A 288,358-nucleotide genomic window follows, 5' to 3' on the forward strand; every position below is an offset into this window, starting at 1 on the left:
GGAATCCACTGGTAAGTCATCGCAGGCATGAGCTAACTTCCATCAACCTTAAATCAATGCGATCGCTGCGAGGGCGGCTGACAAAAAGGCTGCACCTCGTGTCTGCAGAACTGCCGACTTGCCTGTACGCAGTCAGCCTCACCGGTCATTTTATATTCTGAGGGCCATGGTTGTCATTGACCATAAAGGGCAATATATGGAAGGTGAGGTTTCAAAGCTAACCTAGCTTGATGCTAAACTGCACACATTCAGGCATGTCCAAGTCTATTCACATGTGCGCAGTCACTCAGACACATAGACATCATGCGCTCACAAATGCTCATGGATGTGTGTTTGGAAACTGTTGAAAAGGAATACCCTCTTGCCCTCAGCTATGTAGGCTTGTCACTATCGATTATATCAATAATCGAGGAATACAGCGATTAATCTGACAATTCATTGAGTAATTGTTTGTAATATAATATAAAATAATATAATATAATATAATCAAACATTGCAATCAGCAGGAATCAACCAGCCATTGCAGGTTGCACACTCAGTCATACATATGGTCAACTTAGGCATTCAGATTCAGCTCCACTGGCATGTTTTTGGACAGTGGAAAAAAAAATCAGAGGACCTGCCGAAAAAACGCAGACACAGAGGGTGACCATGCGAACGGCATACACACAAAGCAGTGATGTCCAGTGACAGTGCTACTCACTGCACCGTCACGGTGCCCTAGCAGGCTTGTACGAAATTGTGATGTCACTATCCACATGGCATTCCATGCACGTACTATTGTCACGTCGCAAGGACCACGATAGTCTGCCGAGTTCAAACATTTTTACTCAGCCATAGGAAACAAAACTTAGCAATTTTAAAGATGGCTCCTTTTTAACATTATCCATCCAGGATATGCTAAGATAACATCAATTCTAACCCTAACCTCGCCTGCTTTTGCGTGAGCTCTGCATGCTCTCTCCGAGACAATCATAATCATTCTCATCCTGGCTGCTGGACTCACTCACCTTGTGTGGCACCTTGTGAGAAATTAATAAACAGAAATGAGTGAAGCGGAGAAAAGCGAACAAGAACTGCAGATGAAGTGACATTTGTCTTTCACTGTCTAGAAATATTTTCTATTCCATAGAGACAATATTGAGCAAAAGCAAGCGATTTGTCGGCACTGCACTGCGTCTGTTGGCAACACCACCAACTTATCTGACAGACTCTGTTGGTATAAATAAGTTATATTTGGTTGTACAGTTAATTTTTAACTCCCAAAAACGTCAAATATCATTCAACCCAAAACATACAATACGTTCACGAAAAGTTATACTTCATGGTTATTATGTACCATGTTATGCCAGGTGATGCAGCAGAGCAACGGGACTAACCTTTGTTTAATAATTTAAAGTGATGAAAATGACTATGTTACTCCGAGAGGCTGAACGGCCTCTATGGCTAACCTTGCATTATTGGTTGAGTTCATCAAGCCTGAATGTCTTCTTTTAAGATGTATTCTCATTGCAGTGCTGTGGTGATACTTAAGTTCTGCTTTACAATACTGACAGACAGCTGCTCCTTTCATTCCCCTTTAATGTGAAGAGCTTCCACACACCTGATGCTTTCACCTCCTTATTTGTTCCCCCATCTGCTGTGTGCCGCCTTCCTTCCGCCATATTGCCGAGTGACAGGGAAGGAACATTTTAATAAATGCTTTTTAATAATCAAGTAATCGAGTTTAATCAAGTAATCATTACAACTCTACAGCTATGTTAAGTGTGGCTCTATGGGTTAGGGCTCTGTGCCTGAGACTGGAAAGTTCTTTAGTGAGCAGAGTCACTTTTCCAATGGACCCCTGAGCAAGGTCCTTAACCCCAGTTGCTCCAAGCACACCCTACTCTCTGATCCTGACTTCTATGTAGCTTTGGACAAATGCATTTGCTTTGTAAATGTTAATTGCTTTAATGAAATCGGCAAGACAGGATATTCAACTTCTTTAAAAGATTAATCAACTCTGGTGACTTTTCTTTATGATGTGTATTATAAGTAAGTGATTAACAAGAGGTTTCCAACCATGACATTAATGCCCAATTCAATTCTTGACTCTTGGCGGCAATTAAATTTTAATATTTGATATAAGTGTAAGTGTCCTGCTTTTTTCACCTAATGGGATTAAATATCGGCAAATTATTTAGATGTTAAGTACTGATTTTGATTTCTTAAACTGAGGTAATCACATGCAATTAAAACATACCAACAGGCATATTAAATAATTCTACAGAATTATAGCTTCTCTTGGATAAGCAGAATGTGTCAGTGTCTGTAGACCGCAGAGAAGCTTCATGCTTTTAGCGGTCAGACACATCAGAAACATCCCCATCATCTCCTTTGTCTCTTCTCCTCCTCCTTGCTCTCACACTCATCCCCTTCTTCAGGACAAATGTGGACTGTGTAAATTTCACAGTTTGACGAAAGATGACCGTTCAGTACAAACTTGCTAACATATAAAGCATAAGACCTTCAATATGCACATGATGACCAACATGTTACTATATTATGGCAGCAATTATTAATTTCCCAGACAGAATTTAATTATGATTTGTGTTTTTTTTTTTTTGGGGGGGGGGGGGGGGGGGTTCTGCATCAGTGTAATGGAAACAATTACATCTCCATTCCTGGTTGTTGCTCTTATGTGACAGAAGATCAGCAAAAGTTGTGTATGTGTATACGTCCTGTCTGCAGGTAAACAAACCTTTTGTCATTTGAATATTTCATCATGTGACCTTTGAAATCGCCTGTCACTGCCACCAAAACAGTCAATGGGGGCTCTGGGGAAGCTTTGCAATTGCATTAGTAATTTTGACCAGTCAGAATTTCAAATCTAGATGCGCAATTATTTCAAAAATGACAAAAGCGATATAGGGTTGCCCATATCGACGTGCTGGTGAAGACGGCCATATCTGTCTGTCATACTGCTCCGGTGCTGTGAACTTTACGACAGTGGGACATTAATAATACATGTGCGGACATCTCAAGTGCCCGGGTGAATTTAATTCTCCAGTCCAAGTCAAATGTGTCAAAAAATCAGCCAGCAACAGTTTCCTGAAGGGAGAAAAAATAGACAAGAAGCACAAGAAGGAGACGGGAGCAAGACGCACAACCACTGATACTATCGACCTTTTTCACCAATAAATTATTCATACAGAGGAGGCGTGTGGAGACGAATCCAGAGCCCCTGGATATACATCAAGATTCATTTGGGCTTCAAATACATTCAAGAGAAGCTCGACCCACACAAGGACCTCTACCTGGGTCACCACAAACGGAATAATTCTGGAAACGCAAACTCATGACTTTACATTTCAGCATTCATTTGGGGAAATCGTTATACATGCAATTAATAAATATATATCTTAAATATATATTTTAAAAGAAAGCATACTTACAAGAAAATTAAAAATACTATTCATGTTCAAGGACACTCTTCTAAAGTACTGCAGACTTGAGCAACACGCCATTTCCTCTCCTCTCTTGCTGCGATGCCTTGAAGAATTCTAATCCGAAACAAAACTCCAGCGCGCAGTTATAATAACATTGACCCATATTTTCTTATTATACTTTCACAAAAGTAATCAGTATATAGTTAACAAATAATACACGCCATGAATCTGCAGTTTGTGCAACATGCTTTTGAACTCTTTAATAAACTCTTTATGTCCGACATGGGGATTGCACCTAATTTCATTGTACTTGTTACAATGACAATAAAGTTATTCTGATTCTGAATGAACTTTTGGGGTTAACTTAGGGTTAACTGGCCTTCTACATGGTGTGATTTAGGAAGCGCTGGAAAATAGTTTCTGTGGGACTTCAACGTAAGCAGCCCTACATTCACAGACCAAGGTACGTATCAGGCCTTGCCGCTGCATCTTAAAGTCGACTCTTTTATTCATGTATTCATTCCATTCCCTGAACTATTGGTCCAAGTCAATGCTGCATTCCACCTTCACAGATGTGCTTGCAGTTGCATAGCGTATGGAAATAAGGAGCTAAAGCTGAACTTTACAATGGCAAAGTCAGGGGCAAATTACATTTTTTTGTCTTAATAATTCTGACGGCATCGGTTGTTCCTGCAAACAGCAGCTAATGGTATTAACAAACCTCGTTCACATTGAAGCGGAAGAACTTGGAAATCAGTCTCTCCCAGTGTTATCAGCAGCGACAAGAAAAGCGTGTCAAGGCTGGACGAAAACAAAGTCCTATCCTGTCAGGTCCAAGGATATCACCAGTCACCTGGCTTGTCAGAAGGAAATTGTCTGTACGGATTTTCAAAAAAGGGATTTAAGGGCAGCAAATGTACTTCATCTTGACAATGTTATGGCAGAAGAAATTGCAAAAATGATATAGAGTTCAAATATATAAATATAAAGTTGAACTTACTAATGTTACCCATATTGGACAGTTCTTAATGCAGCTGCAGTTGTGGATGGTCCCCTACATTTCTATGCAAATTGTTCTCATAAAGTATGAATGAACTGAAATTCTCAACAGGGGGGGCATAATCATTATTTTTGACACTTTAATAATATTTTGTTAACGGCTATAAACTATCACATTTTAAATATGCACGATAAAAGCAACCATTGCAACAATAAACACAAATATAATGCAGATCGTTAGCTGATGTTCAGCATTTACTAGCTTGTAGGAACCTTACGGAAATTTTCATTTATAGGATACTACTGTAGAAGAAAATTTCAACTGCTTTGCTTGCAAAGACTATCTGCAATAAAAGTACAAAAACAGGCTAACCAGAATCTTGCTGTTTATGAAATCACAGAACAACAGCCCACTTCAGACAGGTGATGACAGCACATTACCTGGCTGTCTGTCATATTTGTATTGAAATGTTGGATAAATGTTATTAGGAGGGGAGGCAGTTTATCATAAAAAGGTCGAGTCAGGTAGCATCTTTTTACTGCAGGATCGCTATCTCTGACTACAGGTCGCTACTGTGCACATCTCCGAAATGCATTGCTCACCCTCAATACACACACACACACACACACAAAGGTTTGTAATCATATCTTTATGGGGACTCTATTCATTTCTGTGGGGGAAAACTCTAATCCCAACATGACGACCTTAACAGCTAGCCCTATATAGCCGTAACCTTAACCATAAGTATCCAAACGAAATACAAGATTTTGGCATTTTTACTTTTTTGATTGCATTCACAGATCTTTGTGGGGACCAGAAAAATGGTCCCCACAATGACAGACAAATAGGTGTTTATTACAACCCACACACAGAGACAATGTAATCATTGTTTTTGTGGGGACAACTCATTCATTTCTATGGGAAAAATGCTAATTTTTCTATGTCAACCTTAACCCCTACCCCAGCCCTAACCATAAGTATAAGAATAACCATAACCATAGGTAACCAAACAAATTACAAGAGATTTTGCATTTTTAATTTTTTGATTGCATGGATTTTTAGGAAACTGGTCCCCATAAGGTAAAAAATAAAAAAACAGGTATTCATCATGTTGTGGGGACATTTGGTCCCCACAAGGGAAGGTATATCTGGACCACACAAACACACACCAACCAGATCAAAGGGATTTTAAAAGAAAGCTAAAATCAGATCACCCAATAAGTATTAATTTTCCTCACAGAAGGGTCAACGTAAAAGAAGGCAGATAAAAGGCAGAGTGCATCCTCACTGTGAGAGCAGGGCTTTTATTACCATAAACTGTCAGTGGGCAAACAGGTGGGCTGGAAATAAAAGCAGCTTCTCTCTGGGCACTTATGTAATCTGGTCTGATGTACCTGCCTACAGCACCACCCCAATGAAGCTTAAACTTTAATATTCTGCCTTTATAGGGACTGCCAGTTTTTTAAGTGTCCCCCTTATGGCAAGCGGTGAAGTAAGTATTAAAACCTGCCACCAGCTTTTAGTGAAAGAAACCTCCTATCTCCTACAGTATCTGTCCTTGCATAGTCATGCATCTTGTGCTAAATATCAACGTGACATAAAGAGAAGTACTGGATTAAAATTTTCCCATAAGCTTGCTATTTCAAACATATTTGTAGTCTTACATGGCAACTGTTATTTACATTTACATTTGTAACTGTAAATGTAACTGTTATCGGCATAACAAAGTGAATGAGGAGATGTGGATATTCTTAAGTAATTTGTGTACAATCAATTTACATCTGGTTAATTATACAATAATTTTGTAAAACTGCACCTTTTCCTGTAATAAGAAAACAATACAGCTACAATACAGTTTAAAATTCAATACAGCGGAATTCAGTGACCTTATTATCTAGACTGTATTTAGTTGCACAAACAAGTCCAGTAAATGAATTGCTGATAATTGAATTGTGATCCTCTATTCCATCTTTCCAGCAGTGCTATTTTTCCATACTGGTCTTCTGAGTGTACGCGATCTTTGCCCTTTATAAGCTTTGGCTGCACTGGTGTTGCCGTCGATGTGCACTGGACGGTTAGTGGGAAGGGCTATGAAAATGCCCATTCTGAGTCTGATGCTAAACTGACTTAATTGATTGAATCAATCCACCTCCCCACTCCCCACAATTTGACGTAATCAATACACCCGCGGAGGCTCATTGTTAAATCTCGGTACACGCTGGGTTGTGTGGTCAAATGGAGTGCACGTTTTATGGTTTGTTTTCGTCATTTTAATAAGCAACAATAAAAAGTGACCTTTTACAGGCACAACAAAAATACAAAAATTAACATACAAACGATGAAACCACAGGAAAGCTGGTAATGTGATAAAAGAAAGCACTAATCACAGCACCACTGCGTGACCTTTCTCTCCTCGCGTGTCGTGGCTCTTCCTGAGGACTCCCCCTACACTGTGGGTCTTGCTTAGGAGCTTAGGAGATGTGGCTGAGCAATGCTGTTAATTCTGGCTTTGTACATTCATATGTTTGTTTTAAAAAACACACACAGTGGTCTCCAAACAACCAGTTGGTCTCCCGCTCAGCGTCCTACTGTTACCTAGAAGGAGGAGCCTTTAAACAGTGTTAATTATCCATGGGACGGCGGTGGGAGCAGAGCAGATGGGAGGGGGCCGAGCTGGCTTCCTGCCATGAACCCACCGGCGACTGACTGGTGCCGTCAGGACAGTTCGGGCCGCTCTTCAGGCGCCACCTCCCGTTAGTTAGCATGAAGGTAACCTAACCTCACCTTTTCTTACCAGCCAGGAGGGACCTGCTCAGCTCGTTCAGTCATTATCAAAAATCAGGGCAACTGACCAGAGAAGGAATCTCCACTGACTATTTCATCCGACTCCAAACATTAGGACAAAACTGTCACTGATATACCGACATATGAATATTCAATCTGATACCATAATCTAATTACACAGGAGACAGTACGTCCAGGCATCAGAGGCAGCTGGATATTTGATGATTTAAAAAATGCAAAAATTGATGGATAAATTTCACTGGCTACAGCACTACATAAGCAAATATAGGCATCTGGCATCATCATTTTCTTCACTGATAGTTACAATGTCCTTTTGAAAGGCTATAAAACCACAGCAAAACATCTCTGTCAAATTCTCATTTTTCCACTTCGAAAAGTAACTAGAACTCTTGGCCGTTAGGTGGCCCAGCGGATCAGGAACTGGGTCAAACGGCTGCCACTGAAAATCCCAAAAATGGAAAAGTGGTTTTGCCCTTAATCAGTAGATAAACAGCCAGGACTGGATCAAGTGCAGACGTGCAGTGAAATTTGATCCCATTTGCAAGATCTAATTAGTCTGTTAAACCTTTCAGTAAATATTAAAGTAATTAAACGTAAAATAAAAATAAGTTTACTGTTGATTGGCACCAACTTTTGTTAATAAACTTTGTAATTCAACAGATCATTGGAGTATTCACATTCAGCAGAAGCCACAATAATCACAGGCTTTAACATTAACAATGCTGTAAATCTTAATCAGTGATTTATTTGTTGGCAAACAAGTTTCACTGTTACAACAAATATTAGTTATGAGGTCATTCAACTTGGAAACCATACAAAATGAATAAATAAAAGTCATAATCATAATAATAAAAACTAATATATGTGCTGCTAAATTCTTTACCACCTGAAGTTCAACATTTTTTTCCATTTGATTTTGTCTTTTTTTAACAAATAAATAAATATTTTTCCTTTCTGGGGAAAAAAGAGAAAACACATTTCCAGTTTACTCACTCCAAAAGTTCTTCTTTAATAATTAAACTGTTTTTTGCGTAATGTTTAGTGCTTATCGACGGAGCATTGTTTCCTACGTCTGGCACACACCTGCCATGCCCTCGATAAATGAAGACTTCTTACTTGCTTGGAGTAAAAACCTTCTTCGGATATCTGTAATATTCTTCAGAAGTTAGCTCTCAGCACAATTTTCAAAATAGTTTGCCATGACCTCTGTAGTTGTGTTTTATCTACACAGTGAAGAAAACCAAACAACTCTTTTGAAAACATCGGTGGTTACACTGCTAAATAAAAATAAAATAAAAAATTAAAAAGAAATGATCGTTGTCTGTTCAGTGATTTTTTTTTCTGCATTTAGGAAAAGAGAGAATAACCAGACTGGAACCATGAACTGCATCTTCAGAACCAGAACCAATAGCAACTGCCTTAGTGAAACCGCCAACCGGCAAGACCAGAACCTGTAAGAATACCTCTACTGGCACTCTCAATCTGCAGGACCTGCACGACAGAAATGAAATGCTCTATTCACTACATTTAGACACTAACATTTTGTAGGAACAGAAAAAAGATACTATTATGTGCAATGCTAGTATCTGTACAATTACATAGAAATATCTTATTATTCTCTGGTATTCTTCTCACCTCCCATTTTGAATCATTTGGAACTGTAACAACAAAAACAAAAACGCCGCTGAAGATAGGAGTCTCATTGTTTTGCTGAAAACAACGTCCTGCTTAACTTTCAGGAATGTTACAGCACAACATGCTGTATTTTACCAAACAGAAAGTTTTTTTTTTTGTTTTGCCATTTTTAAAAAAAGCCAGTATGGATACTGAAGTATAATAAAATAGTTTCTGATTCGGTTTTGTTTATCCTACACACTGAGCTAATGGAGGAAAGTTCGGAGGCCATTTTTTTAATTCTTTTGTTTTGTAATTCCTTTGGGATGTCAAAAAAAAAAAAAAGCATGGAGGGCAAAAGCCGCACAAACCTAGAGCGTTCAGGTTGTGTTGACCTCACCACCACAGAGACACGCACCGACCTATCAGGCCGTCCCACTTGGTCTTTCTCTTTCCGTTTTCAGTAGGTATCGAGATGAGTATGTTACATTTCCCACAGAGACACGGGGGAACAAAGATGCCTACGACTGCTGACAGTGGACAGATCAGGGCAGGGAGCCACAGAGGAGGCGAGGGGGCTGTCTATAAGCTAGTGACCAGGTGGGAGGGCTCCTCGGCCGGCTCTTCAGGAGACGAGTCTTCCTTGTTGGGGGGGACGATGAAGCCGTCACTGCTGCCCCGGCCCAGTTGGTAGTATGTGTGCAGCTGGTGGATGTGGTTTCTGGAGCCCAGGTTGGGCATGCTCTTATAGTACACATCGTCAGCGTCGCCGGTGCCTTTGGCCACAGAAGATTCGCCGTCATCGACCACGCCTCCCGGCTCCGTGTCGCCGCTGTCATCCACGGCACCGGCCAGTGTGGGCATGCTGGTGTACAGGGAGTCCCGGTGTGGCGACGGAGCCTCCTCGTTGGTGAGCAGCGGGAAGAAGCTTTCGCTGTTCTCCTGTGGGACCCGTCGTCGGCTGAAGGGGTGAGGAGGTGGGTGGGTCTCGGCAGGCAGGCCGCGCTGTGGCAGCAGCGGGGCATCCGATTCCTCCCGGATGAGCTCCAGACCCAGGCCGAGCGCCTCCTCGTGGCCGAACGAGGAGACGTCGTCCAGCACGATGCCGTCGCCCTTACTGCTGCCGTTGGCATTGGCGTTACCGACATTGTTGACCAGCTTGTTCATGAGGTTGCGGCTCTGCTCGGTGGATCGCTCATGGTTGTTCAGGTAGGATGGGATGTAGTTGGAGGCGAGCTCTTTCAGGATCTTTTTCTCCAGAGTGGTCTCCTTGTGGTTGTAGCCACGGTCTATAATCTGGACGCAGTCACTCATGTAGTCCCCGCTGGCCATGCTATAGCTGTTGCCGTGGTTACCATTCAGTGGTAGAGTATCCATAACACTTGTATCCCTGGCATTGTTCAGGATCCCCTCTGAAAGATGACAGACAAGGTTATCCACAAGTTACACTCATTCTTCAATTCAGAAATCTTAAAAAATATCTGGAATTATTCTAAACTTTGACGGTACTTATATTTTGGAGAAATTTGTATCTGTACATATGACTGATATACATGGCAATTCATGACTAAAATAAAAGTTATGACCAGGGATAGACATAACTGGCACGCAAGTACGCATTCACCTTTAAAAACGATATGTGCGACAATCAATTATTTGTAGAAGGACAAATGCGTACTTATTTCATGTGTGTTTGCGCTGCTATGAAGAAAATACCTTGCATTTTAACCTGTATACCGCAAATGAAGTAGAGTTAGCATATAAAGATTAAAATGCATTATATTTTGTTTTCATATCAGCGCAAATACACATAAAATAAATACGCATTTACACTGTTAACACAATCCATCGTCGCACGTGTCGCACGTTGCGTACCAGTTATGTCCATCCCTGGTTATGACAATAGAATTGCTTTTCAATTATCCCGTATTTTTAATTTCACGCTTTGTATAACTTTTCAGTCAAAGTGCACGGAATCACAGGTAACTCATATTACAACTACAATAAAATCTAAACCCCAGATTACATTACGGTAAATACGCTGTGGTTTGCAAAGCAATCATACTATAAAACTTCCATGTTGTACTATATACAAAAAAACAATTATTTCATGCACAACAATCATTAAAGACACAGTGATGCGCACAAGACAATCAGACAGCAGATGACAACAGGAAACAGTGGCTCCCATGTGTATAATAAGACAAAGTGTCATATTTGCTTAAGTTTATTTTATTTAATTTATTTGGGTCAATGTACTATAATTATATCAGGGTAAATTACCACAGTGGCACCATAAGTCCCTGCTTACTATTAATGCTATTTGTGCTAAACATTGTGTGGGCTGTCTTGCCATAATAAGCTGATGTAACAGCACCCCAAAGAACGGTCTGGCACACAGGCAGCCTCAGTCTCTATTGCCGACTTTTACCGCGCTCAGATCTCTCATTTTCAGTCATCCTATTCAGGGCCTTGCTGGTGGATCGATGTGTCTTGTTTCACACACTAATTATATTACTTTATCTATGTTATGAACCATTCCTTTTAAGCTTTGAGACTGAGCACAATATAGATTTTATTAAAAATTTAGGATCCAATAGAGGATACTACAGATTTCTTTCTTACATTAATCAGTTTGAAAGTAATACAATTAGTATTCTTTGCAATAAATAAAATATTATTCTTATAAACTGGATTGCCAGCCGGTTGTAACTTTTTGACAGGCCTGCGGTTCCGTTAAAAATGCAGTAAATACAGGTCACTTGTGGTCTCACTGTTCTTGCACTAGGGACAGTATGATTTACCGCAATTTCCAGATTAATTTAATAAGCAAGAAGGATGTTCTCCTTGAAGTGGGGTGGCAATACTTCTTAAGGATGAACATTATGTGCCTGAAAGTGGATTAACATCTGTCCTGTAGAGGACCTGCCCTCTCCTCTGCAGTCTGTAAATGTAAATGGAATACACACTCAAACCAAGGAGTGCTGTCTTCTGTCAATACGACAGAGAGTAACTTTGCCTCCCATGTCAAGTTAGCGATATTTCAGGCACTGATTGGCTAGCTATCCCACTACCCTCCACCCCCCCACCCCCCACACTTTTTCCAGTGCAGCGTGAAAAGAAAGCAAGCTGTGGTCAATTACATTTGATATGCAATGTTTAGTTTGACTCCCATACTTGTCTCTCTGTAGGGGTCTAAACGACAGCATGGAGGAGAGGAAAGAAAAACAAGTAAGCAAACAGTGACAAGTAGATAAAACAACAATAAACCAGAAAGATTGATGATGCACAGCATGCAAACGACTCTGAGGATGTTTCCTGAGGGCCACACACCAACAAACAATACAGCATATTTACAGGAGAGGACATTTTTCTTTACTGACTTTTTTCCTTTAAAATGTAAAGCCATATTACTGCATGAGACTGATATGAAAAAATACTTATCTCAAGTGTTCCAGCCCCCCCCCACCCAAAAAAAAGGTAAAAAAATAGGGAAACGTTTACAGAAATGGACACTTTCTTACTCAGCTATCTGAAATATTTCACTGTCAGTTAAATGATGTGCTGCACTGATTCCTAGCCGGGGGGGGTAGGAAGCTGTTTTACACTTGCCCCATAACAGGACGTGTGACCAAATTCCATACATCAAATTTTATTTAATATGCCACCTAAATTTTAATAACTTAGGATAAATGCCCCTTTTTCGTTAATATCATATATATACATATCTTGAATATTTCCAGATAATTTGTAGCAGACCATTAGAATACTAGCAGTAGTACAATTTACAATTTTTACAATTTTAAAATGCAATATACATTTAAATTTAAAACTGCTTAATAAGGATTTTTTCTTATGGGTCATGTTTATAAACAGCTAATTCTTATAACAGTTCATACATATTGTGCAGTATTACATGATTTCTGTGAGGGTGATGTAAAAAAGGACATGCATGCTTTTTGACGAATTCATTTGCACTCCTCACACTACTGTGCAATGCCTCACAGTCACCCCCACACCCCCCTATTCAGTCTGGAACACTCTGCAAGACTGCAAGGTAACAAGGAAGTTATTGTCCAGTGAAGTTGCTCAGGATACCCCTAGCTGCTTGGAGAAGATTAACTATCTGAGTCCGGTATCAAGTTCTGAAGGACTGCCTAATGAACTCCAAAGAGGATGGAGAACCACACATGCCTGAGAAGAAGCTCATGGACAGTCATGCCAAACTCTCAGGTTTTACACTCATTTTACTGTCAGAATGCATTCTGACAGAAGCTGCTAAATGGTAATAATTGCAGTGAAACTGATGAAATGGAAATTTAATACAATGCTTAATGCACTACAATTATTGGAAATATATTATTATTAAAAACATACAATTATTCAAGTATATGAAGTATGTTTTTGTTTTAACCTCTGAAACATAAAACAGACATTTTGTATTATTGTTGCTAATTTGTCCTCAATTTTAACCTTTCCTTTTCATTTAATCCACTGAAATTTGGTAGTCTTGCTGAATTAATACAGATATTTTGTTAAAACATACATGAAAGAGGATAATGAAACCTAGGATTACAGACAAACAAACACAGAACACGTTACTGTTAAGGACGGGAAAATGCACACAAGGATAGGCATGTATGGCTTCCAGAAGGTTACGATCAAAGACAATCACACTATTGTCGTGTTGTTAGCATTTAGCATATCGTTGCTAACAGTCGGCTTGGGCATATTATGTCTGTCAGATGGTCTGTCAGACTGATTTTAGTTCAATGCCCTTCCTGGGAGCCATAAGTACCCTGATCCAAAGCAGCAAGTGCACCAAGAATCAGTGTCTATATTCAGCCCAATTCAGAAATAAGGCTGCCAATGGTATTGGGGAGGGGAAGAGAGAAAGAGAGGGAGGGAGAAGCAGGGTTAAAAAAAATGTCCAGCACACCTTGTGCGTTGTACATGCTGACAGACGGGTTGTTATAGACTGCCGATTCCCCAAGCAAAGTGTTATAGGGATTGTTAGTGCCGTGGGGTCGAAGCAGAGCATTGGTTATAAGGTGGTTAGCCATGGTTCCTGGAGCAGCCGGACAGAGACAGAGAAAGAGACACACATATCAATCAGCCAAATGCACTTAAGGAAAATACTTCAAAACTGTTTGTGTATTTTTCCCCCGTCGTACAGCGGCGACGAGCTGAGCACGCATGGATATCCAGCAAGAGGGATGGAGCCTGCGTTCGGTACTGACATTATGGCAATTATTAAACAGCAGAAAAATGCAGGTGTGAAGGAGACAAGCGCGTGATTCACAGCGGTGTTTGGGGGGTGAGGGCGTAATGTGCAGCTGTGAGCGGGAGGTGAGGGAACGCTGGAAACACACAACCTGAATGACATCACCTCTCGTTTCTCTTTAAAAGGCCACTTTGTTCCCAGTGATTTTAAACACATGATTTGAGAATGAACTTGATCAGATCTTGACCAGCGACCCTGATATCTCAGAGACTGTTACAGTAATATCCGTCACACTCAAGAGCAACTCGAAGACAGGTATTCAAGAAAAGTTGGCAAACACCTACTGGTCAATAATCCACCCCTTAAGCGGGTATCCAAGCACAGTTGTGGTGATCCAGACTCCATCCCTGGTGTAAGGTGGACACAAAACAGGCAGGATGCCAGTCCATTATAGGGTGTTCTCTCACATGTAGGGTAACAATTCAAAGCTTCTGAACTGTGTTTCTTTGTGAGCAAGCTTACACAAACTCAGAGCTGTGGCTGGACTCAGACTCAGAGCCTGGGAGGTGTGAGGTATCAGCACTACCCACTGACCTATCATACTGTGCTAACTTCACTGATGTGTGATCAGGCAACAGCCCCGCTGGAGGCAGTATCATTGTTTTTACAGTTCTTCTGCAAACTTCTGCAACAAAACTAACACATTAAAAAAACAGTGTGTGGGAAACCACACCACGCTTAAATCTATTGAGACTCTGTGTATTAAAGCTTTGAGATGATGTCATCGAACAAGGTTACACTTGAGGAGGTGCAGAAGGCCGGCATAGTGGGGTCTCCTCAGCTTGAGAGCCGCATGCTGAACATTTCGTTTAATTAAATCTGAAGGAAATCAAAGCACTGAAGGTACTGGGATTCTGTTTTTGTTCGTTATTCAACCGCGAATGACTCCATGGGCTGAAGCTCACTAATCTATTTCTCTGATCAACAGTTATTAAAAAAGACAAAGAGGAAAAAGTGTGGTTACGTGGTCCCTTACAAAGCTGCCGGCATGCTGAGCCTTCCTGTAACTCTGATATTTTCATATCTGAATATTTAGCTTGAAGCCGATATAAGCATGTACGCTCGCACTTTTTGTTTATATTTGTTACAGCGAGCATGCTGTGCGGTCATGGCTGCCATGCTAATATTCCCGCAGTTCTTGTCAACATCACCACGCATCACATCACCAGCTGCACGACACAGTACACCCTGTCAGAATTTAGCAAACTATCTGAAGTCCAAACCCATACACAAGTAATAAAATGCTATTGATGGCTGAAAAGGAGAGGACAGGGCTGAACGGTAAACTACACCAACTGAAAATCTAATTTCACGTTGAAAGCGCGCATGACCACATGGAGCTGGGAGGTAGATGTGGGAGACCTCAATGTCCCAGAATACACAGGGCATTGGAATGGGAAAAGCCATCAATAAAACTGCTCGCTTTCTGGAGGCTGTTTTAAGGGACTCCATTTATGTGCTGCTAACATGTATCAGAAAAATTATTTTAGGCAAATTACCCCGAAGAGGCATCATGTTATCCATTTGAATGAAGAAGCTTTAATTAACCACCTCATGTATGCCTGTATTGAAATATGCTCTACGAACAAGCAATGTGTCTGCCTACTGCCTGTCCCTAGCTGTAAAACGCTCTCTTTGGACAGCCCCGCTAAGTGCATAATTATTGAGATCCTGACACTTGCCTCCCCAGCATAACATCAATCCGTCATCATAAGAGCATATTACTGTCTTGGAGAATCTGAGCTCGGAGCAGATTTAGAGAACTCGAGGCACGGTCCTCTGTCGAGAGATGGGTGTGTCCAGCTGATGTACGGAGAAGCCTTTGGCTTTCAGAGAAAAATACACATTTTTGGCTGAAGCTGTTACAGTCTTTATGTGGTGGTTTTAGAATTCAGACATCCCTCCAGCTTCTGACTCAAAAACCAGCTGTGTAAGTCATTTTTATAGAAGCTATTTTATAGACGGGATCTGTGCTCAGAGGTACAACAGAAGAACATTTGCTGGACCATCAAAGTCTGTAACGTGGAGATTTTCAGCCAACATCCTTCACCCCAAGCTGCTGCTCTTGTCGGCACACTTAACAACGAGAAGTACTGTCCTCATAGAGATGCGCCCATTTGTCAGTTGGAAATAAGTATTGATGGCTTTCCGATGTAGTCCTTTCGGATTGTTTGTAAGTATGCTCAGGTCAGCCTTTGAGGCATTCCCAGATATTTCGCAGTATCTAAGACCGATGAGGACATGTGGCCCATTTTCAAGTTTCAAGGCCATTCAGAAGCTGTTTCTTTTTCCGGAGCAACAGGATACTGTTCCAGAAGTGCTAACCGGTACCTAGAAATATGAATGCCCATGACACGGTGAGTAACGTGGGAGCTCGCCATGCTGTAATTTATCTATGCGAACTGGACTTTTGCAGAGAGAGAGAGCTCTTAAATCCTCATTAGTTCCACAGGAGAAAGACAACATGTCGCCCTCCCTCTGGCTGGCAGAGCAAGTCAGAAGGAGAGCCAATTAATTCAATTATTACCTCTGTTCAGCGATGCTGAGCTATTGATGTCGCCTGTGATGAAGGACGACTCAGACTGCTTCCTGACGGTGTCGTTCCACATCCGACGGATCCGGCTCTGCGGACGGACAGACGTGGAGAGGATGAAGAAAAAAAAAAACAAACAGAAGAAAGAAATAAAAATGAAGAGTAACCCCCAAGTGTCCAGGCTGACAGCCTCACGCTTTCTGCTGTGCTGACAGAACAAAGAAATGAACTAACGACCTGAAGCCTTGAAATGAGACTTCGGAGACCGAGGCCTCCAATCTGCACAGCCAATCCATTAATCAAGCCGTGAGCCATGTGTGATCTGTGGGGCAGCCAAGGCCCAGTAGAAGTGGCTCTGGCAAACGACTGATTCTTATTACTTTGCTCCCACAATTTCCATTCCAAGCCTTCGACAAATTCAAACTGTTTAAATGAGCTTGAGACGGGTTTAATTATAATGTACGATTTGAGCGACGTATACTGAAAGCCATAAAACACAGTCTCTGCAAACACAGTCACCGGAAGAAGAAATGTACTATACATGTCACACTGGCCATAAAAAATAATGACAAGTGTCCATATCTACTCAATGCTGAGTATATGTTTGAATTCAACAGTGATGTTTTATATTTACTGAAACTGCTGAAATGTGAAATTAAAAATATGTCCTTTACATCAACACTGTTCTTTTATCGATTTTCTGGAAATGTAACACGTGCTTCATCAACAGTCAGAAAGTAAGCCATTACCAACGGTACGGCCCAAAGGGTGCATTTATGAGGCTGGGCCATTGCAGACATGGTGGCCAGCATTGTGACTGACTCTGTGATTAGCACAATAATTAGCATTGCAGCTAGCACTTTGACTAACATTACGGTTAGCACAATAAGTAGCATTGCAGCTAGCACTTTGACTAACATTACAGTTAGCACAATAACTAGCATTGCAGCTAGCACTGTGACTAACATTCCGGTTAGCACAATAACCAGCATTGCAGCTAGAACAAGGACTAGCACTGCAAACAGCACAATGACTAACATTTCAGCTTGCAATGCAGGTAGCATTGTTATCAGTACAATGGCTAGCATTGTAGTTAGCACTGTGAATAATAATGTATTTGTGCACTTTGATTGGAACTGCAGCAGTTACTGTGACCAGCATTGCGGTCAGCATGATTAGCACTGCAGTTAGCACAATGACTAGTATTACATCTAGCACTGTGACTAACAATGTGGCCAGCACAATTACTGGTATTGCAGCCAACAGTGTAACTGTCAATGTTGCTAACAGTGTGAGTAGCACTGGGTCTCATACTGTTGCTGGCATTCTGACCATCCGTTTGACAATTTAAAATTATTCTTAATAAGTCTTATTGTCAGACTCCTATGACTGAGTAGAGTAACATCGACAAGCAAATGTATGTCGGTGACGAGGGTGAAATTGCAGGGTGCAGTTCTATTGAAAAAAAAAAGTACTAATGGTGAATATGAATCTAACATATCCAACCGGTTCAACTCCAAGTCCATTTCCTGTCCCCCTGACATTTATGCAGCACCTCTGGATAGAACAAAGGCCCATTTGAATTGAAATGACTCAGTTCTGAATGGAGTGCCTGGCGACCAAACAATTTATATTTAGCTATAAACACAAAGATTATGTGTTAGGAACTTGAAGTAAATCAACCTTTACACCAAAAACATACAATAACTAAATCAAGTTAAGAGAAATCCACCAGTGCTATTATAGTATCCCTATTTCTATTGAGCATAAATACAAAGAAATGTCATAGTTACAGAGCTGAGATAAAACATGGTCGGGCAATTTAAGGTCTCATTGTACATTTAAATCCAGTGCCAGCTGTTTACAATGTACTTTGCTAATTACATGTTTACTTTAAAAACCTTTGAGCTAGTGATCAATTACTGCCTCTTTATAGCCAGCACTTAACTTCTTCCCTGCAATTCAAGTTAGCAGCCAATAATTAGCAAACCTTTTACCTTTGATTTGGGCGTGAGCCATTATTTTTGCAGCATGCTATTTCACAATTTGATGGAAAAGATGATAATGGAGATTTAAATGCGCAAAGAAGATTCCATCATCACACTGTTCTGACTGAAAGACATTGCATTGTCATGTCGAGGGCCCGGACCAAAGGGCTGGCTGGGTGTGAATCTACAAAAACTAAAGGGTAGCAACCAGCTGTGTGTGAAACCTTTATGTGGAATAGTGTGCATAGTGAGCTGAGAAGCCCTTAGATGGGATAGTGTAAAGTTGTGACCAGGTGTACGTGAAGCCCTTAGATGGGATAGTGTAAAATTGTGACCAGGTGTGCGTGAAGCCCTTAGATGGGATAGTGTAGAGTAGTGACCAGGTGTGCATGAAGCCCTTAGATGGGATAGTGTAGAGTAGTGACCAGGTGTACATGAAGCCCTTAGATGGGATAGTGTAGAGTAGTGATCAGGTGTGCGTGAAGCCCTTAGATGGGATAGTGTAGAGTAGTGACCAGGTGTGCATGAAGCCCTTAGATGGGATAGTGTAGAATAGTGACCAGGTGTGCATGAAGCCCTTAGATGGGATAGTGTAGAGTAGTGACCAGGTGTGCATGAAGCCCTTAGATGGGATAGTGTAGAGTAGTGACCAGGTGTGCATGAAGCCCTTAGATGGGATAGTGTAGGGTAGTGACCAGGTGTGCATGAAGCCCTTAGACGGGATAGTGTAGAGTAGTGACCAGGTGTGCATGAAGCCCTTAGATGGGATAGTGTAGAGTAGTGACCAGGTGTGCATGAAGCCCTTAGATGGGATAGTGTAGGGTAGTGACCAGGTGTACGTGAAGCCCTCACCTGGGAGCCTGTAGAGTAGCGGCCAGGTGTGTGGGAACCTCTCACCTGGGAACCTGTGGAGTACCGACCCGGTGTACGGGTAACTGAGCTCTTAGCTGAGCCAATGGACGTCTCCACACTCTTTCCACTGCAGCAATGGGTACGGAGGCACCTGCCGTACTCCTTACGTACCTGGGAAGGTAAAGGGGGAGGTCAAGTGACGGTCTACGACCTGCAGAGACCCTACCTTCCTCCCTAATGTTACTGCCCCGTCTGTTAACATGGAACCACAAAGCACCTAACTACTGTACGACTACACACACCATGAACCTGATCACTGATAAACTGCCCACCTAGAGAACTAAGTTAATCCCACTGTGTGTACAGTATAATCCAGGAAGCACGTTGACTGGAAACCCAAAGGTCATTTTGGAACTGAAAAATGTTCTTATTTCTCCAACAGCATTCCAGATGTGGAAATGGGAGAATCTGTATGTACAAAATGCAAGCGATACCAAATTATTAGTATTAAAAATATGCGTAAAATTTGTTTCGGTGGAAGTGAATAGAATCACGGAGATAGGAGAAAGGGATATGAACTGTTTAGGTGCAGGAGAGGAAGAGGGCTTGACAAAATGGTGGGGAGCAAAGAAAGCAAAAAACAGCCATTTTTGTGTGAGTGTGTCAAATGACCTCACCCCACCTCACAATCTTACAACATATGAAATCACGTCCAACAACGTGTTTAATCAGTACCGTCAGAGACGGTAACTAAAGCAAAGCTGTGATAAGCCAGACTTTTAGTATCTGATGTTGACTTTTTTAGTTAGTTGTTGGGTCATGGACGCACAGCATTAACTGCAGCCTGTAACATTTTCAATTAGCTCGCAATTCAAAACGAATTATTTTCAATGGCAGGAGATGAGTAGTCGATCCGGCATACCGACTTCGAAAGAGACTGGTGTGCAGAGTCACATGTTCTTTTTGTACACGGCAGGAGACACAAGCGGCATTTAAACAGAAAGAATGAGACGCCTACCAAACTTAGATAATACTTGTGCATATAGTCTATAACAAATCATCTGCATCTCCCCCAGTACATCTTCTGTTGCCCATGTGCGACTACACAAAATCTTGCCTAAATACAAATTAAAATCAAAGACATTTTCCGCTGAGTGATCAGCCTTTCATGTGCATACAATTATTCTGCACAAATTGGGTTAGTCTACTGTACTTCAATGACTTCATTCATTTGCTGGATAAACAGTGCTGCTTTTTAAATGAATCTGTACAGTTGAGATACTGTGTTCATAATCTCAGTAAGTTAGTTTAGGAATGAGGCAGATGATGAACACAGGTAATCACTGAGACAGGCTGTCACTGCATTTGAAAGGAGATGCATCATTAATGATGATACTGTACAATCGAAAGCCTTACATAAACACGGCTAAAGACACACAGGGTGGGTATCATTGTTATATTACAGCATTTTTAAACTATAGTGCTGGCTTATCAGCTGCTATTCAAGCATATTTCAAAACAGTAGGGAATACAGTAATCAAACACTTATATACTAGTAGGGAGTAGATGAATGAAAATTCAAAAAGGTATAAAACGAATTAACAGTACACCACAAAAACTAAAAACAGGGTATTATAGGCAGCACTGCTGTTTGGAATAGCATTCACTTAATATTGCTTCATACAGTATTAACTCTAAAGCAAAAGGCTTGTCTTAAGATGTGATGAGCTCCAGGCATGCATGAAACATTGTAAATAAAAGTTACCTTCTTCTGCAACACACAATGGAATATGAAGATAAACATCCCCTGCAGTGAATTGAATATGGTGAAAAGGTAGGCCATGACAATGGTGCTCTCGTTGATGTACATGAGCCCGAATGCCCAGGTCAGTCCCAGGAGGCAGAGGAGTGCAATGGCCCCTATGACCCATGACCTGGAAGAAAAACACCAGAACACAGAGATCAGCAAAGACCTCAAATTGGTCCATGTTAAAATACACACTCAGCAATGTGTTGGGAGCCCCATCTATTGCTCAAAAAAACCTTGATCATTTACCATCAATTTTTAGAAAATCATATTTTTGAACAGACCGACAGAACATTCTGGAAAACTTTAGGTCCATTCAACATGTAATTATCCTCTAAAGGTCATTCTCCTGTGACTGCATCATGGTGATGGTCTTCAATTTTTTCAGCTAATTTGGCAGTAAAAAGTGTTACTGCCAAAATGCTACAGAACAAAAGAGGTGATTAGATTTGATTATCCCTGGCACTGTTCTAGCACACTATCTTCTGGTTAAATAATCTTTCCCTTTTACCTGCTGAAGAAACAAAAAAGTACAAAAAAAATCCCTGCAAGTCCCAGATCTTCCCACCCAGTCACAAGAGGGTTTGGTGTTAATTCGTCGATAATTAAGGAGGCGATGGTGTGCGCAGGAAAAGGAACAAGTATAAAGACTTTTCTTATTCGCCTTGACTGGCTTGAGATCTGATATGAGAAGCTTGGACAGTGTTCTGAAGATGGATACAGACATTAAAAGCAATTCGAAGCATGAGGATTCAACTGGTCTCGACTCACATAAAGACAGCTCAGCAGAGAACATACAACACATCTTACGAGTTGGCTTTTTAATTTTTTTTTTTTACACAGAACATGGTATACTCCAGACAAGCTGATGGTTGATATACCAATGTTCTGGATGTGGCACAATTTCTGGCCATTGTGGCAGTGAGGAAAAAGCATGCCGTCACTAACTGTAGCTGTGTAAATGAACATTTCAGCCATACCCTGGACAAACGGGCGGAGAGAGTAACAAGGGTGATGGGATGGAGAGGGAAACTGTCAGAGGGGACTCTTTACCTGCAGTGCCATGGTAGTAGGGCTGCACGATTTATCGATTTCAAATCGAAATCGCGATTTGAAACAATGTGATTAGTAAGTCGCAAAAATCGCAATTTAGGATATACAATATACAGCACGTCGGACCCAGGGTTTAAAACTGCTGTGAGAATAGTTTTACAAATTCATGCCGTGCTCCCTGTGTGACAGTCATTCTCACCAATCACAAGCGCCGTGCTTCTCGCGTGCCAGTCATGCTCACCAATCAGAAGTGGCCCAAGACGACCGCGTATAGGCCCACAAACAGCAAACACGTGAAACCCAAGGAAAATGTTACATTCGTGGTGCGGAAAAATACTGATTCTGCTACTGAGCTGTAAGTGAATTGCCTTCCTATTTCATGGTCCGAGATTGTTTCAGAAAGGTCCTATCATCAATATAACCGGCGAGCTCCTTTTAAACACCAGCTGCAATATACTTCAGTGTATCATACCTTTGGTTTTTTAACAGGCAATAGCATTAGTATACCGCTAACCCATCAAAACAACAATGAGACAGTCAGTAATTCTCACAGCAGCGGAGTCGGTGACCTCCAAAAAGCCGTAAAACCCACAATACAGTGGTGTTTATGTCATATGTTTTTGTGCTTATTACAGTAAATTTAAGTGTTTCCAAAGCTTAATCCCACAACAATAATAAAATAAAAGTCTTGCTTTAACATAAATACTAAAAGAATAGATCGCTTTAATCGCTATTACAGTTGGGTAGGGGCACGCGGTCTTATTTAGAAAACATACAAAAAGAGACGCATATAATGTTTAATCATTCGTTTTGTATTTGTCCGAGTAACAAAGCAAAGGATTGATAAGCTGCTTCAGTCGAAAACTGCATTTTACTTCTCATTTAAAATAAAATGCAGAGTTGGCAACTTCGGTCAGCTGCATGGAGTGAGATTTTCTGTTCTCTGTTCTGCAAACACATTTACATGTATGTAAGTTTTATTACGTTGTAAATAGTCTGTAGGGTTTGCAAACTGCCGTAACGTTTTTGATGCAGCTAATTTTAAGTTCAGAATGGAATATAGATTTGCCGTAAGATTTCTTGCGTGAGAGTCTGAAAGAGTTTGTAAACATGAACACGTACATTTTTTGTTTCACCTGAATTGATTTGTATAGAAAATAACCGTATACAGTTGTTAAAAAGCGGAAACTTCGACCAACATGAAATCACCAATAAACGACTTCTATTTATTCAACATTTTATAAAAATGCATACTACGTTTAAAAAATTCCAGCTTTACGGTTTCAGGACAGAACAGCCACTCTGTTATGAACATTACGGTTTTTTGAGTGTTATTAGTGTTAATAACAGCAGCTAACAACACAATAGCGCAAACAAAAGGGTTGCATACAAATTCTCATCCTTGCATTAGAATATAGACCAGTTAATATTGATGGTATCTCATGCTGCGTCATATGTTTTAAAATGACTACACACTGAACTGAAGCTTGACATAAAAAATTTAATCGCAAATCAAATCATAATCGCAATTTCTGTCACAAAAATCGTGATTCGATATTTTCCCCAAATTGTGCAGCCCTACATGGTAGGCTTTCTAATTCCTGCCAAAATCTATCATTTAGTCCATCCCTCCATCAGCCTTTTAGATTATAGTCCTTCACAGCTCTCAAAGGATAGGGGCTTGTTGATTTGTCTTGTACAGTGAAGAAGAAACTGAACAGCTCTCAGTTTGGCAAAAACCAATTTTAGCTTTATTTCTAGAGATTGGTGTTTCTTTTGGAAACTGAAATTATATCCTTATGAGGTGAGAGCTTTCATATATTAGAACATTGCTCTGCACAATAAATACGTATTAAGATGTACACATGATTATGGAAACACCGTGTCCTCACACTTGCTGGAGATGTGCACATTTATTCTTATGCGCAGACGAATGGCACGTAAGTTAAATTACACGGAGCTAACGAATTTGTGACGAATCTTACTTGATTTCAGGTTGATAATCCTCATAGCTAAAGATTGCAGAGAGAAAAGAAAAATAAAACCAAATAATAAAGACAGCAAGCATTTCCACTGCATTACATGCCAAAACAAGCAACAAGCAACAAGAATGAAATATGAAGGATAAAATGTACAGGGACAACAAAGTAAACCAGGAAAAAACTGTACACATGTACAAGAAGACATACAATTACAGAGCTATGAGGATAAGGCTGGACTGACGGCACAGCGAACACGCTGTGTGATGATTTTCATTTTCAGGTCTAAGTTCTTGTCTGATTTCTTGTCGCTGCAGGCCCCTAGATGACTCATGAGTCAGGTGAATATTTGTACTTTTGTTTGTCACACATATTAGTTAAAGCAAAAAAGAAAGAAAGAAAAAAAAAACATTCCCTACTCTTAAATCTCAGTACTATAGGCACTGTACTTAAAAACATTCCCTACTCTTAAATCTCAGTACTATAGGCACTGTACTTAAAAACATTCCCTACTCTTAAATCTCAGTACTACAGGCACTGTACTTTAGCCTTCTACAGGGCTGGGAATATAAATATATTTGTGTGGATTTCTGTGCTTGCAATTTGGAGATTTTCATATGAATAGGTTGCAGCACACAAGGACCACTTCTAAGTCTGCATCATTTCTAAAGCGTAAAAATTACTTAGGATCCCAGAAAGCATCTTTATGTTTCGAAGCAGCTCCTGCTAAGTTTCTGAAAACAGCCTCACTGATTATTCTTGGAAAGAAGACGGCTTCTGTCTCTGAATAGACTCATCACATCTATTCACCAGGTACGTTCATATCCTGCTGAGATTCTCAAGCAAAATGCATTCTGGGAGAAGACAACTACATTTAAAATAATGGATAATTAACTTTGTGTTTTTAAGCACCGCTTGTTTTTTCTCAGTCTTCCAGGTGCTGACATGTGCTGAAATGTGCTGCAATCGTTGAGGTGTGCTGATGCGATTGTGTCAGCTGACTCAAAAGCAGAAAGTGAATCGGTGATCTCAGTTCTGCCGAAATGCAACCAAATTGATATTGACAAGAAAACACTAATACTTACATCTCAAAGTCAGCGGGACATTAATTGATGTGATAAAACTTGGTCTTAGAACACCTTACATTATGCATCTCTGAATTTCAGCCATACAAATCAGTTGGCTCAAGTGTGTCCGTTTCTGCACACCGCACTCTGATGATGTCACGGTCGTGGCGATAGCACTTACACACAGGTAAAAGGGGGACGCAATACAACACAACCCTTTCCAATCAATAACCTGAAGCTTTGATTGGAAAAACAAAATTGCAGAGGGCGCAGCTGCATCTTACCAGTGCCACTCCACAACAAGACGGCCATCGTAAAAACGATAGCTTAATATGGAAGGATATGAAAGAAAAGACAGAAAAAGAAAGTTAACTACAGCAATAAAAGGTGAACGTGAAGATGAGCGGGCATGCAGATAGTGAGTCTATGTCCACTTTGAAACTATTCATGCCAAGAAACAATATTTAGACAATTATATAGAGAAAAAATGAAGCATTGGCAAACAAATTTTTGTTTATATTCTGTATGTGGATAACTGAAAACTGCCATGCAAATTTTGAAATCAGTAGGTTTACAAGGGGCAGTGTTAAAAAAAATCAGATATTTCGGAGTCCATACCACAGATCTCTGGATATGTTTACAACACACTGGAGTAAAGAAACAAATTAATAACAAATGAAGGTGCCCACTTCCAAAGATCTGTGGTATATTAGAATTGTAATGATGTTACAAGAGTAATGCTTCTATCTCCTGGATGACTTTTCATGAACTGAACCACAGAAAAAAAGCAAAAAAAAAGGGCTAGAAAAGACTTAATATAGCTTTAATATAGGGGATTTGTGGCTTTTGCCAAGGGTCAAGTTTCATATCTGGAGTTGAACGAATACAACCAGCCATGCCAGTCACGTTATGAGGAAAAACATCCTCTTACGGGGAAGAGCACGTGGCAGGATGTGATAGATGCAGGGTACGTTTAAGTTCAGGGAGACGGAATGGACTTTTAAGTTCATTTCAATACAGAACCATGTGCTCAAAGAATGAATCATGCTCTTATCTAATCACTGACTCATCTGAAGGTTTATATTTATGCCTGATCAAGAAATACTCCTTTGCAATTAGGTGAAGTTGTTTGTTTGTGTTCCAAGTGTTATTAAAAGAAAAACATAATTTGTACCTATTTTAATCCAATTTTTAATTCACATGCCAAGTAAAATAAAATGCCCATTAATGTAGAGTACATGCCATGTTGGCTCGAAAAGAGGAGTACAGAGTACATTACAACATAAAATTCAATAAATGAACACTGTTTTGAAACAATAAATACTCTGATCATGGGAAAATGTGCACTGTTCGGGCGTAAATGAATACTCTGATTGGGGTAAATGAACTCTTTTAAGGAGTAGATAAATACTCTGATTCAGAGTAAATGAGCACTGGTAGTAAATAAATACTCTGATTGGGGTAGATGAACATGCTGTTTGAGAGTGAATACATAATCTAATTGAGGCAAAGGAACATACTGTTTGGGAGTGAATAAATAATCTGATTAGGGGCAAATGAACAACCCGTTTAGTGTTAAATGAAGACTCTCTTTATGGGTAAATATAAATGCTGTTGAGGACAAAGACACCCTTGGTTTAGGGAATTCTTCGAAGGCCCTCGAATCGCTGTGGAGTGAACATTCCACCATAGACACTAGCGAGTGACATCACCACTGCCGGTCCAAGATGGAGCCGCATCTCTGTATGATGATATCCCAGACCGGCATTCAGTCCCTGACATTGATCTCCACCCCAGCTGGCCACGGCACACCCTGTTGCGGGCTCCCGAAGGCCTCAGGGAGGAAACGCAGCTGACAAACAAAAGCACCCCCCTCCTCCCGAAAGCATCACCCTGGCGGCCGAGACTGGACTGATGCTCACTGGTGATTAGGGGTTAGTGAGAAATAAAGGACAATCCAGCATCGCTGCTGTCACCAAAAAAGGCCAAAGTGTCCAGACAGTGTAACAGAAAGCTGGACAGGTGATGGAAAATAAAGGATTACTAAGGGACAGACTGCTGCCTGCCATCTGTCAGGATGAGAGCACATGACAAACAGTTACTGCGTGGCCATACTGCCGCTGTCATTATACCGGGACCCGGGGTCCTATCGTAGCATCACACCATGACACGTGACCATATAAATGAGATGCAAATAAGTGAGGTGCACCCTGAATGCATAAATGAATAGATTGAGAAGCAAATACATTCTATTCTGAAATCAGCTAACAGGAAAATTCATGGCATTGCAAGCAATATGTCTATGGATATATGCACGGAAAATGAATGAATACTAATACGGCTGACGGGGGATTTTATAACTTTCTCTGCTATATATGTATGAGTAGGAGATACAGTTGGTTTGGTCTCATCTTAACGGCTGAGCGCCGTGTGTACATTACAGCGCGCTGACTGATGCGCCGTTTGTCTTTATTACTATGCGCGTCGTTTCCATCTTCCGTAATCACATAACGTTCATGCGACGCTCATGTTTCTGACGACATGCCAAGTGGTCCATGGCTGAGCCACCTCTCTGCTACGGGAGCCGGAATGGATAATAGATCAAAGCTTCATGTACATCACAGGTCTGAACGTCATCTATCATGTATGAGAGACAAGGATGTCCAAAATGAAAGCATCCTTCCATCGCAGACTTGTGAAACACCCTTTGATTCTAAGCTGACGTGTGGCAAACCTGGTAAATCCTACTTACTTACATCTGGTAAATAATGCAGGCATGTGTTTGCAAGTCTCACCCTTGATTCATTAATAATATAAGCAATGTTAGCAGAAACAATCAGCATAAATATTAGGGATAGGCAGTCATTTTTCATCATGTTGTACCCGCTTCACAGTTTGAGCAGAAGAGCACGTGAGATCTGTGTTCCTACAACCCTGGTGATTCACTTTCCTCTTTATACTGACATTAAATATGGGAGCTTGAGTGAATACAGTTTACTGACACGAAGTGATAACAGTACTGGATTTAAATGCTAAACTGTAAAGTTCATTCATTGATGTGTCTTGTCAGAGAGTGAAGATAAAGAAAATTTTATAACTCATTTTAGTATTAGCAAGATCCAAAAAAAGCTACCTTTCCAGTCTTCATATTGAGAATTATCTTTCATGCCTTACTGAGTAATAGACAGATTGTAAAACCTGCACCTGTTAGGAGCGACTTCAGGTAGTCTGTAATGGAACGTGCCTCTTCAGACTGGGTTTGCAGATAACAGCCACAAGTTACGAGTATAAACAAGTGTCTGCTCTGATTATTATTGATGAAGTGAAGACTCCACTCCCCAGGAAATGGAGGATTCAGAGTGCTATGTAAGACGATCTGGATTTGGGCTCCACAAAGCCAGGTGTAGGGTCCTCTGGGACACATTAACCCAGGAATGCTAAACCATGCTCCCAAATTAGTTATTTACCAAGTCTCCAGGACACCTATTTGTCTGAAATATTTATAGCCCGAAATACTCCCCATCAAAAAAGCCATGTGGGTTCTTACTTGACGTTGTCTAAGCATCCGGAGTCTGGCTTAAGGATGGCCGTGTGATGGAACATCTTGTAGAGTGCTATCCCGAGGAAGATCACGTTCAGCTGGAAGACAAACACGGGCCGTTCAGCACCTCTGCACTCACCCATTCGTTTCAAGCAGACTTTAGGGTCAAACACCCATTGTATCATTGATTAAAGAAATAAATAAATCTCCATTTGACGTACAGAACATTCAACAACTTTGCAGTTTGGCGGCTGGAGCAGGGGACTTTAAAGCTCAAAGGGAAAAACTCGTGCCAGCATGGGGCTTTAACAGCCTGGTCTTTGTTTATATCCGCTCTTGTCGAAATGCCAGCTGAAATTAGCCGTGGAAATCTGAACGGGCTGGAGTCCTCTCTCAGCCATCGCCGGCACTATGGTGAAGCTGTTTTGATAGATTTGTCATCGTTTTGATAACAGATATCAGGAGCGTTCCTCGCCGTCTCCAGATACTCTCATTTTAATTAGCAATAGTCTCTGCAGTCAGTGCAGCCTACCATCATTTTGCCAGTCTCCAGAGCGAGGGAGACATAGATTATGTATTTTTTTTTAACGTGTACTATCCCATATATTTTTGAAGGTGCTGCTACTAGCTGACATGATAAAGACATAAAAAAAATATCTAGTTTGTAACGAGATCCATCCTGGTTACCACAAAGAAAAAAAGAAAGAAAAAGACGACTGAATGTGAGCTACAGTACAATACCATCGCTATCTCAGGTGAACCAAATCATTTATATAAACTGTTAAAGAAACAAAAATGGCCTCCCAGTTCTGATACAGGGCTTTGTGTAGAGCTTGTGTGTGTTCAGAGTGCAGAGGGCAGGGAGGCAACAACCCGGAAAATCAATCCGCTGCTGTGCACGTGTCACTCCGGAAGTGAACGGTTCATGGCACAGCGCGCTGGCTGCTCTCAGGTGTTTGGCAGAAGGGTTTGATGATCCTTCAGGGTGGTGGGGCAGCAGTTTTGCCCCAGGGGAGCACGGAGGGGTATAATTGACAGGCCACTCACCATAATTATGAGGGTCGCCGGACCGATAAAGCTCCAGATGAAGTAGGTGTCGAGCCGAAGCCAGCACCTGTAACGGGAGGCGAGAAACGGCATGGTTCAGAGCGCGGCCCATACATCACCCAGCGAGCGAGCGTGACAGAGAGGAATGCGCGCTTCACAACACTCCCCCGGGAGCCGGGAAATATTACACTGCCCCTTCATTTAAATGCTGAATTATGGCCCCGTCTCCGACAGGGCTATTGATGGCCTAAGATAATTACCTGCGGTGGAAGGAGGCGCCAAGTGCGCAAGGCTAACGGGGTTAGCCACTCCGATGCTAAAGAATGACAATCCCTGCGTGGTGTCTTAGAAAAACGCTGAGAAGCAGGCGTATCAATGCACCCCTGCGGTGCGAGCGTGACGCCGGGCACTGAACTTGTGTCTTACGCCGAACTCAAAAGTGATTAGTCCTGCGATTAGCGTGTTTCTCTCCAACGACAAAAGAAAACTGATTCACCCTTAAAAAGCTAGCGCATAAAATGGTCAGGGACGCTAAAAGTTGCCTATTTTGCGGGAGGGTCGCTGATGGCGGCATATCCGAGCCCCTGACGGGAAGATGATTCATGACCTGTAGTTAAATTATTAATCATTTAATTTCCAGGACATTAAATAGACCTCCATTTTTGGCCTGGGGAAAATTACAGTCCTATGCCTTTGTCATTTAGGGTGACAGAATGACAGAAAGTAAGTGACACAGCATTAACTGTAATTCAATGACTTTAAACATGTTTCGATATATTAAATCCTGCAGACTGTTGCTTATATTTGGGAGGTATATGCAAGTTGGACATCGGCACTGGCTATGGACATCGGCACTGGCTATGGACATCAGCACTGGCTATAGACATCGGCACTGGCTATGGACATCGGCACTGGCTATGGACATCGGCACTGGCTATAGACATCAGCAGGGTCTTATTGGGCTTTTCCTCACTGTCTATCCAAAAGTAGGAAGTGAATTAGACCATGAAAATTTTTAAAATGAGTAAAAGAATAATTCTTACAAAAATTAAGAAATTTAAGACCTACCTAGTGGTTAGCATTCCCTTCATAACCATCATTCAATCTAATGTTAATATTATTATTATTATTATTATTATTATTATTATTATTATTATCAGGAGCAGCAGTAGAGAGCCCCCCCCCCCCCCCCCGCAGCCAGTCCACAATTTTGTGCTGCTCCACCACCTGCATGTCTGAGCCAGGTAATCAGCGAGCTTTTAATTAGCTGACAAGTAAAATCAGGCGTGTAGGTGGTGAAACAGAACAAAAATGCGGGCTGCGGGGGGGGGGGGACTGGATTAAGAAAAACACCGATACTAATGAGCATAACGACCAATTAACGAACATCAGCAAATATTTTCCCGACGCACTTCAGAGATGCCGCGCCGATGGGAGAGGGGGAGCGCGGACGTGAGAGGGGGAGCGCGAAACAGGTCATCAGTCACTGCTCCCAGCGGTGTGTGCGCTTGGAAAGCATCCTGGAATCTGCTCCCTTATACGACATGCGTATGAGTGTATAAAAAAAAGAAGTAAAAGAGGAAGGATTGCAAACGGCTGTCAGCCGCTTGCTGCCCCCCCGCGCCAGGTCCCTGCTTCTTGGCATGCCTCTCACCCGGGGCCCTGTCGCACTGTCCCCGGCAGCCTCATTTACTGCAGGGTAAGCGGCATAAACAGCGATCCGCCATTATGGGAAGTGGCTGTTTTCCTGGCCGATGCTGATCTGACGCGTTAGCAACCTGCTAAATGGCAGCAACGTACGGTGAACTGGCAGGTCGTTTCGGTGGGGTGATGCGGGGTGTGGGTGGGGGAATTTACGCGATTTAAGGCCATGCCTGTCGGCAGGAAGTCAAGCGTGCACACATTTCTTTCTTCTTGTGAAGTCAGCAGGGGCCTCAATTTGGATAGACAATGTTTCCCCCCCCCTCTTTCCCTGTCCAAAAATGGTATTCTGTTATTTACATTTTGTTTTCCTGAGAGGCAGAGTTCCCAAGTAAGGTCTGTTAATCACTGTAAACAAAAAAAAATATATAACAAGCATCCATCTTTCCAGCTGCATGCAAGTCCCATTTTATAATTTACCAAATGAAGCCAGGGTTCCCAAACATCAGCGTGAGATCAAAGGATACATCCATGACGACGTATTTCTGCTTCCATTTGGGATCTCCTTCTACTTTCATACATGTTTACATATGCCAGTCAACTTAAATTTTAATCATAATATATAAAATTATGAAAAGTTAATCAAAGTATCCTTTTGATTTTCATCAGTTTCCATCTGGTATTTTTGACTCCATTTTGGTATTTTTGAGTCTATCCTTGCATGAGACCATATAAGCCATACTGAATAGCAATATATTGGCAACCTGTCCAGGGTGTCCCCAGCCTCGTACCCTGTGCCTCCTGAGAGTGCTTCCAGGCTCATTACACTCCTGTACTGTATAAGCAGCTAAAAAATGATGGATGGATGGATGGATGGATGACTACTGATATTTCCAGAAAGTATCATTCCAGGTCAAATGTATGTAAGAAATCAAATACTGTCTTTCCGGAATATATATCTAAAATCAGACATAAAAAGCAATCTTCCTCAGCAGCTATCGTCGTCCTGATAACAGAGAGGATAATTCCTAATGCTGGTTTTACTGTAGCTTAAATTCAATCCAGTTTTGGGGATTGTTGCATCTGCACCTCGGCATGATGCTCACTGCGCCCCCCCCCTCCCCCTCCCCCTCCCCAACGGCCATTCCACTGCCTTTGGCAATGCACATGACAACAGTGCCACAATGACGCAGTGCGAGACGAGAAGCCCGGCTGGGAGTCGCATGCCTCCACATAACGTATGTTTTTTTTTTTGGGGGGGGGGGGGGGGGCACAGGAAACAGCTAAACAGCTGCTTCTCCATATTCCAGGCTGACAGCGCGGATTAGCGACTATGCTTGCAGGGCTGCCTTTACAGCTGGAGTCCCTGTTCTGCAAATCCACCATCTTTCTTCCACTTCCCTGTCTTTCCTTGAGACACAAAGCTGTGTTTATACAGTGATCCTGTCTCATATATTCTCACGGTTCAATCGTTAATTTGAATACTTAAAGTTCTGCACCATAAATTTGTGAAACAAGGGACATCTTGGCTACTCCATTTTTTCTTTTTCAGCCTGGTAACCTTGTACCAAAAGTCAGAAGCTTATAAAGGGTTGGTTGGTTGGGGTCAATCCCCTAAAGCAGGTCTTCTTTAACCTACACAGCCAGGCTTATCATAACATACATGTATGGACAGAGCTCCAGGTAAGCTGCAATGATGGGTTTTAATCTTTGCTTTCTTTGCATGTATCTTTTCATGATGAATGTCATTATATTTATGTATTTGACACCTCACAAATACATCCCCCGTTTCATTTTAATCTCGTGGACCATGGACTATTTAATGAGCTACAGTCAACATAAGCAAGTTTATGGTGTGTATGTGTTACAAATGACTGTACAGGGCCCAAGGTTCATTTATCCAACAGCCCCCCCCCCCCTCAGGAAATTCCCCTCTGAGGGGTGATCCTACTGGCTAATGATCCTCATAGTAACGCGGAAGACGGAAAGAGGTAGGCCATCTGAAAGTGCAGCCAGGGAATCAATCAAACTGTCGCTGAAAACAAAAAAGGTCCTATAATGATTTCTGGACATGCCATGGCCTCCCTGAAGCATGAAAGAACCCTACATGAGACATGACATGCAGAGCAGTACTTGAGATAAGACAATACATGTGTGATTTTAACCATGCAAGAGACTTTGCTCGTGTAACTCTCTCCTATTTAACACCCAGCTGACTGTATCCTACATAGACATTTCACTGGGTAACAGAACACGAGTGGCGACACATTAAGGTCGACTAGCGTAGAAAATCAAGGGGACGCGGTTTACTCACACTCTGTCCGTGCCGTAGCTCCGGTAGTCGACGGCGGCGGACGCAGCCACGATGATGGCGGGCACGCCATAGCCCACCAGGTAGAAGTACTTGCGGCGAGAGTGCTCGCTCTCGAACACCTCCACCAGCATGATGTAGAGCTGTACGCCCTCCAGAAGCATCCAGGTGAAGGCCGCCAAGAAGAAGAAGTGCAGCAGGGCGGCAAAGACAGCACAGGCGATCTGAAAGGGGGGGTAGCACCCATCAGCACCATCAGCACCATCTCCATCATTCCGCCCAGCTTTCGAACCAAACACCCAACGAGAAACACAATCATCTCATCATTTCCAGCTTCATTTCCCACAAACTAATACAGCCACAAAAAAATTAAGAGGCCGCTCTATATTTTTTAACAAATCTGCATTTTAAATCCTGGCTTAATCCTGGTTCTGCTGGCAGAAGGCTACGCTGAGCAGCAGGTTGCTTTCAGGTTCAAAATTTCTAAGACAGCAGTAACCATGAAGAAGGTGAAGCTGGAGACACTGGGAATGACCAAAAACCAGCCAGGTAGAGGGCAGAAGCAATTTCCTGATGACTATTAACTTATGCAACAGTTTCTCATGAATTGGAGGATGACATCAAATGACTTTCAAAACGAATGGCAAACACTAAGTGCAGGTGTGAAGTGCACTAGAAGCAGTGCACCTAGAAGCAGGACTGAAGTCCCATAAAGCAAGGAAGAAGTCCTTAATTAGTGATAAACAGGGAAGAACCAGGTTTCAGTTTGTAAAAAAAGTATATATTATTCACAGCCGCACACCCATAAATTGAGAAATGAGTGAAACAAATAATTTTCTCCATGGCTGTAAATCCAATGAAGGTGGGCATGATACCAATGAAAATGGCTAATAGCTAAATGGATAAGCAAACTGTCTAGCTTTATTTTAGTTTTTTTGCAACATGGACAGTAATGCAACCTTCGTCAGTAATAAGCATATGTGTGTGTGTGTGTGTGTGTGTGTATAGGCTACAAAAGTATGGAGTCCTTTTTTATTTCTTCTGAGACATTATCTAATGGAAAAAGTCTTCTGAGGAGTATGTGAACAGAGGCATAAATAAGCAGTCTACAAAGAGAATGTTAGAGGGAAGGCAAGGCAGCCATGACTAATCAAATTCAGAGTTTCTACGCTGTGCTCTCATGACAATTCCAGCTTGGCACTTGGGGCTCAGGTGATGCGAGTCCAGGGCTCGAGCCTTCGGGTCCGGATGCTTGCCCCGGGAGAAGCCGAGCGCTGCCTGCACAGCTCACTACCTGAGCAGCAGCGTGGCAGTGAGCAAGGCAAAGTAGCCTAGGGGAGTGTCTGGGTGCAGCTGGAGCACCTGGCTCTGAATTAGAGAGGGCCGGCAAGGTCGAAGATGGCAGCGCTGGCAGCCTGACCACCGGGCTTCAAGCTGGAGAGCAGGGGGGTGAGGTCCACCTGCAGCCTTTTGCGAAAGGCTGGGCTGCACACCAAGCCTGCAGCACCAGGAGAGGAGACTCCTTAACAGAGACAGCCCACAGGAGCTGAGATCACAGCTGACAGTCACTTCATATCATACATAACGAAAAGCCAGGGTATGAGTGTACAGCAGGTCTACCCTTCTGTGACTGAAACATCCACCCACCTTCCAACCACCAGCCTAATCCTGGTTGGGGTCACATGGCCTGAATCCCAGGCAGTGTAGGACACCAGGCTGGGATATACCTGGACGGGATGCCGGTCCATCACAGAGCACGTACACACACTCACATACCCAGCAAAAGAGTATCAGCAGACGACAATTAGCCTAACTGTTAATATCTTCATACTGCAGGGAGAAGCCCAAGAATCCTGCATGCTTCACATGCACACATCGAAGAGCGGAGTGAGGAAGTAGGTACAGAACAACAGAGGCACGCACTGAGCCTCAGTGCTGCTCAAAAAACAAACAGATAAATCATAAAGTTATTGGAAGGACTAATATTTGGATCTGATGAAATATTTTTTAAGAATGAAAAGGGAACAGACCTGCAGTTACTAATTATTTTTTTTTTACCTCAGGGAATCGGCTAGTTTTTTTTCGGTCGGGATAATCTCTCCTGTATTGACCTCATTTGTTTTGATTTGCTTTCCAGACATTTTGGCGAAATGGGCTGTTTAATTGCGCTACGGATAGCTCAAGGTGATTTGTAACGATGGGCCGGGGGTGTTACAGTCACGGGGCATGGCGATATCCATTATGCGCTGACAGGCAACACCTGGAGCCAAGACTTGGCTGGATGGCCCACACCTCGTTATGTAAAGCGGAGCCGACATCTCCAGGCCGGATCGGCAGAGCGCACGCTGTAATGGTCTGACGGTGATGCGGTGATGCTGGCGTGACAAAGACCAGCTGGGGAGAGCCAGACCTGCCTCCCTGCCCGGAAATCTGCTCAGTTTCCAATGGAAAATCACTGGGTCTCCATGGTTCTCGCATCTATGCCATTTCCACACTAACAAAGGAAATAAGGAATGGCCAGAGGTTACGGCAACCAGCAGCGGTACCTGATCTCGGAAAATAATCAGCAACGCCCAACGAGACCTTCTGCAGCCGGGACTCCAGCTCTCGGTGGACGCAGGCGGTAGAAAAAAAAGAGCTTTGAGTAGCTTTTTTTTCCCCCAAATCTCAGAGCTAGTCATATCTACCTTGATCTGTGATTCGACCCTGAAAGGACCACAGCTACAAAACTGCCAGGGATCTGGTTGCGTGTTGTGACAGGGTGGTAGAGGTCAGCGCCATCCACAAACACGCTACATGCTGCTCGCGCTGGGAATAGGGTTTCACAGTGACACCTCGAAACCGTGTTGCAGTATCCATTGGGAAGATTAGAACTTCTCTCTCAAAGAATTTAAGGCCCCAGCAAATCAAGCACCACCATGGTCTCCCATCCTCTGGTCAAGCACGGCAAAGTGTCTCGGTGCAGCAAAAAGGAATTTGCGAGGCAGATTGAGTACTTTTTCGTTTGCCCTGAATGCACTGCATGGATGGGAATTACACGGAAGGATCCAGAAGTCCGGCAATATAAAGGAAACGAATTTCAAGTGAGCAAGAAAAGGTGAGAGGCTCACCAGGTCAAAACTGCTGGCAGCAAGGCAGACAAAATTTTCCATTTTCCAATATTAATATTTTATGCTGCATATGTAGCCCAACAATGGAGGAAACACTAGAGTACATTATGAAAATGCAATGGATTACATATTACCCACTTAGAATAATCCTCTGCCATTTCATCTGTTTCTCTCCGTGCGACCTCGCCTGCCAGTAAGAGCATCCCCATCTATTGTACTTATGTTGCTTGCAGCCTCTAAGTGTTTTGCATATGTAATACCCCCAGAAGAGGACACAAATGCAGAGAGGAATAATCGTGTTGTGTAATGGCTTCCAGTATATATATGCATATGCATATACATGGGTAGGTAAACACACATACAGTATCAGCCAAAAGTCTGGATGTGCCTACCCATACAAAGGTTTATTTGTACTATTCTCTACATTTTAGAATATTTATAAAAACATCAAAAGTATAAAAAAACTCATATGGATTATTTACTGACTAACAAAGTATTAAACAAAAAATATCTGCGGGTTGGGACTCAGAAGGCTGCCAGATCAAATCCCAGGGTCGGCAGAGTGATCCCACCAATGGGCCCTTGAGCGAGGCCCCTAACTCCAATGGCTGCATCTGACCCTTTCTCCTTTATGCCAGTTCCATGAGGTGGCCTCCTGGGATGCTTTGCCAGCTGTCCTGAAGAAGTTTCCACATATATGCTGAGCACTCATTGGCTGCTTTTCCTTCACTCTTGGGACAAAGGTCACTTGGCATGTCCAAACTCTTGACTGGTACTGTGTACAGTACAAATGTGATGGTTCTTCAAAACCCATCGACTAGCTTTGCTCGATGATCCCTTAGTGCTCCCTGAATGCTCTTAGTGCTGTACTTTGTCTTTGGATTTGAACAGCAGCCTTCTTTACCTCTTGCTGTTTGAAAGGGGTTGAATGGCTACTTACACTTGTAACTGGTCATTCATTGGAAGCTCAGCCTAGTTGTACTTATACCTAGCTGGGTCCTTGACAACTGCATGCTTGTGAAGTACTATCTGCCTCGACTTTGGACAAAAGTGTGTGCAAAATAAATTAATGTAAATGTAAAACCACCAAAACTGGGCGGGACAACTAAGTGGGAGGGCGGGGCCTCACCGGCTGGTCTGCACGGTTTATCCCCACCAGGAAGAGGGATTCGGCGACGAAAAGGCTGAGGCACAGGTTCTTGTGGATGGTGTTGCGGTCACTTTGTAGGCCGCGGAAGAAGCAGAAGGTGAAGATGCAGAGCAGCAGGCAGACCAGGGACAGCAGAATGCCCACCCAGGTGATGACGTCCAGCAGCAGGTCGTGGATGGGGTCAGCAGTCTGTGGAGACATTGGGCACCGGGGTCAGGGCATTATGGGAAATGGAATGCGCATGTCCTGACATGCCCCCGGTCTCAGGAACAGAGGAGCATCCCAACAAAACACACACATACTCCGGCATCTACATCCCCCCAGTCCATCCACGTCGTAGTCATGAAGTGGAACATCTCAGATCACAAAAACAAAACAAAACACACACATACTCAGGCATCTACACGCCTCTAGTCCAGTCCATCAGCATTGGTTTCTAGGTTGGACCTTAAGATGGGAATGAATCACCGACGGCTCACTCCAGCCACCGCAGGGGCCAGGCGGGTGATGGATATCACCTTGATCACAGAGGCCAGCGGCCGCGAGGAGCCCTCTCTGGCGGTCCAGTTAAAGTGGATTTACTGCGGACCCTAATGAACAGAACACCGGGCTCCATTGAAGCTGACAAATAAAAATAATTAAAACCCGCGGCGTGCTCACAAAGTTCACAGCGGGAGCAGCATGCACGGAGGCTCTCGGGCCCTTATTATGGACGCCTAACGGCGCGGGGAGGCAATGAGCCACGGTCCCTTACAGAGGAGACTGAAGCGTCCTTCTGTGTGCCCACAACAGCGCTGAGGGACCATCGGCATCTTGCTTTTTGTTTTATTTTGATAACGTTTTATTACGCGCCGCAGGGAATTGTGGCCTGAGAGACACAGCTCTGCTGTAAAGGGGCCCCGCAACTGGGCCAAGCCAAATCTCCCTATAAGGGATGTTTGGAGATGTATGCAGAATGAAAAACAGCACTTACATGAATCCTCAGAGTCAGGCCAATGTTATGGCGGTTTTTTTTCTTCTCCTTTTCTTTTTTTGTCCACTGTGTTCTGTGACTATGGTAGTGGCCATAAATATTGAAGATGCATAGTTTTCACTGGGATTGCAATACAGGGAAGGATCTTCAGGAAACAAAACAATCCCATTGTTCAATCCCTAATGATTAGGCTGATGTTCGCGGCCGGCCGAATGCCGCAAACGGACCTGCACGCGACCGGTAACTACCCGACATGCGAGATGCCACGCACTGTCAGCACGTACATGGCACACCCTGGGCGGCGCCGTGCCCGCTCCCTTACCGAGCCCACACGCCTGGGGCATCCTCCAATGGACGTGATTTCCCAGGAGATTTCTGCTAGGAAGCTCCCATCAAAAACAAAGCACCTGCCTGCAGACAAATGGCTGTCCCAGCTGATCAGGGGGACATATGGTGTGCACAAACACAACAGAACGTGTCAGAAATATAACCACAGTGTTATATACACTTTTTATCTGCACATACTACATTCATTAATGTATTTATTCATATTAATTTCCTCAATATTGTTTTCAGGATATTCTGTTTGTACTGTGTACTTTACTAATTTGTTTGCATTTTGTTTACTTGTGTTGGCTTTACACACCCCGATGCTGTATGCACACACATTTCCCCCTGGGATCAATAATGTCTTATCTTCTCTTATCTTAACACGCGTGTGTTTGTGTGTATAGACTGACATCTCATCCGAGATGTTCCCTGCCTTGTGCTCTGTGCTTCCGGGGAAAGGCTCACCCCCCACCCACCCAAACCTGTCTAGATAAGCAGTTATGGATGATGGAAGAATTGATGAATGGATTTCGCATTATGTACTTTTAGAGTTAGGGTCATTTGGGTCATTCAGCCAGAGACAGAGTGTGGTCTGACCGGCTGGACTGCGTACAGAATCCAACAGTTGATCCTCCTCAGCTTCAGACAATCCACACATCGCTGATAAACAGAAGCGGATTCCCAAACAAGCTGCACCTAACCATCCCATGCTGATCCATTAAAGGGGCCACATGGCACACACTGCGTGGTTGTTTTTTCCATCCATCTGAATTTTGATCTGGGGTCTGGCACAACTTTCCAATATCAGACACCATCACAGGCAGTGTGTCCTAGTCCGGTTCTCAGGGGCCCCCAGACAATCCATGTTTCTGCCTGGGGGTGTCTGAGGACTGGGTTGGGACACACTGCTCTAAGTCCACTGGAGGAGACAATGCAGTGTCCTGAATATCTCGCACCCTGATCTACGCAGAGGGGGCTTGTTGGTCACTAGGCACACAAAGACACCCCCAAATATGTAAACCGAGGCTGCTCGTTACTGGCATTGCGAGGCTTCCTGTTTACCTAAGCTGCTTTCTGCCCCCCCCCCACTCCAAGTCCCACTTCTAACGGCTCTGGTGTCAGGGCTCACAGTGGGGTGGGATGTGTACCCATGGCACGTTTCCCTGGCCTGGCCTGCCGTATCACCTCTGTGCCCCCCCCCCCCCCCACCACACCCCCATAAACCTCCATCCCTTCAGGGATTTTCCTCTAAGCAGCCCTCCCCCCCTCTGAAGTCTTGCCTGCCTGGGGGGGGATCCTGGCACAGCACCAAAGGGCAGCGTGTCTTACTGCAGCCTCCCCCCCCCCATACTCCCCCCAGAGCTGCAGGCCTAGTTCAGTTCCCGATTCCCTCTCGGTGTGTTAGGCCCTGTCCTGAGCCTCGCGGGCAGATAATAAAGGCAGAGCCCATTCCCCATCACTCTCCATCAGCGCTTGCCTTCTTCCCCCAGCCCAATTTTTCTCTTAACGCACATATAATTCATTATGAATGGATGGCCTCTATCCACACATCGTCATGCAGAATCTAATCTCGCTCAGCAACCTGCAGTCATTCGATTGGTCGGGCAGATGGTTCCTGGAGGACAGCAGACGAAACCGTCTGAACACAGCCTGAGGGGACAACGGCGACCTATCGTGGGTGGACTTTGTCAATGTTTCTCAACCCGATTCTCAGGGACCTCCAGACAGTCCATGTTTTTGCTCCCTCCCAGCTCCCTATTGGGAGGACTGTCTGACAGGGAGCTGGGAGGGAGCAAAAACATGGACTGTCTGGAGGATCCCGAAGGACCGGATTGGGAAACACTGGATTATGGCACGCGTGGTCCATAGACAGTGATGTGTGTGCTATGTTTCTAACCTGACAGCTGAGTAAGGGGTTCGGACATGTCGTGGTGTAAGGGGGGCTGTTTCCGTGATAGTGACCAATGAATGCGGTTCCAGGGGCCGTCGCGCACGGAAGGTCAATGTACGAGAATTAACAGCCGGCTCGTCATGGGAGGCAGGAATTCATGGGCGCTGCAACTGTCACGAGTGTCACGGGTCTGGGTGTTATTCTTAAAGTGGCAGCGCGATAAGCAGCAACTCCTTTCGGCACAGCTGCCTCATCAAGGTGCCATAAAGAACATCCTTCAGCAGGAGGCTAATACTGAAAGCGCAAGTAAAGGAGGACAGCGCCACCCCAGGCATGGATGACTAATGTCAGAGCTCACGTTACAGCATGTAAAACACGTAAAAGTGAATATAAGGGCTGAAAATATTAGTGGTGAGCAGCAGCAGGCTGGATCTGTATCCTCACACCTCAAGGTTGTGGGTTCTATTCCCAAGCTTGTATCTCATCCAGGGTGTCCCACGCCCTGATCCCTATGCTGCCATGGATGGGCAACAACCTCACAGTGACTCTACACTGCAGTTATGGAATACGATCGGGTGGCTGAATTTTAGGCATATGTAATTAATGAATATGTGAATGGGGTGTCATCTTATGCTAGGACATGACTGTATGAGGAATTATGTCGATGTCAGGCGATGCTTCTTTCTCCGTGCGACGCTGACATATCGGACAGTGAAGTGCCCCCCGCCATTCTGAGAAGCACATTGATCAGGGCCATTCCCAGCCCGCTCGATACTGCCCCCGCTGCTCAGCGAGGAGGAGGACGTGCCGTGCTCTGATTCCTGAGCCCGGACACGGAACTCATGTTAATCCGACATGGGAAGCAAACAGCTGTAATGGGCTGCAGCTCCGGCACCCGCCGGTTTACTAGGGAAGTCACAGGAGCAGGCCGGACCGCCTACATTTACTTGACCTAGCTGCGGCCCTACTCCAAGGAGAAGGCGCTGACCCGTATCAAACCAGAAGAGCAGCACACTGCAGTAGATGTGCTATCAGAGGCAGAACAAGTAGGAATGCTGCAGGCTAAAGCATTTATATATTTATATGTCCTACTGTGAGATGCAGGAAGGCAAGGGTTTCATCCAAAGTGACTTATAATCTCACCTGGTGGGCAGATGAGCGTCTTCCTGGGCTAACTCAGGCTAAATCCCTTACTCCAGGGCACTAAACTGTGCTTACTTGAGGGCCAGTAGTTAATTAAAATGATCATTTGGAAAACTATTACAGCTCAGTCGAAGGCTGGCAAAGGCATTTTTTTCCCCCACAACTGCTGACATTAAACCAAGGCTGTATGGCAGGAGGATGTATGGGAATAAAGGGCGACTCCCAGCGAGTCTGGCGAATGACATCGCTGCTGCCGCATCCGGTGCCCGTGTGCGTCCCTGAAAGCTGGAGGAGACGAGTGCCAGGTATGCCAGGGGAAGGAAAAGGGGGTGACGAAGAGCCGGTGTTCTGATATTTTTTGCTGCTTTGCCAGGTTTTGCTACCATAGCAGAATTTTCCAGTGGCTTTTGCTAACAGTAAATTAAATATTTTTACTTTAATTAAAACAAAAACCACAACTTAAAGTAGTCTCAACAAGTAAAGCAAATACATGTGTATCGTTGAGTTTAATAGTAAAATCTGGTCCCATATTGGGAGGAAGAACACAAACAATATATTAACAATCACCATGATCATTTGTAATAAACACAAATACCAACAAAATATGAATAAACCACATCAACATGTAAGGGTAGCAAAAATATTAAGACACTGCAAACGTGTGATGTAATGTTGACTTACACATGCGCAATAGGACTTGGAAGTTTTTGTCTGGTAGGAAAACAACGGCTGTGTGGTTTCTCTGCGGCTGGCGGGTGGCGCTGAGAGCTGCCTTCTCACCCGCGTTTCTATTTCCCAGCAGCCCGGCGAGTCCTGCGTCTCTCGTTTGCCCAGGCTGGTGTCCGGTCGGCCATAAATGACGGCCAAAAACCGGGGGCCCTTTGGGGAGCGGGCTGACACATTCGGACTGAGCCTGATTGGGACTGGCCACGTAGATACTGGGGCCAGCGTGACCAGTGGCCCGCGTTTCCTATGACAGGGTAACCTAACCGACTGTCAGGGGGCCTGGGGGGGGGCGTTTGGGGGGGGGGTTCTCCAACGTGACACACTCTGCTACGTGACAAGGCCCCCCTTTCTTGGACCGCCGTCACATGCTTTCCCCTGGAACTGCTGGCAGTAAACAGATTGGCAGCGAGGAACGCGCAGATGCCTCCGAGGTAGAGGGAAAAAAGATAAATGGAAGTACTTACATGCAAAATAAAATATGTAAATTGTACTGTTTAACGGCATCATCCGCTAACAGCGTGCGGTATTGTTTATGGAACCTTTTTCTTAACACACTGGGAATGTGACTTTTAAATTGCTCATAAAATAAAGTTAAAATAACTAAGCAGTGTTTGACCTTGAATGGAGAAAAAAATCTGGATATTTTTCCACTCAGAGTCTGAATCTGAATCCTAATGAGAAGCCAGAACAAACTAAAAGAATGAGAAGACAACAACAAATAAAATGATTATGATGACGAATTTATGAAGTCGAATTTAAATGATTTCCTCTGAATATTACAATCAGTAAAGCGTATAACAAATATTTTGAATATACTGCTTTGCCCACTGTTGACAAACTACTGACACGACAGTATCAATGTGAGTCAAAGCTGGAAATACTGAAACAACAGATGCTATATGATCTTTGGCTGTGGAATTCTGATCCATCTTATCCGTCTGATTCCTATTGCTTGTTCTGAATGAAAGCCAGAGTAACCTGGTGATGGCTATAGGTTTGTGAAATTCATTAGGCTTCCTCTGGCCTCCGTAACACCAGCATATCTGTGCATATGTGTGCCTTTGATTAGCGTTTGGCGTGTTACATAGCGCAAAACAAACGGGCGACCACGCATAATGCCACAGTGTGACACGGGAGCAGTCATGGGCCCGGAGCAGGTGTACTCTGCCCGCGCAGAGATTAGCGAGGCCAGCGGCAGGGGAGGAGAGCCCACCTTGACGTCCACGTGGGCCATCAGCACAGCGAAGTTGGTGAGATGGGTGCAGGAGCACGTGGTGTGAGTCCGGTTCGTGCCCAGCAGTCGGCAGTCCTGCGTCGACCAAAACCCCATCATGGTGCGCTTCGAGTAGCTCCAGAAGGAGCAGTTCGGGTTGAAGTTCTCCTCTGACTGCTGTAAAGAGAGTGGATCTGGTGACTAAATGGCGACCGGGTCCAATCAATATTTCATTAGATAACAATAACTCTGCTACAATCTTTTTTTGTTTTGTTATAATTGTTTTTGTATCCATGGTTACCAACACACCACACATTGCTGACATCCCACCTAGTAAATTCTGACGTGGTAATGAACCTCCAGAAAATGAAACAATTCTTTTTAGATTCCCTACTGTGGTAATTTGAATTCGATTGCCCCATGATCATATTTTAGGGTTATTTTGGCCCTCTGCCTTGTCATTATCCCAGAGTGACTGTTCCAGCGGCTTCATTTCTGCCGACGTGGAGGTATTCTGTGATGATGGCCACTCCACCTTAACCACGCTGTTATTTTAGCTGGCTTGGTGCCAAGGTCTTAATGCTGCGCACTGGGTCATTTCAGGGCTCAGGAAGGAGGGGGGGTGCATATAAAACGTGAGGGAAGACAGAAAAAGAGAGAGAATTCCTAGCCCTGCAGAATTTAAAAGTTACCTTTTCATAGGTGACTGACTTCTAATTCCTGCTAGACCAACTTGACAAGATTTAGTGCCCAGATAAAGACGTCAGTCGCACCACCGATTACTAAGATTGTGGGCTCTGAGTACCGGAATTGTGCTCCACTGAATTAGTGGGACGATTAAGACTTATTGGTTAATTCATTCACTTTGGGAGAAAAAAAATTTCTTAAATCCCAAGGAACTGGGACCTCGTCTCAACTCCCAAGACAATACGGGTAGCAGAATAGCAGAAATTAGCAGCATAGTGCTTAGGGAACTAAACTAGTGTCCTGAAAAGTCAGAAGATGATCTGCTGTGGCATATACTAAATGTAGAAATTAATGATCAATTATTAGTAGACAGAAGTGATTCACTCCCATCCGAGGAACACTCCGACATGTTTCACTGTCTCACTGTCATTCATATTACACAAACCATTTCTTCTGGTCATGTGACATCTCTGAGAGGTTACAAGGGCAGTCCAGTTGAACAAATTTGAAATACATCCCTTTGGAACCTTCTGCAACCAACAGCTTGTATGGATCTCAGTGGGTCATACCTAACAACATAAAGGATCTAATTCGGTCATACTTAACAGAATAAACGGATCTCATTGGGTCATACACAACAACATAAACAAATCTAAGTGGTTCATACCTAACAATGTAAACGGATTTCAGTGGGTCGTGCACCTACCTGCAGGTGCCGGATGGTGAAGACGACGGGCTCCGACAGGTACACCTTATTGCTCTCCTTGCTGATGGTAGCCGTGATGACCGGGGAATTGACGATGACAGTGTAGTTGGTGGCCATGGCCTCACTGCCCAGCTTCATGCTTGCATTCTCCGTAGACAAGTAGGCACCGAGGTGTTTGTACAGGACAAAGGCCATCCTGATCTCTCCTGGAGGTGGGACATGCCATGTTTAGACCGCGTAAGGAGAAGAACAATGCACAAAATGTGTGGCCTGGCCTTTTATAGACATCTAGATTAATGTATAGACATGGATATGCACACTGTAATAGACTGGCATTGCATGCAGGGTGCACCCCTGCTTCGTGCTCTGTGCTGAATGGGATCAGCTCTAAGCTTTCCTTCCTGTGAACCTGTACCTGGAAAATAGATGGATAGATGGATAATGTGTATACTGTAAACCTCTCAGCCATCTTCTCTGTCAATGATGCCAGTCAGAATTAAACCCACAACCCTGGAAATGTGAGGTCATATTCACCCAATGAGCCAGGCTGCCACCACATAATGCATATACAGTCTGGAAAACGCAGGTCACAAAAATAATTTACATATTCGGTATAAAAAACACCCAGCAATCTACATACTCCACTTCCTGTCCTCTACAGCAGACTGCTCATCATCGTTTCATATAACACACAATATACGCAGTGCTATGTGGCTCAGAGGGGTGAGGCTCTGTGTCCATGTCCAGAAGGTTGTGGGTGTGAATCCTATATCAGGCAGTGTTACAATGGTCCTTTAACCTCAACGGCGCTCTGATCTTCACTTTTCTGTCTATGTGGTCTAAACTAACTTTACAAAGTCCACCAGGTGTGTTTCTGGCTGAGAGCTACGACTGAACACCCCCAAAAGACACCCGAAGCAGACAGGCTACCGTTTCTCCCATGCTGTTTCAGCGTGTTCCCCGACAGCTGGATGGAGTTCCCGTGCCCTCCGACCTGGGGGAACTTGAGGTCCTGCAGGTTCCCGTCTGTGCTCAGCCTGGCCACCTCCAGCTCTGAGGACGTCAAAGCACACATAGCTTCAGATTCTTTGTCAGGGGTGGGCATTTCCATACATCACACATTTCCATAACGACGTGTGGGATCCTCATTTGGAAATAAAGACTTCATGGAGGCCCAAGGCAAACGGCTCTGGGACCGTAGGCAGTGTCATTCGGAAATCTAACCATGCAGACTCTGCTAGGGTCATTTAGTAGTCCAATAAAAACTTCAAATGGCCAACAATTTGGAGAAACCTGAAATCAATTAAACTAGTGTGCCTGCCCTGGATCACACTCTTCTCTCTCGTCCATTTTTATTTCCCGAATCCCCCCCCCCCCAGGATGATTTACTAAAAGCCCACATAATTCAATAAGCAGATTCTTCAATAAAAATGGAGTTACAGGCACCGAATGCAGTAAATTAAGTAAATACCAGGAGACCCGGCTCTCTGAACCTGCATTCTGCTGCACTTGTCGATCCAAAAGCGGCGCTGCAGTTAGAAACCACGCCCATCACATATATGGCGCGAACCGTTTCCCGTAAACGAGACGGCCTCTAAAGGCAAACGGAGGCCTGAGGCGCTGAGGATGCCAGCCATACGCACATGGCCGACAGACTCTGGGGTTCCAAGCCCGAGCTCCAAGTCCCGGCTTCTGCTGCCCTGGACGGCGGGACCCGGATTAATATTTAAGGGCTGAACTAAAGCATCTGAGGATGAAGTTTCGAAAGAACTGAGGCCATTAAAGGCTTGGGCGCAGATGATAACACCATTACAGTATATTAGTGCAGGCCCACGCTCAGGGGCCACGAGCCGCTCTCTGGTAATCAGGGACAGCAGTGTGGCCCTACAGCTGTTCTCGGCCTACCAATTAGGCCAGTTTCAGTTCCCCCGTCCGCAGCATCAAGGAGTAGCGGGATTCGCACATGTCCTTTCAGGTAAGCAGTTGTGCGACAAGGTCAAACAAACTAGGAGAGTGTCAGGTGCTTGTGTTGTTCGCTCAAACCCATGACAGACACAAAAGAAGTGATTCTTGCTTATTGGAGCACAACTGTATCTAAGCCTTAGTACAGGCTGCATTTATCGGCCTTTTTATACTGAGTGTATTTTCAGCCTTGTAAGTTTGCCGAACAAACAAGAAAATAAAGCAGTTCCACAGGAATCTTCTAGGGTGATCAACAATCCGTATCCTCGATCCCGAGGCATCTGAGTCACGGATGTGTCCTTTATCCCCTCGCCGGAGCCACTGAAAAGCTTAAGATGGGCTTTATGTGTCGCGGACGTGAACACGATGCTGCATTGCCCGCAGGAAGATTATGGGCCGGTTCAAATAACAAGGTACTTGGAATAAATCTGTTCACAAGGCGAACTGCGGGGCAAGAATTTGAGGCACAAATATAGGGATAAAACGAGCAGAACGTGTTTGTGAGGCAACAAGCGCATCTCAGGACCCCATTTTCTACACACATCAACACACTGTAGCTTCATTTCATCCATGCAATCATCCTCCATTGGCGAGTTTCCCACAATAATGGAGTCCTTCATACCAAGAGGATGTTTGAATGTTTGAAAGCCTGGCAATATACTGACATGTTTCCAGGGAAGGAGGCAAAAATTCTCATTTTTTGGGTTTGGACCACAGAAAGCCAGGCCTGCCTCTTCAAGGCCCGACAGAGATGGGAAAGGGGCTGCTATTTCAGGAAGTCACAGCTGAAAATGGCTGCGTGCCACTGGGGGCCAACATGATAAACTCAGCCTGTGGTGCCTCAAAGCAGATGGAGAAAACAAAGTGAACGTGGCGGTGGATACACCAGGGCTGAGTGATTAACCTGGAAGAGGCTCTGTGAAGCTCACCGTCAAGGCAAGACGGAAAAAAAAGGGAAGTCTACTGGGCGATTTTCCACCAAGCGCTATTTTTCTATCTAGACGTACATGGAGCTGCCTTAAGTCCCTAATGCCAGGGTAAATTCAGTGCCAGATACAATAAATTCCATTTTATAAATTCCCCACGCCAGGGTGCATAGTTCTTGCAGGACCTACATTAAAGTTGCCATGGCAGCCTAAGTTAGAAGAAGAAGAAACCTCTTCCTCCGACAGGGGGAAACGCCTCATAGCGCTCGCATTCCTACAGGCGCTCATAAGGTCTCTGGGCAACGCGTCGCAACCACTGGCTTCTGAGTGGAACGTGCTTCTCCCAATATCACACTTAACTTCATCATTTACAGTCAGCCATGTCACGTGTGGAGCTGGCCAGACTAGCGGCAGCCAACTCTTATCCAAATCCACTGTATGATACACTTATAGTAAGGAAATATTAATGAAATTAGTAAAACCCCCCACGTGCAGTAATATGCATCTACAATGAGGGGGCACAGAAAATGGCAAATTGGGGGAGTCTCATCTATTTATCTAATTGAGAAAGGGGAATCAATCAATCAATCAATCAATCATCTATCTATCTATACATCTATCTATCCATCTATCCATCTATCTATCTATCTACGTTCCTCACTACTGCACCACAACAACTCCAGCTAATCTTACAAACATGCCTGGTATCCGTCATTGTGCTTCAGCCATTTCTGGTGTTTGAAACAAATGGCAGCATTGCATTATGGGAAAGGTACATTGCCATGCCATGTTGCAATTTAAATTCACTCGCTGTCAGCGCTCTAGCCTGCGGGGTGACAGGGTGTAATGACCTGGGTGTTGGCATGAGGGAGGCTTATAGCCCTGTAGATAGACAGGGGACCAGCGCAGCTCGCCGCCTGAACCGCTCCGATAAAGCCCACCGTGGCTCCGACGCCGTCCACGCTGTGCCTGTGTGCAGCCAATCGATAATGCCCAAGCCTAGATTTACGGCAGCCAGCCTGCTGTGCAAGGTCCAGTATGATCCCCAGGCCGGCCCTCGAATGGGCGGACCCCCTGGGATCCATGTGGACAATACCGAGATATGGACTTAAAATGGGAAGCAGGTTAATGCAGATACTGCTGGAGGGGAGGTGTTTCGATACCGCAGCATGCAGCACGATCCCACAAACTAAGCCTAAATCCATGCTTACACGGGGGTGCTAATGCAGCGGAAATGATGCAAGAAAAGGGACACGCACGTCTGCCAGTTCAAACCTGTTCTAGTCCCAGTGTGGGCAATCCAAGCTCTGTCTCAGGATCAGCTATTACTAAACCCTGATAATAAGGGTGACAAAAATGCAGTTTGTCCAAATTGATTTTCCTAAGTGCCCAAAGCAATCATTATAAGATGGTTAATGAACATTTCAGCGGTCATTAGAAGAGCAGGGAACTACATTTAATTAAATGAGACTTCAGCATCGCCATCTAATCTCATCCCTTACTTGCAACATCTGCAATTATTGTTATGCCATGTAATATTCTAAATAATAGTATTAAATGAATGAAGACAGCATACAGTGATGTTCCGTGTTACAGGTATGGAGAGTTCAGATGGACCCTGTGAGCGCGTGAACTGGATCAGTTTAGAGTAGTCAGGCACGCTGTAAGAGAGCTACCGTTTCTACATAAGAACACTGCGGCTTAACGTGTGCATGTCTGTGAATCTGCACACACGCACGTTTGTGTGTGTTGCCTGCCGGGAAATGACCCCACGGAATAACGGCATTTAATAACAGGCGGTGCGAGGGCCTCCTCCAGAGAAACTTCCACTTGCTAACTTGATCTGCTTGAAAAAAATGTATAAAAAATTATGAACCAAAACAAAAATAAATAAATAAATGTGAGAAGCACTGTAATTTATGAGTCTTCGAGAAGCAGAAGCCCTTTTTAATGATCTCATCTATTTAGAAGAAAAATTTGGAAAAACAGCAACATTAAAACTTTTCAGTTGTTTTCATTCTTGAGTTTTGATGATTTTAGACAACTATATTCGAGTGTGTGTGTGTGAGAAAAAAAGTAGGACAGTATTCGAGTGTGTAAGTGTGTGTGAATGTTTACCTCTATGTGTGTGTGATATTATGCTTATATTACATTGTAGGGACCAAATGTCCCCTACAATGTAATAAAAACCTGTTATTTTGAAGTTGTGGGGACCATTTTTCAGATCCCCACAAAGATCGGTGAATGCAATCAAAAAACTAAAAATGCCACATGTCTTGTATTTTGTTTGGTTTCTTATGGGTAAGGTTAGGGCTGGGTAGGGGTTAGGGTCATCATGTTGGAATTAGCTTTCCCCATAGAAATGAATGGAGAGTCCTCACAAAGCTGCAATTACAAACCTGTGAGTGTGTGTGTGTGTGTGAGAGAGAGAGAGAGAGAGAGAGATAACCCAGCGGAGCGTCCCCAGGCCCTGCGGCACTCACGGATATTCTCGGTGTTCTCCTGCACCACGTCAGTCTTCAGCAGGTTGTCAGCCAGCACGAAGGCTCCCTGCTCCACAGTGTCCAGCAGCATGGTGGCGGCGCGCTGCTGCTCCCCGGGTGACAGCCGTTTCCATGCCGCCTCGGCGTGTGCCTGCAGCAAGTTGTTCACCGTCTCCACCATCGCCTGCAGCACAGCACACGCGTTACCCACATGCGACATGAATGCGCGGATTTTACGCTGAGTGTCGTATTCACTGACAATTCTGATAATAGAGTGGATCGTGGAGGCCGTTAAAATGATAAGGCCTGAATCATTCGATGATTACTTGTTAATTCGGTTGTTAAACAGCTTCTCCATCACTAGCTCTACAGTCACACACGCGTGTGAGGAGCACCAACACAGCGGACAATGAATGCAACAGGAATGAAAATGATGCATCAACTGCAGGACGTATCTAGCTGCCACATGCATAGCGTGCACCTCAACCCCATGGCAAATCCATCATGAAGCCTTACTGTAGGCCCACTTATACCAGCAGCAAATGCTTCACAACTACGATGCCTTCTGCTTGGGCTTCTCCACGAGAGCAAAAAGGTGTAAGGGGAGTGGAACCAAACCCCTGGTCTTCAAAAGTATGAGTACGCCTCGGCTGAAGCAGACCCCAAACACGTGCACCCGGGTGCTCTACTGATGCCAGCGAGGAGTATGAAGACTAGCTTACCCCCCCCCCCCCCACCAACAACCGTTCATAAGAGACTTGCAGCATGCAATTCCAAGATACTCCCTCCAAAAGCACTACAGAAATATAAACATAATAAATGTCAGTAACTCAAAAATTACCGTCAATTATTGAGGGTCACTAAACGCTGAAAGAAAATAAGAAAAGGCTCCGAGCAAAACCCTAACAGCCATTAGCTAATTTATGCCTGGATAACAGAAGACCATGAATGACATTTTAATATACCTAGGCTGTTTTTTAGTCAGTTAGCTGATTTATTGTAATTTATTTTAAAAAGTGGAATCTGTAGACTGGTTTTGAAAGTCTCAGCCTTGATTTTTCACGGCACACTTTCTTGCTGGAAAGCGTGTCCACAATACTGGCAGCAAGAGGCCGCATGAATGGCACAGTGAATGGGACGATTCAAATCGCGGCTTCACTGGCAAAGACTGCCGATAGCTGATGCCAGTCAACACAAGACGCCACCCTGCCTGAGCTCATCAGCCAGGAAAAACGGGCATTTTAATAAGAGGGGAGAGTGCATGGGTCATAGTCACGATAATGGTTAGGCTTATTCTCAGGGTTAGTGTTAGGGTTAAATTAGGTTTATAGTTAGGGTAATAGTTAAAATTAGGGATAAAAGGAGTGTTCCAATTTGGGATAGGAGTACGGTTATAGTTAGAATTATGGTTAGGTTTAAGGCAAGGATTAGAAAGAAAAAAAACATATTCTGTAAATCCTGATATTTATTAGCGTATACAATCCCTCTATGTCCACCAGAACTTACAAGTGGAAAGGGTTAGGGTTACATTAACGGTTAGACAGACAGACAGACAGACAGACAGACAGATAGGTAGGTAGGTAGGTAGGTAACTTTAATAATCCCAAAGGTAAAGCTCCTGACTGGGTTAGGTTAAACAGTAACTATTCCACAAGTTTCTCCTCCAAGTGCCCTGTGGAAAACAAGATGCTCGGGCAATCCTGTCTGCCTCCATCTGCCCAGAGTCAGGGTTGCCATTTGCTGTAGGGTTAGGGTCATGGTTCAAGATAGGGTTAGCATGCAGAAAATTGTATATCGCCATATTATTTGAGGTTTACTTAAATAGTTTTCTAACTTTAATAAACTAGAGTAGGCATATTTCAGCCATAAAAAAACATAGGGTTAGGGTTACAGCTTGGGTTAGACTAGGTTTAGGGTTAGTAAACCCTGGCTTCGGTTAGTGTTCGCGCTAGTTCCACAGACTTTCCAACTGCTTTAGTATGCTTTGGAACAGGGGTACATGCAATACCTCTGTGATTTACTCAAGTTTACTGATTCCAGGCTTCTCAGAAACTATTAATATTATAATAATTGCTGGGATCAATGCAGAAACCAGAGAGTGCACCTCTACTGAGAACACCTACATCTTTATAAGAGAGTTAAAAGTTAAACACCAGGCACTGCAATGCCTGACTGTCAGCCCTGTGGCTGAACGCCATTGAGATGAGAGCGATGAGAAGAAAACCTGAGCTTTGTAAATTATTTCTGTACGGGGCGGAGGAGTGAACCCCAGGCAGGAAAGCACAGACAGTAAGTCGAAATGCCGGGGCAGCACAGATTGCCCTGCCTGACTCATTTGTGCACCGGGGCAAAACGACTAGCAAGAGAGCAGGCCTGCCTCCTCACGCATAACGTGGATAAGCACAAACTGACTTCACTGCACCGCCATCCTCCTCCCGCTACTGACAGGAGGGAATATGAAAGGCAGCCCCCGAGCAGACCTGTGTTATTTTTATTTTAAACCAATGCCCCAGCTTCAGGTCGGGATTGACAGTACTGCTATCACTAGTGAAGCCAGCGATATATAGCAAGTGAAAGGAACAGTGAGCTGCATCCTGCTCCACCTCATGCAAGACCGTGTCACCGGTGTTCCTGCTGTCCTGCCGCTGGCCCATCAGCCCTCAGTGTGCTCTCAAACATTTTACCCAGACAGGAAAATGCTCTCAGACATTTTACCCAGATAGGAAACACATGTTCTGTCTGCCACTGCACTGTTGTAGTTCCTATTTTTTGTATTTTTATATTATTTTCAATTTTCATTTGATATCCAGTTGCTCGTGGGATTTACACTTACACAAAAATGTTCTGAGGGCAGAAGGAAAAATGACTGGTTCAGAGAGATAACCAATCAGACTGTGGAGGAGGTGGGTCCAAGCAATTAAAGGGGGCAGGACAAAGGCATCTGGTATATTTTACACATCTAGTATATGAAGATATATTTCTATTTAATTTTCGAAATATATTTTAGCTTCAATTTATATTTAATTTAATCTCTAGGGACAGACTGAAAGTTGTAGAGCTATTTTATGGGCCAAAAGGAGAACACAGTGCGCATTATGTACCAATGACCCCAAAACGAGCAAAACATGTTTCAGGTGTTAAAAATGGTAAAGATAAACAACTCATATTAAATAGTATTAAAACCAACAAAAAATTGTGTATTTGATGCTTGTCTTTATTTTATTTCCATTAGTCTTGAAAACAATATGTATGATTTTCATTTAGTTGCAGTTTTAATTTTATTTTTCTTGATGGAGGATGACATCACAGGGGAGTTTGGCAACTGAGAGATAAACTTCAGCAAAAACCACACATGCAAGGAGGAGGCATGATGCAACCGTGCAACACACGCCATGGTGCATCTGTGCTGAAATCTGGACTAAACCTGCACTTTCTTCCTGCTCCATTTATCCTTAAGCTGGTGTGCCAGTAGAGACCTTGACATGCTGTAGAGCTTCAGAGCTGACAAGAATCAGGCAAAAGAAGGCTGGATGTATCAAGCTTTTTAGCAGTGCCACATTTGTGCCTCTTGAGTAAATAAAATCAAGTGTACAACAAACACTGTATTCATCAGTGAAAAAAAAGCCTAACTCAGCTATGTACTGGTACCCAATCTTCATCATGCTGGTTATCGTGGACTGTTTGCTTACTGGATCCCTGTCAATCCTGGATGTTTGCAAGCTGAAATATTCAGTGGATTTTACGTACATTTATGAGCTTGCAGGTTTCTTCCCGTCATGGTAGCAGTGTTAAGTACTTAGGATGGCTACTGGACTGAAGTGATGGGACCGTTGGACACGCTTTGTTTTTGTACTGCTGACAGCATGTTTGAAGCATTACACCTAAACCCTGCCGCAGGAGGATTAAAAGGCACTTTTCCGCATCCAAGCTCCCCATTTGGCGTGTTTCTGGGACTGTGAGGAAGTCCTCCTTCATCATGCCAAGGCAGAGCAGCCCCTAAGAAGCGTCTCAAAGGAAGGAGCCGGGCGCGGACAACTCCTTGTTCCTGGCCGCATTTTTTATTCTGTCTGCAAGAGGAGCAGACTGTCCAGTAATAAGCGAGACAGAGAGAGGAGGCTGAGAGGCACTTCATCCATCAGGCAGTGCCTGGACAGCTCTGAAGGGTCCTGGGGTGAAGGTCCACACACCCTGCAGGGCACACTCGATCCTGTCAGGAGTGGGCATAAATCTTACGTTGTCCAGGAGGTCATGGGAGAGGCTGCTGGCTGCAGATGCACTGCACTGTTCTCTGCGGCGGAACCCATATTGGGGAAAGGGGGCGGTTTGAAACGAAAGTGCGCCGGAACGGAAGCAAAGCCAGGATGATCTCGAGAAGCAGAAAATATGTGCGCGGAGCACTCGAGTGGCTCTCAAAAAAATAAAAAATCTGAGCATGGCATACAGTCACGAGCACGCTCTTTAAATGTGACGCCGCGCTCCAATTAATGCGAGCTCTCCCACTTACGCCCATGATTAGGTTAAACATGTAATAACTTTATATTCAAATCCGGCGTGCTAATGACACTAGCATGCGATCGTTGTGTGGGGGTGGGGACGCATTCAACTTGCAAATAAGCCTCAGGATCGTTGAGGATGGCCCAATAAAGGGGGGGGGGGTAAGGAGAGAATAGAATAATGGAAATAAACCACAGTCTGCTTCAGCTGTCAACAGAGAAAGGAATACTATAGTTATTAGAGTGATGAAGGAGCCACATAAAGAAGAAATCAGAGAAGACCACCCATCCATCCATTCTCTGTAACTGCTTGTCCTATTCAGGGTTGTGGGGGGGTATGGAGCTTATTCCGGAGGCTACGGGCACAAGGCAGGGAACAAACCAGGATGGGGCGCCAACCCACCGCAGGGCAGACTCACACACCAGTCACTCACACATGCACACCTATGGGCAATTTGGTAACTCCAATTAACCTCAGCATGTTTTTGGACTGTGGGGGTTAAGCTGGAGTAACGAGAAGAAACCAGAGAAAACGAATTCATTACAAAAAAAGGCACTGCAGGTGAAGCACAGTGGTCCGTGTGGTGGGGTTTGCATTTTCTCCCCCTGTGGCTTGGGCTGATCCAGTTTCCTCCCACATGCAGTTAGGAGACATGATGTCTCAAGGTTGTCCATAGTGTTTGAGTGTGTGTGTCTGCACCCCACGATGGACTGCCATCCTGTCCCGGGTGTACTGCCCTATCTTATATACTACCTGGGATAGGCTCCAGGGCTCCCCCAACCTTGATAAAGTTAAAGGTTGAAAAATCGCCGTACGGACATTACATGAGTATGTACCAATACAGCACGCCACACAGGGTATGTGACATAATAAAAGCTTAGGTGGCAAAGGTATCTAAGGACAAAAAGGCTATAACTACTTTTGACACTTCAGGATTCTTCCTAGCAAAACAAGTTCAAGACAACAGACTTGCCATGAGAAAAGCGAGAGGTAAGCACAGGCTGCCCAGGAAACAGGAAAAATGCAGCGGAACACACCTCCAGAAGCTTGCAGAAGCTGTTTAAGGTGAACCTCCTTCCTGCCGAGGAGTCAGGATGCTGTTTTCATGTTTCACTGTTTTCATGTTTTTATAAAGTCCAGCCGGCTTGGGAAATGCCATTCAGCAACTGGAGCTGCACTCATGAATAAGTGTCATGGAGCACAGATTCTCTATTGTCTTGCTATCAACACTGGAAGCAGAACATAAGGTGGAAAACAATTTGAAAAAAAACAATGGCTTCAATTCAAATGACCTACCCAAGCAGAGCGATTAAATTAACAAACAAATCTCCAGGACTGACCCAGCCACCACACATTATCCCACCACCCTTCCTCTGCAGGTCTTCGGGAGATGGAAGGTGTTACTGAGGATCCTCCAGCAAACCCGAATTCTGTCTGAAGGTACATCAGGCGCTCCCTTTCCAAAGCCCTCTTGGGCTATCTTCCTGCTGTGGAGACCAGTAGTTCCACCCACTTGGCTCTGGCACCTTCCACCTCCTGGTCAGAGGTGGAGGGATCATGCTCGATTTTCCAGGCTCCGTCGGCACGATGTAGAAACTGACGACGGATCCGGCGTGGAGCAGGAGGTGCGTAAGGGTGAGGAAACGTCTTTCTGGGACATTCATCTTTCTCAAAATTAGGCATTTTTTTAAGAGAAAGAAACAAAAGAGGGAAGGGAGATGTGGAGGCAATATGTGGCTCAGTAAGTTTGGGTGCCGTGCCCATTATCAGAAGGCTGCAGGTTCGAATCTGCAGTCAGGAGAGTGATCTCACCACTGGCTGATCCTGCTTTCTAAATTTAGGTAAAAGCACCTGCAGAAAACATTTTGTTGTTGTAGAAGAGACTATTTGCACAACTAAAGTGTGTCTTCAGCTTAGTCATTTCAGACAGCCTGGTACTTATAAGCTGTCACCCTTCAACATACTGACCCTGCCACCCTCACACTGAACCTTGAGCAGACTCATCCTGTAAAGGTCACTCTTCACGTGGACCATTAGCTGGACTCTGGCCCACGGCGGCACCACAGGCGGGGACCGGAGTTGCTGTCACAGTAAGCGTAGAGACGGGGTGGTGGTGCCCCCCCCCGTATTCTGACGAATCGCGGAGGGACAAGGTGGGAGTAACATTCTCAGGGTGGCCGGTCTGAACTCACAGAGCCTTCATGTTTGTCATTGTGTAACGCTAATTAAATTACAATCCCCGTCTGTCTCCCAGAGCTGCTTCTCCAGTATGGGGTTGTGGAGAGTCTGGAGCCTATCCTCTGAAAGCACGAGGCAGGGGGAACACATGGAGCGAGATGCCAGCCCGCAGCACACACTGCTTTTGGAGATTCACAAATTTGCCAAACTGCATGTCCTTGGATTGTGGGAGTAAACCAGAGTACCTGGTGACATTAAAAGCGCACAATAAAGATGGTGAAAACATGCTCCATATACAGAGGCCAGGACAGGAAGTGACCTCACAACAATGGCGCTAACCACGGAGTCACCATAATGAACTTAATCATACATAATACAGTCATATCAATCGCATTTTAATCCTGTTTTCAAAGCTTATTTTCTGCATCAAAAATTGGACAAGGATGATTTGGGGTTGCCGGCTCATAACATTTAAATAGACAATGACTGGCAACTGGAGGTAAACTGGGGAAGACCTGGATGACGTCGTTAATGTAACCCCCTTATTGAGGGACCTTTTTCCATTCAAAGCTGTTCATACAATGCGCTTTTCCTAACGTTACCCCAGAATGCAGGAGCAAGGCTAGGTGTTTTTATTTAATTAATATGCAGGTCAGCTCTGTTCTGTATTAAGGTGCAGATCATAAATCGCATTTTATTTTTAAAACTGTAAAAACATAAAACTTTTTGCCTGCGTATGCAAAATAAAAATACAATTGATGGTTCCAACAATAGCGATAAACTCAGCTTGCCTCGGTTTTATTAAGCAGCAGTAGAACTGGCCCACTCAAATAACGTGGCAATTAGGGGCTCGGTAATTAATTAGCGGCGGAGGATCAGCGGCTGACGGTGGATTTCGGCGTGTGGTGGCCCGCCGGCACCTTGCTGCAACATCGTCACCAGCTCCGTCTGATTTGCACTGTGTTGGGTTTTATGGCGGAAGTAATGGCTTATTATCTTTTTTTACCGCTCTCTCACCCTGGGAAAACTGCTGAGCTTGTTAATAACGCTTCCCGTGCGTTGTTTCCGGCCCCTGGGTCATGCCCAGCCCTCCCTCTTCAAAGAGGAAAACAATGATTACGATAAATTTGGAGGGTTTCTTGTTGTGCTCCCCAATCAAACGGGCCAAACAGGATGCCACGCATGACGTTCGAGCCTGGTCATTGGCCAGTGCCCGATAACCATTCAGGAAGTGATGGTGGGCAGTCTCCCAGTTCAGTACTTCCCCTTGGATTTCCTATTACAATACATTTAATTTCTTCCAACGGTGTTTGATTATTTAGATTCCGGGGCTGAAAATCTTCCCCTTTTGTTTGACGCCAGGATTGCTGGGAGCCCCATGGCTGCTGGGGTAAGGGGGTTGGGAGCATAGCGTGGGACATATTCCTGCGCCGACCTGCTTCAGGCAGGTCTGCATGTGACGGCGCGCATGCAGAACAGGCCTGCATAACTCCCAGGCTGCACTGTGTAGCGTACTAAAACCGGACCGAAGCTTAGAGAACGGCACCTGAAAAAAGATGCTTTGTTTTAGGATCCGCTACAGACGCCGGCTGATATAACAATTACCGCTGTTTCTTTTTTTTCTTTTGGTTTTAATTGCCCCCCAAGCACTGCCCCCTGACCCCCTTTTAAGCTATGGTATCCTTCATAAATGTTTTCATCACCTCCTTTCCAGCTCTGATATTAAGGCCTCTTTTTTTCCCAAGTCACGATCTTCTACCAACATCTGTGAATCCTGTTAAATCAGGATTCTCTGGTCATACAGGCGAAAATACCCCCAATGCGTACAGCCTCTTATTCTGTACAATAACAGCTTATGAGCACTTTTCCTGACTATCAATCACCTCCTTCAATAGGGTTTTCGAAAAAAATTTACACACAAAACATGCAAACTAAAAACTTTTACAAATAATTTACCATATTTTATAAACTTTGTAAAATTTTTTAGTTTGCATGCTTTGTGTGTAATTTTATATATATATATATATGTGTGTGCGCTGTAGGGAACTTAAGTTGCATTTGCAATTTAAAAATAAAACTTAAAAAGGACACAAACATCTGACACATTGATACTGAAACATTTCACTAAGAAATGAAATACAGCCCAATGTGTCATTGCCACATTCTTAATGAAACTCAAGACCTCTTCATATTTTGTGCTGTGAGAGGATCATTAATGTTGAGCAAATATCAAGAAAAATTTAATTGGCAATAAAAACTTCTAATCCGCACACTTACGTGTCATGTGACATTTAAACACATTCAGCAAAATACAACTCAAAATATTTGCTTAAAAAAGGAATCATTTAATTAACAGGGTGAGTTCGGCAATGGCAGGAAGGGGTGCAATAAGAGAAAGCAGCCGATAGCCACTCATTCTTTTTCCGTGAGGAATGATCCACGCACTCCCACACGGAAGAGCGCTGCCTGCTCATTGCTCACTGCCTGACTGACCCACCTCCGCACAGCTAAGCACACGTAACGCGTAACCGCCGGCATATGCGACAGGCCATCTGCTGCCATGTCATGTGACCTCTCTGCGGAGATACGCATAATACTGCGCCATTCCAGTGAGTCGGAGATGACGTCATCGGATCTCGCTCTCCAGGAGAAAGTCCATGCCCTAGGAGAAGGCCCTGCCCAGTAGCAGAGAGCTTGTGGCACTACCAAGAACCACATTTCTGAAGGCACAATGGCAAGGTCAACCTGCCCCATGTCAGCAGCTCACTGCTGGCTTTTGCCCCATGTCAGAATTTCACAGTCAGCTTCAGCCCTATGTTTGTAGCTTGGCTTCTTCCCCAAGTCTGTAGCTCACAGTCAACTACTGCCCCATGTCTGAAGCTCATAGTCGGCTTCTGCCCCATATCTGTAGCTCACTGCTGGCTTCTTCCCCATGTCTGTAGCCCACTCTTAGCCTGCTAGCCCCCGTCCGTCAGCACACAACCAGTCCCCCGTAGGAACTTGTGCCCCTCAGCAGGTCCCTGCCAGCCCATTAACACAGTGATGGGGATCCCCATACAGCCGTGTAGAGCATCCCAGTTGGTCTGACAACCTTTAAAAGGCATCATGCAGAGCCGCCCCGAGACTGGCCCTGGCCCTGTCGCGCTGCCCGTGGGAGCCCCTATCCCAGAACACATGCCGGCTTACACCAGACTACCCACGATCCCCTCTGATTGCCCACGTTGTTCGGAAGATCTCGACATCAGCCAGACTCTACATCAGCAGGCACAGGACATACATTAAGCATTAACGGCCAAGTCATGCCTGGAAAAATGATGACCTGGGGGTGGATGGGGGTGTTACTGAAGCTCAAGCCTAGACCAAAGGACAGGAATGGTTCCATGAATCCCAATTTAAAAAGAAGTGAATGATGGAATCCAGAACTGAACCTGAATAGGCTCCCTATAATGAGCTCTGGGTTGCGATTTGAAATTTGCGAGTGTATAACTTTGGTCTGGGCCCAAGATGGCAATGATTCGATGACCCACAAGCACAACGTGGCATGCTTAGCGCATCGCAGCATGGATACACATTCATTGGCGAGAAAGGTGTCTGGAGAGGGAAAAGAAGCAGGGAGTAGGAAAAAATTGATAGGAATACCTGGACATAAAAGCGGCAAGAGCGCTCCCTCTTCTGCAGCTGTGATCCCGAGAGCAACGTTAGCAGGACAGAGTCAGATGCAAAAGAGAAACACAGTCACAAACATGGTCCCTGCTCCCCCTCGTTAGCAGCTCCTCGCTTCACATGGTGGCGGAGAAAGCGGCGCGCGCATTAATTACTCGCATTTTCAGTAAACATCAAAACAATCAAAAGAATCTTAATTAGAGCAAAGGAATCTGCAGCGCAGCTCAAGTGGAGATTTAACTAACATATCAGTTACGATTCAAGTTGAACTCCAAGGTTGGCAGCTCATTATTTTAATGGAACCATAGAATAAAAAAAAAAATGTGTTTCGCGCCTGTGTCATGGAGGGATAAAGTGACAGAAAAGGGACTTAAGGCAGTCAGTACATTATCCAGCTAAGGTCAAAAAATAATAACTTTGGCATGGCATTTGTTCGGCTTGGAGAGGCTGTTTATGACATTCACAAATTTAAAGAGGCTTCGGGGTTGGATCAAAAATAGAAAAAATCACTGCTTCACAGGCACGGTGAGAGACCAATAATGTCCTCCTCATTTGCGGTAATTTGTGCCACCTCTGTGTACAAGTGTCTGCTTCCCCCACAGCCCACCTCCATAGACGCAGCCCCATTAGCGTCCCGACAGCCTCTGATCACGAGCACGCCACTGACCTCAGTGTCTAATACGTGCCACGGAAAGTATCTTCAGCTCTGCTGCCTGTCAGCACGGCACGACACACCTATCTGACTGTTAGCAATCAAGAGTCCACAGACATGCTGGCATGTCGCAAAACGTTACGGGAAAGAGAATTAGCACACAAATCATCGCATTAATAATTTACACTATGCAGGGGATTTAAAATATCAGATTTCAGACATACTTATTGCAGTAAAAACAGTGTGACAGTCTGAGAAAAACATTCATCAAAATAAGTGGTGATAAGGCAAATGTTTTTTAAGTTTTATAGACAATATCTACAAAAAAGACTGCCACTAACTATTACAAGTCCTATTTGTATTGCTGTTTCTGTGTTATAACACAATTTTTTGTATGTCTTACTTTCACAAAGATGCCAATATACATTGCCGATATGCATATGTAACCGCTAAATGTTATGAGTCAGCCAATTTTTCTTGCCTGTTTCTTCTTTCATTACATCTACAATTTGAAACACTCCATAAAATGCTATTCCCACTTTGAGAAGGCATCTTCATACCTAAACCACACCCATATAATATACAGATATAAAACACCAGAAAATATATGTTTTTAAAACAAAACATCTTTCACAACAATTTGCAATGTCTGTGTACAACAGGCATTTCATGGTAAACAGTCCAATCTGAAACATAATCATTGAAAAGGCATAGAATTCACTAACAGAAAACCAGCCCACATTATGCATAATGTTCACAGGCAGTCCCAGGCCGACCAGCTCTGTAGTCTCCTGAGTGCAACGTTAAAAACCCCCATCGCCCCCGTACGGTATTATGCTCGAACTTTAACTCTGGGCAGCCCTACACATCCCTGCTTTCTGTTGATTTGTTCTGCCAGCGTTTACACTGGATTAAAGACCACACTTGAGTTTAGGTGATCCAATTTACATAACCGGTATAGAAGCTCCGTGACCGATTTGGGCTTTAACATATTTCCTCCAAGGAATCAACAAACCCACATTCTGGGGAAAAAAAAAGAGAACTCAATTAAAAAAAAAAAAGAGCTCTTCGCAGACACAAAACAGCATTCTCTTAATAGTTTTCACACTAGCAGGTGTTACGGGCTGTTAATACAACGGCACGCTCGCACCCTTCGTGTGACTGCTGCTGGGGGAGGTATTAATTACACAGGTCTTTCTCCCTTTGGCATTTGTTTGTCGCTGGTGGGACTGATGGGGAGCAGGGGGGCATTTCCGACTGCTGAGGTGAAGAGCTCCGCCCAGTGGAGCCACCGATAAGCCTATCACAGAGGCGGAGCCACCGGTAAGCCTATCACAGAGGCGGAGCCACTGGTAAGCCTATCATAGAGTCGGAGCCACCGGTAAGCCTATCACAGAGGCGGCCCTCAAAACATAAGTAGATAATCCAGCCAGCTCTCCTATACTGTCACTCCCCCTCCGACTCCCTGCCTAGTCACTTCACACGTGTTTGTGGGATTGCGGGTTACTGTTTGTCATTTAATAAAATGTTTTTTAAGAAGAAAGAAGTGGAATTAAATGAGTCTAAGGCAAGACTGGGGAGATACAGGTTTTTGGGCAAGCGGTTGCTCATGAGGTCAACGCCAGCCTCCCTTGGGCCCTTCAGAAAAATCCTGATTCACTCTCCCCGCCCCCCCGACCTCACTGAACGGGAGGGAGCGGGCCGACGGAAAGGGGTAATGTCTGAAAAGCAATTTAAAAAACAGGTGTTCACGTTCCACTACTACACTGTGCCTGCAAATTAACGGCTGACATTTCAGATGCTGTTTTTCGGTGAGGGCGGCGCAGACGGGACGCATCACTCCAGCTTAACTGCGGCCGGCATGATGGGCGCCCTTCCGGCTCATCCCGCTATGACAGCCTGGAGCACGGCCCTCAGGATGAGGCGATACCCACTCGCAGATGGCCGGGGAACCGGTGTGTGAACGCTCACTGGGACATGAATTCTTCAGATTTATATATGTATATAACATTATATAAGATTATATATTATGTGTGCATATATGGAACTCTACATATGCAGGTGATTGCCTTAGTGCATTGTCAGCTATCTCATCCCAAAGACACGGACCGAGTTAGGCTCATTTCAAAAGGCACTGGGGCTGATTTTCTGATTTAAGATAACAATGGCTCCTCAGAGGTAAGACAAACGACTTTGTTTGTTCTGCAACCACTGCGGGCTGGAGGCTCCCTTCCTTTTGCTGGACGGGATGGGTGCCTTACCTTGTTCAGGCTGCGGGCGGCGCTGTCCTTGCCCCCAGGGGTGAGGTTGCGCAGCTGCACGTCCAGCAGGTCCACCAGCTGGCCCAGGGCGCGGACGGTGTACAGCACGTCGCCGGTGTGCAGCGGCCCCTTGGTTTGCTCCGAGAGCTCGCGGGTCACCATGGAGGCCGGCTCGCCCGAGCGTAGCTGCGTGGGCACAGTGGGCACAGTTAGCGGGCCCGGCCAGCAGCCCGAAGGATAAGCAAGCGCTGGCTACTGTTAGACACAGTATCCGGGCATGAAGAATCCCCAGGAAAACGCTCAAAAATGCTAGCCAAAATGAGCTAACCTCGATCTTATTTCCCCCCTTTTTCCCTCATCTTCCTACTCTTTGTCAAGGTGCACATGAAGGCAGCACTAAGTGCTGAAGGTATGTGTGCTACCCGCACTATGGTAACGGCATGGGAGAAAAGCAATAACCAGCCGCCTTTCAGCAGTAGGTGATTTCATATGATTTCTTTTCACAATGTCCAGGGCCCTAAACTAAGCAGGTCCCACTCCTATTCCGCGGGCAAATAGCTGTAATCCCAGCATACATTATCCACTATGGCCTCAAAGCCTGGAATATATCTTATTTCATTTGAGTTTATAAATAAAAAATCTGTTTAGGCTAAGGGCCTGGGTTATTATTTGTTAATGAGCCTCTCCATTTGCTCTCTGCAGCCTCTCGCTCTGTGTCTAAACTTTTAAATTACAATGCGTATCTCTGCAAGGCAGAGCGCCGGCAGACCAAGCGGCGTGCTCGCACGCTGTGATTTGCTGGCAGGCTGAGTCATCGCTAATATTGTGGCACGGTGAATCACGGTAACAAATTGCCCTGAGATTCTTAGGCGAACTAATCAAATCAACAAGCAAACACCTTCGTTAGCCTGTCGCTTTTGCTGTGCATGTAGGCCCTCAGCTAGCCTGGCGGGCGGCCGAAAGCTGGACCGAAGGCAGACAACTGCACGAAAATAAACTTTATCTCGGCTAAGCTAACTGGCTAACTGCATTTAGCAATTATCATCTGTCCATCTTCCTTAACGGCTTTTCCAATACAGGTGGTTGCGGTGGGCCTGCAGCCTCTCCTGGGCACCATAGGCCATGAGGAATGACACGCTGGTAGTAGCGCACTGGAAGGCACACACTCACATACACTGTGGGAAATTTAGAGATTAGCACTTATGTTTCCCATTGAAATATCACACAATAATAAGATCTGCTAAAGTGTGTGTCCGTTGCAATGCAGTCTGTGAGGTGTCAGGTGGAGATTGGTGCATGGTGGGTTAGGGTGCTCAGCGTGTTATTCAAAGGTTACTGGTTAAAATTCCAGGGTCAGCAGAGATTTCATCACTGAGCCCCAGAGCAAGGTCCATAACCCCGAATCGCTCCAGGCACCGTCCAACCCTGCTTTCTCTATTGTACGTCACTTTGGATAAAAGCCGAATAAATGAAATGCGAATGTCGTGAGCGTCAGTGAAAGAGCACTGCAGAGGAGGTCAGCCCTGTGCTGGGAAACTTTCAACTGATGTGCTGTTAAGTGTGCGACCTCGTATTTTTCTACATGCCACATAATTGGATCTGAATCGATCTGCAATGTCAGTTCACGCAGACGGCTGGCAGGCACGTTAACAAACACAAAAATACACGGCTTCTTCTAGACTGATGCTGCTATCACTTGCAATCAGGATTTCGGTGCTTTTTTTTTTGGCAGAACCAATTAAAAAGAATTGCTTAATTGGTGTTAACAAATTTGATGCAGCAGGACCAGTCGAGTTGGCTGATGATGTTTCCTGTCTCTTAATGAAACAGGAACACCTTGCAAGCAGCACAGTCTAAGACTTGAATCAGTTTAGCTTGACAAGTTGATCTTCCCTTAATTCTGAGTCACATAAGCAATGGGTGAAACTGACAGGCATATTACTAATTTACAAAAAGCTTAATTAAGATTAATAATACGATGGTTAATATTTAATATACATTCTATAAATCACCCCTGTGTTGTTAAAATATTCATTTTCATTGAAGTTACCCTGTAACTGTTTATGATTTCAGATGATTTGGATATGAAGGACCCATTTAATGTGACTCTGTGAAAACTTACAGCGAATCATGAATGTGTAAGGCAGCGTCTCTCAATCTGGTCCTCGGGGACCCACAGACAGAATACATTTTTGCTCCCTCCCAGCACCCTGCCAGACAGTCCACATTTTTGCTTCCTGCTGGGAGCTGGGAGGGATCAAAAACATGGAATGTCTGGGGGTCTAAAGTAAAAGTGTCGCAATGCTTTTTGACAAATACTGGCAGGATGTTAATCTTTTACTCCATTGTAGCCCCAATGAGGACAAAAAACAGAGTACATTTTCAGCTTCTTCCTCCCCAGGCATGGAACACAGAAACACAGAAGAATGGAAACCTCAGGCCCTTGATGGGACAGGCATGTGTGCTGTGTGCTGGCCCCAAATTCTCCTCTGCCAGCTTAATTGAGCAGTCAGACTGAGGCATAGTTCTTTGTGAGTTTGTTCAGAGGAGGTCCGAGTCTGCTGCAGGGCTCAGACCTCTTCCCAAAAGTCGCCTGATTAAGGTATGGGGCATATGGTGGGGGAGGGGTGCCTGAGGAACCCTCACAGAGTCTGGGAGCTTTGTGGGTCACTAAATCAACCCTTTGTGAACTGACACCACAAGCTCTTCGCTAGGTGACGTTCAGATACTTCTTTCCGGAAATTTCGGCATTAACTTCAATTAGCACCATGGTTTCAGCGTTTTACGCTTTTGGCACGCTAACATCCATTTGACGATTTCAGCTAATTTGGCCACATGAAGGGCCAATTTCGGTGCTATATTTCCGAGGGAAACACATCCTTATGAATGTTAATTAAACTAATGTTAATGTGACAGATTAAGCCAGATGAAATGAAAACCAAGAGTCACACAGCCCAGGGTGGATGGAGTTTAACACGATACTTTTTAAAGATGACGCTACTACAGAGAAAACGTGGGTGAACCACAATTTGCCCTAGCAGCCATCAGAATGGCAGTAATCACCATAATGCAAGATACTTTCATATATGCTTATAAAGCAATTCATAGCGTACATTGGAGTAACGGCAGTGGCACTGCTAGGGATTTTGGGCCTAGCATATGATATATGGGCACCCCAACCGAGACCAATCCAATTACGTTTTTAGGGCCTCTGTCCCTCAGGGGCCCCTGGAATCATGCTAACTTTGCTTCCTGCATTTATCCATTTATAGAACCTCTGAATGATTGTCCTCTCCCACAGCTGTCTGGTTCATCTGTTTACATCCCCCTGACCATCGCATTGTGCGAGACTTACCTTCTGGGTGATGATGTTGACCCAAGGGGAGGTGCAGTTGCTGAGGTCCGGGCCCTGCATGTCCCAGTATGCGTCGGTACACAGGTACGTGGCCGTCCCTGCGAGGGAGAGTGGTTCAGCCCGTGATGACATAATTTTAAATGCTGAGCTTCCCGCATGACCCTGCTTCTCAGCATTCAGGAGGAATGGAGCATCACTTCATCCGCTCGGATAGATATCAGGTCCACGCTCTGGTTACTCACACTGGGGACAGGCATGTCGTTCCCACCTCCAACCCTGTGCCTGACTTGATCTAATTGTTCTTTTTCCTCCATCTGTTCATGCAGCATCTGCTGCTAATGCCCTGGTCTGTTTGTTCAGTCATATTACTCTGCTCCTCAATTTGATGGAGTCCATCTAAAACCAGATCTGCAGACTTTATTGATTGTTTTACTTTCAAATTCCAACCTGCAAAATAAATGTTCCTGCCAATTTTTTTTTAATAACTTCCGGAGGCCTGCAAGACTCCCAAATGGCCAATAACAAGTGGCTTTGAAGGCATGTTACATGCTTCAAATAAAGCCCCTTCTACAGCTGCTAGATTCTCCATCCACCAATGCTGATGATTCTCTGAACTGAAGAAAAGGACTGAAGGGAAACAATAAAACGAGCATCAATAAAAAAAAAAAACCCATCTTCCCTCAGGATAACCTTCCATTTTGCTACGCTAACCTGCCTCCCTTATTAGCCAGTTCAGCATGGAGGGGGTAATAAAATGCAGAGTGACGAGTCACAGTGAATTATTGTAGCATCTACTCTTTGTGTTTAACAGCACGAAAAACTGACAGAGACAGGAGGAGGAAGCAGCAGATGTGAGGAGGAAGAGCTGAGATGAGAGCATTCCCGTTCAGATCCTGGAGGATTCAGTAAATATTTGAAGGCCCAGCAGCATCAATACCAAAGACTGACTCAATGACTTTTTCAGAGGGAAAAAATTAAAATCCTTTTATTTCATATGGTGTATGTATATTTAAACTATTTTATCACCTTTATCCAAGCCCTGGGAAATGAGGGACATGTTAATTACACGAAAAGAGATGATATTAAACGAGGTTGTACCATCATCCAAAATGATTAATTCCGCCAGTACAGCATCTCAGCACGCTGCTGTAAGCATCCATTAATTTGGTCAGATTGTTTTGTTCCTGAAGAGGATAGAGGGGGGAGGCTACCCCACAAATGGGGTGGTGAGGTGGGGGTCATATTGACCCCCCTGTTACCAGTCCAAAGTGATAAATATGCAGACAATTTGACAGCAAGGGCTGGGCTGGGGGAAACAGCATTTTTATGACCGAAGGCTGAGGAAGCATATCACTTCAACAAGCAGAAAAGCTGAAAACATCCTTCCATTCCAAAAGGAGGGGGTGGCGATTTGTCAGATTAATGACATCAACCGGGTTCTGACATCTTGCACCAGGGTGCGGACTCTCGCCTGTGGCAGAGAGTGCCTTCTCGTCCCGATCAGCTCACGATCTGAGGCGCTAAATTACTCGTCAGGTCTCTAGGACAAACAAATCCATGGCTGCCAATTACCATCATCGCTTGTGATAACCTATTAGTCTCAGCACCCCGGCCTGATATGCACACATTACGGAAGGGAGGCAATCGATGCCGTGATCGATAGCATGAAACAGAACGCCCCGCTTTTGTCACTGAAGCATATTTCAGGAAGTCTGCCGTGAAGATTAGCATTGGAGAAAAATATATATATGCTGCGCTCATAATATCACAGGGTAAGAAACTGAAAATGTGCTCACTAAATAGAAAATCCACATATATTCTGAAATGTATGCTTCTTGGTGGGGCAAAAATACAGTTTATTGAAAGGCTGCAAAAATCAGTGCGTATAAATGAATTCTTCTGGGGGGAAAAGAATTCTTCAAAATATTGATGAATGAGCAGGACCCTAGAGATGGTCTTGACATTTTAATGCAAATTACACAACGCGACTTCTTTTACCTGCTAGAGGACTTTCTGTTTTCTTTAAGCATAATATTCCTATGGAATGCCATATCTCATAAGGAGACCTTACCTATTGTTCCTGCAGGACACGGCTGCCTAGCAACCTGTCCCCTGTGTGTCTTGGGCCAGGAAATTCCCGCCTCCTCCAGCGGGTGGCAGTAGTCAAAGGCAATGTTGGGTAGCTGGGATGAGGGAGCGGGCCGGGTGGTGACCTCTGGGACGATGCCCTCTGCTGGCCGCTGTGTGGTGGTACTCCGGGTCCGTGGGCTGGTGGTGGACATGTCAGTGACCCTTGTGGTGGTGGAGAAGGTGACCGTTGCCAACCTGGCAGTTGTCTTGGCGGTGGTTGTGTCCACAGCGACCGGGACGAACGCCGAGGATTCTGCAGTGAATAATATACGTATAAATGAAAATGTTCATAATCACTCACAAGAAACACGCAAAAGAAAACAGTTTCTATACGAGTTCCCAGAATGAAGAGCTGCTGTTGTTCAATATGATTTTAACTGGAGGAATTTTCTGGAAGGTACTCCTGGAGTGAAATACATTAAAATATTTTTTTTGTGCATTTAATCACATATTTTGTGTTTCTGAAAACAAATCAATAGCAGAATTCTGTTATATTTATAGCCAAAAACTGAAAGCCCATGCTATGTTGTGATTTTTCTGGGCATTTCTCCCATAGAAATTCTTTAAAGTTCTTGAGTCTCTCTGGCTGGTTCTGCCCACCTGCTGGTCCCCACAATGTAATATTAACATAATCCACACACACACACACACACACACACGCACACACACACACACACACACACACACACACACACACACACACATACACAGACGCATACTCCAGCTTCATGTCATCAGCTATCAGTTCAAGCGGAACGTGAATCTCGCTATGGCTCTGAGCAGAAAATGGGCCTCTGTTGCCATTAAGGATGCAGCCTGTGATTGGTGGAGGGGTGAAGACCATCCTTTAACAACAGCCGCAAACAGGAGGACAGGGCAGGAGGAGGATGGAAGGGGGTAAAATTAAGACAAAACGAACCAGTGGGAAAACAAACAGTCGCCAGTGAGGGATGTCACTGCCATTATGTTTCTTTATGACTGACTGGTTCCCAGAAAACAAACAACATTATACATATATACAAAAGAACTAAATGCAAAATAATACTGAAAATGACTATTCCATAGAAAGATCCACTAGGATACATACAGTGATATAGAACTATGTTATTTTATATACTCTGCAGTACACTTTATCGAAAACAATTTATTAATTCATGAAATTACACCATTTCCTACTGTCCCAGACATGAATGCACCGACGCAGAAACATGAGCATAAAGTACAACTTCATCCTCATGACAAATAAACAATCTAAATGTACAAAAATGGACTAACGACTAGACTCCTGTACTGTTTTCAACCAGAGTTACAACCTAAAATGTCACTACAATATCAATACAGCCCCCAAAGTACTGCAGACTATCACCATGTCCACACAATAGCTACACCGTGTCATCGTAATATCAACACAGCTTTGCCCCAGTTTACCACGGTGTCATCCCAGGTTACCCTGTCATGATGCCAGTGTAGGTGTGGCTGTCAAACTCTCTCTCCATCTCTGTCCATTTTGCACTTACTAAAATACTCAGGCTGAAATAATACACAAGTGCAAGGAAACATAAGTGCACCGTTTGACCTCCCCTGGGCTGCTAGGCCTGCCCACCCTCTCTGCTCAAATTGCACCCCCACCAGGACATAAAAAGCATGACTCAGGACTTTGGGGGGATGGAACCCTGAAGGAGCTAGATGCCGGCCTGACCATCGGACTTCCTGTATGTGCCTCAGCCACCCCACTGCCCGCCCCAAACATCTAGGGCAGATTTCCTTTGCTCTCACTCGGTTGCAGGCTCACTGAGCCGGCCTGCCTTACACATGGTTAAATATAATGGTTTATCCAGTTGTACAACACAGTTAATGGTTCTAACCCAGGCTCTCAGTGGCCAAAAGAAAAAAAAATCCCTAAAAAGGAAAACATGTGAAAACAGTCTACTGGAGTTTCCTCTTGGGCATGAAACAAAAGACCCCCCCCCCCGCACATCATGGCACATGCCAGTGGGCCTATTCCCTTTGTCCACTGCACGCAATTACAGCTTGAATTGGGCCAGGGTGAGCACTGCAAGCCACAGAGAAAGACAATGGGGAAAGGAATCCTTTGGCAGAGGTTTAAGATGATTTGTTGACCGTCACTCTGGATCGACAGAAGGCTGGGAAATGGCGGCAAAGCGCCGAGGCATCGGGCAGTGTCCCGGAGTTCGCGGTCGCCTCCTGCACCCGCCTAACAGCCCTACCCAGCCAGTCACGCATGTTCAGGGCCTCGGGAACTAAAGGCGGTATCTCCATTATGACAATCAGCGAAATCAATGTGGTCAGTTGGGAAAATGTAATGTAAAACAAATGTGTGTGCATTGAAAAACCATCATAAATATTATAGCAAAAACCGCAACCCCATTCTGGATAAGTAAGCGGTCAGGGAAGATGGATGGATGGGTGGATAGATGGATCCTAGGGCCTTTTATTATGCATTTTATACTTTAAATTGTTTAAATTATTTGTTCTTTGGTAGATTATTATGCATGATTATTTATGTGTATATTTTGTTAGATGCTGTATACATGCCAGTAAGACCCTGCCCCCCCCCCCCGCGCATGTTAGATGTTCCCGGATTCCATACGGAAAGTCAGGTACGAGCCTGGAAAGCAGCCTGGAAATGGAATCTCTGCTGGGGAGCCGGGGGCCTTCCCCTGAAGAGCGGGATCAGGGCCGGGAACAAAGAGACTCATTTGCAGCTCCGTGAAGCCGCCCCCCCCCACCCCCGGCCCATACTGTGCTGTGCACATCAGGCCCCATCAGCCCCCACGCGCGTGGAGCAGAATAAACCAAGTTTGCCAGCTGCCACACAGATATAGATTCATCTGTGCAATTTAGCCAGAACATGCATTTAATAATTAATGACTCAGACAAATTAAATACATTTACAAGCCCTCAAAAATCGGCAATTAGTCTGCCTAGCCAAGCCCTCGGTGTAATTATTCTGAGGACATATATTATTCTTATCATACCCGCCCATAGGACATCCTTGCCTTCCAGGGGGCCGTGTGGCAAATTTATCGATCTGCACTGTGCCTCTCACCTCAGATGGTGATCTTGTTTCACCTTTGGAATATGCCGCGGAGCTGTGAATGTACAGGATGTATCTGGAATTAGCATGGAACCATGGAAACGGTTACCTCATCATGAGACATTATGACAAATATTACTTGATTGATGTAAACAGATAACCGGCAGAAAAGTCTGAAAATCCCTTTTATTAAAATCTCTGTTCCTTTCTTGGCAGCCTTTGCAGTGTTGCAATCCTCGAAACACAAATTTTTATTATTTAAACAGAACACTCATTTTGCAACAGTTGCTTCTATATCAATGAAGAAGCCATTTTGGTGTGTGCTCAATCACACTCTTTATGGTCCCAAAAACAAATCAATAACAGCATTCTGTTTCATTTACAGCTGAAAGGGGTTCCATGCTGTTCATTTTTTTTGTATTTTTTTTGGGGGGGGGGGGGGGGCATTTCTCCTGTAGTCATCGTTTAAAGTTCTCAGGTCCCTCAGGCTGGTTAACCCAACTGACAGAAAGTCCTGGGAGCAGACACACGTTCTCGTCACATGGTGAACATTAAACCCGCTACGTCTCCAAGCGGAAAACAGACGCTTTGCCGCCATCGAGGATGAGGACTGTGATTGGTGGAGGTGAACATTTCTCTTAACCAACAGCAGCAGACCAGGAGGACAGCAGTGCAAGCCTGATATTTAGCTACTGCCATGATCATATGAATGTAAAACACGTTCAAGCTCGCAGCTTTATAATAATATGAAAAAATAAAGTATATGTTTACTTGCAAAAAGGAGGTGTCTGGAATCTATTGGTTTCTTTTGTTAAAGATCAGGTTTATTCAATTACAGGCATCTAAATTTTCCAATATGTGTGACTGTGTGCCCTGTGCACTGGCATCCTGTCTAGAGCACCCCCTGCTGTTCCCTGTGCTGCCTGGGGTGAGCCTCAGGCTCATTGTGACTCTGTACTGGATAAGCAATAGGAAGATGAAAGGATGGATGGACTGATATTTCTGTAGAGAAAAATTTACAAAAACAATAAGCACTATCACAAACATAAGTGTTTGTAACATGTCCTAATCTATTCAGAGGACATTTTGTTGCTGGAATTAAAATAATATAATATAACATAATATAAATAAATAAATAAATAAATAAGTTCTGAGACGTTGCTATGGATTAAAACTTCTGAACATGTCTGTGATCTAAAAATACATCAGCATGACAGTCACATCCACAGGTAAGTATAGAAAGTCAGTCACGCTCTCAAGTTCAAAAGGTGACTCGAGGCAATCACCTGCGACACCCACAAACAGGGACTTGCCAGTAAGCAGCCGTAGGGAATTGTGGGAATAAGAGGCCCATTCTCTGTCCCACCAAAGCCGGATCGTGTCAGGCCCTTCTCCTCGTACGCTGACACAGACGGCCGCTATTCGAATGCAACTTGCGACACAACTGTTCATGATAGCATTGAGACAGAAGCGGCGCAGAGAAGCGGCGTGGCATTCCTCCGGCTAGCTGACCTCCACCGCTGATGATGGAGCCATGACGGCCATGGCGGGGCACAATGCTGTCATTATGCGACACTGCACTCGCCGAAGCTCAGCATCATCCGGAGGGAGGAAGCGAATATGACAGCTGATGAAGGAGTCCGCCGGCCAGTTTTACAACAAAGGAACCATCCATTTACCAACAAAAACTGGATCGAATAAACTCAGCTGTAAGTGAATTAATGGCAAAATGGACGCAATCTTCTCACTGTAACTCATACCCTGCTAAAGACCACCAAACATGGGATGAAAGACAAATGAATAAAGGAGGAATGATCCGGCTTGAACTGGTCCAGCCTGGTATGACGCCACGTCGGTCTAATTCAGTTCGGTCCCCTTTCTACAGTTATGTAAGCATGGTGAGTCATCCTGAGTCCTTCCATGACAAAATAAAGTAGCTTCACGCTGATCTGCATTCTTGAGGAGTAGCTGAGCCATAAAGGTTTTTAGACCTGACAAAGAACAAGAATTAGACAGGTGCTTTTTTAGGGCAGGCTGAAGACATGAGAGGCCCAGAAACGACGGTGATGAGGCAGGAGAGTCACTCCAATAGCTTTCAGAAATGGGAGTTATATATAACAAGTACATGCACAGCGGTAAACAGAGCATTCAGAGAAAACAACCCCATTCTGGCAATGCTTCGGCAACATTACCACAACGTAACTCGAGTAACATCAGCACCGCAGGGCAGAACAACGACGGGACATTTCTGCTCTATTTACCCTTAATTAGTCTCATTAAATATATCCTTTAAATCTTGGTAGTTTTGTTTTCCCTAAATAAGGATTGGCTGGACCATGAGGGCTCTTCCATTAGACTGATGAGATTAGCGCGCTGGGCGGATCACGTTCCAAATTTTTCAACAAATGAGCCATTACAGGTTTAGATCCTGTTAAATGTGTTCTTAAAATGAACCACAGTCAGAATCATTGTCTTCTTCTAATGATAACATAGTAACAGAGCTCTCCATTCTCAGTGGAAAAACCTACTTGGAGAAATGTTTTTCTTTATGTCCTTGCTGGAATTTTCTCCCCAAGATTTTTCCCAGCTTAGTCAGAAAAAAAATATTCTTAATGATGCTCTCTTTTAAGTATATGGTGTGGATTACAGGTATATGTCTGGCAAGAGAACCATTTTAAAAGACACATTATTTTGTTAAAAGCAAATGAAGAATATAATGTTTCACCTATTGATTTATTTTTAATTTCCAGTCCTTCACTGGGTCTTACTGAAAAGGGGTTGAGGGGTGTCTGTACCTAAATACAGGGTGGTCTTTGATTAGTAACAAGCAATCCCATGCTATATGCATACCCAAACACCTCCAAAGTTGGGGGAACGCAGAGAGATAGAGAACGACGGTGAAAGACGAGTGGGATCCCCTTGCTTGCTGCCTGTGTGAACCTTCATGCTTTCTGGGACCCGGCAGAGCAAAGCAAGGCTGACAACTGCTGCTAGACACTCAAAACTCGGCATATCTGGGGAAATGGTGCTGAATAAACACGGTGGATTTCACAAGCGAGCCTCTGGGCCACGAGACGGCCGACTTGACGACACCCGCACGGATATCTCTCTCTGCCAGATCCGCTGACCCTCGCAGCGTCAAAATAATTATCTACTTGAAAAGTTATCCTGTCAAATCCGTCCAATATGGGGAGACAATTTTAATGCAGCTTTGATTAAAAACTTTTGCTTATGCACCCCAGTGGTGCAAGTTTGTCTTTATCAGTTTTCATGGGAATACAAGCCGCTGAACAATTAGATGTCTCCTCTGCAAATTATTTTGAAACGTATCCCTTCTGTTCCTTATCAGCAATCTCCGAAACTCAACCACAAGCTCCGGTTCTTTCCACATCAAAGCACAAGACGGTCTTTGTGTGTGCCAAGCAGTTGTGACCATTCCACAGCTCACTGGAGGGATGTGAAATGCGATAATATCTCCAGCCAATCCGGAGGCGGCCTAAGAAAAAAGCCCCAGAGTTTGATGGAGTAGCTACAAGCACACACATATACTTATATATTGTTTTAACTTCTATACATGTAATTTACTGTAATTAATATAATTATGCAACAACATTTAAGTTTCAGCTTTAGTGATCCGTTTAATATTATTTAATGTTGTGTCTACAGATGCCTACAGATTTTACCCACAGTACTTGCTTTTACAATCAAAGCAATACACACATATGTATTTGCAAATATTTCCATCCATTCATTCAATCCATCCAAGCATAATCCAACCACTCATCCACTGCAGTGTCAGGAAGAGCCTGTAGCCAATCCCAGGGCATGATGCGGGAGACACTCTGGATTGGATGGCCTCATGGGACACACACACACAAAGGAAACCAGAACACCCCAGGAAACACTGAGTAGGACAGGCAATCCCCATAAACACAGAGCAGGGCAAGGATTCAAACGCTCAACCCGGCATGTCAGAGCACAGTGTTGCCACCCTGCTTTTAATGTAAAGTTATGTTATAAGAAAACAGCACCATTGATAGCCCAAACTCATGCCAATTCAATGCCAAAATAGGATCGCAACCTGTCATGCTGAAAGGCTACATCAAAGTATGAATGAACTAGCTGTCTAGAGGTCATCTAGTCAGTAGGATGCCACTGATCTGCTGGACGAGACCTTCGCCAGCAGCACCTGGGGGGAAGAACACTGCTGACTTAGATGGATACCGGATGGAATTCAAGGGGCAAAGACTCACACACCATACTTATAACCCACTGTTCTCCAGAAAGAAGGAAGGAACCTTTCTACAAGAAGAAGGAAAAGAGGCACCATTAAAATGGTCAAGCTATTAATTGTGCAGCTGATTGCAAAACGTTTCGGGAAAAAGGTGCAGATTGAGAGTCTTGAGTATTCTGATATTTTACATTAAACTGTTCGGTTACTTTACATGTCTCCTCCACCTACCCCAAACCCGGAGACACCACAGGAGCCCATCAAAAGAGCCGGGCATCTCGAATTAAGAACCTGACATCTGCATTTAATCACATGAGCATGCATTCAATTTTAAAAATAAGCACAAACACATGGTGTCCTTTATGTGCGTTAAAGGAACATCACAACACCTGCGCAGTACTTTGTGGTACTGTGTCAGGTGAGGCACTATATAAGGCTGAACTGAACTGAACTGAACCGACAGAATGGGGCTCTTAACAGAAATGTCATTTGGAAAAGTGCACACGACAGTCACAACGCCTGACAAGCACTTCCTACCCACTTATCTGTTTTTTCCCCCCCATATATTTTGTGAAAGTGGTGGGTCTTGGATGGCTGTTAGCGATGCCACCGTGACGAACATAATAAATTATGAAGCTGTTCTATTATGATAGCGGTTTAGTACACGCCTTCACTCAAACAACGGAGACAGGCCAAGCGGCGTTCACCTATACAAAGGTCTCAGGTATCTGCATTTACTGCTAAAATGCTTACAGAACTGAATCAATTTATACGTGAAACCTTAGCCCCCGTACAGAGTAGCACGAGCCAAACGATTAATGGCAGGAAGCTGTAAAACGTGACCCACGGATGAGAGGAGAGTAACTCCAGCCAGCTAGATACCCTCTCTGCCATGTTCACTGCTCCCCCCCCCACATCTGGGGCTGGGGGGGGGGGGGGGGGGGCACAGGAACAGGGTGCATTTAAGGGAACTGTTCCTCAAAGCGTTTTACAAATCTAAAAGAAGCTTGAAATTCTCATATAATGCAAACATACTGTGCATTGTGGTCTCAGGCTCTTAACCCAGTCCTCTCTTCCCCTCTCAGCCAGGCCAAATTTTCGTTATGGCCCAACTCAAGTCAGGTAATCAAGGGCTTTATAATCAGCTGGAAATCAAAATCAGCCGTGTAGGTGGTGAGACAGAACAAAAACGTGGAGAGGTGGTAGGGGGGCTGCGGACTGGGGATGCGAACCGCTGTCACTTGGAGCGTGAAAACACAGTGATATGAAGCAGGCAGAAATAGAGTCTCATTTTGGGCAGTTTACCACAGAGAGACGCACGTTGGGGGTGTATAAGCCGGCCACACGGAGCACACGCGGCTCAGAGCAGCTGGCACTGCCGGGAACAGCTGGCTGGGACTCACGCCCCTGGCGTTTCCTTTCGATGAACACGAAGCTGTCCGATGAAGCAGAGCAGCACTCATGCTGATGGAGCCACACCGCTGCACATGGTCCCACCAGGATTTGGGGGGGTCGCAGCCAGCCCTGCCCCACACCTCCCTCGCCCCAGATGTCAAAGGGTGGCCCACGAACAGATGGAAACATGGAGCGAGATTAAGCCGAGTCCGAAAATACTGGTGGCTCCTCCACGGCATTCAGGGTGTCAGCTGCCAGGTGTATGTGCGACATGTTGTTCAAACACAATGCGGCACAACTGACCTTTCACTGCCCTGTGCCTGAACTGCTCTCACTGTTATTTACAAGCGCACAATAAAGGGAGACTCAAAGATCATATAACCGCATAACTACACCACTAACCAGTACTGAATAAACAGCAAACACATAAATACATCCATATTTCAGCTGTTTATCCAATATGGAGTATGAGAGATCCAGGAGTCCATTACAGGGCATATACTATAGGCAATGTGGAAGCACCAATTCTCCTACCTGCAGGGGGCAAGAGAGTATCTAATGTGCAGGTGCCACACATAGTAGGGGCAGGATTCGCACCCACAGCCGGGAGAGTGCAACCTCCCTGGGCCACTGAGATGGTCATTGTCAGTCACACTTAGCCATTATGGAGTGCAATTCTATCATTTTAATCATCTTAAGACCAACTGAACAGCACAGCTGACTGTGTGTTTATTGTGTTTCTCACGGGTGGTGGTGGTGGTGGTGGGGGTGGGGGGGGGGCGGACTGTTGAAAAATAAAAATACAGTGAAACTAAATCTACCATGGAATGGGGAGCGATTGATACGTGAAGAAAGAAAAAGTGAAAGACATGGGTGAAACATCAGGCGCGCCGTAAAAGTGTCAGAGCAGATGTGTGTAAATGTCGCACTGGCACTGAACAGGGCGGCCAAATCACTGTCAGCACTGGCAGAGCCTGGCAGAAAGGGTCGACAAATACGGACACCGTGTCCCTCATCCCGCCCGGCCTGTCCGTGACACTGGGCCGATCGCTTATCTCTACCTGCGTCTCACGGTCTGTCCGTGCCGTGCTGTGAGCCGGCCAGCCAGGAAACACCTGCACAATTGACCCCCCAGGATTGACCAGTGACAGATCAAAGGATGCATCATTCTGCCGCTCAGTGATGGAGGTGGACAGGCTGCTTTAAGGCCCTTGTCGTTCCTGCTCCTCCATCACGCCAAGCACGAAAAAAACCCCAACGTTAGAATAAAATAATAAAAAAAAAAAACAATTTTGAAAGCTAATCAATACGAGCTGGTCTGTAATAAGTGAAACTTATTATGTTTAAAGTTAATATCATCCATCTATCTTCCATAACTGCCTCTGGAGTAGAGCGCTGTGGAGAGCCAGGAGGGCAGCAGCCAGGGAATGACCTGCATGGGATGACAGCCATCAGAGAGCAAACAGAGGCACTACGAATCATACACTGCAGGCCATTTAAAGGGCACAAATTCATCCGGACTGCATGTCAGCTACACATAATCTCGTCTAAAAAATTCACTATTGAAATAGAACGTTTTTCCTCACAGCACTGGTGTCAAACAGGTCCCCACATCCCAAAGGGCCTCCTGCCTTGTGACGGGACCAGTGAAGTGTGGCGGATACGGTTTATTCCGCGGCATTACATGTGATTATTTAAGCTCCCCGGCGCACACTGAAAACCGGATGGGCCGGCCAGACGAGCGATGATGGAGCGCCGAGTGCAGACTCTCTGCCCGTCACCCTGGATTGGCTGATTACGGCGACATCCTGCCGGAGACTGGAGGCAGGTGTTTGGAGCGTCGGGCAAGTCGTTTCATTATGGTCTGCGCAAAATTAGCTCCCAGGACCAATTTCTCCACGATGCAAAAATATAATTAGTGAGTCTGAAGACCGACTTCAAGAGGCAGGAAGAATTACTGTTAAAAACAGGCTGTAAGAATAAGGAAGCAGGCTCTTCACAAGCAGAGTAAAGCGCATGTAAACCCAACCAAGCTGCTGTCTCTCACGGAGCCCCTAGAAAACCCTGCTGGGGGCCGTGAGAGTGTTAGACACAAACAACGAAACAAACAATACAGCTAACCGTCGACTACTACCTTACAGTGCTGTTTAATGTTGTATATACAGATTCCTGCAGAATTCAACCATAGTACTTGCTTTTACAATCAAAGTAATTCAAGATTGTGTGGACATGTGGAAATATTCCCATCCACCAATTCATCCATCCAATAATGATCCAAACACTCATCCATTACAGTGTCATGGAGAGCACAAAGTCAATTCCAGGCCACAACATGTGTATGTGTGTGTGTGTGTGTGTGTGTGTGCGTGTGTGTGTGTGTGTGTGTGTGTGTGTGTGTGTGTGTGTGTGTGTGGGGGGGGGGGGGGGGGCTTCTGTTGAAAAAAACTCCCACAAATGTTGGTTGTTGGTTCCAATCCCATGGCCGATAGAGTCATCGTATCACTGTTGGACCATCAACTGTGAATACTGCCCCAGAAGAACCAGATAAAAGGTCGACCCTATGCTATAACCCCAAATATTCCCCACAATGTAATAAAAACCTGTTATTTTGATGTTGTGGGGACCATTTTTCAGGTCCCCACAAAGATCTGTGAATGTAATCAAAAAACTAAAAATGCCAAAAGTCTCTTATTTAGTGTGAGAGAGAAATGTTCCCACAATGGGATAAAAACCAGTTATTTTGACATTGTAGGGACCATTTTTTCGAAGAAACTCAATCAAATTAAAATCTGTGACTACAATCAAAAAAGAAACATTTTCTTTGGTTACTTATGGTTAAGGTTAGGGCTGGGTAGGGGTTAAGTTCGTCATGTTGGGATTAGAGTTTTCCCCTTAGAAATGAATGGAGAGTCCCCACAAAGATATAATTACAAACCTGTGTGTGTGTGTCACAGAAGAGTCAGAGGGGATATAATATAGGGGGAAAAAAATCTCATGTACCTGTACTTGTACCAGTATAAATGACAAATGAATAGCATTTTATCTAATCCATCTGTCTTTATTGCCATGCCTGCAACCAATGAGCTCTCGGCTGATGAACACAATGCCACCATGGACGGCTCTGACACCATTCGGCTGCCTCTGTAACGTTCCTGTGAAATGACTTGCAGAGAGGGTAATGCTGCCTTTCAGAAAGATAAGAAGAGGCAGATTTTCCAATAAACACCAATAAACATAAATAAACATAGTCATCGACTCACTCTGGCTGCTGTATGTGTGAAGCGTGCCGAAAGTGTTCATAACAGAGTTGGGCTCAAACAGGTTGTTAATATGCGACTGGTCCGACAGCTTCGGAAATCGTTCTCACAGTACAACAGCGTACCTGCGTCTCCATCCATGCGGCTGCACAAACACTTATTAACCTTCCATTCCTGCGACTTGCAATGTACAGAAAAAGATCGATTGATGAATTGCAGATATACCTCAATGCACATGCACGCAAAGGAAGTGGAAGTGCATTATTGAGACTCGAGATGCTGAAGATCATCAAGAAATATTCATGGCAATCACTGGTCATTCTGCTTTGGCCTAGGGCATTCCCTGTGCTGCCTGGGAGGGGCTCAGGGATTTAACAACGTTTTACATGACACATCACGTGACACATTGCCTGGCCACCTAAGGGTTGAATATAGAATGTCAATGGAACATGCCTCCTCAGCAACGGCGCAATTTAATAATTTATATGCATAGGTCTATTTATTGGGGAGGGGGAGTGAATGAATCCAGATGAAATAATGGGGGGTACACCCCCCCAATTTTAATGCCCCTGCTTGTCGGTGTCTGATAGCTGGGTGTGTGTTGAGGAACCTTCGTGTTGAGCTGTGAAGCCATAGCCACTACGGGGCTCCGCTCCAAACTGAGCCCCCAGCTGTGGAGAGCACCCAGCCCCTCCGCTCCATTGCCCCCTTCTGCACGCTCTGGTGCCATGCCCGCTCATGCATGGTGCGCCTGGAGGGGCGCAGGTGGCAGTGCCTCTGTTGGGGCTACCAGTGCACCTTCAGAAGGTGCTGTCAGCTAATTATGCTACATCCACGGGAGACGCTACGCTCATACACCACACTGAGATGATCTGCATCTTTACGCTACATGCACATGCTATCCAGTATTCTGCTATGCATTGAGGTGTTATCCTTGTGTTAGATGATATCTTTTCAGTATAAAGATATGAATTTTGACGTTTCACACAGATTTGATACCTATCTTCATGTATTTTTAAGATGCTATGCTTGCATCCTGCTAACCAGCATGATACTACCACCCCTGTTTGTTACACAGACATGTATCTTTACTATCAGTAGCCACGGCATCCTTATATCCTGTGATATTCACTGGACTTCCACATGGGCATGCTACATGGAGATGCTACACTTCCAAACAGATACACTATCAAGCTAAATGTATGCTATATTCCAAAGGCTGTTCAGTTTTGACAGCGCAATCCGATCCGAGAGATGGAGCAGATGCAACCATTCCACGAGCTCATTTCCACAGGAGAAGCTCAGCCTCTAGCATTCGCTCCATTTATTAATTTCTATTTCCCCATCGTCAGCAGCTCTGTCTTCAGGGGTCAGTCCATTGAATAGCGATGTATCTTTGCCAGAAACCCCCAGAGAAAAGCTAGTACATTATTTCAGAGGTGATCGGTAAAAACAAAGTTTGCAGAGCATCTCGAAAGATAATTTCTTGTAGTGCAAGTCCCAGATGCATGTAGAAGCGCTGTTTAATATGCCGTCATTTAATAAAGTGTGAAGCAAAGAGTGTCTCTCCTTAAAAGGTGTGTGAAGCAATTACACTTAAGGAAGCAGCCCTGCTCATTCGTGAGCTCAAACCACTGACAGCTTTACGCGCGGATCTTTCAATTTACTGCATCAGGAGCCGCTTACGCCTCCTTCTCAAAGGGATAACAGTATGGGATCCCCTGGGATCGGACCCCATAACCAGACAGGCACTTTAGCCAATATATTACCTACAGATTTATACAGCCATGAGATAAAAATGAAAACATTCTTGAAAAATATAAAATAAAATAACAGCTAGATAGCTGAAGCAGGATACTAATTAGTGTGACAACATTTTTAGTTTTTTCCCATTTTCTTTCTCATGTAATTAATCACAAGCGTTGACGCACAGGTCTTTGCCTCCATGCCTTCAAAAATGACCAGGAAGAGCATGAAGGCATATGTTTGTACAAGACGAGAGACATAAACACGTTTCATCACACCGATACTGCAGATGTTATTGCTCTGATTGCGGCCTCTATCGTCGGCCATGATGATCTGGCTCCTACCTCTGCAAAGCAGCATAATTAAATGGCTGAAGTAGGAGAGGTGAACAGGAGCTGTGTGCCTAATTATCACCATCCCCTGCACTTCACACAGAACCAAGCTTCTGCGTTAACACTAAACAAGAATTCACACTTCGTTGATTCCGTGCCCTAATTATCTATTAAGACACTCACTATTCAGAGTGGCAGTACCACACAAGGCCTGGGCTCATGTTCTGAATTATACCTAACTGGTTTATATGCCCAGATCATGGCCAAGAAATATCTCCCAATTTATTTTTCTACTTTCGCTTCAATTCAACAGTCTTTGAGATAAGGCTGACTTACTAGTCCAAGTTTTTTGCCTTTCTGGCTTGAAATGAGTCTGGTTTCAAGGTACGTAGTTCAAGTCCAGAAAGTAAAGATCCAGACCTAGATTTTGTTTCAACCAATCAGCTGAGTATAAAGAGTCACGGTCACAGAGTACTCAACTTGGTTGGCTGAAATAAAATCATGGTCTGGATTTTTACTCTCCGGACCTGAACTGTCCACCTCAGATGATTTGACCCATGACTACTTTTCTTCTTAAGCAGCATCAAAGAGGAAGCTTATTAGAAATACATACACAGCACAGTCTTACACACTCAAGGTGCATTAAAAAGACTTACCTGGTCTTTGATCCAGTACCCCAAAATCCAGGGAATATTTCACCACATGATAGTTGTTCCATACATAAAGCAGGTTGTCTCTGGGATTGTAATCAACGGCGGCAATGTACTGGTAAGAGTTGGGAAAAGGTATGTCGAGGTAACTATCTTTGCTGAGCTCGGTGTTGTAGATGTAGTCGATCTTGTTCCCTGTGGCTTCATTGTCGTCATCCTCATAGACGGACTTGATCACATAGAGGATGCCGCAGATCATAAAGGCGTTGGAGGCAGAGCGCTTGTCATAGGCCGTGTCCCATGTCCCCTCGACCCGCAGCGTGTATGGGTTCAGCTGGCTGACCACTATCTTTCCATTGTTCTGCTCCGTGGCGTAAATGACCCACAGGCCGTTCTCATCCACAGCCAAGTCAATGTCAGACTTGCCGCCCCAGCGGTAGGGTGAGGTATCGTGGTAGTTGGCGCTGGCGATAATGGCCTCGCCGCTCTTGATGCGTGTGCGCAGGTCGAACTTGACGATGTTGCGCGTGCGCTCTTTGTTGAAAAACAGCGCTCCGTCATAAACCACAAACCCTGTCCCATCCACGCGGTGGGGAAGCTTGTACGTGGTGGTGGGCCGGCCCGCGATAAAGTCCTCCTTGGACGAGTACTCCGTCAGTGTGTCCGTCCGGTAAGGTGTCCATGGCATGTAGTAGATCTTATCCGAAGCTTGGAGGGGATCCTTACACCAGGCGCCTGACTGGTGGTCCGACTCGAAGAGGTGTTCACTTTGGTACACTCCCCTCAGCAAGCCTGGACACAGGAAAACTGGGAAGGCAGGGTGGAAGAATGAGACAACTTCCCTTTAGAACCAAAAATCCCTAAACAATAAGGGGAAAATCAGGCCTATATTCAGCCCAAGTGAAGCGCTATTGCTCAGTGTTCACCCACCTTGACCCAAAAGGTGACGGAATTTCCCCTAATCTTCTCAGTTGACGTGTTGCTTACTATTTCTTGTCAGATATTATCTATATATAAACATTATTTCATGCTTGCTTTATCTGCCGTTTGTTAATGTGTTACTTCAAACAGTCATAGATCAAGCAATGACATTGGGTTAAGGCTGATTTATAAGGCTTTCCTGTCCTAAGGCTGGTTTCAAGGACAGCAATTTTCAGTACACCTGGGATACTTTTCAGGAAAATATGCCTGCCCAGTGCCGTTTTGGGTGGATTTCCTTCGTAGTTGCTGAATTTTGTGATAATTAGAGTTTACCTGTAAAACAGTAATAGTTACCACGAAAGAGTGTGCGCATCGTTTCTTTCAAACAGAGAAGTCGGGACATCTCAGCTATGGGGAGCACACAAAGAAATCCAAGCTGATGCAAGCGGGAAGTGTAAGTGATGGTTATGTGCTTGTGAACGGATAGAGCAATGGGTGAGTTACAGTTACAGGAAATGATGTCGTCGTTATCAAGAAGGGACCCGGGGCTTCGACGGATAACCCTGCCATTCTGTGTGACACCACTCAGGATTTACGAGCGCCGTAACGAATTTAATGAAAATAAACAAACACTCATCAGGTCCACTTTCTGCTGGCTGATAGCGCCTCTCGGAATATGCCATGCATTTTGGAGGTCACAATGGTCTGTAATCAAGTCAAGAAAAGACTAATGATTTTGATTCACTGTCAATATGTGGCAGGTGGACGCAGCTGTGGCCCAGATCACAGGGAAGATTAAACATAAATACAGCCTCCTGTGATGTAACAGTACAGCTGGCTTTCATCCACACTGAATATTATCACCAAAGTGAATTCTGATTTGTGTTAATACATGGAAAAATACATACATAATAATTAATATGTTTATATAGTATTTATACTCCTATAGTTATATTTCCTTTTAAATTGATTTTTGAATTTAATTGTTGTTTATATGACAAGAAAATACACTCCTGCTCTGCTTGTAACTTACATTCGGTGCCCTTATCTAATGAACATGATGATTGCCCCCTGCTGGCGGAGGCAGTAGGGACTATTTGGGGTTGGAAAAGCCTTCTGTCACTAACAGAGGGATTCAGGACAAGGTGATGGCCCCAGACAGAAGCACAACCTACACCCAGCACACAAAGAAAATGCGAAATGCAGGAGCCCCCCCCTGCTCTGTCTGAACTTCAGTCTCGGTAGCACGTATGGAAATGCCACGATAGCCCCGATGACTTGAAGGCGACTGGCAATGTCGCTGGCGCACCGTGGAGACAGCTGGTGCAGTCAGCGGCCCGGGGAGGGCATGTTAGGGCCCCGTAATCTGTCGGGAGCGGGCGTGTCGTCCACCAGCACATAAATAACACCTCAAGATATGTGCTGTTGATGAAACACTGCCATACGCTACCATTTGGAAGTCTTTAAAAGCCCCCTCTAGATGAAGGATAGGCGTTCGGTGACAGGTGCTTCAAACAGACACTTAAGCAATGGAAGGAGACAAAGGTGAAGGAGAAGGCAATGGGGGGGGGGGGGGTTTATTAGAGGAACCACAGAAATGAGGTTTTGCTGAGGAATAATAAACGGGAACAGCTTAGCTGGCGAGGTTTACACTCCTGCCCAAATGAATGGTTTTGCTGCTGAGCGCATTGCTAAACAAGTGCAGCGCAAATAAATACCAGTCTGACTGGCTGGTAGGAAAAAGTGCCTGTCTGGGGGGGAGCAAGCATGGGAGGGGGTGCATGGTTTGGGTCCACTTGTCGCTGACTACACGGAGGTTCTTAAGAATTTAGCCACAATTCACAGTGCTGACAGCTTACTGGGTGGGCTGCTGATTATCACAAGCTCTGGTCTTCTGGTTTGCTAAGGGACTACGTGCAAAACCTTGCCAGAAAACGGACAGCAGGCGTCGCAGCCGTTTAGGGTGCATTTGGAGTGATCTAGAAAGAACACACAGTTGAAAGGTTCAAATATATATATAGTGAAGCAAAGAGTCCCAATCCAAGATAAGGGCCTGTGGTTTCCTGGTAGATAGTAGCTCTCCTTAACCACTGCGCCACCTGCTGCTTGCTGCTTCCACAGCCTCTTCAGAGTGAACTTGAGATTCTCAGCACTGACCGGGTACAAGCTTGCACTCAGCAGCAAAATGGAAGGGGGCATCGAGAACAAACGGCGTGACAGGGAACGCCCCCATGTGTCATCGACTTAACCAACATAAGAGAAGGAATATTCAGTGTGAAAGGTATTTCATTACCTTTTTGTTCCACTTCTATTTTAGGCATTGGGGAGAAAGAGAGAAAAAGAACAGATTAATGCAGTAATTGGCAGATTATCATACCAGGGCCACAAAGTGGGTAACACATTCCACTGACGTCTTACACCAATGATAAAATGACATCCACGTACAGTAGTTCAGTGTGACTCTGTAATCTCTGGAGAAAAGCTTGATAAAAACAATAGGTTACGGAGTGTTTGTCACATCCTGTAGAGGGAACAATGTAATTTAAGCTGATATCCTCTCCAGACGGAATTCAGTCATTGGAGTTGACAGCGATTCAAAGGACGTTTGAGAAGATAAACAAAAACATAGTCAGAGCGGGAATGGATGCCCTCATTGAGCTGCCCGTGTGCATTGTCGCCATTTCCGCTTCAAATTAACTCAGAATATTGTAAAAGAGGTTGGCTCCCTTTGAATAGATGGGGTGACTACTGGAAAAAAATGGTAGATTTCAAAGGCAATTTACATCTGTCAAGTGAAACAAAAGAACAAGAGAATTCCATCACCAGCAATCAATCCTTATGGCTTCTAAACATGAGGAAAAGAAAAAAAACCAGCTGTACTCTGCATTGCTAACGCAAAGTGAAAGCGTGCTATTAAAACGTACATTAAAAGGTAGTAATAAGAAACCACTATCTGTGTAACAAACATCCATCCATACATGCATGCATAGAGCACAAGACAGAGGTACACCCTGGCACGGGCGGATCTAAGGCCCGGCCATGGCCCCCCAAGTAAATTAGTGGCCACCCCATTTGCCCCCCCCCCCACCAAGAAATGAAAAAAGATATTTAAAGCATTTAAATCTGTAAACGAGAGCTGGCCAACATGTCGATCAGTCGATCCCGGTGTGCCTCCAGCTAAATCACGAGATGATTAATGGATAATAGTCTATTCCATCATTGGTGGTCTTCTGGTCGAAATATACCGAGGGGGTCCCGGGGACCACCCCCTCATGGAAGGCAGTCCAGTGGTTAAGAAGATACTTACGCACAACTTGTACGTATGAACAGACTGCCATAAAGCCTATTATATTACAAATTCAATATTACTTGTATATTACAAGTACAGACGGACACAATACTTTGTGATGCTCATGAAAACATTGTGCGGCTTCAGCGGTTCATCAACTCAAGGTACAGTACAGTACTATATGTAATAACTTTTATTACTATTGTAGAATTATTATTATTCACTGTAGTATTATTTTTCCAACTTACCTACAAATTCTACTTAAAGTCAGATTTAAGGAACGGATCTTGTTAGTAACCTCCCCCCCTCAGCCCCATAAATATAACTGGCCCCTGATGGCTACCCCGATCAAAATTTTCTGCAGCCGGCACTGCACCCTGGATTTGATGCTAGTCCATACCAGGATACAGCATCTATGGAATTTAGAGATGCCAATTCGCCGAAACGCAGAAGAAAATTAGAGGAGAACTCTGTGAATCATGGAAAGAACATTCAAATACAGAAAACCCACAAGCTTTTGGACGTAGGATCAAGACTGCTGCCCATTGAACCAGCCCACGAGACTAAACAATGAGATGATCCATCCATCCAGCCAGCCATTCTTCCATCTTCAACCATTTATTTAAATTAATGACTGTGTAACACAGAGCATGCTACGCTAACATGTGGTTATGATGCCTTGGCCCTTGGCCTTACGACTTTTCCAAACTATGCTGGAGAGGCAGTAATACTACATGCGCAATCAGTTGTGGAGTGGAACACTGACATAGCTGCAGGCATGTCCATACACGGGGGTGTCAGAATGGCAGCAAACCATCACAGGGCTCACACACATAAGTACACACTCTCAAAGGGTCGACTGTAGCCAGTCAGTCATCTGGACAGCCTGGGGGTGGAGTTCCCAGAGGTAACGGCCATATATGTGCGGGAACTTGCGGAGTCCACACAAAAGGCACAAACAGAGCCGGATTTAAGCAAACATCCCCTCGGGGTGGGAGGCCTGTATGAACCGATCCGACCTGGCACCGTGGCATTCTATGCAAATACTCTACACTCTTCCAGCACTTTCTAATCCTGAGCCGTCAAAATGCTGCATATAGCCCAGATTTCCATAAAGGGCTTCAGAAAAATGGGAATGAAGGAGAAATGGTGAGCACTATGGCCTGCCAGGGATGAGCAAACGCACACACACACACACACACACACATGCATACATACATACACAAAAATACCCATGCACATGTGTATTCATATCTTTGTGGGGACTGTCCATTATTTCTATGGGAAAAACCCTATTCCCAACACATACACGCACACACAAACACACAGGTTTGTAATTACATCTTCGTGGGGACTCTCCATTCATTTCTATGGGGAAAACTCTAATCCCAACATAACGACCTTAACCCCTATCCAGCCCTAACCTTAACCATAAGTAACCAAACAAAATACAAGAGTTTTTGCATTTAGTTTTTTCATAGCAGTCACCGATTTTTATAAAATAGAGTTTTCCCTTATGGGGACCAGGAAACCGGTCCCCATAAGGGAAAAAAACGGATATTTATCACGTTATGGGGACATTTATTATTATTAGGATAGGTAAACCCGCTCGCTCGCACATACGCACACACACACACAAATGATGCTCCTGGAGTGACCCATGCGTGTAACGGGATGGAGAGCGTCATCAGAAGGTCCCATTTCCACACAGCCCCAACCCTTCGCTACTTTGTGAAGTCATTCTTTGTATCTACCTGTAGTCTCAAGTGTCTGTCTGGAGCTAATTAAAATGTTTTCTGTACGATCAGATCTCGGGCCCCTGGGGACCAGGAACGGAGACCCCTTGGCATTTGTTTTTCTGCCCGTCTCTGCCAATGAAATCCCTCTGACTGTACATCGCTCGCACACGAATACCCCCCCCCCCCCAGAACTAGCACCACCCCCTGCCCTGCGTGCGGATCTAGTGACAGACGCCTGTCCCTCCACCAGCCCTGTCTTCCTAATCCTTTTTTAATAAGAGGGGATTCATCAGAAATTCTAGGGGCTTAAACTAAATTTAAAATAAACACAACATGCACTGGCCCATAAAAGACGTACGTCTTGCCAGTTACACCTTTCCAGCTCAGGGAAGCCGGCTGAGAAGGCCTGCAGGTGCCTGTCTGAATGCTGATTGGACTGCATCTCTCTGACACCGCAATACTGTCAGATAAAAGGTCTCTTCAGAACACAAGCGCTCATTCTGTAACGTAGAACCGATCAAAATGTTTTCATTACATTATCACTCCTTTTACAACAACAGAGACCTTGGAAAAAATATTGTAATCCTATTGAGGCTTGACATTATTTATAACACCCAATATTTCTTCCTGTTTAACGAAGAATGATGGCTGAATTTACTGTCTATAAGGCAAATGTGGTCTCATAACATTATCAGTATGCAATAATCTATGGTGGTATATTTATTTCTGTGGATTAAGACATCTGACCAGCCATTATACTAAAGTTCTTCTGCTTTCTGAGTATCAAGCTCAGCTAAATATTTGAAGAGGCAAAACCAAATGAACAATGCATCTGCTGGGGATCACTCCATGCACTTAGATGTCATCTTCTATTCTTTTGGTGAACATTTATCTCCTGGTCTGCCGTTACATTGCCAAGCCCAAACTGAAATAAGACACGATGCTATGGCGACAGCTCTGGTCTGACCAACGTAAAGACTGTAACAAATTGGTTCATGGAGATGCATGTTTAACAGAGGGCACCGTTTTGCGAATAACCCTTTTAGTGTGAGCCTGCGTATGAAAACGGGCATCACAGTCAATCAGTCGTACACCATAAAGGACCGTGAGTCACAGAAAGCTGGAACAATTTTCATATGTACGGCTTGGGAAAGTTTGCTTTACTGGCTCTTGTTCAACGATTAGCCGTTCCTGTGGCGACGTGCCCTTCCCGACGTTATCGCCTGTCCAGACGAAACCGGGGGCTTGACGGCCAAGGTCACTTTCCGACTGCTCCCACGGCCTGAAATCATCTGTCCCGCATCGCCAACGTCTGTCATTAGCCACTTGATAGGAAGTCTAAAATTAGCACGTCTCCGAGAGGGGCAGGGGGAGACAAATCACCTTAAATGAGAGGAATACGATCTCACTATAACTCCAACAATGCTCTCTTGGCAGTCATCTATGTCCACTATAAAGGTTGCACTTTCTTGGCTATCCATCCTTTCCATGCTGGACAAGGGATACATGGTGAAATTACACAAATACTAAAAGAACGAATAAAAGAAAGGTGAGAGGAGATATGCAATGTCAAATGTTATTAATTCCATGATAACATAACATAATGAGGAAGGCTTAGCACTTCAGAGGGTAGCACAGAGCTTTGGACCTCCAAGGTTGTGGGTTCTATTCCCAAATCTGTTTCTGTGCAATATGCATATTCTCTCTAAGTTACGTGGGTTTCCTTGCACAGCCCAAAGACATGCAGTGAGATAATTTTGTAGTTCTTAATTATCCAGTGTGTGGGTGCCCAGTGATATTCAAATTCAACTCAAATTCAACTTACCTGATACATTTATCCAAAGTCATTTACAGTGGAGAGAAGGGCTACAACTTCTGTGTGCTCCCTGGCATTCAAACCTACAACCTTTGCATTGTTACTGCAGTGCACTACTTGTTGTGCTAATGAGGCACCTGTGATAGAGTACTGGGAGAGGCTCCAGGTGACCCTCTACTGGCTGAGTGGCTGGATTATGGATGAATGTTTGGAGCTTTAATGATACATGATAAATTTTTATAACATTACAACATAATCACACCTGAGCTTTGGTATATGAAGTCCCCCTGATCAGGTAGGTTTTCTCCCTGTATACCAGTTTCCTCCCACATTCTGGAAGATTGCAGTTAGGTGAATTAGTGTCTCCAAATTGCCTATAATATGTGACCAAGTGTGGACTGGCATCCCATCCAGGATGTACCCCAGCCTTGATCCCTATGCTGTCTTCTACCCTATATGCTGTCTAGACCAGTGTTTCTCACCCCAATCTTCAGTGACCCCCAGACAGTCTGTGGGAGGGAGCAAAAATGTGGACTGTCTGACAGGGAGCTGGGAGGGAGCAAAAACGTGGACCGGCTGGGGGTCCCTGAGGGAAACACTGATCTAGACCGCCCTATAGCCTGTTATGGATTAGCAGCTACAGAAAACGCGAAGGTGGAAGGGGACACCCAACAGAACAAGCAGACAGGATTTCTTGCATTTCGCCAAACAAAAAAAGAGAACTCTCCAGCACCATCTCAGGGCGGACGGTGAGGACAGGGACCCTGAGCTGCACCCGTGCGGATCTGAGCCTTAATAATTTACGCGGCCCACTTCATCACCGTGACTGTGAGGTAATCGAAATGATATCATTACAAGCCACATCGCCTAATAGAGATTCATGGCGGACTGGCACTCATTTTTATCTGGGTCTGTTACGAAATTGTGAAGAGACTTCCGCTCTTTAATTAATCACTGGAGGATGGGGGAGGAGCTGGGGCTAGAACATGTACCCGGGGCTATGGGTCACTGCCACAACACCTGACACATTGCCCCTGCCGGTAGCCCGAGGCGGTGGGACCCAGAGAGTGTGCAAGCCAAGGAAAACACCAAAGACTATCATTTAAGCAAACAAAACGCATTTTGAGCTGAAAACACGATTGAAATGGGAGGGTGAAGAACTTCATTAGGTCCCTTTAATTGCATTCTGATTTCTCAGATCCCAGAAAAACGCCCAGGTGAATAAACTGAGGTGGATGGGCCTGGCAGGCGAGTGGGCCCTGTGGGATGGGCTTATTAGTGGCTGGACTGCAAGGGGACCCCCACTCCCCAATTAACACAGGGCAGTCCTATCGTGCGCCCCGAGATGTCAGACTGCCAATTAAGCCCACAGTCCCAGCACTCAGTGGCCAAAATACTTGTGCCTTCCAGTGAGAGTTCGCACAACGAGGCCTGATTGATTACACTCACACGCATGGCCATTAGGAAGAGCGGGGAAAAAAAATCCGTTCTCTCAGGCCACGGTTCACCTCCAACATGGTAATTTATACCACACTGGTAATCACGCACTTCCTCCGCAATTACAGGCCCACTCTGCTGCAGAAATATTTTTTCTGGCAGCGATTTTCGCTGCCTGGTGACGCGTCCATGGCGACGGCCCTAACAACGTTACACATCATATCCTGCGGTAGGCCTGGCAAACCCACGACGGGCTATGCAGCCGACATTCAGCGATTCGCCCCAATAAAAGTCCATCGTTTGTGAGCGGCGCTTTGTGGACCGTTTTAGCATCTCAGCACGATTGGTTCTGCTGCACGAGCGTCTGTAGGAATGCACGTTGGAAGCAGTCCGTGACATGACACCAATACACTGCACACAAAGGCAATATAACATAAATCGAAAACGAAATACAGAGGCAAAATGGATAATAATGATACATCGTGGTTGCATTTACTCAGTAAGAATTAACTGCCTGTATTACTGGCCATGCATTAATTACTCAACAGCAAACTGAAGTCCAATGTAGATCTCACTACACTTGAGCACTTATGAAAGTGCAACTGCTGCAGGCTACATGCTGGGGAACTTATACTCCCCTGTACTTGTCGGCTTATCTATTGGGTGGATGGGTTACACAATCTGTAGCCACCTGAGCCTCCTGGGCTCCACTGGATGAATGACATTCTGATTAGATGCTGGTATTATAACCTTTAGATATATAACAGGCACTCGAATGTGATTCTCCTGGCTTGGCATTGAAAGCACATTAGGTTGTTATACTACAGTATCACAGTCTAGCATTTTGCCTACTCAAATCGTGGACGGACACAGAGGACGTACAGAATTCTGAGGGTTCTGATCCGTTTTCTGTGAACCTGGTCATTTTTGAGCAACATTTTTGCTCTCACCCATCCGTCTCTGACTGTAGCTTCCCAGGTCAATAACACTCCACGGGACATCAGTCAAACACAGCACCGTGGCGGATGGACGCGGTTTCCAGCTGTCTGCAGCTCTAGGAAGCCTGCCTGGGGCCCGTGGCTTGATGGTAGCTAGACGACCCTGAAAGCTCTCCTCTGGAGCACGGCTAAAAGCACTCCTGCTCTAACTCCGATATCCTCCATTGACATTAGCTGGCCCTTCTTCTTTCCAGATCAGGGCCTTTCTCTCTCAAACTGCACTGATTTCTACAATGTGAAGACCCAAATTATCTTACTGTAAGGAGAAGGCTATTCTATGTCTGTACTGAAGTCTTAGTTTTTCTATTACTGTTTTGAATATTAAGTTGTTAAGAATGAAGTACCTTATATGTGTACTTAGGGAGGCAGGGTGTCTACTGCCGTTCGACACCTATTACTCTATGTTGAGAGCTTAGCAATATGATGAATCACGGTAACTATGCACGGCGGCCGCTAGTTGTGGGGCTAGTTGACACGTTCTCCCCTAACGGTAGACATCAAGGTACACTGTGCCGCCTATTACTGCGATATTGTGAGAATGCATGGCAAAAATGACGTACATTAGTCCGGGAAATAGATTTATAATTTGTTCTCCTCGCTCTGCTGATGAGGAATGATAATGCAGGTAGCAGGTGCAGACTGACCTGCCAAAACAATCAACAATATTTGATTATGCTCATGAATTATTCAAATTGGGCACCTTATCCATTCCGGAATGATCTATATTCTCACATCATTCTGGAGACAATGAGTTTTTTTTTTTCCCGCAGCACGCTAGGCCGTTAGCCACGCTTTCTTGTGTCATAGAAACAGAGCAAGGGTGGAGAGCTGCTGATGAGGAAGAATCAGGGGGTAGTTAATGGGGGATAACTGGTATCTTCTCATCTGACTGAACATGTCCCTGTTACCCTCCATCTTCTCCCAGACGCGTCCAAAAGAGTCCATCGTCTCGTCTGTGCTCCCCCCCCCACAATCTCTGGTTTTCCATAAGCAAAAAAGAAAAGTCACACAATCTCCTGTAACAAGCATCAGCAGCAGAATGCGTGGTTGTACAGAAGAGAATAGTGATTTTCCACTTGGCACTATCATATGATGCCGTCTTTCCTACAAGTCAGTTCACCACATTTCTGCCCTGTCAGCCGCAAGGGAAGTGATTGTGAGGGTCAAAATGATTAGGAGCGAGTTCAGTTGTGAAGTGGTAGCAGCATAAGCTCACAGAAAGGGAGCTGATTACCCAACATCAATACCGAATGGCAGCAAATGTTCCAACATCTAACAGAAAGCCTTCCCAGAAGAGTACAGCCTATTATAGCAACAATGGGCCGACATCCTCCATATTAATATCGTTGGTTTTGGAAGGAGATGTTGAACAAGCTGATTCCACATATTATTGGCCATATTTGATGGGCTGATTGAGAGGCAGTTAGGGACAATTCCCACAGTACAGACTGCACCTGGGCAGGAAATAAACGGCAGGATGTACGCCAAATTCACTGAGGCGAATGATACGATATATCGTATCTGACTTAATTACATAATTCAAGGTCAACATGTTTTCCATGGTAACAGCATGCGAAGACAACGGAGACAACAAAAAATCTAATTAGTGGAATGCAGGGTTTTTTAGGGCCGTTTCCAGATAAGGTCATGATGAAAAATTCATGAGGTCCCTAGCGGAGGTCAGCGGCCTCTCTCAAGGCTTGTTTTCACGGCCTGAGTTGCTGGTAGAACTCGACACCGTTAGGTGAGACCTCAATTAACAGATGAGACTGTGTGCCATGGACCACCATGCTGACCGGGCTGAGACAACGGCCTATTGTAGCTCCTTCTAGCCTGGACAAAAGTCAAGGTCAGGGGTTGAGGGAGAGGAGGGTGGGAAGCCACTGATAAGATGTTATGGTAATGGGCTCAGCAGGCTCTGACAGCATCCGTTATAAAGTGACCACACAGCTCAAAACAACAACAGCCTCATACCCACAAAGACACGAACAAGCACATGTGCACCACAGAGTCTCTGCTCTCAAATTTCGCTAAATTACTGCTGTTTACCAAAATACATCTAGCATGTTTTAGCATGTTCCTATGAGCAAAACAAAATGTGATGAATCTGAATTAATATACATAACCCTATAGAACAGTATCTCCACATTTCAGGTACGATCCCTGCCCAAAACATCAGGACTCATTAGGACAATGCAGATTACTGGGATGAGCACCTCTCTGCCTAAACAAAGCTGAAAGACAAGGGGGTGTGCTGCAAGTTCATCGGGGCGGCACTGTCCACAAGCAACCGACATGCAACAGTAGAATCCCATCCAGTGAAGGGAAGGACAGGGTCAAATTTTTTTGTGGAGGACTGGTTCCTGACAGAATCCTAGTGAAACCAAGGTCTGTGAGACAGAGAGAGTAGGAGGGATTTGGCTAAAGATCGACAGCTGGAGAGATTCTCTCAGTGAATAGCTGCAAATCTTATTACCTACTCAAGTCACTCAGCCAGTCCATGGAGGTCTGATTCACCTCCCCCCAGCCCTGCAGGACTGCACGTGGCGATCCTCTTTCGCCTCCACTATCTGATTATTTCCTGGTCACTAAGAAGACAACCTGTTAATTCTCTACCTCCAATTACAGGAGCCCACACAGGAATGACACGGCATGCCATTTTTAAAAACACAAGCTTTTCTTTAGGCTCATCAGAAAAATAAATGTGTAGCTGCTGTGACTACAGAGCAATTAGGACTAATTTAACACTTCTTAAAATGTACAAATTGCTCCAATCCCGAAAACTCCAACTTGGAGTATCAAGAAGGTGTCTTTCTGAATGGTATGAAGGTCTGGGAAGTCAACAGCAGAATGTTTTTTTTTTTTTGGAGTGAGTGTGCTTGCTTTTCAAAATGGAAAAAAATGGGGGGGAGGGGACCTATGAATCTCAGAAAATGTGGCTGTTCCTTTGCTCTTGGTGGTATTTCTTTCTGAAGCCCATATGTGCGATAAACATCCATCCATTTCCCGCTTCTCCTATGCAGAATTGTGAAGGTCTGGAACCTATCCCAGAAGTTACAGGCGAAAGGCAGGGAATTACACAGGACGGGGCACCGACCCATCACGGGCAGAGACAATTAATAAGAAAAATACTGTTGACTTCCTTGATTGGCCTTTGGACCCGGTCACAGCTCCCGTCTTCATCTGACCTGCCCTGATCACTTTTCGCAATGAGGCTGAAGTACCACTTGGAAACTAACAAAATGAGTTTCTTATCCAATACCTGCCATTTGTCTTATTGCCAGTTGCACACAGGCTCAATATCAGTATAACGCTTTAAAGATATCTGATTCTCTTTCCCTGAGGCACAAATGGGGTTTCAGACTTGCATTATTTAATCTTCTGGTCTACACGCCAGACATGCTGTCCATCTGGTAGAAATGCTGCGTGATAATTGAATGTTTCTCAGGCAATTGTGCTCCAAGGCTCTTGTCTTGGATATATAAAATGCGATACATAACAAAGTCAATGGAGATATTCACCACGTGAAGCCCCGGATTGGGCATTAGTGACTACTCCTACACATCAAGAATGTAATCAGAGCATAATTTCTGAAAGAAAGCTGCCGGTTTTGTGTTTCGCTCCTGCTTTAGACTGTTAGACTCCAAAAATAACAGGCACCGTGCTCACCCTATGGATGTGTCCGCGTTCCACCACATTCTAAATATCTCCCGTTAGGCTGATTTGTGGACTCTGTAATGACTATTGTGATGTCCTCATGTTATTGTTATTGTTAACAAACCAAAATGCTCAATTTGCTGCACTGGGGTGATGCTACTTTGGGTATCACTATAAACCAGCCACAATTTTCAGCTGGCATACGCCATAGACAAAGGCTAATCTTTCATACAGAAAGCTATGTTTATGTAGATATGATACACAATGAGATCAAACACTGACACGACTTGCATGCTGCCATATACAAAGTGACACTAGTAATAACCCAAAATACTTGTAGCTGCTTTATAATTAACACTAAATTTATCAATGAACATGACATGGGAATATGCAACAACTGGCAGGGGGGCGGGGACATGCAGCAATGTATTTGCCTATATATTTATTTATATTAACACTGCAGAACATAAATAGTTCCTTCCTGGATCTTTATCATTTGCACATTTGCCTGCTCCCTTTTGCTGACCACAAAGCTGTTGGTAAATTGTCAATGGAAACATTCATACTTGCGTCTGAAGTGACATGAGCCCCCGTGATGCGAAATCGGCATGGCTCACAGCTGTGCTGGAGTGAATCTCTCCCTGGGTTAGGGGGCAGTCAATTCCAGTAAACGAGGTTAAGTCAGCGTACGACGTCTGGTTCCGTAAGACGGCCAGGGCTCCCTCAGCTGGTAAATCTCACTCTCCGCGGCGAAGCTGGCTAAAAAACTGTGCCAAACGTTAAATGCTAATAATTGTGCGCTTCCTGTGTCAGCCATTTTTTCCCAGCCTACTTGTTCCTCTGTTTTATGTCTGAGATTCTCTTCTCACCTCAGTATTTCCAGACATTTTTTTTTGTTCTGGAAACCACTGGCTTCATTGCGAGTGTCTCAGGACACTTTCCAGACGTGATATTTCCTGTAATAACCTTAGGCCTTCAAACGCCAAAGTAAGCTGGTCACTTTTCGGGAGAGTGCTCCCAGGGCCGATGATGCCATGAATTCTTGCCTTGAATGTTATTTTGCTGCAAGTAACAGTTTTATTAATTACATTGTGATTGTTTTCTTATTATATACACAGGCACTTTCAGAGGCAATGTCTGCTGAAAATACCACCACAGCGATGCAGAATGACCTTTTAAAATGTCCTGACAGAATATACAAATACTAGGGTATTACAAAAAATGTACACTTTTCATATATATTTTTTTCCTTGCCACTTGAAGCCCAATTATTTCCTTTTCGAGACGTATGATAATTACCTCAGCCAGAATATCCTGTTTTACAACATAGTGTTGAATAATTAAAGAGCAGGATACTGACAATTTAAAACATTTAGCCAGGAGTCTTTTATAGCATGAAAACTTTGTGGAGCACCAAGAAACACAAGGCGACAAATACTGACCCAGTAAGATTGGTTTAAAACAAATGCCACACATGAAGTCTCTCCGGCCTTTGAGTCTATAACTTATAGGATTGTTTAATAAAATTCCAAAATTTAATAAAATACTTTTTCAGTTTATGGAGCATTTGTGCACCTACACAGAACCAAGTGGTTTTTCATGCCATGAAACTGTCATGACAGGACAATAATAATAATAATAATAATAATAATAATAATAATAATAATAATAGTCCTGGGGCCTGTATGAATAAAGCTGGATTTTTGGGTCGGCAAGATTACTTGTCTGATTTACAGTAGTTTGGGCTACATGTAAGTGGAAAAAGATAAAGTCCATTTAAACTTCGGTACCTTAAATCTAGTTTAGTTATCTAGCTAACCAACAAATCTCACTTTGCGATAAAGGGGGCTGGTTGGGTATTTCATGTTTTTACAAGATGATTTTACAAGTTAACTGCAGTCCTCACATTATGACAGAAAATGGTCACCTCTGGTATAGTTTGAACCTGTTAAAATCATTCACACTGAAACAAGTCGCACTTGCCCCCCCCATGACATTTATTTTTACTGGGAGAAGTGTGAATCAGAGCGGCGGCGTGATACGTACTGTATGGAACACACTCGTACTGAACCTCCAGGTACTTGTATGTTCCGGGACATGGGTCGGGAAACACATCCGGTCCTGCCACCACTGCACACTGCGTCCGATTGTTGCACCTGTAGAAAAAAATTACAGGAACCAGGAAGGTCATTAAATGAAAATATACTGCACTGCTCAACACTCGCAGCTTTTTATTAGTATTAGTATTTTATTAGTCCGGAGTAAAATATCAGTCCGGATTGAATGACTTTGAAATAAAAGAAATGACCGCGATTGGGATCTGTATCTGTAATCTGTATATTTGCGGGTTCAGCATCACCATTACCAGAGTTAATAGTATAAAGAGTCACAGTCACAGAGAATTCAACTGGTTGGTTGAAACAAGATCTTGGTATGGATTTGTACTCTCTGGACCTGAAATCTCCACCTCTGGCCATTACGCTCATCAAACTGCCTCAGAGAGACTCCATCCTCGGCCATCACCTGAGGTGGGCACAGACTGGCAAGAAGCCCTGACCGATATCATGAAGACACAGTCAGTCAACTGCAGAAATCGAGTTGAATGAGGCAGCACTTCAACCCGGCTGCAACGTGCTCCTCCCCCCTGCCGTCAACCGCTAAATTTGGCTCTCGTTAATTGTATCGCCTTCCCTTAACTCTCCAGACAGAATCAGGCTGGTCCTTCTGAAAGGGCACGGGCTACTAATGCACTGTCGCATGTGCAGAATAAACAATCTGATTTCAAAATCAAACAAATAAGAGGCAAACGAAAGAACAGAACAGACCAGGTGCTCTAACTGCAAGTATTTATTCATAAAAAGTTCCAATTTCTAAGTGGCTTTAGCTAAAAAAGTCATCAGACACACATGAGTCTCCAGCAAAGCGCTTGGGGACAGGAGCCACCATAAATAAGATTCATTCCCATTACCGTGGCGACGCCCCTGCGGACACGAATGCAACTGGAGTGGAGTCTCCCCTTGTTGGTGACTACAAACCTGACTGACCACACTGTAATCTGGGTAAATGTTACCCATGCATCATTACAGCTAAAAAAAAAATGCATGTGGACAGCCCGGGGCGGGGGTCCGCTGCTGCTTCGGTTAAGGGGCGCGCATACCACTTGGGGGCGCTCTCACAGATAATGAGCGGAGTCTCCTTGCGAGGAAGACGCCGCCCTGGAAGATAAAAGCTCACCCCGACGCCCCTGACAGCTCTGCATCCAGCTCTGCATCCAGCTCTGCATGCCAAATTAAAAAGGGATTTACTCCCCAGCCTCATTGCACTAGTTTGATCGTGTGCCACGTATGGTGCAGACTGCACACCTCTTTGGTTAAGACGAACCTCTTTTACTACATCCACCCATCCTGCCACTTTGAGTAACTGCTCATGCAGGTGGAACATGGCATTGGGGGACAGCTCCAGCTCCTAGGGGTAAAATCAGAACATTCCCTGAGTGGCTTGTCATTGTATGCATTTGTCACAAATGTGTATGATCTGCGCTATGGAATATAGTAAACGCATTTCTCTAGCTAACACACTGTGGGTACAATTTTTCCATGGCAAAATAAATAGCAGGTTGTGGAAATCGCACAATTTGCTTAAGCATAGCCAGATGAGTTGGATTTTTCTGGTAAGAGGAAAGGGTTGGGGGTAGCACACTTCCAAGGTAAAGGGTTTCAAATCCCACCTCTGCTCGGTGTGTGGAGTTTGCATGTCCCCCCTGTGTCATGCAGATTTCCTCCTGCAGTCTAAAAACATGCAGTTAGTCAAAGTCGTTTCCCATAGTGCATGACTGCGTCTATGTGCCCTGCAATGGACTGCTGTCCCATTCAAGTTGTGCCCCAGTCTTTTACCCTGTCTTGCCAACCCCCCTCCCCACCCAACGCCAGTGACTTTGACCAAGATACAAAGTTAGAAAATGGATGGGATATTCTGCAGAATCCATAACGCAACGTAGACCTGATATATTCTTTTAAAACCCTGAAACCTACATTAAAACATTAACAAAATATAATTAGAATAACCATGTATCAAGTAGAACATGACAGTTCTAAAATTCATTATAAAAAACATAAAATATTTCAGGGCTTATCAGACATGCAAGTCCAACCACATGTCTGTGTTCCACCAATCAGAAAGCACTGGCAGCTTCTGGCTTCATCCTCTCTACTTCTCACAGATTATTTGCCACACATGTCGCACAAGGTCATACCATACAATTAAATCACCCTTTCGTGTTTTAATTGACACCAATTCCTCAGTAAATAATCAATGGTGGGGAGAAGGGGGGGTCAGGGTCGGGGCAGCAAATCCCATCTCCTTTTCTACATTATTAAATCAGGACAATGTGTCACCCGCTGGCCCTGAGGACAGCCAGATCGCACGTCTGGGGTGCCTGTCCATTCTCCAGAGTTAATTCCTTCGCTGTAAATGTCAGTCAGACACAGAAGGGTCACTCCTGCAACACAGTGGTGATTAAAGAGGCCCGCTTATCAGGAACCCTTCTCTTTTTCCTGCCTGTGCTCCATTGTAATGGAAAAGTAACTGCATGCGAAACAGGTCTGGGAAAGTAGAACAGAATTATATTACTAAGAGATCCTGCAGGTTTTAAGGGGTGAATAAGCAGAATGAATGCAGTCTATTACAGTGAACACCACTGCCTTACGGGCCCGTAAAGTTTATTCTACTGTTAAAAGAACAACAAAAAAAGAATACAAAATGCTATTACTCCATCCATCCTCCAATTGCTTATCCAGTAGAAGGTCATCTAGGGTCAACTCCTTACAGGGTGCTCATGTACACTTTTGGTAATTTAGAGACAGAAATTCAACACGTCATGTGTCTTTGGACTGAGAAAGGGAAGGCGAGAACTCAGAGGGAACTCAAACAGCACGGGAGGAATAGGCAAAGCCCGGAAACACATACACAGTGGGGGTGAGATTCAAACCCACGACCCTGGTGGTGTGAGGCAGCGTTGCTACCCACTGAGACACCATAAAACGTGATTTGCATGCTGGAGATTTAAAGGATATACATGCACAGAAAATGAATAGGAACCATCTCGCAGGCTGAGAAAACCATAACATTCCCCATGACAGCACTGAGTAGAGCCATCTGAGAAGGATTTTTATAAGAAGGTCTTTAAGCTGATTGGCCGGTGATAGAGTGCCAATAGGCTGATGGAATCGCATCAGGAAGTAGTCCTGGTGTAGGCTTGGCATGCACTCCAATCAGTGGAGTTTACAGCGGAGCTTCTCCCTCAGAGTCCTGGGCAGAATAATCACTTACAGGCTCAGGGTGCTTGCCTGGAAAGCTGATATCCTCACTTGCAAACCACTTTATTAAAATGTGTACAGATTTATGGATGTGTGACGGTCTTGGTCATTTTATGGACACTTCCATTACAAATACTGCTTTGACAGATGCCTGGGCAAATAAAGTTTCATTCCCCCCCAGTTCACGGTATAAAGCTTTTGATAAGTTCACTTACATAAGAATTTATCAAAACACAACTTGAGCATATATTATGGACAGTTTCGATTAGCTTCAGTCTAGACAACATTCATATTTTAATTTATTTACATATGGAATTACATGCGTAAGACATTTTACCTATTTATTTTAGGAGTATTGCCAATTTCTGCAGATTAGTTACTACATTTCATTTTGAGTTACTCATGCCACTGATTATTTATTTATTTAGATATTTTTCTCATCTTGTGTATTTTTTTGCATGGCTCCGTACTATATTTAGGTAACTGGCTCCAGCAGTGAGAGTTCAAGCAGTGGTTAGAGTTTATACCATAACCAACAATTGCATGTTAGCCCCTCTATGTATCCCATTATGAAAATAAAGTCCTTACTTATTTCAAGTTACCAGCCTTTATTTAACCCAGGTTTCATGCGACATTAGCAGACATGAAGTTCTCGCACGCACGTGTGTAGGTGTCTCGCACTAATCACAGAAAGCGGGCCTTTCCATCCTCGCACGCTTTGTGTGTAGGCCCTGCACTTTCCGTTCTCGGGGGACTGTTTTCACGGCACGGCAGCTTGTCAAAAGCGGCCAAAATGTTAAACATGTTTACAGTGTGTCCTCAGAAGATACTGGAGTATCGGGAGACACAGAGATATCTGCCACCTACCCAGCGACTGTTGACAGCCGGATCGAGTAATGAGCCAAAACACTAAACTGAGACTCTCATATCACTCAGACTGTAAGAAATAAATACAGAGATCCTTGAAAACATAAAGATAGAGACCCAGATGAATCCTTGGCAAAACAAACAACAGTAAGACCCACCCCTGTTTAACATCAGACAGTCTATTTGTTAATATTTAACCATCAGCACTCTGCCCGGAAAACTTTCACTGGGTATTTTTCACATTTTGGCCAGAATGCCTTGATGACCTCATTCATCATTAGTCACCCCCGTAAGAGCGGACCGCAAATAACAGATTAGCAACTCTGGATGTATCCCATTTGAGAGGATAAATGAAAGCTTAATAAAATCAGGGCCTGCTATAAAAGACAATAAAGGCCAGTTTGTAGCCCATGGGTGTCAGTTGGCCGAGTGGGTCTCCAAGCAGCTAGACCCATGTTTAATTACACAGGGTTTCATCAGGCCTGATGTCAGGGCCATGGGCTCAGTCCGAAGGCTGTAGTCCCTGCTGTTCTGCAGAGGAACTTGGGACTAATCAATTTGACCATTCAGTCAATCAATCAATAATACAATTTATGAGTTTTAAAATGTATAAAAAAAAAATAGACTCTTCACCACAGTTTACCATAAAAACTGACTCAATAAATTCCCATTTCTGGAATAAATTTAAAGAAAAATACTGCTTACTGGCATATCTAAGACCAATCTGAGCTGAGTGAGAATGGCCTTTTCTTCAAATGCTAAACAGCCCGTTGGAAGGTACGCAGGCCAACATCCAGGCTTCTCTACTGTATTTCTGTAATTCTCTTTTCAAGGGGTTGGTCGGGGAGGCAGGGAGGGAGAGAGAGAGACATTATACTCAAGAGGGCATCTTTCTTTTCCTGTCAGTGCTGCTTTCATTCCGCAGCCTCCCATTCCTCACGCCGCCGGTCAAAGTGGCTGTGAAACGTTTGGTTGACAGGGGAAATGGCAGCACCTCACCTTACAGCACACTGCTAGCGGGGAGCCCCCCCTACACCAGCACCACAGGCCTCTGTGTGGCTGCGCCGCTCCAGCCGGCTTCACCTGCCCATCAAGTGACTCGTGTACGAGGGACAATTCAGGTTCACGTGGATCAACAGGAAGTTCTGAGATCAACATCAGGGAAGCTACTGCGAGATGCACAGCGACGCAACGAGATTCCCAGGGAAATAAGAACTTCGAGCTCATTCGGGCTCCTCCTTTAACTGGGTTTCACACTAAGTCATTATGCAAGCATTTATTAGGGGCATCTTAAAAAAAATATTGCCAGGGCCATAAAAAGGTGTGTCGGGGCGAAGCCCTAATAGAAAATAAAACAAGAATGAAGGTGGAGTACTGGACAGCAGGAGGCAGCAGAAATTTGCATCGCAGAGGGGAATCGATCGGCACTCAGCGAGAAGTTTAAAGAGTCACTTAACAGCACTAAGCACGAGTGGGGCCCTTTCATAACCGGCGCCACACTTAATCTACGCTGTATACCCTGCAGATTATGTCCTCTCCGGGCAGCACAGAGCTGCGCAGAGCCAGAGATGATGGGGAATTTGACAGCACATCATGTGAGTCCGGCCAGCAGGGCGGCGAGCTTGTCCCGTTTCGAATTACGGGGTGTAATCACAGGAAACGACTTCCAGATTTCACACGCTGTCGTTCTTAGCATTGGCGTAATCCTTCCAAGAACAAAGAAAAGTTAAAGAATGTGGCAGAGACCGTGCAAAAAATGCAATCGCTTTAGAGGGTAGTAGCTGTGTTGTGGTCTTAAAATTAAGCGTCCGTCATCGTTTTAGTGGATAAATGCTAAAATTTGTATACCGAAGGGAAAGCCTGTTTTACATTCATAAGAGTTTATTCCAATGTGTTAGTGTGGGAGGATAAACTTCTGTATTTCCCAGTAAACCATGTGAACCACATAAATGGAATAAATACCAAGATCAAACAAGAGACTTTATCCTCTGAAATACCATCCGGTCAAAGCAAAGTTCAGATATGAGCAAAACCTTTTGTTTTCTATCCTCCAGATGATGAAATAGCCTTTCACTGAATATCCAAAATAAAGTGGGAACTCAGTTTCCCAGAACTAAAGAGACTATGGAGGACTGGGGTGGGGGCTCCCCATCAGCTATTATACCTCAGAGCTAGGCCCAGAGAGAAGATATGCACCTACAATCGCTATTTCCCTTCTTCTAGGTGTCAGCACCTTCCCTAATATATAATTTGAAGTAGAAAGTTCAGAATTTCAACCATAATGCTATATTTTGCAACTATCAAAAACTGTCAAGAGTTTTAGTAATAGAATAAAATGACTAGCAGGAGAAGCCTACCTAGACCACTTCAGAGGCCAGACAAACATATTAGGAGACGCTCAAAGGGACTACAAAGAGGGACTTAAATTAGGTGGTAGGAGGAGCTTAAAAGAAGGCCAAAGGAAGCCAGAAGGCCAAAGGAAGAACATGAGCTTGAACGTATTAGTGGGTGGGAATTAAATGGGCAAGAAGGAGGGGCTTAAACAGCCTACAGGGGCTGGTGAAGCACTCTAAATGGGTTGGTGAAAAAGGCTAAGGACGCAGTGGGAGGGGCTCACGCAGCTTCAATCCAGGTCCTTCAGTTTCAGCACACCGGCACTTTATTTGGCTTCCCGACTGCTGAAGCCAAACCGCGGGGCAGGGCCCCATAGCATCCGCTTATGGGAAGCGCGGGTTCTTGTAAAAGATGCGAAGGCCGCCGGCTGGCCCCCGAGCCAAAAGTGCGGCCCGCGTTAGGAGGATGGCAAAACAATCAAAAGGAGCCGCGCGACTATGGAGTTCCCAAGACAATTATTAAACCCATCATTATCAGATAAATAAAAGCGAAACGTCCTCCACATTAAATGCAGCAGCTGTGGAAATAAACATTAATTACACTAACGCCAACTTCCCGTTGGACTTCCAGAACTTCTTATATAAAAAAATAACCACAGCCAGAACACCCAGCCTTCAGGTCCAGTGCCACACTTACATCATCCCTTCATCTGAAGTGCACATTCTTAGGGGAAAGAGGGTCAGTGTTTTACAGCATGTGTCCAGAGATACAGCTTCCATCCTTATGAGGGAGCCCAACCAAAAGCATCGTTTTACAACATAGGCCTTTCAAATTTCTGGATTCAAACATTAATATGGAATGAATTCAGGAAGTCATATACCAGCTGCATTCAAAGGTGGACTCAGGTTTATGTAAAACATGCAATAGTATCTAAAAAGCCATTTCTTCAATTTAAGTATTTTTCCCCTTGTCATATTCATGTCATTTTCCCATTCAACCAGAAAAGTCACTGCCATAAATGTCATGCAGGAAAATAAACAACGTAACCAAAGGACCTGGGTCGCATTTAGTTAAAAATACCACTTTCATTATAAGAAATCCATTCATCTTCTCCTGGGTTTCTTTACACACTGAAATGCGTAAAGAAACCACTGTAGGCGCTGCAGGATGACGCTTCCGTTTTAAGTGGACTTTAATTTCCCACAGGAACACTGCAAGCAGAGACCTCCGGAAGGAGGAACGCATGCTGTCACGTCGCAGGTATAGACGCAGGCCTGTGACTCCTGTGCAGCACACTGGGAATCACAGTGTTACACAGTGCAGACGCTTGTGCTACAATAATGGCTACAAACGGTAGACGCACACTAGCTCCTTAGGGAATCGCACCTCTAGCACCATCTCCTCAGCGAGGAGTCAGAAAGGCTGGGGGAGGCGTCACCACGGGGATATCGCCACGGAAACGTCCCAGTTGGTGCCTTAGCTCCACTCTGTCGAAGATTCCAGCCAGCAAATGTGGCGTTGCTGCTCCTACCAAGAGCGACGTCTTGTGACTTGGCAACCCCGGGTGGCTGGCATACCCCAAACACACACCGCGGACTAAGGATGGGCCGCCAGATTGGGGAGCCACTCCCACAGCTGGGGAACCCGAGTATAAATACAGGTAATAAAATTAAAATGTTTATCTATCAAGTAATATTTGATATCTGGTGTGAAAGGGGGTTCTCCTTAAAGAATAATTCCTCTCCTTATGAAGAGATCCCTTCGATCACATACAGTAGGTGTGCTTCTTGGTGGGATCTGGGGACTGTGTGTGAAGTACGTACCATGGCTGCACTGATACCACGGATGGCAGAGACCAGGCACCATATCCTGGACGGCTGAACACAGGCGTTTTATTTGTGTGTCTTATTTTGGGCTCGGTGCGGCGTGCCGAAAAACCAGCTCATGAATTTCAGATCGGCGAAGCAAAATGCACCAGCTGCTGTGGTGTGGGGGGCAGAGGTGAGAGCGGGGGGGTCCAGCCTTTCGATGCATCGGGTCGTGTTTGTTACGCACAGAGAGCTCAGAAAGATGCCATTTAGAGTCAAAAGTGCTCTCGAAAAGCTTATGTGGGGACACGCGAAGTGCCCTGGTGAGGGGAATAAAGAATTTAATCCCATCTCCAGCCCGGCCACCTTTCGCTGAACCGTCACCGGCTCCCAATCTTTGAATGAAAGAAGTTCCAAGCAAAGAATTGCCTTCGCATAATACTTCATAGAACTAAACACACACAATCTGAGTAGCCTCTGAGCTCAGTCATTTAATTTCCATTCTGCGTAACCATGGAAACCCTAATGTCCAATTCCAGAGGCGGCATCCGCTGCTTTCTCCTCGATTCCTGCCACAGCAGTGTGTTCCGCCGGTATGCCGAAAACACGGCCCTAATGAGCTTTTTACCAGCAGCCGCGCCTTCCAAAGAAAGCTTCCCCTAAAAACAGCAAAGTGCTGGAATTAGCGTGTGAATTCGCACCACTGCTGATGGAGGCCTGCCCGGATCTCAGGTAAATTTATAACTATTTGGCAGCTTTTACGGTCGTCAAAGAATCATTTTCTCCAGGCCAGAGGCTCACTGTGAGCAGCTGTCAGCACAATTATTTATTCGACATAAAAAAACATATAAAAATATATGTTCAAATTGGCAGCTCTCTCACGTTTTTCTTTTTAAATGTTACACTGAGGATATGAGGATATTAAACAAACCAGATATTAATATCCAAGTAACCAACTTCATCTTTACAGCATCTGTAAAATAGTTTTCTGGTCTGTCTGGTGTTATTTACGGGGGACATAAAAACCTAATGAAACGTGGCACTGAAACCCTCGGTGACACCGCGGTAACCTGCAGGGACTTATTCATGGCCACTTTTGGGAGAAAAATGCCATTTACCAGTGTGATGGAACATCTTAATTTAGCATCTGATTCATCAACAGTGTGCAGAAAAGGGAAGGCGAAGTATCAACACGGGCCGGTCCGGCTGGGGTGAACAACCCAGCACATAAAACCGCTGGGGGAACATCAACTATTTCATCACCAGCTGATTAAGTTTCTGTCTATTATTGAGCGTTTTCATAGCTGATGAAGAAGTGCGAAGAAGCGCTGCTCGTGGAGTGGACATTGGACATCAATGAACCCGCATGAGGCAATACACCGATGCCAGCAGATGGATGGTTGACATCTTCTCGATGGAGAGCGGTCAGTGTGACTGTCAGAGAGTAAGTAAGAGGGCTGGGTGGAATGTTTAGGACTCTGTCCCTGTCTACCATCCCAGGATGGAACATTCCGGAGATTTCTGTCCAACCTGGTGTGGTGACACTGTCCGATTGGAGTTATTGAGCGTGTCCGAGGTGCTGACAGAATGTGTCTCTCTCGTACATTCCAAGAAGCCTCTGGAGATGCACCATGGGTGTGGAATGCAAAGTAGGAGTCCCATGTCCCATGTGTCTTTACAACAGGGAAAAGTTTTGTGAAACATGTCAGACTAGTGCCTGATATGGACATTGTTAAAGGGTCTAAAATATATTTATACATCTTAATTTTGAAAACACAACATTTAACACCTTTCTATGGGGAAAGCTCTAATCACAACATAATGACCTTAACCACTAGCCAGGCTTAACCTTAACTCTATGTAACCAAACAAAATGTGAGACTTTCTGCATTTTAAATTTTTTCATTGCATTCACAGATCTTTGCGGGGACCTGAAAAATGGTCCCCACAAAGTAATGTAAACCTAATCCACACATATACACACACACAAAAACACAAACACATTTTATTCTGGCTTACCAGTATCTATGGACGGCAAGCTGGATAAATGGATGGAAGGATGGATGGACTTAGACATAGCAGTTATAGCCAGAGAACAAAGCAAAAAAACTCTCTTATGACGGACATAAAATTGAAAGGTATTTTGCAACAACAAAGCACCATTCTCATGTTATGGTCCTTGTAGTGGCTGTCCATTGTGAATTTCACCATCAACCTGTATGCTCAATCAAATCTGAGAGTTACTGAAGGCTGAGCACGCTATAAGTCATCGACAGGAGCAGTTCTCCCATTACAAATTTTTATTAATAAACTGATTCCTCAAAACAGGACATGCTTTAGCAGTGTGATGTGAAAAGTCCCCCCGCCCCAACCTCTACGGTGAGAGAATTCAAGCCCTGATCACCTTTAGTTGCCATGGACACAAAAGAAGCTGGACATTTACGCAAGACAATCTACGTTATTAACACTTTCATTTCTGCCTGTCCTCTTAGGTTAAATTAAACGGTCCATTCTAAATGTCGAACGAGCCTTAAGGGCTAAAATCAAGCCTAAATAATGCATCAACAAGAAAACGAGCAGGCAGATTTACCCAGAGCGAGATCAGAGGCACCCAGAGCGAGATCAGAGGCACCCAGAGCGAGATCAGAGGCACCCAGAGCGAGATCAGAGGCACCCAGAGCGAGATCAGAGGCCATGCTGGATACCTAAGGTGTGTAATATTGCAACACAAATCTTCTCAGTGGAAAACTGTGAAATGTCATGAATGGAAATTTGCCCTGATGAATACTAAATCAGTTACATGCTGACATATTTGCTATCAGGAGTAGTTGTTGGACTACTGCAGTCCAACAAGTGGCCTGATAAGGAAAAAACACAGAGTGGTCCTTGAGAAGATTCTACTCATTTTGTTCAACATATCTCATTGCCTTGTTATTATTATTATTATTATTATTCTTGAACTTGTTTTGTTGCTGCTGTTAATAATAATAATAATAATAATAATAATAATAATGGCAGTATAATGATACAAGTTGCCTATGTGTTCTAGAGTATAATGAGGCTGTTAATTGCAGCCCTTTAATCAAAACCATTTAGTGCATTCTAAAGTTGGCACGGTCACCCAGTGGGTGCCACTGTCCCCTAATGCCTCCAGGGGCGAGACTGTAAATCTTTCCCTTCTCCTCTGTGTGCAGATTTCCTGTGTTTTATGGGTTTTCTTCAGGCATTCCAGTCTTCTTCCACAGCCCAAAAACAGGCATTTAGGTGAATTGGCATCTTCAAATTCCCCTCAGTGTGTGTTTGTGTGTGTGCGTGCGTGCGTGCGTGCGTGCGTGCGTGTGGTCCCTGCTCTGTGCTCTCTGAGACGGGCTCCAGGCTCACCACAACCACATACTGGATAAGCGACTGGAAGATGGATGAATGGATGGATAGAGAGATCACTTGAGTTCAGGTGGTTACATCAACAAAAAAAAAAATAACTCACATGCAAACAAAATCAAATAAATCTTTTTAATATCCCCGTACGGAAATGTTCAAAAGTTTCATAAGCAAACAGACATGTACAGAATCACGTCATTTAAGGAATTAATAAGGAATTAATTTTCAGGAAGTCTTCAGTTTTGAACAGTTTGTCAAAGACCGTCAAAGGCTATGTTAAGGTGGCACTGTAAACACTGAAAAGCAACACAGTGTCAGTCTAGATGATCCCAGTTACCTTTATGAGGGGTGGTGTGCCTGGACAAAGGCACCCTGAAAAAGAAAGCATAGTGACCTGAACAGTCATCCTGAATCATAGGTGCTGTTACTCGACCAATTTGCTATCCTGCCGTTTGCCACTGACGTTCTCTGCCAAATTATGTCACATATTTTTTCCCATTTGCATAAACAGACACACACTCTGACAGTGAAATGAAAATAGTAATAAAGAAAAAAATAACTACAGTAGGATAGACGCATGTTAGGATGCCAGCGCCCTTATGCAACACTATTTTTATGAAGATCATTTCTTTCTACCGACATGCAGCATTATGCTGTACATACGTTTTAAGAAGCTGATTTAACATGTTGGCATGTATTACGACTGGAGACTGCCCACTAAGTAAAACTTGATGCATCAGCTTCGGAAGCCTTAACTAGTACAGCGGCCTGCCAGCCAACTCTGGACAAGGACTGAACCCATGAATGGATTCATGCGAGCAGCCCCTCAGACCATCAGGCTGGAGTTCATGGTCTCAGAACCTCCCTCACCCTCCTTGACACCATGCTGCCAGGACAGTGTTAATTTTGGACCGGGGCCAAGACCAGCAATCCAGCATCGCGGGGGGGTTTGAAGGCTGGGGGCTAACCTAATCCCCAGGCAAAGACAGCAGCTACAACAGGTTCTAAGGGGAAGCTCCCTGGGTCACAGGGGACCATCTTCAAAAAGAGCGGCTCCTCAGAATAACAGGACACAGGTGAGAAAATCATGCAGGCCTGCCAGAAACAGGCATGTTAAACGCCTCAACCATGCGCTACGTTTACATGCACCATGCAAACACGCACACGCACTCATACACCTCACATACGCATTCACACCATAGAAACACTGCTCACACAGGAAAAGCTGATGCACACATGCTACAGATGTAAATACTCCACAGACAAATGCAATCGCACTCACACAATCACATTTTTAGCAGAGAAACGGCCCTTAAACACACACACCCATCATAGGCACCGTAGGAACGATAGTACCACACAAACCCCGCGGCGCAGGCGAAGCAGAATTGCACAAACAGCGACGCCATGAAAAGGCAAAACCACAAGGCGACTGGAGTGCCGTGGCGATGAGGATCCACAGACGGGCCAATCGCTCAGTTTATGCTGGTTTGTGGCGCCCTGCGTGAGCATGCCTTTGCAAATGGAGGTGCCTGTGACTGCACCAATCACATGCTGAGGTCCCAGGGTCCGCATCGGCCCCAAACTGGGCCCCACCCAATCTCAGAGCAGGCTGGGGAGGCCACAGCACAAAACAGGTGGCCCTTTCGTCAACTCGAACAATGTTATTATGCCCAGGCACGTCGTCACATCTCCAGCAAAATGAAAACCAACACCAGCTTAGGGAGACCCTAATCCCTGATGGATCTAAATGCATGGGAGGCGTCGTTTAGGTAGCTAAAGACTTCCCGTTATTTTCAATCTCTGTCCACGGGCTCCGGTAGGTAGCTAAGACTGGGTGAAATCTATCTGTGGGGATGGGGGAGGGGGGCAGTCACGGAGGGGAGGGGGAGTGAAAAGGGGAGTTCAAGGCCAAGGCAAAATCACAAGCCGGGGCAGAGCGTGAATTGGCCAGGGAAAAAAGAATCCGTGCTTTGTCATAACCCCATGTGTGAGGGCGAAACGTTGGGGGGGGGCACGAAAAGGTCAGGCTGAAAGGAAGTCCCCCCCCCTACCCCCAGCATCGGAGTAATCCAGCTCGTTAGATGGCCACCATTCTGACATTTAGATTTCCAGGCTGTGGAACGTGCAGGAAGGTAGAGAGATGTGTAGCTCGCACATGGAGAGATGTGATCCCACCTGCCAATAAAGAGGAGCGCAATGGGGGGGGGGGGGGACCCGCCGGGAGAGATATGGGCACATCAGACAGCCAAGCCTCCACCCCAGCTGCCCTGCTCTCAATGGGCCTTTTCATGGCAGCTCCAACGCAGCAGCGTGGGACGGGGTCCCGCGGCCACATAAAGAATCGGACCCCTTCTCCTCCACTCGGTGCCCCTGCAGAAGTCGGCGGGAGCCCGCGTGGGGCCGCGTCTCAACAGAGAGCCACTTGTCACCTCGTCTGCATGAATAAAAATGCCAAAAATTCACTTAATTGCATTTTTTTTCCCTGTTATCAATCACCAGTAATTGAATCTGCCATTTGAATTGTGTGCAGCATCCGCAGGGCCTGTGAGAATCAGCGAGTCACATGATAGAAGGTCCCGGGTTCGACTCACCGCTAGATAAACTGCCAGCATCCTGTGTGTCCAGGCCACACACTGAAAGCTTAGATGGGCAAATTTAATTGCCAAATGTAAGGAGGCGGGGGCTCTTATCAGAAGGGGGGAAGAGGAGGAGGAAAAAAATGATAGAGTTGGGAGAAGGAATAGCAAGTGGTACTGTATGAAATAAGCAGGAAAGAATGCCTGTCTTTCCCTCTTTGTTTAAGTGCTCCCCGATTCGGGAGGAAAGTTATATAACAGAAATGAGTGGAAGAGAGCCGGCTTTAAATTCCAGAAGTAATCTTTAAACATGGCAAGCATTTATAGAGTAGTCTGCAGGCAGCACACTGCTTCCAGTGTAGAAGACAATTTGGTGTAAGAGCCTTTTATCTTATTGCACTTTTCCATATAGTGCTCTAGGAGACTTAAATAGTTCTCCCTGTAATGCTTTGCCACAACACGCGTAATCAACGGTGTGGGATTTCGTAAGGAGATTAATAGACGAATGGGCAGCTTATCTATAACAGTGACAACAAGGGGGAAGCACAATAAAAGCAGGGTATATTTTGGTTGCCATGGGCACACACGCCAAGCACACGCCTTTTCCGTGCCCCCTGCAGGCTGTATCCCCGAGTTTTTCACGGCAATCGGCACTTCGTCTATGAAGCTGTCCCGCAGCACTTTGCGGTGGATTTTCCGGCGGAAATCAAACACTTAAGCCTATTTGCTGATATATGGAACATTTTCCCCTTGAATTAAGGTGGTTAAGTAATATTCAGAGCAATGTGTGCAAGGCGGAAACTGTAAAAATGTAGAGGCTGCTGGGCAGAGGAGCTCTGAAAGGCCGTGGCCCCCGCCACTTTGATTACCGGGTGATCTAACGGGCCACTCAGCATTAAATATTTGCATTTCGCTCATCCTGTGCTCGAAGGCCACCCGAGAGGAAACTGTGAACAGCTGTAAACATAAATCTCGGCGTGGGGGACCCCAGGCTCCGATCCTCAGAGCCTGACATCCCATAAATAAAGGAGGCCAGAGCTGTCCGGTAACTCAATTACACAAACAATTATCCTGCTCCTTATCCTCACTCACAGATGTTCCAACTCTGGCCTACAGTTTGAAACATTTCTGTTATTGTTTTTCTTAAATCTACCCTAGTAGATACAGACACAGTTTTCCTTTCGAAAAGGACCCCTTTTCTCCGTTATGGCCTAACGCGGATCGCCGGCCGCTCTGTTGTTACGTCAGCATATTCTCAGCCCCTTTCCGAAAGACCTACTGCGAGGCATCACTTAGAAGCAAAAAAAAAGATAAAATAAAACGTGAAAGTAAAAGTGTCATTTTGTTTTGTTAGAGATCAGGCAAGACGCTTGGCAAGGAAATAAACCTCCAGGCTACGTCTAGCCACTTGTGTTTGAAAAATTCATGTCTACGGCACAACATCACAATCGAGTCAAAGTGTTTCAGAGCCGAAGGGCATGGGGAAAAAAAAAATCAAACTTTATGGCTAATCTTCTTTACAGAAAAATAAAATCTAATAAAATAAACAGTCTGAAGTAGGTCAGACTTTCCAGCCTGATGCAAATCCGTGTGGACATCAGTTGTGACAAGAACATGGGGATAGATTCGGGCATGTCTCTCTGCACACTGAAGAATCCGTCCGCCGGAGATGGCGGCATAAGGGATGGATTCAGGTGGCTGCCTCGTGTTCTCTTTGGCTGGGGAATAACAGGCAGCAGAATATGGTTTGCTCTGTATAAACGCATGTGCCTTTGTGCACATCAGTTGGTGTCATTTATACCATTGCATCATCTAGGTGGGTGTTACATAGTGGTGGTGGTTGTAATGGCTCCCAACTGGTTCTGTAAAGCACTCTGGGTGTCTTTAAAAAGCATTATAAAAATATAACATTCATTCATTTATCTGCATGACTGTATGGTTTTCCAAACCGCGGTATGGCTATCAAAACATTCATGTTAACAGACCATATGAAATTTCAAGCTCTGTGTCTAACGGCCTCACATGTTGTACGACCAAGTGCCTTACTAGTAGGGGGGCAGGGTGAGGCTAAGTGGGTTAGGCTGCTGTACCCGTCATCAGAAGGTCACCAGTTCAAATCCCATGGTGAGCAAAGTGATTTTACTGTTGGACGCTTGAGCAACATCACAAGGAAGACCAGCATCTCCTGAATGCTTGAACGCTGAACCCAGAAATAAACCCCACATGACAGGCACCCCCTATACACAGTGGGACAACCATGGGAACTGTTCTTCAGTTTTATCGTCCATCAAGATTGGGCTTTACCCGAGGAGTTGGCGGACCCCAGAGTACCATGGAACAATTACATTAACTGAAGCACAAATGGATTGTGAAGAATTCTGATTCATTAGATGCTTGTGGTCTTCAAATATTTTTGTACTGAAATGGATTTTAATCCATATGTGCCATACAGGACAGAATAATTTATTCTGTTGCTACTTCTCTATACATATGCGAGCAACAACATCACATGTCCAGAAAAGTGCAGACCGTTTCCTTCTGCTGGAGGGTCCAACGTAACATGAATGTTATGGGAATGTTAGATTATGGTGTATCCGACTCAGTGTGGTTGGTGGTTGTGTTGGGGTATTGTCAGAGGAAATGATGCACTGAGTGGTTTGGGCCAGCCGCTCTTGGGGCTCTGCTCAGAGCGAGGACCATTTAGCGGTCCTCCTGCACCCAGCCATAAACCTGAAGATCTGCCTGAGGTCGAAACGGTTTTGCGTCTACGTGAAAGAGCGGATCGTGATAACCCGTTGACTCTCACGTATGAAGACTTTGATGTATGGTGTATGCCTCCACCCTGCCGTGTTAAACGTGCCCATGGCAGGGGGGAAGGGTCTGACATAGCTGATATGGCAGGGCCCTCAAAGAGTAAACAGCTTCCTCTTTGAAGGCAAGTGGGTGACAGCTAGAGGTCAGATGCATGGATTCTGGCCCCCGGCCTCGGTCCCCCGGGGGACTGGTAGGATGAACTGAATGCCAACGACGGTTAATCTGGATCACAAGGTCAGACTACTGGCTCCCCAGAAGGGAGCAGACTTTAAGGGGACTTAGGAGGGTTTTGTGGGACATAGGGGACAGCTATTTCTCAAAGAGTACGCAAGGGCCAATGCCAACCATGTGACGGCTCTTCTGCTCCTTGCAATGCTGAGTGAAATCAAACTCCAAGCGTAAAAGGGCATTAATATCCCTACAGCCCCAGCAAAGCAGAGCCATGGCTTAAAGTCAAACATATGGAAAAACCCAGAATTTTAGCATCAGGCTAACCTCAGCTCTACGAGCTGCACTGATCTGTTTTGTTCTCCTGTCGGTCGGGCATACGAGGGCGTTCTGGCAACGGGCCGGCCGTTTTCGCACGGACCCGCCCTGGGAGTCCTTGCCACAGCCCAGCAGCTGCTGCCTGTACGCAGGCCTCGTGCAGTGTGCGTGCGTGTGGGTGTAAGCACTGCAGTTCATATAGGCAGGATTACAGGCTGATAGTGCGGGTGTGGCAGGATCAGGAAGCACAATGAAGACGCCTTCAGCTCCTTCAGCTTCTCCGAAACACAAGTCGCCCCTTTAAGCCTTTTGTCCACTGCCCCTTATAAACAGAGGGGAAATCTTAATAAATAATATCAGCATTACTGAACACAGCTGTTAAGCTGTTAGCAGCCCTGTTCACCTGATCAGGGTGAATAACCATTGGGGACTGTCTGGCCCCCACTGGGGTCTGTATGGGCCCATCAGAAACCCAGTGACCCCCACTGGAGTGTTTCTCCCTGTTATGCTTCCTCACAACCTTACAAGAACTCACCAGGCCATCCTGGCAGCCAACAACCTACCATGAATGCTGATGCATAAAATCTCCACAGCAACACAGAGCAGAGAAAACTCTGCAAATGGCAGTAATCTTGGTGATGTGTACGTATTACACCCCCTGACAGCGCTCTTTTTAAGGAGATAGATGGGAGAATGTTTTGTTGTTTTTTTTTGGGGGGGGGGGGCAGCAGGGGAAGCCACCCACCTCTGAGACATGATCTTGTAGGCATCAGGCAGGTAGCAGCGCGTGTTCTCCATCTGGGCGGGGTCGGCGTCGCAGATCTTGTCATCGGTGCGCCCGTAGTTGGCGCTCTCGATCATGATGACGTCGGTGCCCGGGCAGCGCAGCTCGATGGGGTAGCTCTCGCAAGACAGCTCCCTCCGCACCACCGCCATAGGGATGGGGGCACGGATGAAGGCTGCAGGGGGGGCAAGACATGCACAAGAAGACCATCAGCGGATGGCCCAGCGCTTAGCTACTGCGTGATCTACGAAGACCATGGATCGTAACTGTACATGGTGTAATTATACCTAAAAATCTGCAGACTTGTACATAACAACGTAAGACAGACAAAGGAAGAGCATTCAGCCCAATTTCCTTGTCCGTTTAGTATCATTTTAATTAGCAACATCCTGCAGCTGGCACAGCTCCAAAGGAATCTGAGGACCGTGGACACAGAAGAACGAGGAAGCTTATTGCACCCCCTCCCCCCCCGATTGGCCCAATGTTCACAATTCAAGACCTGCACGTCCATAAATGTCAGCAGGAAGCAAAACTCAAGGTCAGCCACCCCGAACAGATATGACTAGAGCAGCATCAACGGCGAGGCTCAAGCTGTAAATCAGCAGAGGCCGGTGGGGAGGCTGCCGTTTTAGAGAATAAAATACTAATGAAATGACCGTAAACATCTGACAGGGAGACACACTTTTTGCGACACCCCAGCTTCTTAAGGTTGCCAGTGCGCAGCGTGGACACCGTTGTCACCAGCAATCTGCTCTCCAGCATGTTGCGAGGTCTTGCATCACGCACACACTCAAATGACTGTCAGTCCTTTTTTTTTATAACATTTGACAGGGGTCACAAACCTCGGTTATGGGTGACTAACAGCACAGTCTTACGTAATCACTTAGGACCATATAATAGCGAATGCCAAAATGGCAAATTAAAAATGTAACCTGTAATAGTATGGGTGCCCAACTACCAATCATTATCACTATTTCAGAGGTAAGAGAGGACAGGATATTTTTCCTCGAAAAGCTAGCGAAAGTGAAAATGAAGGGTGAAATATGTACAAAAAATTGAAGTGCTTGTTACACAGCACCGACGTTTTGTTATGATATGGAACCGTGGATTTGCAATAACGTGAATTCTGTCAGATTTATGGAGATAGGGAAGTGCTGCATCATACAGGCGACTGGAAACAATCGCAGCTGGCCTACAGCTGCTTTTCATCTTAAACAACTGCTTAAGTGTTAAAATTGCGAGGCATTGTGAGGCTCTGAAGCAAAATCAGCTTTTCCCAATACACTAGGAGAGCTTTTATGGAATTTCTGCCTTTTTATCATCAAATAATGATATTCAAAATAACTTCAATCCAGAGCAGGCCTGTGTAATGAATCATTCAGCCTTGTACTCTCCCTCTGCGATATTCTCCTCGAGTGGGAAGAATGAGAAGTTTAATATCGAATGAAGGTATGGCTGACCACCGTAAGTCTTTTTGTGTGACGCGGCTGATGGGAGTCGTGTTTCGACCAAGATGCAGTCTATGGGAGGTAACCATGGCAACATGTCTGTGCCCATGTTAGGTAGGATATACATAACATCGCCCCATAAAATGTGCTACACAAAACTCCCTTAAAAGAAGGATATGGCAGATTATCATGCGGGAGGGAGGACACGAGTGCGTGAATGTGTGGGGGCGACTGTGTATGTGGATGTGTATCTATATGCCTGTGAAGAGTGAAGCACACAAAAAGAGAACTGATGCATAACATCAGAATAATCCATTATAGGAATATTTGATTACAGTAAAACTATTACAGCGCACAGGAAAACCACAGCAATGTGACTAACCATGACTCTTGATGACAGGACACAGGGGTTTTTTGAGAAACTAACAGCATGATTTACTGGAAAACCTCAGAGTAGAAAGAAGCAGGCAACCCAGATGCAAACACAATATTCGTTCCAACTTAAATGTGCCACCGGTAAACCTGTGAGAGCTAAGCCAGAGCTCCTGGTCACTCATCCCGCACCCACACAGAAAATGAACACGATTACCCTTTGATAGCACATAGCGCGGCTTGTCCTCAGGGCCGGCCCCTCCCCCGATGCGTCCCCACCCTGCCACTCGTGTATTAAACCCCAACTTAAGTGACTGAGTTGCCTGCACTCTCATAGCTCTCCTCTGTGATGTACCACAAGGCAGCCGCATGGGCAAAAAGCTGCCACACAAAGCGGAAATGAGGGCAGGCTGTCGCGGCCAACCACCCCATCGTGGGTCCATTTCTCAGAAATGCCGCGCGCCATGTTTATACTCTCATCTGCGAGTCACAGTTCTGTTGTCGCATGTGATTCTGATTCTGGTTCCAAACTGACCCTCCTGGGTTTTATTTGCCCATCTGGAGTGATTCTGTGCTCAGTCCCTTTCTGCAGAGTCCCAGTGGCTGAGCTCTTACCGTCATGCCTGACTGTGCCCTGTTGACGTCACGCCTGCGTTCCCAACAATGCGGTCTGCGGTTGAAGTTTATAGGCTCCATCTGAATTGTGTAAAAGTTACACGTCTACGCTTTCTTCGAGCAATGACACACCAATCTGGAGACTAATTCAATTGAGGTTCCATTCTAATACGATCTGGTCATCATTGTGTTAATGAGGGCCACTCTGAAACTCCATTTAATGCTGATTTCTCATTAAATGTTTCTAATTAACATTAAAGGTTAAACGTTACTTAATATTTGGTGTGTAAAACTCTGTCCAGATAGAAAAAAAAAAGCTGGAATCAATGCATCAAGGCTGTCCGTGGCTGCCTAACGTTATTGATGGGGTCATGTAACCTTGTTTCACCTGGAGAGAGGTCTCCTCCAATCACGGCTGACCTCCTCCTGTCAGCAGCAAAAGGACAACATGCTCACTTATTTGCTGAACATACAAATAAATTCAGCAGAGTTCAGAAATGTTTTGAGCACAGTTCTGCTTAATTTGCAAGAAAAAAGCAGAAAAAAAAACGTTTAGCATTCATGCATTTATATTCGCTGTGACCTCGTTGAATGTACGAAACAGAAAAGCTGGGTAAAACCATAACAAAATAACCTTATTCACATGATTTCCAGCTGAGACAGAAAACACGCATCCCCCTAGTTTCACTGGCTGTAAATGGTCTCTAAGCACACAACAGAAAAAGGCAAGATACCATCTCTAACGGAAAGCAGCAGAATTCAGGCATGCAGACCAGAGAGAAAATATCCACTTCCCCATCGGATACTCGCGTAAAGTCAGGAACGGAGCCCTTCGTTTTAATTAAGAATGCCAGCCAGCCCTTCACTCTGACATAAAGCTGACTTACAGTGACATTTAACGATGCCCATTAATACCGTTAGTGCCTCAAAGTCATGCCCAGCTCGGGCGCGAACAGAAAAAAAAACAGGTCAACAGCTCCTGTTATCTCTGTTTTTTAAAATCGCCTCTGGATTTTCCTGCAAATTGAACTATGTTTGAATCTCTGTCGAAGAAAAGGATGCTGGGTAGGAAAGGCCTGGAGGGCTGTAATCACCCCCGACAGAATGCCAGCCATCCTAAGGAGAGGGAAGATGGAATTACCCAGTAGTGGGGCCATCGTGCTTCCTGTTTACTTCCTCTCCACATGGAGACTGCAGTGCCTAATGTACAGTGGCATTTCCCCACTGGTATCTTAGGAAATTTCCACTCCCAAATGCAATTGCCTTATAATAACAAGGAAAAGGATCAGTGATTTGTGTTCATAGAAAGCATATTTAGGAAGTAGTGTAATTGTGTGAAAACCACTTTAAGGACATAGACCCTGTTTTTTTTTTTCTTCAAAGGCATAGCTGATATATGTAAGAATAAGATATAATCATTCAGGGAAAAGACTGAGGGCATGTGGACTTATTTAGCTATTTATTGAATGTGTCTCCTAGTATTACAAATATGTTGGAAAAAGTCACTGTCTACCAGGGGCACTCATATGTAAGACACCAAAGCTCTCAGTAATATTAAACAATAAACCATATATATTTATTATTAGCTTCATCAAAGTGTGACAGGGCAATAATAGAAATACATTAAAAGTCAGAAATTACACTGATGAATAATCGCACACAGACAGACAGACACGCAGACACATGCTAGACGTTTACATCCATCCTTTGTCCAATTTAACTGCAGTTCAAAAGGTCACCGCTGCTGACGGGTCTCGGTTTCCTGGGAAAATGCACAGCGCCTTGCCTGGGCGCACAGGAAAGGGGAGCCGTGCAAACTGGAAGGGGCAGGTCACACGACAGAACCAGAGTGTCAGACGGCCCTCCGCTCCAGACACATCCATTTATAGATAACACAAAGCCCAGGATTAATTAGTCTATGAATCACTGTGCTATTACTCAATTTGTGGCAGAAGAAAACACACCACCACACTAAACCCATTTGGCCAGATAATAGCATTTAAAAAAATAATAATAATAATTTAAAACATGGGCGATTTGAAAATCAGAGCCTTTCTTGGTGTGGAAGGCAGGGGAGGTTAGGGTCACTCTCAGGCAGGAGACGGAGATGGCCCTGCCCTGCTCACCCACTAAAATCTGCATGATCTGAAACATTCTCCTGGGTCAGCCAGAAGATATACAGTGTGCATGGTCTGAAAGTTTATGAAAATTACAGGCTCCCCGAATGCACAAGGGATACAGGTCAGAAAACCATTTCAGATCTGACCGGACTCCGCGTGTGTTTTATTTTTATTTTTTTAACGCCCGTCGGCAATGTGAAATTCATAAGAAAATGAGATTAGGGTAATGTGATTACGCCTTTCGCAGCGGCCGGCACGCGGCTCCCTGCTCTTTCCGCTTTCATTGGCACGCGCTTTTACACGCTGGCAACGCACCAAGCCGCCTGTTGGGATGCAAATAACACCTGACAGCATGGAGACACGCAAAGACACGCAGCCGGCCCGTCAATCCACCTGTCAGTCATGACCTCTGAAATGTGCTCAGATGGGGGGGGTTAAGAAAAGAGCGGCGTCTGAGGGACCGACACGGCACTGAAATGGGTTAATCACAAGAAATCACTCTGATAGCGATCAGGGAAGACACCCGAGATCAAGAGCACAAGAAGCGGACAAGAAAGGTAAGTAAATAAATCGATAAATTATTAAATAAACCACACAGAGCACACAGGTGGTCTGGCTTTGGGCAAGGAAATGACGGGAGTAATGACAGGAGTAATGATGGGAGTAATGACGGGGACCAAGGTTCAGAGCAGTGCGTATGCACTCTGGCTACGGGGTATGGAGGAATACCAAGGGAATGAGAACGAGGGAGGGGGAACACACGGGAACGTCATAGGGATGGAGGAGGCGGCACACACATGGATGCCATGGGGATGGGGGCACAGACAGGAACACCACTGGGATGGGGGACGGGGCACAGATCAGAATGTCATGGGGATGGGGGAGGGCCACAGACAGGAACACCATGCGAATGGGGGAGGCAGGAAGTAATGCCATGGGGATGAGGGAGGCAGCACAGACATGAATCCCATGGGGAAAGGGGACGCCACAGACAGAAACACCATGAGGAGGAGGGAACAGAAAAGAACAGTATGGTAATGGAGGAGGCACAAACAGGAATGTCACGGGGATGGGAGAGGACACAGACAGGAACGGCGTGGGGATGGGGGAGGGGACAGACTAAAACAGTATGGAGATGGGGGAGGGCACAGACAGGAACAGTATGGGAATGGGTGGTACAAACAGGAATACCATGGGGATGGGGGCACAGACGAGAACGGTATGGGGATAGGGGAGGGCACAGAAAGGAACAGTATGGATATGGGGGAGGGCACAGACAGGAACGGTATGGAGATGGGGGAGGGCACAGAAAAGAAGAGTATGGGGACGGGGGAGGGCACAGACAGGAACGGTATGGGGATGGGCACAGACAGGAACGGTATGGATATGAGGGAGGGCACAGAAAGGAACGATATGGGGATGGGGGAGGGCACAGAAAGGAACGGTATGGATATGGGGGAGGACACAGACAGGAACGGTATGGGGATGGGGGAGGGCACAGACAGGAACTCCATAGGGACGGGAGAGACACATGGAGGGACGTCATCAGACATTTGCCAACGTTGCCTACAGAGGCATGTAGAAGCCCAGCTTGGCGAGTCCGCCTCCCCCACCTGCAGATTAAATCACCGCTAGCCAGACCATCCTCCCGCTCATATGGCCCCCCAGTTATTTGCCTACCGCCCCATGACATTGCCACCAGTGAGAATTCAAGGATCATTACCTCCCGTACGGTGCTCGGCCTGAGGGGCTCGCTGTGGTAATTAATGCAGCAGGTTTGGCAGAGGCAGGCGAGACGAGTCTGTATCTACAAAGATGAGGGGGCAGAACACGCTCTCCACACCCCAGGCACATAGGCAACATGTACAGCCCCCAATTATCCCGCACTAATTCCAACACGCTTTACATGAGATGGCCTTCTGCAAACACAATGTCCAATAACGGTAGTTCACATTCAAAGCTCTTTGTCATCAAGTAGACACATCAAGCCGAATATACATCAGGAAGCAGAGCGCGACAGAGAGCTGACGGAAACACCTGCGCCCAGTTGGGGCACTAATGGCGTCATTTCCGCCGCGCTCCCTGGTGCCTCCAGGCCCTGAGGCGGAGCTAAAAGCGCTTAATCCACTTTGACCTCAATCAGTCGGCGATGAGGATAAACGACCCGCTCTGGCTCCGCGACATGAACGGGGGCCCAAGCGGCGTGCATCTGCAGCACCGGGGAAACGGAAGACGGTAGCAAGGTGTCGAAACGAGAGGGGACCTCAGAAATGCATGAGGCACTAATGAAAGATCCGGTACATGAATATCACACCAGCGTTCACGGCACCTGTGCATAAATGACCGCAAACTGTGTTTTCACTGGTAGGTGTCAGAGTTTCATTAGCCGGGCTTGTGTTTTCCATTTATCTTATTTTTAATTTATCATAAGTATGTGTTTTTCATGTTTCAAGATCCAAGATTCAAGAAAGATTTATTGTCAATGAAAAAGAAACAGATACAGCTCAACAATGTAATCAAAAACAAATAATAAATAAACAAATAAAACAACAAATAAAAGGCAATAAAATAGACTTATCTTGAAGTTATTTGAAGCATTTCAGATGAATGATGCACTAGCACCAACTACAGGGGGACTAGTTTATGTCAGTGGCCATTAGGCTGCTGTACCCAGACCACAGAGAAACAGCAGCCTCACCCAGGACAATACTGCAGCCTGTGTTGCCCGCCTCCACGCACCGGGCCAACCGGCTCCCCGTACCCCCACAGAATGGCGCCATGCACCTGCTTCAGCATTTATGGCTCCAATTACAACCGGTGACACGCTTGGCAGATAAGTTCTGGCTGGCATGACCAGCGAGGGGGGGAGGGAGGCGTGGGTGGGATGCACAGCGACACCGCCTGGCTCTCAGCGAGACTTGCGGTTCCCCCATGAGGCCTGCCTGTCTCCGGGGGGAGGGGGCTGCCTGAAACATGTGGCAGACCGCTTGGGGGGGTCTCAGGGGATGAGCTCCTAACTCAGATCTCCCGAGCGGTGACTGCCGGTCAGGATGCCCCAGTGACTCCTGATCCCAAGAGAGGCGATTCTGGCCGCCCCTGCCGAGCCGTGTAGAGGGCATCCTGGACGCCCCCCCATCCCCCCAAGCACGGCACACGCGGGGAAGCGGCTCGTGTGCCACAGAGCTGCCGTATTCGTGCGCCTCATCCCTGGTGACTTCACTCTCGCAGAAACACAAGCCGTCAGGAATTTTCATTTGTAAATAGAGCGTACGCGGCTCCCAGAGGTCATTTCTTAAGGGGGGATATTCCCACTCGGCCGTTCTCATGCCCTGCCACATTAATCATCTCACAGCATCGAGAGGTTAACATGTTACTTAATCCAAGTCTCATAACTACTCAAAACTACCGGCATCAAAAAGACTCTACACAGATAAGTATATCTTTGGGAATCAAACAAGACCGCCCCAGACATTTAATTAAGGGGGGGGGGGGGGGGGGGGGGTTTCTTCTGCTCTTATCATTACCGAATCAAGATCAATTCTTCAGAGAGAGTAAAGTGAAAAATAGCGCCTTAGATCTGAGAGGGTGGGCAGAGAGAACGGTGTTTCCACACTGGCCCTCCAGTCCCCAGGTTTCCTTTATGGACGCGCTCGGCCCTTTTATGGCTCTCTCTCTCTCTCATGACGTCCACCTGTGCTCTCCTGCGAGGGGGGGGGGGGGGAGCACAGGCTCCGGGAGACCCACCTGGGAGATGACGACGGCTCAGAGCGACACATGTGCGCCTGGGACAGGCCGGCATTCAGCAGTATGCAGAAACAGGCCCGCATCTGTGTCATTCCTCCTTTTAAAACGCTCTGAACAGCGAGCGGGGAAAAAAAAAAACAGCCTATTTTATTTTTTTCCCCCAAACACAATTAACAAGGAAATGGAACGGGCAAACCTCTTTGTTGGAGGAAGCCGCAGTTCCTACAATAGAGCCCTTTTTTTGTCAATGGTCGTATTGAATTCTCTCAGAGGATACTGTGCCACATTGAAGGCCGTTTCAAGTGCCCCCCCACCCCCCACCCTTATCCTCAAGGTCTAAAAGGCTAATCTGTCTCTCTGCAACATCTGATCCCAGCTCAGGTCGGCAGACCCGTTTTACAATACTTCATATTGATTTGCTGGCTTCCCCTGCTCCGGTGGCTCCCATTACTCTCTGCAGAGGGCAATGCAAATCTCACTCTGGAATTACACTATAATACACGTCGTGAACTTTATTCAGTGGCAAATGCAATTAATTATGTTCTTTACAGTAAAAGCCTTAAAACCATCAGATGCTCTCAGCGCTGCAGTCATAAATGAGCATGCCACAGAAAGGAGACAGGAACGGCTGAACCGGCTGCTAAATAATTAATAAGCCCGTTATGCTTCATTGTTCTTTAAAGTAAATTACATTCTACTGTGAATTTTCTCGTATTAAAAAAGGTTCCAATCATTGTTCTCTGGTGCACAGACTTTACTAAATGGGGGTCGTGAACCACCAGAGATGGGGGGGGGGGGGGGGGGGCACTAGTCCCCAACAAATACGGAGAATCGTTTTCCATTGTAAAACTAACAGCGTACCGGACAGAAAGATCCCAAAGGCTGCAGAGACGTTATAGGCCACAATTTACGGCAGAAAACACTCAGCCGCGGCGTTTAAGTAATTTATGCTGGACGGTGCCGGCTGCGAGGTTTATGGGGGCACGTAATTACGCGCGGTCCTTTTTAATTCTACACTTGGCTGTAACGGCGTGATTTACATCCATCCGACAATACGGAGGCATGGCTACAGAGCATCAGGCCCATGCTCCTGATGTCCGGTACACATTCGATCTAACCTGCGACTCTGTAATGTGCACTTTTGACTCAAACACTTTTCTGGGTCATGCTCCTTGGTCAGACCCTACAGATCCCCTCCTTGTTACGGTTTAAGGATCACTAGTCAATATTTATAACAGCGGGGTTTGCTTCTGGCGCTTTTGTGTGTCCTGACATCTATGTAAACTCACGGCGGCTGGCCCCTGACCCCTCTGTCGATATCCATCCCCATTAAATGACTCTCCCCCAGAAACGCACTTTAAATCATGTCCTTCAGAGCGACACACTAGGCAGGGGAGCCTTGCGCTATAATTTGCTCCTTTACATGCCACACATGCCCTTTAGAGCACTTATAAAACTTCGAGGTGTTTAACGCCTTCCTGAAAACGGGCCGCACTTAATGCTGCCCTCATCTATTTTGCGGGTTCTGACAGCCCTTTGGCAGCCAGTAATCCAGACGAAAGCGTCGGGCGGCTTCCCGGCTTCCCGGCCACCGTCTGCTGGGATATGAGCAGAAATAAGCTATTGATTTTTACGTTGTGGGGAGAGAAATCAAAAAAGTGAAAAAAATCAAAAATAACTCAAGCCCTGACCCGAAATGCAAATTATTCTTGATAACATGCACTCCGGAATAATAAATATATAAATAAAAATATATATATATGTAAAATATAAATAAAGCTACCAAGTACGACAGGATTTTAACTAATATTAACAAATGAAACCAATCAGAGAGAGGCTGACAAAACCAGCTGTGTTTTTGGGCACCTGTAAGCCATCACATGTACAGCAAGGCCCCTTACCATGGTGAAAAACAACCAGAGGCGGACATTTCAGGTCCAGAAAGTAAAAATCCAAACCAGTATTTTGTTTCAACCAGCCAGTTGAGTACCCTGTGACTGTGACTCTTTATGCTCAACTGGTTGGTTGAAACAAAATCATGGTTTGGATTTTTCCTTTCTGGACCTGAAATGTCCGCCTCTGAAAACAACTCCCTTCATCGACACCCTGAGTATATTTAACCAACAGAAACACGCCAGGTAATCTGCACGTGTGCCCACGTTCAAGTGTGAAAGAGAAGTACTCTGGTTAAGAAAGTCCACCTGTGACCACATGGACACTGAATAAAAACACGCAGACGTAAACCACATGTGGAGGTGCTCGGCACAGCGTTCAGCTAGCCATGTTAGCATTCCAATGTCAAGTGAAGGAAGCTAAGACAAAGGGATCTGCTGGAGCGGGCCTGGGAGCTGGAGCTCAGTCCCGCTTTGTGTTTATAAAGGGTGCCGGCCCCGGCAGCCATAATCCACCGGCCATCCGTCTGCATCTGCCGTTTCCGTGCTCCCAGACGCGAGTGGCGGCCAGCTTCCCTTAAACAACCTGCCAGGACAGCCAGGGTCCGCAGGCCACGCCGGCAAGCTGCCGTGATGGGCACCAGCCGGGGAAAAAAGTGATGCTGTGGCGATGGCACTCTGTGGAGGTTACCGATTCGGTCACCGTCACTAAGAGACACCACTGCACCTTATAACGGCCATCTTATGGTACATACTCCAACTCAGTTTAGCTTTAATGTACAAACAAACATACATACCTAAAACTCATACAAAAAAAATTTGTATATGATATTTTAAAAAAAGGTCAACTTTTTTCTTTTTTCTCCTTTACAAATTGCTACATTTAGTCCATCCGCTGCAACTATTATTCAACTAAATGACATAACCCTGAACCACAGCGGGCTCTGGGTTACTGATCGCTCCGGGCGCTATGCACAGCAGGCTGCTAATGTTTAAGACTAACGGTGCCGTTTGAGGGCGCCCACAAAGATGCCGGCTATAGTAATCCGAAAGCGCAGCTCGCGGTGGAGTTCCTTTTCTGCCGCCGACAGCATTTCAAAGGCGTCGATGTGTGAGAACGGGGCGGCAGACAGCAAGGGCACGGCCCCCTGACCCACGGGCCTCCCTCAGAGGCCCTCCTTCTCCACGAGAAGATCCGGCTCCGTAAATAAAGTACCGTTCCACATGCCTTCAGATAACAGCTTTAGCTAAAGCTGGCGAACATTCACTGAATCCCTGCTGCTAGTGTCATAATCCCATAATAATCAGCTGAATTCAGCTCCACTCCTATGGAGTAATATGCCTTCAAAAAGTACAATTTTTGCTGAAGGGTTATTTGGCCCTTTACTCCAAATGCTAATGCTTTTCTCTAGTTGTGTTTCAAAAGATGTAAAAACATATATAATGAAATCATAACAAATACAGTGCAGGTTAGAAAAGACAAAGACGTACAAGTGGAGCAGATGTTATTACTATTACCCTATGAATTAATTTTTTTTTTTCTCGCGGCAATGTGCATGATGCAAAACAGCCAAGGAATACTCAAAATACATCATGGTGAAAATCCACTAAAAACTAGTTCCGTTCATTTGCGGCGGGAAATGGGTCTCAAAGACAAAGTCCGTACACAGCTGAGTCTTAATGACTGATTAATGTTAGCAGATAAACATGCATGAAATGGGTCACAGTGGAGCAGAGCCTGAACACACGGGTCCAAGGGGATCAGGGATGGTCATTTGTCTGTCTTCCTAAATGTCACTCAGGTATTCAAAGTCATACCAGACCTGGAGGAGCTCCTAACTTCAACGAAGGAGAGCTGCAGACTTCCTGTCACAGTGCAGGATGGGGAGCCGACCTTGGCACTGCATACTTATATACAGTGCTCACAGGAAGTCTTGGGACGCTTGCTTAATTAAATAAAAAATATTGCAAATATATTATTTTTCTAACAAAAACCATTACTTTATTCATTTACAAAAAAGTACATATCACCAATAAACCAGCTGTAGTTTTAAGTAAAACATTAATTTCAGGTAGCAATAAACTGAAGCCCAAATTATAGTTCTAAAAGAGCCATTTTGATTTAAAAAGTTCATTGACAAGCAGTCTCATTGGGTGCTTTTTATTTAGGCATGCCTTTGCAATAACATAAAACACCAAGCTTTTCTGTTTAGCATCCCTTTGGGGGCCAGTGACTACAACTGCAATTAATAGCAAAATGGCAAGTGCAGAACTGAATGAGAATAAAAAAAGACAATAAAGAAAGAAAATGTCTGTGTGGAAGACATGTGTAGATATGTTAAACATTGCTTGTCAATTAACTCTAGTTTTACAGAATTAAGAAAGCGACCCAAGACTTTCTGTGAGCACTGTATATAGTGCTAGACTAGAGCCCTAACAATCCAAAAGTCAGTAGAGCCAATATCAACCCCACTGCCTAAATGGAATGGCTTACCTTTAATTTTAAAAAGACACTAAAATATATGAATATATAGTTGCAATAATTAAAGAAAAATGACGGTGACCCTCAGGCTCACCATGAAAATCTCCCATATACTTTCAATCTCTACAGCCCTCATCATGACACACTTACATTTATAAATGCATTTATCAGCAGCTTTTCTTCAAAGCATCGCATAGCGGTCAAGAAGCCAGTTCAGGTTAATTTAAGTGTTGTTAAGCTAAGCTTCAAGTGAGTGACCAGTAACAAGTTTAAGTCATTAATGGAGCAAGAACCATTCAAAACATTACAAGTATTGTAACAACCTAATATCAGAAGAGCTATTCAAGTCAAAAATAAAATGACTAGGTTAATACTAGACAAGGGAGGAATATAAGTGCCCAGTATTGCCAAGAGGGCAGAACCACTGAGGTAGCTGAGGACAGGTTAGGGGTCAGATGAGTTTGTTAAGGTGTTCCTAAAAAAGATGTGTTTTGAGGCATTTCTTGATGCTTGACGAGGATTTTACTTACTGGATGTGGATGGGTAGCTCGTTCCAGGACAGAGGGCCCTGAGGAAAGTACTCCCACCCACAGTGGCTTCTCATTCAGCGGCTTTTACCCCAGAATCCCCGCAATCGGAGCCATTTCATATGCAAATTAGCTGACTGAATTCCGCCCCAAACGCATGTGAATAGGGGCAGCTTGAATCGTGGCAGAAATGAATCCAAAAGGCTTATTAATAACTTCTGATCAACAAAGAATAACTCTGCCATGTTTTTCCTGCACTTTTCATGTGCTAGGCTTGATTTAGGGTTTATTTTTACATGCATGTCTCTTAACCTTACCTTGACATTTACAGATAAATATATTAATGTATGTGTGAGTGGGGGTTTATCCATCGTGGAAGGGAAAAAAAAATCTGTTTTTGACCAGACAGTATACTACCTTATTACATTATTACTATAATTGTCTCCCCCAAGTATAATAATCTTTCTGGCATGCTTTTTCAATTATTTTAACATATTGTAAGACAGGGGGAGGGCATCTAACTGAAGCCTTAATTAAGATCTTCTTCATTACAATCAGCAAATTAGGAACGCATCTCGGGAACTGCCCACCCGTAGACAATGAGCAAGTTACAGTAGGTGTCATCGCAGGAGCCTTCTCTGAGGGCTTCAGGCAACGTCTCATTCATCTGTGGTGCTAGCCTGCCCTTTCTGGGGGTAAATAAGGGCTGCTGACCCTCAGAGTGTCTGCCTGCCTCTACACTTTAAAGAATAATTAAGAGGCCGTCTTCAAGCAGCACGCGACAAGCCCGCTCCACACCCTGCCATATGAATATAGACGTACGTGGGGGTGTGCTCCAGTGCGAAAAACTTAATTAAAGGTGTCGAGCAGGCGAGAGTGGCGTGATTGACACAGCGGCCTTCAAACCCACCTTCCCCCGTGGCTGAGGACAACCACATGGACAGCCCTTATGGATCGTTCATGGAATAAGTCGTCCCCCCCCCCCCCCCCGCATGGACTCGGGGGTCACCCGCCGCAAGCCGCTTCAGCCAGAATTAACCCAGAACAGCAGACTCCATTGGCTCTGAGGGCGTAGGGAGGCGAGTTGCTGGTACCCAGAAAAAAGGAAAGGAAGAAATTCATTTAAATGCCTCACTCTCCCTTTCGGTTCAGAAGGCAAAGACGTGTATCAGGTCATGAAGCCACTCAGGTGAAGAAAAAAACGCTTTTAAACATGACTGTCGGAGGTACTGGGCATTTCTCATTCATCTTGGAAATGCAACCAGGATTTCTCTTGGATACTTAAATATATATCCTTTGCCTGTTTGCATTTATGGATTCTAGTAGCCATCTCCTTTCAAGAACTACAATAATATTTTTAATCAGTCTTTTAGTGAAACTATTTTAAACAGTAGCGCACAGTCATGGCAGGTTATGAACTTCTGTGATCTGTCAGGAATGCACTATTATTAAATACCACACAGCGAATGACACCATTCAACAGGAAGAAACATGCAGTTAGATTTCAATGTGGAAACATGTGGACGGCTTTGATTAAAAATGAAAAGCTGTGAACAGGGAGCGAGGCCTCCCCTTCTAAAAAGTGTGTCACATGACCATCCCCCACTCTCCTGCCTTCCTGGGTGAAATCAGACATGTTTAGTGAGGCAGACAATCCCACTGTGCGAGTGGTGAATCCAGATTTGCATTACAGTATCATCAATTACAGCTGAAAGAAAGTGACATTTCCTAGGTAACCAATGAGTTACCCCTCTGAGCAGGGGTGGTTAGTTGGGGTTGGGGTTAGGCTAATGGTGATCCTGCTCTCACCTCCCCAAGCATCCGGAATAGACTACATTCAGGTGCCAGTCTAACCCTCTTGACACTGAAACACAATGGATAGCCTGAGAAAGACACTTTCCACACATCAACACAATGGATGCGCTTGGGTCATCAGCCAGCATTTATCTTCTGAGGCACAGGCTGATATGCTACAGCCTGTAATTGTCCTGGCTGATAAGAAAGTGGCTAGCCCAAGCGGTTAGCTGGCTACCAAAAACAGGTAGGCAGCCTTAGGCAGCTAGCTCAAGCAGTTAGCCTTAAGTCGATAACCCAACCGGTTAGCTCGTGGGAGTTTTACTTACACAAAGAGGGCATAAGGAAGAATGATTGGTTCAGGGTTATGACCAATCAGATTGTAGAGGAGGTGGGTCCAAGACATCTGATTGGTTAGTCCCGCCTTTCTTTAGTTCTCCTCTACAATGTGACTGGTTAATTCTATGAACCAATCATTTTTCCTTCTGCCCTCAGAACATCTCTGTGTAAGTAAAACTCCTATGAGCATCCGGTTAGCCTTAGCTGGCTGGCCCAAACAGGCATGTAGCATTAGGCAGTTAGCCTTAATTGGTTAACCAAAGCACATAGCCTTAAATGACTAGCCCAAAGTGATAGCCTTTTAGCAGCTAGCCCAATAAGGGACCATTAAGCAGATAGCTTAAGCAGGTAGGCTTAAGAAACTAGGCCAAGTGGTTTGTTACTTATGACAGGCACGCAATGTGCTTATTGTGAGAAATTCACAACAGTTTGAAGCGGTACCTCATCTTATGAAATGGGCAGCAGGCATTATCAGTTACTGTCGCGTCTGCTCTGTCTGTAAATGGCGTTGTTATTCAAATCTTCTTTTATTATATCAGCATGAATACCTTCCTCTGGCATTTCACACAAGCATAAACATATGATGAATGAAAACACGCAGTACAGCAGAATGTATAATAGTTATTCTTTGTTATCCCGTGACAGAGCACCATGGGCCCTTACTAAGCCGTCTTCACCGTTATTCAGTACTTTCTGTCTTGCTGCTCAAACTTAATCTTCATTTTTATAAAGCCTTTATGTTTATTTAATTTCTTTCTCCAGCTCCTCTTGGTACAGTGAAATATCTTCCCCTTACATGCTGTATACTTAGCTGATACAGCCAAAGAGCGACACTGATTGCTTCACTGATAAATGAACAAGGTATCAACACGGATCAACCGCCGAGGTGTAATCGGACACCATACTCGTTAATAAGGACTCGTTCTTCCAGCAAGGAGATTGACACAAGACCACAGAAGGATTCGCCCCAAGCAGAACAGCATCCCACACAGTGCATGTGTGAGACCCCACTGTGGAATGTCTGTGAGAATAAAGACACCTGTCTCACCTCATAACCCACTGCATGTCCCATCCGCTAAGTAGCAGCCAATGTGTTTACACATCCGTGAATTATGGACCTGTCACCGGCTCAGAAATAACACCCGAAAACAAATTCAATTCAAGTCAAAGTTCTGTTTGGACTGGTTTGTTTCCAAATCCTAGAGTGGGGGTTATCAAATGTCTCCCCCAGCCTTTGAGAGCAGAGAACAGCCAAAGGACAGGAAGCAAGTTCTGTTATTTTTACAGCAAAAGCTGCACCAAGGGGTGGAAGAAACGCTGAGTTTGACGGAAGGCTCGGGGAGAAAAAAAAAGAAACACCAATATATGTGTCAGCGTTACTGCATTGTGCTGTTGATTCTGCTTTGCTGGGGAATTTAGCATTCAGGCCATATGCATCTGGTCTGCCAAGCCGCTGGCACATCAAATCTTTGCTTCATTATGTCACTGATTCTAACTCGACTGTAAACAGGGAAGAGGAGGGTCACATGACTATGTCTACAGAGCTATGGGACAAAAAGACCCACCCGCTGAAAAAGCCTGAAAGAAAAAGCTGTGGCAAAGGTAATGTGGAATTATATTAGCATCATTGCTACGTGCTGGAGCCCTAACTTTTCCTTGATCATTTTTCTTCATTTTAATTAGAATTTCAATGAATTTATTTTTCTCACAGAACAATTGTTGGGAGCAAATTGGAATGTGTGTTGATTCTATCTTGGCCCAATTTGAATTATTTGAATAACCAGAAGGGGGCATTTTTTGCTGGAGGGGGGCTGTGGGGGGGTATTTGACTGTGAGGGTGTTGGGTTGCGCATCTCACCCAGAGAGACGGGTGTGAAGAGGGCGATGAGAAAGAGCAGCTGTGCAGTCCACATGGTTCCCCCTCCCGCTGAAGGTCCGCCACCAGAGGGAGCCGTCCCAGTCGGGCCTGAGCAGCCCCACGCACGTGGTGCAGACACGCCGATCACACGCTGATCACACGCTGGTCCCGCTGTGAGTCTGCTGAGGTGGGAAGAAAACCAAGCCATTAGCCTCACATTACCGCTCTGATAGCCATTCATCAGCTAACTCTCTTTCACACTATTTGTAAACTTCTGGTAACTTTCTTAGCTTTTGTTTGGACTAGAACAATGAGGCCTGTATAATAATAACCGCTCAACTTTAAAATCATCTTTATATCTGTGTTTAGTGTTGAAAAGTTTCTTCTGAAAGCACATTGAGATTCCCCACAGGTGTACAGCCTCGGTCAGGTAGGCTGTTGTTCGAAAAATCAAATCCTGTTATACATGCTTCTTGAAGATAGATGATTTAAAATGACCAAAAATCCCAAACCGACCAAACAAAATCAGAGTGATCAGATTTCGTACGAAGGAAAATGTTAGGCGAAGGGAACGAAAAGGAAATACCTCATTGTAAGTCAACTCGCTGTATAATAAGCCTTTCTAGCCTGAGGACTTGTGGTCACCTCATGCGTGACCCGACGTCCCTGGCTAAACCAGCGAGGCGAGCATTTAAGGGCCATGCCATCACCCAGAAAAGTGACCCATCTCAGGTTGGCACAGTCTATACGAGGGCTGTGGCAACTACCTGCTTCAGAAAATCAAACTCGGCCAACAGACAAAATAAACACACGCACACACACACACAAGTTTGTAATTATATCTTTCTGGGGACTCTCCATTCATTTCTATGGGGAATACTCTAATCCCTGCATGACGACCTTAACCCCTACCCAGCCCTAACCTTACCCATAAGTAACCAAACAGAATACAAGTCACAAGTCACCACACACACATACCAACAACCCTGAAAGTGTAAGACAGCAGCACAGCATGTCATAAGGCACGTTTGCTTATTTCATGGCAAATCACAGCAAAGGTGTTAATGAAGCGTGTGTGTTTTTTGTACATACCTCATGTGCTAAACCATATATTTCTGAAATGTTCTCTGCAAGTCATGTCGTATTGATGAATTTATCCTATTTATTGATTCCCCTCAGGGGATTTTTGGCATTTTTACTGCTTTGATTGCATACACAGATCTTTGTGGGGACCAGAAAAATGGTCACCACAACGTTAAAATAACAGGTTATTATTACATTGTGGGGGACATTTGGTTCTCCCAATGTAATATAAATATAATCCACGCGCACACACATGCTTAAACAGACAGCAAGCCTTCCTTTCTCATTGAAATACCGACATTGTTTAGGCTCTGTGTTTCTACAACACAGCAGTGCATCTCCATGATAGATGCTGTTTGGTGTTACAAGTCTTTCACAGCTACAACCGAATCGCAGTCTATCCAGGGCTTGCCTTTGTCTGTCATTGACCTCAGTCTGCCGAATCCACAATCAGAGAGAAGCCACACGCAGAGCTAATTCCTCAGCAGCCAGTAAACTGCAGCCCAGTCCTCCTTTCAGGTAAGTGATCACATTCACTGCACATTGTTCACAAACTCCTTCCTACATATCTCTCTCATTTTTGCAATCTCTCACTTCTTCTTGACAAAAAAATCCATTTCTAGCCTTTCTGGGTGAAAGCCACTGAAGACACTTTAAATCAGATTTTTATTTTTTTTTTTGCTAAGGACTGAGTAAATCCTAAATCCAGAGAATATTTAAAAACGCTAAATATAGTGAAGGAGACAAGGAGACAGACTGGAGCAACAGTGCTGTCACTCAGCCATGCCTGGTGTCCACATGTGTGCAGGATTTGTCTTGCAGATGGTATCTGCTACGGGTCCGAAAAACGTCCTCAGCTGGTTTCATCACTGAAACATCTCACCACCCCTCAGTAGTGTTACGGTTCACCACCACCATCCCCTGCACTCAATGCTTCAAATACTTTAAATGTGTTATGCCTTTCTTTGTCCACAAGCTAAAACAAGTTCATTTTCTGGGGGCATTCCTGTCCAGACCCCACCCCCCTACTCCTACCAACCCCCATGTTGCACACAGTGTTGGAGCAGGGGCAGGACACCCCCACAGCAAGCAGACACCACAAGGGTGGTGGAGTTGGGGGGGGGGAGGGGTGTTTAGGTGGAAGGAGCACATCCGTCTTCTATAACGGAGAGTATTGATCTCCACAGACGTCCTCCCAGCCTCTCCCTGCTTTGTGTTTAAATGCTGCCTTGTCATTTATGTCATTTACCTCACACTTGACTTTGGGGCACTGAAAAGGTCACACGCCTGCAGGCACACGCTACATGCCACAGCCACACACCCTGGGGTGGCCGGCAGAGGTCATTAACACCTCAGAACAATAATAATACAAACGATTTATCTGGATCAATGATTGAGCAATTAACTAAAATGCAGATATTTCATATAGGCTGTCTATCAATTGCTTTCTAATTACATTGGAATTAGATAAATTAATTTTACCCATTTGTAATTTGAAAGAATACCCGAAAAATACATTTCCAAATGTTTATCGGCTAGCTCTCTCTCTCTCTAATCTAATCTTATGTGCACATGACCCATGACACGTTCACTGAAGCCTAATAACTTTAAATATTTCAGCATATGGGAACCTCATCTTCAAAAAACCACTACATTACACAGCAATTCATATATTTTGCAAAATCTGGGGTATTTTGTTACATTTCTCTGGTCACTCCGATTGCTGATATGTTTTTCCAAGATTTTTTACCAGTGCCGGTAAGGGAATAATGCCTCAATCCCAATCTCTCTCTCCCTAACACGCACATAATGCAGACCTGAGCTGAACACAATCAAAAGCAAAGCAGGCCAGCGCAAGCCGTGTGGCGTAACGTGACACTGTTTATTACCTACCAGGCGACAGGTGACAGGCGCGTTAAGGCCCCAGTGCCACCTGACACCACGCCCCCCCCCCCCCTTTGTCATCGTATAAAAAGGGTGTTACTTAAATAATCAGGTTACACCAACTTCATTCAGCTTTTCACGGTCTCGTCAACACAATGGCACCCTGATGCAAGCTAAATAAAACAATATCAGTCAAAAGGAGTTTTGCTAAGGGCAATTTTTGCAAACTAATACAAACATCAATGAGGCGCTTCTAGAGTTCTCTATAGAACAATTAGCACACGGACTGCACGCTAGTCGGCGGACGCCAGCCCACCCTATTGTCACAGACTCCCGACAGGAGCGACACAAGCTGCATCACCCAGCTACAAACAGCCCCCGGCTGAGCGCAGCCTCAATTAGCTAATCAACGGACTAAAGAGCGAGTCGCTGAGAAAACGATACTGTCTACAGACCTTCGTCTACATTGAGAAGATATAATAGAATCCACAAAGCCAATGAATTTGTCAGCTGGTGAAAAATCTGGATTGGTGGCAGGCTGCCTCCGGCGGCTGAATGTCTGCTAATTGCGCTAACTTTAGCCTGCGTAGCCAGGGAAGCCTAATGAGCAGACTGTCAATGGCTCCTTTGTGGACAGCTCCTAAGGCCTGCTAATGAACATGGGGATTGGAGGGGGTCCCAGCCAAGGCTGTGTCAGCTCCAGCTGCCTCTGCCCCCTTCCCTGCGGCCACCGGTTGCGATCCGACTGCCGCTCTGTGCATGCTGCCTTGCCGCAAGTTGCCGCAGAGGCAAGACTGGACCCAGAGCTCACGAAAGATAGCGCGTGAGGGACACCCTAAGGCCCAAAGACGTGTGGTCAGTATGCTTGGCTACGAGGTGCGGCTTGTGCCGCTTTCAGTATATCCATTGCCATATGTATACTTATTTTAAAGTCTTGTCTGTCCTTTATTTCACATTTGTTTGTTTTTTATCCATGCATCCATCCATCCATCCATTTCTTCACTTATCTTTAATTATTTGTTTATTTCATGCATTTCAATGATTGTTTGCTGCGTGGTTGTGCCCTGAGTCACCAGTAAAAAGGAGGCTGATTATAACCAGAATGTATGTTTCAGTTACCGGAGCTGAGGGTCCATTTCTATTTTATATTCAATTATCAGAGTAATATAAACAACGCAGTTTTGAGACCAAGCAAGCTGTGATTATTGAGAGAAAGCAACACAACGCAGTTACAACCACTACATTACCAGACTGCATCACCACTATCAGGCACTATCACGAGGAGCCACGGCAAACCCCTCCCACCGTGAAAGGGGGGTGGAGGAATTGATCCAAGGCCCCGCCCCAGAATCTGTCCCAAAGGCTTGAAGTGTGTCACAAGGACTCTGAAACAACCCATCAGGAGGACAGGAGTCCGATCGAAAAGGATGAGGGTGAGCCGGTGTGCCAGCGGAGAAGAGGCGCGTGAGCCAAACCTCTCTCCCTGTAGCCTGTGCCAACGCCATGGACCCGGCCGGGCCTGGAAGAAACGGGCTCTCATTAAGCGCGACTTCCCACTGGCTTATGGAAGAAGACTGGGCAGAACCTTCACAACCACGGGGACGTGACGCCAGAAAACATCCCGATCCGGCGGAGCTGCGAGGCGTGTGCTCGAGCCGAAATGCGGAATGTGATTAGGGAGCCCTAACGATCGTGATGCCCGCATCTATAATCTGCATTCAAATTTAATAAGATCCACAAGCATCTTCTGCCCTCAGATAAGTGCCCTGCGACCGCCAGCTTCGCCGAGCAATTATAAATAATGCGATAAAATGAGATGCTTGTGCCATGTTTCGAGCTGGCCCCGAAGCCTCGTCTTGGAGGAAGGCCCCGCAATCGTGCGCATTGTGGTATTCAGAACCGGGTCGCACTGCCTGAAGCCAACTTGAGCCGACTCCTTGAGTTGCGAGCCATTGAACCCATTTCAAAGGGCTTCCTGTCAACAAACACGCACACGGGCACATGCGCACCCGCACATACTCGCCCAATGCGGAGTGCAGTTGACAGTTGCCGGCTGCAAACAAATTACGAGGTTGTTAGTAAACACGGGCACAAGTGCCATGGCTCCTATTCATATTAATGTAACCATTCAGCGCATGGAAAACTCATCTGTGAGTCAAAAAAAAAAACGTTAACTCCAAAAATAGGGACTAATCCCCAGCGGCAGGATAACATAAAGGACCATGCCACCGCCTTCCCAGACACTGCGTATGAGCCTTCTGCGCCCAGGTTGGCCTAAAGCAGAATAGAAAGCGAATCCCACCATCAGTCAAAAGCTGAATCTTAACCAGCAAAGACAGCTGGTCCCATTGGCCTCAGAGAAAGGGGGCAACACTTCATCCAGGTGTGAGCAGCCCGTAACCACAGCTTACAGTCTGAGATTCACAAGTGCACAACAACAGATGCCTGCTGGGTACGTCACGGCGTTTCGGCTAGATTGTGGCACGCCATGGTCTCAAAATGGAAGTGCTGAAGTGACCGCAGGGGAAAACCACACGAGGGCAATAAAGAAAAGAAGCTTAAAAAAGAAAAAAAAAAAAAAGCGCAACGCTTGAATGTAAACCGCCTGCTTCCCCATTGGCCACTTTCACAGAGCAGCCGTATCCGGAGGACCTGTGCAGTTCTTAGACGACTGATGGACAGGGTTTGTGCCAGAAGACCTCTGGATGTTTTAAATCCTCGAAACAAAAGGCAAAAGGCTGGGAGAAGGGAGGGCATGGAGGGGCACAGCAGCAGGGTGCAGCACCAGGACCATAAAGCACACCTTTATTATGCTGCAATTAGCATAGGCCTGTGGGGGAGGGGGAGGGTTTTAAGACAGCAATGGGGGCTGTGATTCATGACAACCCGCACAGGACATGCGCAAATCTCAGGTCCCCTCCAGCCAGGTGGGCACTACGAGCTGTTTGGTTTGAAGATATACCCAGGAGCTCAGCGTGGGGGGACTTATTACGGTGACGATGAGACCCTGAACAGCGGCAGCACGCTCCAAAAGCGCCAGACTGCTCTGTCCTGCGGTCAGGCCCAACTGTGCTCTGCAGTGAGAACGGTTTGGTCTTCGTCTCCAACATCATGTTTTCCTTTCCCTTTTGTCAGTGTCATTCAATTTTAATAATTTTTAATACGCAAGCCACTGCCTGATTTCCTATTCAGTAGCACAATATGATAAAGCCGAAGTCGAATGAGAATGGCACCATAAAAGCGTGGCATGTTTATTCTTCTTGAGATAAGTCAGGCCTGCGCCGGATAGTGACACTGAGGAACGATGTCAGTCAGGCTCTCGGGGGTCAAAGGTCCACAACTGTCAGGGACACCCCACCCCCCACCACGTGATTCTATTTTCACAGACTGCCTCTTGAATCATTCTCGCTCTGCCGCTAATCACTGTGTTAATCGTTCGTGGCATTATGAGAGAGCAATCGCATTCCTCTTCCCGCAATTTTATCAGCATCGCATGGGACAAAAGGTGAGCAATAATCGCTCCCGCTTTTGGAAAGCAGGGGGGGGGGGGGGGAAATGAAGTTAGCAGGTTGGTTTGAGAGAACAAACATTTTTTTAATAAGCTTTCCTGTAATTCATTGACAGCAGTGTAGATTACCATCTGATAAAGACTGCTCGCGTAATTAACACACGCAGCTGCAAAATACATCAGATGCCAGAGAATCCGCCTTTCAGATGGATTTCAATTACGCAAAATTGCCCAGAATGATTCCACGGCCCCACAAAGTTCACTGTGTCACACTCGCTTCCTGTTTGATGGCAGCGTCCTGCCGAGATCCACGTTACAAAACAAGCACCTATATTTATGATGCATGAAAAAAAAAATGGGATTTTGTACGGTTACTGTTCCATGCATATTTATGAAGCTTTCCTACACGTGCAGTTAGGGTTTTTACTATTATGACTAGTTAGAGGACAATAGTTAGTGACCAGCTTTTGTGTCGCTTTTGCATTTTCAGGCACAGCACACAGGCCTCAGAACTTGAGAAGCATAAAGCCCGAGCCTCCTTCCACGACATATGGTGTAATTAATTCCGAATCCGTTTCCGACACCTAGCACTCCACAGCCACTCGGTGACTCAAGAACATTTGTCTCCAAACATATTGCCTCATTAGTCGCAGAAAGCCCTTCCAACCACCTCCCTTTGATCCGTCCAGGCCACCTGCCCCCCCACATGCCCCCCCAGTCACCACCATGAGCAGGACCTTTCCTCTCCATGCCCCCCTTGGCACACAGGGGGCTGCGTGGCCGCAGATTATTCCCAAAGCCCACCCCGGTACCCCGCATATGCACCGACGCGCTCTGTTCACTGGGCGCCCGCCTCCAATCCGGTCCCGCAGTCACTGGCAGAGGTTCCAGGCTTTTCCGTGGGACTGGCGTGCTTTTCTGGAAGTGACCGAGCTTTGGGTGGGGAGGGTGAGGAAGGGGGACTCTGACACGCGTCCAGCCTGCGCACAGACACCGCGGGCTGGCAAGTCTAGCGACATCCTCTGTGCCGCACATTTCAGAAGGACTGCGGCTCAATATGGCCACTGTGAAAAAAAACTGAAGCACAGCAATAAAGTTAAAAAAAGTGGGATGGACATCAAGCCAAATGGAGAAATAACTACAAAGTCATGGACAGTTAACACTGAAGGAGTCGGTGCCATGGGTGGAGAAGAAACCCTCTACAGAGAGTCTGACTTGGTCCACTCCTGGGGCCTCGCTCAGCAGACACGGGCCAGATGTGAGGTCACTCTCCCCGACAATACACAGTATTTATGAGGGTTTAGGCACACTGGCAGAGTGGTGCTCATGCCCATGATATCTGCTGACTCACCACCCAAAACCTGGCGCTGTACCACTCACACACAGCGAGGAACCCATCCAGGGGGAGCGACAGAGATGCGTGACATGCCAATTACCATAAAGCAGTGTTTCCCAGTCCGGTCCTCGGGGACCCCCAGACAGTGCACGTTTTCGCTCCCTCCCAGCGCCCAGTAAAAATGCGGACTGTCTCGAAGGAAGAGGAAATGTGGTCCCCGAGGACGGGATTGGGAAACTCTGCCGTAAAGGATCTGCAAAAAATGAAGAAAGATAAAAAAAAAATCGGTATAGTCTAGTTTGAAGATTTCCCTGCCTGGCTTCCACTGGCTCTCTCCCTTAGGATTATGCGAGTTGGGTACCGTCAAAGGGAAACAGATTACAGTGCAGAGAGATTCATAATGAGGCCCTGTATTATACAGGTGGTGGCACAGACTCACAGCCAGGAGGTTTTTGGTTCAAATCCCAGGAGGCTAAACACGGTAAGCTGCTTTAGACTAATGTATCTGCTATTGAAACCGCTCCCTCCTAGTGACAGCATGCTATCCGCTCCAGCACATGTGCGTCGACGGTGTCTGTGAACCAGCGCGCAGTACCTCTGCAGGGGAGGCGGCCGGGGACGTCACCGTCGGGGCGATTCCGGTCCTACTCTGATGGCCAGCCGTGAACAGGCTGACCGCCAGTCAGTGTGGCATCTCCTAGTGGCACCACAACTACTGAGACACTAGGAGGAATGTTCCACCTCTCTGAGCCCAAAATTTCTTGGATAAAAATTACAAATGACATTAATTATAAATATTGACTAGGCAGTGATTAAGTACAGGAAGATGATAAACTTTCTTAATATTGTTTAACTGTCCCCCTGTATCAAAATATCATGTGAGAGCTATTCTGCTCAGCAGCTTCTGTTCCTGTCCTTTTGTTCCACTCACTCTTTGTGAGGGTCACAGCTTAGACTGGCTCCATCCGGGATTAGTGGCTCAGCTCGTGTATAACTCACCTCACTGGTCAATCACTGAGCCACTCTCACCGACTCTCTCCCACGGACGAATACGAACACGCAGAACCACGCATCGCTAGTGCCAACATACAGTTGCCTGACTAAGCGCCTCGGTACCCCACAATCCCCTTCTGTGCCTCTGGGTGCAAGCATGTTCCCTCCCATGATGGCCCCACACTGCGTTAACTCCACAGAAATACACCGGAGAACAACGCCCCCCGGAGACCAGTAACAGCATTACAAACACACTTTGCCCACTGGATTACAACCCTATTCCTCTATGTTTACTTTTATAGACCCTTGCTTCATTGTTATATAATAATTGTCATTCCATTCTTTTCAAGCGAGATAAATGTGAAAGAAAAAAATAAAGAATGTGGGCAATGCAGACACTTGCCACATCCCGGTACAGAAAAGCCAGATTAAATATTTACCCCGGGTCCTGTAATGTTCCGTGGTGTGGGTCCTGCGATCCAGTAAATAATATATACACACAATAGCTGTGTACATATAAAAAGGAAACACTTAACATAGGGCCGCCCAGCTGATGGGAACAGCGTGTGGGGGGGCAGGCTGATGGTAAGACAGATCAGTGCTCAACGCTGCATCCTTCCCAGAACACTCTGCCTACCCACTTATTTATTTTGATTATTTTCATGTATTTATTTGTCCATTTGGGTCCAAAAACAGGTCTTCAGTGCTCAACAACAACCATGACAAAAACAAAATGAAAAAAAAATGACAGAAGAGAAACAAAGCAGTCTTATTATTAGTGAAGCCAATTAGGGCGTTTACAACACACCCCCACACACACATACAGCCCCCCAAGCCTCAAGGGGCCTTAAAGAGCTGCTCAACGTGTGGCGTCCTTTGGCACACAGCTAAGGGTGGGACTAGGGGGGTGGGGAAGGAGGGGCACTGGCTGGTATAGACTGATAGACACATGAAAGCAGCAGCACCCCTTGGGCACACCTGCCCCTGGGATTCGATCCACTCACACAGCCGGCTTCCAGGTCCCAAGGGCAACTGGCACAGACTAGATACACTCACTTGCAGTATTTAGTTAAAATGATGTCAGAGTCAGGGGCTTCTAGGAGAAACGAAAATGACCGCAGCATAAAATCACTGTCGGCCAGCACGAAGACTGTTTATTTGTGAAGGCTCACGCCATATCTAATCCATCTAATTCAGAGATCACAAAGTCCCCTGTAATCTAATAAATACTAACGCTCAATGCAGCAGGCAAAATTTAATAATGTGCTACCTACAGCCAGATTAGCGAATGCAATTTTATTTTTCGTAAAAGGTTAAAAGATCTACTGAAACTACTACAAAAAAAAACAAGCCTGAACGCACTACACCATGAAATATTACCTTAAAAAAAACTAAAACCTTAAAGTACTGCATGATAAAATATCCTTTTAAAACAGCACAGAATCCTCAGGTTAAAATACTTTGTGAAACTATATTCTGTGGCTTGAGAGTTAAGCGCAGCTCAAGTACAGATACGTTTCTGCTATTAATGAAAGATCTAAAATTTGTCAAGAGCTGGAAGTGACCATGAATTAGAAAATGTACTTCATCATATCTAATATTAATACGAGGTAGAATTAGTTACAGAAAAGGTAAATAAAACTTGCTGGGGAAATAGAGATAGGAGTTTTTTTTTTCCATCTTGTAGCAAGTGAAATAGCAGCCTTCCAAGAGACCATGCATATCTTCCCAATCATGCTTCCCCACACAGCTCGCCTCGCCATCACTGTCCTTCCGGCACCTGCTGAATTGTTATTTGAATGCCGGGAGCTGAAAGCAGCTGGTAAATAAAACAGGGGAGGGGTTAATTGGGTTCAGGGCTTCTGAGAGAAGCAGTCAGAGTGGCCAGAGCCGCAAGCCTGTCCTGGAAGCAGATCCTAATCACAGAGACTTCTTATTTCCATTCTTTCGCATTAGGGCTTCGTGCAAATAGACAGGTCGTTCGTGAAGCCCCGGAGGACACCGTCTTCCCTGCAGTTTAGGGAAAAACACCCCGTGTCTCCCTCCGGGCCGAGCGCAAGGCGGGGCGAGGGAGAGGCCGGGCCAGCCTGCCAGGCCCGTTTCCACTGCAGTCGGCTCCCACCGGAGGAAGAAGCCATTAACATCTCAACTTTTTGTTTTTTTTTTAACCACCTGAGTGCTCGCCTACCCAAGGCGCGGGGGGCATGCAGGCATAAACAAGGACACCTAAAAGAGAATTTACTTGTTTCCTTGCTACCTTGTATAAATTATCAATGGGTTCAAAGTTTAGATACAGTTATAAATAATGTTTTATATCATGCTGGAGTATCTATTAGTTAAAAGCACAAGAATGAGTTGAAGTTGTTTTTCAAAATTGATGACGGTCTTGCATAAATTATGCAAAATGCCATCCCTGTGCCAAGCAACACATCCACTGAATAACAATCACAGAAGGGACCAAAGGGGCAACAGGGGGGAGATGCGAAGAGATTGCCTGTGTCTTTCCCCCACGACCCAGGACACAGTGAGAGGCTTAAAATTCTGGGATAAAAGTATAGTTCATTGACAAGCATGCTGTCTGTTCTTTTTTCGCCTGTGGGAACACGTAAAATTCCGCTAATTTATGGAAAACCCCAGATTTTAAAATGATTTAAAAGAAATAATAAATTTTTCCACACACAGCCACAACTTGCCCCCCACACACAGCTCCCGTCTGTCCCATACCCACACCCCTGATCTGCCACATGAACAACCCCGATGTCCCCCACATGGAGCACCACCCCACCCACCAAATGCCCCCATTCCCCATTTTGCCGTGTACTCGTCTGACTCCAAACAGCCGAATCCCGGGCTCGCTTGCTGCTCTGAATCCTTGATATAATCCATTCCTCCTTGAGTTACACACACATCTGTTCATCACGGTTGATGCCGGAAGACGGCCGAAGGGCGTCGCAGCCTGCCGTTCTCCCGTGTAAGAGCAGATGGAGCTCATTAGACACAGTCATCCATACACCTCCACACTAACTCAAATGTCTGCACGCCTCCACTGTGTAGCACTAACACCTACACACCTCCACTGTGTAACACTGACACCTACACACCTCCACTGTGTAACACTGACACCTACACACCTCCACTGTGTAACACTGACACCTACACACCTCCACTGTGTAACACTGACACCTACACACCTCCACTATGTAACACTGACACCTACACACCTCCACTGTGTAACACTGACACCTACACATCTCCACTGTGTAACACTGACACCTACACACCTCCACTGTGTAACACTGACACCTACACATCTCCACTATGTAACACTGACACCTACACACCTCCACTGTGTAACACTGACACCTACACACCTCCACTGTGTAACACTGACACCTACATACAGTACCTCCACTGTGTAATACTGACACCTCCACTGTGTAACACTGACACCTACATACAGTACCTCCACTGTGTAATACTGACGCCTCCACTGTGTAACAATGACACCTACACACCTCCACTGTGTAACAATGACACCTACACACCTCCACTGTGTAATACTGACACCTACACACCTCCACTGTGTTACACTGACACCTACACACCTCCACTGTGTAACACTGACACCTACACATCTCCACTGTGTAACACTGACACCTACACACCTCCACTGTGTAACACTGACACCTACACACCTCCACTGTGTAACACTGACACCTACATGCAGTACCTCCACTGTGTAATACTGACCCCTCCACTGTGTAACACTGACACCTACACACCTCCACTGTGTAACAATGACACCTACACACCTCCACTGTGTAATACTGACACCTACACACCTCCACTGTGTTACACTGACACCTACACACCTCCACTGTGTAACACTGACACCTACACATCTCCACTGTGTAACACTGACACCTACACACCTCCACTGTGTAACACTGACACCTACACACCTCCACTGTGTAACACTGACACCTACACACCTCCACTGTGTAACACTGACACCTACACACCTCCACTGTGTAACACTGACACCTACACACCTCCACTGTGTAACACTGACACCTACACACCTCCACTATGTAACACTGACACCTACACACCTCCACTATGTAACACTGACACCTACACACCTCCACTATGTAACACAGACACCTACTAGGCCTGTCACAATAACTACTTCTATTGTATGATATATTGTCCCAGAAATACTTGTGATAAATGATATTATTGTAATTTTTATGCCATTGATATGATATAATAGCATAAGAATGCAAGTACATCCTTTCAAAGAGCAATAAACTTTCTTAAGACTATTCTTATTGTTAAAAGACAATTCATACAATTAAGACTATTCAGATATTGGAATTGGAATATCAAAATAAAGTAAAAATCCTAAATAAATAAAACGCAAATATAAAATGGACTCCCAGGCTCTGTTAACTAAATTACATTATATATTAAACATTTGGTACAGGGGTGTAGAGAGTCAATCCTTCCTTTACAGACAATATACTGCCAAGCCAGTTCTGTGGAGGTGGAGACTCCAGTCAGTGACATAAACGAACCTCAATCGTTCATTGGCCAGGAGAGAAGTAACGGAAGAGAAAGTCAGAAAGAAATCGAACCAAAGATTGTATGCAAATACCTTTCCTTTCCTACTCACTATGATCAGAATGATAACGAGAATGGCTAGCGGATTTGAAGAATGGATGACTGAGAAAGTACAGAAATACCTGCATTTATATGATCTCTCACTACAGGATTATAAAGACTGATGGCTGCAAACTAAAATAATGTATATTTGCACTGCAATGCCATATACCTGTGTATGTTTTTGAGCAGTGTTATTATTGTTATTTTCTAATTTAGTGTTTTATATTTTTTTAATTTTCATTTGAAATCCGATTTAGTTTTAGGTGTAGTTTCAATAGTTTATATTTTCAAGATGCACATCAAGTTAATATTTATATATTTTACTTTAGGTTTTAGTAATTTAATTTCTCTGGATAGACGGAAAGTTGTAGAACTTAGCTGGCTACTACAAAGTGTCGTGATGTGATGCTGTTGGCTATTTCTATGGTTCAAGTTCATCGCTTGAGAGACCGAAAGATAATCAAATCATTACTTTAGTTAAATAGTGTACAGTTAGTTTTAGTAAAATTATTATTTATTCTTATAACAACCATAAAACATGTCATAAATGTGACGTTTATGACCAGCTTTGCCTGGCACGTTGTCACTTTAAGTATGAAAAATTCAGGAGCGTGGATGGTCCGGTACTGCATTGCATGCATCGCAACACATTTTCTTGTATAATATGAGTCAACCCTGAGCCACGGTTCCGACATAGAGAGCAGACGAGAGGGCAGAAACGGTGCATTCATTCCTACATAAACACAATTCGGCAATATCAAGGTTCTGTCTATACATTGTGCAAAAAGGCGATAACATAATCAGGACTAACACCTACACTGTGTAACACTGACACCTACACACCTCCACTGTGTAACACTGAGACCTACACACCTCCACTGTGTAACACTGACACCTACACACCTCCACTGTGTAACACTGACACCTCAACGCCTCCATGTTGTAACGCAGACACCTACACACATCCTGCCTTTAACACCTCAACACCTACACTCCTCCACATAGTACCTCAGATGTTTGCACACCTGCATAGTGCAACTTGGATACTTACACAGCTCCACACTATCACACTGACACCTCCACGTATGCAGCTTCCAGTAACAGCTCAGTGGACACCAGCTAAACTAGCCAAGCTAAGTATCTCGCTACAGGTTCTGAGCCATAAACATGCTCTCCTCTTTGTTCCCCAGTAAAACATCTGACATTACCAGCTTTTCATTATTTCTACAGCTAATCATATATCTGGAGTCTCTCCAGGCACGCAGACATTCATTTTCCCACTGCGTATTACCGAAGCCGAAGTTGGTAGCTTGCTTCACGAAGCCTTCTGTGAATGGACACGCAGCTCAGAGTCACCATCCCTTAAAGATCTTCATATACTCAACCATGTGGGGACACAGCTTGACGGTACAGCCGACCAGGTCCGCTCCACCCCACGGTTCTCAGGCACAGGCTTGGCTGTGCCCAACTCCAAAATAAATGTTTGTTTTTTATGTTTGGGGACAAAAGCTGTGAGAAATATGGGAATGAAGGTTTCAACAAAGAGAGCGTGGGTCTCATGGGTAACAATGACAGCTTTCTATTTGTGGTGCGTTTAATTAGAATTTCAATTGCGAGTGCATTGAGGATGCGGGTTTAAATAAAGATGCCCTTTAATGGGCACTGACAGAGAAGGAAACATCTGTACCTTTACATCAGCGGCCGATGACTCGCCCCGTCCCATAACCGCCCCTCTCAAAACGGGCCATCGTGTTTGGGCTCAAAACGCTCTTTTCGTTGCCGTTTTAGGGACTTTCCCATCAATGCTGGCACGTTCCGCACGTTTATCTCAAAGATCTGCATTCATCCATCTCTCATTTTCTTTTCTGCCCAGACTTCCCGTGCTTGTGCCGACCCGACAGTAACGCCTACCGGTACTGTAAATCCCTCAACAGCAGGGCGGCGCTGCTCGGCCTGATCCGGCTCCTAAGCTTTGTCCCGCGCCTGCCATCTGTGCCGGGCTGCCGAGCCAGTCTTACGGGCTGCTGGCACCACTGGCATCCTCTTCCAAATTTTTGTGAAGACACGTTGGTCCTGGAAAACATCGCTTCAGTCTACCAGCGCCATTTGTATTTTGAAAATCAATATTTCAATAGATATCTCCCCCAGGTACTCCTGTTCACTTCCAAAATCTATAGTGTGTGTGTGTGTGTGTGTGTAGTATGTTTATTTTACATTGTGAGGATCAAATGTCCCCCCACAACTTGACAAAAACATGTTATTTTAAGGATTAGGGTTTTGCCCATAGAAATGAATGGTGAGTCCCCACAAAGATATAATTACAAATCTGTGTGTGTGTGTGTGTGTGTGTGTTTGTGTATCCTGTGATGGCCTAGCATCCTGTTCAGGGTCTCCCCTGCCTCCTGCCCTGAGTTCCCTGGGATAGACTCCATTTGCATTGTAACCCTGCACTGGACAAGTAGTTGAGGATAAAAGAAAGATTAAAGAAAAGAAAAGACAGATGGATGGATAGATGGATGGATGGATGGACGGATCTCACAATGTGCAACTAGAGAAGAGGCATCAGGGTCAGATTAGACAGTCTCTCCTGTGTTCCTCTACTCTCCTAAGATCTATTTTCCCAAAGGGATTTCAGTGTGTATCCTACAGCGTGTGCAAATTTAAGGAGAACAAAGATATCCCTGAATCAGAAGACCCTGGGTTTAATTACACCTATTTAATACAGCCAAATGCTAAACATTGGGTTTACTTCAAAGGTGCAGAGTTAAACTAATCAGAGAAGATTAAGGCACCTACTCCACTGCTTAGTTGTTCACATACCTAATTGTAATTCATTTGATGTTAGACAATAATTTGGTTTTAATAAGCCTATATAAAGTGTGTAATTAGGGGCACAATATACAATAATAATGAATTATGGAACACTATGGTACATCTTAAAAACAAGTAAAATTCACAGATCTCCGATCAAGCCGGCAGCAAGCTGTATCATTGTCTCTCCTAGCTAAAAATCTAATTTGTAAGTAACATCGCATGGCTAAAGGTTAGAGGCTGGACTGATATTCTGATATTCAAGACAGCATGCTGTACTTTTGAAATGTCAGGCTCCAGACTTTTTGTGCGTGAAACTATGATTCAGACCAGGGTTTTGGTGTGGTGAGGTTGCAGTAGGCCCTGGTACCTGCCCCCCTTCCCCCACATTCGAAGGCCAGGTGTTCTCAACATTAAAAGACACCCCCCCCACCCCAACCCCGGCAGCTCAGAGATATAATTACTAATTAGTGGGCTGGCCAAGTCTCATTTCGTTTTTGCTAAAAGTACCTTCTGCGGTCTGCAGGTGATGCAGCCCGCACTGAGCAACTACTCCAGGTAGCGGCAGAGACACAGGACGTGGGCACCGAGTGCCAGCGGCTGGCAGGGTGGCTATGGCAGGGTGGCTATGGCAGGGTGGCTATGGCAGGGTGGCTATGGGGCTCCATTTGTGACACTCCCAGGAAGTCGTTATAAGTCTCCAGAAGCATCGAGCAGCTGTTCCTTTCAATGGGTTCCCTATGCCCATTGATACGGGGTTCTTTTTGGAAATAAGAAACTGCTAAAGAGGCAATAATCAACACCAAACTCCTAATTATCCCTGAAAAATGTAAGAAAAAATGCAAATTCTTGAATAGTATTTGGAAGCTGTAAAACATACAAATATTTACTGTCTTTATGCTGCCATTCATATCGAAACACACAGCAGGAAACCGGCCTGTTTCAGTTCATGTCACTACAGCCAGCTTTGCACTGAGATGTGCGGACGGCGCAAAGAGCATTTTATTGATGTGATTTGTTGCATTGAGTTCATCATTAGGAAGCACAGTCCAAGAATTGGAAATCTGAGGATATGAGGCGCGTAAAACCTCCACGAGATCCGGCACGAGTCCCGCTTCCTGTTGCTGGCTTAATTCGCACACTTGCTTTTCCCTCCATTTTGCTGAAGCTGCGTTTTTTTCACTGGAATGACTGACCTTTCCCCACTTCCTCCACGCCCAGCAGCGTCGGTTACCGAAGCGACTATATGAGACGTCCTTACTTTATTTAGCTCCTTCAGAGAAGGCCAACAAACAGCCACGACAGCAGAATTTCTTCAGCAGGGAAATAACGAGGGTATTAGCAGATGAGAGGGACAGACAAACAAGGCTCACAGCCTTTGGGGCCCTTATCTATGGTCTCGAATTACACAAAGGTCAGATAAGCACAGACAAGCGAGAAGAAGAAAAATTGGTTGGAGAAGACAGAGTCCAGGTCAAGTCGTGGGGAGTGTAGCCATTTCACAAGGACCAGAGGCTTTCAAGAACAGTTAACCATTGACTGCGCATCAGGCCAGCATTCCTCACGGGTTGCTCATATGGTCCTGCTCACAGAGCATGTCAGGAAGTTCACCCGCCCATTAAGATTGGCGCAGGCCGGTCCGAGCCCACCAAGGGAGCACAAAGAATGTCGAGCTCCGTCCAAACCCGCCAGCAGTTCATTCTTCCCAAAAGTGCAGTCTGTGTATGCGAGTGCGTGGGCAAACGCAGGTGTATGTGTGTTTGGTGCGTGTTTGCGAGCATATTGCAAGTGTGTTGCGTGTATCATGGCAAGGACCTGCCCAAGCATGTGGGGAGAGACGGAGTAAAAAAAGGTACAGCTATTAAGTATTGGTACATGTCATTCCAAGGTACATTATGTATTATTCATATCACCCTATTTTTGTGACAGATACAGACCTATGCGATTAGGGTAGGTGGGGAGGGGGGGAGGCTCTGCACTGGATCCTGCTAACACAGACATCAGTAGTCCAGGAGTTTTTGTGTAAACACTATTCATCTGATATTGCCTCAGATCTCTGCTCTCATCCATCATGTTCTATTCCCTGAATCCCTACCCCTTTTTTCACTGACACACCTACAACGTTAAATGGAAATAAAGCCTTCCCCCCTTATCTGAAATACATCTGTCCATTCAATAACGCTGCTTCTGGAAGGTAAGGCTGCATATTGATTTGTGAGCAGATTTCAGTGTAATGACCACCTCTGCACCCCACAGTAAATATCTATATTAAAATGTCCAGCGGTGTATTAAAGATGGTTGCCTCATTCTATAAGTGGACAGAGCAGTGAGGTTGTTGCCTCCCCCCATGCCCCACCCCCAAACACCTGGCAGAATTTTCTTTTTGATCAAAACCTCTTTTCGCTTACAGTCCTGTTCATGCATATGGAAAATGATGTGATCTACTGCTGATGGAAATCTCAGACTTCTTGCTAACTTTGCAGCATTGGCCTGTCATATACAATATAACATATGGTTAAGTGCATATGGCTTATGCCTGGCTTGACCATTAGTGGTCATTTCCGCTGTGTCCTCTGGGTGAAGCTTAACAGGTGGTTTTGGACTTCACACGCAGTTTACCAAAAGTCACCCTCTGTTACAACTGCCAGATCCTTAAAGACCAAGTAAGTACACTGAGATAAATTAACTGTTTGCACCAAAATGGAGTCACAGTCTTACACAGCACACAGTGTCCACCTGATAATGCATAAGACAGCTAAAGAGCAAATCCCTCTTTTTTACAAATTCCTGTGAAAGACAAGGTGTTAAGTTAGATCAGTCCGGACACTGTCAATATAAACATTCCTCATCAGAGAGTCACAGTCAATATATTGATTGAGCAATACATCACTAGAGCTCTACAAGACATTATTTCTAATTAAAACGTAAGCCATAACTTCTAGGGTTTATGGCCACGACAGGACTGTAAATAAATCAGGCTGTAATTCCTGCTGCCCGCCTCTCTAGACGCCATAGACTACTAAGACAGCACATTCTTACGGGACCTGGAACGTCACCGGTGTGGTCCGAGCACGGCACACGTACAGCCAATCCCGTGGCCGATTAAGGGAGAACTTTGTCTCCAGGCGACTAGTAAAATGAATAGCAAAAAATGTTGTTTGTGGAACGAATAGACAATTTTCACCATGTAGACGGCGCATGGATTGATACGGACCCTATTTTCTCTTCCTCTTTCACAAGGGGCCCCAAAGTGGAGATGGGCCCCCATTCCTCATGCTTCGCATACCTGCTGAACGTGACCTTGACCCACATCATGGCGACATGTAGTTTACAGACTCCCATCACCTGTGGAGGGGGGGGGGGGGCTTCCTCAAAAAAGCGAGGGCATTCCAACGTGCTGCAGTGGAGCGAGGAAATAGCTGGGGGAGGCGGGATTCACAAGGCTACCGAACTGGCAAACAGCCACATTAGCTCGTGATACAGCACTCGTCTCAGGTCAGGGCTAAATTACACCACGTTTATCCCCGTTTTAATACACTCAGTCTCCGGTTTAGAAGCAGCATTTTGAAGAAACACTAGCCGGCAGCATGGCCTTGGCAGAGCGAGCCAGGAAGGGGCACTCTGTCCCACTTCCCCACTTCAACTCTTAGGTGAGGTCAAGCCATCATTTGCCACCCAAACGGCAACTTTAAGACAACTGCAGAAACATACAATCGCTAACAAAATGCTAATTAAATGTTAGCTGGAGGTACTCGTCGCCGGCTCTCAGTTTAACAGGTTTCGGACATGCGGAGAGGCTGAACGGCTCCGATTCCCCCTGAAATGAATAGCCATATTGTCAGAGAGCATTACGGTGACAATCAGGTGCGACCCCGGGCCACGCTGACACCGACAGGTAACCTCTACCTTTCACGCAGGTTAATCAGCATCCAGAGGTGACCTCAGAGGTCAGCTCAGGCAACGAGATAAAAACATCCCCCCAGGTGTTCCTAAAAGACCCACCCCAGTCTGGCCAGTTTCTGGTGCCACATTAGAGCCTCCAGCAAAGACCACAGTGACGTCTACTGCGCAAGGGGGGCCTCCAGCCTATAAGGCTGACATTGATTAATGAATGGCGAGAAGAGTGACACTGGGCCCCGGAGCTGTCAACACCACCTGGACCCCTCACCGGGATGGGAAAACAAAGACACAGAGGCAGTATGCTGTCTTTTACAGGTCTGCCCCCACAACTGCCTCCATCAGGTCTCTAATGGTCCATTATCACCTGATATCCCACAGGGGACACTCTCCCAGTGGCTAAAACAAGGGGTAGCGACCCCTCCCACCCCACACACACCCCAAAGATCACATAACAATGGCAGACCCCACAGGTGGAAGGTAGAGTCTAAGGGATACACTTTCACCGTTTTCCAGAACTTTCCGCTGCCCGGTGGCGAATGCTGGAACCGCAATGCGTCGGATCTTGAAGCTGGCACGAAGACTGGCTGGCAGATTTATGGATGGACATATGCGTAACACATCTAATATGCCCCCTGCCCCCCCGCCCCAACAACAGACTGCAGTGTCGCAAGGTTAAGCCCAAGCAGCAGATAAATGCCCGTCAGTTCAGTGCGATGGGCTCTCTTACACAAGGGCGGCTCAACTTTAATCCACGCCCTCCGTCACCATCTGATAATGTCGTGGGGCCGCCAACGTTTTAAATCTCATTGGGGCCGCAAACCTTATCGAGGCGATTCACAGCCCCCGCCTCTGAAATCAAACACAAAAAAGCAAAAAGCACAGAAAGACTTTATTTACCATCAGCTCTGGTAAACATGGGTGTGCAACACAGAGGGTGGAGGGAATATAGATGATGTGGAGAGTGAAGTCATGAAAGGACATCAAGACAAGAGCAGTGAGGGACAAGCATAAGTGAAGCAGGGGCACAACTTACTGGACACAAAGACGAATAAATTAATCAGTTAATGAAAGTCTAATAATTTCTGCATGACATGCACTTCTGAGAATTTCATTTTCAGGACACTGTGTCTGTGATGTGTTGTTGGTTCAAAGCCCAGGGTTGACACCGTTGCGTCCTGAAGCAAGCCCCTTAACCCCCTAACTGCTGCAGGGACTGGACCCTCCTTTCTCAAAAAAAATGTACGCTGCATTGGATAAAAGTTTCTGCTAAATAAAAAGTGGTTAAGAAATGCATGCAATGGCATGTTTTAAGAAATTGACGTGGGCAGCAAGACGTGGGGCCGTTAGTCAAGTGCTTGTGTACGACACATGTCTGTACCCCATGTGGGGACCCTTTAAGCGTAATGAGACCCTAGTCACAGCACAGGATGTCGTCACCTTGAAATGTGCCGCCACAGGAGAGAGTGGCGAAAGCTGTAGGCTGGTGCTACAAAACACCCCTATACACACACACACACACACACACTGTGCCGTTTGACTGGCTGGTGACAGATCCTGCAGTAATCCAAGCCCCAGCCCACTTTTCACACCATGCACTTGGCCATCAGCGCTCCGGGGAGACACTGACAGACAAACCAATTATCACCGCTCACGCACCCTACCCAACCCCACCCTGAGGAAGTCGTTAGAAGAAGGTACACTCCCCACGTTCTGGGGTGACGTTTGATCGCTAAATTGTGAGCAGACAGGCCGGGGTGCCGCCACAGAGAGCGGGCAGACACCGTTTTTCCTCTCGGCAAACAAACATGCTCACACGCTCGTTTTCTTGTTAAAAAATGCATTTGCTAGCCAAAGCGCAACCGGACCCAAGAAAACGCGAACAATTCCCGCGTTCAATCCAAATTCGCTCAGCACAGATCTTGTCACCATTATTTGTTTGGTGTCCCTTGCTCCCTTGATTCAAATAACTCCATTTGCGTGAAGTTAGAGGGGGCACTAAGAAAACAGTAAGAGCGGCGTCTGATTGATGCAAAACACCAGGACTGGTAAAGATAACAGAGGCGAAGGTGACACGGCCACCCAGCATAGAGGATCCCTGGGTCCCGAAGTCTCACCCAGGGAGGACAAAGCAAACCTAGGGCACAGAGATTTGTGGACTGCCAACATTGCTCGATGCTGGAGGATAGGACCCAGTCAACATACAATGTTTCTATGCATCTGGATGCTTCTTAAAAATGTGCATAGCAGAAAAGATTTATGAGAAGTGAGTGCTTAGCTTTCAGCTTCCTCTCCGTCTCTTAGAGCATCTCAGCAGCATAACGCATTGATCACCAGGCTAACACCTTATGGTGAATATTATTTTTATCTTTATATGGACACAGCCCTGGGCTGGACCAGCAATCACAGCACAGTGTCCCCCAACTCATGCCCTGTGCTTCCTGGCCTACACACTCGACCTGCACGAAATAACAGGCTGAATGGGTGGATGATGGATGGATACACTGGTCTTATATTGCCAGCATGACATACCTATATCAAGTCATTCTAAGGAATAAACCATCAAAACAGAGTCCTGGAGAAGACTTGCCGTAATTTAAACATGCCTTCATTTTATGTGCTTGTCAGCCATACTAATAAGTATCAAGCAAAGATTGAATAGATCAGATCGTATGTGCTATATATACACACACATCGGTCTGATTATACTGTATGTCACAAGTCACAGTATCCCTACCGCTCTACTCATGTCCACACGCAAAGCTGCAGAACTACGGGAGGAAGGTCGACGGGTTCGGTGGTGTCCTGCCCAGGGACAGTGGTGCAGTGGGTGTCGAAACAAGAAGACCGACAAATCTGCCAGAGGAGGCAGGACAGAAAGGAGGCCAGATGCTGTTTTGCATGATTAGTGTGGAGACGTCATCATTTGCATTACGAAACGAGCTCTGAACGCGTGCGCACGGTGCACAAGGGAAGGCTCAAGGCCTTACCCGAAATTTCCGAGCCATTTGCATACATCAGTGGATGCCCTGGACATTGAGAGGAGTATGGGGAAACACAACCTTCTCCTGTTCTGGCCTATTTGAATACCTTGTGAAAGACGGGACATGGGTGGTTCATATGCATTCAGGTTCACACAAAACAACCCCACGACCCCACGTTTGGCCCAAAGCATGTTTGCCTAGTTAGCGGGTAGCACATGGAAAGCCCAGAACATTGCCACCTGAAAATGTCAGTTAGAGCTCACCAAGATTCAGCGCTCACTGACAAGCGAAGCTGTGCATCTAACAAGGAAACAAATTATACACACACACCCACACACACTCACACACACAAAGACAACTTGCAACGTACCTTTAAGTCTTCCTCACTGTGCTGAAACGCCTTAAAAGTCCCACGCATCACATTTCACGTCCAGATGAACTCTTCGGTTCTGCAGAACAGGTGGGAGTCAGTCAGGAGTGGCCAGCACACAGCTGCATGGTTTTTTTTTGTTTATTTGTTTTTAATCATTGAGAGTCGTGTTACGGGACAATCAAAGCTGATGAAAATAACAGTAATACAATACCCAGCCCCCCCCCCCCCCCCCCGTTACAGCAACCGGCACGGCCTTTGTCTTTAATGCTGCCTGCGTGCACAAAGCCCCGCTTTCAATTCAGTAGATGTCGCACCTTCTTTGCCTGTGGCACGTGAGTGAAACGAAGAGCGGGGAAAAAAGCACCTTTCGGTCATTTGGCCATTCGGCGGCGGGCCATTATGAGGGCTACTTAATAGACTCTTCATGAATGTTTTAGATGTTGTCTCTCCCCTGCTTTGGCAATGGGATGATTATATATGTATGAAGAACTATTCAGGTCACATCAGCATTTAATGGGTGATTTATGCTCACAATGTGACTCCTCCACTGCTCTCAGCGCAGAGGGACTGATTTAAAGAGCATTAACCTCATAGTAAATATCCCACACAAAACTGACATTTACGTTACCAGGACTCCATTCTTTCTCTCTCATTTTTCCTTCTCTGCCGATCCATTTTCATGTATCAAAGGATTTCCAATATCAAAATGTAGAATTTAATTACATCTGAATTAATAAGACGCTCAAGCAGACTGAGTGGACTATCCTGTCTAATTAATGTTTCAGACCTTTAAATTATTCATACTCTCTTCTGGGTGGATATTTAACAACATACAAGCAAATCTGAAGAAAACATCTGAAAATGGAGAAATGTATGAACCCCCCTCCCCCACCCACTGCATTTTCCCTATTCTCATTCACACAGGGCTAAGCGGCATCCAGTTGTGAAATCGATTACCTGAAAAGCGACTCCCCGTTTGATAAAAGAAAAAAGTCAGATGCAGCCGCAGTAAGAGGGAACACGAGGAAACACTGTCGCCCAGCTTGTACTCTTTCACAGAAAACCCTGTCTCACAGCCGTGAATCAGGCAGGGATGTCGGGAACTGAACTGGACACAAACTGACCAATCAACATTGCCCAATGTGTTTGTTAAAGCCAGAGATAAAAAAAGAGCATTTAATCTATGTCTCATTCATCCTCCATAAGGAGCATGGTTTACTGATATCTAGAGCGGAAAGCACATGTCACAGGAGAACCCATTCCTAGCTGCCTGATTGGCCAGCCATAAGTCACATGATGCATTTGTGAACTGGGGCTCATCTATAACTCTGTATCACACATTCTGTATTCGCCTACACACAGGTGCAGCTGAAGCTTTTAGCGGATCCTGAACTCATCCCATCTACCTCTATTATCTGGTTACTCTTGGGCACAGAGCTGCAGTGTCCGCGCATGGGTGGTTCATCCGGCATCTGACTGGAATCCAACTGCACATGCTAATCCTTTCAACTGAGTGAACTTTTCTGTTTGTTTACTGTATGCAAAATAAAACTAATCACTTCACTCTCTGTCCTTTTAATTACAGGCTTCGTTTATTAATTTTCCCTCAGACAGGTTCACGCCACAAGCACCACTTCTAAGGTGTTCCCTGCACTGTATCCTGTGTTTCCTCAGAAAAGCTCCAGGTTCACTGCAGTACCACACTGGAAATGCATTTGGAAGATGGACGGATGGATAAACCAATACCAAGCCACAAATTTAACCCAGTCTGAAAGTTCCTGGTCTGGTATCACCATCCTTTAATACACAGTTTGATTTACACACTACAGGTCACACAGCAGTGAAAGAGAGGGACTCTATCCATCACTATAGGTGGACATTTGAAGTTCAGAAAGTAAATCCAGACCAAAATTTTGTTTCAACCAACCAGTTGAGTACTCCGTGACTGTGACTCTTTATCCTCAGCTGGTTGGTTGAAATAAAATCTTGGTCTGGTTTTTTACTTTCTGACCCTGACATGTCCAGCTCTGCTGCCATCTTTCAGACCCCTGATAGACCTGTAAGACATGCTGTGAAATCCCCCCCCCATCCACACACCACATCCACCCACAGGCCATTTCTTCATTAGAGAAGGGGCAAAGCAGAATTATGGAGGATACCCGATTTCCTGTTTATTTAATATAACTACCTTACAGTTTCACCATTCCATTCCCATTCCACTGTATTTTTCTGCTGCCTGCGTTCTCTAATCAATCAGGTGTTCGGTTATGCTTTGCTATGACAAACTCTCTGCAAACCTTGCTTTGTTCAGAATAAAGCTTTTCAAATCTGAACCAATTCCACGAGGACCAAATGATTTACGACCTTTTTTACAGACTCATCTGGATTAGAAGTACTGTCTGTCTCTATGTCAGTGTAAGGATATTTGTGCATGTGTGCTGCTGATGGAGGATGGTATGGTTTATCAAGCCAAGAAGACTGTTTTTCTTCTATTGCTTGACAAGAAGTATTTAGCAATAGAATTTACTAATATATCAGATTTCTGCAATGGACTGGCATCTCATCCAAGATGTAGTTCAGTCTTGTGCCCAGGCTGCCTAAAATAGGCTCAAGCCCACCTCCAATCTTGACCAGGATAAGCAGTGGATGGATGGATGGATGGATGAATAATTCTCGATTCTGAAATTTTGCACATTGTCTTAAAACACAAATTCAAATTAAATTATGCCATCATGACAATTGCCCTGCCCTACGAGTATAGCTAATAAAGATAGCACTGTGACAATATGCAATGCAAAGAGACACAGCAAACTCATCTTTCACTTTACGGAGGCAGCCGTAAATCAATCAGGTGTTCGGTTATGCTTTGCTATGACAAACTCTCTGCAAACCTTGCTTTGTTCAGAATAAAGCTTTTCAAATCTTGTGCCCAGGCTGCCTAAAATAGGCTCAAGCCCACCTCCAATCTTGACCAGGATAAGCAGTGGATGGATGGATGGATGGATGAATAATTCTCGATTCTGAAATTTTGCACATTGTCTTAAAACACAAATTCAAATTAAATTATGCCATCATGACAATTGCCCTGCCCTACGAGTATAGCTAATAAAGATAGCACTGTGACAATATGCAATGCAAAGAGACACAGCAAACTCATCTTTCACTTTACAGAGGCAGCCAGAATCTCAGCGCAGGTCCCACTGACTGTCCCAACTGTCAAATTTGTGGTCTAGAGGTTTCAGCCTACCTCTCCACGGGGTTCCATTCTCACACGGGCTGCCAGGCTGTTCCACTGGAAGTGCCCGCGTTGACAACAGCACTAGCGTGCTGGACTTCCCACACCACCTCCAACGGCTAATCCCATCCCATGTAAGCCGCAATATCCCCCTCCCCAACCACCAGCAGCAAACACCGAAAATGCAAGAAAAAGAAAGAGCCGGGAAAGCGAAAGCACTCTTGCGAGAGAAACAGAAAACTACCAAAGCTTAAAAGAAATCAATAAATAACGGAGTGATTCATTTAATATTCCTGTGGTGGTCCCTGGCCAGTATTTACAGGCATTCACTCTTCCAATGTTGCTGCATTTTTTTCCCATTCAAAAGCTTCTCCTTTTTAAATCACTGCAGATAACTCTGGGCAGTATCAGCGGAAATGCACCCGGACATGCGAGGTGCATATTTGTGTATCAATGTGTACTGGCTTCCCCTTTCCTGCAGAGAAATTTTTGAAAATGGGTTTTTAAAAAAAAACCAGAAACAGGTTTTGCTGCATGCCAAGAACGCTTGCCATTTGAGTTTTTAACAAGCTCTTTGATTCTTAATGAAACGTGGCCAGCACATGCAGACCCAACAGGCATTTATTCTCCCCCGCAGTCTGCCCTTCAGAGCAACAACTGGGGGGGGGGGGGGGGAGGGTCCGCATTACCAGTTTCGGAGACGCACAGTGGAGTGTTTATCGATGATCTGGAGAGTGACGATGGGGCCAATGAGAGATGGAGAGCTCTGAGGAAGACTTGGTTCCCAGGGGTCACATCAAGTCCAGGCAAGCTGATAACAATAGACTGAAATAGCTGGAGACCCCTGGGAGGGGATTATATATTTAAATCCATCCGTGCTCGTGTCTGCATTCCAATGAAGTAGTCTCACCTCCCAGCACCCCAAATCTCTCAACTCTCTATGCAAGAGCCAGCATCAGTGTGGCTGCACCATAACTAGACCTATTAGCGACCGTGGGGGCCCACGGCTACACTGAAGCTGATGGCTGGTCCTCTGAAGTCATAGAGTAATAACACATAAGGGGAGGGTAGTAGTACAACTCACAGGAGGCAAAGATGTGGAGGCAGCGGGTGGGGGGAGGGGGGGGGTGACACGTGGCTGCAGTGAAGGATCACTGTCTATCCTTTGCTTACTGGAAGGGAGCCAATATCAGAAAAGACAGGACTAGAAGTGACAGACTCAGCATCGCCATGTGTTCGTCAAAGCACACCACTGCGGCCCATACAATTTTCCTCTCTGCTGAGTCCTAAAAGGACCACTGAAGGCTGGTTATCTCCAAATAAGAACACCATTATAATAATGCCGCAATTTTTGTTTGGAATACATACACTTACTCGACGAGAGACGCGACACAGAAACATCGCATTAAAGTCAACGGAGGAGAAAATTGCAGAGTCGGTGATGGTGAGACCTGACCAAAAAGGGTCTCCTGGGGTCCGTGCTGTACAGCCAAACACCCTTTTAACACAGAAACAATGTATTTATTCTGTGACAGGACATTGTCCATAAACAGTTTACAATAAAAATGAAAAAGATAACACCATCGACGATCGTTTACATTTTGAAGCCACAAACCCCATTATGAGAGAGACAACGGGTGTCCAAAGACCATACGGCCATGAGGTGAATATCAGGAAGCGTGATTTAAAAAGGAAATGCCTTGATGGAACACGAAAATAAAAGTGAACAATTTTGAAAATGGAGAGCTTTTATGACACCATAAACGGTTTGTCCGAAAAAATGGATTCTGCTCATCTCTGGCTTTCGAAAAATAAACTACAAAAAATCTGAAGCTTATCACCAGCAAAGAGAAAAAGAATAAAAGGTTCTGGGATTTTATTGTTTTTGTTCTTAATCCTTTCAGGAAAAAGGCTGATATTTTGCAAAGGCTTGATGAATCAGGTACCCCAGCTCCCCAGCCCATGAAGAGGGCTTTTGAAGAGCCGGGTCGAGCGAAGCAGACCGCAGCCTGTGTGCTTCTGATAAACCCGCTTAACCCTGCGGCCTTTAGCCCTTCCCAGGTGACAGGTGTGCTGTGAAACCCGATGTCCCAGAAGGGGAACAGGGTGACATTGTGCCCGAATCGGCTGTTCAAAAATAGGCAGGAAAGGAAAATGGAAAGGACAAAACAGGCATTCTTGAATCCCTGCAAAATGCAGGTAAATTGGCAGATCTGTGGAGGATGCAAACCTCTCCAACCATCAGCTGTTCTTTGGAACAGGAATAAAATGAGCAAAGTAAAGTTTTAAAGTGAGGGACAGTAACAGTACTGTGGGAAGATACCACCTTTCATCTAGTACAAGTACTCTAATCAGGAACACATGGCAGTTTTGGTCCAAACACATTTTGGACTTTTAGTTAGGTGCTCCATTAAAAGCAACCAGAATTATCTGAATGAAAGCAAATAAGAATTCACACCCCCACACAGGTAGCTGGCTCCATTATGTCACAGAATTAAAATAGCTACACAAACAGCCGCAAGCTTTAGTGATGTCTGACTTCCTGATTAAAGGTTCCTGTGTTACAGTGCATCCTTTAAATGCAAATCATTGGTGCATTAAAGGATCACACCAGGACTCCCCACGTCATTAAGATGCCCTCAGCTTTATTATGTTAAATTTGAGCGCTTGAGATTCCCAAATAAAGAAGGCACCTCAGATAAAAAATAAGGGTTTGGTTCAAATCAGCTCCATATTTATCAGGCAAAATAAGATGGCATTATCATTATGTTATTTTGTTTTGGTTTTATAAAAAGTTTCCTGGCAAACAAGGTGATCTGGTGAGAAACATTCAGATATTTTTACTCAGATTAACGTACAGCTGGGCAGCCTAATAATTATGCAGAAGACGCTGTACTGGGAATATGAATCAATCTCCAGCTGCACCGACGGCGAGGTGTAGTGATGAGAGGCATCTCACAGTGTGCAGGATGGTGCGGTAGCCTGCTGACACCCCCCACACAGGCCCTTCGGACACGCTGGCATGTTAACCTCAGGAGTTATTTCCAAACGTTGGACGATGAGAAGCAATGCATTACCTCCAAAAAAAACCAAAAAAACAAAGATGGGGCCTCCTGTTTAAGATTCCCTTTTTACTGTATTAGCGAAAGGATGGGGTGGGGGGGGGAGTCTTTGTGAATAACACCAGCCAACAGCTCAGTAAAAGGAGGATGCTGGAAATCACTGAATATCGCATTACACGTGATTTAGTGCCAGCGGGTTTACAGAAATCTGTCTCGCCTGGCATGCAGTCATGGGTGGGGTTTGTAATATTATTGAAGCTCTGACAGAGAGACTTAATAAAAACATAAGACATGGGTTGCAAAAAAATGCTGGTTAACCACGTGTGAAATTAGAAAGCAATTCTTTAACCAAAGCATAAATATCAATATGTAAAACAAAACTGCACTAACAGAAGCAGCACAAACAGAAGCGGCAAAATCATGATGGAATTATGAATGAATGAACAGATATAGTTTGGGGGAAGAATGCCAAGACAAATATCCTTCAGAATGTACTTCATCGACCTTCGTATAAATGCAAAGGATGGGAAATATGGTGACTACAACTACAACTCAATACGCAATACTGAGCAAACGCAAAATGAGGTATAATTGTGTTAAATTGGTCTATTTCAGAAAACCCAGTTGGGTCCATTGTATGGGGCATAAAGTGGCCGCTACCCATAATTACGCAGCGCTGGCTAAACCCTCCACGCAAACGTCCAGCGTGTTGCCCGGGCGGCTTATCTCGGCCGCAACAGAGCGATACGCATCTGACTCCGGGGAGAGCTGCCGGCCCGCGGCGTGTCAGCGGAGCCGGCGGCCGAGGCGATAAGAAGCCGCGGCTGCACGGTGACACCGTGTCCGTGTAAACGACTCGGTCTCGTCGCGGAAACAGGACAGATAAGGTAGCGTCCTCATCGGGAGCCCCACGGAGGTACACCGTGGGAATTTAAAAAACGACCGCTCGCTCGTTTGAACAAAACGCGCCGTCAACTAAACGCAAAACCCAGCCGGAGGGGGTTAAAAAAACAACGTTTTTTGTGATTTCCTCACAGCACTGTCAGTCATGATACCATTCATCACCATAATCTGCTCATTGAAAACAAATACTGCGATACATTTAAATAATTGTCTAATTTAAAATCTGATAGCAGCTGGTTTTGTCTATAGAAATATTAACAAAATGTATTTTAACACATGTTGATATCTCATTTAAATTACTGTAAATTGTACTAAACATCACCCAGTCGTCATTAGTGGTACTCGGGTATCCGTATACTGCTCTGGGCTTTATCAGTCCAATCCTAACAGGCCGTTTTGCAGGTTTCCCGCTTCTTTCTTCCTGCATGTCCCTACGAGTCCGCGCGGCGTCGGCGCGCCCGCCAAAACCAAACGGCCGGCCAACGCCAGCTTATCTGTACCCTCGTGACTCTTACAATTCATATGAAAAATAAGAAAACAATTTTAAAATTAATGAGATATGCGTCCATCCATCTTCTATCCAGCTATATGGTTATCCTGGTCTAGGGGGTGGCTGAAGCGTATCTCTGGCATAACAGGGCACAAGGCTATTATAAAACTTATTTACTTACTTGATTGATTGATTGATTGATTAAAACACCTCATGGTGCTACACTGAGGGTCAGCACTGTTACATCACAATACTGTATACTGTAGATCACTTGTGCTGAGTCAGGTTCCAGATTTTAACCAGGATTTTTGTAAATAAAGCTTTGGTAACTACAGTAAACAGAAGCCGTAAAAATAAACGGCCTTTCCAAAACCACAAATGCATAGTTTATAAGGCTCTGGCAGCAGAAAGCCCTAATGTCCAAAGAATGACCTAAATACATCAGCAGAATAAGTTATTTTAACTGTGTCAAGTAAACATATCAAATTTAAAAATAAACTTCGTCAGCATCACAAACAGGAATGTGTACTGATTTACTATTAAGCCATTCTTCAAAAAAATTCAACAGCTATAGAAAAAAGAAATTCTAAACTTGACACCGTCTAAACACAGAGGATCATCTAGATACAGACAAAAAGCATCATCCACACATCAGATGGCCTTTATGGCAAAATAACTTGTTCGCTGACATCCCCTTAATTCACCCTGAGGAATAAAAGCACAAAGGTACTTTTGTTAAGTTAAATAAAAAACCTTTTCTGGAGGAAGCTGCACATGTCAGCCTTAAAACACCGCCAGAGTGACTCAAGTCTGGCAGGGCTGCTAATCATAGCTTAAGTGCGTGCTTTCAAAACGAGCCGCGCACTCTGGTGAGACAAGGCCCGAACCTCCAAATAGGGGAGTAGTCATATTATTATCTAAATCTCCACCGAACCAATTAAGCAGTCCCGGCTGCCAGCACCGAACCCAGCTGCAACTGACACAAAATCCACCCTTAAATCTGGAAACGTAAATACGCTATTCAGTGGTGTTCTCATAACGCTACACCAAACAATTATTATTACAAAAATTACAATTAAAAAAACAACAACAGAAAGAAATGATCTCATCAGCAAAGCACCAAGCTCATTTCAATTTACTCTGCAGATAGACGGTGGCCCGTTTCTTTGAGCGACTGAACTGTGGGAACTGAATAATCATTTTAGCAGAAGCATAAACAGTACAGTAATGAATCTGTCTCTCCTAGCAACAGCTGTTTGTCCAGCACAGGCAAGGCCGGCTCCGTGCGGGGAAGACGAATGATTCAGCCGTGCTGGGACCGGCGGGAATTGACGTGTGCCGCACTTGAGAGACGGCGCCAACAGAACAGGGCATCATTAAAAGCAGTCCGTAAGGTTACAGTGTAACACTAGAGTCTGCATAGCAAACCTACCCCTCTCCTCGGCACGGTAATACTAAGGCTAGCGCTGACGCGCCGCCCGGGGGAAGGAGCGTGTGGGCTGTGGACGTGACGTGACCTTGAAACGCAGCTGGGGGGCGCCAGAGCCGTGACTACCCCCAGCCGCCCCTCGAAATGGAGAGATGCTCCTCCACATGCACAAAATAGTTTATAAGGGCTGGTTCTGACACACACTTTAGAGCATCGCTGTTAATTATCAATTCCAGAACCGCTTTCTTCATCACGCCCACGGCAACACTACAGGATAAGATGGCTGAGTAACCATTCGCCGTAGAGCGGTGTCATTGGCTTGTAGGTGAGGGTACTTCAGAGGCAGAGTATTGCCACCTCTCGTCACACTTTCCGGTGTCATCGGGGCAGAGGTCATACATGTGACTCAGCTGGGAAGACCATATCTATTCAATTTTAGATTGATGTCTTTAGCTGAGCCTCTCAGACGGATGGATCTAGAAGGCGGGCCAGGCGGCATGGTGTGCGTCCGGTCAGCAGCACGGTCGCGGTGACAGGCTGATTTAATATGCCGCTCCTCGTGCTGCCAGAGGGGTTGTGGTGAAAGATCAATTTAATAAGGCTAATAAGTCCAGCCTCGCTGACAATGACCGCACGTTCAGATTGCAGCACGGTCATAGTGGCAGGCTAATTTAATAAGCCGCTCTCCGACGTACGAACGACTGAATCCTCAAGTTGCAGTACGGTCATTGTGGTAGGCTGATTTAATAAGCTGTTCTTTAGCTGGGGAGTGACCGCACGCTCAAATCGCAGTACGGTCATAGTGACGGACTAATTTAATAGACTGTTCTTCATCTGACCGAGAAAAGGAGAGTACAGAAGTTATATGCTGTGATTTTGACCACTTGGGAAAGGGTGACCCAATGATTAGGCATCAGTAATTACATCATTGTATGGTGAAATAATCAGAGTGCTTATGTGCTGTGTTGTTTATAATTACATAGGACACAGTTTAAGAGCTTTAAGAAATCTTCTTCTGTTTAAATAAACGGGTAACACTTTTATTATAGGGCCATCTCCTTAACTACTAATAAACTGAATTATTATATTACTGAATGAAAAGATTCACTTACAATCAAATTTTGAAACGTATTACAAAGATATCTTACTCCTGTCTCACAAAGAATTTACTAAAGCACTTGTAAATGCTCAATTATAAGTAATTTCTGAGCCTGCTCAGAAAGTGATTTACAAGTTGTTCTGTAAATACCAGAAGATGATTGTAATACATTTCTAATTTTGTTTGAGAGTGATTTTTTATATTTATATTAACAAATGATTAGTAACGGGAGCAGACCTTAAAGTAAAGTGTTACCAATAAATGTTAAACATATTTTTTACGTTTTCCCCAGGAATACTGTCAAATCCATTGTAAAACTATCGAAAATAAGAATATCAAAGTGACAGAGCTATATAAACACTATATTACCTGCAGCCTAAAGGAAATAAATGCATTGATTTAATTTATGTCATTTTGGATTTCCAGAATATATACCAAACTCAGGGAGGTAAACCCTCTGTGGGCCAAACTCATTGATTAGTCATGTTTCTCATTACCAGAAATGTAAAATGGGCTTCGGTTTTGTCTACAGGCCCCAGACCAGATGCCCAGACCTTGCCTGTGGCAGATTTTCCCAACCCAGTTTCCTGTACAATTTCCTTTTCATCGTTCTGTCCCCTCTTCCATCCCTCATCCCAACCGGAGGTGAGCTTCATTCATAAGTTCTTTTAACTGTATCTTTTAATATAGAACTTGCAAATGATGTAGCGTTAAGAAGGCTTCGGGAAACACACACCGGCGTGACTCTCGGACTTCCCTCCACCTGCTCTCCTGCTGCCCTGGAGGCATTCATAAGCCGAAACCAGCAAGCTGTCCTCCTCGGGTTTGACTGACACAAGACGAATCTTGTCAATTCAGCGATCAGCATTCAGGAGACGCAGAGCCCAAATAATTAGTTAATGGAAACAGGTGTCCTGAAGCCATCCACTCCCACATCATCGTGAGCCGCTTCTTCCCAGATTGGCAAAATATCATAACGCAGGATGGATATTATGCTTTTGCTCAACAGCTTTCACGTTCAGGAAAATAAATCTTTCAACTGACACATTCGTACATCTCTTTGCACCATAAAGACTGAACATAAGGTATGAGATGAGTCCATAAAATAGTTTTTTTCCCCCCTCTATTCAGTTTTTTTTTTTCTTCATGTGAAACGAGTTCTAATTAATGCTATAAAATCTCATTTGACACTGTAACAAAGTCAGCCTTTTCTGTGCTTGGTATCTTGACAGCTACAGTGGAGTTCAGTAGGACTTTTTTGATCATGGTAGTCCAATGATGCTTCTGGGTAATGGGCTCCTGCACATTTGTAATTATTTTAAAATGCAAGTCTAGCCCCAGTAACCTTCACAAATGGGGAAAAAAAACATATGTATTTCAGACATAAATGCAGATGGTGTTGATGTATTTGGCCAACAGAACGTCAAGGCTGCAACCATGCTACAGCTCGAGCCACTGCGAGACGTCAGATTTACCAGCTTCTCTGAACCTGAAACACTGGCGCTAAGATCAGTCAGCTGAGCATGAAAGGACCTGTCTCCGTCTCCATTTCAAGACCATGAATCTTCTTATGTCTGGGCTGTTATCTGTCGCTTACTATTTGCCTGAGTGAGCTGCATTGTGTCTCCACTCTTCTCTTGTATAGTGAGCGGATCCTACTGGCAAAGTCTCTCAAACTACTCAGATTTTATACCCTCTAGACCACAAATATAAAGATGCACCCTGGAGTATGGAGAAGACCCCCTTCTCAATTCTTCACCTGGAATTTGAAGATTAGCCTGCCAGTCATTGTAACCGCTGTGGTTTACAGTTCGATGATCCACTGCACGTGCGACTTGGACGGACTGGGGGATACAACAGCACTGCAATCACTGAGCTACACCCAGCAGATCGTAAACCATCCGTTACCTCACCCTGATGCATGACTTCATTCAGCCGCATTGACACAATGCAAGACGGAGACCGCCAAAGACCAAGCGGCTGGCAGACACGAAGGTGGGGAGCGGCCGGTTGGCGGCTCATTATGGCCCCTGTGGTTTTCCGCAATCTCCCTGCCGGTGAAGCATTCTTGGGAAAGCTAGCGGAGGCTTCCAGAAAGCTGCCGACTTGCTTCAGTGGGGGAGTACCACAGTCAGCGGTTGGGTTCCTGTCCCTAAGTGGTCAATTACGGTTCAAGGGGAGACGGGCTGCTATTGTGCCAGCCTTGGCATCTTCAAAGACGCTGGTATGGCACTGATGGACCACATTGTCATGGTGCCAAAATGGTTAGACCAACAAGACAGACCTGGCTCTTCTCATCTGACCCTGGACAGAACCTGGAAACAGCATCAAAGGAAAGCACTATGCAGACACTGAAGAATAATACAAACCTCGCTCCCCTCCCCCCCCCCTTTGCCTCGACGCAGCCCTATTGATCAGGGAAATCGATTCTCTCAGAGAAAGAGGCACATAAGGAGATGCTGGGATCAAGCACACAGAGTAAATTGAATAACAGATTTTTTTTTTTTTAAGAACCACAAAAAAGTGCTCACGTATGACCTTATTTCCCGTTGAAAGAAATCTATTTCGGTGTCACAGAATAAACCAACAGTTGATTACAATCAAATACAAAAACTTTAAAATCCATTTGTCTAAAACTAATTAGCAAACATTACTTTAGCTAGCCAGCGTGAATATGTACAGTAAATTGCCCTCACCGCATGTTCTCAGTTTTCATTTAGCCAGATTCAAAATCAATTATTAAAGACCTTTCCACAAATTATGAAGTCATCGATATATTTTTTTCTGCAGGTTTTCCCACCATGGGCGTAAATTACAGGGGGGATGGGGGGGTTGTAGCCCCCCCAATAAATCAAAACCAGCTAATACAACCCCCCCAATAATCATGTTTCCCCCGTAAGGGGTGGAGACCTAAACCCCCGCAATGTTCCAGCCAAAGTTGCGCCCTTAACCCGCACAAACTCCTAAACAAATAAATGGAAGCAAATGCATTTCTACACATTATATCGGAGTCCCGCCTATTTCCACCTCACGTTCTAGCCCCGCGATGGCAGCTACACAGGTCCCGATACCTGAAAGAAACCCATTTTCCGCCTGGCTGCGCAGACGGAAGGCAGAGCGGCTTCATGAGGAGGTGTTCTGGTTGGTCCGCGTGAGCATTTCTTGCGGGAGTCAACGGCAGCGCGGCGATGCCGCCTCTCTGTGAGATCCCGGCTTTGTGAGCTTCACAATGGGCCCAGACCGCCGGTGCCGCCCGCCTCACGGCAGAAATGCCGCATTTCCACCACAGCCAGACCCACGTGCCACCGTCACCCCGCCACAGCGTGGGAGTCACACCTGCATGCCGTGCGAGCGGGAAAGGACCACGCCATTGCACAGTAGCCCTTCACAAAATGCCTGATAGCCGGATTCCACAATCCACACCACAAAAAAGCAGCAAGGACACTGTTGCTTTTTTCTTTTTTTTTCCCTGCAGTAAATAAAATCTCTCACGCACACAGATTAATGTGAAGCTGGTGGCTGTATGCTGCACAACACAGTCTGTGTGTAGCTGGGTTAGGTCCCAGGAGGGGACAGCCAATGCTCTGGGGATAGCTACTTAACTCAGATTGCTCTGGTAAAATATAAATAAAAAATAACACATTTGAACAAATGGCAATTTTTTGTGCTAATAACTTCCCCGCATCGCTGTCATGTGCTCTAAAATCTCATTTGATTATGATCTTGTTTAATTACTTGTTTCCTAATTGACTATGATATGTTTTGTACGAGAAATTATTTTCGGGGAACACATTAAATATCCGGCATTACGTCCGTTTTAGGTGAAGTTAAACGTTTGTCAGAACGTATTTGCCGAAACGGAAAGCAGCGACACCATTCCTGACGGCCAGTTAGCGGCCCAATCACACAATAGGCCTCGGCGGTTTAGGAAACACAAATACAAGCTGTCATTTACACTCATTTGTATGCACCTGCAGGTGCAGTCCTTCATTAGGGATGCGGGCCCAAACCTGGGATTCATTAGCATACGGGCCATAAATTAACTTTTTAGTGCCCTCGACTCGACCGGCCCACGTCTTTGTTTTAGCTCCTCCCCTTTTCCACATCCTGTGTTCGGGCAGGGCGGAAATGTGAGAAAACGCAGCCGGGCGAAAGCCAGCCCTCCATCAAGATGGTGTCAAGTGGTGAAAAGCCACAGCCAATACGTAACACTCACCCATAGGGGGCAGACGGCAAGACAAGCATCCTTAAGCTAGGCCGCGGGCAGGCAGACCCCCGCCATTCGCAATCGAGAGTCGCTCGTTATTGTCCATCTCCTGAGAGGCAAATGGCAGCCATTTTGAAATCCCTGCAGTTCTCTCTACTCTCACCCAACCTTCAAGCATTTAATACAAAGTCCAGGCTAAATAAAGTTCCCGAAAAGTTTCACCAGAGCCCTGAAAGTATGTTCTCTTGTCCTCTTCCACACAAGCAACTATTCTTACTTTGAAAGAAAAAGGAAATCATGCAAAACCCCGCATTCCCCGCAGAGTGAGAAAAATATCATGCAGCCGCCTTGGCTGTCCCTGTTCCTGCTCCTCCTGTGCGCAGAGAACCAGGATGCAGAGAGCAGGGAAAATGTTTCACAAATTAAAAGCCTGCGTCAGATATGTGGCTGCATAGCGATTTGCTGCCATCGTGCCACGCGGTTTATCCAGCATAGCCCTCTGATTAAACCCACCTGCCGCCCACACATAGCAACAACATAATGAAAAAAAAAACTTGTGAAAGCACTTCCTAAATGAAGAGGGGATCAGACTGATATAAGGCCTCAGATGATCAGTGGCAAAGAGTTGACTGCCATTCACACTGTACAGAATACCCTCCTTGCCAAGTCATTCTCAGGCAAATGGTAATCACAGGATGAATGAGGCCCAACTTCAAAACTATCGTTACATGTGTTCAACTCTTTAGCAATGCTGAGCATCACTTAAATGTTTTCAATCAGCTATGATGAATCACATTTCCCTTCTTCTGTCTGACGTTGCGGTATGAAGCAGAGACATCACCCTTTCGGCTTGTTTTAATCAATTTTGTATATTTACTAGAATGTCAAAGCAGAGTGGTTCTCTGTTATGGCCAACTCCTGCGTTTACAACAATATACTACAATACACTGGATATTTTCCTACATTATTCCAGTGCTATTTTTTTGTATTTTATTCCACTATGAAGACATTAAAAATGTGGCACACCTCAGTAAATGGCCCAAAACAGGAATTTAATGAAAATCACTAAAATTAGACATGGACATTTAAAAAAACAACATAAAATTGAGTGCTGCTTGCAGATGGCCTCAGAATGAAATCCCCACAGACAGTGAAATTCCGTTTGTCACAAGAACGCGTTCACGTTTTATCTACGGCTCCCCTTCACTGCGCCAGGTAATGTGAGTATGCGACGTCCTCCCTCATATCCCGCCACTTTGGTTTTACAGCGCAATTCAAAGGAATCAAAATCGGTCATTGTGTAAAATAGCGAAACATTTACCTGGGAATAAGGAGAGGGAAAAAAAACCAGTGATGAGTCCGTGTGCAAAACTGAAAACGTTAGTTTCCTGTCAAGAACAGAGGGATTGGGAACCTTTCAGGCTATGATTATACAGAATAAAAGGTCATAAAAGCCCATTATACCACTTATTGGGAAAAAAATGCCATCAACTTGTAATGCATCCCTCCAACACACCGCCTGCCTTCAAAGACTTTAGAGCAATACCTTTATAATAGATAGCAATTACAAGCTGCCAGCTCCTACAAACAGAAGCTTACAAAAAGACGGTACACTTCACTCTATCGGTATCAAAGTAATCCACGGAGAATGTTCAAAAAGCATCGATTTGTGCCCACAACAATATCACTAAGTGCGGATGACATCAGAGAAAAAAGTGCTTTTGTTTTATAACTTGGAGCTACAGCTGTCGTGCGTATATTTTTTTACTGTCTTCTGTGTTTGCAATCATGTTTGAATAAAGAATTACGTAATAAATAATAACAATAATAATAATAATAAACAACTCCAGGAAAGACGCTAAGCGTAATGGTTCGCAGAGGCAGCCGCGTGTAAGGCACATGGTGTTGGGTCTCACAGAACATACAGCGGCGGAGAGACTAGCAAGAGTCCACCAGCAGTGACCGGGGCAAATCGGAGCTCTGTCACGGCCGGCGGGAGACGGATCCACAGCTCGCAGACAAGCCTAGCTGTAACACTTCCAGACACTGGGCACATTTTCGCCGGTGGCCTGTTTACACGCTTTCTTTTCGCCCGTCGCTTTTCAATGCCGGTGACCGCTGACTCAAGGTGATCTGAATGCATAAGTACACCGCGCCTGAGCAGGTGTATAGGACACACCGCTGGATGTGCACGGTCCTCTCTCAGGAGTGACTTCAGAGGATGCCTGTGTAGAATTTCTGATCCAGTAAGGGACAAATGGAGTCACTCTCTGTGCATGATTGAGGAGTCAAAAGCAATGTAACTAGTGTGCTTATTTTACAGAATTATTCAAAATGACAAAATCAAAAGACAAAGCGACAAACATATATTTCGGATAACAGATCACGTAAAGATGATAATAAAATATAGGCAGGTCTTGCAGTGTATCTAATTAGGCCTACATCCATAAAGAGGAAAATAAAAAGAAACGTTCACATTGTAGACACTTCAGTCAAACGCACCCGTGGTTTTTGACATTTGATTAGGATATTGAGTTGGGAGTTACATCTCCAGCCAGCCCTTCATGTTAAAGCTGAGGAAAATGCTAACGGACCAATAACGCGAAGGGAACATTAGCTATGTTAATGAGTATTAAAAATGCTAGGGAAGTAACTGCCGTCTTGCGATCCTCCAAAACAGATTCAGGAGGGGATAAATTGTCCGATGCGGCAGGGGGATCTAACTTCTACCCCGCCCAGTGTGGCTACCGCTCAAGCTTTTATTCAAATTAAAATGCATAAATTACCGGAATAAACATGATGTAATAAATGTGACGCAGACTCAGGTTTGTTTGGACCCCTCTCCGACGTCCCGGTTAACATTGGGCCCATTCCTGCCAGCCCGGAAAAGGTGAGCAAACTGCAAAGCTATCTAATTAGGAGTACCACTGAGAGATTGCTAAATGAGGGGCGGTGGCGTCGTTCGACCAGAAGGGTCGAACCGAATCCTCCCATGTCTGTCCCTGAGAACAGATCTTCCTGGATGAAACCACAGTGGCATGTGGAGATCACTGGTCCCCATTTTTACACTAGCAGCAGGACTTATCTAGCTGAATTCCTCCAGATGGCTTGAGAAGCTTGTGTTGTGTTTTTGATAAAACTCTAAAACAATGAATTCTTTCTCTTCTACATTTGTTGTACCGTCACTTGTGATCAGAGAAGCATCTGGCTACAAACTCAGACCAACATTTCAGTGACCTTGGCAGCAGTAAGATACCGTCAGGCTCGGATAATTTTGCCTTGAGGTTCTTTGTTTCATTTAGAATCGTGATACAATTCATTATTGTGAAAGCCTGTTTACTTATTAAAAATTACATATGAACTTACGTATGCAGTCATCCGTCAACTCACGTCCTATCGAGTAGCGTCTGACCGTACTTACGTCACATAAGAACCTTAATAAAACTTATCAAGAGACGTCTGAAGCAGATATATTTTACCACGTGTGAAGCACATGGCAAAAACCAAAACTGTGGAGCCACTACAGAGGTTTAGTTAAATGCGCGTGACATTGTATTTCATGTTATATAGCATATTTGACCTCTCCCTTATAATTATCGAGATATATCCAGATTGCCTTATGTCCTCACTTCCGGGACGAAACCTTGACGTAAGCTAGTGAATACCTCATAAATACTTCTTCCTTCCTACTTCCGTATGTACATTGAATTGTTAACATATATGACATTTATAAAGATACCATCCGTAGAAACCAATAAGAAGATCCAAAACTGTCAAATCTGAGATGTTTTTCAACACAACAACTGTAGAAACCTGTCAAATCTGAGACACTGTTACACACCGTTTGTGGAAACCTGTCAAATCTGAGATGTGTCTCTCGAACCATCTGTAGAAACCTGTCAAATCTGAGATCTCTCACAAACCGTCTGCAGAAACCTGTCAAATCTGAGATGAATCTCACAAACCATCTGTAGAATCCCATCAAAGTTCAGACATCTTTTACACACCATCTATAGAAACGTGTCAAATCCTAGACGTCTCCAACACACCATCTGTAGAATTCCATTCCATGCTGAGAAACTTATTACACACCCTCTGTAGAAACCTGTCAAATCTAAGATGTCTCTCACAAGCTGTCTGTAGATCACTGTTAATGCTGAAACATCTTTTACACATTATCTGTTGTCCAGACAGCCCACATGATTGCCCTTAACATGGCCCTCACACAACCTGCCATGAACTGGTGACCCTAAATGCTCTTTAGAATGACACTGACATCTCCTACGTCCTCCTACTCACATGCATGGAGGTTTAGCCCCGTTCTTAACACAACTTCCCAATCTACCCCATCTCTCTCATGAAATTCTACAGCCCCAACATGCTTCAAGCTGGTTTTCACATATATATTGTGCATAATATCACCTATGAAAGTCTATAATGTGCCACTAGGGCTGAAGTCTATTTCATTTTCTGATCTGCTGAGGGCAGTGTTATCTATCTCCCCCTGAGTGTTTTATAACATGCCAAGGTGGTTCTGCAAGACTTAATCAGGCCACAAAGTGCCTTATTAAAGTTTGTGCCTGGGTTTCAGCAAGATCTCAGCAGATAATGACTCTCTGCTCCCCCTCCAACAGCACCTCAAGGAAGATCATTCTCAGCCTTGCCAGGATCAGTTCTCTAATAAACTCCTTTGTGATTAAGTAATTGGTAAATGCTCTGATTTTGGGTCAGGTGAGCACTGGAATGCACAATTAATCAGAAGCAGAAGAAGTTGCATTAGGTAATAGCTATTTTTTTCCACAATTCAATAAAGAAATCTCCGTGATTAAACAAAGAGCAAGGAGCTCATGTGACCTTATAATAATGAACTTCGCTTTTATACTACAATTTAACTGCATTCACATCAGCCTCAAAGACCATGATTTAATATCCAACAGAAATTAATGAATACTCTCAGCAACAGTGAAATACTGCGGCAATCGTAGACATGAAGCAAATTAGCAAAGTTTTCTGTATTTGACAAGGTTTAATAATACATAACCAAGGCAGATCACATCTCCTATACTGTAACTGAGGTGTGCCTATATTTGACAGATCAATCATATTAATTGCAATTACAAATATGCGATAAACACGCAGGTTCTATTGGTTCTGGTGTTTTGTCTTGTTTGATAACTATTTGTATTTGGTAATGCATATGGAAATATTCTGGGCTGTACGTTTTTGCATCGTTGTGGCTCAGGGACCCTAATAACCTAACCATATCCCCATCATTTGCTGTAAATTTGCATTTCAGACAAAGGCCTGATTTCCCCTGCCCCTCGTACCATAAAACACACGTTTCTGGGGTCTCCGCCGCAAACCAAGTCCCAAAAACGTAGACATTAAAATCTGCAGCATCCATCCATCCATCCACCAATCACCAATCCAGAACAGGGTCATGGAGGATTTGAAGCCTATCACAGATAGCATAGGAATCAACGCAGTGGAACACCCAAGATGGAAACCAGTGCAAAAAACAACATGGCCCACATTCTGGCCATAAGGGATATTATATTTCATCACGGTAAAGTCAGTGATGGCCTTCAGTAGTTTTTGATATTTGGTTGCTTGAGTTCCACAGCAACTTTCCAATGCACCCATTTATACAGTTAGAAGGTGTAACTGAAGCAATCATGGTGAAGTATCACACCCAATGGTACCTTTGTAACAGTTTGCATCCCATGAGCTTATGAGTACACTACCTACAGATCCTACCAAATACTCCTTATCCTTAAACTGTTACGAAAATGGCTGTGAATGGAATCACACTCAGTGAGCAGGTCTGATTCAAAAACATATATGATTCCTGCCACAGGATGCACGCTGAAAATTCCAATTACTACAGACATCTTCCTCCAAGAGGACTCACACGCTTTGAGACCTAACAGTCAAGAGATTATCGCATTTACTGAATCAACTAAATTACGCAACTGCACAACCCATTCTTCAGCCTTGGTGTTGCAAGAAATCAAACACAGACAGTCAGGCTTATCAATCCAAAATGTCACCAAGGTAGCGTTTCAGATAAACTGGTTTCTGAAAAAGCCGTCGCAGAGATAGTGCGAACGTCCAGGAATTATTTATTCCTCTAACTCTTATGACGGCTTTCCCAGACAAGACGTCCAAGCACACCAGCCTGGTCCCAGTCTTTGAATGTCGATCACTAAAGATTTCACACCACTTTGAAGCGAATGTTATTTATGTTCCAGGTAACCTTGTAAATAACAAGAATTTATAACAGTTTGTCACTTGTGGCAATTCCACAAAACCATAATGCTAAAAGATGCCCCCCCCCCCCATCTCACATTAAGTATGGGGCCCCTACTTCAAGATTGTTTATCTATGCAGACTGTAAATCCTTCACATGAGAAGGTAAGCATGATTAACGTTAAGAGTGAGCTAAGGAGTGTGGGTAAAGAAAAACATTTATTTCTGTAGTATTATGTGGTCTAATAGCACAAAAACTAGCAGGCTTCTAAATTTATCACTGAACATGTCAATGAAGTGCATTCCTTAAACGGAAGCATATATGCTTTGAAAAATCCATTCTGATTTCTTCTGAAATAGCTCAGATGAAAATGGGAGCTAATGGGGAAAAAACAGTATTGCAAATTTTCATTTAAGGTATTTTTGTTTTTAACGGGAATCATTTCCCCATAGCTTTGAGCACAATGCCCCCTTTCAGAAGCAAGAAATTCTGTTTCAAGACCTGTGATGCCAACAGGGAAGGCAAAGAAAGCATGACAGAACAATGAGAGAAAATAAAACTACTGACTCATCACATATAAACACGAAACAGATGTAAATGGTCCGGCCTGGCAGTACGAAGACACAGGGTCTTCGTCATGACAGTGTACACGGGGAACTTTATAAGCATACTAACGTAGAAGTTAAAATACTTGGAGTGCTTCAGGCTTTTGAGTCATCTTAATTTTGACAAATGGCGCAGAGGCAAACTGAAAACTTGTTGATGGAAGGCGGCAATTTGGCTGCTTTCAGCATAGCGAGGACCTTCGCTGCACTAATGGATAGTGAAAAACATTAAGTGACAGATTCACAATACATGTTTGTTGTATAGCTTGACAGTATAACAAGGCATAGGCAAAGACAGAAAACACCCGCCAGTTGAACGAGCTTCTGTCTTTTCATCCGAAACGCCAGAAACTCCTATTTGTCCTCTGTGAAGGTCATTCCACTTAAGAGCAGTGTCACATCTATGCCAGCAGTTCTGTCAACATCAGATACAGGCAGTTAGCAAATTATTACCCAGAGAAACTTGTTGACTGCAACGTAACTAAGGGTGTATCTCATCTTTGGCCAAACAATGATTGATTTTAAGTGGGTCTGCTAATCAAATCAGTGCCATTTGCCCTCCATTAATTACAATCATTGTCGACGATATTGATTCTTCGGTAAATCTCTAAGATTATTTCAGCTTTTGTGGTATTCAGATGCTGATCCGTCTTCACACGTATTAAACATTAGCACTTCAAAACTGCATTCAAAATCACCAAAATACCTATCTCAAAATACAGTAAAAGTAAAAAATAAATGATTTACAACCAACGAATGAAATTAGCATTGTTATAATGCTACAATCATTTATTTTGTATACAAAAATCAATTACGATGGGAAACTAGTTTTAAAAGAGTTCGAAATTTCATAAATTCCGTATCATGCACTAATGACACGTAGCACTTTTTCGTTAATAAAGTGTTCCATAAATAACTCAGAGGCGTTCATACTAAATAATTGCCTCAGAGAACTAATTACCCGTATACTGCATAGCACTGTCTACTTTAAGAGGGGCGCACTAGACAGACAGAGTCTAGACCATCCACGTCACAGACAAAGGCTGGTATAAAACACCATCTTTTTCCCCATTGCTGCCGGCTGAACAACAGACATCCTCCTTCAACGTATGAAAGGCTGAATTCTTGGCTTCAGCATGTCGATTTCCAGAAGCCGTTTCTGATAACGTCCGAGAAATGAACAGAAGCGCCGTCATGTTAGGCTGGATGCTCGTTCGCTGTCACCTTGCCAGCTTTAAATTAATAATATTCCGGAACATTTCCTATAACGTCAAATGACACGTACCTTTGAGAAACCAAATGAAGAAATCCAGACTACTACTGATGTATTTATAATCCTTCAATCCTTCAAGCAGAACTGTAAACAAAATGAAAAACAAAATTAGAGCACATCTGGGGAATTAAATGGGTTTTTTTTTTTTAATCAGCATATAAGCACATGAATGTTGCACTCATTTCTGTAGAAAAATTATACACCTGTAACTCTGGTTCATCCGTAAAGGTAATTTTTCATTCATAAAAAAATAAATGCATCTATTTTTAACTCTCTAAATGATGTCACATTTTCAAAAGGGCCAAATCATTATTTTTCCTTTTGAGGCGACCCCTGAGAGGAACCGATAAATACGATAAATTCATCAATAAGCCATGACTTGCCGAGAACATTTCATAAATATATGGTTTAGCACATGAGGTATGTACAAAAAACACACACGCTTCATTAACACCTTTGCTGTGATTTGCCATGAAATAAGCAAACGTGCCTTATGACATGCTGTGCTGCTGTCTTACACTTTCAGGGTTGTTGGTATGTGTGTGTGGTGACTTGTGACTTGTGACTTGACTTGTATTTTGTTTGGTTACTTATGATTAAGATTCCGGCTGGATAGAGGTTAAGGTTTTCATTGCTGGGATTAGGGTTTTGCCCATAGAAATGAATGGGCAGTCAACATAAAGATATGAGTACACGTCTGTGTGTGTGTGTGTGTGTGTGTGTGTGTGTACGCCCTATTCATACCCCTAACATCCTATCCTATCCAGGGTTCACCCTGCCTTGTACAATAGGCCGCCCATGGTGAGTATTGTATACTTGCAACCCAGTATGGGTACATGGAGATTACATGAATAGCAAAAGTCACATACTACTTAAACACATTATAAATAAATACAATATAAGTGTTCGGCACCACAAACCAGGTCCTCCGTGACAAACGACAGTGTCACAGAGTGTCAACCTAATGGATCCACCCCACACACCTTTCCTTGTTATGAAATCAAATCAAAAAACTTTATTTGTCCACGAGGGGGAATTTGTTATAGATTCTACAGGTCATCACCACCTCTTAATTGTGAAATCAACGAAGGTATGCTGCAGGAAAAGCATTGAACTTATGCTGCTAAACATTATATAACTAAAGTTACATAACTTAGATGTAACTATAATAACATGAATGAAAACAGTACAGGGATGTAGCGGCCGCCTGCAGGACTTTTATTTGAACAAATTAACATCCATGAAATGTTACATCAACGTAAAACCCATTATGCAAACCTGGGGAGGGAGTTCAGTCCATCAAGGTTAGGAAGACCACTCTGGTCACTTAAGACTCCTGGGGTGCTTATTCTCATTACTCTCCACTAGATTCCTCACAGCGAAAGCTATTTTTGATGTAAGTCATGTTGTGCGCACAGGATGTAGGCTTTAAGCCTCAAAGAGAGCTGTTATTCAACCTCAAACACTGGACTGCATATTCAAAAAAAATGTTTCAGTCAATCCGATGTAAAAAAAATGAATGTGGATTGAATGCAACCACAAGTGAAATTTAAAATAATGTACATTATAGTAATTCTCCTGGATACTGCAGCGATTGCTCAAACAAAACACATTAATTTTATGAGACCAGATTCCTAAAGGTATTTTTTTTAATGTTCATTTATCTGGTACAATTTACCCCCCACCCAATGTAAGCCTGACTCAGTATGTGGTCACTTATACTTTTCTCACCAGCGTTATTTTGTTCGTAGCCTGCTTCCATTTATCAAGTATCACAATTAACAAACAGCAGCACCCTAACTTTACATGAAATGTGATGCATGTATCTAACATTCGACTCCCGATGGCCCAGGAAGCTTATGCTCAGAACCATCACCAGCCATTCCGGTCCTCAGTACCCAGCATTGTATCTGCAAATTCTCTAAAAACACTGAATTAACTTAATCGTCATTTTACTTGACAGTATAATGAAAAATGTATATTTTAAAGAAAGAATTGTCATATTTCAGAGGCGTTACTCAAATATTCAAAATATTTCAGTGATCTGTATGTTTTCAGAAATACATCTGTCGATTTGGCTGAAAAATCTAAACGGTTAACGTGTGGCGATGTTGCTAAAACGTAGCTTTTTGACTTCCCGCCATCACTAAGGACGCGCACAAGATGTACCCAGGCGGTGTGGGCAAGGCAGACGTAATCAGATACATTTTGCTGCTCTGTCTCCCGATTGTCAGGAGGCCACAGACATAAATTAATCAGACAGCAAGCGTAGACCTTTGGTCATTACTCAAGAGCAATGTACAGAAAAACAGGAATGAAACCGGCAGAGTGGACCTTAAAAAAAAAAAAAAAGACAACCAATTAGTCAGCATCACACCACAGCTCGTGTCCAGGTGGGCTGTGCTGATCGCCGCCAGAGAGGAACTGACTGTGTCACAATTAGTAGAAGAATATACATCCGTACATTTCAGTATGCTTGTTTACAGTACATTGCTCTTCTACTTGAATGTGAGGATGAGATCAAACAAGTCACTTTCAAAATCCCTATATGTACCCAACCCTAGCCCTATAGCCTATAACCCAAGCCATAGACTTAACCACACACAGAACACACTCAGAGTATAATAATAACAATAATAACAGCAAAGCTATTCTCCTAATTTTGATTAAACATTAGATATTCAAAAGAGTAATGTGCATATCTGTATTACCTGCAAGTAAAATAACAATAATGTCTGCTGCTATTATTATTATTATTATTATTATTATTATTATTATTATTCAGCCATTCTATTTATTTATTCGTACTTTTTTTTTTTTACTTCATGGGTACAGGTAGTAAAAGGCAGCCAAGCATTTTTCCAGTTACATGAAGGCTTTTTTGGTTGAACTTATCCAAGCCGGACATCAAAAAACGAAGAAAAGGTCTCTTGTTACAACGGTGGCCCCTGAGAAAAAAGAGGCGGTTGTGCTGGGCTGGTGGAGAAAACCAAACATTCACAACCCAGGCGGGCGAAGTGGCATAATGGCAGGCCAAATCGCAAGGACCATGCAGAATCACAAATTGTGCTTCGTACAGCTGTATTGAATTATAAAAAAAAAGGCAATATCTACCTTTCGGCAAGTCAAATAAGAATCAGATGTGGGGGTAAAAGTTTGTCATTGCAAAACGCGATAAAAACGTGATAAAGGCGTGATAAAATTGGCGACAAGAGCTGAATATTTCCGAACACCGGTTTTATCTCTCCTTTGGCAAATGTTGAAATATATCACCGGCTACACGATCCTTGAATCGCTTGTATGAATATTTGTGGTTTGAGGTTGCATTGAGAAAACACGGCGCATTTGCACGTATACTGTGTCGGGAAGATGATATTAATGAAACTGGAAGTTACTCTGCGATGACCGCAAGTGACAGTAAGAGTCATTTAAAATTGCGACGGAATCTGTATGGCAGTAACGAGGGCGCACGGACACTGATTAAAAACTTCGGACAACATATATTCACAACAGCCCTGACAGCGAATGCCAATGGGAGCAGAAAGATTTATCACAGTCAAGGGGGGGGGGGCAGTCGCTGCTGTGTACAAACCGAATATAAATCAAAGAAAAACTGACAGGCTATGGCATTGTCTGATCGGGCTCCTGCACAAAAGACTTTAATTATCCACCACTACTTTTTCTTTTTTTTCTGAAGATGATGGTGATGGTGATGATGAGGATGATGATGATGATGATGATGCAAACGTTGTACTGCGTCAGTCCTTCTTTTTACTTGTCATGGACATTTTGGAAATATGAATGGACCGTTTAAATTATTCCCGTTGCAAATACCTAAATCAAGAAATCACACTGGGAAAAGGCAGCTGTCATCATTTTAACCAGGAAAGTATGACCACGCACCTACAACGGCGGAATTTTGTCTAAGGGAAATAATTCTCCGTTAAGCTGATAGAGACGCAGCTACAATGTATACATCAGTCCAGTACTGAATACCACAATTATCTAAATCGCCGTTCATCAATACTGCTATTCCAGAATATATACTTTAAATTTTGTAGAAATAAATTCCAATTCATTGCACGAGTAAACCCATTTTTAATAACGCCGTAGTTTCTATTGATATTACTGTTATTGCTATTATTTTGTCTAACATAATAATGCGAATAATTACAATGGCAAATTAGTTCGGTATATTTGCAGACTGTGATAAACCATTAGGCTGAATTATACAGACTACTAGGCGAAGTAATGGTTACTTGTATCGGTCACATCCACGTTTTTCTGGAACTGCAATGCACTCCAGCCTGCTAAGCTTGGGTAAAAAAAAATACTCAGGGTGGCTGAAAAACAGCAGCATGATCATATATTTTATAAACATCCATTATAAATATGATGAACCTTTTTTGTCAATCGACTATAAGAAATTGTTCCGGAATCTTATACACAATAACACATCAAATCGGGGCTGTAAACCAAACCGTTTCCAGAATCCTGAACTCTTAAATAATTTCTCATCAAGTGGCACTGGTGTATGGTGATCCTTGAAACACTGGGGAATGTGTATATCCCTCGTCCACACTATTCAATGGGAATGGCGTTAATTCACCTACGCGCAGCCAGTCGAGACGGACCCGTACATCTGCGAAGCGCCGCTTTACGTGAAATAAGATCGAGCTCTTTTCGTTATTCCGAAATTGCAGGTAAAGTCTCGGAGATACGGTGGGAATCGCAAAGTATACAGCTAATTCGCATTTAGGATACTGCATGCGCTTACCGCGTCTCAGAAGATGCTGATCGGCTTGTAGAAATAATCTCCTTCTCGTCCTGCCATTGAGAAACGCCAAGGGTGAATTTACTCAAATAATTGTCTATATTTTCTCTCCGATTATTGTCCTTCAGGAGCAGATACCTTCTGGCACGGAAACGTGAACCTTCGGTCCCAGATAGCTCGATGAACTCCACATGGATCGCACAGGCTTTACGGATGTACAGTCAATAGCTAATATCCATTCAGGAGAAAGAAAATATTGAACGAAACGAGAAGCTCCTTATTTTGTATCCAGATCACTCTCCGCCTCCAGCTGAAAGCAGCCTCCACCGGCACATCAGGTCTTTTGCGTAGAAATGTGGAAAGGGGGGGAAACTCTTGACCCGGGAAGGTGTCCAGAGTTTTCGCCCGTATTTTAAAGCCCTGCAGTAAAGGACTCTAAAATTGTTTGCTCGGAAAATTGAGCTCTCTGTAAAAATGACAAGCCAATTCCGAAGCAGTGCACGGCGAAACACGGTCGGAGGCAAAGCAGGGAGAGCTGGTCCGCGGTAAAGCCCGGAGCTGGAATGCGCGTCACTTCACGGACTCGGGCTCCATCTAGCAGCAAAGGCAAGGCGCGCAACTGCCCTTACAGTCATACAAACTGCGAGACAAATAAAGAAAATTATAAACGTTATAATCGCTGCAATAAAAGAACAATAAAAAACGAAATACATAGCCAACGACACAAAAATGATAAAATATTTATTATTCTCATAATTATATAATACAAATCTCATGCCTTTATTATCGCCTATAGGCTATATGGTCAAATAATTTAGCTTTTCTTTTATGCGATCGACAAATAAAGGATAGGTATTAGAGAAGTCTTTGTGAGGTCTCTTAGCAACGCCATACGTAGGGGGTTGGGGTCATATAAAAAGGCGGTTGACCGCTGAGACCCGATGCTCAGCCTGTGGCCCCCACCGCTGGCCTCCCCCTACCCATTGATTGCAATGAAGCCGTTGCCATCAAAGAGCAAACAAGGGAGGGGGCGGGCGGCGCATTCCTGCAAAGCACGCCCATCATCATCTGACCGAAATACCTGTTTCACTGACTAATCGAACCTTTAATGGAGATAAATGAACGCGATAAGGTAGTCAAACCTGACCTGGGCGTGTGAATGAAAGGTGACCGGATTTCCGACCATTTTGTGTTAGAGACGTTTCACCTGAAACTCATCCACGATTTCTTTGGAAATAGGCGTAACTGTGAGGGTACCGCGGCAGCTGCCATTCAATGATCATTTCTGCGGGTCTAAGTAATTGTCTTTCCACGATTACCACTGCAAACGAGCAAGCTAAAAATGTACCTTTGACCTGAAAGTTATGCACTGTCCAGAAACATTGTACTTATAGCATAATATCCTACTTTCTTATGGGAACCTGCTTGTATAAGATAAAGTGACAGACTTTCGTCACCAAAATGAAATTATACTTGATTATTTGGTCTAAAATTGTTTCTCGTTTATTTCTAAGGATTGCAAGCATTGGATATTGTCCAGTTTCAAGTGAAACTTTACTGGGAAAGAACACAGTGACTGCGACAGGCTGTTTTTGTTCACATTGAAATAGGCATCTCACAAGCACGCCTAATCCAAGTGGAAGACATTGTATCATTTTAATAATATCACCTTCTTTTATTAACTGCAATAAACTGGCTTGCACATAAAGCTACCTCGTTATAAATTTTTGTGGAACAATGGAAAAGCCTTTTAAATTGGACATATTGTCAAATTAATTGTAAGATATAAGCTTTTGAAGCCATAACAGAGCACAGCGGCCTGTCTCTGTAGCGCTCAGCGAGGCGCCGGTGCCGTCTCTCTGTACTCAGACACACGGGCATGCGCTTCTTGACACCCCGTTGTCTCACACCACGGCTTGTGCGCAGCCCCTTGGATGTCGATCTGATGAATCAAGCCACACCTCCCAACCCCCCCTCCCCCCACCCGTCCCCTTCAGTCTGGCAGTTCACTCCACATTGACTCTATCAGCAAGGGGTAAAAAAGACATTGAAATGACAAAGAGATCTTCCCAGAACGGGCCGGATGCATCACCCGCATTCTTGATCCTTTTATGTAAAATAACAGTTTAGGGAGGATGGCGACATCAGCATTACACAAATGCTGGCTCATTATGTGGGAGATTCTTCTGGAACAACGCAAAGTGCTGCTCCGTATATTTTATACTACAGCGCTGCTTTTCAGATGGATCACTTTTTTAGAGAGACTCTAGGTTGGAGTCCCAGACTTGCCCTCACATCTACCTCACCTCTCAGGCCATACTGGTAGCACTGGTTTGAGATTCGAGTGAGAGATCCTGACCCAGTGGGATTGGGCAGCAGGTTGATTTTTGCCCTTTGCACAAGGGCCAAGAGGATTATGGGTAGTTCCCCATGCCCCATATCTAACTTTATGTCTCTGTAACGCCATTTAAACATTCTGCAAGTGTTAGAAGTTCAACCACCATGTGCAAAGTGCTGGCGGACAGCTTTGTGCCTTTTAAATAATATACCAGGTACAAACCCTAACAAAAACGTTTATGATTTTTTTATGAGGTAAAAAGCAATTCCTTCCATTAGATGTATTCACTGATGAGCAAAAATACATGCAGGGGCTACAGGGACAGACTTAGACTGATTTCTTCCCGCAGTGGCAGATGTTGAAGTTTTAATGAGGAAGTTTTGATTTCCTTAAGCCCATCTAACAGTTCACTGCAAAAACTGGAGAACATGTGGTTACATATGGAGTTTACATTGTTGTAAATGAATATCTATTTACCAGCACCTGTTAGATGAGATTCGTTTACATTTTATTCATTGATCAGACGAGGCATACAGTTGAGAAAGCAGGGTCAGCCAATCCCTGGAGCAATTGGGGTTAAGGGTCCAACAGTGAAATCATTTTGCAGTTGGCTGAACTGTTTATTTCAAGCTGACAATACTGTGTCTCCTGCAGTGGACTGACAACCTGTCCAGGGTGTTAAATTTGCACAAGTACATTGGAATCCTTATGTTGGCCTACCCCATCTTGCTCTCCATAACTTCGGGGTCAGTTAAGTGGTTAGGGTGTATGGATGGATGTTTAGCATGAATGAGATTTTACACTTTCGTATGTAGTATCTTAAAGCAGTGTTTCCCAACCCAGGTCCTTGGGGAACCCCGGACAGTCCATGTTTTTGCTCCCTCCCAGCTCCCAGCTAATCAGCAACACAGAATACCTGGTACAGGCATGCTGGGAGCTGAGAGGAAGCAAAAATGTGGACTGTCTGGGGTTCCCCAAGGACTGGGTTGGGAAGCACTGTCTTAAAGGATGCTTTCATCCAAAGTAGTTCAGTGTTCACACTTTCATGCAGTTCAGTCCAGGAATTTTAAGATAAGTCTCCAGTATAGGGGGCATGACAGTTCCAGTAGGGATTTTACTCTTCAACCCACAGGTCTAGTGCCTCTAATTATGGACATGAGGTTGTCCCTTTAAAATGGCCACTGGGCCAGTTCCTACAGTTTGGTTTTCCAGCTAGTGTTACAACTGTCTTTCCTATACAGGCCACACTGGCGGATTGGAAGAAAAAAAAAACACTTTAGTGTGTTTATCTTTTTTATCTGCTACCTAATTAACATGGGAAATTGAAAATGATATTTTTAAATGCCTGGATCTTTAAGAGGTGCAAACAGGTTAATTATCCATTTGCTATTCTTTGGAATAAAAATCCTTGAGGGACTTCAGAGGAAAGGCTGGTCATGCATTGTATTGATGGTCCACACAAGAAAAGTGTGGCTGGCGGAGACTGGCAATCTGTTCAGATGCTTAACTTGTGCTCCAGCGGGTTGGGATCGTAAGGGTTGGCAGTCTTATTGCGTGATTAACTTGTTCTGCGACTGCCTCTGATGACGTGCAATAATGGGCAGCATTACAGAGGTATTTTGTTGCAACCCATTAAGGATTTGCAGATCAGTGGAAAGTGAAATTCCCCTCAATATCCAATTTATTCTTGTGATTTAGTTGCTTGGGAGACTCATTAGATCATGTGGCTTGCACACCGTAGACAATCTCTTGCTTCCGGATCCTTCCGCCGACAGCCTTCAGAGGTTGTGCTTTAACAGGAAAATCCTTCTTACTGTTTTGCATCTGACTGACGGACCGGCATTGTATCCTTAGTCATTATGCCATCCGCTGTCGGCTCCCTACCTTCCCACACGCTGGCTCACACCTTGGGTTCCCAGTCCATGACCCCCAAAACAGCAGGCCCAGGGACTTGTGATCGCCATTTCCCCGACTGAGGGGGGGGGCGATCGCTCTCGGTACATTTCACCGAACGGGGAAGGGGATGTCCTCCTCAGTAACTTTGTGAATTTTTTTTTTATTAATATAAATATATTCTGGAATCATCTCACAACCCCCCCGAAGGTCACGACCCCCATTTTGGGGACCCCTGGATTAGATGAACTGCAAGAAAAAAAGGCACCACCCCGATACGGGTTGCTGGGCCATCCTGATCCAACATGTCCTACCGGTTTGGGCCCCATCGAGGACGTTTACTCTCATTGTTCTACCCCATCCACCCCCCTCCCCGGATACACTCACACAGGCCCTTCTGTCACACACCCTCACTTTTGCTCCTAGATCGTACCACTTCTACTTCAAAGCAGATCAGTCTTTAATAACTAGCCCCCAATGACTGTTCTCGCACCACTGTTGTCCTTTTCGTGACCGTTATTTTATCGCCTATCAGCGTACTTACTTTATTTTCACTGTGGCTGAGTTTTATCTTGTCTGATACATTCTCCGCACATCGTGTTCCCCAGTACAAATCATTCTGCCACGATGCTATAAAGGTCTCATTAGAATGGCTGGTACATTTTAGCTCGATGGTACATACATCCTGCTTCTTTTCTAAGCTTATTTTGGATTCATGTCGTGGTGCAGATATTGTGCCATTCTTACTACAATCAAAGGATTCTCTAACCTACGCTATACACCTATAATGCATTATAGCACATCCATAATGTATAAGGGTGATTCCTGTTTTGGTCTGTTTTCTGGAAATTGGAATGATTGTATTTTATGGTTTAAACATTTTGTCAGGACTATACCATACTTAGCTATGAGGAATGCATGTTTGCCAAGCTCAGGGGTTGAAAATATTATAATTATGGGGTGTTTTTTGTATATATTTCTCCAGACGTTTTCCACCCTGTTAGGGACATGTACATGGTAATCACAGAGTTTAAATAATGTACAAGTCAAACAATATTGAACTTTTCTGGGATACAATGTGTCCCTTTTGCTATGATAAAAGTTTCATTCTTGTAGCATTAACAGTTTTAATTTTATGAAGAGTACAATGTCAGAATAATGGAATCTGTGCATTTGTCCCCATTTTGTTGTCTTGTATGAGGAATTTTATTAATTAGAAATAAAAGTATATGTAGATGCAGTATATGTACCTCATTTAACAAAACAATATACAAATATACCAAACACTTACTGTTGTGATTAGAATATTTTTTTTAAATCATTGCCTAACAGGGTGGAATAGAATATAACAGGGTGGAACCGAGTCGGCCTCTTAACAAGTAGATTCAGATTCAAAACAACAATACTACTACTACAACTAGTAATAATAGTAATAATAATACCACTGTAGTAACATAAATAATTAAGAAATACACTCATAAAATAATAATAATACTTTTTGATTATACCATTATTATTCATTATCATACACAAGAAATACACTTAAATAATAAATCTACAAGTAATTTTAATGAAAATAAAAAATATTCTTGTACAATTTCTACTCAGTAGGCTGCATATCCCATACATAGCCTAACAGGGTGGAACCTAACAGGGTGGAATATTTCTAGCTAATTTAGCTCTAGCTCTTTGAGTGAGCAACATTCAGCTAGCACACACTCTACAGCTTATCAGCATTTAATTTTAACATGTTTTAAAAAATATTTTTTCCAATAAATATTTCCCATAATATACAGTATACTAACAGGGTGGAACTTTAAGGGCGCCTCAAACCGGTGTGTAATATAAAATTGAGGAAAAATACAGGAGAGAGTGACAGTTAAAGCTTACCTTAGTCTTCCAGTTGAATTTCCCCCCCAAAAAACAAATGATGTCACTTCGTGGAAATGGCTGTATGGATTTGTAATCTTTTTAGGGAGCCAAGAAACTAGAGGCTCACAGGATGGAAAACGAATGCGGGGACATATAATATATTATATAATTACAGAAAACAAAATAAGTTTCACCAGATTTGTTTCTTTCTCTAAAGGTACTATACCCTAGTCTATCAAAATAATAAAGAATAAGTTTTGGTTTTTATAATTTTATGGTTTATATTTATTGAGGAAGTTGAATACATTGCATTTGGGACATGCTAAAATTAGCGTATATTCCAGAGAAATGGTGCTTTAAAGAGATGTAAAAAAATAAAAATAGTAATTTATCTTTGTTAGAGCAATAGAAAACACCTAAACACATAATAAAATAGGTTTGTTATAAAGATTTGCCTAATTTTATAAAAGAATAAGAGCCAGTTAAACACAAGGACATGAATATGTGGCCCAAAACAGGAATCACCCATAAGTATTGGCATAAGTAGTTATTATTGCTCCTAATTGCTGGTAAAGATAATTTGTTTTCCTTAAAGAGACAGCAAAATAAGCCTCAGCATGTAGCATCCAGAACCCCAAACTCTGCTCTGTATATGTGGAGCTTGAATATTCTCTCTGGATACTATGTACCCTACGTCGCCATGATAGGACCGATTGTTGAATGAGGTTAGCTATTTGAAGAAACACAGTAATCTTCCTGCATAACTTTAATTCCCCCAAACACCATTGAAGTTTAACAAATGAATACAACTTTACTTCAAAGGGGAAACCTTTTTTTCTGTTGTGTCATTTATCTACATTTTATAAAAATGAAAATGAAATAAAAATCCAACAATTGTACCCAGTTACCTCTATTGAATAGAGGTAGAAGATGGATAGAATAAACATTTTTAAACATTTTCCTCAAAATACATATTTGTTCTTTGTTCTGATTTTTTTTAGATGTGACATGCAGGTACTGAAGCATGCAGTGATTATAAATAAAAATATGATAATAAACAAAAGCATTGTTTTGCACACATGTATAACATTTTATACATACATCCAATTTGAAGCATCACTGAAAAGTGTGACTGTCTTTCCTAAATAAATGTGGCAGGACAGCAGGACCACTGAAAATGAAAGCGTGCAACCTCAAAAATAATATGAATGCCCAGTTACACAACCTTGACCATCATGCGCTGCATTGCCTTTGGTCCATAAGTTCCTGCCCCTCGCCAAGACCATCCTCTACCTCTGGCTCATCACCTTGGCCGCTATTGGCTTGTATTCCCTGCAGCTCCCCCACAGTGACAGGGCAGCGATGCAGTAGTAGTCGTTACCGCTGCCTGTTATTTCACGCAGCCTGGTCGCTCGCATTTGCTCACTCTGTCATGATTTTTTTTCTCCCTTTGCCCGTGTTTGACTCACTCCTATTGTTCTATTGACTGGTATGTCTTTCTCCTGGAAGTAGGCCATGGTTGAGTTCTGTCTGGAGAACTCTGCATAGCAATGGCACTTCATAATAATTAATTAATCAACTCCAGCGTTTGTCCTTATTCATTGGGTGTTTTCCCGTTGTTCGGCTTCATGGTGATTCCCGTATTTGGGCAATATGTGAATAAAAAGCCTTCTTACATGTGACTGACCAGTGCCCCATGCTGGCATGAAGAGGCGCTATATTTGTACATTTAGAGGAGCTGCTGAATGTCTGCATCCTGCTGGCGATAAGTGTAGCTGATTCTCTGCACTGCTGTAACACATCTGATGTATTATATCAGGGCATAACAAAGGAGGGAAAAGAGGAATGATCCTTGGAGCAGCTCCAACAAATCAGAATACAAAGGGGAGAAACCAGGAAATAAAAGAACCACGAGAAGTCAATGAAGAAAAAAAAACAGGAAAAAAAGAACTAACTAAAAGTACCTCAACTAGGGAACAGAGGAAACCAGGAAACAAGAGTGGAAAATCACCACAGCTACAAACATGCAGTACCAACTATAATGACTGACTGAGGAAATTAACAAAGGCAGGCACTTAAATACACAGATAACAAGGGCAAACAAGGGGCAGGTGTGGGCTACAAGGAACTAAGGACAACAAGGAGCAGGTGAGGTCAATTAATGGATACAACAGCTAAAAACACCAAGGGAAACTAAAACAAGGACAAACAGGAACAAACACAAGGGACTGCAACAGAAATACATGAAGCACATGTTAAACCAAGAGAACACAAAATAACAAACATTAAATGATAATGGTCAGCCTCAAACCCACAACCAAAAGGGGAGTCTGGATAAGGGCTGACCGCTCAGCCTGTTAAACCACTCAGTGGCCAGAGAAGTAGGGAAACACACTAGAGACTGAGAAGCTAAAAGACAGAGGGGGAAAAGGATGGCCAGTGACACCTGCTGGCCAAATGGGGACAAGACACATGGGACAGGGTCAGACATGCACCAATCCTGACACCTATGGGTATTTTCAACACCCCTCTATGTGAGAACATGCTGCACTTTTAAGCCTTATAAAATCTAAAAATTATACTTGTCAGCGTCTAAGTTCTGATCTTACTTTCAGCTCCGGTAAGTTCTGACTTTTAATACTGGTCTGTCCTTTCTTTGCACAAGGCACCATCCTCATGGCAGACGCGTTGTTGCAGGTGAGTGCGGCCAATAGTCCACAGCCCCAGAGTCCTTTAGAGCTGCTACACCTGTCTCCCGAAATGAGCTTCGAAGTGATAAATCCGTTTGCCTGTTGGCTTCTTTAGATCAGCGTGGGAATCATGATTTAATCAGCGCAAAGGCAGTTTGCTCCCACAGGAGAACGATATGCCTAACTTTAAGTAACAGCTCTGCATTTCATACGCCTGGTAAATCTGCGTCTGGAGCAAATTACATAATTTCATTTTGAAAATGCACGGGAATAATACCTAAATTATTTTAGTTGAGCGTTCGTTTGGAGCTTCGCATACGTGGGCTGTGCAAATCATTTATTTTCAGAAGAGCACGCACACGCGCGCACATGGGGACGTCAATACAGTTTTCGTAATGGACGCCGTTGCAACATCTAAGCGCTTATGCTACGTTCCAGAGGATATCTTAAAAATAAAACAATTATGTATATGTATAAGTGTCAGTAAGAGCGTGTCGGCAAGTGTGAATGAGATGAGCAAAAGGGCGAAGAAGGGAGGCACACTGAGAAATAGAGTGGGTGGAAGAGAAGGAGTCATTCATCTTGGAAGCGCGTCGGAACTGCCACAATGCCATCAAGTGGCGTAAAACGGAACTTCTACCTACAGTGAGCGCGCTTCCAGTACACTCATGTAAATGGTGACTATGGCATAGCCAGTCTGTGTTCAGATTTGGCAGGTTGGCCTTTGATGCCTTTTCCCGATAGAAAAAAAAGAAAGAAACAACAACATGTTACACCCGAGGTATTAGGTGAAAAAGAGTTCATGTCATCCCCTATCACGTTGAACTGAATGTTAACCTTTGCCAGAGGGGAAAGCTTGTTCCCTTATTAAAAATGGCTTTTCCTCGTGCTTTCGGTAAACGCAGACAGAGTTGGTTGGGGGGGGGAGCGGTACAAGATCAAATGTACAAAAATAGCAAAGTAACATTCAGTCAAAGGAAACCAATAAAAACGATTATTTAAGTTGTTAGAACTACTTAAAACATTTAAAGTGACATCCAGTACGCTTATTTGAAATAGTATATCTCTGTGTGTGTACAGTATGTGTTTTATTTGTACGTTTCTTGGTGTGTGTATGTGTGTAGGCCTACACACACAATGCATTAAAATTATGAATTGCAAAATCGTATTGGTTTAGGGCTTCGTAATTTCATTCCATGTCACATGCACATTTGTAGATGTGGTAGCCTAATTTATTACAATCTGGTGATTTCTGACATTACGAGTTCCTTCTGATATATATCCTATTTTATACAGTTGCCTATTAACAATAAGGACATTAAATATACAGCGTGAGTTTCGTATTGCTGTCTGCAGACCTGATAAGATACTGCCCTGTTCGAGGACACCCCAGCGGTAACAACTCGCTGCTTTTTCTAAATCGGATTAACCTTTGCGTGCACATTCCGTAAAAGCGCGGCGTTTCCCGGCCAGCCGCTGCAGTTACGGCGTCCGCCGAGCGGCGGTGTTTGTGACCCCACCCCCGCCCCCCGTTAGTCGGCAGCGGGCGGCCGCCCTTGGAAACGCGTCCGGGTTGATCGTGTTACACTGAGTCCCGTCTTGAAGCCCTAAGGCGAGCGCTGTTAGCCGGACTGCTGGGAAACGAACAGGACGGGGTATGTCCTGCACCCGGAGGCGCAGGGAGCGACATTGCCGCCTTGTAAGTCTCCCGATTTCACACTTTATTTTAGCCCGATCGGAAACGTATCCTCATCTCCAGTGACATCTATCACTCCTTAAGAACCGAAATGCAATGGCTACAGTGTAGTCGGGAGCTGTTCATGTCTGTTAGCTGTACTGAGACACTTTATACGCTGCAGTGTTTCGTCGCACTTAAAAAATACCGTTCGGTCGGCTTGTAGATTTTAATGAGATCTTCTAAAATGGGAAATTAGGAACGCAACAAAGAAAGCCGTGACCGGATTAAGGGGGGAGTAGCTGGGATGCATTCTTTGTCCCGGCCAGCGAGTTGGGTCGGAAGCCTGTTGATTCAGCTTCCCGCACAGGGATGGGGGGGGGTGAAAAGCGGATTGCGTTGCACTTTTAACGCAGGGAGCCTAGTTTCATACTGGCATCCTACTCGTATATCTGTAGAACAGCTTGGACGGACAAACAGATGGATGAAGAATGCAGTTTTATTGCCCAATCTTCTTCACTCCGGATAGATGCGGTTACTGTTCAAGTGGGCGGATAGTTTGATGAAGTATGCGCCTTAAATGTCAGAATTAGGCTGCTGCGATAAGCGGAGCCGATCGGCGCGACTTATCAGCTTCGGGATGGGAAACGTTAGCCTTATCTATGGGCTGTGCTTGTTTACACAGCCGATAACGGTGACATCCGAAAGCATACCTCACATGCCGCGGACAGTGAGTGATTTCACAGGGACCGACGAAAGATGCGGTGTGCGGGGCTCTCCGAGTAACGGGAAGGGCCGCCTTGTATTGTGTCTGCTGAATGTTACAATTTGGAGGGATGAGTGATCGGTTTAAGTACAGCACATTTCATACCACCCGAAAATGAACTTAGTAGTTAGGTGTGACGTATTTTTCTTTTGCGTCATATGTCTTTGCCTCATATGGGAGAAATTGCCACCTTACCGCTGACAATGGCCTCATATATTACATAGTTGACGTTACCACGTTTATTCCCATTTTAGTTATCATCGCCAGTATAGTTGTCCCTTCCCAGTTCTACAGCAACTTAAAAAGCCACGTTCACCAGATATCATGTTACTTTAGTAAGTTTTTCTTTCTTATTTTTATTAGCCTATAATTGAAATTTCTCATTAAAAATGTAATCTTTAACCAGCACATTAAAACGTGCATGTTTCCCAGAATTACTGAAGGATACAGAAGGTAGGAGATGACCATCAATTATATAAATAATTTCGTTAGTATTAGTGTAAATATTATCTTACAAACTTAATTTATCCATCCATCTTCCAACTGCTTATCATGGTAAGGGTGATTGTGGGGGTGGCGGGGGAGGGGACTGGGGCTTATCTCAGGCAGCAGGGGGCATTAGGCTGGGGTAAATCCTGGACAAGACACTTTATTTCTTTGTTTATTGACAAAATACCATGGTGATGCTGTAAATAAATTAGACCTCTTGGGCTCTGAACTATTGCAGAACACAGAGCTGACATAACGACAGATGTCTGAAACAACTTATCTTATTTTAAGGCAATTTGCAGATGTTAATCCTTCAATAAGAGTATTAGTTGCTAATAAACGTCTGAATAACCTTGATTTGTGGCATTTAACAGGAATGCTAGCTGCTGCAATATTTTGAGTGATATGAGTGATAATACACTGCAAATAGCTCCATTTCTAAATTTGATATTATTATTATTGCTGTTGTCATGGGTTGGGGCGGTGGTTAGCGCTGTTCCCTCGCACCTCTGGGACAGGGGTTCGAGTCTCCGCCCTGGCTCCCTATGCGTGGAGTTTGCACGTTCTCCCCATGTCATCATGGGGTTTCCTCCAGGTACTCCAATTTCCGACCACAGAATAAAAATATGCTGAGGTTAATTGGCATTACCAGATTGCCCATAGATGTGAATGATGTGTGAGCCCTACAATCGGTTGGTGCTCCATCCTGTGTTATTCCCTGCCTTGTGCCCTTAGCTTCAGGGATAGCATAGGACAAGTGCTTATGGAAAATGGTTGGTTGTGTGGTGGTGCAGTGGTTAGCACTGTTGCCTCACACCTCTGTGGTTCAGGGTTCATCGTGGGGTTTCCTCTTGTTGCTCCGGTTCTCCCCTCCACCCCACAGTCGAAAAACATGCTGAGGTTAATTGTAGTTGCCAAATTGCCCATAGGTGTGCGTGTGTGAATGTATGGTATGTGAGTGTGCCCTGCAATGGGTTGGCGCCCCATCCTGGTTTGTTCCCTGCTTTGTGCCCTGCAATGGGTTGGCGCCCCATCTTGGGTTGTTCCCTGCTTTGTGCCCGTAGCCTCCAGACCCCCTATGACCATGAATAGGACAAGCGGCTTCTGAAAATGGATGGATGGATGTTGTTATTGTTAAGTTGTTGTTAAGAGATTAGACTTGGCTGTCCAGGAAATGTAATGTACTTTTATTTTGTAGGTGTGTCCTTTTATTCCCAGGGGGGTATTCCATGAAGCAGGCTTAAGGGATTTATTTTGACAAGTCAGGCTTACTTAAGTGAGAGTTCCGTTCCATCAACGTGTCTTAAATGAATCCCCACTGAATTACCATGGTAACTTAGGCCTGCGAACAAACCTGGTCCGAACCAGGCTAACTGTCTCACTTAGTTTAGCGTTGTCTCAAAGAACGTCAGACGTGTGGGAACAGATTCCCAAAAGATCGATCCGTCAGAAATTCTGTAATCTTACTATTCATGTCATGTAATCTGTTGAATTATATGTCCTCAGATTTTGCATTATATTTTACATTATCTGATTGAATTTTTTTGTTAATCTGTAAGGTGTACCAAAATGACATGATTTTGTTTGAGTTAGCGGGAGAATGAGTCTTGTATATATGTATATAAAAAAATGGAACCGTGTAGAGAATAAGCAGAGAATAAAAACCATCTTTTCTGAAGTAAAGCTCTGCATGATACTTCCATAATATGGAGAACAGAGTTGAGATTGCTACATGATCAATATAATAAAGCCTATAAAATCACGTCTTAGCATTCCAATTAATTCCAAAATAATTACAGTAAAATCCCGTTATAGTGGACTCGCTTGTAACGGAATATCGTCTATAACGGACGAGGTGCATCCCATACGAACATGCAGAAAAAGCATCGGATATAGCGGACTCGCATATAACGGAATTTCGCTTATAATGGACAAACAATGTGGTCCCCAGGGCTGCTTTTAGCTGTAGTTCTGTTCGGCTATAACGGACATGCAGTTCCGCCGACAAGGCGCGTGGCGTGCCGGTGATATCCAGCGCAGATACATACGTAGTCGGGATTATTAATAGTCACGCATCTGGTCAGGTAAAGTTGGATTACTACATGTACAATATAATAATCCATACCACAAGTGTGTCTGCTGAGGTGTGGCATGAGTAAGTGGTGTCCTGTAGTTGTGTTCTGGGCATACAGCAACTCTGGATGTAACGGACTGTGTTGCCAGGTCCCTTGAAGTCCGTTATAACGGTATTTTACTGTAAAATAAAAGCAGACGCATATTACAAAGGTGAAACATGAAATGCAATGACTGTAATTGGGGGAAAAAAATCTGTTAAAATAATATGAACAGGAAAATATCTTTATATTTTTAGTCACTGTCTACTTTGAAAGTTTACTACTAAAATAGCAAAGACAACATACGGTTATTTGTGCAGAACATTTCACACAGATGTGATTTAAGATCAAATAATATTATACAGTAAGAATGACAGGTGAAATCAACCCAGAAGGTTCCCCGTTGGCTATGGGGATCGAACCAGCAACTTTCGCATTATAAGGCGACAGCATAAACCACTGTACCACCATGCCACTGTACTAAGCACTTGTAACATTTACGTAACATGCATTTAGTCTGTCTGCAATGCATTGCCAAGCCAACTCCCTGATTGTGTTTATGGCCACAGTATTGCCTTTTTTTTAACGATTATATCTTTATATTTTTCATACAGGTCCATCAGCAGCGTTTATTCTGCGGCGTAAAAGAAACACCGCTCTCGTTTTACAGGCTTTGCGACTTATTTGGTTGATCTATCGTTCATCCATTTATTTGGGCTTCTTAAATATCGCGGGTGTGCGCACTAAGTGAGACTATGCAAGTCTGTATTGAATGAACCTTGATTAATTAAAACTGAACTGCGTTCGTGGAATGACGTGAGGCTAAGTTTAGAGATTGAGGTAGGTTGAGTCTGACTTTTTCGGGAAAGTCTGCCTTTTTTTTTTAGCTACTTTCATGGAATACCCCCCATGTGTCTTTGTTTACAGTGCATTGTTTATGTTTATATACTTATGACCTTTTATACTGTGCTCATGTCTTGTGTATTGTCTGATCCTGTCTATAACTGCAACACTGAACTTTCCCTTTGTGGAATCAATAAAGTTTTTTATCTTTGTCACGGTCTCAAGGGTTTCTGACACTGGGGCGAGGCATGGTGCAGGCGGCAAAGGAAGGTGGACAATCCACTGGCGGCTCACAGGAAAACAGGGGTTTATTAACAGAAACAGGAAATACTAAAAAAAAACAAAGGACCATGAGGGAACTGGTTACACCAAGGAACTGGCATCGAATTAAAAATCAAACACACAGTCAACAAGAACATCAGCAACTACAGCAATGACTCCACCACAGAACAGAGCAGGATAACGACTTATATACTGAGGCCAACAAGAATAATGTAGGACAGGTGGGAAAAAATAACAAGGACTGGCAAAACGGGCAACAAGTGAAACAACTAATTAAATCAAGGAACTCAGAAACTAAGAGAGAAACTAAGAAACAGAATCTAACACTAGGGGAATAACAAAGACAAGTAAAATACAACCATGTGCACAAAGCAGAAAACCAAAATCGAATATAAGTTACAAAACACAGGAACTAGAAGAACTGATATAAATGAAACAGAAGGGAACAAAAATCTATAAAATACAAAAACAGAGGATGTGGGATTTGAACACATGAGAGAGGGGTTTAGAGGTAGCTTCATGCTCAGCTCATTGAGCCATATGGCTATCCAGTGAGCAGGGGACACACACTAAAGACTTTAACAACAGGGAGGACAGGATGGCCAGTTACACCTGCTGGCCAAATGGGGAGGAGACACGAAAGACTGGGACAGATGGGTGCCGACCCTGACAATCTCATCTTTTCTCATCCCATCTTATTCATTAATTTTTTTTCTATGGTCATTGTATGGCTCAGAGCCTCAAAGGTCATGGGATCGAGTCCTGAGGCTGGCAGGGTAACCAAATTACAGTTGGGCCCCTCAACAAGGCCCTTAACCCCAGCTGCTGCAGGAGTGCTGGATGCTGGCTGACCCTGACCTCTGACCTCTGAGCCCAAGCTTTCCTCACTTGGCCGTCACATCGGGCAAAAGTTTTTGTTGAATTAATGTAAAAATTGTTACTGTGTCCTGCAGGTCTGAAGAAATAAAAAGAAAATAGCAGCAGAAATTGACTAAAGATGATCGAAACAATGGGTAAGTTCGATTTTCATTTAAAACGCGGCCTGACAGATAGAAAATAATGTGTAAAATAATTTGTCGACTGGTCAAATTGTACTGTAATGGCCTGAATACGATATGGTTAGTTGGTCTTTTGCAGTCTTTACATGTATTATTCTGACTTCTTGCGATGCATGACTGCAATACTTTGCATGATATTTTGCTTTTTGTTATTTTATGAGTTGTCATGGTTGCTAGCTTGGACCTCTAGCAGAAGTGCCCCGTGTCTTTGTTTCTACACACTCAGTAATCACTTGATAAGGTCCACCTGCTTGCTAATGCAAACAGCCTGATCCTCCAAACAACCAATCGTACGGCTGTAACTGAACACATTCAGCACAATGAGATGTGTGATCTAAGCAGTTTTGAATGAGGCGTGATTGTTGGTGCCAGACCTGCTGGTTCCAGCACCTCAGAAACAGAGGTCCTCCTGGGAGTGTCACGTACTACGGTGTCTGGAGTTTGCAGAGAATGATGCAATAAACCAAAAAACAAAACAAAACAAAAAACACACCAGGAGCAGTTCAATGGGAAAAACAACAGCTTGTTAATGAGAGAGGTCAGAGGAGAATAGGTAGATTCCTTGAAGCTATCGGGATGGCCACAAGTGTGAGATAGCAGATGAGAACAATAATGGCGCAGAGAAATGCTTCTCCAAATACGTAGCTCATCCCACATTGCAGTCATTCTGGAGGCAAAAGTGAGTTCTAGCTAAGTGACTGACTTATACGGTATTTGTGTTCTTCTTCAGAAAAGCTATATTTATGCTATTATGTTAGGCGTGGTGAGAAGATCTCTTTCAGGGCACACATGTGTGTTGTGCTACTGTGCATATCCCAGAAGTAACTGGTCAGCAGGTCAACGGGTCAGCAGATCTGTTTCAGCTAGAAATCTTCCTCGGGGATACCAATCAGTGGCTACAGAAGTATTGCAGACCAGTTGGTTTATTTTTTTATGCAGCCTGCAGTCCGAGGAGATGCCCTGCAAAGTGGAAACAAGACAGGTCTTTGGGCACGCTCCGTTAGGTTCCAGACACACTCTCGAGGAGACTGAGATTGCCTATGTCGGGTCCAGAGGAACCGTGACCGTTTGCAGCTAACAAGCACTCAGAAGACCTGCACTAGCTCGGCTTGGTCAACATGGGCCTTGAATACAGTCCGGATGCTATCTTTCAGACGTTGTACCTCCTCTATATCTGTGAAGCGGAAGCTACTGAATCATTGTTATTTTTGAGAAATGTAACACTAAATAGGTTTTTTTTCCTGAGCAAAGTGCAGAGCTACATAATTCTGAGTCCCTGCTTTTGTTGCAGGAATGACTGGACCTTGGCCAAGCCTTGGGGCGGTCATTGTGTTATGGTTCTTACACCATGAATCATTTACATTCAGCTTAACACTTAACACTTATTTGAAGAAGTGAAATACAAGGAAACTGTACTTCAAGACTTTTTAACCCTGCCTTTCAGCAGTTAAGGTGAATCATGTGGTATTTTTTATGACTGGTTCTCTTTTGATTAGTAAAACTAGTGGTTATGCATACAAGAAGACCATGGAATGTGTCAGATTCCTGTTAGGTGGGTGTGGTTGGTCTCAAGGTCTTTCAGCAAAACTCCTGTGTGCCCCTGAAAAGTCTTCCCACTACCTGCCAGTCAGTTACGTAACCTCTAACAGATACCCAGCGTGCCTTGCGGGCTGTGGAGAGGCTCCAGGCCAGGCTGAAAGAGAGAGGGGACCTGCCTACGGAAGAGAAGCTCAGCTTGTTGAAGTCTGTCCTCCAGAGCCCCCTGTTCCACCAAATCCTGACTCTGCAGAAGTCTCTCCAGCACCTCAAGAACCAGGTGGGGAATCAAGGTTTATCCCATTTCGGCTTTATTACACAACTCGAACCCCATTACTTACTCAAAAGCGGATTACCGCTGAGACGTGGAGCTCGGGTGTAACGCAGCACCAGTACCCGTTTCCGTGCTAACCGTCTATAGTTTCTCAAGTAGCCAACACTTGTCCATCAACACACATTACAAGTAGAGGGTCACACGTGGGTTGTGGAAACATGCATGATGTCCGAGTGGAACAGGCTGCAGCCTCTGTTCGCTCGTGCCCTCAGTGCAAGATGAGCCTGGTTTGCCGGCACGGAGGCACTGGTTGGGGCCCGCTGGGGATGTTGTCCTAGGAATGGGAAAGTATGCGAGAAATGCAGTGGGAGGCAGATCTGGAACACGTCACCACTCCGAATCCCTGTGGACGCTTTCGGAAAGCCCTGCTTCAGCTCTCTGTCGGGTTAATGATTTTCCCAATACATTAGCTCCGCCTTCTAAACCGAATCCTCACACCCCTACAGGCCCGACGGAAAAACGGCACAACGGAGGAAAATAGACTATAAAAACAAGCTATAAAGTCTTAATTAAAACGCAAGCGGTGGGAGTCGAGTGCAATTCCTGGTGTTAATGTTGTGAAAAGGCAAGCTGTCTGTTTTCAGCACGAGGCTGTCCCTGAGCAAGCTATCTCAGCTGGGATTGGGTTTCTGCTTGAAAGCCTAGTAGCGGGACAGCATACTCGTGCCACACGCACGCACAGACAGGGCCCGATTCTCCGCGGGTGTCGCTATGGCAACGAGCTTGCGCGCGACAGCATAGAAGCACCGCACCGAGTGTAGTGGAGCAGAAACAATTTCTTAAATGTGCAAGAACCAAGAGGGAACATTAATCGGCTTATGCCAGGCTCTCTCTCTCTCTCTCTCTCTCTCTCTCTCTCACACACTCACACTCATTGCTCTCTCGGCTCAGTACGGGCCGCACTGCCATCTTTGGGGGGGGGTACCAGACCACAGCGTGTAATTACACAATACGCTGAGTATCACTAAGCAAACACGTGTTAAGTGAGAGAAGGTTAAGTATATGTTAGGTACCGTTTTATGGTGAAATGCTTCATGACAGGAATCGGAAGCATTTGCATTTAACTGTATTGAATATAATAGGAGTATCTGGTGTCTGTTTTTCAGCTTGTTGCAAGTTAGTTGAAACATGCAAATGTTACTGAAGGACAAACATTAGCGAATGCTGCTTCTCGATTGAACGGAACGACATGCTTTGTTTAGAACGTTTTTCAGGAATCCACTGAACAACTCAGTCACATGTCTGTGATGCTATAGATCAGGGTTCTCCAATTCTGGTCATAGAGGTCCAGCACAGTTTGTGGATTTTTCTGCTCAAACACACCTACTAAACTGATTAAGATGTGCATGAGCAGGGAAATCTGCAGACTGGTGGATCATATTTCATAGTTCAAGAATTTGGAAGAAGGTTATCCTTATTTTTGTGACACTTGACTCTAATGATCCCATTATTTCTGATAAATTATGGACAGCATCCGTTCTTTAAATGCCTGCAGCATTATTTTCACAAAACATCTCTTTCTGTGTGTTTTTCTTCCCAATGAATGTGATACAATTTTATTGGCGTATTGTCCTACCCAAGTGACAGCAGCTAATCACAATATGGTTTCAATTTCCCTTGTTATTGGAATGTGTGCCAGGGAGGCTCCATTCCAGTGCCTGGTGACCTGGGTGACCCACACCTACCTGCTCGGCCCAGTGTCAGTCACATACCACCCCTGGATCTCCAGTTGGCTAATGGCACGCCTTCTGCTGAGGAGCTGGATCACGTGCTATGCGCTATGGCTCAGGTACGACAAATCAAGCATGACACACCCGTCCGTGTCTGAAAAAACCAAGGCTACACTATCTTCCAGTTATTTGTCTTTCTGTTATAATGGAAATTCACACTGGATTCATATACATATACAGTAATCCCCTTGTATCCATGGTCTCAGTTATCAGCGGTCTCAGTTATCAGCGGTCTCAGTTATCTGCGGTTTACCGCAGTCCGAAAAAAAATCATACAATGTGTAATAGTGTCTTTTCATTGTTCATTCGTCCTTTGAGGGGTATAAAAAGCATGATTTTCATTGCTCTGTCATCCCTTGATGTATGATAGTTTTTTCACTGTTCTATGGTCTCTAGGCTAAAACGTCTGAATCCCTTTCATTCCAGATAGTATTGTACTATATACTTTGGTATAAAAATGTACAATGTACTTAATTATTATTGTATTTAATATTGGTAATGTCTGACGGTGCATAATTTCAGTTAACATACATGAGTTTGTGAGAATCACGCTATATATGGGGTCCGTAGATGGTTCGCTATTATCCACGGATTCGGCTATCCGCTGTAGGGCTTGGAGCATATTACCTGTGGATACGGGGATTACTGTAGTGTTTGTTGTTATGTAGTTTAGTCATTATTGTTTACAGATATGATAACACAATAATTTGTAAACTGCCAAACATTTGCACTCCCTTAGCTATTTATTTGCTTGTGCATTGGACCCAGTTAGTATAATTGCTCAGTATCTATCCTAATTATCAATATTTGTTATACTGTGAGTGCTTTGTTATTCATTTCACTCTAATTACCATTGTTAGAGCCAGAATATACTGACAGAGCTACTTACTTTCTCATTCTGATTAAAGTAGTATGTCATTCCCATCCTCATCTGGAGAGACAACACCTACGTCTTTCTTTTAATGTTGAAAACCTGCTTAAGTATCACACTCCCATGCTTAATGAGTATCTTCTGGGTTGTTCTGATTGTTCAGTAATATGTGTATGCCACTTTTATTTATGTATTCATATTATTGTAAATGTGGGTGAGTTAGTTAGTTACGTTGACTTTTAACGCCATGCTGGCAACCACAGCTTTATTCATGGTGAGCAAATGGACATTAAAAGATATTGAACAATTAAAAAGGATAAAACCTCACAAATAATTAAATTGTTACAAACAGTCAAAGCAATCTTACCAAGATGTTTAAGATGAGTTGTCGGTAAAAAATCTAAAAGCCTCTAAATTGATTTTACGAAAAAACTCAAAGAGCCAGGATAATGATAAGGATGTCAAGGAGAGTTAATGAATGGACAATGCAACAATACAACGTAGACAATGCAACAATACAACGTGGACAATGCAACAATAAAACGTGCTAAATAGTCAAAGGAGTTTTACATGCAGGACAGACAGCTGTGAGGTGCAAATTTCAATATGACGGTTGTTATGGATACTTGGGTGAGGTGATTAACGTGTGACTATAGCGCTGTAGCTGAGCTTACAGAGCTGTGGGTAGCTGTGAACGGACATGTATGTCCAGCCTTAGCTTACGAGGTCCGTGGTTATTATTTATATGCGTTATGGCTTTGTTGATATTGCAGTTATTGTTTTTCAGTATAGAACATGAGTTTTCAAACCATTTATTCAAAGGTCCGCATCACATTTTTGCTCAAAGTCAGAGGTCCGGAACAACTTTCAATAACAAAATGGCATTTCCTGTACTTTCACAAATAAACAACAACTTTCCGTATAGGCATCGGAATACAGACGCTCCCTGGGCTACGATAGTACGTGTTACTATTTTTCAACGATTATTCAATAAATAACATGAGATATTCAACACTTTACTATAAAATAGGCTTTGTGTTGATGATTTTGCCAAACTGTATGCTAATGTAAGTGTTCTAAGCATGTTTAAGGTCGGCTAATCTAGGCTAGGCTAGGCTATGATGTTTGTTAGCTTAGGTCTACTGTATTTCTATGTATAATAGCTTTGCTTATATTGCCTTACAATAGCTTTATGGGAATGTAACCCCATCATAACCCGTCTGTATAACAATAATGGGATCTTTTAACACCAGCTGATTGTTTTTGTACTTCAAACCACATTAAACACTCATTCATAAAGTGCATTATTGGTTGTTTCCAGATTAACTTGCAGTTCTGTAAGCATCTGACCTGGTATAGAGTTTTCTATGACCATAATACCCAATGAATTAAAACAAAAAGGAAATGATTTTTTCTAGAACAGTTCTAGGTGGGGCACAGAGAAAAGGCTGGGTGCTCGTCGTTCCCTTAGGCCCAGCCGTGGCTCATGCAAAGTTCAAACCCCGCTCTGCTGAGCTAAAGTTTTGCCTTTACTTCCTCCCTCTATAGTCTTCAGCAGACTCATGACCTGAAAAGTCCGGGGTGCCGTGGAGGGAGGGGAAGATTAGGACAATTCTATGGGCCCCTGAGGGACAGGGGCCTTGAAAATTTGGAATATAACTGGATTGGTCTGGGTTCGGGGCCCAGTATGATATGCTTTCATGGGGCCCAAAATCTCCAGCGACACCGCTGAGAAAGGTTCCACTTTAAAGCTAGTTTGGGCCTCTCTAAACGAGGGGCTCTCCTCAGTCTTCTGTATCCATTGGCCCTTGCGGTATTGCCTGCCTTGATTGGCAGAAAGGCTTCGCAGAAGATGATGAGATAAGCCGGCCTGGACCCTGCTGGAAATGCCACCCTTTGTGTGTCTCTGAGTCTCCTCTGTCTCTAGGGACAGGGATCACTCTAACAAACACCAAATATAGCAGCTCTTCAGAAAAAGCAAGGTGTACTTTTCAAGTAGGGTTCATAGGATTGAAGATTGAAGTGTATATACAATATTCGTTCAAAGTTGAATCTTAACCATTCTGGCAAATCAGACATCATATCCCAAGATGAGTAATATGGCCTCCTATTGTTGGTAATATTTTAAAAGCAGTTGGAAATTTAGCAATTTCCTCCCACCTCCATCCAGTATGGGGGGGCGGGGCGGCTGCAGCCTATCCCAATGGTGAGGAAATGGTTCTACTTGCTGAGCCACCGTGCCATGCATCATACAGACCGATTCTGAGAAGAGGGGGTCTCACATCATCACATTGGCGCTGAGCTAATCGTCCTGAGTGTCTCCTGGCTTGCAGGGTCGCCCGGTGGCTCATATCGAGCTGCAGAAGCCGACCGCGGGGGGCCTGGGATTCAGCGTGGTGGGTCTGCGCAGTGAGCACCATGGGGAGCTGGGCATCTTTGTACAGGAGATCCAGCCTGGCAGCGTGGCACACTGGTACGTAACCATCTGGTGCTGTACTGCATTGCATTATGGGTAACACCTAGATTACTCCCGTCAGCGTGATCTACATGCATTGCCACAAAAGTCAAAGGAAGGAACCCATTTCACTGTGGACCACAAGCAGGGTCATTTAGTACCTCCTCACATTCCTGTTTCGTAGTGATGGGAGGCTGAGGGAGGGAGACCAGATCCTGTCCATCGACGGGCAGCTCCTGGACCAGACGGTGACCCATCAGCAGGCTGTGAGCTTTCTGCAGAAGGCCACAGAGAAAGTGCACCTAGTGGTGGCCCGGGGACGCCCCCTGCAGCCGGCCAGCCCTGTGGTGTCCCGCACGCCTTCATCCGCCAGCACCCTGTCGGCCCACTCCAGCATGGTGAGAGTCTGCCTCCGAAAAAGGCTCCTCAATCCGTAATCTGGAAAATCACTTAATTAGGTTAATTAGAAGGGATGATGTCAGGTGACTCACACAGGGTGTCAGGTTAATGACCTTCCTCAACGATAGAGCAGCACTAAGATGGCTACCGGGGCTCGCTTCTGTTACAAAATGGATGAACGGGGTGTGTGCTGGCTTGGATTCCCTCCCGGAAGGTGCAGCGGCGGCACGTGGAGATTGTGGAGCTGGTGAACGATGGCACGGGCCTTGGATTCGGCATCGTGGGGGGCAGGAGCACCGGCGTCATTGTCAAGACCATCCTGCCTGGGGGAATAGCAGACCAGGTACCTTTCATGTGTGTGGGGGCAGATTGGCTCTATCTATCTATCTATCTATCTATCTATCTATCTATCTATCTATCTATCTATCTATCTATCTATCTATCTATCTATCTGTCTGTCTATCTGTCTGTCTGTCTGTCTGTCTGTCTGTCTTTGTAATCTTATCTATATAATCTTTATCTGTATATTCATGTAATCTTTATCTATGTAATCTCTATCTATCTATCTATCTATCTATCTATCTATCTATCTATCTATCTATCTCTCTTTGTAATCTTATGTATATAATCTTTATCTATCCTTCTATCCATGTAATCTTTATCTATGTAAGGTACATTTCAGTTTAATTTGCAAAAAAATAAATTGACTTTAGCCTCGATGTTCACTTAAATGGATCGATAACCTGGCAAGTGTTTCACAGTAAATTTTAAAATTGGATTCTCGTACACAAACACTACTGGATAAACAATAGTGATTAAAAGCACTAAGAGGCGTAATTAAATAAAGCACAGCTTAGTGAATTCTTTGGGTGTGATGCTAATTATGGGAATTACTGTCCACCGCGTACAAAAGCAGACGGACACTAATAGGTCCCACCTAATGATAGCCAGTGACCTTTTTGAGATTCAGTTACTACTGTAGAGCTTAGCTCTGCATTTCTCCTCCTTGCTCTCTCTCTCCCTCTTTCCACCTAATGGCCATGCAAATGCCTGCCCTTTCCACCAGGATGCAAATGCCAGGGGTCATAGTGCAGAGTAATGCATTGTAGTAGTAGCTGTTTGTTTACTTGATTGTTGTCATTGGAGTTGACATGTCACTTCTAGATAGGAAAGGAGGCAAAAATACTGAATCTGGAGCAAACTGAAATGCACCATCCGTACGAAGCAAATTTGTGTGACCTATGAATCACTTAGCACTGGCTGTCAGCCCTAAGTCCTACGCTGATGAATATAGACTGGAGTTAACTCGCAGAATTATGTTGGACCTGGTGTTTCTGGTATTAAAAGAGTATAGAAGAGCATATTTATGGTATTTGGTACTAAAACAAGGGTGTATATTGGGGCGGAGTCACAGGGGCACGGGCTGTAGCTGATTGGTCCCTGGAGTACCCCCTCCCTCGTTACTCACTGATTCAAAACATATTATTGGCTAATGATAAGCTTGGCCCCTCGCTATGAATTGTTCCCTCTCTTATGTCCCCCACCTTAATAAAATCCTAGTATTGCCTCAGGCCTAGAGGCCTTTATAAATAAGGTGCTAGAGCACGGAGATTTCGATTCAGCCTCAGGTTATATGAGTAATTTTATGAGTAAAATTAACATAAGATCAGTGGAAATGAGACTGGGAAACTGTGATGAAGTGGACTCCGGGGGTGTCCCGGGGGGGGGGGGGGGGTTCCCAGGTGAGTGCTCCAGGGTGGGTTTAATGGCAGTTTTTCCTTCCAGGACGGACGTCTGCGCAGCGGGGATCAGATCCTGCAGATCGGGCACACAGACCTGTACGGCATGAGCAGCGAGCAGGTGGCACATGTGCTGCGGCAGTGTGGTAACCACGTGCGGCTCGTCATCGCCCGCGGCACCCCCGACGATCCCACCCCCACGTCTGGCCCCGCTCTGCCCACGGTTGCCGAGCAACAGGTATCCTCCGCGTTCTGTGATGGACCCAGCTGTGCACATTTCTCGTGGGCCAGTAGGCTTGCTGGTCTCTGCGGCAGATAAAACTTTATTATTATGTTTTTCATTTTTTTGTCCGAAATACATTTACAGCCATCAGGAGTCAAAAGCATTCCTGTGTAGAATTTTCTCCCCTTGTTCCCCCAGAGGCAATCTATGCACTTCAGTGGTGGTGGGGGGGGGGGCTTTTAGAGAGGTAGGGGTCAGGGATGGACATCAGCTGTGTCATGCAGTTGTGTGGAGAGGGGGGGATGATGGATTCGAGAGTAAGAACCCAAAGAACTTAGACTGACGACTGGTCAGAAGCCAGAGGAACTTCTGCGCCGGAAGCTATGTTGGCTACGTGTCTGACATGCAGTGTGGGGACCTTCCTCTGACATAGGGCGCCGAGGATGAAGATGCGGACATCTTTGATGTGGAGCTCACCAAGAACATCCAGGGACTGGGCATCACCATCGCTGGTTACGTTGGAGACAAAAACCTCGGTAACCGGCCTTGATCTCCCAAACACTGTTAAACATTGGCTAATGTGGTAGTTCCTTCCCTTAGGTTACAGCTTATGCTCCTTTCCTGTTATAGAGCCCTCTGGTATTTTCGTAAAAAGCATCACCAAGGACAGTGCCGTGAAACGGGACGGTCGGATTCACGTCGGCGACCAAATTATAGCGGTATGTTCCTGTGCATTTACATAATTATTCTGCTGCTGTTGAATAAATCTCTTTATTTTCGGTGCTGCTGAAGCTGCTGGGTTTCCTGTCGTTCTGCGTGGTACCAGATAAGCAGACATATCACTCCATCGGCATATGGCACCGCAAGAGCACTCAGCGCCGGATGGATGGAGACTAACTGAGAGACCCAATTTAGCTGATTTTTATTCGGTGAAGTGTTTTGTTTGTGTGAAAGAGACGTAGTTAAATGCGATTCACGGTTCATAAAAGTTGAACAATGAATTAGATCCCTTTTAGGTAAATATAATTTCCGTTGCGGTGCTTAATTAAAATTGTAGTGTAATTACTGTTTGTAAATGCTTAACAGCTTGGCTGGATAGCTGGGTGCCGAAATTACCGCCATCCAGAATTCTGACTATGGAGCAAAGTACTAGTGCCCAAAATGTATAAAATCAGTTGAGTTTTGTCTTTTATTAGTTAGTTTAACAGATACTTTATCTTAAAATTTGCATGTACAGGGGACTTACACCCTGCTGGAGTAGGTTCTTCCTTTATGGTCCAACCATCGTGTTCCTTTAGGCCCGTGTTCCCCAATCTGGTCCTCAGGGACCTCCAGACAGTCCACATTTTTGCTCCCTCCCAGCTCCTAACCAATCATGAACACCATCCAGGTGTTTTGAGAGCTGGGAGGGAGCAAAAATGTGGACTGTCTGGGACTGACTGCGTTGGAAAACACTGCCCTAGGGTCCAAATGTTGTTCCTGGTTTAGTTCCGTCTGACATGTTTGTTCTTCTGACATGCGGCAGGAACTTTGTGTTTGTATGTGTGAGTGAGTTTCGCGTGCTTTGACCATGTGGACGTGTGTGATTGTGCATGTGGTGGTAGACATGAATGCATGCATATTTACATGCACGGGTGTCCCTGCATGATCTTTGCACCCCCCAGGTGGACGGGATAGACATCCAGGGCTACACCAACCAGCAGGCCGTTGAGGTCCTTCGTCACACGGCCCAGATCGTGCATCTCCGCCTCGCGAGGCGCGGCTTCCATCTGGAGGAGGGGCCCCAAGACATCCAGGAGCCACAGCCCCCACCTGCCGTGGTCAGGGACCTCCCTGTGGAGAGGGCGGGCCTGGACAATACTCCCGGTAGTGCATCCCAACCACTGTGCTTAATGACAGCTTTGGAAAGCCAGGAATGCTCCCTCCAGGCTACTGCAGACTGCTCAGCGAGGATCAGGCCACTACTTATGTTTTTGTACTCCTCATAACAATTATGGGGCCTTTTTTAGGACGTCCCATAATCCTCCACCCAGTCCGTGGAGCTGGCATGGAGGAGGGCTGTAATTAGGAAACCAGAATGAGGGTCTTGGGTTCGTTGAGGGTTACACACACTGGGAGCACAGGCATGCGCACGGAAACACAGGAGTAGCCACGTGTTTTCAGAGCGCCTCTTCGCGTCTGCCATACGTGGGCGCCGGTGTTTACGTGCACGTTCTCCGTGTTCCCGCAGAAGAGAGGTGGCTAAACTCGGTCCGTCGAAGCAGCTTTCCTGTCACCATTCCGGACGACATCCCGGATCCGAAGGACGGTAAATACCGATCGTTAAAATTCCACTTTTGATCGTTTTCCGTGTTTAAGGGAGGCTGCTGACAGGTGTCTCCCCGTTTCCTTCCTCGCACTCGGCGTGGCTGAATTTTATTTGGTTACTCTTTTTTTAGAACTTTAAGATTTGCTTGTTGAATTACTTAGCTGGTAGTTTATTTCACATAAATTATTAATGCAGATTTTATTTCTTTAAGTTAGAGATTGAGATCTGGACCCACATTTTTTTTTTAAGGAATTGAGTTTACCGAAGCTGAAGAAGAGGAGCTGATGAAGAAATGGCAGATCGCACTTGGACCTAGCAATGAAGTAGTGGTATGTAGTATTAAGGACAGCTTCACTTTTTAGTGAACCTAGCTGTGTTTGCTGTACTCTACTTGGCAAGTTGTGCTACGCGGTGAAATGACACACTAATCTCCGTCCATAAAACTAATGGTGATATCCAACTGGAAACAGTGCAAAAATTCTCAATGTTATCACCTTGGTAACCAGTGAGGCTTTTGCGTGTTGGATTTCTGGCCTGAATATTCTTCCAGTCACAGGAGAGCCGTTCATGCTTATTCTGACTGAGCACTGTGTCTCCTGCCAGGTCGCCCAGGTGGAGAAGTTCAGCGAGAACAGCGGATTGGGCATCAGCCTGGAGGCAGACGACGGCCATCACTACATCTGCTCTGTTTTGCCTGACGGACCCGTTGGCCGGAGCAGCAAGCTGTTCAGCGGAGACGAGCTTCTGGAGGTGAGGGCCAGCCCACACAAACACCACACATGGACCAAATCAGCCAAACACCAGCCAAAGATCTAAAGAGTGCTGAGGAAACACAATATCTTCCTTCCAACTGACTGCTTCCAAACAGATACTGTAGACTTCGTCAATTACCCGCTAAGCGTTTCTGAAGTGAACATTGAAAATGCACTAAACACCAGCAAAACATATCAGAAACCCGCTAAAAACCTCCGGCATGAAGCGGTCCCCACCAAACACCCTCAAATGCTGAACATATTCTTAAGACCCTGTTACAACGCATTCTGTAATAATGCCACATTATGTAATAACTTGACAGAATGTAACAAATTTTCATCACATAATGCAGTGTAATTACATAATGTGTTGTCAGACACTTTGTAACAGTGCATTGTGTAATAACTCGACAAAGTGTTACAAATTTATAGACTAGATTATAATTTTATATTGCAGCATAACCTATTATTATCATCATCATCATCATCATTATTATTATCATCATTCAGTGTGTTACATTCTGTTGAATTATTACATAATTTAGCATTATTACATAATGTGTTGTTACAGATCCATTCAGCCAAGTCATGCCCCCAAAATGCTACATCAGCTAAACTGTGGGCAACCAACGTCCTACCGGATGCTTGCTTAGCATCCATAAAGTAGCTTGTCTCCAGCAGAAATCTCGGAAACAAGCACCACCAGACAAATACTGGATCGATAGTCATTTAACACGTCTACAGTACCTCTCATCCTGCCTCGAATCAGTGTTCCTGTTAAGGAAGGAAACCTGATTTGCCCTGCAGGTCAATGGGATACCCCTGATTGGCAAGACACACATAGAGGTGGTGAGCATCCTTAAGGAACTGCCTGTCCGAGTGTACATGGCCTGCTGTCGCCCCGGCCCACTTTTGCTGAGTGACAACGATGCTGACCAATCAAGCACTGAGAAGGCTACTGCCGAGCCAGCTGCTCAGGTATGGCCAGTAGCTGGTTTGGGTTTTCCTGTTCAGACAAATGCATGTTATTCTCCTGTGCAGGTGTAACATTACAGGCAATATAATTAATAAATCACACGTCTGTCACATTCATCCATTTGTCCTTTATGTCTATCCAGCTAATTGGCCGCCTACCAGATGATGAGGATTAGAATTAGAATGTGACAGTTTATACTTTTCAATCCACATAAAGTAGTTCAGGTTGTCTAGAGCATAAGGAGTGGCGATCAGCAGCACCGAGGAACCTTAGTAGAACACAGGGCTTGTGTCGCTTTGGACTGGTTTTAGGCTGGCCTCTTTCTAAAAGGGAGAAGATCCTGGGAACGAAGGTGCTGTTGTCCTTCTCAAGATCCAGAGAGACCTGGAGGACTTTGCCTTTCCCTTGGAGTTTGAAGACCCTGTGAAGGAGAGCACTCTGGGGTCCGCGCTGGCCATGTGGGAGACGGCGATCCAGGACATCGAGTTGGAGAAAGGCGAGGCTGGTTTGGGCTTCAGCATTTTAGACTATCAGGTGACTATCAGCTGTGGGGCGGCTAGCCTTGGGCTAAACGTTAAAGAATGAAAGTGCGTATAAAAACATATTTCACATTTATTGAAGAATTATCTTGTTTGGACGCCAACTGGAGAGAGACCCACCTTTCCAGTGCCATATTCGCATTGAATTATCCAGTAACAGTATTGCATAACGAAGTTTATAAATTCAAATATATGTATATTTACTATTTCAAGTGCAGTTTATGGGTCATTATTCCGATAAAAACCTGAATACTGTCTTCATATTAGTGAATATTCTGATGCTAAGTGACAGTTTCTCTGTTGTAGGACCCAGTGGACCCAGCAAAGACAGTGATTGTGATCCGATCCCTGGTACCAGAAGGTGTGGCAGATCTTGACGGGCGACTGTTGCCTGGTGATCGGCTCATGTATGTCAATGACATGGATCTGGAAAATGCTACCTTGGAGGATGCCGTGCAGGCACTGAAGGGGGCAGCCCCGGGCTGGGTCCACATCGGGGTTGCCAAGCCACTGCCCGTAAGCAAACCGTGTTTCTGGGGGAAAAAAAGGCTGCGGTGACATCCTGGTCTTGAATTAGCTGCGCTTTTGTCTACCTGACCGTCTGTGTGACTATATGTGTGCGTACAGCCAAGCTATTGGCCAGCAGACACCATAAATGACAGCCTTGGAGGGAGACTGGCAGCTGTTTGATGTAAAATGAGTGCACCTGCGTGTGACTTTGTACCTGGTAGCGATGGCTCCTGAATCTTTCATTTGGAGGGAATCACGCAGCGCGATGTCAGTTTCAAAGCCGACATCTCAGGAAGCGGTAGGTCGCGTCCCCCCCACCGGCGCCACGCTCGGTTGTGTTTCGATGCTCTTTGTTCAGTAGCTTCAAAGGCGAAACTGCAGTTCAAAGGCGGGCCAAAGGCTGCTGTATTATTATGCTACTGGCCAGAAGCTCCCAGAGATGCTTCCTGCCCCCTCACATTTACAGAGACGAGGTAGAATATTCCTGCTCAAACAGCCATCCGGACAACTTTTGAGGCCAAGTGCGTGGGGGATGTACTTTTTCCTTCCAAAGGAGATTTCTTGCCGGCGTTTTTTTAATGCCTTCTTTTGTGTCGTTAAGTGAAACGCAGTAGAAATAAAAAACTCCTCTAATCCATCACTGCTAATCGGAAATAATCGACAAAAGTCTTAAAGTATTTGCGACCGAATGTATGGAATTTATGCTGCTCTGTAGTGGCTTGCTTGCAATAAGAAATACTGCATAATTATTAGTCACCTCTGCACTGGATCTGTTTAGCAGAACATTGAACTTGCTAATGAGCCCCCTGCTACTAACATGCTAATTATGCTAATGATCACAAACCAAAAACATGAACTGCAAGTGAATGGTGGACCATGTGCATGAGTGAGCCCCAGTAACCTGGGCCGATCCGCTGGGATCCCTCTCACCGCCCACCTGCTATCTACCTGCAGTTGGACCTTGAGGAAGGCTGCTCTTCTGCAAGGGATCGCCTCACTTTGCAGTTTGAACCAGAGGAGCTCACAGAGACCAGCGTATTTCACGCACAGCTGGCACTGGTCAGTCATACCCCGAGGTCACAGGTCCAGGGTTCGAGGGGCCGCTCTCCAGATGATCCTTTAGACAGATTTAGTGAGTTCTGCCTTTTGCAACTTGAGACCCAAGCACATCCAGGTCATTCAAACCTGAGTTGCCTTGAGTTTTAGGTACAAAGGCTCAGAGTTCACTGAGATCAGAAATACTGTTGAGTAAGCACTCGTGGGAGTTTTGCTTACACAAAAATGTTCTGAAGGCAGATGGAAAATTGATTTGTTCCGAGAGATAACCAATAAGATTGTAGAGGAGGAGGGACCTAGACATCTGAATGATTCATCTTGCCTCCTCTAGTTGATTGGACCCACCTCCTCTACAATCTGATTGGTTATCTCTCTGATCCAATAATTTTTCCCTCTGCCCTCAGACCATTTGTGTAAGTAAAACTCCCATGAGCTGAATAAACTGACTTAGCATGGAGGTTAATGCTGTTGTGCCCCATGGTCACAAATATCATTTACAGGCCTTTTTTTCTTGAGATCTGACTGTTTCTCGTCTCCCGCAGATCGATTCAAATGATGCAGACCTGATGGACGAGAAGTCGTTCGAGGCTCATAGCTCTGAGGATGATACCTTCCAGGCGTCTATGATCGCTCTCCATGGCAGCACCTGTAGTGCTGACCTCGACTACCAGATGTCTCTGGACTCATCAAAACCCAATGTAAGCCTACTCTACGAAAGATCTGTCATTAATTATCCAGGGTAGGTCTAGTTTACCAAATGTCTGTCCATTCACTATCATCCAGAGTTGGTCTACTTTACCAAATGTTTGTCTACCCATTACCATATGAGGTAGGTCTAGTCTACCAAATGTCTGTCCCCTCATTAACATAATATGCCCAGACTCTATTCTATATTCAAGATTCAAGAGTCTTCTTTGGCCATGTGCACCAGGTGCACTGGAATGCTTGTTTGGCCTTAGACTAAACAAGACAAAACAATACAGTGTAAGACAAAACAAAACACTACAGAACAATATGGATGGTGCATAAGAACACAGGAGTACAAAACAATACAGGTATTGCAAAAAACTGCAAAACCAGCTCGTATGTTGTCAGTAGCTCATAAAGGGCAGTAACAAATCAGATCTTCTACGAAGTGCATATGCCATGGATGTACCTCAGTCAAGTATGATTTCACACATCTCAGTTAGGATCTAGCTATGCAAGGCATTTCTTAGGCCACACAAATTGCACTTTTTTTCTCTTCCAGGCAGCAGTGGTGTTTTTAAATCGGTATACGTGATAATCTGCGTAAATGGATGCAGATTGTGTGGTCTTCCCCACATGTTCAGATGTTTTAACTTAAAGGACCGGATGATTGGCATTTTTTTCTGCATATCTTTCCCAAACCTCAGGCCATTCTGCTCTCATCCCAGAATGTAAATCCTCTCATTTCTGCGCTTGAGTGGATAATATATGCAAGCTTGTAGACTGGCTTAGATAATACTGCTGGAGCTCCTCAGCTCTTCCTGTAGAGAGACATCCTGCAGCTGCAATGTAGTTTGTTTGGCGGATGGTGCTTTTGAGAGTGTTGATGCAAGAAAATAATTGTCTGTGTAAGCAGGACATGTCCCCTGTGTAAGGAATACGCTGAGATGAGCAGGAGACAGCTGTAAGCCTAGATCTGTTTCTGGATCTGTCCAGGCTGTGATCTGTCTAGACTGAAATTATAAATCCCAGCATGCTCTTGGTTTTTTTTTTTTTCCACCTGAGTTCTTACCTTCAGGATGCAGGAAGGTGTGATTCATGTTAGTGCAGGCTCTGTGTGCAAACGCAGCACGTCCATGGAGATAGCGAGTCGTATCGCGCTCCAGACCTCTAAAACAAGATCAGTTATGATTATGGATGCTTCCTTGGCAACTGCCCCTTCCTGCTGGGAGCTCAGAAGAGCTAATGCCATGAGGTAATCGTTGACTTTTTGGGTAGCTGTAATCGCAATTGGCCACGACTCTCCAATGCAATGTGGCTTGTTTTTTTTTTTCTTTTCTCATTCAGCGGAGTGCTCTTGAACATGCACTCGCTAAGCCCCCGCACGCTGCGCTGCCCGATTTTAGCAGCGAGGTTCGGCTCCTTGCTGACGAATTGAAAATGGTTGCCTTCTCCGACTACCGGAGGTCCACGGGCTCCCCACTGCCTCTAGCGTGGCCCCCCGAAGCCACCCTGGGGCTCAGTGACGAGGGACTGGCTGAACAAGACATGGAGGCCTTTGTCGAGTATAAGTCCCCTCACAGGAACAGCACTGGGGAGGGTGTTCCCGGATCCATCCTCTATGATGACTTTGGAAAGGTAATCTGCGCTAATGCTAATATCAGCGTCTGCATGCATTACGACCAAACCAGACCGTAACTCAATAATCGTGGCACAATATGCACATATTGGCGCAATATGTCTTTGAAAAGGTTGTTAAGTAGGCAAAGGAGGATATAGAGGTTGTTTGTTCAAATAAATCTGTTTAGCGCCTGTTGAGGTTAGAATACCTGTCAGAACAAAATTGATGTGGTTTGGTAATGGGGGGATATTAGAGTTCGACACCCACTGTGGGTGGACTTGTCAGAAGCTATCATTCACTAGCTTTAATTTGGCGGGAAACCAAAAAAGTGAGCAGTGGGAAATGGGTAGAAACCCACCAATGATTGACAGCACCTGCTAATTCCACCTAACTTGGGTTTCGAAGGCTCATTTCTCCACGGATAAGCATTTACCAAGATTCTCGGAGATGTCAGGCGAGTGGTTTATGGCAGAGAAGTGACATGATGGGCCCCGGGCTCCAGAGAAAGGTTTCACCCTTTGGTTTGCACGAGTCCCCGAGCCAGTGTCCTCCCCTGACTAGCCGACTCCCACGGCGCTAACAGCAAATAAATGCATAGCTTGCGCATGGTAGCCTGTAGGGCACAGATGCATAATTACGCTTCCCTCCCAAACCCCGCGGTGATGATAGCCTTCTACAGCAGCCTGTGTTTTTGACGTCGGCGTCACTCTACAGGAAAGAGGCTTCTCCATGGACACCGGCACCTTTGACAGGGAGCTACTGTGCACCGGAAACAGCTTCGAGAGGAACATCACCGTCATCAAGGGCAACTCCAGCCTTGGTACGTCCAAAGTCCTTATTATCTTTCGCCCTTGTTTAGCAGTGAATTTTTTAATTAAAATGGGATATGATGAATTCAAATATTAAACTTGACCTGAGTTGATTGCCTATTATAATAAGAAATATGCAAATTTTTGTATGGCATCAGATCTTTCTGCTTATCTATATATTACGGTCAGACTGCTCTGGCTGAATTGGGGGGGTGGGGGGGGGGCAGATGGAGTACACTATGAACCGCAAACATACAGTTATCATTTTCGGTCCCAGCTGGAATCCACGTACTGGGAGAGCTGGAAGATCATATTTCTGTAGAATAGAGTTTGTAGCCTGTCAGAAGATGACTCATTCACATAGTCACACATTGCAGGCAGTTTAGGATGCCAGTTTAGTTTGTGCCCTTTGATGAACTCCATCTTATCCCAGGTCTTCCTTGTGATAAGCTCCAGGCTCTATACAGCCCTGTCCTGCATGTAGAAGGGGCGGGGCCACAGGGGCACTGGCTCCACATGAAAGCTGATTGGCTTCCGGAGTTCCCCCTCCCCTCACTCACAGATTCAAAACATATCATTGGCTAATGATAAGACTGGCCTTTCCGTATGAATTATGGTACCTCCTATGCCTCCCCACCTTAAATAAAATGGCAAGATGGATTGAGGGATAGTGCATAACTGGTAATTAGCCCTAGATAAGCATAGCAGTATTGCTGAACAGGTATGTGGGGAGCAGGTAGTTTGGTGCTCAAGGATAAAAATCCCCAGAGGTGCCTGCTGTAGCACCATTGAACACATGGACCTTAAAATATGCAGCTGTACAAAACAGCTTCCTCTGAGTAATAATATGCAAATGTTATGCCGGTAATCACTAAGTATTACGGCCCAGGCTGCAGCTAAGACAGAGAGGCTCATGGGAATGAGCGACCTGCCCCACCTTGGCGCCCTTAAGTTGTCTGTCTTTATAATGGACTTTACCTTTTTTGTATAGCCGTGGCCAAAAGTTTTGAGAATGACACAATATCTACAAACACAAATTTTAACTCTGAGTATGTTTTTAAGGGTTTCAGAGCCAAAAACCAAACCAGAATGAAATTCATATAATGAAAATTAGCAGTTAGGGGTTAGCAGTTATCAGTAGCTTTCACTAAACATTTTAGTGGTTTACTGGTTTAGTATCATCAAATTAAAGTTAGCAGATTAGCAGTTATCGAAGCTAACTTTTTGGTTAACTGTACCCTCCACTGCTGTCAGATTGTGTATCACCTTTTTGCCATCCATCCATCTTCCAACTGCTTTTTCAGTGCAGGGTTACAGAAAGTCTGAGGCCTACCCCAGGAAGCAGGGAACATGCATGGAGTGTCATTCTGTTACAGGGGCACACAGGCACCCATGGAAACAGTCACATAATAGTCACAAACTTATACACTCATATAACCGCATGTCTTTGGAAATAAGAGGAACCCTGCATATGTATTTTCCACTGTGTGTGTCTTCCTTAAATCACAGGATGAAATTACAGCTCATGGGAGTTTTACTTGCACAGAAATAAAAATAACTAGAGGAGGCGAGACCAAGACATCTGATTGAGTGGTCCCACCTTCTCTAGTTGCTTGGACCCAGCTCCTCTACAATCTGATTAGTTATCTCTCTGAACCAATCATTTTTCATTCTGCCCTCAGCAAAATTTTGTGCAAGTAAAACTCCTATGAGCGAAACCACACTATTTTTGTCTTCATAATTAGTTTTAAGTTTTTTTTTATGTTAGGTAGATAAGCTTTTTATTTTTCTGTCTCATTCCACAGTTCACTCCATTATTTTTTTTAATTTCCTCATTTATGATTTATTTTATTTCGTGTACAGAAGGAGGGCAAGAGGGAATGTAGTGTGCTTAAACGAGACAAGATTGTCAAGTATTTAATTTGCCTAACACAATTCCCAAGAAACTGCTCTTCATTTTTTAAAAGGAAGAGAGCCTTGAGGGAAAAATAAACAAAAAGGGGGATCAGTCTGAGCTCCCAGGCTGGGCTGTACTGAATAGTTATTCATTTATTCATACCTTCTTATATTTAAAAAAAAATATTATTGTTATTGTCTTGGCACGGTTCATTAATATGATGCTGTGTCGTGTGCTCTCTGGTATCGATTAAGTACACTGTTTATCGATCATAGAGCACACTGATTGGTGAGGGTCCATTGAATTTGTCTTTGCCTTGAGTTTTCCTACATCTGTGTCTGCAGGTATGACTGTCAGTTCGGCGAAGGACAGTTTGGGGATGATCATTCGCAGCATCATTCACGGCGGCTCTGTCAGCCGGGATGGACGGATGGCAGTGGGAGACTGCATCGTAGCCATCAATGGGGAGCCCACCCACGGGCTGAGCAACGCCCAGGCCCGGGCCACCCTGCGAAGGCACTCGCTCATCGGGCCCGACATCAGGTCCGATTCTACTGACAATCAATACACCACACACTGTGTACTACACTGCACACTGAGCAAACACTCCATGCTGTGTGCTACACTGCACACAGAATATGCTACACATTGTGTACTACACTGCACACTGAGCAAACACTCCATGCTGTGTGCTACACTGCACACAGAATATGCTACACACTGTGTACTACACTGCACACTGAGCAAACACTCCATGCTGTGTGCTACACTGCACACAGAATATGCTACACATTGTGTACTACACTGCACACTCAGCAAACACTACACGCTGTGTACTGCACTGCACACAGAATATGCTACACACTGTGTACTACCCTGCACACTGAGAAAACACTACACACTGTGTACTGGACTGCACACAGAATATGCTACACACTGTGTACTACACTGCACACTGAGAAAACATTACACACTCTGTACTACACTGCACACAGAATATGCTACACATTGTGTACTACACTGCACACAGAATATGCTACACATTGTGTACTACACTGCACACTGAGCAAACACTACACACCGTGTACTACACTGCACACAGAATATGCTACATATTGTGTACTACACTGCACACTGAGCAAACACTACACACTGTACTACAATGCACACTGAGCCAAAACTACACACCGTGTACTACACACTGAGTAAACACTACACGTTGTGTACTACACTGCACACAGAATATGCTACACATTGTGTACTACACTGCACACTGAGCAAACACTACACACTGTGTACTACACTGCACACTGAGCAAACACTACACACTGTGTACTACACTGCACAATGAGAACACACTACATACTGTGTAATACACTGTAACAAGTCTGGGCAGAACACTGATGTGTATCATACTGTATATTGAGAACACACCACACACTGTGTACTACACCGTGTACATTGTGTACACTGAGAACACGTTACATGCTGTGTATTACACTGCACACTTAGAACATGCTACATGCTATGTGAGACACTGTAAAGAGCCTAGACACAGTGCAAAACACTGTAAAGATCCAAGAGACAGTATCGCTGTGTACTACTGTGCACACCGAGTATTCATTACATAATATGTACTTCACTGTACAGTGCCAGGACACAGTACTGCTGTACACCACATTTTTCAGTCTATTAAAATGCCTAGCATAGTATCATCTGTTTACAGATAGATGGAAACACCATCTTCTTGTTCCGGCTTCTTATGCATGAATTTCTGTCAGCTTCTTTCTGTAAGATTAAGGTAGAGCAGAATGTGGTGCTTTCATCAGAACAGGTCCAAACAGCATCTGGGTCTCACAAAGGACAGACATCTGCTAAAATGTAGCCGCTACATGTATTCAGGTCTTATTTATGCTGCAGAATTTTATGCTTACTTGCCACTGGGAGGCGATGGCTGTCAGTTTGACCTGCCTCCGGGCCAGCCTGCCGTATCAGCGTTTGTACCTACAGATGGTCAGTGTTTTCTAGCAAAGACCCTGTTTTGTCCTTGTCATTCGGGGCACCGTCAGCTCCGTATGCTGTTCAGTAGTGCCGTCGACTGCAGTGCATAAGATGCTTCTCGTGTTGTAGATCCTCTCGGCCAGCAGATGGCGATGCGTGCCCCTTTCACCTGTGAGTATCGCCAGCTCCCCAGCGGAAAGAGTGTTGCACGGTTCTGTCTGCGTCGATCTCATCTGTCTGTGTGGCAGCCGTGTTGCTCGGGGTGAGGATTTATCCAGATGGTGTGAGACGCAGGGATTGCGGGGACCGTCACGGTTCCGCGTGGGAATTCAGAGCAGCTCCTGGCTTAGTTAGATCATCACTAGTTACCCATAATGAATGAGGAGATGAGTAACTAAACTGAATCATTGGCACTTACATTTACTGAAAACTGAAAGCAGGTCAAGTATTTAATAGTTATAAGTAATGAAACAAAATACCATATATTTAGGGCAGTGTGTGATTCAGTGGATTAGGGTGCTGTACCTATAATCAGAAGGTCATTGGTTCAAGTCCCTGGGCTGGCAGAGTGTGTTTACCACTGGGCCCTTTGGACGGCCTTAATCCCCCAATTGCTCCAGGGGCTGGCTGACCTTGCTTTCTCATTTGTACACCACTTTGGATAAAAGCGTCTGCTTAATGACTAAATATATCCGGATAGTAGGAGTTTTATGTACAGCCGCATAAATGTCGATACTCTCAATGATCTTTGTGGCATTTTGTCTAGAAACAATGGATTAGAAGCTGGATGTCTGAGTCAGACCCAGCACATCTGGATAAACCTCACAGTGGACACCCCCAGAGCACCATCCACACACCCCCACGTGTGCCATTTCCCCTCCCCTCATAGTGTCCCGGGGGGTGGGACTCACTTTCCTCTGTGACATCCCCGCCAGTCACGCCGCTAGCCTACCTGCAGAGGTCGCTGTCCACGTACGGCCAGCAGCTTCTGCGGTGAGGGGAGTGGGGCGTCCCTGGTGAAATTTGCACGCATCTCCGGAATGTTCCAGGCATCAGCGGTTGTGCCTGCGGCTGGGAACACACCCACTGTGCTGTGGCGTTAAATATTTCACGGCATCTCTTGATTCCGACACGCTTATTTTGACATGCAGGCATGTGTCACGGCACTGTTTACCCTGTATTGTTACCGCCGTACGGCAATCACAGCGCCACACTTTTCCATTTGCAATTAAAATGCTAACAAATGCATACACATGTCTAAATGGCGTGCCCTTTAATAACTGCCCTAGCCAGATATGCACATCGTAATTAAGACACCACTAGATGCGGACAGAAATTCTCATGTATACTCCGAAACCATCTGTTTTTATTACATTATGGAAATATGTCTGAATAATTCATTCGCTGCTCACCTTGGCTTGCGAGCGGCTGAGTGTTTTGAATAACGGGAATTCGGTGCTCGCATCTACTTCTGCTATCTGATTTCCTCATCTGAAAGCGAAGGGCGCAATAAAAAGAGGGAATCGGGGGAGAAAAGATGAATGTAAATAAGATACCTGTCAATACACGGAGCCTGTGGAAATATGTCCTCAGGATTGCATCAGGAGGAACATTGCAGTTTCCATTTCTTACATCTGTCATCACTCAGTGCAACTTTACCTCCATGCACTTTGTTTTGCATGAAATCCGACAGAGGTGGAGATTCGCGTGACGATTCGCCTCGATGAGGTCGTCGTCTCTGTCCATCCATCCCTCTTCCGTACTGCTTATGCATTGTGATAAAGACCTGTAATTTTCACCTTGTAGGCACCATTTTTTTTCGGCTCCTCCAAGGAGAAACTCAATATTATAAAAAATCTGTGACTGCAATCAAAAAAAAAAACCTAAAAAATCCAAAAGTCCTGTACCTTGTTTGGTTTCGTATGGTTAAGGTTAGGGCTGGGTAGGGGTTAAGGTTGTCATAGTTAGCATTAGCATTTTTCCCATTGAAATGAATGAGCGGCCCCCATAAGGATATGTTTACCCTACATGTGTGTGTGTGTGTGTGTGTGTGTGTGTGCGTGCATGTGTGCTAAGCTAACCGTGCTGCATTGCATTGGTCTCTCCCCTCAGTGGACCATGCCATAGGCTCCGCCCCCCTCTCTTCCTCCCGCTCACTTTCTTTCGCTCTGTTCCAGCATCACCTACGTCCCCGCAGAGTACCTGGAGGAATACCACGCCAGCCTGGCCCACGCTGAAGAAGCCCTCTTCCCCGTGGACACACACTCCCCATCACAGTAAGATGCATGATGCATCTCTGTCTGTTTTATCTCACCAGATGAATCCTTGAAAGTTCTTGCCTACCTGCTGGTTTTACAAGCTGAACCTTCGGCGACTCCTAAAACCTTTTAAGAAAAGCAGCATGTAGTCATTAATCCTTTTAACCTATAGAGGCGAGTTGTGTGGCTCTGTGGGTTGGGTGCTGCGATTATGATAAGAAGGTTGCTGGTTCACTTCCCAAGGTTGCCAGGGTAATTTTACCATTGGGTTCCTGAGTAAGGCTCTGAATGTTGCCCTGGATTAAGAGTCTGCTAACTGAATTAAATGTAGAGGATAGAAGGGACTGGACCCAGTTCCAGGACATTCAAGGCCAAGAAATAACCTGGATTGGATGCCAGTCCACTGTATTCCCACCTGCCCAAATAATCTTTAATCATCAAGCCTAACAGTCTGATTTATTCTTTAACTCAGCCCTGCTCAGATCCCATAGGCTTTATGTGAGTCAAGGCATTTTTTTTTTACTTTAACTGTTTCCAGCCATAAAACTTGAAAAAAATGAGGGCATCTTTTTTTACATTTGAATCTTAGCATTCTGTTAGCGAGATCTGTTCCTTTTCTGTGAGTGACATTTTCCTTTTAATCCCACATGGTTAATCCGCGGGAGATCAAGGAGGGATTTGCAATTACCGTACACTAAAAATCAATTTAAAGATTAAGGGCTGTTAGAAGTCAGAGAGTACTGTTTATTTTAGTATCTTCAGGCCGTCTAAATAGGAATCTCGCTACCAAGCACACACACTGTAACAGAAGCTGCATGAGCCGTGAGCGGCTATGTCCTTGTGATACTCCGTGTCCCCAGCAGGGGGATCCCTGAGCTTCCAGAGCGGGAGGATGGGGAGGGAGAGGAGAGTGAGCTGCAGAACGGCGCCTACAGCAGCTGGAACCAGCCCCGCAGGTGGGGACCCATCTGGCACCTGCGCCCTGATCACCCGTGCACTCGCACTTCAGCCATTGTAACATAGTCAGTCGGTTAGGAGGCTGTGCCTATGATCGGAAGGTCATAGGTTCAAATCCCAGGGTCTGCCTTTTCAATTGTATGTCACTTTGGATGGAACTTTTAAATAGATAAATGAATGTACTTACCTATAATCCAGCCATCAACTGCTTCTCCTGTGCAGGGGTCATTTGCAATTATAGTGCACTGTCTATGTACAGTAGGGGTGGGCAATCCAGATCCTGGAGAGCAGTATACAGCAGGTTTTCGATCCTACCTGTTGAATTACTATCTGCCTGAGATCAGGTGACATTCATCAGAGGCACTCCAGGATCAGGGATTAATACCCCCCAATATACAGTAGGTCAGTTTGACTTTACTTCATACCCCCCACATATACAGAGCTGTGAACACTGGACATTGGTATCAGGCTATCCCAGTAGCTAATGGTATCTGTGACCCCTACAGGGTGGAGCTGCACAGGGAAGCTGGCAAGTCCCTGGGCATCAGTATAGTGGGCGGGCGAGGAATGGGCAGCCGCCTGAGCAACGGGGAGGTGATGCGGGGCATCTTCATCAAGCACATCCTGGAGGACAGTCCTGCAGGCCACGACGGCACGCTGAAGCCCGGAGACCGCATCGTGGAGGTGGCACGGCACGATCGCAGCCCGTCACGCTCACGCACTTGCACCGAACACGGCAGTGGTGCACTCATATAGATACCTCCTATATGCATTTTAACATTTACAGTCAGAAGTGCGCTTGCTTTTTTCATGTTTTTTCTGTAAACGCTCAAAAATGAAAATTACATTGCAGTACATAAAAACTGAAATGTGTTGCTAAGGGCTTGGATTCCTCAAAATAGCCACTGATGATAGCTTCACAGACATGGGGCCTTCAGTTAACAGGAATATCAGCAGGAAATTATCTGCCGTTCCATACCCTCTTCCCAGCTGAAGTTCGCAGAGAGGTGGGCTGCTTGAAGCCTGTTTGGCTTTGACTCCAGTTCGGCCCATAAACATTCTGCGGGATTGAGGTCTGGAAAACTGACTGGACCAAATCATTAGTTTGGGTCTCATTTACTTTTCTCGAGGTGCGGCTTGGCTGGTTGTCTTGAATGAGGCACTTCCCCATCAGTCATAATCCTGATTGAATGCCAGGACTTTAAAGAGTTTTGTGATAGCATTCTCAGTCAACGCTGCTATGGATTTGGTGAAGATCACGAAATCTGTCACCAGCCCCAACCCATGACACATCCACCTCATTCCTGACACTGCGAAACACACATGCGAAACTCACAAACGTAAACTCTCCTGCAAATGCGATGCGGAAGGCAAGATTCACTCATTCGTCCATAAAATCAACTTCAGCTCCTGTAAATAGACCAGTGTTTGTATTTTGAAGCCATAGGTATTGTGATTTTATACCTACTCATACATTTGCTACTTTTAAAAATCTTTTTATTGAGGAATATGGAATGGCATAAAAGATTGTGAAAATAAGTTCATGAGAGAAGAATGAAAGTAATACTTTACTGTAAACGCACATTGCAGAAGTTTCATGTAAAAATTAAATGTAGTTACTCCATAGTATTTTTATTTTCAACCCTAAAACATGAATTACTCCAATACTCTGCACTTGTCTTTGTGGTTGCAAAAAACGCAGACGCACACACTCTCTTAGCTGCCTGACGGGGGCGTGTCTCTGTCTTCTCTTCCCTCCCAGGTGGACGGGGTGGACTTGCGGGATGCCAGCCACGAGCAGGCGGTGGAAGCCATCCGGACGGCGGGAAACCCCGTGGTCTTCCTGGTACAGAGCATCATCCAGAAACGTCGGGTGAGACGCCCTCAGCTTGGACACTCCGCCCACCCCACCTCAGACCCGTCACTGTAAAGCCTTAAACATGGTGAAACATTATTATACCAGGGGTACAGTTTAATTCTCGAATCTGACTGGTCAGGAGGGAGTTGATTAACTATCTGTAACCGCACACGGATTGCCAGCCAGGCGAATTGCAGTAGTGAATAAATGCACGATTCTGATCTTTAATTCAAAACTGAAAAGCCATGCATTATATGTTTTTAAATGCAAGGCTTCAGAGTAAAAGAACCACGTGACACTTGTACCACGGTTATACACATTTGGCTAACATGTTTGTGTGACATTATTTTCATATTAACGAGCCGAAAAGACATGATATCACCTACATATATTTCCGTGATGACTGCATGGATTTTTTTCTATTAAATTTTCCTGAACCTTTCTTTGTAACACCGTTCAGAATGAAAAGCCCACCCATGGGGTGGTCCTCTGCCTCCACAGCCATGCATTAACCCTTTACTCCCATAATCCTCTTGCTGACTTGGGGCATATCAGCTCATGAGGTTTAAATGGACAGCCAGTAGATTAGATCAATGTGTTTGCCGCTTGGGGCTTTCAGGGGAAAGCTTATTATGTAGAGTTATTTGTATTTTATCGTGTCAAGCAGCCTTGTTCACTCGCTTAGTCAAGTGTAGCTGCCGGTAATTGCTTCGTGTGGATTATCTCACTTTGGTGTGAATGTGTTTCGTCGTTTTCCTGAGAATGACAGCACAGATATACACACGTATGTGTGTGAGTGTGCGTGTCGTGGTCACGTGTACACTACTGGCCAAAATTGTGGAAACGTGTCCAGTTTTTAGAGATCACAGAACTCTATTAAACTGCTCCAGTTACTTAATCATCCAGTGTATGACATTTTCTAACATGTTTTGATTGTTTGTAAACATTACTGCCAATATTGGTGTATTAATTTATAAAGCGTAATGCCAGAAATGTTGGGTGTTTCCACAAACACTGGGCTACTAGTGTAGGTAGCTTATTGACTGTAAGGTGGGTTTAGAAGGGAGGGGTGTCACGTTCACTGCCGACCTCGTTTGCCCGGCGTGCTCATTATGGATGAGTCACTGCCTCCTCTTCCTCTTTCTCCTCCGTTACCCATGGCTCTCTCTCAGACATCTCCTCTCTGTCGCTCCTCCTCTATCACCTCCTGTTATAGGCATGTCAGCCCTTCCATATCTGAGCAGCAGCCTGAAATCAGTGTGGAACTGGGAGCGGGGGGTGGCGGGGCTTTCCTGATAAACATTCCCTAGTAGTGGAGTTTGCATTGACCTTGATTTAATGCAATTTGACAGAGTGAACTGAAAAATCAAAAGTCAGTGGAAGCACTCAAATTTCAGAAAAACCCTCAAATACCGCAAAAAAAAAAAATCTGTTTACTTGAGGGGGATTGCGTCCTCACAACTCTGTTTCAGATAAGCAGTTAAAAAATGGACGGAGATAATGAGACTGGAGTATTTCCTTGTTCTAAATGGGCTGATTTATAACGACCTGTTCACGACGGAAATCCTCTTTGCTTCTAGAAGCCGCCCCTGTCCTTCCTGCAGTTTAACCCACCCTGTGAGCCTCCTGCAGTCCCCTGCCTGCCCCCACTCCAGGTTAGCCATTCCCCTCCAAATTAGTGCCCCCCCCCCCTTTATGCTCCCACACCACCTGTGTGTCCTGCTTCACTAACCAGTATGCCATTTACCAGAAGGATGGACTGCTTGCTTATTATCTATTTTATATATATATAAGGTATAGGTGCAATAAAACCTTGTGTAAAATCTGCTCTTAGGAGTTCTACTAAGTTGTCCCACGAGCGTAAAATCTTCGAGGCTCTTGTTAGACGCATGCCCCCCTGCCCTCAAAACCTTGCCCCCCCCCCCCTCCATGTAGCGGGGTAACTATATTTCTGTACAGATAAATACTCCTAAGTGTAACGCAGTGTGGCTGCCACTCTTAATTGGCAGCCAAAGTAAAAACGCCTAGCAGATGTTCTTCACAAAAGGCAAACTTATTAGAGTCTAAACAGCTGTCATCAGACAGGTGGCTGTTTACTGCATCTTTGACAACCATTTAAGGCACAAAAAAATGACCTGAAACAGGAGGGAAATGCATCGCAGTCATATCAAAATCAGTTAATTGCGCACTGCTTTAATTATGTTAGTGCCTTTATGCATTCCCAGTACAGAGTGTGACAGAATGTTTTGTTGTGTTTTTTTAAATCTTTGTACCATTCTGCCTGTCATTTAACACGCTATTCCTTGCTGTACCAGTTATCTGCTCCAGATACCAGTGACGAGAAGGCACCAACAAGCATGCTGCCCAGTACTGACAAGGTCGGTACCCCGCAGACGTGTGATCCGCGTAGACTACAGATGCTAGCAGGGGGGTCGCCGGTGGAGCTGTTGTGTTTTCACTGGGAGGGGGGTGTCTTACTTAACGTCGCGTTTTTCTCTGTTCCACTAGGGGGCTGAGGGTCACTGTAGCCTTTTCCTCCGCTTGCCCCCAACTAACCCTTTCGCCCCAACTCCGTTTAAGGTTCGTGGGCCTGTGCATGTGCCTGCACCCCCCCCCCCCCCCCCACACACACACACACACACAGATGTACCCCTGTGGGCTCCTTCCTGCTTCCCACCTGCCTCTGCGCGTTACTATTGGCTGCATGCCTCTCTGCGCTCCCATTGGCCAGGTGCCCGCTTGCTCATTACAGCACATCCAATTAAAACCCACAAACGATCTTTTGATAAGTAACATCAGGAAGTCATCCGCAGACACACTGTCAGAAAAAAAAGTACCAATTTGTACCTTAGAAGGTACAATTACTTGTCACTTGGGCTGTACCCTCAAGGGTCGGCCAATTGTACCCTTAGCTGTAGGTTTATTTTACAGGTAGAGAAATGGGCTCTGAGGATCACTTTTGTACCATTGGGGGTACATTAATGTTGTATGTACCTTGAAGAACAAACCTGTACCAGGGCTGTACTTTATTCTGACAGTGCATGTTACGTCTTTCATTCAAAAAAAACAACAAAAAAAAAACAACCTTTTACTAGAATTTGATGGTATCTGACACTGCTAATATTTTGAATGAATATTAAAATTAAAAATTGCAAATTGAAATAATGAACAGTATTCCTTAAGGTTGGATTAGAAATACATATTTTAAATTCATGTACTTCCTGGTGTAATGAACATAAAAGCCAAGCTGTTTAATATTTGCTTACTGCATTTACTACTATATCTATTAGAGTATTTTTAATTAATATGTTATTTACTATGGCTAAAGTGAAGTAAAATAGATATGCTAATTTTAAAGGGATGTGCAGCTTTAAAACCACATGCTTCTGTGTTTTGCAGTGCTGGTAGAGCATGATTGCATTAGTATATTTCTTTTACACTGGTTGTTTGTATCGTATAAGTGCTGTCACTCTGATGTCTATGAAACTGTCATAGACACCAGCCAGTCGGGATATCAGGAGACCAAATGTCACTCCGCCCCTCGCCCTGCCTGTGATGCCTCACATCGGTGAGACGGACACTGATGTGCTGCCCGGAACCCCCGACCAGCCCAGGGAAGAGGGGGAGATGGAAGAGGAGGTGGAGGAAGAGGATGAGTTTGGATACAGCTGGAGTATGTCATGCCACTAAACCACCACTAGGGGCCTCTGTAACTTCCCCCGGTTTGTTGTCATAATGGAGTCAGTTGATATACTATGATATGTCAAGTGTCACCCAGAGTCATATGGGATTATGACTTTAAGCAGAGCTGCACAGGGCCCTCTCAGACTATGCAGACAGGAACACGCCCCCCACCCCACCCCCACCCCATGGCTGCTGTACAGTTTGGAACAGACTTAAACTATTATGTGCTGTATGTTTTCCTAGTTAGTATAATCTTGAAATGCGAGTGGTTGGTTTCCCTGGAGATCTCTAGTTTATCATACTTGTTGTAGTTATAGTGAGTATGGTATAGTTGGTATAGTTTAATATTCAATTATATGGTAGAGATGATGGATGGATGGGTGGATGAATGGAAACTGGGGCTTAAATCACGCTACTTTCTCTTGATAGTCACTTTCGCAGCTTATCTGAAAGGTGTGTGTGTTATGTCACATTGTTTAATCTTTGTATTTGTAATATGCTTATGATGACATGTAATGCCGGCCAGGTGAATCACAGCAGTAAATCACGATTACAATCTTTAATTCTAATTGATGCTACTTAATGGAAACTATAAAAGCAAAGACGTTGCTGCAGATCACTTAGACAACAGCAGCGCTTCAGGCTGAAGACCGGGACCTGTGGTCAGAGATTAAATACGGTATTTGTGAATTTAGTAAATAACACACTGTGCTGTACATCCTCCCCACAGAAAAAGTGGTGCAGCGCTATGGCAGCCTGCAGGGGGAGCTGCACCTGATCGAGCTGGAAAAGGGCAAGGCGGGCTTAGGCCTCAGCCTGGCGGGTAACCGGGACCGTTCTCGGATGAGCGTGTTCGTAGTGGGCATCGACCCAGCTGGCGCCGCGGGCAAGGACGGCCGCATTGTGGTCGGGGATGAGCTTCTGGAGGTGAGCCAGCCCAGCTCTGCCCCCTGATCTACTTTGCTGCTAAAATGTAGAGATCAAACTGTGGTCGAGTTTCTGGTTTGTTCACTTTTGTAGATAAATGGACAGATCCTGTACGGACGCAGCCACCAGAATGCCTCTTCCATCATTAAAAGTGCCCCGTCAAAAGTCAAAATCATTTTTATCAGGTAAACAAACCGACGTCCTTAGACATGGCATACCTGTTGTAATTCCATTGTGCTCCAGGAGAGGGCAGTATTTCCTAGCAAAACAACACTGAACATCAGTTCTGTAACTGAATGTTCAAAGTGCCCTCAGTCACAGACCTGAGTGCCCCTACCCTTTTTACCTTGCACTAGTTCCCTTGGCCATGTATTTTTCACAAGGAATATAAATCAAAAAGCTAATACAAAACCACAATCTTCTAACCTTTGTATTTTTATTTTTAATCATTTCATGCCATAGAACATATTTATTGTTCGGAGGGGTGAAAACGCACATGTGAACAAGTGTAAATGTCACAGTGGCGGATGCTGATAAATGGGTCCCTCGAGCCCAGTAGAGGTCGTGTGAATCTCTGAATCTCCGCCAGGACCATGGAGGCGCTGGGGCAGATGGCTGTGGGACCAGTGAAGGATCCTGGCGATATGCAGGGGTCACAGACGGAGGTAGCCGACGCCGTAGCCTGCCCCGTCGCTCAGATGTAGCGTCCACTCGTTTCATTCGCTGATACATATCTGAATACGGTCATGTGATTGTACGCACACCTGAATTTGAATCTGCAGTTGGATTTTGAATATGTCTTCATATTTGCATTTGTAGATGGATCTGTATGTACTTTTACGTTTTCTTTTTTTTTTTTTTTTAGCTGGATGTATGTGCTTCGCCCTCAGCAATCGATGTTGACATGTTCAAATCCGTGCAGCACGTAACTCTGTCTAAGGTAAATCTGCCTACAAACCGCTCGCTAACAATAGTTCCTAAGAGACGTAACTGCGGGTGAGAGTCGGCTTATTGCTTTTCCGGAAATGTAGCATTTATTAAAGTAGGAAAGCGCCCGGGGACGACGTAAAACGTGTCTTACCGCTGAAACATGAAGCGCTGTTATGAAATTCAGGTAGTCGTCTGTTGTTATGCATAAAGGTCAGCCAGAGTTCATTCTGTCTCACACCGTGGAAACAGGATCGGGGAGGACTGGGCATCGCCATCAGCGAGGAGGACATCGAATCTGGAGTGGTGGTCAAAAGCCTGAGCGAGGACGGGGCAGCCGGGAAGGTAGAGTCCGTCAAGGGAATGAAGATGGTGAGGCTGATTTGCATGACAAAGAGAGGATGAGAGCAGTTGGAAGGAGCCATCTGCCATTACTACCCATATTTGCAGGACGGCAGGGTCAAAGTAGGAAATAAGATCATGGCTGTGGATGACGAGCCCATCGTTGGGTATCCTGTGGAGAAGGTGAGCCGACTTTCTTCTTCACTAAGAGTAAGATAAGAACGTCTTGGTACATTTTCAAGATTTCCTTAGTGGGGTTAGTCATCTGGAGTCACAGCAGAAGACCTGAGCTTGGTTCTTCGGTTGCCATAGACATCAAAAGCTAAAAGCCATCAAGTCATGCGTTTTTTTTCCGTGTCTTTTATGTGAATTATTTGTATTTACTGCTTATCCACGGTAACTCACAGTTTTACCTGTTTGCACAGGGGGGTATTTTACTGGAGTGAGGGTACAACAGAAGGTCCCCCAGGGCCTTGAAGTGATAACATCAGGTTACTGGTCCGTGATCTTCCCACTAAGCCTTCAGTTGTACACTTTACCGTGGTGCATGTTGGTGTATAATTTAGCACACTGGTGCTGGATTAGTCAATCAGTGACAATCAGAATTTTACCTGATTCTAAGTTCCACGGTGAATATCCTTGATTTAATGTGGAATAATTTTCGATTGGGTGGCATCATCATCCATGTTGGTTTTAAAACCCCCAGGAGACCATAACCGTGTTCCTCCTCCTCAGGTGATCAATCTGCTGAAGAAGACCAGAAATACGGTGAAACTCACTGTCTGCTCGTACCCCTCCACTGTCCCGCAGGCCGGGGGTGACCCCAGCGTCCCAGGTGCCCCGCTCACGTCTCAGTCAGACGTAGAGCCAGTCAGGAGTAAGCATGATGGGAAATCTTTGATATGAAGTGAAGTGAAAGCGATTGGCTGTCGTTGTTGACGCAGCATAGCAGACAATGCACAACAACGAAATGTTGGAATGCAAGTCAAGGAGTCAAACACAGAGACAAGTGGGGGTGGGGGGAGAATAGGAGACATTAAAATATAAGTAGTATAGTGTGTTTTATTTACTGAGGTGAATGCTTTTTTTTAACAGTCTGCTTTTTGTGAATTGGCCAGACATACCCTGAAATTAAGAAATAAAGATATTCTGTAATGGGCTCCTGTTAAAACGGACTGAACTCCAGAAGTTACATTCTGCAGCTATGATGTAAATATCACCTTGACCTCTCACTTTATGGACTGATGTAAAAGGCTTTGCATTAACCGGAAAGTGAGTCAGATTGTGTACATGACCGCTCATTAATGTGGCTGCGTCTGGACAGCACACTGTGGACTTTGAGGGCTCGCCTGGGGTGTCACTGTCTGCCCAGTCTGCCCAGTCCTTCAGCTCTCCCCCGTCTCGCAGGCTGCAGTCGCTCGTCCACCCCGGCCACCACCGCATCCGACCCTGTGACCTGTCCCATCATCCCCGGCTGTGAGAGCACCATAGAAATCTCCAAGGGCCGCACGGGCCTGGGCCTCAGCATAGTGGGCGGCTGCGACACGCTTTTGGTGAGCGCCCCCTGGTGGCCCTGCTGTGAACTGCCACGCCGACTGTAAATTTAAAAGCAAACGGGCACCAGACAGACGGACTCGGGATACGAGCAGTTAGCTATCAGTGCCTCATGCTGGACATAGATGATATCCAGGCCTGGAATTTGACGCCCCTAACCCCTGCCCCCGTTCCCATTGATGTGGACCTGTTCCTGTTAAATCACCCCCCCGCCCCTTCTCTGTGTCCAGGGAGCCATCATTATTCACGAGGTGTACGGGGACGGTGCCGCCTCGAAAGACGGCCGGCTCTGGGCAGGAGACCAGATCCTGGAGGTGAGCTGGAATGCCGTTCACAGGCCAGTCACATGTCCCAGTTGTACCAATCACTGATACCAGTCACATCAATCACATTTGCTAGTCATTCCTACCAGTCTCAGGTAGCTGTCACTGACTTCCAGTCAAATGTACCAGTCACTGCCTCTCAATCTCTTGTACCAGTCCCTGGTAACAGTCAAAGCAGTCTCATGTACCAGTCATTGATACCAGTTAAACCAGTCACTGGCACCAGTCACATGTACCTGTCAGTGACTCCCAGTCACATGAACCAGTCACTGGCACCAGTGAATCCACTCACGTGTACCAGTCACTGGCACCAGTCAAACCAGTCACATGTACCAATCTTAGGCACCAGTCAAATCAGTCACGTGTACCAGTCACTAGCACCAGTCAAACCAGTCACTTAAACCCGTCACTGACTGTAACAGAAGGACGATTGTGTGGCTCTTATCAGTGCTCTCTGTAAGGAAGTCTGAAGTGTGTGCAAACATGGGGGGTGACGAAATCCGTTGGTGACGAAAGCCGAAACCACAGAACTCACCCCCCCCCCCCCCCCCCCGGCCCGTCTCCCAGGTCAACGGCATAGACCTGCGGGTGGCTTCGCACGACGAGGCCATCAACGTCCTGCGGCAGACGCCCCAGCGTGTGCGCCTGACCGTCTTCCGTGAGGAGGCCCCGCACCGCGAGCAGGAGCTGTGGGACCTGTTCTTCGTGGAGCTCCAGAAGCTTCCGGGCCAGGGTCTGGGCTTTAGCATCGTGGGAAGAAGGTGCTCGCCTCTCCGGTCCACACTCAGCGGCCTCTGAGTAATCGGCCAAGCCGGACCTAACCGGTTTAATACTCAAAACAGCCCTGAGTCGTTTCCATCCTGCATCACCTGCCTTTTGAATATCCCCCAGCCTTCTGCCCCGTACTGCCTGGCATGGACTCCAGGATTGACAACATCCTGACCAGGATAAGCGATTAGAACAAGAATGGGTGGATCACCTGCTTATATTTACTTTAACTTAGTAACTGTAACCCCTCTCTGCTCCTGAGGGATTAATAACCTTAACCAAACACTCCTGTGACAAATTCAGGTCACAGACATACCTGCATTCCTGTTATACGAGTCCAGTCTTTCTCCCAGTACAGCGTTTTGGAAAGAAACCAACATTGTCTGGAAGCTACGGCATTCTGTCTGGAATGTTCCTTCACATGTTCTCTGGAATCGCAGATAAACTGATAAAACGTGAATGTGGCATAGTGTCAATGTATGAAGCGTAACCCAGCTTGTGGCGAGAGCAGGTGGCGTTGGTTTTTTTTTTTGGGGGGGGGGGGGGGGAGCTATTGGTGTAGCCATGGTTAGCAGGATAACAGTGTGTGTTTACTCGGTGTCCCGGTAGTAAATGCGGTGCTCAATCAGGATGTCAGGGAGCTAAATTACGGTGAAGAGTGATGTAAAGTGAGTAAAATAAAGCTCAGTGTCAGACCGCCACTCTTCATCAGGACAGGCCCAGTGTTGTGCACAGACATTTCGCAAGGGGGCTGGGCTCGGTTGATGGTGAGGAGTAGCTCACACCGTGCGTGACGGCTGACTGACAGCGTTAGCTGTGTGCGGCCTCCGGCAGGCCCAGTACGGACGACTTCACGGCACCCGTCTCCCCATAGGAACGACGCCGGCGTCTTCGTTTCCGACATCGTCCGGGGCGGCGTCGTGGAGACGGACGGCCGGCTGATGCAGGGCGACCAGATCCTGGTGGTGAACGGCGAGGATGTACGCTATGCCACGCAGGAGTCCGTGGCCTGCCTTCTCAAGGTGCACCTCCGGCAGGCCCTGAAAGTGACCCGGAAACAAGTCCCGCATGGCACTAACTGCCCCTATGTTGCAGCGCTGCCCCGGACCCATTCACCTGGAGGTGGGCAGGTGTAAGGCCGGGCCTTTCCACTCGGAGCGCAGACTCTCCCTCGGCAGCCAGGTAGCTGTTTAGCAGCCACGTTTACTCCCCTCTGACCCTCTACTCCAGGCGTAGTGAACCCCCATGGCCTCTTACACACCCCTGCTTTCTCTGTTCTTTTCTGACAGGTGATCAGATTTGATTGATAGATCACTTGTGCCTTGGGCCAGTCCTATGTGTGTGGCTAGCCACTTGTTTAGTATCTGCCTGTTGTATATGTGTATATGTGTTGCTGTGTTTGCTCCTCTTGAATTATGCGCGCTGTTCCGGGTTCGGTTTCTGCGTCCTGTGTACTGTCAAACCGCTGCTGTCTTTTTCTACAGGCCAGCGAATCGGGCAGCTGTGGCCTGCCCTCTCACAGCCTGCCTGGGTCAGGCGGCCTGCAGGCAGACTTGGATAAACACGGGAGCCACGAGCGTGAGTATTTCCGCCCCTAGTCACCGCAGAACAAGCGAAATACAAACCGAATAAGACAAGTGTTTGCATTTTTTCCTTCCATTCCTAAGTTTTTGTTTTGTAAGTCCTTATGTAAGCAGATAAAGACAGTCCTGTGCTGTAGGCCCTGCAAAGGTGATGAAATCTGGCTGGAAGAGATAAAATCTGCAGTCATAACTAAATAAACAAAAAACGTGCCCTAATCTGGTAGCGCTGAATCAATGACTGCACCCGTATTGTGTGGCAAACGTTTTATTCTGTGTCTTTCCTCAGTGTCGGACTGCCAGGAAGTCAGGACTGTGGAGTTGGCCAAGGTGAGCGTGCTTACACAGCCTCCTGTGAGGCCTCTGTGACATGCAGATAAGCGGCTCCTCTGAGTCTCTCACGGCCGTGTGCCGCGTCTTCACAGGGACCCAGCGACTCGCTGGGGATCAGCGTCGCCGGCGGCGTAGGGAGCCCCCTAGGGGACGTGCCCATCTTCATCGCCATGATGCACCCAATGGGGCTGGCTGCCCAGACACAGCAGCTGCGGGTACGACGCCACAGCCGGGGCCTGTGAGAGTCAGGGAGGGGGCAGTTACACAGAAAGACTGGGGCAGTTATACTGACACTGGGGTGGGTCACATAAATTCTGGGACAGGTAAACAGAGATTGGGGCAATTACGTCGAGATTAGGGTGGTTATATGGACACTGGGGCAGATAGGCAGACAGTTGGCTGGTATCATAGGGGCAGAGACACAGACCCTGGGGCAGATACACAGACAATGAGGTTTATTACGCATATTGACGGTCTGCACCCCACCGGTCTGTCTGCAGATGGGTGACCGGATCGTGTCCATCTGCGGCACATCAACAGAGGGCATGAGCCATACCCAGGCCGTGTCTCTGCTGAAGAATGCCTCGGACACCGTGCAGCTACAGGTACCTCTGCCCGCGCCACCTGAACCCCAACGTGAACCCAGGACCGCAATTAGTGAATACGCACACAAGCAAAAATCCAAAGGCTGCCTTCTAAAGTGAACGTGAAACGCATTAGGCTCCTGAAACGGATCTTAACCTCTCGCCGGACTCTTCCTGAAGGACTGGTTTACTCTTTACCAACAGTACTGCACATCACTGCACATCACTAGTCATCTGACTCCTTGCGGCCTGTCAGTCACCTCCCCTGCCCCCCCCAGGGTTTACCTTCCAGGCTAAAATGGCATGTTTACCAATCGTGTGGGAACTGCTAATCTCATGTTTACCATCACACCAGCACGACCAACCGTGTGTGAATCCACAGGACTCCACCTGTATGGACACCTGAGACTCATTAATCCACTGAACTGCTAACTGTAGATTATACCCATCGCTATAAATAGTTTTGTCGATTTGTTTTTCAGAGATATTTGTATATTTGTGCTAAAAGACGGTTACAGATGTGAGGAGGTTTAAGGGCACCATTGTTCACCTGTGGCCCCAGGTGGTGGCCGGCGGAGGCGACGTCAGCGTGACCGGAACTCCTCTGGACCCCCCGCCGGGGCTTCCCCTGTCAGGCCTGACGGCCGGCAGCATCTTCCAGGACGAGCTGGGGTACGAGCCGCGGCGCCTGCCTCTTCCCAGTGTCTCAGATGAGGACTAGCAGCAGGAATCCCAGCGTTAGCCACTCTGCTCCTTAGCTGATATCCATTCATTTAGTCGAAGCATATAGTAATTTTAGCTCGTAGCTAAACTGTTGCTTTTATTGAGAGTTACTCATATACCTTTTTAATCCATAACTATGCCTATATCTTTTATATATCAACTTATACATCTGTATACATAGTCACATATTATCTCTGTCCAATGAAAAACACATCATTATTTCAGGAGTGCGAAAAGTTGTATTTTCTAATAAACTACTTACTAAAGTAAACGTAAAATAACCTAATGAGACACCATTAGCACCAGAGATAGAAACCTGTCTGTACACAGACATCAGTGAACGGATTCCTGTTTTAAATGGATTTGCGTGGATTGTTGTCCGTGAGACAAGCATGTCAGTGACAAGATACAAACTAATCTCACTTTATTATTATTAATTAACAATGATGTTGGACAGCTAGCTATCTAGCTATCAAGGTTAAGTTGTTAATATTAACAATATAAAGTAATCCGGTCAAATGAACGTCATGAATACAAATGTTCACTAGTACAAGCTTAAATACTAGGGAAATAGATGACTTCATACCTTTCATTGGTCAATAACATGTCACAAACTATCAGCAGACAGAAGAATCGATGTGTTCCATCTATAGTAAAAAAATTCTCAAAAAGCTGACGTACTCGGTTTTAACCGGACAGTGACGATATAGTAGAATGATTCAGGGTAAATTCTTAGCTGTAATGTACAGCTGCTTTGGGTAAAGACACCTCTAGCTAGGCTGAGACCTGATCTGATTGGGACAGTGGGGTCACATGGGGTGTGTTTCCAGGCCGCCCCAGTACAAGACGATCACACTGGACAGGGGCCCAGATGGCCTGGGCTTCAGCATCGTCGGCGGGTTCGGCAGCCCACACGGGGACCTGCCTATTTACGTCAAGACCGTCTTCAGCAAGGTGGGATGCTCTGGCAGTGCCTGTCTCTTGGGGGCGGGGCCACAGGGGCACTGGCCCCAGCTGAAAGCTGATTGGCCACTGGAATGGCCCCTCCCCATCACTCACCATTCTAAAACATACATTATCAGTGGCTTAAGATTGTTGACCTGTTATGCCCCCCTCCACTTTAAAATGTCCTTGAATCTCCCATTTTTACTTGTAGAATTTTCCAAAATGCTTTTGTGAGATACTTCTAAGTGAAACATTTATGTCCTTAAGGACATTACAAACAGACCAAGCCTATCTAGTCTACGGTGCTCATTTGGACAGCTAATGACTAAGTGTTGATAGGAGGATTATTCTAACCCTCCATTATCCTTTGTGTCAAGAAATGTTTTCTTAGCACTGATCTAACCTATCAGAACCAGTCCCTGAGGTTTTTTGTATGTGTTTTCATCGCTTGTTGTTATGTAGTTTCTTGATTTTACTTGAATATTCTCCCGGGGGCTATTTGAGATGCCTGTCCTGGCAATGGCAGCAGCCTGTCAGGTCACCTGACCTGCCTCTTGTGTTCTTGCCGTCAGGGTGCGGCGTCTGAAGATGGCAGGCTGAAGCGGGGAGACCAGATCATGGCCGTCAACGGGCAGAGCCTGGAAGGCGTGACCCACGAGGAGGCCGTCGGCATTCTGAAGAGGACCAAAGGAACTGTGACCCTGACTGTGCTTTCGTAGAAGTCTGCTCACTGGAGATGTCCTACTCAAACAAGCATGTAGACACACACACTGAGTCACACAGGTACACTCCATTACGTAAGTGTACGTAAAGCACACTGGGACATTTGCTGTCCCAAATGCATGCTCACCCTCACTCTCGCACACATGTAATTATTTTTAGAAGACTGTGAATCCTTTTTATCTTCGTGCCCGTAAATTTTATTTACTAGAGAGAGGATTTAACGCAGCCGTAACACCCGAAAGAACCACTGAGGCGAATGCCATTAACATTTGCCGAGTTTTAACAAGAGATGAACTTTGGGACGGCGTCCAATCGGAGATGGGACCTTTCGCCCCGTGAGGGTGCTGATTCGCTCAGCCGGGACGGTATAAAATAGCACATAAAAGCTCAACTGCTGTTAAGTCAGTACGGTTTTATTGCGTGTTTTTTCTTTGTCAGTATATTATTACTGCTCTCTGTAGGATAGATGATGGAAGTAGCAGGTAGATTCTGGAAGGGGGTATTTGGAAGCTTGGGACCCATCCACGGCCTGGCAGGGATTACCGAAGGCGCACTTTGTGCTGGTTCGTCCTGCCTGTCACACCAGGCCTGGCCTCATTCCACAACTGAGCCCAAGGCAAGGACGTTACCATCACTAGTGAGTTATCCTGCGTAGAACGAGTCTCACTATGGATTGGATAGGCAGTAACGAAGACACCACTGTCTGACTTTTTAGCCCAGGAACTAAAGGACGACCCAGTGGGGTTATACCAGTGGTCACCAGTTGCAGTTCCCCGGTCTGAATCTGGAGACACCCCCCCCCGAGTTGGTTGGTGAATTTTATTGACACCTCCTTGGGTGTGGTGGACTTTGTCTTTCTGTTGCTGATGAAATTTGACCCTCGGGATAAAATACCCTCGGGCTATACCCGGCCCCAGTATAATGGTGACCTGGGGGTGTTTATTGTAGGGAGGGACCAAACCATTTTTGTTCTGGGTAAGGGGGTGGGGCGGGGCATGTTCTTGTTTGGGCGCCAACCTGTTCTTATGGATCAGATGTGTCCTGAAACCCCGAAGCGTTCACGTTCGCACTCGCGTTCGTGCAGTGGAACGTGACTTACACAGTGAAGTGATCCCTTCTGTGTTCTGTTTGTAAGTGTGCGCTTAGGATACTGTGCTCACACGCTACACAGGGGACATATAATCGAATGAGTCAGTCTAGTTTGTAAAAATCTTTAAGTGGTCCTCCAGCTGAATAAATGAAAGTAACCTTCCACCTCTGCTGTTGTAATTCATTTGGCTCTCATTTATATTTCATGCTGGGTCATACAGTGTAGATGTAATAGAATACACCATTTATGCATGTGATTTTTTTGTTCCAATTAACAGATTACTAGATAGATAACCATTATTCAGACTGAGGTTCTTTAAGAAAAGTTTACAGTAAATATTAAATAAATGCATACTATAAAGCAGGGCGGGTAAACTAAGAAGATTCCAAGAGCCCTTGAGGGATGGGGGCAGTAAAAAATTTGGGGATTCATTTGGGTTGGGGTCCCAATATAATATCCTTTCTTGGGATCCAAAATCTCTAGTGGCCCCCTGATTTAAGTAGTTTGTCTTTGATGAGTATATGGTGATGCAGTTTGGGTTGATAAAATACAGCGTGTATGAAGTATTAATAGATATGTAGATGATAGTGTATTCATTGAAACTCATGGGCTTTTTTTGTGAGACCGGATGAGAGGGAGCGTGTCCAAACAGACGCTGGGAAGCCATCTTGGCAGGTCGCACGGCACCACGCCATGTGCTGGATCCACTGGGGCCCCACGCCAGCGTCAGCCCGCGAGCGTAGCCTGGGCCCGGTCACAGCTGTCCCAGGACAGGAAGGGATTTCATCAGAGCGAGACGCCAGCTGTCCGCGGGCCGCAGCTGTCCCCACACAGCCGCCAGGGGCTGAAGCACATCTCCATCATGTCTCGCACAAATCAGACCTCAAAACACGATTACCGCCGCCTGGCGAATCAGACCTCAAAACACGATTACTGCTGCCTGACAAATCAGACCTAAAAAGACGATTACTGCTGGCTGATGAATCAGAGCTCAAAACACAATTACCGCTGCTTGACAAATCAGACCTCAAAGCACGATTACTGCTGCATGACGAAACAAACCTAAAAACACGATTACTGCTGCCTGACGAATTGCATCTTTGCAAATGCTGTTGTAATTGGGCCACGGAAGTAAAAAAAAAAAAAAAAAACCAGCAAGAGTCTGGTACTAATTGCAGTTTAGTTTGACATTGTTTTTACGAGGCTATCACATGCTGTATGGCTACACGCTACAGCTGTCTGCATCATTCCGCGACAGCCCAGAGAGACACAGCTGAAACATTTCAGGCACCTGTCGCTTTAATCGCCCGCGGCATCGTCAGCTACTTAACAGTCTGTGGACCATCTAAGGGTTATAGTCAGATGATACACCATAGTTCATTGTGCTTTAGCTCCTGTTGGACCTGTCTGGATTTTTCAGGAACTTGGGCTGAAAAGAGACAGACACACTTCTTCTCTGTAACTGGGGAAGCATGAAATAAAGATGGATCATAAGACCATCTGGATGTTGGGGTTGGGGGTCCTCTGCTTCGGCCTTTAACTGATTTAATCAGTTCAATCAGCTCTCTTTAAACATTTACCAGCCAGATGGCAAAATGCTATAGGATCTGGTGAGCATCATCCATAGTATATCATCCCATGTTGCATTTACCCCCGCCCCCCTCTTGCCCCATGGAGCCCCACCCCGGCACACCACATAAATCTACCCCCCCCCCCCACCCACGTCCGAAAAGCCTTCTCCTGGCCTCCCAGCTGCAGTCACAGTATAAGCCACACATTTCTTCCCCCCCCAGAATTTCACCAGTCACTCATCCTGGCCCAGGCATCTTGCAGCGCCCCAATGCCTTGACTGGAACCACATGGGACCCCCCCCCCCCGCCGGCATTTGCACGTCAAAGTCTCGGCAGGTGAAAACAGTGACAGATGCCAGAGGAGCGGCTGACGGCAGAGAGGCCACTGCGGGCCGACCTCAGCGGGTCTCACTCGCCATATTTTATCGCATTTCTGGGACTCCCCAGTGGCTCTTAATTAATTAAAAACAGATCTTGCATCCCGGCAATGCCGTCGTACACGCCTCAGTCATCAAAATGCAACTGGTGTTCAGCACGTGTGTATGTATGTGGTTTTCTGGATTTTTTTTCCCCCCGGTGTCTCCAAGCCTGATGACTTCCGTCTGAATCTTGACGTTTCATATAACGAGGAGCCGCGCCTCTCTTTGAAGTCACCTCTTTGAACGGGTTCGTGTTTATCCTCAGAATCTCCAGCTGAGTAAGAAGATCTCAAATAAGTGTATGCTTGGAGACACACGGGGCTGATTCAAATAAACAGTTGCATCATTTACAGTTTATTAACTCATTTAAGGTCAGGAAAGGCTTGTTTACAGAGGCTCTACGATTTTGTCTGATTTTAAAGTGTTTTCAAGAGCACACCAGACGTCCAATTAAATTAAACTCTTATCCCAGTCAAAACCAGAATCAAACTGGCCTGGATTTATTTTGGTTCCCATGGCAATCAGGAACAGGGACTCGAGTGTTGGCTGTAATGTGGTCACATGGTACAATGGGATTGGCTAGTCTAGCCAACAAGTCTAGCATAGTTCAAATATTGGGATAGTTGTAGAAATGCTTATTTTATGGTGCCATTAAGATTTAAAAAGCAATAAACTAAAATTAGTACTAGTATCAGAGGTAATAGTTAAAGGGTAAATAACTAGTCTGCTGCTTAGGGTTCATAAATTTTATGATGCAATTAGCAATAGAAGCAAAGTATTGTGAGCTGTAGACCACAAACATGAAAAACTTCCATTCAGAATAATGTCTCTAGGTCCCACTATACACATATAGTACTGTAAAACAAGTCTTATACAGTCAAAGAAAATGTTTGAAGCCTTTTATCTGGGTACTAAGTATATGTCTGCAGGAGACACAGTGTAAAATTAGAACATATGCAACTTAAGAGTAATCCAATAAAAACTAACAAGAATTTCTTCTGTTCTTCAAAAATGTCACTGATATCTTGTTGGATGGCCAGATGCACACCACTTCACTTCCCAATCCTTTCTGCAGGGGACCCAAGTCATTCTATGAATTCAGTCAGTTTCATCACCAGCTCAGTGAATTAATTTATTTCATTACTGCGTAACTCCATGAAGTTTTGTTTAGCCAGAGATGGTGGTGTAATGGCTAAGTGAAAGGAAAAAACATTGCATGGTTGCTGCAGATATGGGGATGACTTTAGAGGAGGTTCTGAAATGGCTACGTTGAAACACTTGGACAGACATAATATAGTTTTATACCTTTATACCAGCCCCATAATATACTACAGCCATTATTCAAATTCAGTAGAAAATACCCACCTCTCATTGTGATATCATTTGATGCCGGTACCAGTTTTCGCACCACTTGGAAAACCAACACCTTGACGTATTGTATTTTTGGTACTTTCTCGAAGTACCAAAAGTACGGTACCTGGTGCGGTGGAAGCGCCTAGATACTGTACACACACGGGCACATACAAACGATTACCCACTTCACATAATTAATGAACTCCAAACCACCAAATATTATAACTATGCATTTGTCTTCTACTTGTCCGTTTTTTCAACTCCCCCCCCCCAAAGAAAATGACAGAAAGTAGGTGTTTCCCTCACATTTTTCTCCACAAGACAGAAAAACATGCACGCACCAACAGGTGTTCTATTCAGAGGTACGTGAATGACAGGACTCAGCAAACGCCAGCCACAAACACTATGAGCAAACAATATCACCGGGTGAGACAAGTGTCTTCTTGTGGTGCACGAGAAAGACTCTTTAGTTCCAGGAATCCAAGTGAGCAGTCATGCTGAAAAAACATTATAAACATTAACAGCAGACTGCGGGTCAGTCACAGCATCCCTGCAAAGCTTGATCTTCTCCACTTCAGTTCAGCTGGAAAATTAAAGATATATGTGTAATTTAAGGTTGAATAATGTGTACTCTTTATATGGAACAGAAGGTGCGGCACGACTGAAATGGATTCGGGTCGCTTAAAGAGTAGCAGGGAGACGAAGACGTACAGCGACGGCTGTAACTTGATGTGGTCGGGGAAAATAGTTTCTTGGACGACAATGAAACGGAAGCGTAATTATCTCGCGTCGCGCTACAAAGAAGCGGGGCAGAAAATTGGTAGTCCGGCTGGAGAGGACAGATTTGATGGCTACCGCTGCATCTCTGAGGGAGGGGCGGCAGTTGAACTTGTACCGGACCACGGCTAATCGCTACGTTAGCCCCCAGCCTGGGGCTCCTGCTGTGGCTTCCCTAAGCGCATGCCTTCCCCGCAATGCGCGTTTGGCTGACTGGCAGCCCGCAGCCTGCCCCGGCATGCGGCGCGACCTCGGCGTGGGTGGGGCCGGCGACACGCTGCTATGTGCAGCGACGTGATCAGCATCGATTCGGCGGCGGGAACGCCTCACGCTGTGCGAGGCACATAAGTGGATTAATTGTGAGGTCATCGCAGTCGCGTTATCGGCCCCTACATCTCCTCCGCTCACATGAAAGGCTCTCTGTCTGAGAGAAGCCTACAAAAACAGGTCTGACCAGCCGGTTTCTGAGCTCACCGGGGAGAGAATGTGAGGAAGCATACCCAAGGACCAAGAGAACAAAACTGCAAGAAGAAATAGCCCCCCCCCCAAACAGTGTGACACCTTTAACAGCATGGGCATTTTACAAGTGGTATACTGTAGCATTATGAAACCCAAACGTGTGTTCTGCCAAACAGCGATGCGTTTCTATTGGCTCTCCACTCATGTTTGTTGTGAGCTGTCAGCACCGATCACAGTAATGATCCGAGACGTGTGCAGGCTGATCGGTGATAAGCGAGTTCGCTATTTGCGGTCAGAACTACGCCCTGAAAGTTAGGGGTCATGTGCTGACTAAAGACATACTTGCATGAGTGATTAACTGTGACGGTGTGCGAGCATCTTGGCCGATCCTAGTATAACACAGGGCAAAGATTTTGAAAATAACAGAGAGGCCATGATACACTTCACTGGACAGCAGAGCCATTTTAAGTAAGCAGTTCAGATTCCGGGGTAAAGTACAAAATGCAGAAAAACAGGAACAATATATTTTTTTCTTTAAAACCCTTGCATTTATTTGATCATTTCCCCCTGAAAACAAAGTGTGTTTATATTCTTCTTACATTATCCAAGCATATTGTTTAAATCAATAACCTCCTGAATGTGTTTGTTTACTGTCTTGGTGTGTGTCGTTAAAGATCAAGAAATGACTAAGTTATGCATCATTTCTGTTATGAACTTGATACGTTCTATGACAAATTTTTCATGTGAAAAAACAACCTGGACTGGTTCTTCAGGGGATTTTGTCTTTCTTTGTAAAGTAGCCGTGTAATTGTGGAATCAACTTGGTTTTCCAGAACACCCTTTGGTGTCAATGAGGACAGTGTGGTGAATCATTCCTACGATGCAGGCCAATGAAAATCCAAGCTTGACAGGAAGCATTTTGACACGTCCTGCTCTCCCCAAATGGTCGTGGGTGTATGTGTTTTAACAATCAGTACATTGTCACCTCCGTCGTAAATCTGACTGCGTGACAGGTTTTGTTAATGTTACACAAAGGTTCAGTTGTGGAGTAGCCAGTGACTTAGTATTTTGTGATTCGGACCAGATAAAAAAATTTGGACAAACATGCAAAAACATCATTAGGTTCTGGGTTTTAAGTTAAGGGATGGTTACTGTTTTACAAGTATCCAGATAACATCAGTAAAAACTTTCTCTAAATAATACTTATGTTGTTTGTAGTATATACTTGTCCAATAAGATCTTAACATTTAGATTAGAGGCAGCTTCAATATAGAGTCATGAAAGTAACTAGTCTGTTGTGGAGAGCATGGGCTGAGGTTCAGCCACACACTGGTACAGGTTTGTTCCCCATGGTACAAACAACATTAATGTACCCCCAAATGGTAAAAACAACATTAATGTACCCCCAATGGTACAAATAACATTAATGTACCCCCAAAATGGTACAAACAACATTAATGTACCCCCCAATGGTACAAACAACATTAATATACCCCCAATGGTACAAACAACATTAATATACCCCCAATGGTACGATAATGTTCCTCAGAGTCCATTTCTTGACCTTAAAAGGTATATTTACATAGAGCTAGGGTACAGCCCCAGCAACAAGTAATTGTACCCTCAAAGGTACAAAATGGTACTTTTTTTCTGACAGTGCAGTGTACTGGCTCCAAAAGTTTACTGATTTTTTTTTCTCCATAAATCAGCTCTTAGAAGACCATCCACCTTCCCTAAACTCGCTAGGTCACTCGATCAGTGTGGTGCTGTTGAATGAAAAGGAAACAATTCCGCTGATGATTATCAAGACCTAGAGTTGCCACATTCTGGGAACAGTCTTCGCATTCTGATGGTTGGTTTGATGTGGATTTGATCATCACCTGCATGTCTTCTGCTTGAAAGAAACCTCTGAAAAAATAACGATTGTAATTAGTCTTACTCTAAACCGCAAGCATAAAATAAAACGATGATGAACACATTCCTACACTCCGGTGGAAAGAAGAAAAAAAAGCAAAGGTGACATTCTACGAAGTCATATTCTCCGTGAAATGCGCTGCATTGTCATCTATTACCTTACAGAGGCGTGATATCTTTGACGGAAACTAATTAAGGTGCGATTATGTCACGCCGGATAAAGTTCACCAGTGCCTGTGTTTACACAGCACGGCTCTGACTAAGAAAGTCTAAAAAGTTTTGGATTACAACAGCACCGGTGCAGCAGGCATGGAAGGTACGAAAAGCCAGGGAAAGCATCACTGCAGGCCACACAGTGCAGCCCAGACTGCCAGCACGTGTCTGTATTGCTATGAAACAGTAACGTACAATGTTAACATATCATTAGATAGATAGATAGATAGATAGATAGATAGATAGATAGATATGTACGTGCATATGTACATACATACATACTTACTTACTTTATTGATTCCAAGGGAAATTTGTCTGATTTCCTCAATTAAGCATATAATGGTAAAATTCTGCTGTCAGTGAAATGGACAATGTTTGTCAGCAGAGATCCTTATAAGTAACATGCATTAGATGAACCAACTTGCTCGCCAACAAGCTCCACCCCAGGAGTTACGCAATGATAATTTATGCCAAAAAAACAAAAATCCCCAAAATACCATTAGCACAGAGTGGGTGACCTGAACATAGGCAAACCCAGGATCTGCCCCTGAAGAGGACTGTTTTATTTATTACAAACTAAATAGTCCATCAGCATCAACGCTGGGCCTGGACTGGTACCACAGCCTACAGCAGTGTTTCCCAATCCGTTCCTCAGGAACCTGCAGAAAGGAAAAGTGTGGACTGTCTAGTAGGGAGCTTGGAGGGAGCAAAAACGTATATCGGCTTGTGGGTCCCCAAGAACCAGACTAACAGGGATATCAAGGCACATAACGACAGCTCTTATCAAGGCACATAACGACAGCTCTTATCAAGGCACATAACGACAGCTCTTATCAAGGCACATAACGACAGCTCTTACCTGATGTAGTCAGAAAAAAGTAACTTAAACAGAAGCGTAATGAACTCCCACTACAAAGAAGAGGGGCTGTTAATTCCTATTCCCTTTGGAGATGACAAATGTGACGGTCGCTGCTACCTGGAATGAATCCTTTGTGTGACATTTGCACAAGGACAGAAACAGAATCTTTACTGCAACACAATCAAGGCCGGTGGAAATGTGTGAAGACACAGCTCGCTACAGGTAGGGGCGCCATGACAATAGGCAATTCACAACTAGGGCCTAGACAGACACTAGATACACAGGTGTAAGCAGAAAGTAGATGATAAATACAGTGCTTTGTGCAAATTTAGATTTGTGCAATGCTGAAAATACAGACATCAAGCATCAAAGGGTCAGGCCCTTCACTCAGCGCTCCTGAAGCACTTTTGGGAGTTAAGTGGAAAAGTAACTTTACTGCAAAGGCTGTAGCTCAAACCAGTGAGCTTTTGATCACAGGCGCAGAGGTCAAAGCCACAGAGCCACACGCCGCCCACCCAAATAGTGTCTCCCCAGCGCTGCTGCGTGACAGGTGGGGATACTAACCATTTTTCTAGAAGTCGCTTGAGGGGAATAGCAGATCAGCTTAATAACACTAGTAATAATCAGGGAGTGACATAACTGGTACTCAAGTATGCATTCATAGTATGAAATACTATGAATGCGAAAGTCTTAGGCAGTCAAAAGAAATGTTTAAAACTATTTATCTGGGTAGTAAGTGCACATATGCTCAGAACAAAAAACACACTTTGACATTAGTACATATGCAAATTAACGATGACACAATACAATCGAGTGAAATTTCTTCTGTTCTCCACAAACTTATTGATATCTAGTTGGACGGCTGGATGAACACCGCCTCAGTTCCCAAACCTCTCATCGGGGGCACCTCAGCCATTCCATGTGATTGTTACATTTCACCACCGGCTCACATAAGTAATTAACTTACAAAAAGTCAATGAGATATTGATTAGTTATATGAGGAGTGCTAGTGGTCGAGATAAAAAAAAATCCATGGGTGTACTGTAAGGCCGCTGGAAATAATAGGGTGATTTTAGCTGAGGTTTTGAAATGACTAAGCTGACACACTTTGACAGGCATAATAGCATAGCTTTGCACCGACATGAAGATCATTTGCACATCATTTTCTTTGGCTGCCTAAGACTTTTGCACCGTGCTGTATATGCATTTCCACTGTTATGAAAGGAAATTTCCATGCATTAATCCTTTACGCAGTAAATGTGTATTTAAGTACCAGTTATGTAAATTCCTGGTTATAATGAATAAGAGCTACTCATGTAATGTGTCAAGGCTACAGGTTTAGGGTATAAAGACTGAATGGATGTAAGGCACAAGGATATAGACACATAAAGAAAGATTAGAAAGAATACAGGTACGCTGCTGGTAGAAGGGAACACTGACAGGTTATTGCTTTCTGGGGGCTATGTCAGGAATTCAGGATATTTGTGTACCTCTAAGGCAGCTGTGGCACCAGTTCAGCTTAAGTATAAGAGGTTGTGCTTCTCGCGTGAAGATCCAAGCAAACAGGCCGGCTCCTGCACATGAGTATGTGTCATTGAGAACACAAGACGGGTCAGGTTGAGTCACTTGAGTGCCACATTGTCCCCGATTCCGCAAGCATCTCCCTGTGGCATTTTCCGAGTCCCTTAAGCCCCAAATCGCCCGTGAATCAGTGTCTGGTGTCCGTGACCTTTTCCTGCGATGCTCCTTGATGGACTTCTGCCTTGTATCTCTCGCCCTTTTACCGAACGCTCCCTGAAGCGAGACGAGTTACGCCCTGTCAGGTCAGGAGAGGCTCCTTTCGTCGTTCCTGAACAAAAATCAAAGCGAACGGAGACAGAAGAGATTGAAACGTGCCTGTCCCCGGAGTTCAACTCCCGCAAACGCATGTACGGGCACAGCGAGACGTCAAATATTTCATTAGCTGTCATCTCTGAGGAGAAATAGAAATACTCCTACTTAATAGTTTCAGCTCTATTTGGTTGCCTCGGCATGTTTTATAGGTGTGTTTTTTTTTTATTTGATAAACTGTTAATCAGACTGACTCTGTCAACAGCCTGGCATGAACCTATCACTTTTTATGACAGTAGAGAGTAATGTTTTCATTAGTTCAGGCCCAAGAATCCTTCATCCTATAATGAAATGCATGAGCCTTCACAGGATGTTTATGAAGAAGCAGACACACTGCCAAAAAGTATGTTGATAGTAAGATGTCTAATGAGCTGGTTTGGGCCTACATCATAAATTACATCTAATTTAAAAAGAGAGGTCAGAGTAATTGAAAAAAAATATTGTTCCTTTATAATTATCACAGTAATAAATATTCAAGTATGGTGGTCTGGTAACTCCGGTCTGATTTCTGGGTGCGCTGACCTTGCATGTTCTCCCCATCTTCGTGTGGGTTTCCAGTTTTACTCCAGTTTTATGTTATAGATGGCTTAGTTGGTGTCTCCAAATTGCTCCTAGTGTGTGACTCTGCGCCATGTGTGGGTAGTAGAGATGGTGCGGTCTGCCCACTAGAGAACAGTCTGCCTTATTCCCTGTGCTTTCTGCGTTTGGCCACAGGCTTGGTGCGACCTTCCATTAAATAAATAGACTGGAAAATGAATGAATGAATGAATGAATGAATGAATGGCTTACTGTAATCAATCCTGGCCTCAATCTACATTTTAATCTATTACCCAATAGCTGCACGGTTTTTCAAAACACTCTTACTGAATAATACAAATGGCTGGTTTCTGCTTTTGCGACAAAACTAAGCGTCTGTCAGAGATCAAAATAATTATATGGTAAGGATTATCATTATGTATGGAACTATCACTTCTGCGTGTCTGGTTATCTATTTGTGTACAAAATGATGCATGTACTCTCCTTGTGCTCTAACAGGCATCTTAAATTATTAATGCGTTTTCTGGGTAGCGGTTCTTAAAATAAACGCGTCCCCCTCGTGGATGTGACGCCGCTCACCGTGGAAAAACAGATACGCAGGTGACGCCTGTTTTCTCTTCGCTCCAGCCGCTGCCGTTTTGGGTCACCGTGGGGAAATTTCCGGAGCTCTCTCACCGCGTCGCTGTTCACCGTGCTGTCACTGCCACCGTTTGGCCACCAAAAAGTGACTTGTACTGAATACGTCACTTTCCTCATGCTTGAATAGCTCACCCCTATATTACGTTTTTTACGACGTAACTCGTGTTTTAAAGACGCGGTGTCATTACTCTCTGATTATGCCAGTAACTCCAGGTGGTTGTGGGTTCGTTGCAATATATCAGTGTTACTGTCAAGGGGTCAGAGGAAACCATGGTTTTTCAGACAGCAAACAGACTCTCAGGACGTGGGAATTGCAGGGTGGAGCAGGGCGATTTTCATCATCCCCCATGGGATACTTCAGGCATCCAAATAACATACAAAACAAACCTTTTAATGGCCCTGCAGAGTCATAAGAGCTGGGCCTCTGCACCCAATCTCTCCTTCATTTTCTCTCTCATTCCCCCCATCCCCAAGACCTCCCCCATTCCAAGACACATCAGCTTATTTCCTGAATCACTCAGGGTAATTTTCCATCAGAACTCGCAGATATGCTTGTTGTACAATTAACATTGATTGTGTCATTTGGATTCTCACTGACTTTGCTTACTCATTTGTACTATAAAAAATCTCATGGTTTGGTTGAGCCGAAGATGCATGCATAGGGATGATTAAAGTCTTAAATCTATCTATACATTTAAAACTACTGATTGAACACCTTTTATTTTCTTATCACAGTCATGTCTTCAATAGGCAGAAATTCCTACTGTGGTAGATCATTGGAATTCATGGACATTCCCCACCACTGATGACTGACACGAAGAAAGAAAAAGATCACTTGCACCAAATTACATAGTCTCTCAGGAAAAACCTTCCTGTAGAAAGCCCAGTGACAAATTAGCTACTAGAAAGCCTGTTTCTGCGTAATGTCATATGCAGGCACTAAAAAAGGTTGATAAATCCAGTGTGTGACTTTGTGGCTTTTTACATGAAGCTCACATTTGATGTTTTGTGGGAGTACTTCAAGATAAATAGTACAATTGTCCAGTTGCACCTTTTTTTGGCTTTCTATTTTTTGAAATGCATATTCATTATTGACCTAGGGGACGATGTGCGGCTCAGCAGGTTAGGTCACCAGTGAGAACCCTGTCCTTGGCTGAAAAGTCACATCTCCGCTGGGATCTCCGGCAAGGCCTGTCATCCATGAAATTCTCTGGGGGCACTGGGGCTCGGACCCCAGGCTTTTCTCTCAACTGTATATATGCATGTGTGTGTGTGTATGCCTTAAAGGAGAGAAGCTGGAATGTAGGAAAGGAAGCATTGCAACTATCCTCTACTCGTACTTGTACAAATAGCACTTGTACCTGTACCCATACTTGTACTTTTGTTTATACAATACTGTATCTTTTTTAACATGCTTTGTGTTATAGCAACAATGCTACTGCACTAGCTAGTATGGAAAGCTAACATCATATCAGTGTAGAATTTGCCTGTGCAGCCAGTTCCAGGGTAAAACAATTTTCATCTGTACACATCCAATGAAAAAAAGCAGAAATATACTGATGCTTGTTGGAAAATGAGTTCAAAATATTCCACTTTGCCTCATGATCCTGGCAAAAGCATCATTTTGAAGGAACGTACGAGTTGGTTAGAATGCCCTTCGGTTAACTTGCAGCCCCTGCTCATTTGCAGCATGGTCCTAGGTGCCAAACCACATGCAGAAAACATTTATGGAAAACTACTGGAGGAACTTCACGACCTGAAGTAATTGGAGATCACGCAAACACAAACGGCACATTTTCTGAACACGGTTCAGTTAAATTAGACTGTGGTTACATTACACTCAAGGCTATGGCTCCTCCTTTTCAACAACTGCCTTTCAAACAAATACCAATAATTTAATCCCAGTAATAGTCTAACAGATGTAGAAACCTAACAGTACAACAAACCAAACTGTCCCAAAGCCTTTATGCATTGTGCACTTTTTATGGGGATTTATGGGAATTGTTCTTACAGGAACAGGGATTCTTGAAAATTATTGCCAGTTATTCACACATTTCTCCATCTCTTGTCTGTATAACTGAGTAAAATATAGCTGCTGGGACAAAATATTACAATTCGCTCTCCAAGGTAACTGTCTCACTGGCTGTGATTTGACTGAGCATAAAACGTTTCTGACAGTAAAAGTCATCAACTGAATTTCGTAATGGCCTCAAAGAGAGATCGCCTCCCAGTTGCACAAGCATGCTCAGCTTACGTTCCTCGGAATTGCATTGTTCCATGCCACACTTGCTGATGCTAGTGGAATGCTACTTGGCCCCAATGATGTTTAGTCTGAAAAGAAAATAACAATGGTTGCCCAGTATCACTTAACACCGACACACCAAAAGGAATTTGCAAGATTCACGCCTTGTGCATTATGGCTTAATTCAAGGGTGTAGATAGAGGATGTGGTAGGATGCTATTTAAGCTCACCGACTCGTAACCTGAAAATTATAAATGTATTTACGTGGGTGGGCCGTGCTTATGTACCGCTAACGGAAATACCTAACATTATAACTAGGTGGAAAGTGTAGATCACTTTGTGATAGAGCCCTGTCCAAGTAATTATATAATAAGCAGAAAGTTAAAACTGTAGATGTCATTCAGAGGCACCACTTTTGCCACAGGACAAATATTGTACTAACAACCGATACAATGTCTTCAAATAATATCACCCTGATGGAAACCAAAACGTTCCCTATCAGGTGACAGGTAATGAGGCTAACCCCAACAAAGGCTACCACACCATATGTTCTTATCCTCTCCCCTGTGCTGTAAATGCCATAACGCTATGTGTGTGACAGTTGTGAAAGCATCTCCCCAACAAAATTGAGGTTTTGGTTTCACAAAGCAAAATAAAACAATAAGAAAACCGAAGGCGAATTTCGCCGTGAGAACGGATTGAACGTGTCATTGTCTACCCACCACGCCTGTAGTCAAGGCAGGATGTGTCATATGTGGTCTGGATTCTGGCTCAAGACTTAAACCTTTAATGGGTTAGTGGGATACATCTTTAGCTACGGAGCTTGGAATTTTCCAGCTAAATGTTCGAAATATAGCTTTTTCATTTAAAAGGAGTTTTACAGAATTATAGGAAGAGCAAAGTAAAACAAAGCTTTCTACATGGAAAAATCACAAGCCCCATGATGCTCTCTGCCTGCTAGTGACTTGTGTTGCGCTGCGGCGTCCTGGACGGGGGTTTGAAGTGCACCCATCGTCTCCACAGTTTACTAATTGGCTCCTCCTGCTGTGGGCTTCAAAGGCAAGCCGGTGTGCGCTGGTCCTCTTTGAAGATAAGGTCAGCACCTCAGAAGCACTGAGCCATAGTCTTCTGCTTGGCAGCAGTTATTTTACACACCAGCATGCACACAAACACCGGCCTCCGTCTGATCATGATTCTTTGTAGGTAGAAGGAGCAAGAGAATTCCTTCATAAGTCACTTTGGAGATTTCTATTGTCGTTCATACTTTTTATTGTCATTTATTCTGAAGTTCCTTTTCGGAAACCTGCGTAACGCTGCGTAACTCCCATAAGTCAACAGGGCGTGGTGGACCACCTGATCTGTCTACAGAGCCACCCACCATCATGCACAGAAAACAAACTAAATGAAATCCGGATTTGTCTTGGCACAGTTGCATAGCAATGGGCATGGTGGGGCCAGAAGAAAGATTAGTCATGAGTGGGTGAGGTGGCCACCTGTTTGGGCGTAGGACCTGTTTGACATCCACCCATTCCCTCATCAAGTACAGTCTGGATGATCCATCACTAGGACAGCTCTCTGTTATGCCTGGAGTCCCAGGTCCAGGTTGTCAAAGTCTTCCCTGTTGCTTTGTATTTATGTGGGATCAGATGAAAACTGCGGCATTAACAAAGAATTGTGGGCGAAAAATATGTCCTCTCCCATTAAAGATCAATATATTCAGTCCGGCTGTCACATGGCAAACACATATTTATGAGCAGTTTTAGAGCACTGCCATGAATAATATCCTGAGCTGAAGTTCCTCTACGGAAGCCTTCGGGCCCTCCTGTCATTCCGAGTTCAGAGACGCGATTCCTTAGTGACATTTCCTGTTCTGTAAATAGAGTGGGAGAATCAAACGATTCACTTTAATTACCGTGCGTCGGGGTGACATTATTCACATGGTGTAAGCGTGCGATTTCCTTCACCCCATCAGCAACGGCAGCCAGACACATCCAGGTCTACGAACACAGGGGGTTCGGAGAGGAATTCCTGCAAAGCTGCATCTGCCAAGTTCCGGAACATTCCCACGGGCGTGCATTACCAGCTCATTTTCATAACCCGATATGACTGAGCCCACAGTGGCTGCCTCATTGCAGACTTCTGTGAGCCGACATCTTCTTTGACACAATGGCGTGGTGTGATACGCTGTTGTTTTTTTTTTTACGGATTTGACAGCACGATGATTATGATTGAGCATTTAAAGGAAACAAACCAGACTTTCTTTGTCTTCTGAGGCCGTCAAGTCCGTCTTTGTTTTTGCGAGAAGAGCCGTGGGATGGAATTCTTTCACGTGACGTCTTTCCATCGGCCAGAGATAAAACAATGGTTGCCCTTTGTGCTGAAGTATAGCCCTCTGTCTTGTTTAACGGCAAAGAGGCTGGTGGCTGAGCTCTGTGATTTGTGCGATTCTGCTCTCTGTGGATACATTTGCCCCAAGGTTACTCTTCCTCCCGTTGAGTTACAGGTGCTGGGATAAATCACACTTACAGATGTTTAACCACTCGCACAGGACAGGGAGACAACACACAGTTACTACTCCAGTCAAAGTTAAAGCTGAATATTTTCTCTGAATCCATTCCAGATTAACCACCGAAATCCCAGCAACTTCTCATTTACCTTTCAAGTCACCTAAAATAGAAAAAAACAACTTGACAATAAACGACAATAAACAAAACAAAGGATGAAGTTCTTGTACCAACAACTCTTAATACATATAGGTGTTACACTTAAGAGATTTGTTTTGCTGATTGTATGGTATAGTTTAATCACATAGTTTTCCATCAACTAGAAAAAGCAGATTTGATGAGATTTAACCAGCTGGGGCTTGTGAGACTGGGATTGGTGGAAACAGTCGTCAGATCCAGTTATCATCATCGCTCTGGCAGCGAAGCAATGCGTCACAGCTAGGCTCATCAGCAGGGTGCAGGAAGGATGGTGGAGAACTCTGAGACAGCTGCAACTACCTGGGTAGCCTGCCTTGACGCAGCCTGAGGAATCTGCAGGCCGGGGTGTGTGAGTGTGTGTGTGTGTGTGTGTGTGTGTGTATGTATACACGAAGGGCACTGAATTAGCTGCCCCCTGCTATGTCACATTGTCACATATGGGTTAAATGCAGAGGACACATTTCGTTGTTGTGCACTGTGTGCCGTGGTGTGTCAACAATGACCATTGATCACTAAAAAAATTCCAAATATATATTCATATGCACAACAATCTGCACTTAGTCAGTCATCTGTCAGGAGTGCCTCACTCTCTGCACCCACCTGACACTCTTTGCTTCTTCCCCGGTTCCTGCTCTCCTGCTGTCACGGTGATTTAAATGGATATTCCTAGGGAAAATAATCCTGCCCCAGGGTTAACAGAAGCTTCAGGGGAGAGACAGAGACCGTTTGAGTTTAAGAGGTGGTTTCCTGATCCCGACCACGAGCGTTTGCAGTTACCCTCCAGTGTTTGAACATGACTAATTGACCTTCATACTATTTTTAGCTGGGTTTTTGCCATTGCTGCTGTTTTGGCGGGATATCCCCCTGGTGAATTGAACCTAAATTATGCAGACATTCCTCCACACAATGAGAGGCTAAGTTTAGGCTTAATTACTGTAATACACATAGAGTTAGAACTTTAACTCCGTGTTCCTTGCTAAGTGCCTGTGTTTCAGTAGCGATTATGCTGCATGCACTGATCTGCCAGGCCTTGTGGTGACCGTAGAGATAAATGACAAAAAAATGAACTCAGGAAAACAGACAGATTTTAATACTGTGGATTTTTTTTGAGAGCCAAATTTTTGAAAGGTAATTTACATAAAGCACTGTTGAAGACTGGAGAACCTCTTGTTTGTTCATGGAGCATCAGCGTGACATAGATGGTGTCACACGGAGCTACTGTGGGTGACGCTGGCTCAGTTATCATGGGCCCGAACAGTGCAGCGGGGAGGAGTTAAGCCTGTCAATGGGAGATGAATTATCAAACAAGGAGCCTGATCTTACACTTAATGCAGTGTCTCCAAGGGGCAGACCAGGACGCAGCTACTGTCTGCTGGACAATGCAGAGCTGCAGGTCTCACCATGTCGTGGGGGTGGAGGGGGTGTTTCAGAATCCACTGTGACAGGTGGCTCTGGAGACACATGGGAGAGCAATTAGCCCCCCCCCCCCCCACATACACACACATTCATACACCAGCAATAGTCTGTCACTTTTTGTGTTTAACAGGCCCCCCCGAAAGGGCAAGACATTAAGGTCAGATCAGGGGTCACAACAGGTCAAAGTGGCCAAGCAAAGGGAATAGGGTGGGGGGCGGTCGGGCACTTAGGTTCTTAGCGCCGTATACAACATCATCTGACATACAGAGCATTTCCTATTACGGGGTACAAATGTACAATACTGTGTAAAGGTCTTAAGCAGTCAAAGAAAATTTTAGTCTACTCATCTTGGTTGTAATTGTATATTTTTTTTAACAATTTAACATTAGAACATTGGCAAATTAACAGTCACACAATAAAAAAATAAACAAGAATTTCATCTGTTCTCCAAAAAGTTTCTCCTTAGGGGCTCCTCAGCCATTCCATGTATTTATTAAATTCTTCATCAGCTCTATTAATTAATGAACTTGATTTGTTAAATAACTCAATGAGGTATTGATTAGCCAAACAAGGCGGAGTATTGGTCAAGTCAAGAAATACATGTGTATAGGACGGTGTGATTTTAGGGTTAGGTTAAGTGTTGACATGGCTAAGCTGACACACGTGGACAGGCATAATGTCATAGCCTTACACCAGCATGAAGATCATTTAAATATCAGTTTCTGTGCTCATTACTGTACAAAAAGTACTGCATGAAGTGAGGAATCCATCGGTGATCCAAAAACAGTCACTGCACGGAACTTCCACAAACTGTCCCACAAAGAAGGTTCCACTCCAGCAGACATTCAGACCAGATGAGATCCACCACACAGATCGGGGAGATCCGTCGGCTTTAAAATGCCATTTTTGCAGTTTCTGTGTAGGAACATTAGGCATAAGGCTGGAAGGGGAAAGAAACCGAGGTGAATGATATTCCCTTGGATGATTAGTGGCCTTGGATGACTCCTGCAGGATCCCTGGACCCTCCCTCAAACCGAGCGAACTCCCCCTTGCTTACTAAGACTGACACTGACTGTACAGGAAGATTGCACGGTAGTCTGCAAGATTGCACTGCGGTGAGACGATCGCACCACATTTGAGGGGAATCCCAGCCACTGGCAGCAAATGGAGGAATACAAACTGAAAATCTGGGCCTTGCGTGTTAAGTTTGGCTTTCAATTGTCAGCTAGAAAATGTTAATTATGCCAGCTAAAACTGTTAAGGACAACAAAGACAAAAACAGTAAAAATTTACAAACGAGAGGAGGCCATTCGGCCCATCAAGCTCCTTTGGGGAGAACTTAACTAATAGCTCAGAGTTGTTAAAATCTTATCTAGCTCTGATTTAAAGGAACCCAGGGTTTTAGCTTCCGCTACACTAGCAGGAAGACTATTCCATACTGTAACTACACACTGTGTAAAGAAGTGCTTTCTCAAATTCATTTAAAAATGTTCTCCTGTTAATTTCCATAGAATCCATAGAAGCTTTTTAGACAAACTTAATGATAACAGTCACATTTATTATTTTTTACTAAGCATATAAGATTATTACTGAAAAAACAGCATCTATATGGTGGTCAGTTATCTTCCCAGTGCCTAAAAATAACAGCTGTTTTTCAGAGACCTCAAACATAATGACTGTAATAATGTAGCTGAATAATTTATGTGCAAGAGAGATAAACTTTGACTATGGGGTCTGACACACTTCCCAGTCAAGGGTGGCAGAGTGGTTTCGGAAAATCAAAAAATGTGAGGGCATCTCCACGTAAATCACCCCCGACCTTTGCATGGTTTATGGACAGCATCGTGATTTTATGAGCAGGTGCTGAAATACTGTTTCGAAGAAAGTCGACCCCCCCAAAAAATTCCGAGGGGGGGGGGGGGTTGGGGATAAGCTTTCAGCAGCAAATAGGGATGGTAGCCTGGAAAGTTCAAACCAGCTGAAAGAAAATTAGATGACAGACAAATCGAGAGATTTAAAACCCAGGATTGATGTCTCTGCTGTAACGAGTGAGCAGTGCATGAAAAACACAGAATTCTCCTCCAGAGGGAAAACTGTCTGTACTCTGAATTTTACTGGGGATTTATAGAGGAAGTCCATCAACTCTCCACAGATATTTAGTAAATATCCCAATATTGCCCCTATGCAGACATACACTAGTACAGCAACTGAGTAGAGGAATGTTTTGCCAGACAAGAACCTTGTTTAAATTGATGAGGCCAGCTTGGGCTATAAAAATGATATATGCTGACCCATAACATCAAGGTTTGGGTAGCTGTGCTCAGCTGGGGCTGAAGTTACACACTTCTGTATCCCATGACCTAAAATATTAAATCAACATGTATTTCATACATACCTTTCAATATGCTTATTTTAAGCATGTTCCTTTTAAATTTCATTATTCCCAATGAATTAGGTAGCGATTTACATTGGGACGGATTACCGAGCACGTTATATGCTAAAGATCCGTCTCGCACTTCCGAGTCGCTAAAAATGTTGATTGTTAGCATACTGCATGCAAATGAGCCTTTTTGGCACGCTTTGCTCTTGGTTTCCAATATTACCTGCCACACCTCCGTGATGTGAAAGCTGTATGATGAAATACCCACAAATGAATGCCTTTGATTCCTAATTCAGCCAGGGAGCGATTCAACACCCAAAAACAAAGATCAAAAAGTTTCTGCTTTTTTTTTTTCTCTCTCTCCAGGCTCAATCACTGTGGCCTTTAATCCAAGGCAGGGAGTCTCTCCCAGCGGATGGGATCAAATGGAACAGAAGAGTCTGTCAAATAGGGCAGCGTCCGGGCGCCGGCAAATCGCCCTCAGTGCTTCACTTTTGAAAATGAAGACAGATACTTTCTAACACTGCCGGGAGCAAAGATGAGCTGAGCATGAAAGAGCTAGTATGGTTCAAAATTGTGACTGAATATTGTCCAGTCCCTGACACTGTCCCCTTGAGTGGGACTCAATTAATGCATTACCAACTCAAATCAAACTTTATTTATCAAATGCGCAGTACAGCAATACATCAGTAAATGCAGGCAATGATAAAAGTTCCCCAGAGAGCTCCCTAAATTAATAAGTATGATTAAGGATAATGAAAGATATACAGAAGTAGCAAAATAGAACAAAGTAAGAGAGAACAAGAAACGTGTAGAATGTGCAAGATGACCATACTAATAGCCTGATCAGCAATTGAGTAACCTTGCTATTTTTAAGCAGGGCCATATTTGATCTTGTGTCCAGCTGTGCAAATTGTGCAACATACCAGCCAGCTAAATAATGCAAACATCACAGATGGAGTATATGAAGGAGGTTGCCGGTACCAGCTGGGGGACGGCGGCAAGCTAAAGACTCCCTTTGATCAAACGCGGACGTGGCGAGGTGCGGCGGCCCGAAGGAGAAGTGTGGAAACGGTCCGGCAGAAGAGCGCCTCGTCTCACGCTGTAATCACGCTGCTGCTTTTTCACTCTGCGCTCGTCAGTTTGACCTGCAGAGCAGGCCTTGTCATTCCCCCCGTAGGGACGGCTAAATGAAGCGTGACCGGAGAGGGCGGTCACGGCGCCACGTTCCCCTCCCAGAGCGGAGGAAGCACTGGGGTTCTCTGCAGGGCACAAAGTCACAGCTTTGCTGAATAATTCTTTGGGCTCGATATCGCATGTCCTGTGGAGGATCTAACCTTACTGTATGTTCTTCCATTCATTCATCTTCTAGCTGCTTGTCCAGTGCAGGTACAGCGGGGGCAGAACGGGGGCTTTATAATGGATGTCATACCATGAAAGCAGATCTCTCTGACACCTCACATTTATGCAGTGAGGGCTTGTTAACTTATAAACGTTTATGCTTTACATGTAAGAGGACCTCTGTTATATTATACTAGGGGGTCTTAACACAGTATTCACACCAATTGCACATTTTTGTCCCCATCAGGGCCCCCAACCACAACCACCACCACCCCCCCCCCCAACCAAAAAAAAGTCTGACCCAGCCCCCGGGTGCATCTATGTGTGTTTGTGCCTTAAAGGGGAGAGAGAGTGATATGTAAAAGGCAGCATTCCAGTGTACCTGTGCTCGTGCAGACAGCAAGCAAAACACAATTTCATTTTCAGAGGACCTGCTTGAGAACCCCAGCGACTGAGACGATGACGGCACATTCCGATCACGCGGAAGTATAAACAGGACGTCCATCGGCATGCGGTCTGTCATGTTTACTGAAAACGTCTGGTACGTGACCTAGTGTGCATCACGTGGGAACGCGGCCGAGAGGGCGCAGATACGCACCCTTCGGAGAACGCGCTTCCATGTCGACTGCGTAATGGTCTGTGCGCGGCTCCGCGGAGGTCAGGCAGAAACCGCCCACTAAGCAGCCCCTGGGACACACTAATGTGCCCTTGAAAAATCCCACACTGCAGCCCGTGAGTTAAGTACAACATTGTTTATTTTTGTTATAAAAATATCCCATCTTAAAGAGTGCTATTCAGCAATGCGTCACATCAAACGTAGGGATATTTGCAGTGAAAACGTTTTCCCATAAATGTTCCATGGAAAGAAATTATAAATAAAGGTGAACGAATAAAATGGCCGTTCCTCTTTTGCGCATGAGTAGGCTGTAGGATTTCACGTACTGCATCCGCTAACTCGGTGAGAATAACCCTTTTGTTTTGGAGAACGTTGAGGGAGCCATGAGGAACCAGAAAAGCATTAAACGTCCAGCGCTGGATGTTCAGGAGTCCGACTTTGCAGTTTCCCCCCCCCACTCACACAATAAATGACCATTGATTATTGGGATTCGATGGAGTAGGTTGCTAGTGAGTGAGGTCATTCTTGATGAACTTGCTTTACTAATGTAACCTATATGCGAGTCATTCAGTAAAAGGTATTCGACTTCTCTGACCTTTGTTCCAGCTGACCAGTGAAGCTGCTGTTCCGTGACGGCTTACCCACAATGCACAGCTATCAATTTCCCCCGGCAGCAGGACTGATAAAGAATGCGTTTCATCAAATTACAGGACCTGATTGGAGTTCCTTTTATTTTTAATCACGAGCCACTGAAGCCATTTGCCCTAAGGAAATAATTAATTCCCGCTCAATTAAACAGATATATGTATTTTGTTCCCTCCCAGCTGTGGGTATGCAAGCTTAGACAGGATCAGGCCAGAATCAGCCAAGCTGCAGACGTGAATCTCCTTTATCTGAAGTAGCAGGTTGCTTCCTGTTTGCGTACGTTTCCTGCGGACAGTAACACCAACAGAACGGCAAGTAACCGACAGCTGGAGAAAAAAAACAAAACCTGGAGTATATTTCAGTCGAGGCATTTTCCCCACTTAGATCTAGGTATGATAAATCCCACAGCTGAGCCTCAGTTCAAAGGGAAAGTGATGGTTTTCTTACGGCTAAGAAGCAGTCGAGCTGTATTAACACATGCAGCACTATACTGGAAGAAATCTATGCCGGATGGTTACGTTATCAGGCCGATAAACCAGTTTGCTAATCCCACAATTACGTAGGACGTTGCCAGCGTGTTGGAAAAAACTCTCTCTCCAAACCATAAATGAAACCCAATGCTTACATGCCTTAATTCTTTTGCATTCTTTGCCAAGATAATGAGGAAAATTCCCTCCGAAAGAGGTGGCCATAAACTCGCCAGATGTCACGGGAATGCGCATGTCTCTTTTTTTTCCCACGGAGAAGCAGCCTGCATTTTTGCTTTTGTTCGGGTCGGTGTAACGAGCACCTACGGCATGCCGCTTGCTAGAAGCAGCAAAGAAAAAACAGAAAAACAGGCAGCAATTATGGGCCATAAATGTTGTCCAAGACGACTCCACAAAACACTCAGGTTATAAAACCTGATACTCAGTTTCAATACCAGTTAGCCTGATGGCCAACACTAGCGCCAATGAATGATTTAAATGAAAATGAGAATTATGTTATGGCCGGACTACTGAACACATTTTTAAAATTCTTTGGATTCATCCATCAACCTTCCCCAGCTAAGTGTCACGGCGAGCCTTTGTAAATTTTTCCTAATTAATCAAATTGAGTAAAAATGGAGATGCTTTTATTTGACAGAAAATTCGGGAGTTTCACAATAAAATACAATGCGCTAAGGGAACGGACAGTGTTACCATTGTCTGGGAACTCCTAAAGGGACGCCACAGATAGTCGAAAAACGTCGCCTGGCCACAAACGCCTTCCCACAAGGCCTTTTCGTGAGGGAATTCTGACTGGAAATCCAATTACATGCCTCCACTATTTACAGTGACCCGGCAAATTTATGCAGCAATAAAAGCGCAGAGCGTGTCTGGAATCTGCTCCCCTTTCCCCTACAGAAAAGGTAACCGCATTTTCAGCGACGGGGGCCAGCCAGCCAATCCATTTCAGCCATAAATACGCCTTCCGCTTTAATCCCAGTCTCCGGAGGCGAGGTTAATGCTACACACAAGAAATCCTTGGTTGCGAATTACACTCTGCCAGCGCCAAAATGCTCCACCCTCCCCCCCCCTCTAGTCAAATGTTTAAAATGAAAACAGTTCATCAGAATGTGAGAATTAAGCATTTTAATTTTGAAACCTGGGTAGGTGCACTGAATTGAGAACGACCTTATAAGGCAGGATGACACGTCAGTGTTAAATGAGCAGAAGTGAGAATGAAAGTAGTCACAGAGGACTGGTCATATGGGATGTGTGATTCAGGATGTATGGCAACGGTCACTGGAAGTGCAACAAAAATCCACATGCCCATCCTGATCAGTGTTACAGAATCAAAGAACATTCCAGAAAGAAAAAAAAAAAAAACGGAATATATTATTTATTGGTTAAAAAGGGACTAATCTTTCATTGCCCCAATGAGTTAAAAAATAATTCAAGCAATAAATTAAGAACAACCAATTACACAGGAGGCACAATGACAATCAACACATTAACACTCTGACAGTTAATAAAAGAAAAATAATGTGAAATGTGAAAACTCACCATCTGTATCAACCACACAAGTCACATACTAAAGACATTGCTCTGATTTAGCACTCCTATTAAAGTGTATTTGTAGTCTTACAAGGAAAGCTTTAACTGTACATTAAATAAGAAACTAAGGTCAAATATCCCCACTGGACAAAAAGTCCAGGAGTTAAGTCTGACTCTGGACGAGGGCTGAACAAGTTTGATTAGCTAAAGCCGAAGCAGTGTTAGTTTGTTGCTGTTTGAGGATTTAAGAGTAAACCGCGCAGCAGGCGAGTCTACGCAGTTAGGATCGCAGTTTCCACGCTCTGCCACACCAAGCTCACTTACTCAATTCCAGAGTGCCCTTTAATTTAAGGCAAATTTGTGTTTAGTTTTTCACCGGAATGGAACATTGCGCTGGGATGCACTTCGGACTTTGGTTGCCATGTACCGTTTCCTGTTTACTTTCAAGCTTCTCCCCTCCAGGGGGCATCACCTCAACACAGCACCAACAGCTCAGATGGTCACTTGGGCCCTTCTTACCATGGATTCTGCGGTTATTCTAACTTCAAGTTTTAAATTTCACTTTGAGAGGTTCCTCAATCGGGATTAACAAAATATTAATGGAAAAATACTATCTGTCTGATCAGCAGACACATTTGTTTTAAAATAATCAGTTTTGTACCAGTTAGTAGACATACTGTAAAGTTAATTGCACTTTAGCACAGATGCTACATCGTCATCGTCTTCTTCTTTGGGCTAACACATATAGCCCGGTTTTTAAAAAAAAACAAAAACACAGAGATCCAAAGCTTCTCTAAAATGCCCCCCACAAAATGGAGATTGTTAGTGTGAATGTCACGTAATTCCTCACTCAACCCGCTTTTGTAAATAATTAATCAGCTTGCGAGGTACCTAAACGGTCTTTGGAGTAAAACCCTATCTTACTCAAACCCGTAAGATCCTCTAATTTCCCCTATCCTCATGTAACCGGATGATTGTTTTTGGCATAAAAAGCAGCTCTTTGGAGTAGGGTAGCTGTTCTTCTGTGGTGTAGCTGTTTGGCTTTGTGCCTCGACTGGGATACGGAGGCAGCGGCTTGTGTTTTCCAGTCCTTCTGAAGCCTGGTGTGACGTTTCCCCATCCTGAGAAGCAGCAGCAGCAGTTTCCTGATAACGTCGGCCGACACCGCAGGCGTCCGAAAGCACGGAGCTGGTGCGCTTTTCGGTACGCGGGCGAGACGAGTACCTCTTTCCCGCCTCCTCACCCGAAGCAGTAGTATTCATCGCCATCAACCCGGAGCTCCCTACGAAGGGCACGGTCCTTCAAGCCCATCTCCCCAGGGCCTCCGTCGGAGAGGAACTCCAGGTCTGAGGGTGAGGCGTGCTCGGGTGTGTCCTCCCCCAGGGTGTCCAGGTAGCTGCCCACAGAAATTGTGTCCAGACCGTCGCTGGTGTCCAGCAGGCTGCTGTAGCTGCCGTGCGGTGACGCGTCCGGGCTCTCCGACAAGCTGCACAGGCTGAACTGACTGCCGTCGTGGCTGGCCAACACCGCCTTCTCCTCCACGGCCCACCGGATCGACTCGATGCCCTCGTTGATGGCGAGTAGCTGCTGCATCAGCTTGCCATCGATGGCACGGAGGTGCGCCTGCGGAGGGGAGACAGAGGGGAGACTCTTCAGGGACGGCTGCAGGAACATCTTTCTGGCAAGGAAGACCCTACGCACCCCGAGGCACTGTGGGGAAACTTGTCAGTGGCAATGGCTGCATGAGGTGCGGCTTTTCAAAGCCCTAACCAGGGTATTCGTACTACAAGACATACGGTCTCCTAGTGCATCATATGCAAGACAGCTACTGAGATTAAGGTAACGAAAAAACCAAGGATAATGTGGCCCCATTTGGAAAGACTATCCACCCCAGCTCTACAGGATGCTGCACCCTAAACTACCATAACATGAAACTATAAGACCGCCCCCCCAAGTCTGATTATCTATTTGTTCTAACTTTGTTTAAAACTTTAACTGATACACAATCAACGGACAGTTTATTAGGTGCACCTGTTTTCCAATGCAAAAAGCCTGCTCTTCCAAACGGCCAATCACGTGGCTGCAACTGAACACGCACAGCACAGCGACTTAGCATACAACTAAGCATGATCCAAGAGGTTTCGGACCCGGCGTGGCCGTTGGTGACAGACGTGGTGGTTCCGGGCTTCTCAGAAACAGCCGCTTTACCAGGATTTTGATACATTTCTCTGTCTGTTTTACAGAGAATGGAACGATGGGGGGAAAATAAAAACACATCCAGTCGATGGCATTTCTGTGGCCGAAAACACTCTGCTAATGAGAGAGGTCAGAGGAAAACGGCCGGACTGGAATGCCGTAAGTGCAAAAATAACAGCTCAGTACAACAACAGTGCACAGAGCGGCTCCTCTGAATGCTCAACTCATCTACCCTTGAAGTAGTTCTGGGGGCAAAAGTGGGTCCTAACCGGCACTAGCTAGGTGCAAAGTGTATATACAAACAATTTTAAGTTACACTAATTACATCGTGGTTTACTGTGACTAAAGGGTATAGAAGGAATACGCACACTTCAGTAGAAGGAGCGAAATTTTACGTTGTACTGTGGTCTTGTGGTCCAATACAATGGATCTTTAAATATACACCATATATACAAATATAAATACAGAGAAAACGAGAAAGACGCAGATGTCGAGGGGCACTTGAGCCTGGAAGGCTGGCACTTTACAAACCAAATCGACGGCTTACACAATAACTATCTGGCGAGCCAACAAATCGGCTAAAGCACATCGGCAGCAGCTCGGCCATTGTGAAGGTGGCGTCACTCCTAATTAAATCAACCAGAAGTTCTATTTCAACTTCGAGGTGTCAGGGTTGGGTGTAGGACCATAGCATTCCTTACGGTTTATAGGGTTAGCTACAATCAATGTGGATAAAATAGTATGGGAATGAAGAATGGTGAACTCCTATTTACAAATGCTCAATAAACAGTCAACCTGTCACTAAAATTCACTCAAATTTTAATTAAACACGTTCACACCAGCTTTTTCATTTCATTACCAGCTCATTAACACATCCGGAACTGTGACAAGATGACGGAAGCGTGGTAGTCCATATTTAAATTGACAAGATTATTAGCACTAAGCAACACTTAAGCACAGATGGAGAATCTGACTTTGGCTATAAGCTACGGAGAGTCTGACTTTGGCTATAAGCTACGGAGAGTCTGACTTTTGCTATATGCTACGGAGAGTCTGACTTTGGCTATATGCTACATTGTACTATCAAGGTTTGAGTAGCGGTTCTAAAATGCTCTCCATTTAAGAAAAGGCGCAAAGTAGACGCAGGCTTCAAAACCGGCGTGGTCAGGCTGCTCCGATGACACCGGCCCCCCGTGTTTGCAGAGGACACAACCCTGACGTAAGTCTGTCATGGTGACACCTGAAACCCTGCACCTTCCGCCTGCCCAGCCTCAGGCACCCGCTAGATACCTGCAGACAGCTCATCCTGCATGACGACTACACATATGTCCATGTAGTGCAACAGCCTTTAGTCAGTGAGCAAAGGCAACGACCCAGAACAATTTGTATAATATGTGTAGAATGTTGTTTTATTTAATATCAGTACAATCTCTTCCATTAAGGCAGTGAAACATTTATGATGCAAAACAGGACAGACCATCCTAGCTCTCAGAATGTGGGGGGTATTTTAAGAGTGAATGTAGCAATTACAAACTTCAGCCAATTTTTCAGAAACTATAAAACAATTTGGAAAAAATGTTACAAAAAAAAAGTTTGCATGTGCAGGAACTGTATGTACAAAATGACCTTAATTTCCCCTGGGGGGGTTAATAAAATCTATGACCTCGACTGAGTCTCCAGAGACAAAAAGCGAAATGATCCAGATCACCAAGAACGTTTGTTGATCTGCCACTAAATTTTAGGGCGGACAAGCAACCCGACCAGCCAGCATATGACAGGGTCAGGTTAGCGTTCATCTGGCCAGTTTGGAAAGTTAACGGGGAAAGAGAACATGGGGATAGTCCGTCACGTTGCTCCAATACAAAACAAACAATGTCTTACTTTTGAAGGATGTGTCTCAGCGCGAATTTTATTTGCATTTTGCATTTATGCCAATTAAAGGGTAAACACTGACGGTCACGACACGTTACCAGCATGAAAAGTCTGCAACTCAACTCATAAAACAAACAGCTGACAGCTGTGGCTGCAGCGGCCAGACCGATTGGATCTCGGCGTCCTTAAAGAGCTAGGGGCTGCATGTCAGAAACTCACCATTTCTTGCTTTAAAAGCAGCATTTTGCTTTCCAGGCGCTGCAGATCACCGGAGTTTGCCTGCTTGACGGGATCGGCCGGCTTCCTCTCGTCTTTGGTTTTCTGGAAACCCTCCATGAGCGACTGGATCAGGATTTCGGGAACTTTGCGTCCTAACTTGCTCTCGATGTCTCTGAAGTCGGGCAGGACGTGATCTTCCTCCATTCTGCGGCCGGCTGAGCGTCTTCGCTACTGTAGCCTCGGCGCATCACCACCCCGCCCGTACTAAACGCGCTGCGCTCCCGATGCGCCCCTTTCTTTGTTAGCGAACGCGCATCCAAACCGATCTACACCCAGTCCCCAAATTTCCAGGGCAATACTATAAAATCGCAGAACGCCATGAGATATCCATAACAGATCGAATCGCTCTGGCTGAAGCAAACGAATAAAACAAAGATACAGAATGTCACGTCCTGAGCCAGCTGGATATTATGTATCTTATCCTGTCCCGCGAAGCCGCTTTAATGTCCAGAGCTTCCTAGTGGAAACTTTACACCCATCGGACAGGTGGATTAGATGGCTCCGCCTCTTTCCCGTAATACAACGAATAAAAGCACCCCTCGGTGTTCAATTGACGGACATCACGGCAAATTTTACTTTTGAAGTGCTATTCATTATCCGAAACTACACCAAGGGCGTCGCTAGGGCCGCTTTAATCCCCCCCAATAAACGTACACTAATTAGTTTAAATAGTGTGCTCTCATTCATTTCATTAACATCAGACCCCCCCCCCCCCCCAAGTAAAGGCTCTGCCCCGCATTTCACAAATCTCCAGTAACATTCCTACCGCACACATCGGGCTGTGATCCTTTATTGGGGTGTACATAGTGCTCATAGCTAAGACAGGACAAATATATACGTTTGGAACTAAATCGCACATCTTTTGTAAAATTAGACAATCACCCTGTTCTCATAAAACAATATACTGGGTGCACAACACCGCCAGACGCCGGAACCTATACTAGTCCATAGTAATCTTTTATAAATCACGAGAATCTGACAAGATCTTGTGCGGCATCTTCTTATGAGCGGGCTCGCCTAGGTTTGATTTTGTACTTCTTTATTTCTAATATTGCATATCCAGTTTGTAACAGCAAGCAATAATATGCTTTAATCAGTCCAAACAGTCATCCATTTAACGTATGCACTGTTTCTTTAAAAAGAAGTCGGAGACGCTTTTTCAAAGTCGGAGACGCTTTAACTTTGGATAATCGGAATGTCTAATCTGATAGAAAAGGGAGGCGGCTGCAGGAGGACGTGAGCATGGGCACGTAATTTCAATCGGTTGTTATCATGAAAAGACCCAATGGGGCCCATGATGGATACTTCTTTTTTTTTTTTTCATTTTCATTTTTACGCCCTCTGCTGGAAAAAGGAGGGGATGCGCAGGCTACACGCGTCATATAACGGATGGACGGTAGAAATGGTTTCCATTGCCCGTACAGCAGTGCGCAGAGTGTTGTGCAGGTTTCTTCCATGTACTCCGGTTTCACAATAGAAAAAATGCATCTTTGGCAAGCAGTATCACTAAATGGCCATAATATGTGGATGTGTGCCCTGCCATCGAGTGTTACCTTGTCCAGGGTGCTTTGTACCCAGTGCTTTCTGTTACAGACGTCAGGCCCTGTACTGGATAAGCTGTTATGAACGATGGAAGGAAGCAGGGATATTTTGTGAAACTTTGGGGTGTGACATGGTTATTTCAGGGGGTGACACCCTCACCTCATCTGATTTGCCTGCACCCTGTATTTGTGGGGTTAGCGCGTCATCTGGGTTTCTTTCGGGTAATTTGGTTTCCCCCTGCATCCCAAAGACATACATTTAGGCTAATTGGTGTCTCGAATTTGCCCGCCATGGGTTGGCACCCCATGCTGGGTTATTCCCAGTCTTGCGCCAGTAGAATTTGGGATTGGCTCTGGACTCCTGTGACCCTGAATAGGACAAATGGGTACTGAATTTGGATGGATGGGTCTCTCAAATTGACCATGGTATGGCAGCGTGTTCTCCAGCCCCGTGTCCTATGCTATAAGGGATAGACTCCAAGCCCCCCCGTGAACCCATCGTGGATAATCAGGTAGAAGGTGGATGGATGTTTCTCTACCTTGGGATTTGTTAGTGGCCCGAGAAGTGTGGCTTATAACATTTAAGAATGGACAAGACATCTTCAACTTCAGCTTTTATGTAATTTCAGTCAACTGTATTCCTTAAGTTAAAAATAAACGCAGTTAATAAAAAAAACAACAACTTTGCATTGCTTCTCCGCAGGTTTACAGAAAACAGGTTATAAAATCATACTGTATACATTTTTTGGATACTTTTTTTGGCGTTAATGTCTATTCATATGATTACTCATGTGCCATGTGGTTTATGCGCCAGTGTAGCGTTACAGAGCACCGCGACTTGGCGGTCTGTGTGCGGGCGTCTACTTGTGTGGCGGGATTTAGCGTCAGACGGCTGACTGAGTCTTGTCCTGCCGCTGCTCGTGCTCGTGCTCCTGCGAATATCGCTGGTACTGCTCTCCCAGCAGAGGCTGCCTGGCCTCCTGATTGCTGTACGCCCGGGCCCGCACGACACACGTGGTGACCGTGAAGAGGACGGCCACGGCAACGAGGGCCGCCACCACAGCCATGGTGATGATCTCCGTGGTGGTAAATGCTTGAGCTGTGGGAAAGTGCCACACACCCACTGCGTCAGACTCAACAACAGTAAGCTACTGTACGTAGCATCTCCAAAATCCTGAGCACACTAGGATATTTAATAAAACATAATAAAATACATAGAAAACCTACAATAATCCTCTGTGTATGCCTACTCCACAGGCTTCAGTTACCATATTTTTTGTCTTATCCTCCCTGCAAAATTATTGTTCTAAATCCATTTAGCAATTCTTTCCTGTACAGTAAAATCCCGTTATAGTGGACTCGCTTAAAATGAAATATCGTCTATAACGGACGAGATCTGCTGGTCCCGGCCGTGTGCCTTTACGAACATGCAGAAAAAGCATCGGATATAGCGGACTCGCATATAACGGAATTTTGCTTATAACAGACAAACAATGTGGTCCCCAGGGCCGCTTTTAGCTGTAGTTTTGTTCGGCTATAACGGACATGCAGCTCCGCCTACAAGCCACGTGGCGTGCCGGTGATATCCAGCGCAGATATGTAGTCGGGATTTTTAATAGTTATGCATCTGGTCAGGTAAAGTTGGATTACTACATGTACAATATAATAATCTATACCACAAGTGTGTCTGCTGGGGTGTGGCATGAGTAAATGGTGTCCTGTAGTTGTGTTCTGGGCAAACAGCAACTCTGGACATAACAGACTTTTGATATAACAGACTGTTTTGTCAGGTCCCTTGAAGTCCGTTATAATGGGATTTTACTGTATTTCCTGAGAACTGAGCTCTCCTAACGGTCAAATTGTAGTAATTGCCCCAGGTCTGCTCTTTGTGATTTTTAATTAAATGAGAACTCATCTCTGGTGGATTTTGTTGTTAACCAAGGTAAAGCTACATAAGTACATGTAATCTGTTGTCATTCATTTTGTTTTGTAAATACAGATGCTCCTAGCTTTACGATGGTTCGACTTATAATGTTTCAACTTTACGATGATGCGATAGCAATGCACATTCAGCAGCCAAATTTGAAGTCTGATCTTCTCCCGGACTAGCGATACGGTGTAAGATAAATTCTACTGATGTCGGTCGATGGCAGTATAGATCTACCTTGTCACGGTTCTAATCTCTATAATGATCACGAGAGTAAACATCTCATACAAGTACAGTGTTTAACAACGTATCTTACGGTGTTTTTTTCTGTGTATAACCAGATAAACTTGTATACATTTACTTTTCGATTACTGGTATTTAGTTACAGCAATTATTTGCTTAGTTACTCATTTACAGTACAATATTTTTCATTTGCGGCGAGTTCATCGGAATATAACCCCGTTGTAAGTCTAGGAGCACAAATAATGTCACTAGTTTGGTGACGTCAGCAGGAGGCTTCTGGTGACACTGACCTGGCCACTCCGCCTCGTAGCTATAGCCCAGGCTTTCTGGGGCAGACACAAACATCTCCACGTTAGTCACCGGTGGCCAGAAAGGCACCATGTTGAACTGCCGGTTGTGCCCAATGGGAGTGTTTTCCAGAGGATAAGAAGACAAATCTGTTAAAATAAAGATTTTTAGGTGAGTCATGTGCACCCTTGGTTTGCAGGGGTCTTATTAAATAAGATCATCACTCATTAGGAACCAAAATGGTTCCCTGGGAGACGGAACAGTTGACCTGGATTGTTTTACACCAGTGTTTCTCAACCCAGTCTTCGGGGACCCCCAAACAGTGTACATTTTTGCTCCCTCCCAGCTCCCAGCCAATCAAGAACACAGAATATCTCGTATAGACTGGGCTGGGAAACACTGTTTTAGAAAACTCTGTAGAAATGGCTGAATTCATCAGCAATAACAATATAATGAAGTTTTCCATTGAGTTTCTCTTTTCGTTTCCATGGCTCCTTTCAAAGTCGGAATAATCAGAATGATTCTGGAAAACCGACAGGATGTTTTGGAGCCCACTGTATCGCTAATCTCTTGCCAAATGCCTGCTTGCAAATAATACAAAGGACCTCTACATGCCAAATTACAGCATCAGCATAAGCATTTCTGATCCTCAATCTCATGGCATTTTATTCTGATGGGGGGGGGGGGACAGGTGGTCCCCGATACATTTATTTGACCTGCTTTCAAAGGTTGAAATTAACATGATAAGATTTACCGGGCCGGTGCCGCCTCAGCCACTCGTCAAAGATGGCGTCAGTGAAAGTGTGGAGCAGGACAAAGATGGGGTCATTGGGAGACAGGTGGGTCTGCCCCCCCGTCCCGTTTAGGAACAGGTGAGCCAGATTGTGCAGGCTCCGTATTACTGGGTCATAGTTCCCTTGTGGAGCACTGTAGCCTGCACAGATGGAGACAAGTGGTTGATGGTAAAGAGATACTACTAAAAGCAGGGTACTGTCTGAAGCATTTGTTGTGCTAGTGGGAGTTTTACTTACTCAAAATGTTCAGAAGGAAAAGGAAAAATGATTGGTTCAGAGAGACAACCAATCAGATTGTAGAGGAGATAGCTCCAAGCAACTAGAGGAATTGTCTTGGTCCTGCCTCCTCTAGTTGCTTGGACCCACGTCCTTTACAATCTGATTGGTTGTCTCTCTGAACCAATCATTTTTCCTTCTGCCCTCAGAACATTTTTGTGCAAGTAAAACTCCCATGAGCATATTTTGCATGCCTTGCCCTGCCCTCTAGTGGCCTGAAGGAGAAAGCACAGGTAAAGGGGAGCAATAAACCCTAGACTGGTCACCCTCGATGGTGTTGCGGAAGCTCTCCGAGGATGTGGAATAGAAGGGGGGCGTGTCGAAGGCGTTGAGCTCCAAGCAGTTGGCCACGTCTTGCGGCTCAGGCAGCTTCTGCACCATGGGGCGGGCCACATTCCCTGCGGGGTTCCTCCTGATGGGGCTGCTCTCCGTGCCTGGGGGCGTAAGTACATGAGACACATACCGTTCTCCTTTCACACATTTCACACTGTAATGCTCCACTCTTTCATTGTGTGAAAACAATGGAAACACGAGTAGAAGGTAGAAACCCTCCATTTGGTGTTCCTCTGCTAACTTCTATAGTCTATTCTTCTCGCACTCTTTTACACAAAGGCCCGAGAGCTTGTCTGTGCTAATCGGCCGATGCTACAAAGCAACGTGATTTCATTCAGCTTCAGATGCTGATGTGCAGAGCTCTCGGGCTGTTAGTGGCATCTGTACAGCAAAGCATCGCAGAAGGACGCCAGGCCTATCTGTGGACTGGAATTGGACTTTTTTGGGTTATATTTCCACTTCGGTGGCTGCTGTACCAACTGTTTTTCTGCAGAACTATCATAAATGCATAAGCGGATTAACCACCACCCTCAAAACGAAACAATTCTAATAATTTGCCCACGTTAAAAAACATGGGTGTCACTTGGGTGTCATAGGAGATGAACAACGTTCCACTGACAGATTCAGATTGAAAGGCCACTCTTTGTGACACCAAGAAGAGCCAAATAATTTCATTATATGACATGTATGATTGTTTTAATTGTTTTTGGGGAAGGTTCAGAGACCTTCCTTTTGGGTGTGGAGCTCTCAATGAATTTGTCAGTAGACATTAATGTTGTCATAAAATCTTCATTGCTGTTCAGTGGCTTGTTAAAATCCAATAAATGCAGGAATTTCATCTCTGTCTAGTAGCAGATGCATAAAATAAGGCTGTGTGGCTTTTTTGTGAGAAGATATGAGACGGTCCTCTTGACCGAAGGAGGGCCCAAATGGAGATTTGAACGATTACTACAGAGCTGTGAGACTAACAGGGAAGCAAGCCTTACTGTTACAAACTGTGCCAAGGGTGTCGTAGTCATCGATGCTCTCGCAGACGACCCTCCACTGGGAGAAGATGGAGTTGGAGCTTATGGAGCTCATATCGAAGCTGCTCCGTGCCCCCAGCAGGTCGTCACTGCAGATGTCACAGGTGCTGCCGCCGATGGCAAAGTTCCAGTAGGGAAGGGCAAAGGTCGGATCCCGCAGCATGTCCTTCCAATTAAGATAAGAAGGAGCATCATTAGCAGGACTCATAATATTTCTTGTGTCATCACCAAATTCCAAAGGACTCGAAAGCAGGCGTTGGGAGAACAAAAAGGGGGTTTATTTAACCGAAACTGAACAGGGTACTTTGCTGGAAAGCAAACGGGACCACAAGGGATCAAAGAAGAAGGTTAGTATGGGGAAGGACACAGGCAGACAAGAGAAGCTACGTCAATGACCAGACTGGGGTTGGCAAGACGAACAGGTGCTTAAATTCAAGGATTAACAACGGGGCAACAAGCAACAGGCGTGGCCCATCAGGACCACATCAGGGAGGAGATAGGAGGGTCAGGTGGGCATGACGGGCAGAACGTAACATTCGGGATATGAGAAAACAGAGAAGTTACTCTGAGAATGAATCTGAGGTGAGAAAAGAGTCCTCCACACCCCTAATTTCTGCTAACTTTCATATGGTTAACGGAATTTTGACATAGATTCTGTTGCAATAAAACGAACTAAACGGGGGCAATTTACAGTCAAATATCATGTAAAGTAAGCTGGACATCAAAAGGGGAATAGGCTTATAGGGACAAAGGCAGAGCTTTATGGGAGTTCGAGAAATTGCTTTGTTGTTTCTCACTAATGAAATATTTAAAGTGTCTCTCATTTTGTAGAGATTGATTCGGATAATGCCACCACCAACACAACCAAACTTCAAAGAACTTTACAGCACGTCAACCTTTTCTGGTTTTTGTTTTGAATTTATACTAAGGGGAAACAATAGTTTTGTGGGTTAAATATAGAGGGAATTTTTGCTGAAGCAATATCACACTAATGTTACAAAACCATATTATTTTATTACAGTCTGCCACCATGAGACCTAACTTGTTTTTCAGCTCTCTCTCTCTCTCTCTCTCTCTCTCTCTCTCACACACACACACACACACACACACACACACACACACACACACGCACACACACACAGATCATGGGTCTATGTGGGGACTCTCCATTCATTTCTATGGGTACAGCCCTATTCCTAACTATGCCACCTTAACCCCAACCCACCACGAACCTTAACCATAAGTAATGAAAAAAAATGTAATGCTTTTGGCATTTTTAGTTGCTGAATTGCATTTCTCAGATTTTTATGAAATTGGGGTCTATATTGTAAGGAGCTGATTGGGAGGGGGTGCCTTTGAGTTAAAGTTTAAATGCCATCTCTGAGTCCGTCTCTCCTGGAACATCTGCTTACCTGCATGTCCCGCTCCAGCTGCAGCAGGTGGTACCGGTGCCAGGTGACAAAGCCTGGACCCTCGTGGGAGAAGTCCACACCCCCAAAGCTGGGTTGTCCTGCTCCCAGGAAGGTCTTCTTCACAGAGTAGTAGTGAGACCACACAAAGTAGTTGTAGATGGTGATGTTCTCAAACTGCATGGTGCTGCCGTCGGGCCCGAAGACGTCCTCATAGCGGCGGGTGACGACCACCAGGTCCGGGTGCGCGGTGCGTTTGGCCTGGTCCAGGGCCTGTATGAATGCTCTCTTCTCCTCAGCACTCAGCTGCATCACGTTCCTCCTGACTGGAGAGCCGTTTACTTAGTGTATTAAAAACTGAACTTGTGGGAAGAATTTTCGGATCACAGATGCTGTAAATATTTTATGCGATTATCATGTAGCCTATCTGTAATGGCAAAAATGTTAATTTTAGAGGTGCTTTAAGACCCCTAAAATGCTTCTTAGCCCCCCGAAATAAATGTACATCAATTAGTTTAAATGATGTGGACCCCCCTAATAAAGGCTAACCCCGTTTCTTAAATCTCTAGTGACGCTCCTGATGATAATAATAATAACAATAATAATGATAATAATAATAACGTTCACTGGAAATTGCCTCATTTAAAAAGTAAATCATGAGGAATATGTTTCTGTACCATTAAAAACAGAGTCTGCGCATAATCATTTTCTATGTATTATGCTGTTCATCTCTCCAGGCGGTGGGTCTTCCCCTGCCCGGCTGACTCTCCTTACCTACAAGGACCCGCTGGTCACAGTTCGGCCCGGCCAGCCCATGTCTGCACCTCCCGCAGTTGTAGCCAGAGAAGTTGCCGTTGCATTGGCAGGTGCGGTTGAAGAAGCGCAGCGGCCAGCGCTCGCGATCGTCCCGTCCGTCGTGCGGGTACTGCGGTCCGTGGGGGCGGCTGTCCGCCGTCACCGCCACGCACTGGCCGCGTCCCGTGGCCGCTCCGCAGCCGTCGCCCGGGGTCCCCGATGGAGACGGACAGCACTCGCCGCTTCGAAGCCCCTCCGGGGTCACGCATTCTCTGGGGAACTGGGCGCCCACCAGCACGGCGCATAGAGCTACCAGGACCCCGTACGTCCACATCCCGGCCAGAGGGGAGATCTGCGATCACCACCGCAAATTATACAAAACTCTATGTCTGCAATTAAGTTAATTTATTCTTTTGCTGTGCTCCTTCTGTGTCAGACTCCAGTGTCTGAATAATTAGAATAATTAATAGTGATTTCAGAAAGCAGACCGTATGGTTCACGGTACCTTAGCTCCTGCCAAAGCTCATTCGCAAATCATGGGGGGGCTCTTAAATACCAGATTAGCGCATGACCGTCGGAATTTATGATCTCCTCAATCACATGATGTTTTATTAGGAAGGACCTAATATCAGTAGCTCTTTTATTTTCCCGTTATTCTCTAACATTGTTAAACGTGCGCGTACTGGGGCGTTCTACCTACCGTTTACTTACCGATAAATGTAAATGTAGGTTTATATTCACTATAATATTCACTATTGCTTAATACCTCTTAATCATTGGGTATCGCTAGACCCCTTTACTGGCGCACGTGCCCCAGCGTTTATGCGCTGTGTCCCAGTAAAATCTCACGGGGGTGCAGTGCCCCAGTAGAGCTTTATGTCTGGCAACGCCCCTGCACTGCTTTTTTTGTTCTGTTGAGGCCGAATATTTATTACACTGTTTTAAGACCACCAGGATTAGAGGGGTACATATTGTTAATTATGGTTAAATCGAGGTAAATAAATTAAGTAAATAATAATAATAATAATTATAATGATAACAAAACAAGCTTTATTCTGTGTGTTGTTCACTGCTTATCTGTCTCTGGTACCTGTACCATGCAGGCAGCCAGTCTCAGGCCTGTTAGGGAGATCTTTACATGTCTTCATGTGAGTGCTTCTCCTCAGCCTCCTTTGACAGGGCTGTGGAGTGTAATGGGGGTGTGGGGTGGGCCATGCTGAGTAAGGGGGGGCTTAGCGATGCCGGTTGTGGGGGGACTGTAATGCTCAAGCGAAAGGGACAATGAAGCCATTTCATAGCGGTAATCCACACCCATTGCCATCCTCTCTTCTGTTACCGGTCCCCTCATTATGGGCATACCTGGGGGTGTGTGTAGGGGGGCGGGGTCTCTATAACATGGCTTTGTTTACAGAAATTACACCAAGGAAGCAAATATCCCATGAACGCAACATGATTCCAGCCATTAACACCTCATTTGCAGTGAACTCGCACTGGGATCGCCATGTTCTCTGCGATTCTGTCCAAAAAGGAGCGTTCCAAATCTGCGGGCACACAAAACAGCACATTAGCATTTTTAGCATGCGTGCAGTGGATTGTGTGATACATTAAAGCCGGTTGCTGCTTTGATGTCTATCACTGGATTATTCTATGGTTTGCGGCACACTGGCTCGGCGGGTGGCACTGTGGCGACATACCTCCAGGATTAGCGGTTTGATCCCCCTCCCCCGCTTTGTTTATACAGAGCTAGAATGTTCTCCCTGTGCAGTATGGCTTACCTCTGGATACTCCAGTCACCTCCTGCAGTCCAAAAACATGGATTTGGGCTAATTGCTCATGGAGAATTAATGTGGCTGTGAATGTCCGCCTGTATGTGCCCTGTAATGGTATTATGGTTGCTCTCGGGTGGGTCCCCTGTCTTGTGCCCTGCCCTTCCTGGGACCCTACCTGGAGAAGTGGTTAGAACAGTGTTTCCCAATCCAGTCCTCAGGGACCCACAGTCGGTCCATTTTTTTGCTCCCTCCCAGCTCCTGATAGAGCAAAGATGTGGACTTTCTGGCAGGGAGCTCAGAGGGAGCAAAAACACGGGCCGGCTGTGGGTCCCCGAGGACCGGATTGGGAAACATTGCTCTAGGTCCTCCAGTTTCCTCACACAATGGCATTTGCAGTGTCCAGATTGCCTGTGATGTATGTTCCTTGTGACAAAGACACATTCAGGGTGTCCTCTTGCCCTGTGCATTCTGGGATATACCTCAAACTCACTGCCCCCGCATAGGGTAATTGGTGATGATGATGATGGTAATTGCAATTAGGGCTGGGTATTGTGACCAATTCGGCGATTCGATTCGATTCTTATTTTTATGGTTTTGATTCGGTTCGATTTAGATTCCGATTCGATTCGATTCAATATCGATTAGCTATCAATATTTCATTTAAAATGTTAGTTTTGCAGACATGGGATCCATATTTTGATATAAATGCTGGTAACTGAAACTCTCCTACTTAAGTTAATTACTGAAATACACATCTACATTAATAATAGGGTGCACACAGTTGTTTATTTTAAATGAACACTGTAACAAGAAGTCATAAATATGTGCATCCATTGTACACCATGTGAACAAACTGCAAAATGCACATTACTGTAAAAAAATAAAAAGACGCGCATTAAGAATCGATTCGGGGATTTCCCGAATCGATATCGTTGCGTTAAACTAAAGATCGATTAAAATCGGAGAATCGATATTTTTTACCCAGCCCTAATTGCAATAGTTATTATGACTACTATTATGGTTGGTTTTCCTAGTTTTTGCCTTTTTAGATGAAATGTTGGGTTGCTTTTTGTATAATTTATAAAAGAAATGCACCATTTTAAATTGGATGTACGACGTAAAGCTTCTGCACACCAAGCCTCAGCCTCACAGGAGCTCCTGGAAAGCCGAGTGCATCTGACAGTCACATGCGGCTCACGCTGGCCTCCTTCTAATCTTGGACTGGTTATGTTTTAATAACTGGGACATGAGAGGCGCAGGGATTGCTGGGATTGCTGCGAGGATTGCTGGGATTGCTGCGAGAGAGTGGTGTTGAGCTGCAGCGATTGTTTGGGATTGTTTTTTTGGAGTGTTTTGAGTGTTTGTGTGCTTTACCTGTTTACGTGGGTGGCTGTTTATTTCTATTTATTGTTCTTATTTCGGTCAGCGTGAGTGCTTGTCTGTCCTGTCTGTTAATCAACAGCGCGATTATTACCGACGGAGAGCTGCGGGTGTCGCGTGCGCGGCGTTTTTCTGTCCGCGTTTAAACTCCGTAACGAACACCCGCGGGGCGATTATAACTAACAACATCTAACGTCGGTATCGCTACCAAGCGTCGGAAAAGGACAGTTGCTCCTGAGCTTTGCTCGGTCGCCAGTCGGGGCCGGGAGGACATTTTCCACTTTTTTCCCGCTCCGGCAGTAGCCTGCTGTGAGGGGGTTTTTGTGGTTTTTCGACCTCCCAAGAGCAACTTCGATTTCGCCTTGTTTTTAGTTCATACTTGGTTCAGGCAGAAGTTCTTCTGGTAAGTAGTAGTAAGTTTATCAGGTTTAAAATTTTTAATAAAATAATAATTAAGTTCCGTTTTAACACAAGTAATAACTTATTTTAGTGTACTCCGCACGTTACTGCATTTATTGTTACGCAAATTAATCTTTATAGTTAAATACACTATATAAATTTACTGGGCTGGGAGTACGGGGTCATAGTGAGTTAGTTAATTATGGGGCCAGCTCAGTGTTGCGTTTGCAAGATGTTTGCCCTTCTGGACGTTAGTGTCCAGTCGGACTTCATCTGCGAGCGATGTAAGCTAGTGGACTCACTCATGGTCAAGGTTCGCGACCTTGAGGAGCAACTGGCTCGCATCCAATGCAACAGTGAGTTAGATGAGCTAGTTGATACGCCGTTTAGGGAGACGGTGTGTACGCCACTAACGGGGGGGAGGGAGAATGAAGAGCAGAGAGGTCGAGAGAGCTGGGTGACCGTAGGTCGTAGACGCAGGAAAAGGCGTACACACGTTACAGAGGCGGCATCACCTGAGGTGTCTGTGTCTAACAGGTTTCAGGTGCTTCCAGCTTTAGAGCCGGAAGGGACTGGGGAAGCAGGTGGGCCCTTGGGCACTGAGGAGCCCCCTCCCCCCAGAAAGAGGGAGGTTGTGGTAGTGGGGGATTCAATTATTAGGGGAGTAGACAGTTATGTGTGCACGCGTGATAGAGGGTCCCGTACGGTGTCTTGCCTGCCTGGTGCCCAGGTAGGAGACCTTCCAGATCGTGTGGACAAGCTTTTGGCCCCAGCTGGGGTGGATCCAGTTGTCGTGGTGCATGTTGGCACCAACGACATAGGCAAGGGTAGAAGGGCTGTTCTGCAGGATAAATTTATAGAAGTCGCCAATAAGCTTAGAAGCAGAACGTCCATGGTGGTATTTTCCGAAATACTCCCCGTGCCACGCGCAAGTGAGGCTAAGTTAGCTGAGATAAGGAGATTAAATGCGTGGCTAAAAGGATGGTGTAGGAAAGAGGGGTTTAGGTTTATGGGGCACTGGAGGACCTTCTGGAACAGGTGGGACCTGTTCAAGCCGGATGGGTTGCATCTGAACCGGAGGGGAACCAGTGTACTGGGAAGGCGTATTTGTAGAGTAGTTGAGGAATGTTTAAACTAGGGACTGGGGGGGCAGGGAGGTTAGTTAAGTATGTAACTGGGGGGAAACGGAAAGCCCAAAAAAATCATATTATAAGTAGGCACTGTAATAAGCCTACCCTTTGTTGTCTGTATTTAAACGCCAGGAGTATTAGGAATAAAATTCATGATTTAGAGGCTCTTATCTACTTGGACTCTTATGATATTATAGCAATAACTGAAACGTGGTTGAGTGATAAGGATGGACAAGAATATAATATGGATGGTTACACATTGTTCCGTAAAGACCGTATAGGTAAGAAGGGAGGTGGTGTTGCAGTATATGTAAAGGAAATCTTGCAGGCAAGGGAGCTTACTGATATAAGTAAAAGTACGGAAGCTATATGGGTAAAATTAGATGCTACAAACTCAAATAGCCTAATTGTCGGTGTTTGTTACAGAGCACCCAATGTAGCTGCTGAGGAAAGCAGATTGTTATACAGTGATATTAGGATTATGAGCAATAAAAATGATGTGGTAGTTATGGGTGATTTTAATCTACCGGGGATACAGTGGGACATTGTTGCTGGCTCTTCTGAAAATGAACTTGAGATGGTGGAATTAGTACAGGATTGTTTTTTTACTCAGTTTGTTAACACCCCTACCAGGGGAGATGCCATTCTTGATCTTGTTTTGTCTAATAACCAGGACAGGATTGGTAAATTAGATGTTTTAGAACCACTTGACAGTAGCGATCATAACATGGTTAAATTTGAGGTTAAGTTTAGTGCCCGAAGAGCAAAGTCCAAATCAAAAATATATAATGTTAGGAAGGCTAACTTCAATTGTATGAGATTAAAACTAGAAACCGTGAACTGGATGGAGTTAAATAACAAAACTGTTGAAGAGGCATGGGAATTTTTTAAAAGCACATTATTGCAAGTACAAGAGGACTTCATACCTGTTTCTAGCAAGAATAAATCTAGGAAATTGCAACCTAGGTGGTTTAATAGGGACATAAAGTATAAAGTAAGGAGGAAAAGGGCTTTGTTCCAGAGATGGAAAATAACTGATGATGACATAATAAAGCAAGAGTATCTAAATCTACAGGCTGAATTAAAAAATGACATTAGACGAGCTAAAAGGAATGTCGAAAGGAAGATCGCATTGGAGGCTAAGGATGACGTTAAAAGTTTCTTCCAGTATTTTAACTCTAAAAGAGCTCTAAAAGCTGAAATTACTAATCTGCAGGATAGTAAGGGTCTTATAATTGAAAACGACATTGACATAGTAAATGAGTTCAATGATAGTTTTGCACGGGTATTCACTGTCGAGGACACTAGTAACTTACCAGTTCTTATTACTAATTCAACATCGTCTATAACTAATATATATATAACTGAAGCTGATGTTTTGCAAAGCCTAGCTAAGCTCAAAATAAATAAATCACAGGGCCCTGATGGCATCTTACCTATAGTGTTAAAAGAGATGAGGGATATTATTTGCCGACCCTTAACATTACTGTTTCAAAAATCCTTATCTGAAGGTGTGGTACCTTCTGATTGGAAGCATGCCAACATAACGCCCATTTTCAAAAAAGGGGATAGAAGTAATTTGTCAAACTATAGGCCAATCAGTCTAACTTGTATAACTGGTAAAGTTATGGAGGCTATAATCAAAGAGAAAATGGTAGATTACCTGGACTCAAATAACATTTTGAGGGATAGCCAGCATGGATTTAGGAGAGGTAGATCCTGTTTAACAAATCTGTTGGAGTTTTT

At 44.8% G+C, this 288,358-nt stretch overlaps 4 protein-coding genes and 2 long non-coding RNA genes across 32 annotated transcripts; 2 read left to right on the plus strand and 4 right to left on the minus strand.

The window, feature by feature from the left end:
* Positions 1-7,958: 7,958 nt before the first annotated feature.
* LOC111842607 (adhesion G protein-coupled receptor L3-like) lies at positions 7,959-187,520 on the minus strand. 10 transcript variants are annotated; one of them, XM_023809355.2, is made up of 27 exons: positions 187,065-187,520; positions 186,930-186,979; positions 182,165-182,236; positions 159,597-159,675; positions 136,066-136,247; positions 118,836-119,049; positions 100,556-100,665; positions 87,867-87,881; positions 84,659-85,459; positions 69,925-70,236; positions 67,854-67,951; positions 64,499-64,684; positions 61,562-61,600; positions 51,251-51,434; positions 46,810-46,932; positions 45,880-46,085; positions 44,487-44,663; positions 38,190-38,399; positions 33,954-34,174; positions 29,999-30,065; positions 28,958-29,049; positions 21,270-21,438; positions 19,505-19,675; positions 16,659-16,755; positions 13,787-13,915; positions 12,025-12,042; positions 7,959-10,259 (listed from the first exon to the last, which is right to left on the minus strand). In XM_023809355.2, the coding sequence occupies exons 5-27, from the start codon at positions 136,118-136,120 to the stop codon at positions 9,430-9,432; spliced, it is 4,524 nt and encodes a 1,507-aa protein (XP_023665123.1). In that variant the 5' UTR covers positions 136,121-136,247; positions 159,597-159,675; positions 182,165-182,236; positions 186,930-186,979; positions 187,065-187,520; the 3' UTR covers positions 7,959-9,429. The 10 variants fall into 10 exon arrangements, with proteins under 10 accessions (XP_023665123.1, XP_072553706.1, XP_023665122.1 ...); XM_072697605.1 differs by lacking the exon at positions 159,597-159,675; XM_023809354.2 differs by having other exon boundaries at positions 136,066-136,244; positions 186,930-187,520.
* LOC111842608 (uncharacterized) lies at positions 166,582-173,469 on the plus strand. Of its 4 annotated transcripts, none has more exons than XR_002837951.2 (4): positions 166,582-166,783; positions 168,536-168,683; positions 170,350-170,462; positions 171,237-173,469. It is a non-coding gene; the product is annotated as an uncharacterized lncRNA (long non-coding RNA). The 4 variants fall into 4 exon arrangements; XR_002837948.2 differs by having other exon boundaries at positions 168,536-168,678; XR_002837952.2 differs by having other exon boundaries at positions 168,554-168,678.
* A 9,747-nt stretch (positions 187,521-197,267) lies between the features above and the next one.
* LOC111842625 (multiple PDZ domain protein) lies at positions 197,268-245,127 on the plus strand. Of its 15 annotated transcripts, none has more exons than XM_023809433.2 (50): positions 197,268-197,418; positions 202,842-202,901; positions 204,596-204,762; positions 206,456-206,605; positions 209,751-209,890; positions 210,057-210,270; positions 210,486-210,614; positions 212,057-212,248; positions 212,667-212,769; positions 212,864-212,952; positions 213,898-214,099; positions 214,464-214,541; positions 214,791-214,870; positions 215,145-215,291; positions 216,101-216,271; positions 216,600-216,803; positions 217,115-217,324; positions 218,273-218,377; positions 218,917-219,072; positions 220,409-220,699; positions 221,397-221,502; positions 223,733-223,931; positions 225,519-225,560; positions 227,567-227,665; positions 228,508-228,603; positions 229,111-229,288; positions 230,367-230,477; positions 232,043-232,117; positions 232,778-232,840; positions 232,971-233,042; positions 233,958-234,135; positions 234,877-235,073; positions 235,167-235,258; positions 235,663-235,738; positions 235,939-236,013; positions 236,253-236,372; positions 236,451-236,525; positions 237,078-237,219; positions 237,750-237,895; positions 238,127-238,210; positions 238,787-238,980; positions 239,862-240,009; positions 240,083-240,169; positions 240,472-240,565; positions 240,857-240,897; positions 240,993-241,115; positions 241,401-241,505; positions 242,047-242,156; positions 243,038-243,161; positions 243,725-245,127. In XM_023809433.2, exons 2-50 carry the CDS (start codon positions 202,886-202,888, stop codon positions 243,869-243,871), a joined length of 6,243 nt encoding a protein of 2,080 aa, XP_023665201.2. In that variant the 5' UTR covers positions 197,268-197,418; positions 202,842-202,885; the 3' UTR covers positions 243,872-245,127. The 15 variants fall into 15 exon arrangements, with proteins under 15 accessions (XP_023665201.2, XP_023665207.2, XP_023665211.2 ...); XM_023809439.2 differs by having other exon boundaries at positions 237,078-237,177; XM_023809443.2 differs by having other exon boundaries at positions 237,153-237,219.
* Positions 245,128-250,662: 5,535 nt separating this feature from the next.
* On the minus strand, positions 250,663-252,056 carry LOC140593523 (uncharacterized). Its single transcript, XR_011993924.1, has 2 exons — positions 251,962-252,056; positions 250,663-251,452 (listed from the first exon to the last, which is right to left on the minus strand). It is a non-coding gene; the product is annotated as an uncharacterized lncRNA (long non-coding RNA).
* Positions 252,057-268,534: 16,478 nt separating this feature from the next.
* Positions 268,535-273,817, minus strand: LOC111842597 (leucine rich adaptor protein 1-like). Its single transcript, XM_023809340.2, has 2 exons — positions 273,244-273,817; positions 268,535-270,579 (listed from the first exon to the last, which is right to left on the minus strand). Exons 1-2 carry the CDS (start codon positions 273,445-273,447, stop codon positions 270,196-270,198), a joined length of 588 nt encoding a protein of 195 aa, XP_023665108.1. The 5' UTR covers positions 273,448-273,817; the 3' UTR covers positions 268,535-270,195.
* Positions 273,818-275,445: 1,628 nt separating this feature from the next.
* tyrp1a (tyrosinase-related protein 1a) lies at positions 275,446-282,534 on the minus strand. The gene is made up of 7 exons (XM_023809342.2): positions 281,914-282,534; positions 281,143-281,465; positions 279,692-279,896; positions 278,639-278,806; positions 278,057-278,236; positions 277,305-277,451; positions 275,446-275,943 (listed from the first exon to the last, which is right to left on the minus strand). The coding sequence occupies exons 1-7, from the start codon at positions 282,266-282,268 to the stop codon at positions 275,729-275,731; spliced, it is 1,593 nt and encodes a 530-aa protein (XP_023665110.2). The 5' UTR covers positions 282,269-282,534; the 3' UTR covers positions 275,446-275,728.
* Positions 282,535-288,358: the final 5,824 nt, after the last annotated feature.

This window comes from Paramormyrops kingsleyae, chromosome 12 (assembly GCF_048594095.1).
Source record: "Paramormyrops kingsleyae isolate MSU_618 chromosome 12, PKINGS_0.4, whole genome shotgun sequence".
Classification (NCBI taxonomy): domain Eukaryota; kingdom Metazoa; phylum Chordata; class Actinopteri; order Osteoglossiformes; family Mormyridae; genus Paramormyrops; species Paramormyrops kingsleyae.

Bases quoted from the DNA above. Each gene is read 5' to 3' on its own strand.
- LOC111842607 (XM_072697605.1), bottom strand. From the start codon at position 136,120: ATGTGGACTGCACAGCTGCTCTTTCTCATCGCCCTCTTCACACCCGTC. The intron at 100,666-118,835 runs GTGGGTGGCTTC...TTTTTTCTACAG, and splicing joins TACAAGATCATGTCTCAGAG to GTGCAACAATCGGACGCAGT. The intron at 70,237-84,658 runs GTAAGTCTTTTT...TATTCACTGCAG, and splicing joins GGTACTGGATCAAAGACCAG to AATCCTCGGCGTTCGTCCCG.
- LOC111842597 (XM_023809340.2), bottom strand. From the start codon at position 273,447: ATGGAGGAAGATCACGTCCTGCCCGACTTCAGAGACATCGAGAGCAAG. The intron at 270,580-273,243 runs GTGAGTTTCTGA...TCCCCTCCGCAG, and splicing joins TGCTTTTAAAGCAAGAAATG to GCGCACCTCCGTGCCATCGA.
- LOC111842625 (XM_023809433.2), top strand. The intron at 214,871-215,144 runs GTATGTAGTATT...GTCTCCTGCCAG, and splicing joins GACCTAGCAATGAAGTAGTG to GTCGCCCAGGTGGAGAAGTT. The intron at 219,073-220,408 runs GTAAGCCTACTC...TTTCTCATTCAG, and splicing joins TGGACTCATCAAAACCCAAT to CGGAGTGCTCTTGAACATGC.
- tyrp1a (XM_023809342.2), bottom strand. From the start codon at position 282,268: ATGTGGACGTACGGGGTCCTGGTAGCTCTATGCGCCGTGCTGGTGGGC. The intron at 281,466-281,913 runs GTAAGGAGAGTC...ACGGCTCTCCAG, and splicing joins TGACCAGCGGGTCCTTGTAG to TCAGGAGGAACGTGATGCAG. The intron at 275,944-277,304 runs GTCAGTGTCACC...ACTTTCCCACAG, and splicing joins CTACGAGGCGGAGTGGCCAG to CTCAAGCATTTACCACCACG.